This window comes from Sorex araneus, chromosome 3 (genome assembly GCF_027595985.1).
Source record: "Sorex araneus isolate mSorAra2 chromosome 3, mSorAra2.pri, whole genome shotgun sequence".
Lineage (NCBI taxonomy): Eukaryota > Metazoa > Chordata > Mammalia > Eulipotyphla > Soricidae > Sorex > Sorex araneus.
The window spans coordinates 36,493,004-36,781,361 of NC_073304.1; the positions used below are offsets into that span (position 1 = coordinate 36,493,004).

At 40.8% G+C, this 288,358-nt stretch overlaps 2 protein-coding genes across 6 annotated transcripts; both read left to right on the plus strand.

Annotated features, from left to right (window-relative positions):
* Nucleotides 1–12,359: 12,359 nt before the first annotated feature.
* On the plus strand, nucleotides 12,360–49,830 carry WDR89 (WD repeat domain 89). Of its 4 annotated transcripts, none has more exons than XR_008629130.1 (3): nucleotides 12,360–12,464; nucleotides 46,490–47,900; nucleotides 49,818–49,830. XR_008629130.1 is itself a non-coding variant. In XM_055130211.1 (3 exons), exon 3 carries the CDS (start codon nucleotides 46,521–46,523, stop codon nucleotides 47,682–47,684), a length of 1,164 nt encoding a protein of 387 aa, XP_054986186.1. In that variant the 5' UTR covers nucleotides 12,424–12,464; nucleotides 45,164–45,260; nucleotides 46,490–46,520; the 3' UTR covers nucleotides 47,685–48,442. The 4 variants fall into 4 exon arrangements, 3 of the variants coding, with proteins under 3 accessions (XP_054986185.1, XP_054986186.1, XP_054986187.1); XM_055130211.1 differs by lacking the exon at nucleotides 49,818–49,830 and adding an exon at nucleotides 45,164–45,260 and having other exon boundaries at nucleotides 12,424–12,464; nucleotides 46,490–48,442; XM_055130210.1 differs by lacking the exon at nucleotides 49,818–49,830 and having other exon boundaries at nucleotides 46,490–48,442.
* Nucleotides 49,831–73,842: 24,012 nt separating this feature from the next.
* PPP2R5E (protein phosphatase 2 regulatory subunit B'epsilon) lies at nucleotides 73,843–237,270 on the plus strand. 2 transcript variants are annotated; one of them, XM_004612367.2, is made up of 14 exons: nucleotides 73,843–74,452; nucleotides 76,576–76,736; nucleotides 161,834–162,030; nucleotides 189,248–189,349; nucleotides 195,532–195,624; nucleotides 214,420–214,550; nucleotides 214,651–214,710; nucleotides 215,662–215,770; nucleotides 217,530–217,583; nucleotides 217,685–217,735; nucleotides 220,486–220,605; nucleotides 224,648–224,775; nucleotides 227,065–227,166; nucleotides 232,561–237,270. In XM_004612367.2, exons 2-14 carry the CDS (start codon nucleotides 76,580–76,582, stop codon nucleotides 232,658–232,660), a joined length of 1,404 nt encoding a protein of 467 aa, XP_004612424.1. In that variant the 5' UTR covers nucleotides 73,843–74,452; nucleotides 76,576–76,579; the 3' UTR covers nucleotides 232,661–237,270. The 2 variants fall into 2 exon arrangements, with proteins under 2 accessions (XP_004612424.1, XP_004612423.1); XM_004612366.3 differs by having other exon boundaries at nucleotides 73,844–74,452; nucleotides 76,573–76,736.
* Nucleotides 237,271–288,358: the final 51,088 nt, after the last annotated feature.

Genomic DNA, 288,358 nt, shown 5'->3' on the forward strand with positions numbered 1-288,358 from the left:
CCAGCTCAGTGTTTGGTTGTGACTCTTGGCATTGTTGAACTGGGGGAGCAAAATACAAACATCATCACAAATACATCATCACAAATGCACCCGTTTGAGGTTGATTTTTTATTTTTTTTTTGCTTTTTGGGTCACACCTGGCGATGCTCAGGGGTTGCTCCTGGCTCTTCACTCAGGAATTACTCCTGGTGGTGCTCAGGGGACTTTTGGATGCTGGAATTGGAACCTAGGTTGGCTGCAAGCAAGGCAAACGCCCTACCTATGGTTCTGGCTCCTGAGGTCACAGTTTAAAAATGAAAGAAAAATCCCAAGGCTATTAAGGTTAGTCTGCATTTTATGAAAATTTCCAACTACATTAACTCTCTTTTTAATACTGTTCTATTCTACTTTATGTGAAATTGATTCACTTTGTCTTCTTTGATGATCTTGATCATTTTTTCCTTGATAATTTACCTGTTTTTCGAGAGTCATTTTCAACAACTAAAGGGCTCAGTGAATGTCCTTTTTTTGTCCTTTTTCCTATAATCTCTCAGAGCTAGGATTTTTAGTGTACCAAGGTCCTGATAACTCCTGAATGCCTATAGTGTGGCAAGAACTGTGCTGAGTGTTCTATTTGCATTGTTGATCAAATCAAATGAAAGGGAAATATTGTCACCTGATTTAGAGAGATTAAACAACTTGCTTAAAATCACATGCCTACTTTTGAATAATAGTCCCCAGTAAATTATCTGCCTATTGTGTTTATTGGGGTGGGATCCTTATCACTTAGAGATAGAGTATGTTTACAAATGAAATGATATCAATGTAGGAGTCTGAGATTTCTAATAAATCATCTGATAGGCAGTATATTAGAAATCTGGGTTTGACTATAGACATAAGGCATAATAAGGTTAACCAACAGTTTAAACTGGGGAACAGGGTCATATACATCAGGATTCATAATACAATTTTCTATTTTTTTCACATGATGGAATTTTACATGCTGAAAATTTGGATGGGAGGAGAGGTGCACATCTGGTGGTCTTAAATCAGCTTTTTTGGTTCATTTTTGAGGTATAATCAGGAGTATTATATTAAAGGGCTATGCCCAGCTAGGTGCTTGTAGGTCACTTCCAGCAATGCTCCAGGAACCATGTAGTTGGGGATTGAACCTGGAAGTTCCCACATGCAAAGACTGTGTGCCAGTCTGTTGAGTCATCTCCCCATTCCCAGAATAATTTTTAAAGTAAGTAACTTAGAAAGAAGATGGGTGCAAGGAGAAAGAAGTAAAAAAAAGGAATAAATATGTAGTGATAGTCACCTTAGCAATAATAGATCTGTCCATTTCCCGCCAGTCTTAGAGTAATGCCTTGAAGCAACCACACATGCATTGACAGAATGAAGCACCTTTAAGTCTGACCTAAGAAGGAAATGAGGGGCTGGAGAGGTAGTACAGTGGATAAGGCACTTTCCTTTCACATGGCCAAAACAGGTTTGGTCCCTGCACCACTTATGGTCCCTCGATCCCCCAAGCCCCACTAGGAGTGATCCTGAGCACAGAGCCAGGAGTAAGCTCTGAGCACAGCAAGATGTGGCTTCACTTATCAGCTTCCAAATAAACTAGTTTATTTCCACAGCAACTAATTGAGATCTGAAGCTGCTCCTTTCAGATCTAACCTTACTTCTTTGTATAAAATACCTAGTACCCATATTGCAAACCATAACACCCAAAAGGAGAGACAGAGAGAGACAGAGACAGAGAGACAGAGAGAGAGACAGAGAGAGTAAAAGGAAATGAGCTTGCTACAGAGGGGGGTAGGGTGGCGGGAGGGATACTGGAACATTGGTGGTGGAGAATGGGCACTGGCGGAGAGATGAGTACTCGATCATTGAATTATTGAAGCGTACAGCAGGGCTGGAGCAATAGCACAGCGGGTAGGGCATTTACCTTGCATGCAGCCAACTTGGATTCAATGCCTCCATCCCTCTCGGAGAGCCTAGCAAGCTACCGAGAGTATCTTGCCTGCACGGCAGAGCCTGGCAAGCTACCCATGAAGTATTTGATATGCCAAAAATAGTAACGACAAGTCTCACAATGGAGATGTTACTGGTGCCCGCTTGAGCAAATTGATGAGCAACAAGGTGACAGTGACAGTGACAGAATCACAAAAGTTTGTAAGTCTGTAACTGTATCTCATGATGATTCTTTAAAAAAAATTTTAAAAAAGAAAGCAGGAAAGAAAATAAAACAATAAAAATTTTAGAAAACCCTAGTTCTAATTCTTAAATACAAACTTAAGAGACTAGTTTGTCCAACTCTGGCTTGCTTCTCCTTTCAACTCCAATTTTGGTGTAATTATTTTGTTATTTGAGCATAATCTTTCTAATTTTAAAGTGAAAAAATAGACCATATAAGTTTGTTTATTTATTTATTTATTTGGTGATTTATTTATTTGTTCGTTTATTTATTTAATTGAGTCACTGTGAGAACAGTTACAGGGCTTTCAGGATCAAGTCTCAGTCATACTATGATCAAACACCCATCCCTTCACCAGTGCACATGTTCCACCACCAAGAACCCCGGCGTGCCCCCCTCCCATTCCCCCTCTGCCTGCGTGGCAGATGATTTTCACTTTACGCTCTCCTTACTCTGATTACCTTCAATTTTTGACAGAAAACTCACTATCATTATTTTGAGTTTTCCCCCCAACAGTCAGACCTGTGGAAATGGCATCATTAGATCATATGTTTTCTATTGTCGATAACAAAGAGCATATGATGTTGCATGGTTGCAAAAGCAGCCGCCCAGTTTTGGGATTCTGGTATTAAGTCCAGAGATATTTCTGCCAGCAGCCACTGCGTTCCGAGATTGGTTTCTGTGCCTCTGGGATAATGGCTGCTCAGGGGTGGCAGAGCCATTCCTGAGCATTTTTTTTGTATATTAGGAAAGGTTGTGCGGCCGCATAAGCGGCCAAGCGGTTTGGAGAGATAGTCCCAGTCCCACATGTTAGTAGAAGCTCAGTGCCGCCGGGACTCCATCTGGAGAAGGCGGGGGCGCTGTACCTTCTCCATCTGGCACCCCAGTGTTGTTGGCCCAGTCTGGGGTCCGGAGCATTCTCCGGCTTGCAGTGCCTGCCAGCCCAGATTCTTCTAAGTTTAAATCAATTAATTCACCACTTTTGAGCCACTGTGGAAGTAGGTTTTTTTTTTTTAATCTTTGAAGTGTTTTCTTCAGTTTTATTGAGATAAAATTGACATATAACACTGTAAGGTTAAGGTGCATAATACTGAATTGAAATGTTTATATATCTCAAAATGATTACCATAAGATTAGCTAACCCTCCATCCATTAGTCACTATTATGGGAGGCCAGTGATAGTTTAAGGGCTGGAGCACGTGCATCCCATGCAGGAGATGAGGTTCAATCGTTGGCACCACATGGTTCCCTGCCTACTGCCAGGAGTAACCTCTAAGTACTGTCGAGTATTCCCCCAGACACAAAACAAGACCAATAACCACAACTTCTCTTGTGCGTGTGCTAAGAACTCTTTTTTGGTGTGTGTTGCAAGATGCACTCTTTTGGAGGCACTGTGATTTATATTACTGTTAATGATAGGGGTTCGTGCAGACAATATTCCAACATCACGTCCTCCACCAAAGTGTTCTTTCCTCCTAAGTGCACCCCAATTTTTTCCCCTTTTTTTGTTTGTTTCCCAAAAAAATGGTATTGCAGGGGCCAGAGAGACAGTATAGAAAGTAAGGTATCCCTTTGCACTGCTAGTAGTTACCCAAGCACCGCCAGGGGTCACTCCTGAGCACAGAGCCAGAAACAGCCCCTGGGTGTGGTCTCCCAAAATTAAAATAAAACTGTATTGTAGTAATATTGGTTACAGCTGTATGTAGATTTCAAGTGTTCCTGATGAGCAGTATTATTATTTATAGCCTATACTATGATAATGTTCCTTGTTGCTGAAAAGTGTCTTTTTGCATAGGAACTATTACAAGTCGTTATATTGTGTGATGTTCTGTACAGGCTGGAGCACAGCAGTAGGGCGTCTGCCTTGCACGAGGCCCACCAGAGTTCAATTCCTCCACCGCTTTCTGAAAGCCTGGCAAGCAACCAAGAGTATCTCGCATGCACGGCAGAGCCTGGCAAGCTACCTGTGGCGTATTCGATATGCCAAAAACAGTAACAACAAGTCTCACAATGGAGATGGTACTGGTGCCTGCTCGAGCAACTCGATGAACAACGGGATGACAGTGGCAGTGATGTTCTGTACACAGCCTCTCTCACTGACAAGTATTTTGTGGTCACAAAAGAGTCAAACAATTGGGGCCACAGCAATAGTACAGTGGGTAGGCTGCTTGCCTTGCATACAGCCCACCTAGGTTCATCCCAGCACCACTATGGTCCCCTAAGTCTGCTAGGAGCGATATATAAGTGCAGAGTCAGGAGTAAGCCCTGAATACTGCTGGAAGTTAAAAAAGATTGAAAAGAGAGGCCAAACCAGTAGTATAGTAGGCAAGGTGCTTGCCTTACACAGAGTAAACCTGGATTCAATCTGCAGCATCCCATATTGAGTCCCTGTTTTTGCCAGTAGAGATTCCTGATTGCAGAGCCAGAAGTAACCCCTGAGCATTGCAGGAGTAAGCCTTGAGCATCGCCAGGTATGGTCCACAAACAAAGAAATTTAAAAAAATGCCTCAAAACTAAGTTTGTGGCAAGAACTTGGATTCCAAAATTGATTGGGGGATGTGGCAGTCAATGTTAGGACCTTTTCAGCAGCCAAAGTGGACGATTCTGAGGTCAGTGACGTATTCACCAGGATTTTCAGAGAGAAAAAGCTGAGTTGGGAGATCTGTATACACTGGAGGTGTAGGGTCGACATCTCTGTGGTGTCTGAGAGATAGATCCCTATTTCGCCTGTGAGAAGTAGTCTTACCCTCATTCAATGGAGAATCACCCAAAGTGGCCCCTGAGTCCTGGGAGCAGTGCTTGGGCCACGTTTCTCCTTGTTTTTCTCATTATGTGTTTGGCCTTTGTGAGTTTTGCTCTTGAAGCACACCTGCAGCACTACTGGATTTAGTTCCCCTTTGGAGACCTCTCCTCCCTGAAGGTTGGGCGAAGGTGTGGATTCTTCAGATCTGCCCCTTGTTTCTCGGGGAATAGGCCTTTTTATTGGGGGCTGCTTTGGGCACTGTCCCAGCATAGCTACAGGTGTACTGAGACCCATGTCCCATTAATTTCCCCGGAAAGAGAGTCCACTTTGGAAGGATCCCATAATCTAACTGTGTTTTCAGGCTCACTTCAGTGAACAGCAGGTGATATTATTTAATATCTATTATTACTTAAGGGCCACATCTAGTGGTGTCCTAGAGCTACTCCCACCTCTGTACTTGGGGATTACTCCAGAGAAGGATCTTTTGGTGCCAGGGATCAAACCAGGGTTTTTCACACTCAAGGTAAGTGCCTTACCTTGTGCTCTCTCTCCATCCTAGCTGGAATTTTAAAATAAGATAATAATCAGTTTCAGTATTAGTACTGCCTATAATTCTGCTTATATTTTAATCTAAACTCAGGGTAACAGCAAATTCAATCTTGAAATTTATGGGAATTTCAGGTAACAGCACCATCTCAATAAAAAAGAATTGGAAGTGAGAGAGGGTTCAGTGGGCTGAATGCATGGTTTGCATGTGGGAGACCAGGGTTTGACCCCTGGCACCAAATGGTTCCTTGGAAATTTCTGGGATTGACCCTCCAAGGCTCAGAGTAACTCCAAGCACTGCTGGAGTAACTCCAAGCACCCTCCCCTCCCTCCCTCCAAAAAAAAAAAAAACCACCAAAAAAGTTTGGTATGGGCATTGGCATAAACCAGCTGGTACCTGTCACAGAATGTTCTCACTCCCACCCCACCCTTTGGTTTCAAGGGCGGTCTTGTTGACATAACCTGTCAGGAAGTAATCTATGCAGCAGAAGGAACATGCCTAGGTGTGGGCCTTAAGAAGACTGTAGGGAGGTATTGGGACACCTTCAAGAGGCTCTGGGATTCAAGAGCTAGGCAAAGAATATATGTAGTACTTAGGACTAGAGCCAGACATTTCAAATTTAGACTGATAAGCCAAGACCTTAAGATCTTTTAGCAGTCAAAAGAGGGGTGTAGTTTGAGACAGGCTGGAATAGGACCTTTCTTTAATGTTACCTTTTCAGAGAGGGGGATTCATATTAATATTTAATTATATAATATTAATTACTAATATTTAATTAACAATACTACAATAATTAATGATAGGTGTTAATTATCACTGTATCACTGCCATCCCGTTGTTCATCAATTTACTTGAGCGTCTCCAGTAACGTATCCATTAGTCTCCACCCAGAGATTTTAGCAGCCTCTCTTTACTTGTTTTCCCACAACAATTGTAGGCTCTTTTCAGGTCAGGGGAATGAGATCTGTTATTGCTACTGTATTTGGCATATTGAATACGCCACAGGGAGCTTGCCAGGCTCTTCTGTGCGGGTGGGATACTCTTGGTAGCTTGCCGGGCTCTCCAAGAGGCATATATATATATTTCCCTTTATGATTATGTGTCGGTCCAGGAATATGTTCATTCACGTGTGAGGCTTGGCCAGAGCATGTGGAAAATGGCCTGGATCATGGGGGATGGTTGGGTAGTGGAGGACAACTGCCGGGGCTGGGTCCCTTGGGGTGGGGAGAGCTCTCACCTGCCCCCTCTGGGGCACCCCTGGTGCGGAGTCCAGTAGCATGGTTATGCCCCCTATAACTATGCCCATAACCATAGGTGTTAATTATATTAATATAAATGTGTAATCACTGTCACTGTCACTGTCATCCCGTTCTCATCGATTTGTTCAAGCGGGCACCAGTAATGTCTTTCATTATGAGACTTGTTGTTACTGTTTTTGGCATATCGGATATGCCACGGATAGCTTGCCAGGCTCTGCCGTGTGGGCGTGATACTGTCGGTAGCTTGCCGGGCTCTCCGAGAGGGGCGGAGAAATCGAACACAGATTGGCCGCGTGAAAGGCGAACGCCCTACCGCTGTGCTATCGCTCTATAATTATATATTATAATTAATGTATACAATTAAAGTCTGGGGATCTAATACTCAGGTCAAGACAGATGAGTTGTGTCTTTTTTTTAAATAAATGGTTGTGTGTGTCTGTGTGTGTGTATGATATGTGTGTGAAGCAAGGTAGTTTTTCACTATTTATTTTTTAAATAACTTTATTGAGTCAATAGTTTAGTTATAGACATTCAATACTCTAACACAAATCCCACCACCATTGCACTCAAGGTAGTTTTTTTGATTGAACATAAATAAAAAGAGGGAAAATGTGTTCAAGAGAGAACATAGGCAGCAAGAAAACATAGAAACAAGCAAACAAAATACATGTTCAAGGGAGAACACGGGCTTGAAGAGCATGCCTAAAGTAATTTTGCCAAAGAATGATGGAAAGACCAAGAAGATGGCTAAAAGGGTTGGATCCAGAACCAGAAAACACAACATGAGTACACCATGTGTGGTCCCCAAAACCAAAGATAAATTTTAAAAATTACATGAGGTGGGACTGGAGTGATAGTACAGTAGAGAGGGCACTTGCCTTGCACACAGTTGACCCAGGTTCGATTGCCAGCATCCCATATGGTCCCCTGAGCTCAGCCAGAAGTGATCCCTGAGTGCAATGCCAAGAGCAACCTCTGAGCATGCTGAGTGTGACCTGAAAGACCAAAAAACAAAAATTATGAGTTAAAAAAAATAATAAAAAGAAACATGTTGCATTCAAAAACATGGGCTATATGTTATATTAATCACTCCCACAAATATGAGACACAATGTCAAACATGGTTCTTTGGGATGACTTCCAAGCCTAAATTTCTCTCCATTGAATGCTCTGGTAGTGCTGGGGGATTGAACCCAGGTCAACCACATGCAAGGTAAGTGCCCTACCTGTTGTACTACTGCTCAGGCTCTTATAGACATTTTAATCAGTTATGATTACTCTTCACAATCAGTGGGCTTTAATTAAAAAATGATTTCCTACATTATCTGTTATGGTATGAACTTGACTCAGTCAGTTGAAAGGTCCTAAGAGCTACATAATCTGAGGGTCCCAGAAGAAATTCTGCCTATGAACTGTGACTTTAACTCTTGCCTTGGGAGTTCTATCCCTTTTCTCCTGACAAGTTTCGTCACTGGTTTCAGACTTGCCTGCCCATAGCTAGTCTTCGTTACTATGGAAGTCAATTTCTTGCAAAAGACTGCTGGCTGACTCCCAAGTGATTTCTGAGTAATATATAAAATTTGGAAATACAAATATTTCCAAAGTATTATATAAAATCTGGAACTAATATTTTAATATCAAATATTTTTGTGTATGAGTAGGAGTGAATGTGTGTGTGTGTGTGTGTGTGTGTGTGGTGTGGGGAGCTATATACAGATATAAACCCTCTTCTTGTTTTTTTGAACCACACCCAGCAGTGCTCAGAAGCTATTGTTGGCTTGGTGCTCGTGGGTCATTTCTGGTGGAGGTTGGGGGATTATATGCAATGTCAGGGTTCAAACCTGGTCTTTCTGTATACAAGACATGCATTCAGCCTTTCAGCAGTCTTGCCCATAGACTCTCTTTTTTTGAGTGGATTTCCTTCAATATAATATCTAGTTCTAGAAAGAGTCTTGCTAACTCTCCCTAGATATATGATGGAGATCCTTGACCTTCACTAGACACCAAGCAATGTAATCTCAGTAAGAAGATTCCTGTTGAGACTGTAAATATAGCTCAGCAGCAAAGCACCTACTTTGCATTTGGAATGCCTGGATTCAATCCCTGGAATCATAGAAATACATCCTTTTAGGGACCAGAGAGATAGTTTAACAGGCTGAGTGCATGCTTTACAACAGACAGGTTCAATCTTCACCATTGCATGATCCACCAAGCACTAAGTACCTTTACAATCTTGATGTTTCCTGATAGTAATTTTTCATACTCTAATGCCTACCCTCTGTTCCTTGGCTATAAACTCTCGTTTTTCCTGTTGCTCAGTTGAGCCCATTTTTGCTTCCCCATTACAAAGTCCCACCCTCTGGCCAGTGAAGCTGACTCAAAGGACTCAAATACATGCTCTCCATACAGGAAGTTGGAGTTCTATCCTCTATACTTCCATGCCCCATCCCACCCCATCCCCCACAATTGAGAGGCCCCCCAATTGAAAAAAGGTCAAAGTAGCTGCCCTTGAATAAAGTTTGTCTTAGCATGTTTAACACACACACACACATATATATTTAAAACACTTCTCTATTTTAAAAATCACATCATTCTTTTTTCTTTTTTGCCATTTATTTGTGCTAGATTTTGAAAACTTTATTCTGTTAAATCATATAGATTTTTTCCTTCCTCCCTCCCTTTGTTCCTTAGTTGTGGGATCCCACCTGGCAGAGCTCAGGGGCCATGTGATACTGGGGATTGAACCTGGGTCTCCACTCGAATGTGCTAAGAATGTGCTCGCTCAGCTAAGCTCTCTCCAGGCTTGTAGGGAACTTATTTTAAAATACAAAAAAATTAAAATAAAAATGCTGTTATCAAAAAGCAAATATATATAAGGGTTGTGAAATTCTCCACTTGCATCTCAAGAGTCATCCTGTAATCATTTCATTTTGAGATCATGCCTTAAACTATTTCCCAATATGGGGTACACAAATGATCCCAAGGTTCACTCTTGAAAAGACAGTAAAGTTATCAGTTTTGATTTCTATTTTCAAATTCACAACACACGAAATAACTAAGATTGGGGGCTTAGGATGCAGCTGTAGTAGAACACATGTGTTGCATGTGGCTTGATTCTTGGCATTGCCAAAAAAAATTTTTTTTTCTCTTTAAAATGGAACACTTTGGAGGTATGGCCCTAAAACCTAAAATAGAATGCTTGGGGCCTGAGAAAGAGCACAAAGGGCCCTCGGCATGTTTTGCATGGGAGGCCCAGGCTGCTCTCTGGCATTGCAGAGCCTCCTGAGACTGCTGGCAAGCACTTCCCAGGCACTTTCCCTCCACTCCCCCCAGGCAGAACATCTTGGGAGCTTCCAAAAGGATGTTTGGGACTGGAGAGACAGCTCACTGGGCTTTGCATGCAGAGGCCCAGGTTCAATCCCTGGCACCACACAGTCCTTTGAGCACCGTCAGGGGTGGCCAAACATCAATTAAAAAGAGACTGTTCAGTGAGCATTTGAATTGTTAGTACAAATCAGCCAAATATGCTTAAATGTGTTTGATTGACTTATCACTCTGTTGCACATTTGCTAATGACAACGGTTATAATACCTGTCCTTTTTAATGGTTTTCGCTCTTAGTAATGTGAAATTTCATTTATATCTCGAATGGGCCATTGATTTAAAATATGAGGGCAAAGGGAAATACTATTAATGGGCCTGAGATATAGCTCAGTGCTAGGGACCATGCTTTGTCTGAAGGGGAAAGAAGGAAGGAAGGAAGGAAGGAAGGAAGGAAGGAAGGAAGGAAGGAAGGAAGGAAGGAAGGAAGGAAGGAAGGAGGGAGGGAGGGAGGGAGGGAGGGAGGGAGGAGGGAAGGAGGGAAGGAGGGAGGGAAGGAAGGAGTTTGATAATGAAAATAATAAAAATGGGTAGTTTTGTGTAAAACTACCTCAAGGTGATCTTCATATCCAATTTGACTTAATACATTATATAAAAGGTCAAAAGGAGAACTATAGTGGTAACTACACCCAACTTGGGCTCTTCATTAATTGATAAAAAGAAGCTACATCTTCCATGGATCTTTTGTAAATAACAACTTAAAACTTTAAATCAAGACACAAAAGTCATAAAAATAGGGGCCAGAAAGATAGTACAGCAAGTAGGGCGCTTGCCTTGCGTGTAGATGACCAGGCTTCCATCGCGGCGTCCCATATGGTTCCCTGAGCACTGCCAGGAGTAATCCCTGAGCACAGAGCCAGTAGTAACCCTTGAGCACTCCCAGTGTGGCCCAAACCAACCAACCAAACAAAAAATCTTAAAAATAATCAGCCATAGTTTTTGCTTGGCTTTATCCTGTAATCTAGAAGTGTAGAGCTATTCTACATCACAAACTATGTTTTTTCCTATACAAACTAAATTTGTTTGTTTTTTGTCACACTCAGCTGTGCTGTGACTGAAACTAGGGTCCAAGGCATGCAAGACAAGTGCCTTATCCCCAGTAACAAATTTTTATTACACGTTAAAATAGGGGGGGAAACCCTGCATTTGTGAAATGTTATTTGCTGTTTATTGGTTTTCTTTTTCTTTTACTAGAAAGAAAACCAGGAAAATATTACTAAATGGGCTCACTTTAGAAAAAGAAGCTCACAATCCAATTAAGCGCCTGCTTTATACCAACATAACATGTCATAAAGGCTGAAATGGGCTTCAAAACAAAATCTTGGTCACACTTGACTACAGCTGTTCCGCGAAGACAGCAGTCAGTTTTGCTCTGTCATATCAATTTATGTAGCAGTTGCCACCTATGCCATCAGTTAATATACAAACGATAAATTCGGGATCTTTTCCAGGAAGATAAATACCAAGATGAAAACTAAACACCGTTTCATCATAACAACATTTTTACGCGCTAGATTTTTTTTTTTTTTACTATCCACTTATCCAAATATCTAGAACTCCACAAACAACAGTTACAATTCTCTAACACTAATATTTGCTTTTCACATAATCTACCCAGTTTTCTTTGATCTCTGGCTTTTAAGGAGCTGACGAATGAAAGGGTAAAATAGCACAAAGGAACAAATCAAAGTCGCAGTCAAGTTCAGCTGGGTGTTAATAGTAAGAACTCGGTAGCAACAGCATTTAAGTTATAAGACGACTAGAGCCACTTCAGTTACAAATTCCAGAGCAACCAGAGTCAGGCGGAGCTACCTTCAAATTGCTAATTTATTTAGTCCGTGGCAGAGTGCGCAAAAGATGGATTCCTTGGGTTCTTTTACTGAAGTCCTACCGAATGTCAGTACAGGACCCTAACTACGTCGCACTGACAGCAGCAGCTTCTCAGCATTAGTAACTTCCCCCTTGATGGCTCAGTGAAGAACAAGCGTGGAAGAAGGGACTGAAATGAAGCTACGCTGCCTACTATTGGAGGAAGAGCCCAGGAGAGGGCGGAACCTGCTCTACTTCTGACCTATAGTGGGAGAACCCGGGAGGCTGAAACCTTCCATCTCAACCAATGCGATCATTGGAACGTAACGTGACGCCAGGACTGCTGCTAACCATAGGGCTCGATGTGCGCAGGCGCAGATGGCCTGCGGGGGGGACGGGCATTTCCTCGCCACGCCTTTTCACTTCCTTCGGCTGCCGACCAATCGTTTGCGTGTTTCTCCGCGCCTTTGCCCAATCAGAGAGGCGAAGGGTGGACTTCCGGCTTTCTTCCGGCCCGGCGCTCGCTCGCTTTCTTCCCGCGTTAAGTAGAGGTACATTTTGGGAGAGCTGTGGGCACGGACGGGGTTTGGGCGTCACTCTCCAGGGTTGGACACTTTGTTGCTTGAATCCAGAGGGGAGTCGCTGAACCTCTAGCGGGACGATCGCTAAGGGAAATAGGAAGGATCCGGGAACAGAACCACGTGGTGGGGGTGGAGGGGTGGGGGTCCGGTGCGTGTTCGTGGTTCCCCAGCACCCTCTGGGCATTAATTGTAAAGCGAAGCGCAGAGCCGGAGCGCTAGCACAGCGGGAAGGGCGCTTGCCTTGCACGTGGTGTTACCGGGTTCGATCCTCGGAACCTTGGATGGTCTCCCGAGCCCTTCCGGAGTGATACCTGAGTAGTGCAGAGCCAGGGATTAAGCCCTACCCCGCCGAGCACCGCCGGGTTTGGTCCGAAGCGCAAAAAAAAAAAAAAAAAAGAGAGAGAGAAACTCTCTCAGCCACATTTCGGGGGGGAAAAGAATCATTTGTCTCCTCCCCTTCTTCCCTCCCGCCTTATTTGCCATCCGCTAGGGTTGCAGCAAGTGGATCGTTAGCATCACACGTGGGGCAGTCTCTGTATTAAGCACTTGCCTTGTATTCTGAGTTCATGCAGCACTCAATAAAGAGAAGGGCATTTACCTTTCTGTTAAGGTTAAGAAACGTGATGAGGCGCTGGAGCGATAGCACGCGGGGAGGGCGTTTTCCTTGCACGCTGCCGACCCAGGTTCGGTTCCCAGCATCCCATATAGTCCCTGAGCACCGCCCGGAGTTATACCTGAGTGCATAGCCGCCTGTGACTCAAAAAGCCAAAAACGCAACGTGTTAAAATTACTCATTCACGCGTTTCCTCCAGTTTCTCCGACAAATGTGTTTAAAAAATGACCGTACTTGATTGAAGACGGTTACCTCTTAGACTTGTGCCCCTTTCCTCCCCCCAAGTTATTTTAGGAGTTAATTCTGCATACCTAGTTAGTTGATGATGTGAAATGATTTAGTAGAAAAGCATCGAGTAGGGGCTATTTACTAGTCTTTGGCCGAATCACCCTTAATCTCCCTCAGGTTTTGTGTTTTGTTTGACTGGGGATAAGAGGAGGGGAGTGGGGTGCCCCTCAGCAGTGCTGGAGTCCCTCCCAATAGTACTCAGTTCTGCTGGGGAACTGCAGCCAGCTTCTTCAAGTGCCTGATTGGAATCAATACCAGAGCCCTCTGCTTCCTACAGCTGTGAGGGTCAAAGTCATAACATAGAAATTACTTATGTTAACTTACTGTGTTTGTCTTTCAAATGCTTACCTAATGCACAGATTTTAACTGGTGACTTTCAGTGCAGAATGTCTTGATTTAAACCTAAAGTGACCTATTGGCTTACCCAGGGTTTGGGACAGCATTCTTGTTAGCGCACAAGTGTTATTACAAGGTTAGTGTGCTCGGCTTAAAGCTAAAGCAGATCAGTCCATGTAATGGCTCTTCAGAGCTCTTTTCTCTTCCCCTGGTATTGTTATTCAGTAGTGTTTTAGTTATCTACCTAGATATGCTTCTGTTTGGGGGCCACACCTGGTGGTCCCAGAGATTGAACCCAGGACTCCTACATGCAGAGAACACATTCCAGCCCATTGAGCCGTCTCCCTTAGCCCTGTAAACTGTTAAGATTTTAAACTGAACTCGTGGTTAGTTTTGTTTTGTTTTTTTTTTAACTTCTGCTGATTACCAAGAGAACTGTATATAATGATATTTTTCTTTGCCTTTAACTTATTAAGATGTTTTACAATAAATGTTTGGGCATTTTTAAAAAGTACACTTTTTTGATAGAAAACAAACTTTTTTAAAGTTTAAAACAAACTTAAGTGAAAATGAGTTTCTTTGTTTCTGAACTGGACCCAATTTAGTTAGTGCTAAGATACTGAGTTTGTTCATTTCCTACAGCTGCTGTAAAGAATTACCACAAATTTAGTGCAAGTGTATTCCACAATTCTTGAAGTCAGAAGTCTGATACCTGTTTCGCAGCACTAAACAGTGTGGCTCTGGTGGGGAAATGGGATAAGCTCCATTTCTTTTTTTTTTTCTTTTTGGGTCACACCCAGTGATGCACAGGGGTCACTCCTGGCTCATGCACTCAGGAATTACCCCTGGCAGTGCTCAGGGGACCATATGGGATGCTGGGATTTGAACCCAGTTGGGCCGCATGCAAGGCAAACACCCTACCTGCTGTGCTATCGCTCCAGCACACATTTCTTATTTGTTTTGGCTTCCAGTAGATGCAATTATTCTTTAGCCTGTGACCCCTTCCTCCATCTTTAAAGAACTTGACTGCAGTCTCTGCACCCATTCTAGTATTCCCTCCTGCCCTCCTGTAATTAAATCTCCCTCTCCTTTTTTCTGAGGTCTTGTTGATGCTTAGGATTCTTTTAGATAATGCAACAGTATTCTCTTCATATCAATTTTTTTTTCTTTTTCATTTTGGGTCACATCCGGCGATGCACAGGGGTTACCCCTGGCTCTGCACTCATTAGTACTCAAAATACCCATCACATAGAGGCCTTTAGTGGCTGCTGTGACTCAGCCTCCTGGACCTCTTCAGTTAATCTCAACAATTCCCAGGGACACCCAGATCATTTCACTGTTTTTTTTGGTTTTTTTTTTTTTCTCAATAAGCTATCATGTAATTTTCTTTTTATTGGCCCCAAAAGGTCAATCATAATTCCTCTTTGTTTGTTTTGTTTTGCTTGTAGACCATACCAGTGATGCTCAGGGCTTTCTTTTAGCTCTGTGCAGAGATCACTCCTGGAGAAGCAGAGGGACTACTTGTGGTACAGGGGATTGAACCCCAAAGCCCTACCTGCTGTCGTATCTCTCTGGCAGCATCTAAGTCCTTGAAGCAGTAGGTCTCTGACATTAAAGTCAATGCTGTGCTTATTTACAAACAAATAAGCAACAAAAGTGTAAAAAGGAGAGATGATATCTAATAAGCTGGAGGATAGCACGTTTGCCTTGCAGGAGGCCGACCTGGGTTCGATTTCTCCGTCCCTCTTGGAGAGCCTGGCAAGCTGCCTGTGGCGTATTCAATATGCCAAAAGCAGTAACAACAAGTCTCACAATGGAGATGTTACTGGTGCCCACTTGAGCAAATTGATGAGCAAATCGATTGAGCAACGGGGTGACAGTGATACAGTGACAGTGATCAATTTTTTTTCCCCCTGTTTTGGGTCACACCCGGTGATGCACAGGGTTTACCCCTGGCTCTGCACTCAGGAGTTACTCCTAGAGGTTCTCGGGGGACCATATGAGATTCTGGGAATCGAACCTGGGTTGGTCGTGCACAAGGCAGATGCCCTACCACCTGTATGATTGCTCGCAGCCTCTCAGATTTTTCTTTTCTTTGCATGTGTGGGGAGGCGGGGTCTTCCAAGACATGCTGTGGGGAACCATGTGGTGCAGGGAGTGAATAAGGATCAGCCGTGTATGGCACATGTCTTAACTTTGTTCATCTCTTGCCGGGGTGCTAAGGTTTTGGGGCAGATTCACACCCAGCAGAGCTCAGGGATTTCACTGGATCTGTGCTCATGAGTGACCCCTGGTGGTGCTGGGGTACCATATGCAATGCCTGGGATCTAACCAGGGTCAAAGTTGGTTGCATGCCTTACCTCCTGTATTAATTAGCTTTCCAGTCTAATATCAAGATTCTTAATTACAAAATTCTTTAGGTCAAATTAACAAACATTCACAAATTTTAGGAACTAGCACTTATGTTCAGATGTTATTCAGCCTACTACAAAAGAGATAAAGAAAGACAAAACAGACCTTAGTGTGTTTGAAAGCATAGTAGGATATGCTGTCGAAGAGAGAAAAAGGCCATATTAAGTGACTTCCAGATTGCTATGAAAAGAGCCCTTGGAATTATCACGGTTTGGGTGCATATTTTCAACTGAAAATTTACTCTGCAGGCAGCTGACGTGGGTTCAATTCCCAGCACACCAAAAAAGTCCCTCAAGCCTGAAAGCAGTGACCCCTGAGCATGCAGAGCCAGGAGTAAACCCTAAGCACAGCCATCTGTGACCCCCCCCCAGACAGAAAACTATCTGGGGGGCTGGAGTGATAGTACAGCAAGTAGGGCAGATACTTTGTATGTGGGGGTTCCAGCCCCAGTATCCCGTATCCCAGGACCAATGGGTGTGACCCAAAAGCAAAATAATAATAATAATAAACCCACAGACTGTCCTTGAGATCTGGAGAGAGTGCAAGGGTTAATGTGCTTGCCTTGCATGAGGCTGACCCAGGAGTGATCCCTGAGCACACCAGAAGTAAGCCCTAAGAACTGCTAGGTATGGCCTAAAACTGAAGAAAGAATAATTATCATTGAAGTTTTTAATGTCTGGGAATATTTCAGTCTCTAAAATTTGCTTAGCTTTTAGGGGCCAGCGTGGTAATACAGCAGGTGGGGTGCTTGCCTTGCCCACAGTAGACCGGGGTTCAATCTCTGGCACCACATAATGATCCCCCAAGCACTGCCAGGAGTGGTCCCTGAGCCCCTATCCCCAGCCCCCAACAAAAGTCTTAGCTTCACAATCAAGTAGAATTGATTGTGTAAGTTATGTTTGGTTTAGGATAAATTCTAATGATTCAAATGAGTCTAGAAGTGTTATCCCTGGAGCCAGAGGAAACAGTACAGCAGGTAATGAATGTGCTTTCCTCACATGTTACTGACCTGGGTTTGGTCCCCTGCGCCTTATATTGTCCTTAGAGCCCACCACGAGTGATCCCTGAGCACAGAGCTAGGAGTCAGCCTGTACCTCTGTGTTGTGGCCCCAAAACAAAAAAGAAGGAGTGTTGTTTCAGCATTTTTCTTGGGGGATAGGGGTGAGAACTCCCTTGACAGTTCTTAGGGACTCCTCCTGATTTAATGCAGCTTCTGGAGCTGCTGGTGGGACCATGTGCTGCTGGGGATTGAGTCCAGGCCTGCTTTATGGAAAGCGTGTGCTCAGCTCTTTGAGCCGTCTCTTTGATTCCCACTTACCCTCCCACCCCTTTTGTGGTGGTGGTAGGAGTTCCCAAGCAGTGCTCAGAGTACTGTTAGAATCTCAGGCCCAGCAATGTGATGCTTCTGGGCCAGTGGTGCTTGGGATCATACGGGATGCTGGGGATCAAACTTGGGTTAACCGTGTGTAAGCGAGATACCTACTCGCTGTCCTATGGCTCTGGCCCTGATCATAAAACATTCTTAGGTGTTCTGCATCATTTTCTAAATTTTCATTCATCATTATGAAACAGCTTGGACAGTAAGCCCAATTTGTTGACAGTACGCTGTGATCAAAGGGACATCTGGAATCAGGAGATCTGTCTATCTAAATTATGCAAAATAGATCACATTTCTGGGCTTTATTTGACTTATTTGTAGAGTAATAATAGTATATGTCAACGCGGAATTGTGAGAATCCCAAGCAATCACAAATGTTATAAATCTTTGTAAAATATTCTTATGAACACCATATAGCACTGTAGCACTGTCCCGTTGTTCCTTGATTTGTTTGAGCGGGCACCAGTAATATCTCCATTGTGAGACTTGTTACTGTTTCTGGCATATCGAATACGCCACGGGTAGCTTGCCAGGCTCTGCCGTGTGGGCAGGATACTCTTGGCAGCTTGCCGGGCTCACCAAGAGGGATGGAGGAATCGAACCTGGGTCAGCTGCGTGCAAGGCAAATCCCCTACCCGCTGTGCTATCGCTCCAGTCCAAACAAAATATAAGATTGTTAATTTTCTATAGACCTTGAAGAAGTTTGAATTTAGCTTTAATTCTGTTGAATTTAGCTGTTTGAATTTAGCTTTAATTCTGTGTGGTTGTGTTTGTGTCCCAGGGATCAAATCCTGGACCTTATACGTGTGAAGTGTGTGGCCATATCCCCAACACTGCATGGATTTTTTTTTTCAAAGCTCTATCAGAGCTTTCTCCTCTTTGTAAGTTGACTGCACCCCAAAATAGTAAGCATCATGCCTCTTGTTCAAGTCTTTTTAATTGACTCCCTGAATCTTAACTTTGTGCCTAGATCAAACCCAGGGCCTTATAAACACGGTCTACATCCCCGGCCTATAACATTAGGTAACGTTAGTCTCTGTATTTTGTTTTACTTTGCCAACTAAGATTTCATAGGAAAATTCAAAGAGACCTCTTCTTCCAAAGTGTGATGGGCTTGGTGCATTGTAATTAAAACCATGTTCGTGATGTTTGGTCTGTGTACTGAGGTAAATAATAGCGGTATTCTCTTTGTAGACATTATTCTGATTAGTTTGTATATGTGTAGACTGAAGGGCACATGAAGAACAAGAAAAAAGCGACTCACTAGTAGTGCAGTGCAGACTTCTTTTTTTAAAAAAATTTTTATTAGTCACCATGGGGTACAGTTACAGTTATAAACTTCAGTGCTTGTGTTCCAGTCACATAATGATTGAGTACCCATCCCTCCACCAGTGCCCTCTCTCCACCACCACTGATCCCAGTATCCCTCCAACCACCCCACCCAACGCGCGCACCGTTGGCCCCGCCACCCCCCGCCTCTGTGGCAGGCCATTCCCTTTCATTCTAGGCCATTCCCTTTTGTTCTTTGGGTGTTGTGGTTTGCAATAGAGCTATTGAGTGGCTATTGTGTCCACATCATACACACCACATTCTCCACCAGAGTATACTCCCCTCCACTGATTTATTTGTTTGTATGTATGTGTGTATTTATTTTTGCTTTTTAGGTCACATCTGGCGATGCACAGGGTTTACTCCTGGCTCTGCTCTCAGGAATTACTCCTGGCAGTGCTCAGGGGACCATATGGGATGCTGGGAATCAAACCTGGGTTGGCTGCGTGCAAGGCAAACATTCTACCCGCTGTGCTATCATTCCAGCCCCATTGACTCATTGTTAATATAGACTGAATTACTCTCATGAAGTTATTTTCTTTGCTCAGTTTTTTCTCTTTTTTCCACTGAGATTATAAAATTGAAATTTTTTTCTTTGGAGTTTGGGAATAACACAAATTCCTCCAGCCATTATAAAAATAGAATGACACAATTTATGTGTCATTGAGTTAGTCTTGAAAGTCTTGAATGATTAAAAGGTGATTGTATCTTTTTAACATATGTAGAGAGCACAGAGTGTTACTGCATTCTTCTGAAAGTTGAGATCATTTGAAAGAGTAGCGTTTTGAATATATTGTTTAACTTGGGTCTTTGGGTTTATAGGACTGCTTTTAAATTCCGTCCAAACGGACAGGTGTTTATGAAATGCTTTCTGCTTGTAGGGATGTGACAGTAAGGTAATTTCCTCACTTAACTAACACTGTCCTTAGCTTCCTTCCTCTCTTAGGCCTTCCTGACACTTTCTGCAACCTTTGACTTTTGGAAATTGAGTTGAATAGAACTTCTCAAGGTTGTGGTAATGGACTGTTTTGTCTTCATTGTTTCTGTCCAGCTTATTTCTAGGAAGGTGCCTTACTTTCTCAAAAAAAGATAGTGGTTACTTTTACAACTTGATTTGTGCGTGTGTCTTTTCCTGTCTTTGTTTTAGATATATGTTGCTTCTTATCTTTGACTCCTTGCCTTCCTCTATTGAGTTTTTACTTTCCTCTCAGCAGGTAGGATTGGAGTGGGGGCAGATTTATATTGGAAATAGGAAAGCACGGTCTCTGTTGTTTGGAAATTTATATTCTGCACTGGAGAAAAATTAAAACACTAAAGACAGAATTAGAAATAAATAACACTTAAATAGATTTAGCAAATATACTTAAACATACTGGGGGCGGGAGAGATAGTTCATTTGTCTTGCACATGGCTGACCCAGACTCAATCCGTGGCACCCCTGATGACCTCTCAGTCTGCCATAGTGACCCTGAGCACAAAGCCAGGAGTAAAACCTGAGTGCTGCAAATATGGCCCCTAAAACAAAAAGGAAACTTGTGAAATCATGTATGTGCTTATTCTTTCCTATTTAGTGTCCTGCTGACTGTATTTTTTTACAACATGAAATTCCTTTCTAGAAACTAAACTTATATAATATTTCTCCTTTGGAAATTCATCCCGCTCCTGCCATCTGTGTGGAATCAGCTGGCTGGTGGATCAGGTGTTTCCTGTCGTCTGCCTTGGGAAGTTGCTGTAGTTGTGTAATCAAAACCTGAAGGAGGAAAATGGCAGGCATGTAGCTAGGAGATGGAGGAAAAGGGTGGGTTTATCTTTTTTTTGCTTGTTTGTTTTGTTCTGTTTTGTTTTTAGAGTAGGATTTATTAGGCAGTTACATCTGCTTTGTCTTCCTTTAGTCAAAAATGGTTCTGAGGCTTTGAAAGTAGAAGTCTGAGAAGATTGAGATGAGAACAGATGAAAAATACAGGTGTTTACATTATATTTGGGGTGTTATTTTTAATTACACCTAATTTTTAGTTAGGTTTTGGCAGCACATTCAGAGCGAAGTCTCAGTAGATATTAAAATTCTGAGCTTGGAATTTTGAAGACCGGGTTGAGGATAAAACCCTGAAGTTCACTTAGAGGTTAAAATTATGTCTCCAGAGGAAGAAAGGAGAGGAAGGAACAACTAGGCAAAATTTGTTTCAATCTCGTTGCCCTGGTTGATTATAGAAATTGGCTAATTAAAAAGTTGGGCAGTATGTGTGGGGCAAACACCCAGCACATTGAACTTGGGGCCCCCCCGCATGTGAAACATGTGCTCCAGCCCTTTGAGTCATCTCCCTGGCTCCCAAATTAAGTGTCTCTGTTTAGAAACTTTGGACCTACATCTTGTTTTATTTAAACTTGTTTCTCAAGTTTTTGAACCTGTTGCTAGATGGCAGTAGCAGTCAGTGTGAGGCCTAGGAGTTTAAAGAATTGGAAAGCCAAATCGAAGCTGAACATTTTCATATATTTGGTAAAGTTAACAGCCAACATTAAATTATTTTCAGTCCTTCGTATATTTCACATCAGCTTTGAAAACTGAGTGATTGTTTTTTTTTTTCTCTTAATTTCCGGCTTTCGCAGACTGGTTCAAGAATTAGGCCTTTTGTTGGTTATTTCTTTGATATCACAATCTTTCTCTGTGTTCAGGAGAGGAAATGAGTTTGGAACTCAACTAGATTTAGATCTTCTCACAATAGAGCACAAAGTGGTTAAGAAAGCTAGTCTGTCTTGTGGTATCTTTACGTAAATATAAACTAAGTGATTAAGGGTAATACCCGCTATTTTCATTTCAATTTCTGAAAATTTCTTTTGAAACTTGGAGTATTAGTGAATCTAACAAGTATGTACAAGTAAGTCTTTTTAGCTGTCAGTTTATAGGTATTTAAAAAATACTGCCTTAATTGTTTATGAAATAAGATGTTTAATAGCATGGGCTGCATATGTGCATATATGTACGTATACACACAGACATACAGATACAGCTGTGTACCATAGAAGCTATATGTTATAACTTACTTTACAAGTTTATCATTTGATACTGTTTCGTTTCTTTAAAATTCTCTATGCTGGCCTGGATTGGTCCTTTTCATGCCAGGCATCCTTCTGAGCATCTGATGTGTAGTCTCTAATTAATACATTGTACCAAGGTATTGAAAGTTTTGTTTGTTTGTTGGACTACACCCAGCTGTTTGCAGGGATCGAACCCAGGTGCAAGGCAAGCACCTTACCCATGGTCCTGTCTCTCTGGCCTGGGGATCAGAACTGTTTTCTATTGTTTAAGTACAGAGCTGAAATACAAAAGTTGTCAAGCCAGGATTTGAGTCCTGGCAATCTGACTGTATACCCAGTCTCTCAAAGTATATACAGAATCCTCCTCTTCGGGCATTTAGGTTTTTTGGGTGGCACACGTGGAAGAGGCACTGTTTGGTCCACATCAAGCTGCACTTAGGGCTGTACAGGCAGTGCTCAGGGAACCATATGTGATACTGGGGAATCAAACCAGTGTCAGTCATATGCAAAGTAAGCACCTTAACCCCTGTACTCTCTGATCCCAAATCTCTCTTGTTTCTGCATCTAAATATCAGTAATTAACAGACAGTCTTGGGCCTGGAGAAGTAGTGCAGAGGCTTAGAGCACTTGCTTTTCTAACTATGGTCAGGAGTTTAAATCCCTATGTCCCTCATGGACCAGCTGTGATTCTGGAAGCTTTGCTTTTTTTGAGCCTGGCAGCCCCGCTGTCTGCGATTTCTAGAGTCACTAGAGAATTCTAATCATGCTACTGACAGATATAGGTGAGCACCATGAAAAGGGGCTGTCACCCCAAGCCAGCAACATAACAAAACGATAGGCGAGTGAGTGGCATTGCCAGGAAGATCACCGGTAAGCATGTCTGAGCACCTCAGTGACCCTTGGGAAGCACTGCAGTCATTACTGTGCCTCAGCTAAGGCATTAGTGTGCCTCAGCTAAGAATAGGAAGCCCTGCAAAGCACATGTACAAGCCCCCAGACTAAGGTGATGCAAACCTTTGCAAGCACTTTGTCCTGATGTGCAGCCCCCTGCTGAGCCTCTCGGTCAGCCTTGTGTGCGATTCCCCAGTCACTCACTGTGGCCGCAACATTGAAGAGAAACAGGAGGGAATTTGAAAAAAAAAAAAAAAAGATTATGAGGGCTGGAGAGAGAGTTCAGGCACTTGCCTTGCATCCCTTCAAGCCTGGTTTGATCCCAGCACAGCCTAAGGTTCCTCAAACATTGCCAGAGTGTACTCCTGAACACAGAGGCAGGAGCAGTCCCTGAGCACCTCTGGGTATGGCTCCAAAACAGTTAAGACTATGTGGGATGGGAGAGAATAATCCAGGAGTTGAGGCATAGGCTGATCTTTCAGAGATCTGCCTGATAAAGCAAACAGAACCCCAAGACGACGCAGACCGAGGGAAAAGCAAATAGGAATCAAACAGCAGCAGTATTGCCTGATTTGGAATCCAGGATTCATCGTATTTGTGAGATAGGTGCTCTACCACTGAGCCACGTTCCCAGGCCTGGAAGGTTCCATTCTTGACCTGCTGTTCTTTAGCCTCCTTTACAGTTCTCCTTTAAGAGGGGCATCCAGCTAGAGCAAATATTTTTGTTTGTTTTCATTTTGGGGCCACATCAAGCAAGGATCAGGGTAACAATATTTAGGGGAATGAACCCCACTTGGCTTTGTGCAAGGCGAGCACCTTTACCCACTCTACTCTGGCCCTAAAGCATATACTGTGCATTTGGAACCTGGGTTTGAAACCTGATTCGGCATGGTTTCTGAGTACTGCCAGGAGTGCCCCTTTCTCCCGTGTCTGCCCCAGTCTTACAGCCAGTCTGGGCTGGGAGTGTTACTGAGTGGCAAAGTGCTTGTAGGCATAAGACCTGTGTTCTGGGGGCTGGAGCGATGAGATTGTTTGCCTGGTGCACGGCCAATCCAAGTTCAATCCCTGTCATCCCCTGTTACTCTAAGCACCACTGGTTGTGACCCAAAAAACACCGCCAACAAAATGATGTGGGTTTGATGTTCCAGCACCACAAAATAAATTATAAATAGAACAAGGGTATCCACTTAATTTTTTTTTCACTATTCCTGAATATTTTTTTTTTAGTATATCTTTTGGCAGTGACTCTTGACAGTTCTTGCTTGTTTTTTTGTTTGTTTGTTTGTTTTTGTTTTACCTTCTTTGATAGAGGCCTTTTTACTGGATGTTGATCTTTGTTGCTGTTAGCTTCCTTTCCCCTTATAGTACTTTGAAAACATCAGTTTGTTGTCCTCAGGTTGAATATATTTATTCCTTTTTTTTTTTTTTAAGATATGTGTTGTGTTTTGTTTTGGTTTCCACCTAGCAGAGCTCTGGGCCTACTCCTGGCTGTGTGCTCACATCACTTATACGCTCCGTGGACTATACACAGTGTTGGGGGTTGGACCAGCCTGCTTAGTGCAAGGCAAGTGCCTTAACCTCTCACTAGTTTGCCAGCACTAGTTTGTTTATTTGTTTGTTTGATTTTTAGGAAGTGTCATACCCTAAAGTTCTCAGAGCTTCTCCTCGCTTGGTGCTCAGGAGTGCATTTTATGTGGTGGTCACACCGGGGCCTTCTGCCTATGCGGAGCCCATGGAGCTTTCTCTGCAGCCCAGGTGTTTTTACATATACGTTAGTAGTCTCTCTTCCCAGACTCTGGTACCATGAATCTCCTTTTTTCCTCTGGGTTTGTCTATTCCGGACTTTTCATCAAATGGAATATGTGTGTGGCATCTTTCACTTAGATTATTTTCAAAAATTTCAGCAATTTTACATGTGTATATGTTGTGGCATGTAATGGTACTTTATTCCCTCTTAGGGTAGAAGAATATTCCCTCCTGTGGATACACCTTATATAATTTAGCCAGTATTTGAACATTTGGACTATTCCCTTTTTTTCCTATTATGAAAATTGCTACTAGCAGCATTCATGTGCAAGTTTTTTATTTCTTTTGCTTTTTGGGTCACACCCGGCGATGTACAGGGGTTCCTCCTGGCTCTGCACTCAGGAATTACCCCTGGCGGTGCTCAGGGGACCATATGGAATGCTGGGAATCGAACCCGGGTAGACCACTTGCAAGGCAAATGCCCTACCTGCTGTGCTATTGCTCCAGCCCCAGCATGTGCAAGTTTTTGTGTGAACACAATGTTTATTTATTTATTTTTTTTTTAGTTTTTGTCTTTTTGGGTCACACCCAGCAATGCTCAGGGGTTACTCCTGGCGTTGCTCAGGGGATGAACACCCTGCCCTCTGTACTATCACTCTGGCCCTGAATAGAGTGTCTAATCTTAAGAGAAACTGCCAAACATTTCCATAATCTCTACTTTATATTCCCATCAGCATTCTTATTTTTGTCTTTGGGTTTTGGGGGTCATCACCAGCAGTGCTCAGAGTTTACTCCTGGCTCTACACTTACAGATCATTTGTGGCAGGACTCGGGGGACCATATAGGGTTCCAAGGACTGGGTCAGCTATGAGCAAGAGCCCTACCCTCTGTGTTATCTCTCCAGCCCCCAGGATTCTGACTTATTTCTTTTTTTGTAAATGTATGTCTCTATCTGTCTGTCTATCTATCTATCTATCTATCTATCATCCATCCATCCATCCATCCATCCATCCATCCATCCATCCATCCATCCATCTATCTTTCTATCTATCTGCTTTTTAGAGAAAAATAGTGTCCTGACAAATAGTACAGGAGGTAGGGCACTGGCCTTGCACATGACTGACTCGGGTTCCACTCGTTACACTCCATATGTCCCCAAGCCCTTCCAGGAATGATCCCTGAGTGAAGCACAAGGAGTAAACCCTGAGCACAGCCAAGCGTGCTCCAAAACCAAGAATAATAATAATAAAAGTCTGGGGGTATATCTCAGTGTCAGAGCTCTGCCTTGCTTACATGAAGCCCTAGATTCCATTCCTGGCATGCGAAGGGCCCCAGAATCAATTCTGAACACCACTTTGCCTCTGGCTGCAGCCCTAGTGAGCCCCAGAACCAGTAAGTCAGTCCAGAAACAAAAACAAGTAAATGAAAAGATCAAATATTAAAAATTGGGGGGGTTATGATTAAATTATATAATATTATGGTATGCACAGAAGAGCCTGGCAAGCTTCCTGTGCTGTATTCGATATGCCAAAAACAGTAACAATAACAGGTCTCATTCCCCTGACCCTGAAAGAGCCTTCAATCGTTTGGAAAGACGAGTAAGGAAAGGCTGCTAAAATCTCAGGGCTGGGACGAATGGAGACGTTACTGATGCCCACTTGAGCAAATTGATGATCAACGGGATGGCAGTGATACAGTGATGTCTTTTAAATTTAAATTTTTCAGTTTCCTTTCCCTGTCTCCCTTCCCTTTGTTGTTATAGTAGCACTGGGTCGGGGACACACACAGACACGTACACACAGACACACACACACACACACACTCACACACACACTCCTCTTCATCCCCCATGATTATCTTCTTGCCAAGACTCATATCCCAGGTTTTGTTTGCGTCTTGGCCACTGTACTCACTGTTTGCTCCCCTTAGTTGCAGTGCTTGCATGTGCTCTCCAGGGGGCGCACTCTTACTTGCAACTCTCAGATTGTTGTGTGTGCCTGCTGTTGCACTGGGCTTTCACGTACTCACCAGGGGTTGTACTTTCAGGTTGGCACATGAAAGTACTTTCAGGTTGGCACATTTTGTTGTGCTGTTGGGGTGTAGGGGGAGGGGAAAGAGTGGGGGAAGTTGCTTTCCTTTGTGTGGTGCTCACGCCCACCTGGTTTTGATGTACCAGGAATCACTTGTGCACCTGGGATCACAGCAAAGCAGCTTGGATCACACTCAGTGCATATTGAGCACCTGGTATTTGGTTTTGTTTGTTTGTGCCCCCTCCCCTCCTTTCCCGCTTTGGACCACACCTGATGGTACTCTGTGCCCAGCCATGACTCCTGACCAGGCTTGGGAGACCATAAGCAGTGCTGGGGAATGAGCCAGAATTAGCAGCTTGCAAGACAAGCATGTTAACACTTGGACCCCAAGGGGAATTGAACTCCTGGCCATACACCTGCAAGGCAGGCACTCGAAGCCACCACAGTTTCTTCTTCACATTGTTGTCAACACCACCTGTTTTCTGTTTGGTTTTTTAAAAAACCAAATCACAGTGATTTGGAGTGTTTTTTTGGGGGGATTACACCCACTCATGCTTGGAGGCTACCTTGCTTGGTGCTGGGGGACTAAAGAACAAACCCAGGTCTCTTGCATGCAAATCATGCATTCCAGCGCTTGGAGCCATCTCCCGCCCCATCTTTTTTCCTTTTATAAAATTGAAATTGAATTTTGGATATTGTGTATAGAAGAATAGTAGAGATTGAAGTACATAATGTTTATTTCTGGAATTGGACACCTCTTCTGTCTGTTAGTATTGGGTTGAATAGTTTAATCACTAGGTGAACTGGTTTGGATTTTTGGTTGCTATGGTTACCTTCAGCATACTACAGACTTCAAATTCCTCAGTTCTGGGCTATTAATATCTTGTATTTCGTGTAGGGCCTGAGATGCTGGTGTTGGCTTTTTTTTTTTTTTAATTGTCCTTCCTCCATTCTCAATTTTTAGCACACCCTTCTTGCCTGTCAAATAATACGTTTCTTGCCACCATTTTCCTCCTCTAACACTAGACAGAACTTGGATGCTTTTTCCTCTGTCTGAGAACTGTGCTTGGGCAGAGTCATTCATCTCCATGTTGCTTTTTTCCAACTGTTTTTTTATTCTCAGTCCGTCAGTAGCAGACCCCCATCACCACAATCAGAAACCGTCTGATATCCTTAATAACAAATGTGGTTCCTATTCTGAAACTTTGCATAAATTACTTCCTAAAGGACTCTTGTGTGAGACTTGTGGTTTTAAGCCGAGATCCATCCACACTGTTGCATGTACCAGTGGAGTGTGGTGTTTTTTGGGTGTTTTTTTTTTTTGTATCGCATTCCACTGTATTAATACACTACAGTTTATCAGTAAAGACTATTTACATTCTAGGCTAATTGTCTAATTATCTATTTAGTCATATAATTATCTTAAAAGCGTGTGACTATCTTAGAAAGCAACACGCAGTAGAATATTGCCCTGTTGCTCAGAAACCTAAGGATCCTCTTGAGCACCCCGGGGCCACATAATCAGTTCATCTCTTTTCTCCTTCCTTCACAGTTGCTCCATCACATTTCTATACCTCTTGCTCAGAATTTTGTTTGTAGGCCACACCCCGTGGAAGTGGGTGCAGGGGTGGAGTAGCTCATTAAGGGCTCCTGAGCTTGGTGTGATGGGGATATCACTTCCTCGAGCACCATGCAGTTAGTACCGAGGTGCAAGCCTGCGGCTCTCACTTGCGAAGCATGCGCTGCAGCCCTTTGAGCACTGTCTTCAGTTTCACTCGACCTGAATAAAGTGTGTTCCAGGCAGCAGCCTAAGGAACCCTCCACAGATGTCTGTCACTTGACAGTAAAATCCAGAGTTCTTACCATGGCCTTCAAGGCTCTTACTGCCTCTAGCTCCCACTTTCACTTTAGTTTCCACACTCCTTTCTCTAACCCGTCTTCAGCTGTTCTGGGTACTTGCTGTTTCTGCACAGGAGGTTCTTGGTCTCCAGAGTCCAGGGCTTGCTCCCTCCCTCCACTCAGTGCTTGGCTCAAATGTCACCTACGAGAAGAGGCTTGCCTTTGATGGATGAATCTGAAAGGCTTTTCTTGCTTTGCCCATTATTACTTGGTGGGATGTTCAGCGTTATTTGTATCAGTTCAGAGTGAAGAGTCTCCCCACTGGTGATTCCTGGTCTCCGTCACCCGGGCCAGCAGATCAGTGCAAGTGTCTGGAGTTGGGTGCCATGCCATTCAGGTTCTTCAGTGCGGGGGCAGCCAGGCAACCCCAGGGCTGCACCTGGGGTATTGTCTAGTGCCAGGCACTGAATCCAGGTTTGGACCAAGCCTACACATACGCCCTAATTGTTGAACTATTTCCCAGTCCCTATTTTTTTTAATTTTTTTTTTATTATAACATTGATTTACCAAGTGTTTTTTTGTTTTGTTTTGTTTTGTTTTTTGCTTTTTTGGTCACACCCCTTGCTCTGCACTCAGGAATTACCCCTGGTGGTGCTCAGGGGACCATATGGGCTGCTGGGAATCGAACCCAGGTCGGCCGCGTGCAAGGCAAACGCCCTACCTGCTGTGCTATCACTCCAGCCCCTACCAAGTTGTTCTTAATACACTTGTTTCAGGCATTAAATCGCACCACCAAGCCAGGCTGCCCTACCCTTTACCCAGGTGCCCACTTTCCACTTCTGACCCTAGCCCACCCCCTGGCAGGCACAAATAAATTTACTTCATTTTGGTTGTGATAACACAAAGGCAAATGAAATGATCAGACCTGAGATCAATAAGTCCGTGTGTGATCATTGTCATATCTCACAATGAGATTACTGAAGTCCTTGTCATTACTGGGCTGGTTGGTGCTCATGGGGCCTCTGGGTTATTGTTTAGGCTCCTCGAGCTTGGTGGTCTTCTATGCAACTTTCCCATCACATTTGCTGTGATCCTACTGGGCTGACAGGCCTATGAAATTTATGCAGCTGCTTGGTCCAGATATAGTTCGGTGGCTTGGCCCTCTGATGAGGTTCAGTTGTGGAGCTGGGCCATTTCTGTGATGGAGGGTGTTGGGTACGGCTGCGGCCACTGCTGTGCCTGCAGGCAGGAAAGGGAATCTGCCAGCCCCATTCTCAGAAAGCCCCAGAGTTCTCAGCCTGGGGAGATTTGGTAGTTAGGCGTTACCGTGTTCTTTTGGAGATGTGATGCTGGACAGTTGCTCTCTCTGCTAGCACGATGGTGGATGTGTGTGGGGCGGGGGGCGGGGGGAACTGCTCTCCCAGCCTCTACTTGTATCTTTCTAGTTATCTGCACAGCTTTCCAAAAGGGCAGGGACTTCACCAGTGGACTTTAATTCTGGCATGTCATGTAGTAGCCTTTGAGAGTTGGTTTTGTCAAAAAAAAAAGTATATATATATATATATATATATATAGCCTAGTTTTCCCTCTTGGAGAATCTGGCAAGCTACCAAGAATTTCCTGCTCAAATGGGAGAGCCTGGCAAGCTCCCCGTGGCTTATTCATATGCCAAATACAGTAACAGTGATGGGTCTCATTCCCCTGACACTGAAAGAGCCTCCAATGCAGCACTGTAGGGACGAGCAAAGACAGGCTTCTAAAATCTCAGGGCTAGACGAATGGAGATGTTACTGAGACCACTCGAGAAATTTGATGATCAACAAGGATGATGATGATGATGATGATGATATTTTTGGTGGCACTTGGGGCTTACTCCTGCTCTAGCTCATCATACTTCTGTGGTGCCTTGGATCCAGCTAGGATGGCTGCATGCAAGGCGAGTACCTAGCCTCGTGTTAACTCTTTTGCCCCTTGTTTCGAGTTATTGAATATAAGGTTGTGTGTGTGTGTTTAATATTTTGGGCCACACCCAGCAATACTCAGTGGTTACTCTAGGTTTTGCATTCAGGAATCACTCCTGGTGGTGCCCAGGGGACCATATGGAGTGCCATGGATTAAACCTGGGTCAGCTGCTTGCAAGGCAAGTACCCTACCTGCTGTACTATATCTTTGACCCCTAAATATAGGGTATATTTTTAATAACTTAAGTAGACTTAATGTTAGTACAAACAGCAAGTTTCTGAAATGTGTATACATATATATTCAAGTAACTGATCTTTCATAGTGTTATCATCATTCTATTTTAGGCCATGGTTAATTTTCTTTCTGTCTGTCTGTGCATCTGTCCTTCCTTCCTTCCTTCCTTCCTTCCTTCCTTCCTTCCTTCCTTCCTTCCTTCCTTCCTTCCTTCCTTCCTGCCTGCCTGCCTTCCTGCCTTCCTGCCTTCCTGCCTTCCTGCCTTTCTTCCTGCCTTCTTTCCTCCCCCCCCACCCCCTGCCTCCCTCCCACAATGGCTGTGCCCAGGACTTTACTTAATCCTGTCTCTGGCTGGGGTGGGGGGCACTCCTTGTGGAACATGGGGACTATATATGATGCTGAGGATTGAATCCAAGTTGAGAACATGCAAGGCAAGCCCCCTACTATCTCTTTAGCTCCTGCAGTTATTTTTGGTTGTTGTTTGAGATTATACTTAGAAATATTTTGGGCATTACTGCCAGATCAGTGCTTTGGGTCATCCCACGAGGTCATGAGGGACCCTGTGGTTTCTCAGAGATTAAATCTGGGCCTCCCAGATAAATTCTTAGCACTCTCTCTCCCTCTTCCTCTCCCTCTCCTTCTTCTTCTTCTCCCTCTCCCTCTCCCTCCCCTTCCCTCTCCCTCCCTTTCCCTCTCCTCTCTCCTCCCCCTCCCTCTCCCTCTTTGTGCAGCACTTAGTTTTTGATGGTGTTTTTCTTTTAAAATTTGTGACCCGACCCGAATTCGATTCCCAGCATCCCAGCATCGAATCACCCGGGAGTAATTCCTGAGTGAAGAACCAGGAGTAACTCCTGTGCATCGCCGGGTGTGACCCAAAAAGCTAAAAATAAAATAAAATAAAATAAAAATTTGTTTTAGGGCTTACTCCTGGCTCTGTGCTCAAAGATGACTCCTCGCAGTGTTCATGGGACTGTATGGGGTTAATGGGGATGGAACCTGGGTCAGCCGAATGCAGTGCGAATGCCCTACCTACTGTATTAACACTCTGGCCCAGCGTTGCTTAGTTTGCTTGCCATCAGTGTCAGAAAAAGAATTTTTTTTAAGGCATTAGGACCAGAAAGATAACTCAGTGAGTGTAAGCCTTGCATTTGGGAGGTCTGGGCTCCCAATTCAGTGAGCCGTGGTTCCCCTAGCCGCTGGGTGTGGCTCTAAGATCAGAAAAAAAGAAAGTAGTAGTAAATATATAGTACCAGTTCAGAATTTGGATTATCCCACATTGCTACTGACTGTTCCAAATTAAGACATCTGGTGACCGGGGAAGTTTGGTTTCTTTCTGTGTTTGGTTAACCAGCTGGTTGTTAGGGAAAGAAAAAGGCAGTTAACTGTTCTTGTTGAAGGAAGCAGGAATTAGCTTACGGGTCTAATTCCCGCTTCCACTTTTGGGTGGAAGCTTTACTTAAAAGACTGGACGTCTCAGAATATTGAGGAAAATGTCTTTGTTTTAGGAAAGATAGTTTGAATGTCATATCCAGAACCTGATGCTAATTTCATACTGCATGAAAAAAATGTGTGTGTCATTCCCTTACCCTCCTTCCCTTCTTCCTTGGTAACAGATTCCTGCACTTTAAAAACGATGCCTTCCCTAAGAATTTTACTGTATTTAATGCGTGAGATGCCATATGTTACTGTAGCCAGTATTGTGAACATTCATGTGAATAAGAAAAGCATATTCAGACTCACTAAGCAGGATTAATTTGCACAGAATTAAGTCTCAGTCATTAATGAATATGATATTTAAAAATACATTGAAGTTGTAACAGATGTCAGTTCGGCACACTTTCCGTTAAATGTGCAGTTCTTCCTAATTTAAAACAAATGATTCTTTGGTTAATTGTTTTAAAGCAAATTCTGTGTTTAAAATATACACATAAAATTGTCTTAATTTTTGATATAATAGTTTTCTGAGGGACTGGAGCAATAGCACTGCGGGTAGGGCGTTTGCCTTGCACACGGCCAACCCAGGTCAATTCCCAGCATCCCATATGGTTCTCCCAAACACCGCCAGGAGTAATTCCTGAGTGCATGAGCCAGGAGTAACCCCTGTGCATCGCTGGGTGTGACCCAAAAAGCAAAATCAAAAACAATTCAGAAAGAGGCCGAGGATGTGGCTCAGTGGTATTAGCACGCAGCTGTCATGTGTCAAGCCCTAGATTCAACCCTCTACACTGCAAAGAAAAAAAATTTTCTGAAAGAGTTTTCAGTGAAGTTAAACAATACAAGCTTTTTATTCCAAAGGGTTTCTTCTAGAACATGCTGGTATGTTCATATGACGTACTGTTCCTATTTTACTATTAAGAATTTTAATTTTTAATATTAACAGCTAGATTTCTAAGTTTCACCTGTACAGTTTTTGAGGTCACACCCAGTGGTTGCTCAAGGATCATTCCTAGCTCTTCTCTGGGGGACCACGTGCTGTGCCAGGCATCGAACCAGGGTCAGCTGCAAACAAAACAAGTGCCTTAACCTCTGTACTCTTTCTCCTGTCCCATTACATATGAAGTTTTGCTTCTGATAAGCCAACATTAGTTATTAATGTTAAATAACAAGCCTCTTTAATGTCCAGTATAGAGCTTTTGTGTATTCGTTCTGTTTTTTAGATTTGTCACTAGCACATTACATTAGCCATTAGCAGCTACAACTTCTAGATGTTCTGCTAATACCACCCCCCCTTAAAAAAAAAAGTATGGGTGTGGGCTGAAAAGATAGAACCAAGGGCAAGGCAGCTTGGCTTGCATGCAGGTGGTCTGAGTTCAATCCCCTGCACTACATCTGGTCCCCCGAGCCCTGGCAGGAGTGAGCCCTGATTGCAGAGGCAGGAGTGAGCCCTGAGTACCACCATGAGTCCAATAAAACCCCAAAGTATGGGATCAGAGAGGTTGTTCAACAGGCTGAGCATGTGCTCAAGGAGTTAGCATATACTTTATATGTGGGAGGCCCAGATTCGATCCCTGGTACCACATCCTCCCCCAGGCACTGCCAGGTATTGCCCAAAGGAACAACAAAAATCATGATATATACTTATTATCGAGTTAACAACTGCTTTTATTTTTAAAGTATGTATTTACTATAGAGTTAGTGATAGTGTAGGAGTTAATAGTATGGGCTCTGGAACAAGAATACCATAGTTCAGAAACCAGCTTAACTGCATATTAGCTGTGCTTTTCTCTGTTTAATGAACATAAATAATAGTACTTAGAAGGTTATTATGAGATTATCATCATTCTGAAGATTTTGGCAGTTTAGAGAAAGTATTAGGAAGGAGACACACCTGCACACATTCACACACACCCTCTCCAGATACTTGAAATGCATTTTATGAACATATTCCAGAAACCTTTCTTTGTATATATACAGACAGTATAGGCCGAGAGGCAGTCATGCATAGAAATAATTTTATAACTTGGATAATAAACATTTTTAAACAGTATTCCATTTAATTTAACTTGGATTTAATAACTGACGGAATCTACACTCAGGCCGGGAATAGTACCTTGGGTAAGGCACTTGTCTTGCATGTTGCTGACTGTAATTTGATATCTGAAATCCCATATGGTCTGAGGGCCACTGGGCGTGATCCTCAAGCCTGGAATAAGCCCTGAACACTGCTGGGTATGGCCATAAAACAAAACAACGAATTCTCCAGGGGTCTGAGAGGTAGTGCAGGAGGTAAGGACTTGGCTTTGCATGCAGTTCTGGTGGCGGCGGTCGTGGTTCAAATCCACAGCACCACGTACAGTCCCTTGAACGCTGCCCGGGATTACTCCTGAGCAGAGTCAGTAATAGCCCCCGAGTATCTCTAGAGTATGCCCCCCCACACCCCTCCGAAACAACACTAAAGTATCTTCAAGATAGAAATTTGACTTCATGTATTGACATGGGGAGAGATCTAGTAGAATACAACTGTGTAATTTCCAGCTTATAATGAAAATACAATAAGGCAAGGACAAGAGCAGAACTTGGGAGCGGTTGTAGTGGGTGCCTGTCCAAGCATCTCTGTTTTAAGTCTGAAAGATTGAAATGAAAAGATGAGTTTAGGGCTTTTGGCATACACATTCCTAGTGTATAAGTAACTGGAATCCTTTCCCTCTAGAATGTTCTAATATTATATGCACCAAGGGGTACATTTTGGGGTTTGTTTTGTGGCTACACCCAGCAGGTCTCAGGGCTTGCTCCCACTCCGGGGGGACCATCTGTGGAGCGGGGGATTGAATACAAGCACCTTACACCCCGTACAATCTCTCCAGCCCCAAGAGGTACATCTTTTTAAAAAGACGTTTTTAGGCTAGAGAAACAGTGCTTGGATTAAGTACCTTAACCTTAACCCTGTACCTTAACCTGCATTTTTGACCCCCAACACTGCCTCAGATCCCCCAGAGCACCTCCAAGAACAACCCCTGAGCACAGAGCTGGAGTAGCCCCTGAGTACCACCTGGAGTGACCCGGGCCAGCTCCCTTCCCCTTCCCCCAATCATTAAAAAATGTTTTTATTTTGGAATTATGTTAGGCTTATAGGAGAATACAAAGAGAACAATTTTATTTACCCTTTACCCTGCTTCTCTAATGATAATATGCTACAAATAAGCATGTGACACATATATTTAAAAAGGAAAGGTCCTGAGTGGTGAGGAAGAGGCAGTGTATTCTAGAGCAGTGTATTCTTAGGAGTCGGCTGTGTCACTCTCAGCATTGCGTAGGGGACCATGTGGTCCTTAGATATTGAACCTGTGTCCCTGCATATAAAGCTCAGCCTTTTTAGCTGTTTCTGTGGTTTAAGATGAGAGATTATTGTATTTTTTTCCACTTTCCATTTTTGTCCAGGAAATTTTTATGTGATCCCTGGGATACAGATATATATATATATATATATATATATATACATACATATATATATATATATGACTAATACTAAAATTCTTCTCTGATAGGAATTAGTTTTGACTTTAAAAGATGCCTCCTAGAAATCTTTCTTTATAGTTCTTTATAGGAGTCGCTTAAGTTAGTACTTGGTGATATGGACCCAAGGTTTTGATTGTTTCTAAATAATAAGGGTGGTCTGGCTGCTCTAATAATAACATGAGAAAAATTTAGTTAAATTAGAAAATGTTGAATCACATATGCTTAGAATAAAAGTTCTTTCCAGGCCACGGAGGAACCTCAACTGGCTGAGCCCATGCATGTACCTGGAGGCCTGGGTTCCAATCTGTGGCACTGCATAGTCCCCCTAGGCTGCTAGGAGACACCCCAAAGCATAGAACCAGGAGTAACTCAGAGTATCACCAAATGTGGCCCTAAAACCGAAACACAAACTATAAATAGAAGTTCTTTTTATCCTTTAGGTTGCATCCATGTAAGAATCCAAGTTTGGGGCCAAGAGAGATGGTACCAGAGGCTATAGCCCTTGTCTTGCATGTCACTGATTCTGGTACAGTAGATTCTCTGAGCACTGCCTTCAGTGATCCCAGAGCACAGAGCCAGGAGTAAGCCATGAGCACAGCCGGATGTGGCCTTAAAGCCCCAACATAACAAAAGAGTCAGTATCACACCTGGACAAATTACAGTTGGGAGAATTATAAATTTGTGGACTGGCAGTAGTTGCCTATAAATTGGACAGAAGTACTGTGATTGAATTAGATGAATCAGAATTGTCTGGGATGTTGATGTCAAATTTGGAAACTGTTGGTGATACGTGGAGGAGAGAGGGTGGAATGAATCGAAAGGGGTTTCATTATATTGTCCAGTAGAGTTTCTTAATTGCTTTTCAAATCAAATATGCGGTGGCTCCCTTGGACTCTAACAGAACTTTGGGGATTTGAATTGTGCTAGTACATTAGGGTTTCTTTACTTTTCCCTACTCCACACAAATCCATAACTAAAAGTGGTTTGGGGTGGTTTTTTTTAAGAGAGAGAGACCACACCTGATGATGCTCAGGAGATCATATGGGCTGCTGGGAATCAAACCAGGGTCAGCCACTTGCAAGGCACAGATCTTAAATCCTCCCTCTATCTCTTTTGCCTTTAAAAAAAAACATTTAAAGAAAAGTAGGACACATGCACAAAAAATAAGTATAGGTGCCAGAGTGATAGTACAACGGGTTCAACGTGTTTGCCTTGCACACGGCCGACCCAGATTCTATGCCCAGCATCCCGTATGTGTTCCCAAACACCATAAGGAGTAATTCCTGAGTGTAGAGACAAGAGTAACCCCTGAAGACAGCTGGTATGGACCCAAAACAACATGCAAAAACTGTATAAGTAGTTGTTACTTACTAGTAAGTAATTTCTAGGTCTCTGTATGTGAATGTTTTAATCCAAATCCCTTTTTTCTTATCTGATGAATAAAATTAACATGCATTCCTCCTCTAAAAGCATCACTTATAATCATTTGTATCATTTGTCTTCCCATTGCTCATCGATTTGCACGAGCGGGTGCCAGTAGTGTCTCCATTTGTCCCTGACCTGTGCTAGTGTATCCCAGTGGCGTCTGCGTGCTCCAGAAACACGAAGAGCCTCAAAGTTTGTTCAGGGTTTTGATGAAGAAGTTTGACCATCTTGCAGGTGGGCAGCCAGCATTCTATTGATGTCCTGTGGAATCCAGTCAGTAACAGCTCTAGTCCAGCAGTCGTCTCTAAATCACATTACGCGTCCAGCCCATCTGATTTTTGATGCCTTCGCAAACGAGACAACACCCCTGGTTCTTTTTTTTTTTTTTCCTTTTTGGGTCACACCTGGTGATGATCAGGGGTTACTCGTGGCTCATGAATTACTCCTGGCAGTGCTCGCAGGACCATATGGGGTGCTGGGAATCGAACCCGGGTCTGCCATGTGCAAGGCAAATGCCCTGCCCGCTGTACTATCACTCCAGCCCCAGCGTCCCTGATTCTTGATTGTTGACGGAGGTTGGAACTCCAGATTCCTTCTCTCCCTTGAGTGGAACATAGCTCTTTAGATTTCTATTTGGGATACCCGAATAGTGTTCTCATCCTGTTTTCGTGGGGCCCAGGTCTCTGAGGCATATGTTAGTGCAGGAAGAACGGTGGAGTCGAAAAGATGTGCCAGAAAAAGCCAGAGGTTCTTCGTCTTCTTAACCACTTCTTTGACGCTCTTGAAGGCGTTCCACACTGCTCTCTTCCTCCTGCGCAGCTCAGGTGTCATGCCAGGTCGTTCATCATGTTGAGTTCTCGACCTAGGTACACGTAACTGGTGCATTCGGAGATGTTCATTCCGTTGAGAGCAAATGGAATGTCAGGAACTAGTCCATTTCTCATGAACATTGTCTTTGTGAGATTCAGCTGCAATCTAACCTTTCCACACTCACAGTTGAAGTCGGCCAGCATTCGTGCCTCTTGGCTGTTATTTGGTGTTTTAGAATGGTGTCGCCAGTGAAGCGGAGGTGGTGTAGTTGCCGACTGTCTATCTTCACTCCCATTCCTTCCCATTCCAGTTGTTGCATGACGTTCTCGAGGGTGGTAGAGTTTCGGTGAAATGGTATTGCCCTCTTGAGCCCCTCTCTTTACATTGTTGATCACTTACTTGTAGAATTGTGGGATCCTGGTGGTGAATCCAGCTCACGGAGGAGCTAAAAGCTCCTCTGAAAGCATAGGAGGCATAGTCCTTAATTTAAGCCAACGCCAACAGTAATACTATAGTAGCTACATAGAGGAAAAATAGCAACATAATGGGTTCATAGATCAAAGACTATTGATAATAGATTTTATTCACAGAATTTAAAGTTGCAACTTAGTGTTTCTTTCTTGCCTATACCTGTTGGTGTGTGAGGGCTAGTTCTGATTCTTTGCTGAGGAGTGACCCCTGGCAATGCTGAGGGACCCTGTATGTATGGTACTGGGGATAGTTGACTGCATTGCAAGGCAAGTCCCTAAACCCTAGTACTTTTTTTTTTTTTTTCTTTTTGGATCACACCTGGCAGTGCTCAGGAGCTACTCTGTGGTGCCCCATAGCTGCCAAGTGCAGTCCTGGCTGCTCTGCTGTGTGTGCCTGGCAATTTTCTTTGTGCTCTCTGGTGCTACAAGTGATTTCCATCTGTGCCACAGTAGGTGTGAGCACCATAAAAAGGGTGTGACCCCCCACACACACACCTACGCACCTACACACACACAGACACAGCTTAAAAAGGTAGATGAGCACCAGAACCAGAAAGTAAGACTTCTAGGGCTGGAGCAGTAGTACAGTGATACTATTGCTTTGCATGTGGCCAACCCTGGTTTGATTCCCGGCACTGTTCCCCCAAGCACTGCCAGGAGTAATAGGAATTTCTGAGTGCAGAGTCAGGAGTAATCCCTGAGTATCACTGGATGTGGCCCAAATGCAGCAAAAAAAAAAAAAGTGAGAATTCTGGCAAGCTTTTGTCTGAGCACCAAGGCACCCGCAGATGTGCCCCGCCACAATTGCTTTTGTGCAGCTAAGAGTGTGTGCCCTGGTGAATACATGCAAGCTGCACAGCTAACGGGGGTCCAGCCTCAGTGATCACCTCGGCCTCATGTGCAACTCGGCCATCACAATAATAAAGGGAAAGGAGATGTGGGGGACTAAAATTGTTTCTCATTTCCAAACTCAGCCAATTTAGTCTAAGAGTAGTAGCACCTAGATAAATTTCGGATATACTTCCTGCATAGAAAGAACATTTTACTGGGACTATTTTAATAAGAGGTAAAGATGAAATCATATTTTGATTAATAAAAACAGTAGATCCCATAAAGGCAAAAGTCACAAAGGAATTTTGTCAGCCAATCAACTCTTAGTTACTTAGATTGGCCAGCCATTTCAACCTAATGTGGTGCAGGCTTTTTTTTTTTTTTTTTTTTCAGTGAATTTGCATTTCCAAGCCTGTGAAACTTAAAGTGCTCTGGGGGTCTTTCTCAGAGCTTTCCAGCTACTGGCATAGTAAAAAATGGAAATTTTTTACTAACCAGGAACCCAGTAAAAAGCAAAATGACAATGACAGCTCAGTGTGAGGGAGGTGCTGGAGAGTCTGCTGTTTGCTGACCTGCACTGGCTTGGTTAGTATGCTGCCACTTCTTCCGAGCAGGCCCTCAGTTAAGATGGTTATGATTACTTCCTGTATCCTCTGATTCAAGGAAAAGGTTTTTTTTTGGTTTTTTTTTTTTTTTTAATAAAAAGAATACTTTTTTAACTTTAACTGAACAGTGGAGTGATAGTGCAGTGAGTAGGGCGTTTGCCTTGCACGCGGCCGACCCGGGTTCGATTCTTCCGCTGCTCTTGGATAGTCTGGCAAGCTACCGAGAGTATCTCGCCTGCACGGCAAAGCCTGGCAAGCTACCCATGGCATATGCGATATGCCAAAAACAGTAACAACAAGTCTCGCAATGGAGACGTTACTGGTGCCCACTCGAGCAAATCGATGAGCAACAGGATTATAGTGATATCCTTAGACTTGACTTCTTTTATCTGAATCTCTTCCTTCTCCTGTGTCTTCTTAGTGTTGGGAAAGTGAGAAGTTTTGCTTTTTCTTCTCCTGTGCTATTATTTGAAGGGGTAGAGTTCATTTCCAAGTAGTGCTTAGAGGGACCACTCCCCACTCCCAGTAAAACTGGGCCGGGAACTACTGTAGCACAGCAACGCTGGGGTCCCCAGGGCCACCTTGGCACAGTCTTTGGGACTATCCAGTGCCAGGAATAGAACCAGGAACCTCCACATGGCAGATGTGCTCGCCAGCCCGTTGAGCTTTCTACCCAACCCTTTCTTGTTCTGTTTTGATTCCTTTATGTGTTCCTTTTGTCCTCCCATACCTGGCTGTGCTTCAGGGCTTTCTCCTGGGTTTGCTCAGAGATCTTTCTTGCTGAGGCGTGGGGAACTAGATGTGGTGTGGGGGATTCAACCTGTTTTCTGCTCGCAAGACAAATACCTGACGTAACCACCTCTCTATTCCCGGTCCCTTTCTTTGTTGTGCCTTTTTTCACTTGTATGTGTGTGTGTGTGTGGGGGGGATATAAGAAAGGTTCTTATTCTCAGCTCTTTCTAGTTGATATTGTTTATAATCAGTGTCTTTTTTAATATATGTACAGGAACACAGAAACAAAGAATAAAGCTATGGTTATGGGCCTGAGAGAACAGCACATAGGGTGGTAAGGTGCTTGCCTTGCATGTAGGTGGTTAGATTCAGCCCTTCATACCATAATGTGGTCCTTCAAGTCTGCCAAGAATGATCCCTGATGCAGAGTACTGGCTCTGAATACTGCTGAGTGTGACTGCCCCCCCCCCCGCCCCAAAATGTGGTTAATATTTCCTCTCTTCATTAGTTTTTGTAAAAGTGAACCAGGAAGTTGTCAATGTTGTTTTGATCTGCAGAAATATCTTCAGTCTAGGGGCTATAGCTATACTACAGCAGGGAGGGTGTTTGCCTTGCACGCGGCTGACCCGGGTTCAGTTCTTGGCTTCCCATATGGTACTCCGAGCACAGCCAGGAGTAATTCCTGAGTGCAGAGCCAGGAGTAACTCCTGAGCATCGTCAGGTGTGATCCAGAAAGAAATATCTTCAGTCTGATACCTCCTTCAGAAGCCTGCAACCCCAAAGTGGGATTGTAGACTGGTTGGGTTAGAGCCTGGAAAGGAGAATCCACCATGTCCAGAGGTCCTGGCTTAGATAACCAGGTACATCAAATTGTTGTCAGTGTGCTAATAGCATAGACCAAAACTGAAAAGACCCAGTGATGCTTAGGGGTCACTCCTGACTCTGCACTCAGGAAGTACTCCTGGCAGTGCTAGGGGGACCATATGGGATGCTGGGGATTGAGCCTAGGTCAGGTGCATGCAAGGCAAGTGCCTATCCACTGGACTATCCAGCCCTGTGGTGTTTTTCTTTTCCTTTTAAGGGGAAGGCCTGTGGGGACAGGAAGGAAGCATAGTCTTTTATTTTGGTGTAAAGTGGGACTCATTCAAGTAGAAATGATCAACAGGTCAGAAATATGGCTCTGTAAACAGATGAGATCACTGGCTTATTTTGCCACCTGAAGTTCTGAATGTGAAAGCAAGGTTGCCCTGTGAGAGGGAGGAGCTGCTCTTCAGGACTGGGGAATGCATCAGAGAAGAAACTCAGATGAAGCATGTATACAAAAGGAAAAATGTGTTGATTTTTGAAATCATCTGTTGGTGTATCAGATTGAGAGTTCACTAGTGTTGAAAAGTCATTTCAAAATATGATTCACTGCATATTAATGGTTAAAATATAAGCTGAAGGCTCTCAGGGTTTTTTCCACAAGAAATTGAACTATTTTACTGTTGCATCTCCAGAAGAATACAACCTCTATAGCTTGAGAGTGCCTCATCTTTCACATCTCCCTCCCTCCCCTCAGCCTGCCCTGCTCCTTCCTCAGTCCTGGATTCCGTTTAAACAGTGTGTCATTTGGATGTCATGTTGTGATTGTTCCCAGCACAGTTTTGAGCTAGGAGATGGCTGTGGCATTCCATCTGGGGCTCACTGCCTCATCACTCCCCAAGTCCTTTCATTTAAAGCCTTGCAGACCATTCTAATGTAAAACAGACGCCCCAGACAGAGTGGGGGGGAAGGAGCACTGTAGAACTCTCCAGCCTGAGCGCAGAAGTGCATCGGCAGGTAGGCTTATCATTTGGAGCCCTCATCAGTCAGATATTTTATATGCAGAGATCAATAGATGTCAGAGAAGCAGCAAAAAGTGATTTTATAATCTCAGATTAAAACAGGGACTAGAGCGATAACACAGCATGTAGGGCGTTTGCCTTGCACGCGCTCGATAGGCCAACCTGGGTTCAATTCCTCTGTCCCTCTTGGAGAGCCTGGCAAGAGACCAAGAGTATCCCGCCCTCACGGCAAAGCCTGGCAAGTTACCCTTGGCGTATTCGATATGCCAAAAACAATAACAACAAGTCTTACAAAGGAGACATTACTGGTGTCCACTTGAACAAATTGATGAACAATGGGGCGACAGTGCAGATTAAAACAGGGGATTTTAGGAATGGGTAGTTGTTTGTTTCTGAAATTAAAAGGTGATTCAGAACCACACTAAATATAGCTCAGTGGTAGAGCACTTAGCTTGCACATGTAAAGTGTTGGGTTTACTTCCCGGCACAGATAGGTAAAACAAACTTAGATAAAAAGTGTTTGGGGTCCAAAAGATGGCTCAGTAACTTAAAAAGCAACTAGGACAACCATGAGGCCATGTATTTATTTATTTTGGTAGGTTTTTTTTTTTTTTCATACCCAGAAATGCTCTGCGGTTCCTCCTGGTGGTCCTCTGAGGACCATGTTATGCTGAAAATTAAATGCATGCAAGGCAAGCATCTTAACCACTGTATTCTCTCTCAGGCCCCTGGACATAAATTTTTGTTGTTGTTTTGGGGCCATACCTGCTGGTGCTTCGGACATATTCCTGACTCTGCTCAAGAAATATTTTTTGGGGGCTGGAGTGATAGCACAGCGGGTAGGGCGTTTGCCTTGCACGCGGCCGACCCAGGTTCAAATCCCAGCATCCCATATGGTCCCCTGAGCACCGCCAGGGGTGATTCCTGAGTGCATGAGCCAGGAGTGACCCCCTGTGCATTGCTGGGTGTGACCCAAAAAGCAAAAAAAAAAAAAAAAAAGAAATATTTTTTGTATGGCTCAGGGAACCATATGACATGCTGGGAATCGAACCCAGGTTAGCCATAAACAAGGCAAATACCCTGCTCTCTGTACTGTTTCTCCGGCCCACACGCACTGGTCATGAATTTTTTACCTTGTACCACCTGTATGCTCCAAAATGATACTGATTGCCCTTCCATCTGGGATCCTCCAGCATGGGGAGAAAAAGAGGGCTTGTTCCTTGAAGTAACCCCCTTTTTTCTTTCTTTTTTTCTTTTTTAAATTATTATTATTATTGTTGTTGTTATTATTATTATTATTATTTGGGTCATACCTGGTGATGCACAGGGGTTACTCCTGGCTCAAGCACTCAGGAATTACTCCTGGTGGGGCTCGAGGGACCATATGGGATGCTGGGAGTCAAACCCAGGTCGGCTGCGTGCAAAGCAAATGCCCTACCCACTGTGCTATCACTCCAGCCCCAAATTGTGTTTTCCTTAATAAACGTAAAACCTGCATTCCTGTTCCGGTTTTATTTAATGCACCGTTAAAGAGCACCATTGTTTTCTAATTGTCCGTGAGTTGTATTCCCCTTAAAATACATGGAAATATGCACCATACTGTTTGGTATTTTGTGTCTCCTATAATTTTCCAGCTATTAATACATAAGAGTTTAATTAATTATTTATCCATTAGATGGCAACCATTTGTTGGAGCTGGAAATGTGGCTGGAAGAGCACTTGCCGTGCATGCTGGAAGCTAGGGTTTGGTCCCTAAGCACCACCGAGAGTGATAAGACCTGAGTATCAGGAAGAAGTTACGCCAAAAGTGTAGGGAAAGGATTACAGCAGAAAACAGCTATTACTGCAGTCCCGAGCAAGTTACTGGCCAAAAGGAAGGACTGTTGTAGTCTTGTTGGAAAATCAGCACCTAAACTGTGGCAGTAACTACCACAGTATAACACGGAAAATAATCATTTCAAGGAAACTTACCATTTTCAGACTTAACTTTATCCTTGCACAGAACTTCCACCTAGGACTTAGGGCATCGGGATACTTTCAAAAGGGCACAAAGCTGCCTGGAAGAAGGGTTTATCAATCTGTGGCAAGATTGTGGATTGATTGTGGCAAAATGTTTTTAAGCATAATGTTTCAGTGATACTCAGAGAAGAAAAAATTTTATAGAAGAATGGCAGATAAGGTAGAAAGAATAACAGGATTTGAAAATGACTTGGTTCACAAGTCTTAGTGTGGTCATTGGTTTAGGCAAAATTGAATACTAAGGAACCCAAGCCACAGTACAGCGTGTAGGGTGTTTACTTTGCATGCTATTGACCCGGGTTCCATCCCCAACACCATGTATGGTCCCCCAAGCCCTGCCTGGAGTGAGTTCTGAGCCCAGAGCCAGGAGTAAGTCTGGCAACTCCTGTCTTTAATCAAATGATCAGCTTGATGTTACATACCTTTTTATATATGGTGATGTATTTATGAAGTGACTAACATCTAAATATCTGAGAAAAATGATAAACTAGAGTCATGGGGAAGCAGTGAAAAATCCAGAGCATGGGATATTTTCTGACAGTTAACCTAGATTTTAGAAAAGTAATTAGTACCACAAGAGCAAAAGATTGAGGAGCTGCTCCATGTTGAAGTAGTTAGGAATGAAGTAATATTTTGACTGTAATTAACTTTGAAATGATTCATCACAAATCAGTGCAGAGGGGCTGGAGCGGTAATGCAGTGGGTAACTCATTTGTCTTGCATTTGGCTGACCTGGGTTTAATCTCTGGTATTACAAACCCACCAGGAGTAATTCCTGAGTGCAGAGCCAGGAGTAACTCCTGAGCATCTCCAGGTGTGAGCCCCATGCCCCCAAAAACTCAGTGTAGGGAAAAGAAAAGCAAGTTAGCAATTAGTGGTTTTTTGTTTTTGTCTTGTTTTGAAGTCTCCTGGCTTACTCCTGACTCCGAGCTCAGTCCTGAAAGGTATTTGGGGCACCATATGAGGTGTCAGGGATTGAACCCAGGTTGGCTGTGTGCAAGGTAAGCACCTTACATTCTGTAATCTCTCTCCAGCCTCCAAATTAGTGCATTTATGAAAGGAAAAGCTGTATGTATGTTCATTCAAGTCTTTCAACTTATTAAAAATGAAATTTAAAAGTTGAAGAGTATGCTTAATTCCTTTTTGAACCCAAGCCCAAAAAAATGTATTTTTTTAAATGTATTTTGCCCATTGTTTTAATTGTGCTATTTGGAGCTGTTCTAATAAGATCCAAATTCTTCCCCTGTGGTTTTAGTGGCAATAGTAATTCTTATAATTTTTTTACATAACATCTGTTAACTATGTACACTGTTGGGCCAAATGTGCTGAACACATTTTATCAGTTAACTCTCTAACAACTTGAGAACCACAGAGAGTCCAGACGCCTGAGCAGATCCCAGTTCGATCCCTGGAACTGCATGTGATCCCCAAGCACTGCCAGGAGTGATCTCTGAGTATAGAGCCAGGAGCAAGTCCCAAGTACCTCAGGCATGGCTCAAAAGTAAAAAATGGACTGGAGATATACTACAGTGGGGAAGCCATTTGCCTTGTATGTGGCCCAAATTCAATCTCCAGTACCATATATAGTCTCAAAGTCCCAGGAGGAGTAAGCCTGAGCGCCACTAAATATGGCTTATCTCCAAAAACCTAAAAAACAGCAAGAACAACAACAAAAATCCTCTCTAATACTTTGAATTACGACTTATTTCTTCTTCCTGGCTCAGTGTTTGTTGATTACTCCTGGTGGTGCTTAGGGCATACAGTGCCTAAAATTGAACTTGGACTTCCTGTGTACAAAGCCTGTCCTCTAGCCTATTGAGTTATCTCTCCAACCCCTTCCACTTTTAAGGACACTGGTGATTGCATTGACCACACCTAGCTAATCCAAAAGAATCTGCCTGGTTTTTGTTTTTGTTTTTTGTTTTCTTTTTTTTTTTTTTTCAGTTTGTTTTAGAGCTACACCTGGTGGTACTGGGGGTGGGTGAGAGTACTTTTGGCTCAGAATTTAGGGGTTTCTCACAACAGTGGTCTGGGGATTTGGAACCATATGGTGCCAGGAATCATCTGAGGTCTCTGCGTGTACTTCCATCCTTTGAGCCATCTCCATGGCCCTAGGTTGTTGTTTTTTTTTTTTAATTTACTTTTGACCAACATCACAGGAAAGTATTAATTTAATTGCAACTATAGACAAACTTTGGGTTTAATTTTAATTTCTGTATTTTTATTACAGATTTTAACTGCCCTTGGATGACACGCCTGGTATGGAGATGATTGAGGAACAGCTTGCTAATTTGAACATAGTCAAACGTTCCTCGGGAACTGAAGAGCCTACTTATCTGCTTGACATAGACACGTCAAAGACTGTGCAAGCAGAGAAAGGAAGCTTGGTTGCTGTTTTATGTTCTAATGGTTCAGTCAGACTATATGATAAAGAAAGGTTAAATATTCTGCGAGAATTCAGTGGGCGTCCTGGGTTTCTTAATGGTGTCAAATTTGCAAATTCTTCTGACCGTGTGTATTCATCATGTACTGATGGCACTGTAAAATGTTGGGATGCTCGATTAGCCAGTGAAAAACCTGTCCAGTTGTTCAAGGGCTACCCTTCTAATATTTTTATCAGTTTTGATATCAGCTGTAATGATCATGTCATTTGTGCTGGCACAGAAAAAGTTGATGATGATGCATTGTTGGTATTTTGGGATGCCAGAATGAATTCTCAGGATTCATCTAGTACTAAAGATCCACTTGGTGCCTACTCAGAGACACACAGTGATGATATCACTAAAGTATGTTTCCATCCCAGAAACCCCAGTATGGTAGTCTCAGGTTCAACTGATGGCTTGGTGAATATATATGATATTAGTCTTGATAATGAAGAAGATGCGCTGGTGACAACATGTAACTCGGTGTCATCAGTAAGCAGTATCGGTTGGTCTGGGAAAGATTATAAACAGATTTACTGCATGACACATGATGAAGGATTTTATTGGTGGGATCTTAATCATCTGGATACTGATCAGCCTCTTACATGTTTGAACATTCAAGATGTTAGGGAAGTCATTAACATGAAAGAAGGTTCTTTGGACTATTTGATTGGTGGGCAATATCATGAAAAAATGGACAAATTGTTTATTGTTGGAGGAACAAACACAGGAAGGATTCACTTAATGAGCTGCACTATGTCGGGATTGGTCCATGTGGCCAGTCTTCAAGGAGGGCATGCTGCTACCATTCGTTCTTTCTGTTGGAATATGCAAGATGATTCTTTGCTAACTGGAGGAGAAGATGCACAGTTGTTACTCTGGAAACCTGAAGCAAGAGAGAAGACATTTACAAAGAAAGACAGCATGAAAGTAGCATCCTCTGTGTACCACCGGGTTCGAGTCCATAGTAATGATTCATATAAGAGGAAAAAAAAGCAGTGATGATACCCTTGGAGTTTATGTGATGGGATTTAGAGCTACAATTAATTAATATTTGAGTACTACATGTGGTAGACACAGTCAAGGTCTTATAAAAAAATAAACCTGTGGTCTTGATGTTTTCTAAAATTAATTTTTATTTTAAAAATTATTTTTAGTTTTTAATTCTTTTGGTTTTGGGGGCACATGCAGTGGTGCTTAGGGCTCACTCCTGGCTCTGTGTGAGGTCACTCCTGGTGGGCTTTGGGGACCATATGGAGTGCTGGGGATTGAATTTGAGTCAGCCACATGCAAGGTAACCAGCCTAAAATTATTGCTTTGGACCTAAAATTGTTTTTTAAAACCACTGATTGAGTATACAGTCAGCGAATTGAAAGTAAAATTACATTTCTAATTTTTAAAACCCATCTGTTGAGTTAGTAGATGTTGCAATAAAGAAATAGTTTTGATGAAGGAGATGGCGGGTGTGACTTGAAAAGCATGATTTAAGATGTATTTTTTAAGCATAAATAGTTTATTTTAAATCATCCTTATAAAATAACTTCTCCATTGGTAAGATCCTTGTTTAGTACACATATATTACGTTAGACTATTTAAGCATAAATATTCTAGTGAGTTAATAAAATAAAATTAGTGATTTGCATCTATTTAAGGAAAATGATATTTTTATTCTTTTTGTTGCTTAAACAGTTTCACTGTAAAGGCAGTTATATTGCAAAATTTATTTTGACTCTGAATGTAAAAAAAATATATAATGACTGCTTCAGACTATTACTTTCTTTGTTTTTGTTATTTTATGGCCACACCCAGCAATGCTCAGGGGTTACTCCGGGCTTTGTACTCAGGAATCACTTTTGGCGGTGCTCAGGGGACCATATAGAGTGCTGGGATTGAACCAGGGTCAGCGATGTGCAAGGCAATTGCCTTATATACTGTTCTATTTCTCTGGCGCCTCAGTATTGTAAAATAATATTTGGTGATAAAATTTTCTTCCCTAGTGTTTCATCCTTAATTTTAAACTTGAAGGTGAGTAGGGATGTGGTTCAGTGGTAGAGTGTCTGCCTTGCACATTTGAATTTTGAGACTATGGGTTCACTCCCTGGCATGGGGTGAATAGGGGTGGAGGGCTTACACATAATTTTATTTTTTTTATAATTTTTTAATTTTATAAGGTAGTTCACAATATTTCATTACATATAATATTCAAACACCAATCCCACCACCATTACATCTTCCCACCACCATATTACGTGTGTTTCCATCCCGAACCCCAATCCCTGCCTCAAAGCAGAACTGTATAAATAATATATTTTATATTGTTTGTTATGAAAAAATGCTGAAAATGCTACAAAAATGTATTCTTAGAGGAAGGAAGGTGAGGATTGTTGTATTCCACCCAGGGGCCATTAAGCCCTTCTATAAGAGATCAGTAACATGTTGTTAGAAGTTGAGCCTTGTGTGCTTTTATATCTGAAAAAAACATATTTTTTCCTATAAGATTGGTTGCCTCTTACATTGAACTGCATCGAATGTGGTGGGGTACTCTTGGGACATGGGTAGGGTGTGCAGTATGAAGTGTCTGGGAATAGGTTCCCTCATGGTTGAGGCTCAACCCAAGCATGTGGAGAGCGGCCTTGAGCATGGCGGTGGTTGTGTTCTGAAGGTTTTTGGCTGCCAGGGCTGGGCCCCTTGGGGGGGTCTCACCAGCCACCCTCTGGGGTGCCCTGAGTGAAACAGCCTGGCACAGCGTCTGATGGCATGATTATGGCGAGCATCATGTTATGCTTCCTTCTGAGAGACAAGGACATGCGATCTGGATGGTGGCCGATAATTAGATTTTCTGGTGCCAGCCAGGGGTGGTTTGCGGATGTGACTGCTGAGTTGCCAGAGACTCGGGGTGTGGGGGGTGGAGGGATACAGGCAGAGGATCTCCATTCCAGGTCCTGTTGAGTTGTTAGTCACAAAGTCCAGCATACCTGGGTTTTCTGGGGTTCCCTCATGGTGAGGCTCTGGCCCGAGCCTTGTTACACATAATTTTAAATTTGAATTTTGCTTGTTGCTAACTTTTTAATCTTTCCTTCTAAGTACTTCTCCAAAAAAAATTCTTTTTTTCTTTCATTTCTGCTCCATTCAGAGGTACTGAGGTCACATTCCTGGCTCTATACTCAGGGGTGCCAGGGATTGAATCTGTATCAACTATGTACAAGGTAAGTGCCCTTCCCACAGTACTATCCAGCCCCACAAATGCTTACCGAGGGACTCTGGGTATAGCTTTAAAGGACTTGAAAGCATGCTTTATTTGGTCTTCTGAGCACAGAGCTGGAGTTGCCCATGAGCACTGCTAGGTATGCCCCCAAAACAACAAAAGAATCTTAACTGGGGCCAGACAGATAGTCCAGGGGTTATGAAACTTGCTTGCCTTGCGTGTGGCCTGCCCCCACTTTGGGTTTACTGCCCCATATTTGGTCCCCAAGGCGCTGCCAGAAGTGAGGAGAACAGAGGCAGGAGTTGCCCCTGAGCACTGCTGGGTATCACTCAAAAGCCCTTCTTTCTAAATCCCCCAAAAACCGAATCATGACTAAAAGTCTTCTCTTTTTAATGGTTTCTTATTTTTTGTTGTTGTTGTTGCTGTTGTTCTATTCAAAATTAAGGAGCCAGGAAAAATAGTGCAGTGGGTAAGTCACTTGTCTTGCATGCAGCCAACCCGTGTTCTATCACCGGCACCCCACATGTGGTTCTGATAGCTCCTCCAGTGGTGATCTCTGAGCAGAAAGCTAGGAGTAAGCCCTGGGCACAGTTGGGTGTGCCCCCAAACCAAAACCCAAAAAATCTTGCTTAAGGAAAGGCGTGAGACTTTCCCCTTACTTTGAGCATCACAAAAAAGGTGGGTGATTATATAAGCATGATCCCTTCTGAGTGACCTGTGGTGAATACACTTGCCACAGTGTGTGAATCAGCTAGAATGTGACTCGTGCAAGCACAGCTGAAAAAGTGTGAAGCTTGGTGAGCAGCCAAGTGTATGAGCATTGTCATCTGATGTGCAAAGCAGCACAGAACGTGTGTGTGTGTGTGTGTGTGTGTGTGTGTGTGTGTGTGTGTGTGTGTGTGTGTGTGTGTAACCCCTGGCCATCACACCATCAACAACTACAAAGGGAAGGGGGAAGGAGAGAGTAAAACTCTGGAAACACACTGGAGTCCCCTTTCAGTAGCATAGACATTTCATGACTCACCAAGATTCTAATTCTGCCCCTAGCCTCTGGCTCTCTTCACCCGGCCAGGCCTGCATTGGGAGATCCTGATTTTGGGAGGTGCCTCCCAGCCCTGGCATAGCTCTCCTTCCTCTCTGTGGTCCACTCAGGTGATCCGTTAAGGAAGTACCTGTGGGACTGGGTGTGGAGGTAGGCGATGCTGGAGAAAGAAATTTGGCTTTTGCCCTGTAGTGAGAGAACCCGTAGTGGGCTAGGGGAGACTGTCTCAAGTCAGAATGATAGGGGGTGTCCTGAGTACAGAGAGGGGACTCAGGAGATGGCTCCATCTGTTCACGTTTAGAAAAGATGATGTCTGCACTGCATTTTCAAAGAATAATAGTCCACCCAATTGATTAGGGAAAGAAAAGAAGAGTCAGACATTAGACAGGCAGAAGGAGGCAAACAAGCTGTGGTTAAGCTTGGTCATAAGCATTAGGCTTGGGCCTTACCCAGGCTCTCTGCAAACACGCAGCACTTCTCAGGGTGAGTTACCTCTGCAGATGGCTCATTGCATCTATTATGTCTTGGTTTTGCACTGTTTTAATCTTGAAGACAGTATTTCCCCGAGCCTGTTTTGCAGGCCCAGTGCCACTGGGCGGAGACAGGTCACTGATTCTCCTGTTCTAGAACGGTGGTGCAGAGCGCCAGTTCTGGGCCCCACTGTTGACTCATGCTGCTCTTGTATGCTTTCAGAGACACTTTAAAGCTCTTTCCTCTCTCTGACATTCTGAGTCCTTTCAAGACTGTCTCTCGGCAGTGTCCTGGCTAGTTTTTAGCTCTGTTTATGGTTTGATCAGCTTTCTCCTTCTGTATCTAGCCCAGGGGCCATGCTGCATTAATTTAGCTTGCTTGTTTTTTTAAATTTTTTTATTTTGGTACTAGTCTCCTCATTTCAATTAAACTTTACTGTATGCGTGAAGTGACTGTTTTCCCTAAATGAGTCTCTTCTCCAGACAGAATTCAGACCCATATGCCCTTTTATAAATAAGGTAGCTGGGCTCTGGAGTTGAATGACATCCTAACAGTTGGTTTAACCAAGTATTTCCTCCCTGAGAGAGCCTCAGTGGCAACAGTTCCCACAGGGCCCGGAGCCTGGCGTGATTTTACGGCTGCTTGGCTGGATAGAGCCACAACACTATGCCTGCCAACTCCTTAAAAGCTGGACTGCATTTTCTACAGGCCTGGAAAGCTGCGCAGGTTCCATCTGTAAGCACCTGCCGTGCTATTTTCTCCATGCTGCCTTTGACTGTCAGTCACACACCTCTGCTGTCACATTATAAACTAGTCATGTCTCTTTCCATTCCTGACTTCCTGTAGATGAGTGTAGCCCTCAGGCCTTACCACCATGAGGACTGGCCAAAGCCAAAGACTTGAATTAATAAGAAATGAATAGAGGTACCTGGGAGATGGCTCAGGTAGAGTTCATAGGAGGCCCGTGTGATCTACAGCATTGCACAGTCTCCTGACCACCATGAGAGGCAACCCTTGAGCACCAAAGTAAAAGTAGTCTGAATACTACTGGGTATGGCCTATATTAAAAAAAAAAAAGTGGGGCTGGAAAGATGGTTCAAAGTGCTAGAGTGCATGTTATTTATGCAGGAGTGCCAGGCTTGATAATCTGGTACCATGTGGTCCCCTGAACACTGCCAGAAATGACCTAAGCATCAACAGGTGTCCGTTGATGTCCCCCCCAAGAATGAAAACACAGGTGCTCATCACCTAGATTTGAATTATGAGAAAAACAGCATGTTTCTGATCATAAAAGAATAAAGTGGAGAGACAGGTTGACTGGGGAAGCATGCGTGAGTTACGGTATGAGTTATGATGCAGTTGTCATTATGGTGGTACTAATGGGGTCAGAGATGTGTAAAGTGTTCCAGGAGATTAGAGTAGTTTCAGTTGGGATAGGAGTAACAAGATCTGATTTGTACCATTTCTGTCTGCAAGGGAAGCAATGGGAACTGATAACTCTCTTAAGAGGCCAAAGGGAGGGGCAGAGAGTGCACAGTGTTTGCCTTGCACGTGGGCAACAGGGCTTTGATCCTTGGCATCCCATTTGATCCCTGGAGCACTGCAACTAAAGTTGTGTAGCTCACAGTTAACGGTGGCCACAGCAGTATAACAATTGGGCCTAGAAGATAGCTGAAAGATAGCTGAAACTTTGAGTTTGACGCCTGACACCATAGTCACCTGCCCCAATGGCCTGAGAGCAACATGTCAGGGGACCAAACACTGAACTGAAAGGCCTCACTGTCTGAGAGTGTCATTGGAAGTGACCCATGGCTCCTGCAGCATGGCTGCAGCCCCCAATAATAGCAACAAAGGAAAGGAGAGTGGGGGTGGGGGATTCACTAATCACTAAGCAACCTGCCTTTGTCTTTTTTTCTTCCTTGGATGCTCATACCTACTAAAAAATACTTTTTCCCCCTGTAATTTTGTCTTGTTTGAGCTTAAAACAAGAAGAATGGAAGAGAACTTATAATTCATTTATTCTTCAAATATTTGAGGAGCATACTTTTCACTGAACAATCTGTTCTAGAGTCCATATCCTTTATAAATTCATGCAATTAAAATGTTCTTAATTAAGAAATGTTTTTGTGTGTTTGGTCCACATCTGATTGCTTGGAGTCTACTCTGGCTGGTGCTGGCAGGTGGGGAGGATGGGTGAGGGTCACTCCCATGGTGTTAGGACTATATGGTGCCACAGACCTGGGCCTCCTGCACCTAAGACCTGTGTCCTAGCCCTTTGAGCTTTCTCCCTGGCCCAATTAATGTCATTTAAGATTTAATTTTATTCGTACTGTAAAATCCCCATTTCTCCTCTTAAAAGATCATATATCAAGTGTAGAGAGATTCTGACAGCAGCTGTTAGTGAGGAAAGTTTGTTTTTTGTTTTTGGGCCACACCCAGTGGTGCTTGGGGAATCACTCTTGGTGGTGCTCTGAAAGCCATATGGGTTGCCTGGGATCAAACCTAGGTCAGCCTCACAGAAGGCAAGGGCCTTTTCTGCTGTGCTGTCGTCTCTCCAGCCCAGGGCAGCTTGTTCTCTCCAGGAAACCATAAGGACTAGCAGCGTGTTTAATCTTCATCAGGCATCATTTACTGAATGCACAGCAAGTTGGTCTGCAAGGAATCTTTCATTCGGCGTGACAATGTTTTTGTTCCCTATGCTTTCTACTCAGGTCCATTCTGTCTGGCAGAGGAGAAAGGAACTAGAGATCTGCCCCATGAGCACTCCCTCTGCCTTTTCCTGTTAGAACCTATTTCGTTAATCGTGCAGAAGTGTATTCGAGTTATCCAAGCTGTCCAGATTCTCATGGCGGGATAACCCTAAGTTACAGCTTGAGTCTGAGTTGTCTTAGGGATGGTATTATTATTATTATGGCAAAATTCATGTCATTGAATGCCTTTTTGCCATCTGTGCTCTATTTCCTGCTTGCTGGAACAAGAAGTGCTTCACTTTTCTCTCATCAATGACAACCAACTTCTGGAATTAAGTTCCATTTTTTTAAACTATGCCCAGCAGCAATGTTTTTTTTTAAATTCATGGTCTTATTCATTTATCCTTTTACTTTTCTTTTTGTTTTGGGGCCTTACCCAGCCCAGGTCTTACTCCTGCCTCTTTGCTGAGGGATCACTCCTAACTATGCTTGGTGGGGGGTGGGGGACCATATGTGGTGCCAGGGATCAAACCTGGGTGGGTGCTTATTAGATGTCAGGCACTCTGCTAGTCGATTGAGACTCCAGAATTGAGCAAAGCAAATAAATCTTTTCATCATGAATCTTGTGATACAGTAACCCTGTGGGAAAAGATGGTATTAAGGATGAGCAGCTTGTTAACTGAGACTGGGAGGAAATAGATGCATCTATAGTTGCCAGCATTGTAGTTGATGCATCTTAATAAGATTAAACATATTTTAATGATTATATATGGACATGAGTGTTATTTTTAATTTGGAGGAAAGGCAATATGTCATCGCATAACATATTGCAGTAGAGTCCACGAGTCTGGACTGTTTGCTGAAAACTTAACATAGTTCCTCAAAAAAGTTACAGAATTGCCATAGGGTCCAGAAATTCTACTTTGTGTATAAATCTAAAATTGCTGATAGCAGTATTTTGTGGTATCTACACACACAATTGCTAAAAAGTAGAAGCAGCCCAAATGTCTATGGACAAGTGAATGGATAAAGAAAATGTGGAATATTATTCATTATTTAAAAAAAATGTAAAAAGGAAATCCTGTAATATGCTCCAGCATGGATGATACTTAGAGACATTAAGCTGAGTAAAATCATTCACAAAAAATAAACAAAACCAAAAACCACCGTGTGACTTCCCTTACATGAGCTGTTAATGGAGGTCAAAATGGGGGGTATAGAAAGAAGGATGGTGGGGGCCAGGGACTTGAAAATGAAGAAATGGGGACTTCTTCGATGGCTGTAGATCTTATGTTTTACAAAATGAAAAATGTCTAGAGAGATGCTCAGAACAATGTGAATAAATTTAAAACTATTGAACTCGGCACCTTAAATGGCCAAGTGAAGAAGCCAGGTATAGTATAGAGAGTAAGTCACATACATAGTCACGTGCGTCTCTGGCACTGCTGATGGTCCCCAGAGACCATCAGGGGTTACTCATGAGCACATAGCCAGGTATAGCCCCTGAGCAGTGAGAGGTGGAGCCCCCAACTCCCAAATAAATAAACAAAGTTGAAAAAAAGTAAAATTGCCAAGATAGAGTCCGAACAAGACCTAAGGGATAGAGCATATGCATTGCATGTTGGAGACGTGGCTTGATTCCTCAGTCCCGCCCACTCCCTCAAGCCCACGCTGAACACAACTGGGTGTGGCCCCAGTTCCACGAAAGACTATCCCCAAAACAAAGTCAACCCCCAAAAATGGTGAAGAGGGAAACATATTAAGTGGAAGTTTGGGCCATAATTGAAAATTAAATATAGAACAATTAATTAATATAGCAAATATGACCAAGTTGGGGGTGAATTGGGATCACTTAGAAGGTTGGGTTCCATATCTGCTACTGCTACTCCTAGGTTGGTGGGCATCAGCTTGCAGGCTTCTAAGCCCTAGTGTCCTTGCCAGAAAATGGAGAGCACTAATTTAAAAGAGTTTTTCAAGGATTAAATGAGATGTGTGCAAATGGGCAAACTCTAAAGCACTCCCCAGATGTGGGGTATTTGGGGGGTCAGAGAGTACAGTGGGTAAAGTGTTTGCCTTGCATGTGACGGACCCAGGTTTAATTCCTGGTTTCATCCTTAAAATGAAAACAGATGTAGAGTATTTTGATAGGAATGGTGATGGAGTTTACTCTGCTGGCTTTATCACTTCACTTAACCATATCTGATCATGGGGGGATGTTGAAGCACAAGCTCCAGCTTCTCCCATTTGTCCTGCTATTTTCTCCACTTCAAGGTTACAGACGGTAAGTGGAATATCTAACTGGATTGCTGATTCTCTTACCAATAATGCTTCTTACTGACTGCTCTTCATTTATTTTTCTTACTTTATTTTATTTTGGTTTGGGGAGCACACCCAGCTGTGATTAGGGCTTACTCCTGACACTTTGCATAGGGACCATTCCTGGGGGTGACTGAGGGACCATATGTAGTGCCAGGAATTGAACCCCTGTTCTATGCAAGGCAAATGACTTAACTGAAGTACTCTCTACATTTCTTCATTTAATCAACTCAAAGAATTACAGGGATTAACCAACATATTTTAAAAAATGAATAATAACAGCAAAAAATAATGAATAATTTGTTTTCTCTGTTTTGGTTTGGGGGCCACACTGGGCAGTTATGAGGGCTTACTCCTGGCTCTGAGTTCAGGGATAACTTCTGGCAGGGCTCAAGGGACCATATGTGGTTCTGGGGATCAAACTTGGGTCTGCCACATGCAAGGCAAGCAACCTTTCAGCTATACTATTGCTTTAATCCAGTGGGATAATTATTGATCTTTAGAATAGCTTATGCCAATTGGTGCTGAAGGAAGAAGCAAGTTTGACTTGACAAAAGGAGAATGGAAGGAACATTTGGAGCAAAGCCTCATGGATAAAGACACCTAGGAGCTATCATCAAACCATGAGTAAAAAGATGAGGTTGAGGATGGGCTGGAGCAACAGTACAGCTGGTTGGTCATTATCTTACAGGTGACCAACCTGGGTTCAAACCCTGGCACCAAATATGGTCTCCTGAGCCTGCCAGGAGTGATCCCTGAGCACCGAGCTAGGCATAACCTCTGAGCACCAGTGGTGTGGCCCCCAAAACAAACAAGATAAGGGTATGGATAATGAGCGAATTTCTGTAGCAAATCGATGGTACTAGATTTATGCAGTGAGGAATTTAGACATTTTGGTGTGAGAATGGAACAGAGACCTATTGAATGAGGGCTTTAGACCAAAATAATTACTGGGTCTAAAGCCATTATAATATAACCTCAATGACTTATGTAGGAGAGCTCTACAAAATAGTACTCATATCCAACTCGATGAATCACTAGATAAAAATACTGTGTTTTGGGGAGGGATGGGAGGAGGGGCACACCCTGGAAGTGCTCAGGGCTTTCTCCGGGCTGTGCACTCATGAATTACTCCTGGCAGGCTCAGGAGACTATATGGGATATCAGTGATTGAACCTGGTTCTCTGTGTGCAAGGCAAGCACCTTACCTGCTGTTCTATTGCTTTGGTCCCTAAGAATAATTGTTCTAAAAGATGTAAGAGTATAATAAAGAGGACCAGGTTGTAACTGAGTAGTAGAGCAATTGCCTTACGTGTTTGATTCCCAGTCCCACCACCAAAAAAAAAAATAAATAAATAAAACTAAAAAACCCCACAAAAGTGTGATGTAGAAAAACTTGCCTTTCACATCGATACATAAAGAATAGTGATTATAATCAATGCATATAGTTATTGTAATTAACTCACCATTCATTATCATATGTTTTTTAATTAAGTTTAGAGTAAAGAATTTTAATTATAAAAAAAGAAAAACTTGCCTTATCTATAAATGATGGTGGGAAAAATTACATAAAGTGGATTAAAAATCACATTAGGCTCTCATCTTACATCATGTACCAAAATTACTCCAATGTAAGATTAAAAAAAAAATAGAAATTTGGTGCCGGAGAGATAATATAAGGGTTAAGGCACCACTTTGCTGTGGTGGCCTGGGTTTGCTGCCTGGCACTTTGTGGCCCCTAAGCACTGCTGGGATTGATCCCAGAGCACAAGGCTTGGAGTAGCCTCTGAACAAAAATGAAAATATTATGTAAATTAAAGTCTTTTCTGCATAGTAAGGATTCTTTAGAATAATAATCTATTACTGGGATTGTAGGCTGGTATACTCATTTAGTTAAAAAAAAAAGTCCCTATCTTGTGAAGCTGAAAAAGCACCACATACATGATGATGTGATTCAACATCTAGATGCACACAGTGGAGAAGCTACAATTCACAAGGAAATGTGCCCAGAAACGTTCACAGCACTGCTGTCCAAAATAGTAAAATGCTGGAAAAAAACCAAATGTCACAAAACAAGAAGATAAATAAACTGGAGAATATTTGTAAGTGAAGTGTTATGTAACAGTGAAAGGGAATCATCTAAAATATTTGTGTCAATATAGTCAAATTTTAAAAAAACCCTAATGTTGAGTGAAAATTTACATTACAGAAAATATATAGTATAATACTAATGATATATATATATATACTAGAATATGAATAAAGCGCTACATTCTATTTCGGAATATATACATCTATAGTAAAAATATGACATCATGAGAAACAGAGTTCCAGATTAGTCTTGCTAATCCCAAAGAAGGGTTGGAAAACCCAGAGGCAGCTCAGAGGTAGAGCACTTATCTTGCATGTGTGATACATGGATTTGATTCCCAGCAACACACACACACACACACACACACATGCAAAATAGAAGGTGATAAAAGATGTTTACACAAGAAGTTTCCTCTGTTTGGGGATTCATTTTGAGATCTGTATGGAGGGTATATGGATATTTGTCAATTACAGTGGGTCTTTTTAAGTCTAAATATTTTGTGAAATAAAATTTAAGTGAATAGTATACCTTCTAAAAATTTTGAGTGAGGTATGTAATACAATTTAATATTTATCACTGACTTCCAACACAAATCCAAAGGAATTTTCCTTTTGTGGGTGGGTAGAGGGGCCTCCGTAGTGGAGCTCAGGTCACCGCTATTCCTAGGCTGGTTTCGGTTCAGTGCTCAGTCCCCAGTTGCCAGGAATTGGTTACCCTGGCAGTGCTCCGCATACAGAGTGCTTGGGAGGAACCACGTGGTGCTGGGGATCAAACTTGGGTCTGTTGCATGTTAGGCATACACCGTAACCCCTGTACTATTTCTATAGTCCTGAAGGGGTTTTTCTTTTGGTTTTTTTTTTTTGTTTTTTTGTTTTTTTTTGGTTTTTGGGTCACACCCGGCATTGCACAGGGGTTACTCCTGGCTCATGCACTCAGGAATCACTCCTGGAGGTGCTCAGGGGACCATATGGGATGCTGGCAATCGAACCCGGGTTGGCAGCGTGAAAGGCAAACGCCCTACCTTCTGTGCTATCGCTCCAGCCCCTGAAGGTATTTTCTGTTAATAGTTCCAAATGTATTTTTAAAGTTCAATCTAATATCAGAGAACTTGCTTTACCTATAATTCTAGCTTCTTACCACTTAGAGTAATACATACCTTTGCATATCAGCACATCTACATTTCAAAGAAGTTCAGATACAAAAAAGTCCAGATTATGAATATGGCATCATTCTTCCCTCTCTCCCTCCCTCCCTCCGTCCCTTCCTCCCTTCCCTTTATTCCTTCCTTTTTTCCCTCCCTCCCTCCCTCCTTCCCTCCCTTCCTTCCTTCCTTCCTTCCTTCCTTCCTTCCTTCCTTCCTTCCTTCCTTCCTTCCTTCCTTCCTTCCTTCCTTCCTTCCTTCCTTCCTTCCTTCCTTCCTTCCTTCCTTCCTTCCTTCCTTTCCTTCCTCTCCTTTCTCTCCTTCCTTTCCTTTTTTCCTTTTTCTCTCCCACATTTCATGCCATACATCTCTGATACTCTGTCCACAATCGATTGGGCCAGCATGGCTACCAAAATGTGAGGATTTCAGTAGGGAGCTGGGTGAGGGCTCCCTTTGCAGGGATTGTAGCTTCCTGCCATGCAAACAAGAGATCTTGATGTGCCATTTTTTTCACCACATAACCCTAATCCTCAGAGAAAACCCTTCTTTTATAGGGGCAAAAAATAGAGCACAAGTGCAGCAAGGGACAGAGACAAAAAGAAAAAAGACTGGAGCATTTTTTCCATCCTGCTGCTGAGTCCCAGCTCTCTGAGGCTAAGTGCATCCCTGCCCAGAATTCTAATGACCATCCCCCACTTTGCTTACACCAGCTCTGGTAAGGCTCTTACTGCTCAGACTCCAGAGAGTGAGAACTCCAGATTCCACAATGTCCTCTTCCTCAGTATACAGACTGAAGGGTGAAAGCCAGTGTCCTCATTTCCAGTGCCTAAGATCTACTGTAGGGAAGAATGGAAAGGAAGGAAAGATTTAGTTCTGATTGCAAGCTTTATTAATAAAAAAAAAATAAATAATCTATGTGACTCACTTGGGATAATTCCTGGCCTACAGGAAGAAACACTTAAAAAAAAATACAGGGCCAGGGAGAATGAAATAACAAGTTTGCTAGGTAAGTTCTCCCTAGTTAAGTGTTTGAAAAGATTACAAAAATGTACTGCCCATCATCGCCCGTGATGATTTCTCTAGATGTTGACTCTTGACCTAGTTTGCCTAAGAAGCCAGTGATTTTAGTTAATTATAACATTTCCTTTAAAGGGTCACTGGAATTTTATGGTTTTGTACTTGGAGTTAATCTCTCCTAATAATTGTTTTATAACAATACTTTTCCATAAATATTTGTTCCCAGTAGCCAAATGGTTTGTTAACTGGGTCACTACCTCAATCTGAAAATATGCTTTTTTGGACTTAGGAGGAAAAAAACCATCAAACAAAACAGTTTCAATACTAGATAAAACTACTTCTCTAAGCACCCGAAACTCAAATTCACACACACAGACATTTTACACACACACACACACACACACACACACACACACACACACACACACAAGTGTATTTCATTAAGAAAACATTGATTTGAATACACACTGACTGCAACCTAACTCAGCATAGCTAGTGTGCTTCTCATCAGAGATAGAATTGGGTTCTTTGTTATATGTCAAGGAAAATGAGCTGAATAGCTCCATGTTTTTGTATATTCTCCATAGCAGTGTATAAAAAACCATAGTGTTAAGAGGATTTTCAATGGGGGAAAGGCAGTGAAATACTTTAGAATGCCAAAGTTCAGTCACTTAACTAACTGTATGGCCCACCAAAAGAAACTGAAACTTCTCTTTAGTTTCTGTACCTGCAAAAATGTAATAAGAACATCTACATTAGTGGCTGGGAGATAAGTAAAAATGTTGGTGCACATGCTTTGTAAGTGGATCCCTGGATTCAATCCCTGGTCACTACTGGAAGTGACACATACCTCTCCTCCAAGTACCTACATCAGTGGATTATTTGGAGGATTAAATACAATAATAGATGGGAAATATCTGCCTGGCACAGTGTTCAAGAAATAAGAGATCATGTTGATGATAACAGAAGATGAGCTACCTTTCTACTTCCTTTTCTTTGTGATATCAAATGAGACAGTTATTGAAGGACTGGAGCAATAGTACAGTGGGTAGGGTGTTTGTCTTGCACACGGCTGACCTGGGTTGGATCCCCAGCGTCCCATATGGTCCCCTGAGCCCCTCCAAAAGTAATTCCAAGTGCTGCAGCAGACTGATTTCTAAAGCACAGCCAGCTCTGTGTGCAAGAATCACTACTCAGCATACGATATCTGGTGAGCGCTGAAATGAAAGATGAGTGAGACTGGAGAACTGCCCTTGGTAAGCATGTATATGAGCACTGCAATTACCTTCAGCAAGCACTACAACCAAAATAAACATGAACACTACAACCAAATCATTTAAGCACCACAACCAGGTGCCAGCATACCAAAAGCAAGTGTGTGTGACCCCTGGTCCTCATAACAGCAACAGACAGAAGGGGCCAAAGTCTGCTCTGAGTCTGAAAACCAATAAATATGATCAACTTGATTAGTTACATAAGGAAATAATTCTTGGCAAGGTCACTATTTAAAGACCTCTTTGGGTTTTTCGTTTTTTTTTTTTTCTTTTGGGGAACACCTTGCTATGCTCAGGTTTTACTCCTGGCTCTGCAGTCAGGAATTGCTCCTGGCGGTGCTCATGGGTTCATATGGGATGCCGAGGATCAAATCCAGGTCAGCCATGTGCAAGGCAAATGTCCTATCTGCTGTACTATTGCTCCAGTCCAAAGCTTATTTTTATTGAAATAACATTGTCTTAAAAGAGTGTGGACATTTATATGTTTCTGAGTGTACAGTATTAACAGGGCACACATAGATCCAAAGTACCAGTATAGTCCACTGGGCCCTTTTATCCCACCTCATCTTTTTCTCCACTCCCCACTGGGTAAGCTCAGTTCTGTGGTCAGAATCTGAGATTTTTTTTCTTTTTAGGTTACTTTGGCGTTGCACAGGGGTTATTCCTGGCTCATGCACTCAGGAATTACTTCTGGTGGTGCTCAAGGGACCATATGGGATGCTGGGAATCAAACCCAGGTCAGCCGCGTGCAAGGCAAACGCTCTACCTGCTGTGCTATCGCTCTAGCCCCAGAAGACTTATTTTCATTGGATACTGTCTATTCCCTTCTTGTTTCTTTATATATCACACATGGATGAAATCATCCAGTATTTGACTTTCTCCTTCTGACTTACTTTGCTTAGCATGCCATCTTCCAGTTCCATTCTTGTCACAAAAGGCAAGATTTCATCTTTTCTTATGCTGAAAAGTATTCCATTATGCATACATAATACAGCTTTGTTGACTCCTCTGCTGCAGGGCACTCAGCTATGGTAGAGAAAAGGGGGCCTGAGGGCTGGGATATGGCTGAAGTGGCAGACATCTTTGTGTCTGATCCCTGTCACAGCATGCTTCCCTCCAACACCCTGTGGTCTCCAGAGCACCAGATGACTCCCGAGCACTGCTGGGGAATACAGGGTACAACCCCCAAAACTAATTTTTAAGAAGAGGAATAGGGGAGTTGGAGATACAGCAGGTAGGTCACTGCCTTACTTGTGGCCGACCTAGGTGTAGTCCCCAGAATCTCATATGGTACTTTGAGCCTCATCAGAAGTGTCTCCTGAGCAGAGAGTCAGAACTAAGCCCTGGGCACTCCCAGGTGTGGCCCAAAAACCTCACCTAAAAAAAAAAAAGAAGAAGAAGAAAAAGAAAAAAAAAAAAAGAATAGCAGGAATGGGTGGGAAGCAACTTTCACCAGTACAAGGCTAGGTCATCGCTAAAGTCAGAGCTAGAGGGCTATAAAGATAGAAATACAGCCAGAAAAACACTCTCCTTGCATGTGACCAACCTAGGTTCTATCCCTGGAACCCCATATGGTCCCTTGAGTCATGATAGGAGTGACTCCTGAGCACAGAGCTATGAGTAAGTCCTGATCACCTCTACACATGTCCCTGCCTCCTCCATTTAAAAAAAAAGTTTTGGACTGTAAATCAGGACTCTGATGTGGAAGAAAGATAGCTAGTCTTAGAGCTAACATGGTTTGAACTTCTTTAGAGGAATATAATTAGAAATAAAGATAAAGTTTAGAAATAAGGCAAGTTCAATGATCATTTTAAAAACTTGCATAAGTTCATGGGTACTGTGAAATGCACATCCCCATTACTGCTAATGAATGCTCCCAAAAACATTCTATAATTTAATGTGGAAGTGAATTAAAAGGCAGGATTCTCTTTTCTTTGCTCCTCATTTTCCTCCTGTCACAGTGGGTATCACTGTCTGACTGTCATCCACTTGCTCATCAATTTGCTTGAGCGGGCACCAATAACGTCTCCATTGTGAGACTTGTTATTGTTTTGGCATATTGAATACGCCACGTTTAGCTTGGCAGGCTCTGAGGTGCGGGCGAGATACTCTTGGTAGCTTGCTGGGCTCTCCCAGAGGGGTGGAGGAATCGAACCCAGGTCCGCCGTATGCAAGGCAAATGCCCTTCCTGCTGTGCTGTCACTCCAGCCCCACAGTCAGTATACCAGAATAAATATTTTTTCCAGAATAAATTTTTGAGGGGGATAAAAAATAAACAAGATGAACTTCTCTCATTTTCGTGTAAGGAATTGAAATTATGGACACACACATAAGACACACTCTTAAAGAGAAGTTCTATATGAAGAAAACCTACTGTTATAGCCTTGGGAGTGGGAGAACCTCCAAAGCAGTGCTCAGGAGACCGGGCACCCCTGTTGGTGATTCTTAGCCAATCTGGTGGCGCTTCAATGCATGAGTCTGAGGATGTAACCCTGCTTGGATTCTGTGATGCTGGGAATACTCTGGCTACCCTGGCAGTGCTCAGGGCCCTCATGGTCACACCAGCAAAAGCCTCCAGAGCTGTTCCCAGTGATGCTTGCAGAGCATGTGGTGCCAGGAATCCAACTGAGGCCAGTTACATGCAGATATAAACTTAAAAAATTTTATTGGTTGATGGGCCAGAGCAGTAGCACAGCGGATAGGGCATTTGCCTTGCACGCAGCTGACCTGGGTTCAATCCTTGGCATCCCATATGTCCCCCAAGCACTGCTAGGAGTAACTCCTGAGTGCAGAGCCAGGAGTAAGCCCTGAGCATCGCTGGGTGTGACCCCAAAATAAAACAACAACAAAACAACAAAAAGCCAAAAAAATTTTATTGATTGAGATTCTGTGGTTTACAATACTTTTTTTTTTTTTTTTGCTTTTTCTGGGGTCATACCCGGCAATGTTCAGGGGCTACTCCTGGATCTTTACTCAGGAATTACTCCTGGCAGTGCTCGGGGGCCCATATGGGATGCTGGGGATCGAACCCTGGTCGGTCGCATGCAAGACAAACGCCCTCCCTGCTGTGTTATCACTCCGGCCTCTACAATACTATTAATACTGTTTTTTTATGCACACAATTCAAACACTACACAAATCATCAGTGTACCCACCTCCATCCCCCCACTATTAACTCCTCTCCCCTCAAGCTGAATGCATGGATCAGTTTTTCAGTTCAGTGATGATATGTTTCCTTTGGACCTTTGTTGTTACCTTTCTGTGTAACCTTAAGACCCACATATGAGAGAGATAATTCTGTATCTGTCCTTTTCTTCTTGATTGACTTCACTCAGCATGATACCCTCTATTCCCATCCAAGTTGCTGCAAACTACATGATTTTATTTTTTCATAAAGTTGCATAGTATTCTATTTTGTACTTATAGCACAACTTCTTGTTTTTTTTTGTTTTTTTTTTTGCTTTTTTTGGGTCACACCTGGCGGTGCACAGGGGTTACTCCTGGCTCTGCACTCAGGAATCACTCCCTGGCAGTGCTCAGGGGACCATATGGGATGCTGGGAATCGAACCCGGGTCGGCCGCGTGCAAGGCAAACGCCCTACCCGCTAGCACAACTTCTTGATCCATTCATCATAGTGGGCATTTGGATTTCCATATCATGGCTAAGTGTGGCAATGAATTTAGGTGTGCATATATATTTTTGAATTAATGTTTGAATTAATTTTGGGAAAGATGCCAAGAAGTGGTATTGCTGTTATTATAAAAAATATTAGTTTGGAACCACAGTGATAATACATGCAAGGTAGGACATTTACCTTGTATGCAACCAACCTAGGTTCAATCCTCAGCATTCCATATGGCTCCCCAAGCACCACCAGAGGAATTCCTGAGTGCAGAGCCAGGAGTTAGCCCTGAGCATCAACAGGTGTGTCTCCAATTCTGAAAAAAAAAAAAAAAAGTGGTAGTTTTATTCTTTTTTCTTTTTTTTAAAAAAGGTATCTCCATATTGCTTTCTACAGAGGCTGAACCAAACAACATTTCCACCAACCGTAGACAGGGATTTATTTCTCACCACAACCTGCTAACACTGGCTGTTTCCAGACTTTTTGATATGTGCCATTCTCACAGGTTTGAGATGATATTCCATTATTGTTTTGATTTGCATTTCCTTAATCATGAGCACTTTAACATCTGCCTGTTGGACATCCATATGTTTTCTTTGGGAAAGTGTATGTTCATCTCTGTACTCCATTTGTGTGTGGATAGGGTCATTCAGTGTATTGTTAAATTTTGTTTGAGTGCTTTTATAGGTCTTGGATATCAATCTTTTACCTGATGTATTATGTGCAAATATTTTCTCTCATCTAGTAGGGTGTCTTTATTTTAGAGTTTGAATTAGTTTTTCTATGCAGAAGTTTCCTCTCCCCCTCCCCCCCCCGCCCTTTGGCTTGGTACTCAGGGCTTACTTCAGACTCTGTGCTCAGGGATTACTCATGGTAGGACTTGGGCACTATATGTGGAGCCAGGGATCAAACCTGGATGAGCTGTACTTTCTCTCCAGCCCAGTTTCCTGGAGAGATCCACTGATGTTTTCTTCAGTGTATATTATGTATTTTTGTCTAATCTCGAGATCTTTAAATGACTTAGAATTTATTCGTGTGAGTGATGTGAAATATGGCTCTAATTTTTTTTTATATGTAGTTACCCATTTTTCCCAGCATCACTTGCTGAAGAGATTTTTTTGATCCACTTCATATATTTTTTGTCATAAATTTTTTATGACATAATAATTTTTAAAAATTTTTTTGGGGTCACACCCAGCAATGCACAAGGGTAACTCCTGGCTCATGCACTTAGGAATTACTCCTGTTGGTGCTGGGGAGACAATATGGAATGCCGGGGATCAAACCCAGGTCAGCTGCGTGCAAGGCAAATGCCCAACCCACAGTGCTATCACTCCGGCCCCCAGTCATAATAAATTTTTTGTTATAAATTTTTAGCTGCCCAGGGACTGGAGAGATAGTTCAGTGGGTGGGGCACTTGCTTTGTCTGCAGCAGACCTGGGTTCAATCCCTGGCATTCCATCTGGTCCCTTGATCCCTGCCAGAAGTAATTCTTGAGTGCAAAGCTAGGAGTAACCCCTGAACATCGTTGGGTGTGACCCAAAACCTTAAAATAAGTAAATTAGCTATACATAATTCTGGTGGCTTAACTCAGTACTCTCAATTTGGTCTCATTGGTCTGCAGGTCTATCTTTATTCTAGTACCATGCAGTTTTGATTATAATAATGGGCAAAGGACTGAATTAATACAAGAGCTTCTTCTTTGCCTGTTGGGACTTCTTTGCATTTAAAAGACTCTGCATTCCTTGCTGACTGGTTCAGCGTTTTAGAAAACAGTATGGATGCTTCTCAAAAAATTAGAAATTGAGCTCCCATTTGACCCAGCAATACCACTTCTGCGACTATATCCCAGAGATACAAAAAAGTAAAGTAGAAATGACATAGTATAGTATAGTATAGTATAGTATAGTATAGTATAGTATAGTATAGTATAGTATAGTAGAAATGCATCTTGTATAGTATAGTATGGTAGAAATTTATCTTGTATGTTTATTGTATGTTCATTGCAGCACTGTTTACAATAGCCAGAATCTGGAAAAAACCCGAGTGCCCGACAACAGATGACTGGTTAAAGAAACTTTTGTACATCTACACAATGGAATATTATACAGCTGTTAGAAAAGATGAAATCATGAAATTTGTGTATAAGTGGATCAGCATGGAAGGTATCATGTTAAGTGAAATGAGAGAGAAAGAGAGGGACAGACATAGAAAGATTGCACTCATTTGTGGAATATAACAGAATGGGAGACTTACACCAAAGAATAGTGGAGATGAATACCAAGAGTATTGCTCCATGGCTTGGAAGCTGGTCTCACATGCTGGGGGAAAGGCAGCTCAGATAGAGACGGGAACACCAAGTAAAGGGTGCTTGGAGAGCCCGCTCGGGATGGGAGATGTGTGCTGAAAGTTGAAAGTTGACTATAGACCAAACATGAACATGATGGCCACTTAATACCTCTACTGCAAACCACAACACCCAAAAGGAAAGAGAGAGAGAGAGAGAGAGAGAGAGAGAGAGAGAGAGAGAGAGAGAGAGAGAGAGAGAGAGAGAGAGAGAGAGAGGGAGAGAGAGAGAGAGAGGGAGAGAAAGAGGGAGAGAGAGAAAGGGAATGCCCTGCCACAGAGGTGGGGTGGGGTCAGGGGGATTCGGTGGGGGTGGTGGGAGGGATACTGGGATCATTGGTGGTGGAGAACAAGCACTGGTGGAGGGATGGGTACTCGATCATTGTATGACTGAAACGTAAGCATGAAAGTTTGTAAGTCTGTAACTGTACCTCACGGTGATTCATTTAAAAATAAATAAATTTTAAAAAAGAGAATCTGCATTTCTAATTCTTGCTACCAGTTTTTCCTGAGGTTTCTAGGGCCCCTTATGTTAACTCCCCATATTTAACTGCCAAAGTCACCTAATTGAAGAGGCTACTGAGTCAGATAACACTATCTGACTCTTTGTGGAAGACTGATCCCACATATAATATTTATTTGAACAGTTAACATGAGTCAAGCACTAAAGCAAATGCATAACCTTCTTTAAATCTGATAAACACTTTATGTGTGAGAAAGTTTATGGCCAAGAAATCAAAGATTGGAGGAGTAATTTACTCCAGTTTCTGAATGTCAGAGCTGGGATTTTATCTTAGTTATATCTGAGTCCAAAGGCTGTATTCTTGTTATCAGGCTCATAATAAGGTCTAGTTAAGTTCATTTGTGTAATTTGACAGTCTCATAAACAAAAATCTTGCCTATGGTACATTATTCTATGTGATATAAATTGTACTTAAAGCATTATTTTTCCTTCCATTAAAAAATCTGTCTCTGAATAATGGGAATATTATCATCAGCTACTTAGATGGGGGGAGGGGTGGGAGGGGGGTGTATTGGGGTTCTTGGTGGTGGAACAGGTGCACTGGTGAAGGGATGGTGGTTTAATCAGTATTTGACTGTGACTTAAACCTGAAAGCTTTGTATTTTTTTGTTTTCACTGTGGTTCAATAAAATATTTCTTTAAAAAAAAAATCTGTCTCTTTCAGTGACAGACCTCGTCTTGTCTTAATTTAATAGTGGTTCAGGGATGCTCACTGCTGGGTAGAGAATGGTAGCATCTAATCCTTTCTTCAGTGGGCTATGTCTTTTTGTTTTGTGGCCATACTTGGTGATGCTCAGGGGTTACTACTGGTTCTGAACTCAGAAATTACTTCTGGTGGGCTCAGGGGCCCATATGGGATGCCTGGGATGGAAGGTGGGTTGGATGTTTGCTTACCGTCTCTCTGGCCCTGGGGTGGTGTCTTTCAAGTAGTGCTCAGAGGGTAACTCAAGATGGCACTGGTCAGGGACCACCAGGGCCACACTGAGCAGTACTAGGAAAGGACATGTGGTCTAGGGATCACCCTCGACCACTGAGCTTTCTCCCTAACCCCATCACCTAACATTTTCAGTTTCAAGCAACAATAATATACAGCCACGGACATAGAAATTCATGAATAACCGACAGCCCTTTAGGCCTATATTAAAATGTAACCATACTATTTAAACTTAGGACCCAAGAAAGTGTCCCTGCTGAGGATGTTTTCTGGGTAGATAGGACTCAGAAACAAAAACACAATCCCTTGTCTCTATTAGCAGTATGTATACTCATTTTTTTTCCCCCCAAGAAAGCAGCTATTGCCTCTGGCTTTTTTAATGTTCTTTTTTCCTCAGCCCTGAACCAGTTTCATGTATCCTAAATACCCACACACCAGTTAAGCTAGTCTACCTCTGAAGGTGTCTTATCGGCACAGGTCTGGTTCTCCTCTACTGGCTTATCATTTTGGTTTGATATTATTTTGTCTCATTATGGTAGCTCTGTTTTAGTTTACCAGTCAGCCACCATTTGATCATCCACGTCTTCTAGACTCACCACATGGCCAGCCTGTCAGAGATTCATGATAAGCTCAGCTATGTTATCTGGGAAGTGAACGCTTTTATCTGATAGCAATAGGCAGTGTTTTATCACTAGATAATGGCCTTCCAGATGTCTGTAATGTATTTCCTTTTGCATTATCTAGTGACCTCCAAACTTATTTTGAATATTGAAATTTGGGGGGGAAGCAATTCTTCCAGATATATTTATGAAGTATAAACATATGATCCCATCATTATCCTGTAATAATCATAACATATGCTTAGGGTGAAGTTCACTGTAAAGACAGTGGATATAAACCCTTATTCCAGACAATCTCCTTGGTGAATATATTTTTAAGCTAAAATTTGGCTGGATACTGTAGATTGATTTTTAAAAAATTTTTGAAATGTGGCTGCCAAAGATATGACACTGGGGAGGTGTCAGTTCTGTCATTTGCTGGTTTTCCTGTATTTTCTTTGCAAAGGAGTCTGGTAAAGTCATATGTCTATTTTCTATGTTCTAGTCTGGTTAAACCCAGAGGATATAATTAGCAAGATGATTTAATTGAACCTACAAACTACAGTAAATAACTACTGAGAGAGTGACTGGATAACCATTGCCACCCCCTGGAATGGGCAGCTGCACTCAGGGATCACTCCTGGCAGGCTTATGGACCATATGGGGTGCTAAGGATCAAATCCAGGTTGGCCGCATGTAAATCAAGGTTCCTACCTGCTGTGCTTTTCCTACTTGTTGCTGTTTTTTTTTTTGTTTTGCTTTAGGGCCATTCCCAGTATTGCTCAGGGGCTACTTATAATTCCAGGCTCAGAAATTATTCCTGATGGTGCTTGCGTAACCGTATGGAATACCAGGTATTGAACCAAACAAACACCCTTTGTGCTGTACTATCTCTCTGGCCCCACGGCTCCTGCTATTCTTGAGGATGTACCCTACACTGTTCTAGGACAGGAGACTGTTCCATGGAGAGGGTCACTGATTCTCTTTTTAAAATGTAAGCTCAACTAGAAGTTGAACTAATCTTTCTCAACTAGAACTGAGTAAAAAGTTGACCTCATATTCTCTTCTTGCAACCCAGGGTCCTTTGCACTATTCCTGGAATATAGTCCTATTCCTCCTAATATGTGGACTTCCTTTAGAAACTATTGGCCCAAGGAACAATATCTAAAAAATTTTAGTGACCATGATTTACAATATTGTCAATGATAGGATTTCATGAGTACAAGATTCCAACACCACACCCCTCCCAGAGTGCCCATTTCTCTCCACCGTCTCATGGTGCTCCCTCACTCCTTTTCAGGGCCCCCACAACCCCCCTCCCTGTCATGTCTCACTATTTACTGTAGTTTGGTAAATTCAGACCAGATAAGATTATGTTGGTTTAGGCCTTTTTATTATTTCCCTACTATGCTTCTTTATAGTCTCTATATGAGAGATCATTCTGTATCTGTTTTTCTTCCTCTGGCTAACTTCACTAAGTACCAGTCCCCTCCAGTTTCATCCACATAGTGCCAAATTGCATGACTTTTGCCAAGCAGGATTCCTGTTTTGTATATATACCACAGTTTCTTTATCCAGTCATCTGTTCTTCGATACTTGGATTGGCTCCAGATTTTGGTTATTGTGAATAGTGCTTCAATGAACATAAATACACATACGAACATAGGAACACAGGAAATGATTAAAGTTTTTGGGCCCTTGGGGTAAATTTCCAGAAATAGAATTGCTGGGCCATATGGAAGCTAAATCCTATTGAGGTGTGTCCATGTTGTTTTTCAAAAAGATTGGACTGGTTGACATTTCTGCCAGCACTGGGTGAGAGTTCAAGAAACATTTTTTTTCCCCTGTTTTATTGATTGAGAAATTGTGATTTACAATATTGTTAATGATGACTTCCTGCATAAATAACTTCAACACCACATGAAGGAACACTTTCTTAGATAGGCAAGGACACTCACATTTAAAAGATCTGCCCATTTTAGTTACTCAGCCATTACATCAAAATGAAAGCTTTGAAAGGAATTGTCTTTACAGAAAGCCATAATTTGCAAGCAAAATCCCCATTCTACAAAATGTGAAATGTTCTCAGCAACAGCTGTGAGCATTTCAAATGTGCACTACTTTTTAACAGTTCAACTGTTGCCAAGGGAAATTGAGTTGGCTTTACATTTTTCCTTACTTTTAATTCTGCATTTACCCTCAATCAGATTGAGCAAACAGATTCGCATGGCTGGGACACTGAGCTTTTCATGAAGACTGGAAATGGAGAGATGGAAAGTAAGTTACTGGAAGGTAGGAAGGAGACTGCTATTCTAGCCAGTTTTAAAGGTCTGCTGGTGGTGAACTTTGAATCAGAGCAAAAATGGACACTAGCTATACACCAACCAATCATCTCAGTCAGTAGGGGGAGCCTGCATCCATGTCACAGAGCTAGCTTTTCCTGTTTCTCATTTGATTTCAAAACAGGAATTAAAAAAAAAATCACTAATAGCATAAATTCCCCCACCATCTCGTCCCCCTACTGGAGTCATTTCTGGGAGTCTGCATAGAAATGTGCAACTTCCCGGTAGTAAACAGCAAAAGCAAAAGAAATGCAGTGCTCTCTTTTTTTGTGTGGTCAGTTGCGCATACGGTTCTATTTTCTAACTACAGAGAAAAGATGATATAATGTTGAGGGGGAAAAACTAGGCTACACAACGGCATACATAATATTAAAAGAAAAAACACTGGAGGGGAAGGACACCAAAATGCCAATGGTGATTATCGCTGGGTTGAAGAATTAAGAACGCTAACTTTTTTTAAACCCTTTCCCCCTTCACTTTCCAAGATTTTGTTTTCATAGTTAGCATTAATAATCAAAAGATATATGCAGCATGAATTTACGTAGAGCAAAAGTCCAAGAATATCCTCGGCAATATACCATTTGGCCCGAGGCTCACTAGTGATGCAAACACACCTCTAAATATTTTATCTCTAGTTAGGGTTATGTAAAGTCTTCTCCAGAAACTCTTTCGGATTCAGTTTGCTAATTAAAATCTCCTAAACGCTGGAGCAGGGTTTCCCGGAGCTCTGTGCCTCTGCGGTTCATCGCAATAAATGATTGCAGAGCGTACAACGCTATTCCCACTTGCATAAGCTGCACCGGGCTGCCCTCAACCGAGATCCGCAGAGCTTCAGGGAGCTGATATTCAAAACTGAGGTTTAGGGGAAAAGGAGACGAGGTGAGAGAGAATTTGAGCCATAACCAAGCGTTGGCCCGGCCCCAGGGGTTCGAATTTCCGTGCCTGGCCTCCCACAAGGTTCAGCAAAAAGCGACTTGCAGGGGACTTCACAGCGGGCTGGCCAGCGGTCCGGTGGCGCACAGGCCAGGGCGGGGGCACACTTATGTCTAAGCAGCCTAGTTCACTTCCCGAGCAGGGTCTCCGCCTGACCAAGAAGGGTCACTTTGGCCGACCAAGGGAGCGGAATCAAGGTTTTCCCACCCTTTGACGCCGGGGGGGAATTCGCTGCTGGAAGATGACCGCCGCCCTCTCCGGGGCTCCGCATTGCGCGGAAACCCCATCCCGCGGATGTGCCAGTGGCACACCTGCGGAGTTCCAGACGAACCTCTCCAGCCCCGAGTCGGCTTGGCTTCCCCTCGCAGCCTACCCTACCGCCTGGCGGAAGCGGCAACAGCGCGGCCCGAGAGCGCGGCTGCATCCGGGTCTCTCCCACTTTGGTCCAATCCTGGGCCTCCTCTCTTCCCACCCTCCTCTTTCTCCGCCCCCCCGCCGCCAATCCCTGATCGGCCCTCAGCCTAACATGCTGGCAGGAGAGTGAAGGCGGACTCTGGCCAACGAGGCGCCGCTTCCCGTTTGAAGGCTCCAATGAGAGGGTGCCGGAGGCGGGCGCTGCGGGCCAGAAGGTTCGGTTGTGTGTGTGCCATGGACTCAGCCGCCCGGTGATATTGACAATAGGAGAGAGAAAGGGGCATTGACTGGGACCCACGGCGGGTACCGAACGGCGACTCTGGCAGCGGCGGCGCCAGCTCCAGCGGCTCCTCCTCCACCTCCTTCCTTCTCCTGCTGCCGCTGCGGAACCAGTCTTCCTCCCTCCCTTCCCCCCCTCCTCCCCACGTAGTCGCCGCTGCCGCCCCGGTCCGGAGCAACGAGCAGAGGCGCCGCCCGCCGGGAATGTGAGCGAGGAGCCACCAGCGGAGCCGCAACGGGGTCGGTGGCGATTTGATGGGACGGACCCGCGGGGGAGGATCGTGAGGCAGTCTCCGCCGCCGGAGCGCTGAGGTTCAGGTCCGGCCGTGAGGCCTAAAAGGCGCCGCCGCCGCCGCGGAACCGGAGGGACGCCGCGCCGGACAGCCGTCGCCCCGGGTTCCCCGTCGCTGTCCGGACCTCCCCCCCGCACATCCCGGCTCCGTCACCCGCCCCTTCTGCGGCCCTCTCGCCTGTCTCCCGCCCCTCGACACCACAGATCATCTTCGGATTCTTCCCCACAAGCTTCAAGGTAACTTTGCCCCCGTCTAGCCCCGCGGCTCGCCCGCTTCCCGTCCTCCTCGCAGTCCTCCTGGAGAGCCTGCAGGGCACCGGCCTCGGGAGGCCTGGCCCGGGCAGCGGGGTGGGGTGGGGTGCGGTGCGGTGCTGGAGGAGAGGGAGCACCCACAAGTCCCACTTGTCTGATTTTACCTGCAAATGCTTCCGATGACGCCTCTCGTTCCCTCTGCCGTCTCTCCTTTTCTCCACCTTTTGGGGATTAGAGGCGTCTTCTTGTAGCCTCTTCATTCACTGGCGAGGGTGGGGGGTGGGGTGGGGGGGTGGAAGAGGGGCTTGGTGTAGAGGAGAGAATTCTGGAGCTGCTTATCTTCCAGAGCTCGAGGTGGAGAGTGGGCGCCAAGTGCAGCATCCTTCCAACCAGAAACCCCTTCCCCATCTTTCTCCTCCACCCCGACACTCCCCATGCCCTCTTCGAATTATCCTTAGCGTTGGAAATACCGTGTCCCCGCTGGTTAGAGAGGATGATAAAGCCTTGGGTGCTTCGGCTCGGGGCAAAACCTGTTTCCCTGGGTTTTACCCTTACCGCCTTGCCGCTGCACGTTCAGTTCTGCGGCGCTTAAGGTTTGAGATCCCTGACGTTTGTGTTCTGGGTCGCCGGCGTAAGGAGCACAAGTGATTTTTCAAGAAAACAAATCGCTACCAATAGATAACAGCAGTATCAACAGATCGTCAGGAGTAAGATAGGGACCCTCGCCCTGCAAAGTGATGGAAGAACAGGATTTACTGAAATCTTGTGTTAGGGGTATTACTCAGAATACAATCTGAGTATTTCACATACCAGCTTGGAAAAGCAGCCCCAATATTTATCACTTATAAACGTGATGTGGAGTTTCATACTAAAGCGGTCAGGCTGAGTTTTTTTTTTTTTTTGTCATTTTCCACAGTCTTTCATAGTTTGCATTTTGTTTAAAATTAAATTAGGTAGACTGATAAAAACCTTTTTTTTTTCTTAAAAGGGAAACAGCTCTTAAAATTTTTTTAAGCTTTGAGCACATGTTTTTATGATACTGCTGCATCTTTTTGCCAGAACCTTGGATAACTTTATTCTTAAACGTTGAAGAAACTTCTGTTTTATTTCAAAGCTAAAACACCACTTGTCATCTGTGTTGGAATGACAGGAGATTAATTGCATTTCTGAGTGGCCCCCTATGTGCATTATTTCTAGTTGAGTCTTCCATTAGCCTTGCATTGAGCCTAAGTGCCATGAAAAGGATGGTTTTGGTTTAAATTGGTAAATGAAGTTGAGCTTAGCGCTTATTTTTAGGGAATAATCTTTAATAATGTGAGTGGCTTAAAATCTAGAAGCACTTAGCTGTGCAGTTCTTAGTTTGATAGGCTAAAAATTAATATTTGATGATGAACTTTAAGGGAACTCAACTTGGTTGTTACTACGTTCTGAATTTATGTTTTTAGTTCACCTTTGGTCATGATTTCATCATAGTGTAGTTTATTAAGCCTTAATAACCTAAGATGGCTTCATTCAAAAAGAAGACTTCTTTGAAATGATTTTAATTATGCCTTTTATGTGTTCTGTTTAAAGTAATCTAGCTTGTCCTCATTTGTGGTGTGGTATAGCATATCATATAGTAGCAGCACATTGCTTTAAAAGTCATGCCTAGATAACCTGAAATTGAAAAATTTGCATTGTTGTGATACATATGTTAGCTTCTTCAAGTACAGTGAGGATTTGAACTCCATTCGTAGTATTAATATCTTGGGAAAATGTTCTGATGGAAATTTTCCAATTGTAAAATAGCTCTAAAGCTACTTCAGGAATCTCAAGATGACAAGAGTTGTGCTGTTAGAAAACGAGTATATGGCTTAGAAGAGCTCTTTAGCTCTAAGTTTAATGCTTATTAGAATCATATTAGATGTACAATATTGCCTATATGATAGTTCTATTCTGTTTCTCACTGTATTTTAATATTTTTCCATTAATGACATTTATTAATTGGTTTTTCTTTGCATCGAGTATATGTTCACTTTCATGCATTATCACATATGAGAATTTTAGAATGTTTATAACATACATGCTTCACCATGGGACTGTATTTGATAATCATTTTTCTTCAGTAGGGATATGTCCTCAGCACCAACTACTCCTCCATCAGTGGATAAAGTAGACGGATTTTCTCGGAAGTCCGTCAGAAAAGCCAGACAGAAGAGGTCGCAGAGTTCATCACAGTTCAGGTCTCAAGGCAAGCCTATTGAATTAACACCTCTGCCACTGCTAAAAGGTAAGGCTCGGGGCCAGGGATGACTTCCGTTTTTGTTAATCTTTCATATCTCTGTGTATCCATTTCTGTAGTGTTTTGTATCTGTTAAAATTCTGTGTTGCAAGTGAAATGGTGAGAGGTTTTAGAAGATAACCAATACCAGTGTGTGATGAGGTATACTTAACCTAAATTCCCTGTAACCAAATAAAAACAAACGTCAAGAGAACTTCGAATGTTGATAAATATAAACACTGTATACCAGTGAAACTTAAATGTTTCTGGGTTTGTGTTTCTGTTTTATTTCTGTTGACTCTGAATGAAAACTTTGTATGCACTGACTAAAAACTGTGTGTGTGTGTGTGTGTGTGTGTGTGTGTGTGTGTGTGAGGGGCAGTAACCCAGTAACCACCCCCACCCCCCCAAACCCCCCCCCCCCCCCCGGCTAACTTGTGTATAGAAAAGTATGTTTGAAAGAATTCATTTTTAAAAATCAAGAAAAAAGGATTAGTTCTTGATTGTCTTCATTCTTGTGTTCAGACAGTATAAATATAAAAGGCTTATGATGGGGGCCAGAGCAATAGCACAGTGGGTAGGGCATTTGCCTCGCACGTGACTGAGTTTAATCCCCAGCACCTCATTTGGTCCCCTGAACACACCAGGAATGATACCTGTGCACAGAGCCAGGAGTAAGCCCTGAACAGTGCTAGAGGTGGCCCTAAAACAAAAAGGACTTAAGATGATTGTTATCTTTTTTTCAAAAAATTATTCTTGTCTAAAATTACCTCTCTTTTCTTTGGAATGAGTAAGGTATAGATAGTTTTTATGTGAGAACTTAGTTTTCTAGATTAGATTTTTCAGTTTTGTTTGAAATATGTGGATACTTTTTGTTGCTTTTCATTCTCATGATTTCCGTTGTGTTATAAACAAATCTGATTTGAAAGATGTGGGAACATAACTTTTTCTAGCATGGAAACTATTAGAATTGACCTCTGAAGGTGGATTTTTATCTGTTGAAACACTTAAATGTGAGGAGGGCTGGGGAGATAGCCCACAGGGCGAGGGCTGGAACACAAGTTTTCTATGTAGGATCTCAGTTTGATCTGAATGGTCCCCTAATACTTCCAACTGTGGCCCCAAAACAAAGACGAAAGAGTGAGCAGTGAAGGTATATGAACATCAGAGTAGCACAATGCACATTTGTGGCTTAGAGGACACCAGCTGTTAATGAATGTTTATTTAGAATACTCTGAAATTAGATGGTTACTACAAAAAAAAGTTAGAGTAACTAGAAAATAATCTTCAAAATTTAGTCTAGGCAATTTCAAGTTTCAGTTTTTCTCATGTATACACACACATAAATACTTTTATCAGTGCCTGTGTTTATACTTGAAATTGTTAGAAATCAAATAAATACTAATTATGTAAAGATGTTACGATGGTATATCAGCTAGTAAAGATGTAGTGATTTTTTTGTTCTTTCTTCCCTCCCCCTACGCTGACGGTGCTCAGGGTTAAGTTAATCTCTGTACTCAGGGGTTCATGCAGTGCTGGGAACTGAACCTTTGCCTTCCATATACAAAGCATGTGTTCAGCCCACTGAGATACCTCTCTGGTCTCAGTAAAGATGCTCCTTTAAGAGGTTTGTTTGTTTGTTTGTTTGTTTGGTCATGCCAGGGATTGAATCCAGAGCCTCATTTATAGATGCAAAGGAGGTGTTCTGCCCCTGAACTATATCCCTGACCCTATTAAGGCTTGTGGGGTAAGGACTGGGGAATTAGCTCAGAGGTTGGGTATGTATCCTTTGCATGTGGGAGACCTGAACAGTCCCTGACACTGCATGGTACCCTGAGTGATGCTGCACTGTGAAGAGCCTCTGACCAGTGCTACATGATATATTTTTGGCTGAAGATTTTGCTGGTGAAAATGAAAATATTTTTGGGTGGGAAGAGTGTGACTTAGTGGTAAAGTGTATACCTTGCACACAGGATACCTGGGTTATGTCTTAAAACTACAAAACAAAAAAAAACTGAATAAATAAAAATTATGAGACTGGGAAGGAAAATAAAGGAGAAAGTTGACTGGGATAAAACTAACCATGCTTGAGGGACTGTAGTGACAGTACAGTGGGTAGGGCACTTGCCTTTCACGTGAGCGACCTGGGTTCAACTGACCTGGGTTCAATCACTGGTATTCCATATGGTTCTCTGAACCCTGCCAGGAGTAATTCCTGGGTGCAGAGCCAGGTGTGACCTCAAAAGAAAACAAAACAAAAAACCCACAACGACAAAACAAAACAAATCTAACGAGGCTTGAAATGCAAAATTGGGAGGCATTTGAAGATCTTTAATTTATTTAGTCTGAACTAGACATATAATAGTTGTTAGCATCTGTTTTTAGCAGAGGAATTTATTACGAGAAAGCAGATTAAATTTCGGATTACAAAGAATTTTAAGGGGCTGGAGAAATAGTACGGCAGGTGAGATGCTTGTCTTGCATACAACTGATCTGGGTTCGATCCTTGGCACCCCTGTGTACTGCTGGGTGTTGCCCCAGAACCAAATACCTGAAAGAGATAAGATAAAGAATCTTAAACTTTATGGTTATATTTTATGGGACTTCTGATAAATATTTAAATTAGAACTTAACTGATCCATCATGGCCAGGGTATTGTTTTTATGGGTATTGAAAGTAGCATTCACAACATGTATTTTTTTATTCTTTTTATTTTTTTCCTGGTCAGCCTCAAGCAAGGCAGGTGCCCTATTGTACTGTCTCTCCAGCTTTTCTTTTTTTCATTAAAAATATAGTAATATATGCATAGCACAAAATTGGCCATTTTCTCCATTTTTAAGTGTGCATTAAGTGTGAGTTCAGATGCATATTCGCATTGCTGTGTGGTGTTGCTGATGACCATTACCCATTATGACAACTGAAACTCACTCTCCAGCCCTCCTCAGCCAGTATTCTACTTTTTACTCTATGAATTTTGACTACTGGAGCATGTCATAAAAAGTGAGATGAGAAAATACACACACAGTTTCTGTGTATTTGTGATAGCCTCTTCCACTTAGTATATTGTTCTCATATTCATGTTGTGGCATGTGTCAGAAATTTCTCCCTTCCTTTTTATTTTTAATTTTTACTCCACACCCAGTAGTACTCAGGCTTACTCCGGGTTTTGTGCTCAGGAATCATGGCTGGCAGTGCTTGGAAGACCATATGCAATTGTCAGGATTGAGTCTGGGTTGTCTGCATTCAAGGCAAGCGCCTTAGCCTCTGTACTATCTCTGGCCCAAGAACCAACCTCCCTCCCTCCCTCCCTCCCTCCCTCCCTCCCTCCCTCCCTCCCTTCCTTCCTTCCTTCCTTCCTTCCTTCCTTCCTTCCTTCCTTCCTTCCTTCCTTCCTTCCTTCCTTCCTTCCTTCCTTCCTTCCTTCCTTCCTTCCTTCCTCCCTCCCTCCCTCCCTCCCTCCCTCCCCTCCCCTCCCCTCTCCACCTCTCCCCTCCCCTCCCCTCCTCCCTCCCCCTCCTCCCTCCCTCCTGGCTCTGCACTTAGGAATCACTCCTGGCAGCCTTATAGGACCATATGAGATGCCTGAGATTGAACCCCAGCATGCAAGGCAGGTGCCCTGCCCACTTGCTGTACTCTCACTTCAGCTCCTGTTGAGCAGGTTTTGGAGGAGCTTTTTATTCACTTATATACCCATTTTCTTTCCCTGATTTCTGGTGGGGGCTGGAGGATTAGGGGCTTGGGGAGAGGCTTCAGTAGAGCTTCCAGCATAGAGGTAGAGGTGGGTGTGCTATCCCTATGCCACATCTTAGCCTCTGCCCTATTCTTTTGAACCACACCTGGCAGATCTTAGGGGCTACTTTGTTTGGGTTCATTGTTTGGGGATTGCTCCTGGCTGAGAGGGTGGAGAAATGAGGTGGGAGCCAGGATAGACTGCGCCTGCATTTACCCTTTGAACCATTTCCCCCACCCCTCTTTATTGTTTATGGACCATACCTGGTGCTGCTCAGGACTTACTTCTGACTCTTAGCTCCTGGTGTGGCTCTGGGGACCATATATGGTGCCAGGGATTAAACCTGGTTTGGACACTTGCAAGGCAAATGCCCTATCTGCTGTTCGATCTTTCTGGCACCTCCTTTTCTTTTTTTAAGTGAAGTCTCATAGTATTGAAAAATTTCCAAGAACTTTGAACTTGTAAATTTTACCAAAATGAGAGACTTGGAGAATGACATGATCATATAATATTACATATTTCTTCAACTTAATCCACAAACACTATACATGAGTCTTGTATAGTAAGCGTGCTCTTGGAAAATGTTCTGGAAAACATTTCACAAATTAGATTTTCATAAAGAAGTAGAGTCAGATATAGATTTCAGCAGAATGCATTAGTTGTTGGTTTTGGTAGTGAACATAAAGAGTTTATTAAATGACTATTCTTTACAAGTATAGACTTGTTTTGTTTTTGGTTTGTGGACCACATCCGGTGATACTCAGGGCTTACCCCTGACTACACTCAAGGGTAATTTCTGGGCATCTTGGGCTGTACCTGGTGCTGAGGATCAAATCCAGGCAAGTGCCCTGTCCGCTGCCATATCATTGCGGCCCCTGTAATGAACAGACAGTTGAGTGTTGCTCTTACAAACTGAGGAAAGATTTTTTATGGGATATAAAGGATATATGTAGAAGGGATTTCCCCCCCCCACCCCTATTTCCTTAGGAGGAATCAGAGTGAATTGAGTATGTATGCTAAAGGATAGTTAATTGGTTTAGCTTTCTATAGTATTGCTATGATTAAATTGGAGGGTTTCAATTTATATTATTTGGGTTGCAGTATAAATTACAGTGAATTTTGTGGGCTGTTCTGTAGACTAAAGGATGTATTCTTTTTTTTTTTTTTTCACAATTTTATTTTATTTTTTTTTTTTGCTTTTTTTTGGGTCACACCCAGCGATGCTCAGGGGTTACTCCTGGCTTTGCACTCAGGAATTACTTCTGGCGGTGCTTGGGGGACCATATGGGATGCCGGGGATCGAACCCGGGTCGGCTGCGTGCAAGGCAAACGCCCTACCCGCTGTGCTATCGCTCCGGCCCTAAAGGATGTATTCTTGAAGTTTTAAATTTTAACACACTTTGGAAATGGAAATTGTGTAAGTCTAGTTATGATGTAATTCAGTTTTTTGTGTGTAGTGTGGGGATCTGACTGCCTGTACTCTATGCTGAGCAGCAGTCCTGGCCCCTGCAGCTCATCTCTTCTGTTTTTTGGGGGCCTCACCCGGCAGCGATCAGGGTCACTTCTGGCTCTCCACTCAGAACCACTCCTGGCAGGCTTGAGGAAGCATGTGGGATGCCTGGGATCGAACGTTGGTTGGCCGTGTCAGACCTGCTGTAAGATCTCTCTGGCCATGCAATGCCAGGGATCAAGCCTGGGCCTCCTGCATGGAAAGTATGTGCTCAGCCTGTTGATCTAAAAGTTTGTTCTGCCAGCTTGCCAACTTTTCAGTTTCATTTTGTTTTGATTTGTTGTGCCAGGGATCAAACCTAGGGCCTCACATATGCCGTTCCCACTGCTACCATTATTAACATTAGTGTATGCATATGAGCATAAGCGTTTGTCAGCAACTTACCTGGATAATGGTAAAAAGATTTATTTTTGTTTGTTTGTTTTTGGGCCACACCCAGTGTTGCACAGGGGTTACTCCTGGCTCATGCACACAGGAATTACTCCTGGAGGTGCTCAGGGGACCATATGGGAGGCTGGCAATTGAACCCGGGTCGGCCGCGTGCAAGGCAAACAAACGCCCTACCCGCTGTGTTATTGCTCCAGCCCCTAAAAAGATTTTTTAATGTCCTGGGTAGGCACAGGAAAGCATCCAAGTCTTTACTTTCATGTCAAGCACACAAGGCATTAAACCTCTATTGCACTTTCCTTTTCTGAAAAATCAGTAAGAATCCTTCCTACTCTTCTGGGTTGTGGATAGAGATAGCTCAAGGGCTGGAATGCATGTTTCTCCTCCAGGAGGCCTGGGGTCAGTCTCCAGCATCACATGATCCTTCAGCCTTGCAGCGATGTCCCTCCCCACCCTACCCCACCCACCTCGAGCAACTGTCTTGTATGGCGCAAAAAACAAAGGCAAAACACTTTTGTTTCATATTTGGGTCACTCCCACTCGTGCTCAGGGTTTACTCCTGGCTCTGTTCTCGGGCATCACTCCTGGGGGTGGGAGGGTTGGGGGACTATCCTCGGTGCTGGAGTTTGAACCTGGGTAGGATGTGTGCAAGGCAAGCACCTTACCGCTGTACTGTCTCTCCAGATCTCACTTTTTTTTTTTTTTAAAAGAAGAAAGGACCAACAACTGTAGGTCTCTGAAAACATCTTCAGAGACATAAAACTGGAGAAAATTAAATGTTTGCATTTGCAAAGCTCATCTGCAATTTCAGTCTACATAGCTGAGGAGAAAGCTGGTTGCTAACCAAATATTTACAAAGAAATGTAAAGCTTCCTATAGAAATAACATCTCAGATACGAATTTTCACAACTTCGCCTATTAAAAAAGGTGCAAAATAAATGAAACTTTCCTTTCACTGCATGTTGCACTTCAACAACTGAAGAGACTGTGCTATTGCTCCATCTCAACACGTTTTTACTTCACTTATTTTCTTTTGTGTTCCTTTCCCTGTCCATACTTCACTTTACGGCCAATCAAATTTCATCTTCATCTTTAAGACGGGCCCTGAACAAAGTAGGCGCCATTTGCAACTGCCCCATAGTCATGGCTATGGGGATCTTGTAGCTCTGCTGGAAAACGCCGCACTGCTATTTTTGGGTGTCTAATTCATCCTGGGGAGCTTTTCTAAGTCCATTTTTCAAATGGGAAACTTCTGCAGCATTTTTTAGATTCTCAAGGGCATGTCTAAATCAAGAGGTTAAACATCAATCTAGTTTGTACCTTTGAATAATGATGTATGTTCTTTAGATAGCTAAGTGTGTGTGTGTGAGTGTGTGTGTTTAGATTAATAATAATCTTTGTTTTAAAATTACAAGTTTGTAAGTTCACATGAGTTTATATTCAAATTTGAAGCATTGTGGTAATGTTTTGAGTTTTAGAAAGAAATTAGAAGATTGTGCTTAAAGACCAGTGCCATATTGGACCATTTTTAGTTGTCAAAGATTATACTGAGTTGTAGGGAGAGGCATTTCATTGATGCTTAGCTGGGAATGCCCTTATGCTTCTATTTCCTTGCTGTATCCTCATGTTTTTTTTCTGTAATAGAAAATTCCCATACAAGGTATGGTGTGGGCAAACTAAATTAAGTGTTCATGACTTATTAATCACTTAAAGTAATAGTGTCAGTAGTGGTGATTGGTAGCAGTGGCAGGTTATATAGATAGTGTATAGTAGATAGGCCATTTATCTGAATGTCATAATTATCGCTTTGTCCTCAGTGGAGGTTTGGGAGTGAGAACATGATGACCTTTAGGAGTTCTAAGAATGTCTTAAGATTGCATGTAAAGTTTCTGAATATGTGTACCTTTTTTTCAGAGGACAGAGTTCATTGTTGTTGTTGTTTTTTTTAATCAGATTCTCAAAGATTTAGCCACTCTGGTTCTGCTTTCCCCTTATAGATATGAGCGTATGACTATGTTGCTGTTATTTTCAGAGTATATTGTTAGCAGATTATTTTCAGAGTATCTTATTAGTAGAATGTGCACATATGAATTGGTGGTAGAAAATACTGTAAGCTATAAGGAGAATTCATTGTAATATGAGGTATTATTGTTTAGGCTATCAGTCAGAGCACAGAAATTGTACCTCATCTAGTGTGGTATTTCCTTTCTACATAGACTTTCTGTCCCTAATTTATGCTTCATGTTCCATCTTTCATGGGGCCTCATTAGGATCTTTCCTTAGCACGCACTGTAGCACTGTCATAGCACTGCCACCCTGTTGTTCATCTATATGCTTGAGTGGGCACCAGTAACGTCTCCATTGTGAGACTTGTTGTTACTGTTTTTGGCATATTGAATACGCCATGGGTAGCTTGCCAGGCTCTGCTATGCGGGTGGGGTACTCTTAGTAGCTTGCTGGGCTCTTGGAGAGGGAAGGAGGAATCGAACCCGGGTCGGCCGAATGCAAGGCAAATGCCTACCCTCTGTGCTATCGCTCCAGTCCAGGACCTTTCCTTATTACTTAAAATAGTCTTATTTGAAGTTTCTGTCTCTGCTTCTTTAATTTCCATTGTAATTTAAAATTATTATTATTATTATTATTATTATTATTATTATTTTCTAAGAAAGGATGTCCATTCTTTAAAGAATTGAAATTTGCCACTTCTAGATACATTGTCGAATGGATTTAAATTAAGACTGTGAAAAGCTATCTGTACTTCATCTAATCTAGAATAGCTTCACCTTTTATATTAGCTAGTTCATCAATAATATTAACCTTTTTTTAAAGAACCAACTTTTGGTTTCACTGAATTTTCTGTATTATTTTTCTGTTTGTTTACTTTTTTAAAATTCTGTTGAGTTCTACTCTTCTGTATCCTTTTATTTAGGTTTAATTTGTTCTTTTTTTTTTTTTTTTACTTTTTGGGTCACACCCGGGGTCACTCCTGGCTCATGCACTCAGGAATTACCCGTGGCGGTGCTCAGGGGACCATATGGGATGCTGGGATTCGAACCTGGGTCGGCCGAGTGCAAGGCAAACACCCTACCCGCTGTGCTATCACTCCAGCCCCATCTTTCTTTTTTTCTTAAGACAGAAACTGCTCATTGGTTTCAAAATGTATCTTCCTCAGATAAACATTTAAAGCTAAAAAATCTTCTAAGAAGAACATTTATCTAGAATATTTTAGCACCTCAGAAATCAGACTGCCCCTTAAACTCAAAAGCATCTATGGTTTTTACTGTTATCTCTTGTTTTCTTTTTTTTTTTTTTTTTGTTTTTCTTTTTTTTTCTTTTCTTTTCTTTTCTTTTTTTTGCTTTTTGGGTCACACCCAGCGATGCTCAGGGGTTACTCCTGGCTTTGCACTCAGGAATTGCTCCTGGCAGTGCCGGGGATCGAACCTGGGTCGACCGTGTGCAAGGCAAATGCCCTACCCGCTGTGCTATCACTCTGGCCCCTTTTTAAAATTTTTATTAGTGAATCACTGTGAGGTACAGTTACAAACTTATGAACTTTCATGTTTGCATTTCAATCATACAGTGATTGTTTACATCCCTCCACCAGTGCCCATTCTCGTCTACCAATGTTCCCAGTATCCCTCCCACCACCCCCACCCCAACCCCCACCACCCCACCCTGCCTCTGCGGCAGGGCATTCCTTTTTGTTCTCTCTCCTGTTGTATAATTTAAAATTATTTTATCTTTGTTCACGTGTGTGTTACCTGTCTTTTCTCCCCTGTTAGAACTTAATCTTCTTTGGTGTAGAAATCTTGTTTCTTTTGGTTGGAGCGTTAGTAGCTAGTCCAGCAGGTAGTGTTTGCTTTGCACATGGCCTACCTGGTTCCATCCCTGGCACCCCATAATGTATCCCCTCTCCCCACCTGGCGTGATCCCTGAGCTCCAGAGCCAGGAGTAAGCCCTGAGCACTTCGGGGTGTGACTCAAAAACAAAAACAAGCAAACAACCCCACTGCCTCCCTGCCCACACCAAAATAAAAAACCAAACCAAAAAAAAGAAACCTTGTTTCTTTCCGTCTAGGACTTAAATGAATGCCTTGTACTTATACTCAGTTGGCATTTAATAAATATTTGTTAGTCAATGAATGAACATTGTTATTAATAGTATAGGCATTTATTTTACTTCCTTCATGCTAATTTTACCCCCAAATCCAGGTACGTAACTATTTGAACCCATATACAAACCATAAACTTATTTATTGAAGAGCTTTATTACTTATATTATGTATTACTTGTTTTGGGTTACGCCCAGCACCTGCTGGAGTAATTTGTGAGTGCATTGACAGGAGTAACCCCTGAGCATCGATGGGTGTAACCACCCTCCCCCCACCAAGTTTTCAAAAAAATTTTTCTCCTTCCTATTTATTTATTTATTTATTTATTTATTTATTTATTTATTTATTTTGCTTTTTGGGTCACACCCAGCAATGCACAGGGGTTATTCCTGGCTCATGCACTCAGGAATCACTCCTGGTGGTGCTCAGGGACCATATAGGATGCTGGGAATCGAACCCAGGTCAGCCACATGCAAGGCAAACACCCTACCCGCTGTCTCCTTCCTTTTTTTGTGATGGCTGTGATAACCAGAGGTTACTGGTTGTGCCACTTCCACATTTGTTTGTGGTGTGCCAGAAACTACCCCACACTGGAGTAGTGTTGGATCTTGAATGACTGTACTGCTGAGATTGTATTTAGCATAATGGGTAGTGACCCAAAGCCTGCAAGGCAGCCCTCTGAACTACCCTGAGGCCAAAGAGCTTGCATTTTCTTAGTTTTTGTCAGAATTTGGGCCACACCCAGCTGTGCTCAGATCTTATTGCTGACAAGCTCGAGGAACTACACGTGCTGGGAATCCAACCTGGTTTTGACATGTGCAAGGCAAGTGCCCTACCTGCAGTATTTATTGCTCGCATGCCTGAGCTTTTATTTTTTAAAAGGACACGTTGTGTTCACTTAAAATTTAAAGACGGTTTTGTGTTCGATTAGTGCTGATATTTGAGGTTAAAAACAGAAGATGGTGCTGGAGCAGTGGTAGGGCATGTAATTGCACACAACTGTGTGTACTTACACACAACTGACCTGGGTTTGATCTCCAGCACTCTGTTTGGTCCCTCAGCACTGTCTGGAGTGATCCCTGAGTATAGAGTCAGGAGTAAGCCAGAGCACCCCTGGGGGTGGCCCACCTTCCAGAAGAAACAAACAAGCAAACTCCCAAAAGTATTATGTGGCAGAGAGTAGATGGGGTGGATTTTATGTTATATCTTACTAAAAGTGATTCCTTTTACTTGGGGGATTTATCACTTTCCTTTTGCAGAAGGCAAGGCATTAAGTACAGTGAAATCTCTTTCTGCTGGTGTTTGGAGACAGAACTAATTTTAGGCTAATCAGATCAGAGGAGAATGGTATAGCTGAGTATTATAACGAACTTTCTAAGCAGGGTTTTGTGGTCAAGTTTTATTTATAAAACTTGTGTAGTAATGTTAACATTATATATACATATACATATATATTTGTCTTATTGGGTCACACCTGGTGATGCTCAGGGGTTACTCCTGGCTCTGCACTCAGGAATTACTCCTGGTGGTGCTCAGTGGACCTTATGGGATGCCAGGTATTGAACCTGGGTTGGCCTCATGCAAGGGAAATACCCTACCCACTGTACTATTGCTCTGGCCCCCAGCATTTAATGTTAATTAGATTTTATAGTCCTTAAAAGTAAAAGCAGAATTTGTAGTTGTTTCAGAAAGATTAGTCAAGGTATTTCTTTGGTTTGTTTGTACATGATGACATCCTCTTTTACTGCTTAAATATTTTTCTAACCTTTGTAATTGAAGAACTTCATAAAGACACGTATAGGACCTTATTTTTAATATCATAAGGGCTGGAGCGATCGCACAGCGGGTAGGGTGTTTTCCTTGCATGCGGCTGACCTGGGTTCGATTCCTACTCCCCTCTCAGAGAGCCCGGCAAGCTACCGAGAGTATATAGCCTGTGCGGCCGAGCCTGGCAAGCTACCCGTGGCATATTCGATCTGCCAAAAACAGTAACAACAAGTCTCACAATGGAGATGTTACTGGTGCCCCGCTCGAGCAAATTGATGAACAACGGGATGATAGTGACAGCGACAGTAGAATGAAGCATATAATTGTAACATATTCATTGAAAATGTTGTTTTGTTTAAGTAACAGTGTTTACTTAGTGTATGTATAATGTGCTGTATTGAAGGGAGTTAGGTGACATCCCTCAGGTAACAAGGCCCTGAAGTTACATATAACCTAAATTTGAATTCTGGGTTCACTCACAATTATGTGAATTTGAGGCAGTGTTTTTATAATCTCCATAATTGGGGGGAACATTAATATAGTCAGATAGGTACCATAGCAGGTTAAATATTTAGTTCTGTGTGGGTACATTGCAACAACTGAATAATACTGCAATTATTTTTACAGGAAAAACTGTAGTAAGAAAGGTGGGTTTGTTTGTGTTTGGGGGCCACACCGAGGCAGTGCTCAGGGGTTACTCCTGGTTCTACTCAGGAGTCACTCCTGGTAGTGCTCCTGGAACCATATGGGTTGCTTGGGATTGAACCCAGGTTGGCCAGGTGCAAGTCAAGCACCTTCCCCATAGTACTGTCTCTGGCTTTTGTTTGCCAGTGTTTTTCAGTTGGTTTTTATTCTTTATTATTTTTTTTAATATGTATACATTATATAGATTACTTACATTGTAGGAAGAACAAGGACTTTGCAGAGCTAAATGACTTCTATTTATTTATTTTAGGTTTTGAATTTTCACCAAATTTGGCAGTGAGTGGAGGCCACTTCCAGTTTGGCACTCAGGGCATTGCTCACAGCCGTGCTGGGGATCAAACTTAGGCCTTGCACAGAGCTATTTGACTTTGATTTGACTTATTTATTTTGATTTTGGGGCCATACTTGGAAGTGCTCAGAATTTATTCTTGGCTCTTGTGCTCAAGGTTCACTCCTGGCAGCGTTCAAGATTTTATGCAGTTCTGAGGATCAAAACTGGCATGCAGAAAGCACCTTAGCCCCTGTGCTGTCTTTCCAGCCCCAACTTTTATGACTTCTAAATCAAAAAGAGAACTGGTACCTACAGAACAGTGTCAGCATTACTGTTTAGTAAACCTCAGCTTCAAACCAGCTTCCCATTTAAGAACTAAGAATCTAAGTGACTAATATAATTGTTTCCAAGGGAAGTTCATTTAGAGAATCACCAGGCAGCAATATTGATAGGTATAACATTATTAGGAAATTATCTTCTGCGACAAGGTCTTCAAATTTCTTTGGTACCTAAAAGCAAAAATAATGCGGGGCTCTCCTGTGCATGCATTTATCTTGTATGCATCTGCCATTATACAAATACGCATGCGTGTCAACAATATGCACACCCGAAGAAAGTTAAAAAGGCTGATACTGAAAAAATACAGAATGCAGACATTTTGGTACTAAATGTTTTGTGTCTACCCCCCTGCAGTTCACTGCCAGGACCACATGTTTGCTTTCTTTGACTTCAAAGACAGGACCTTCACTTTGGGTTCCAAACTCAGTTGGTTTGGAGCATTTTGATTTGGACCACAGAAAGACTTGGAGAGTTGAGTAAGAAAATACTCTTATATTCTTGAGGTTTCTGCCCAAACTTTTGAGTTCATTACTCCTCAAAGAAACAAAATAAGACTGGAAGGTTTGGCCAGTTAAAGGGTTCTCCAGGTGGTTCTTTTGTCAAGTGCTCTTACCTTGCTGCTGATGGCGGGACTCCAGGGGGCCCTAATCTTCTTGAAATTCCAGACACTATTTTGTGTCTCTGTGTAGATGGGTGTGTTTTTGGGCAAAAAGTTTCAGCACTTTTATCAGATATTCAAAAGTAGTTTTCTCCGAATCCAGAAACTCCACTGCTTTGGGTGGTGGGCATCAGTTTCCTCAGTCAGAGAAAGCTGGAGAGGGTGCGTTATATGACCCCACCCTGTGGAAGGGAGGTTTCTGATGCATGTCTCTCTTGATTTTTAAATTTTTTTGATAGCAAACAGAATTTTATATATTTTATTTCTTTGGGGGCAGGGAGAACCTCCCGAGCAGTGTCCAGGGGACTGGGGCTACTCCAGCTCCACGTGACCCAGAAGTGCCCGCTCAGGGCTGCAGGGCTGCTCAGGAGCCTCAGTGTGGGGAGTGAATCCAGGGCTTCTGCCTGTGAGTCATGCGCTCTAGCCTTTGGGCCACCTCCTCTGCCCCTCAAACAGAATAATAACAGACATTTGAAAGTAAATTACAACAGGATGCTGCGGGTGGTGCCTCTTCAACTTTTCCCACTTGCCATGTTTTTCACCGGAGAATCGCAACACAGAACAGAGGTGAATGTTGCCGAAACACCTCAGATTTTGTATGTGTTTGATTTTGAATTAAGTTTTGGATGTTACATGGTGCAGTACCTCTTACGGTTGCCTGATTTTTTGTGCACCCCTTCCTCATCCCTTCACAGTTACTTAGCTGTGCCCCCAAATTTAAGAAGCTAGACTTAAGGACTCTATTGTGATTGGCATGTTTTGGTTAGTATCACTTGAAAAACTGAGCTGAGGGGCTGGAGCGATAGCACAGCGGGTAGGGCGTTTGCCTTGCACTCGGCCGACCCGGGTTCGATCCCCGGCATCCCATATGGTCCCCCAAGCACCGCCAGGAGTAATTCCTGAGTGCAAAGCCAGGAGTAACCCCTGAGCATCGCTGGGTGTGACCCAAAAAGCAAAAAAAAAAAAAAGACACGAAAAACTGAGCTGAATGAATTGAACTATCGATAGTAGTATTGAATATGTCTTAAAAGAATCATAGTTGGGGGTGTCAGAGAGATAGTACAGTGGGTAGGGTACTTGTCTTGCCCACAGCCAACCCGGGTTCCACCCCAGTCATTCTTTTATGGTCCCCCAAGTCTTGAGAGTAGAACCAGGAGTAAGCCCAGAGCTTTGCTTAAAAGTGTGTGTGGCTTAAAAGCAATTTGTGTGTGTGTGTGTGTGTGTGTGTGTGTGTGTGTGTGTGTGTGTGAAGATACAGCTCAAGGAATGGAGTGCATATTTTTATATGCATGGGCACACACTTGGCATGTGGGAGTTCTGGGTTGCACCCATAGCATGTCATGGGCACCCCATACACCAATAGGAGTAACACCCTAGCACCAAACTGGGAATAGCCCCTGAACACCACTGGATGTGCTTCCCAAAAAACAAATACTTTATTTTTCCCAGAACACTGTAAGTTTAGTGAGAAGAAGCTGGGAGGAGAAAAACTCAGATTTGCTTTTCTGCTGAAAAAATAATGCAACAAACTATGAAGGTAAAGAGAAACAGTTTCTTTCCGTTTTGTTGTTTGCTGGGTCATGTGCTCTCTGATAGCACATTCAACCCTCCACAGTCCTGAGCACAAGGAATGCTGGCTGTTAACTGAGGGCCAGGGATGCGCCCACTTGTGCACTGAGAGCCAGGGTCAGGCTCCTGGGCCCTTCTGGTTTCATAGCCAGGGCCTTCTGTTCCATGCATTAGGCAGGGAGGAACACAGGTGAGCCCAGAAGCGAATGGCTCTTGTCCTGCTCAAGCTGATATGAAATGATTGACTAACTGGATATTTTCCTAGGAGCCCTTTATGATTTTGAAAGAAGAGAAGGGGGAGGAACAGCCTGCCACAGTACACTGCAGCACTGATGGGAGGAGCAGCGGACCCAGAACTTGGCTTTTAGGCAGAGCTGCCAAGAGGCAGGTGATAGGCCAGGATGATGTTGCGTGTCATCCAGTGCGGCTCCAGCGCTGTCAAGATAGTGACATGAGGAAGTTAGGAAGTTGTTAGCACTCTGCGGTAGTGTTCTTTATCCGTCTCTCCGTCTGGGGGCAGTTTGTGCACTGGAGGAAAGAGCTTGGATTTAAGTGTCTAATGGGCTGAGCTTTGTGGATCTTAGTCACTTAGCCTCTTTGGAGCTTGTAAAATGGGACTCAGACTTGCCAAGGTGGTTATGAGGAGCACATGAGATATGCAGGTAAAGTACCTAATGTATGGTTTGATTGTATAATGAATATTTCTTCTGATCCTTTCTCTTTGTTACTGACCTTTCTATGAGTTTCTCTGCTGGGTCTGGATCTTATTTCAGAAAGCATAGTACTGTGAGCAAAGAGATCTGGCAAAAGTTCATTGGTTTATGTAGGCGCTAGGAGAGACTTTCATCTTAGGATGATGTTACATTTTGACTTAATTAATTCATGGCTGCTAGTGCCTGAAGCATTCTTCAAAGTAAAATGTTAAAACATTAAAAAGAACATGGAGAAAATTGGCACCTGATACCCTTTCAGGAAAAATGCTGTCTTCTAATAAGGAAGATAGAGGCTTCAGAGTTAGCCGTTATCTGGGGTGCCCCTAGAAGACAGTATCTGGACATGGAAGGGAAGGACCAGTGCCACACCTTGATGGAAATAGAGTGGATTTCAGGGTGGATCATGGGGCAGTTTCTGCAGGTGGATCTTACAGAAGGAAATAACAGCTTCTGGACACCTTGTATATTCTAGGCATATGTTACTCTTGTCTTAGAATGAATCCAGTGTTTTGAACCCAAGGACATCGAAATCAAAGTTTCTCTTGAGGGCCAGAGGACTCCCTTTACTTTTCTTATTTTTGGAAGAGGCAGATGCATGAAATGGATTAATGTTTTCCCCTGATTTATAAGCAAAAGTCAAAATGATTTGAAGAGCAAGCAGATTGATGTAAGGGACTTTTGTAAGGTAAGGGAATTTCTTCCCACAGACTAGCTGGTGAGACCCTGGTAATTTCAGCACTGCTGGGCCAGGCCTGAGCACTGAATAGTATGGTCCAGTTGGCCCAGTGGCGCTTGTGTTCCTGAACACTGCTTGGGAGGCTCCCCCCTCCTCCCGCCCTTCAAGTGGAATTTCAGCCCTATGACCTTGGCTCCATGCAGTCACTTGAGTCTCTCTTTGTTTTGCCATTAGCCAAAAATGAGAATATATTGTTTATTTCTCTTTAAGAAGGCTTAAAAGTATTTTAATTAAAAATAGGACTGAAAAAAAAAAAGGACTGAATAGATAGTGAATAAGGCACTTAGCTTGCATGTGGCTCTTTCAGCTGCCTTGGGTTTGAGCTTAAGGTCCCCTGAGCATCACCAAGAGTGATCCTGATCCCAGGGCATAGAGCCAGAAGACCTCAGCAAAATCAGGTATGGCTCCAAACCCCAAATAAAATAAAATAGGTTAGAGAACTAAGTCAAAGGGTCCAGTACATACTTTGCATGTGGTTTTGACCCCCAGCTCTAGTTCCACTGAATATCGGGGAAACAGCCCTTAGAGTAGAGCCCGGGGTAGGACCCCATCATCACCAGCATCACCTGGGGTAGCCAAAAAAACCAACCAGCTAACCGAGCAAACAAAGAGCAAACCAATTTAAATGAGATTTTAAAACTTGATAACCTCCATATCAAAAGGAGTTCTGTCATGTTTTCAGGTATGAAAATCCTTAACCGTTGGCTGCTGAGAAAACTGTCCTTTATTACCTAGAGTGACTCTTAAAAATTAGGAGAGGGCTATATTTTTAAACTGTATTTAGACTTCTGTCTTAGGATTGTAAAAATTACTTCTACTAATGATGAAACTTACTTAGAATCTACTGGTTTAGTGGGATGTTCTAAAAATACATATATATATATATATATATATATATATACTTTAGACATTTTTGTGCTTAGGTATCAGATGTTATACTCATAATCCTGAATAATGTGAAGTTGAATGAAATTGTGTGCAAATCTTTTTCAAAGTATTTATTAAGACACCTATTAAGGGGCTCTGCACATAACCTGAATAATCAGTCTTCCCCAAACTTTATATACTCAAACAAACAAGCAAAAAACTCCTCAAACCATCAATTTAATATGCAAGCATGCAAACATCATTTAAAACTACATAAAATCTATCTGTAGGTCCAGTTATGTGTCCATGGATGGCATAATTTTATTTTTCCTTTATTTTTCAGTTTTTGGGCTACATACAGCATGTCATCCCTATGTTTGGGGAGCAGGGGCCGTCATTCCTGGCAGTGCTTGGTGGGGACCATGCTGTGTTGGAGTTCACCTGATGTCCTATGTGCAAAGTTCATTGAACTGTCTCCCACACCTGATAGCAGTGTGTTATTTATTAAAAATTAAGATTCCATGTGTTTTAATTCACTGTTTTATGAACTACTGCTTAGAATAGTGAGGGTCATAAAAGTAGACTTAATTCATTAACAAAATAAAGATTTAGAAGATGAGAACCAGACTTACTTTCAGCACCAATTGAGGCTCATTAAATGAGGATGCAAGCAACAGTAAAACTAGTTTAGTAAAGCAGTTAACATGGCGATGTGATGATGGTTAAGCTGAAGATTGGAAAAATAAATAATTGAAAACATTTTAGCTGTGACAAATTGAATCAGGTTAAAAATTGAATCCACCTCCTTGTCATTTGCTAATTTTAAAGTTTCTCGAGCTAATAGGGCTTAAATTATTGAGCCATATCTGTGCTGCATTCTGTGGGTGGTGAAGATTGAGTGGAGTGAGTGCTTTTCAGGACCAGCTCTTAAAGTGGAACTCTGTTGGTGCTGGTTTACACAGTGAAGAAAGCCAACTCGAACCAGTGGGAATGGCCAGCAGTTAAAAAAACATAGGGGCTAAACGTAAATGACCTCTCTTACATCTCCGTGATTAATGAATTTCAGAATGATTTTAAAATAATTTCATGGTTAATCAAACAGTGTGTACTTCTTAGAGAGTAAGTCTTCATGTTCTGATATCGTAATGAATGATTGGTACTCTTTTTTTCTTCCCATAAATGCAAGGATCATTGAACAGTTATTTGCCTCGTTCTTGGTGAGAGTGTCATGAAATGTTCCTGACTTATTTGGAGATGACAGATCAATAATATATCTGTAGATGATTTTGATGATTGAGTTAATATGTCTAACAGTGTCTAACAGAATATTAATATTCATCATGATCTACACAGCTTTTTTGCATTTTTTTGCTGTTATAATTTATAAATATTAGTTACCTGTTTCTTAAGACTTGGGTATTAAGAGGTTCTTAAATATGATCAAATTTTGTATAATGTGTTTTTATTAATTTTTTAAAATTGAATCAGCCAGAGTAATAGTACAGCAGGGAAGGCGTTTGCCTTGCATATGGCCAACCCGGGTTTGATCCCTGGCAACCCATATGGTCCCCCTAGCACCTCCAGGAGTAATTCCTGAGTGCAGAGCTAGGAGTAGTCCCTGAGCATTGCTGGGTGAGACCCAAAAAGCAAACAAATAAACAAATGAAAAAAAGAAGTGAGATACACAGTTACAAACTTGTTCATGATTGGGTTTCAGTCATATAATGTTCCAACACCAGTTGTGTACTACCTTTAAGAATAGCAAAGTGTTTTTATTTTAACACATTCATTTTCTTCATAGAACTAAGTTAAATAAATACATCACTACATATTACAGTTGCTAATGAACTGTTATAGGTGCCAGGGATGTGGCTTAAGTATTTGCACTCTGAGGCCCTGGGTTCAGGCCCTGGCACTGCAGACCCCTGAGCAGTGCTGGGTATAACACCTGTGGCTGCAACCCCCAAGCATTGCCAAGTATGGACTCCTCCCAATAATTAACAACTAAAACTATTGCAAAGAATTGTTACATGAAGTAACAGTTGGAAACTGTCCATGTCAGTACATTATGGAACTCAAGGGATCATCTAACCAAATGTGAGCTGAGTAGTTTCTCACCGATGTTAAGCATATATTCCCCTCTCTGGCCCAGAGGTGTGTGTGTGTGATGATTTGACAGGACGAGGGAGTTGGACACCATGATGACACTGGTCATTATAACTGTGAAACAGCAGGAGGTGCTGTTGGTGTTTATTAAATGTAGGTGAGGTTGGTGGATGCTACCTGGGTAGAAAGGAAATAGGCTCTTTAATATCTTTTGTGAAATGGGAGTATTAAAACAATCCCTTAAAAAAAAAATCTAAAGGGGCTGGAGCAATAGCACAGCGGGTAGGGCTTTTGCCTTGCACGTGGCCGACCCGGGTTCGATTCCCAGCATCCCATATGGTCCCCTGAGCACTGCCAGGAGTGATTCCTGAGTGTAGAGCCAGGAGCAACCCCTGTGCATCGCCAGGTGTGACCCAAAAAGCAAAAAAAAAAAAAAAAAAAAAAATCTAAAGAAGAATGGGGTGATAGTACAATGGGTAGGATGCTTTCCTTGCATTTGGCTGACCTAGGTTCGATCCCCTGCATCACATTTGATTTCTTGAGCCCCACCAGGAGAGACCTCTGAGCACAGAGGCAAGAGAAAGCTATGAGCAGTGTTGGGTATAACGTCTCCCCACCAAAAAACCAAAAAAAAAAAAAAAGTTCAAGAGGCTGCTCAAAGTTGTTCAAAAGAGCGGGTGGCTTAAAAAAATAACATATTTCATATGTATAGGAATTTTTTTCTTCATCTGAATTTTAAAACTATCTTAAGGAATTAAAATTATGGATTTGCTTTGCATGTGTAATTTTGATTAACAGTGAAACCTGTATTCAATCTTTATTTAGAGCTAGCCTAGATAGTTGTTTTTTCCCTTTTTATCTCTCGTGGGAAGTTATGGTAACTACAATGTTCAAACCCCTCTTTTCTCTTACTTTTATCAAGATAATGAGAATTGTCCTTGACAGATCCTCAGTTTCTATTGATATGAAAATGAATTCATTCCAAGTTGATTTTTACCCGCTTTCATAATGAGTAGCCATGAATGAAAGTGTTCACAAAGCAACTTGTGATTTGAAGTAGGTATAGAATGAGAGAAACCAGACCTCCAAGAAATCACTGTCAGGTTTAGAATTCATCTTGATTCAATTGGAATATTAATAAGAATTCTGCAAGTTATCTTTCCTGGGCTGGTAAATTTGGATGCTTCTGTTTTACAACAAGCCGTTTTATCTTAAAGTTTAAAAATACTTAGATTTTTATTTCCTTCTCCCCTCCCCTTCATTGCTGTTGCCTCTGTTACTTTTATGTTGTTATTGATGTTGCAATGGCTGAGGTTACACACATGCTTTGTGTATTTTCAGCTGTGGTGCTTACCAGGGGTTACATACTTTACAATCAGCAGTGGCACTCAAGAGTTGTACCCCTTTGGGCTGGAGCCGTAGTGCTGCGGTTAAGGTGTTTGCCTTGCACATGGCTAACCCAGGTTTGTTCACTGGTACTTCGTATGGTCCCTTGAGCACTGTAAGGAGTAACCCTTGAGTGAAAAACCAGGAGTAAGCCCTAGGCATTGTTGAATATGGCCTACCCCCCAAAAGGAAATAAAAAAGAGTGCACTGCTTTAGTTGTAAATGCACGTGCCAGAGTATGCACTCACGGTGAATGCACACAAGTTATGGATACGGTGCTTGCCAAGACTCACAGTGGTCCTCACTTGTGCTCTCCAGAGATCACTTCCTGGCTCTGGTACTCACACATCTTCTTTGTTGCATGGCTTGTTAGGGGTCATGCCCCTTTTTGTGGTGTTCACACACACACATGACTAAAGGTGCAGCTGGAAATTGCATTTGATGCTAGGGTTTCCAGGCAGCAAAGCTACCAGGCAGAAAACATCAAATTTGCCAGGATCATGCTTGGTGCATGTGAGACGCAGGTGATTTGAACCAGTGACCGTATGCTTACGAGGCAGGCACTCTGTGTTATTGTAAATTCCTATAGGCCCAGAATTTTCTTTTTTTTGTTCGAGGCCTCACACATGACAACTATACACTTAACCACTGAACTACATCGGCATAGAATTTGTGTGTATGTGTTGTGTGGTGTCAGGGATTGAATCTAAGGACTCACACATGCAAAGCAAATCACTTAACCACATCCCTTGCTCTCCTAAAGTGTAAAAGTAAATACTCAGGACTAGGAATAAAGAAAGACTCCTGTTCCCTGTCCAAGGATCATTCCTGGTGGTGCCCAGGGAAGCCATATTAAGTATTGGAGAGTCAAAAGGGGTATGCAAGGCCAACATCTTTTTTATTTTATTTATTTTTTTTTATTAGTTAATCACTGTGGGGGTACTGTTACAGACTTACAGACTTTCATGCTTATGTTTCAGTCATACAATGGTCGAGTACTCAGCCTTCCACCAGTGCCCATTTCCACCACCAATGGTCCCAGCATCCCTCCCACCACCCCCATCCCATTACCTCCACCCCCACCCCACCCTGCCTCTGTGGCAGGGCATTTCCTTTTGTTCTCTCTCTTCTTTTTGGTGTTGTGTTTTGCAGTAGAGGTATTAAGTGGCCATCATGTTCGGTCTATAGTCTACTTTCAGCCCACCTCTCCTATCCTGAGCGGGCCCTCTTAGCACCCTTTACTTGGTGGTCCCTTCTCTATCTGAGCAGCTTTTTCCCCCAGCATGTGAGGCAGGCTTGTAAGCTGTAGAGTAATCCTCCTGGTACTTATCTCTGCTGTTCTTGGGTGTTAGTCTCCCATTCTGTTACTTTACATTCCACAAATGAGTGCAGTCTTTCTAAGTATGTCCCTCTCTTTCTGATTCATTTTACTTAACATGATACTTTCCATGTTGCTCCCCCTATATGTAAATTTCATGACTTCATTTTTTCTAACAGCTGCATAGTATTCCATTGTGTAGATATACCAAAGTTTCTTTAACTAGTCATCTGTTCTTGGGTACTCAGGTTTTTTTCCAGATTCTGTCTATTGTAAACAGTGCTGCAATGAACATATAAGTGCAGATATCATTTCTACTATACGTTTTTGCATCTCCGGGATATATTCCCAGAAGTGGTATTGCTTCGTCAAATGGTAGCTCAATTTCTAATTTTTTGAGAAGCGTCCATACTATTTTTCAAAAGGGCTGAGCCATTCGGCATTCCCACCACGTTTGTTCGTGACTGACTTCTATCTTTAGTGCATCGTGGTCTGCAAAGGTAGTTGGTACAATTTCTATCTTTCTGATTCTGTTGAGGTATGTTTTGTGACCCAGCACATGGCCTATTTTGGAAAATGTTCTGTGTGCACTGGAAAAAGAGTGTGTATTCTTTTGGGGATGCAAAGCCCTGTATAGATCTATTAGTCCTCTCTCTTCTGTCTCTTCCTCCAAAGCCAGTGTTTCCTTGCTGAGTTTTAATCTTGTAGATCTATCTAGAGGTGATAGGGCAGTGCTGAAGTCTCTAACTACTATTGTGTTGTTAGCAATGTCCTTGTTAAAATCTGCTAGCAGTTGTTTTAAGTATTTAGCTGGTCCCTCATTAGATATGTACACGTTTAGCAGTGTGATTTCTTCCTGCTGTATATATCCCTTGACTAGTAAAAATTGGCCTTCGCTGTCCCTTCTAATCTTTTTCAACCTGAAATCTATGCTGTATGGCCACCCCAGCTTTTTTGAGGGAGTTGTTTGCTTGCGGGATTGTTTTCCATCCTTTGACTTTGGGTCTATGTTTGCTCTGACTGTTCAGATGTGTTTCTTGTAGGCAGCAAAATGTTGGGTTTAGTTTCTGAATCCATTTTGCCACTCTGTCTCTTAATTCGTGCACTTAGACCATTGACATTGAGGGAGATTGTTGTCATGGGTTTTGTGCCATCTTTCTCTAGGGGTTTTTGGTGCTTGTAGGGTTTTTTCTTGTCTTCTAGTAGGCAAGGCCAACATCTTAATCCCTGTACTGTCTCTCAGGCTCTTGTTTGCTTTTCCATCTATTTCTCTTATTTCCTTTTTCTTCTATTTCTCCCCTGTTCCCCAGCATTCTCCCACCCTTTGTTGTTTTCTAGTTTCGTTTGTGTCAGTCCGTGTAGAACAGTTGTTGGCCAGGTGGGAGATACCTAGGTCAGGCTTAGTTCTTCAGCCTTTACAAACCTGCTGACATCACCTTGCTGCATACCTATCTATCAGAACAGTGGTTTTCAACTTTTCTACACTTGCAGATGGACCAGCACTTGTTGGTGGAACAGTGGTTGAAGAACACTGATCTAGGTAGCACAGGAAGCTGGGGGGCAGGGTGTGATGAAGATACATATATGTTGCATGTCCAACAGGGTGGAGTTTTATAGACAATAGATCTTTCTTTCTTTCTTTTTCTTTCTTTCTTTCTTTCTTTCTTTCTTTCTTTCTTTCTTTCTTTCTTTCTTTCTTTCTTTCTTTCTTCCTTCCTTCCTTTCTCTTTCTTTCTTTCTTTCTTTCTTTCTTTCTTTCTTTCTTTCTTTCTTTCTTTCTTTCTTTCTTTCTTTCTTTCTTTCTTTCTTTCTTTCTTTCTTCTTCCTTCCTTCCTTTCTCTCTTTCTTTCTCTTTCTCTCTTTTTCTTTCTCTTCCTTCCTTCCTTCCTTCCTTCCTTCCTTCCTTCCTTCCTTTCTTTCTTTCTTTCTTTCTTTCTTTCTTTCTTTCTTTCTTTCTTTCTTTCTTTCTTTCTTTCTTTCTCTCCTTCCTTCCTTCCTTCCTTCCTTCCTTCCTTCCTTCCTTCCTTCCTTCCTTCCTTCCTTCCTTCCTTCCTTTTTTTTGTTCTTTTCTTTTATTTTGCACTTGGCGATGCTCAGGGCTGACTCCTGGCTCTGCAGTCAGGGATCACTCTTGGCTGTGCTTGGGGGACCATATGGGATGATGGGGCTCGAACTCGGGTCTACCATGTGCAGGGCAAACACCTTACCCCCTGTACTATTGCTCAAGCCCCACAATAGGTATTTGTGAGTCACCAAAGGTCTTAGAATTCTAGCCAGTTTTCCTTGGAAGCTGAAGACCTGGACCAGTTGATCTTTTCAGAGCCTTAGCTTCCTTATTTTGAGAAAGGTGGTATTATCTTCTGCTTCATGGGTGGGATTAGTTTCAGAGATGACTTACATCAAATCCCTGACTTGTAGCAGTCACTCGGTATTTGTCAGTATTTTCATCCTTGAGGTCAGGGACCAAATCCATTCCTGATTGTATTCCTCTTGTGTAGGTTGGTGCCCTTTCCACTGTGCATTGCTTAGTGAGTGCCTGCTGAGTGAAATCATTCCTAAACTTTAGGTAGGAGAGGATTCCTTATGTAGTGAAGCTGATTTGGGGGCTGAAGGGATATTGCAAGTGTTAGGGTACATGCCTGTATGTGCCCGGTGCCAGTTTGATTCCAAGCACCCCCCACCTCACAGGCTCTCCACTTCTCCCTGCCCGCCACCCCTGCCAGCATAACTTTGGAGGCCGTGAACACTGGTGGCCATGGTGGTCATCTATATTGCAGGGCCTTTGCATTGGACAAACTCACCAGGTGTGGCCTTTAGGCCACCTGAGCCTTCGTCCCCTAAACAGTAGTGTTGAATCATTATACTGTACTGCTTCTTACTCATTTCTTTTTCTTTCCTTTTTTTCTCCTTTTTTTGGGGGGGGCGATGGGGGGGAGTGGGCACACCTGTTGGTGCTCAGGACTTATTCCTTCTCTGCACTCAGGGATTGTTCCTAGCAGGGTTGAAGATCATATAGGGTGTCAGTGATTGAACTCGGGTTGGCCATGTGCAAGGCAAGCGCCCTACAGCCGTACTCTGGTCATTCCTTTTTAAATTTCTGATTTGTGTCTTTGTCCTCATCCATCTCCTTCCCTCACGCATGCAGGCTCCTACCACTGAGCTGTTACTGGCCCTGTATCTTGATTCTTTTAAGGAATGTGTTTTTTATTTAAAATATTTTTGAGGGGCTGGAGCGATAGCACAGCAGGTAGGGCGTTTGCCTTGCACGCGGCTGACCCGGGTTCGATTCCCAGCATCCCATATGGTCCCCCTGAGCACCGCCAGGGGTGATTCCTGAGTGCAGAGCCAGGAGGAACCCTTGTGCATCGCCGGGTGTGACCCAAAAAGCAAAAAAAATTAAAAAAAATTTTGATTGAGATTCTGTGATTCACAATAAAGAGAATGTTTTTAAAATAGATTTTGTGTGATGTATTTGAATAATAAACCTTTAAAGACAAAGGTTTACAATAGTGGCCTGCTGTGATCAGTGGGAAAAGGTACTGCTTTGGACAGAGCTAAGTCTCTGATACGGGCCGGCCCCTGATTATCTTGTGCCTATATCAGAGTTTTATCAGTGCTTTAAATAAGGCTCTGGGCATAAGTTTCCTTTTGTGATTTTGTTTCCAGTCTTTTTGTTATTGAATAGAGCTGACATTTTATTCACCATAGGTGACATGGAGTGTGTTTTTGTTTAAAAGAGTGGATGAGGGGCTGGAGCAATAGCACAGCAGGTGGGCGTTTGCCTTGCACTCGGCTGACCCGGGTTCGATTCCCAGCATCCCATATGGTCCCCTGAGCACTGCCAGGGATAATTCCTGAGTGCAGAGCCAGGAGTAACCCCTGTGCATTGCCAGGTGTGATCCAAAAAGAAAAAGAAAAGAGTGGATGAATATAATGAATATGGTGACCATTCAAATATCAAAGTTTACATGCGTCTTTTTTTTAAAAAAAAAACAAACAAGTTTTATTGAGCCACCGTGAGATAAACAGTCACAAAGCTGTTTGTGATTGGATTTCAGCCATACAATGATCTGAAACTTGTTCCTTCACCAGTATACATTTTCCACCACCAGTCACCCCAGTTTTTTTCCCTCCCCCCTCTTCTTTTGGCATTATGGTTTGTACTACAGGTACTGAAAGGTTATCATATTTGTTGCATGGGTCTTTACTGGGCAATATTTATTTGATTAACTTTCAAAATAGAGAAGTACCACATTTCACCACATTATCATTGACATGGCACAGTCACCATACCCATTGGTTCAGTAAAACCCAGCACAACTAATTAAAAAAAAAAGTAGAGCTTCAGGAATGGTCCCCTCCCCTTTTGTTTTTGAAAAAAAAGGGAGGGGACATAAAATTTGCAATGATTTTGTGGTGAAAACAAGGCAGTATACAGACACTACTTGAATTTTAGTGTAAGTTTGACAATAAAGCCAGCTCAGTTCCTTGTCACATTGTATTTGAACTTGGACTAGTTTGATTTGCTGGTTCATAAGAATTGCTATGGGTACTGACCTGGCACTTTGTTGCTGTCCTTAAGCTGTACCTTGGAAAACTTCACTGGACTGGACCCCAGGGCCTGAAAAACATAATCTTTGTATAGTGTCTCCTGGGGATATATGAATGGGACTGAGTGTGATGTTCTTCCTCTGACTTCCCTTTCTTTGTAGGGATTAATGTCAGCTCAGAGTCACCCTTTTTGCCTCATCATGATTAATGAAAGATAAGTGCTATAAAAGTTACTGCTCTGAGGTTTGATTGTTGAGGGAAAATTCTAAATAATAATAGTGAGTTCTCTGTTGAAATATTGAATGTACTCAAAGTACAGAGAGTAAAGTGAAGATCATTAGCCTCTCAGGTTGGGGGAGGGTGTGGGAGAGGGGGTATATCGGGGGGGTTCTTGGTGGTGGGACATGTGCACTGGTGAAGGGATGGGGGGTTGATCATTATATGACTGAGACTTAAACCTGAAAGCTTTGTAACTTTTTTCACGGTGATTCAATAAAATAAAAATTAAAACTAAAAAAAAAAGTTACTGCTCTGGTTCTCTGACTTTTCTTTCTTATTAAGTGGACTTTTCTCTTTACTCAATCTGTCTACTTTGATGTCTATTCAGGAAATCCATAAAGCTCATTTTAACTCTAGCCTTAAGCAAGTGGAATTAAAAAGGAAAAGCATCTATTTGCTATTGTAGGAAGCCCTCCCACTTCCAGTCTCTGCCAACTACTCCCTATATTTTGTATATTTTTTAATTCTCAGAAAGTGAATTTTAGGTTGTTCTCCATATTTCTATTTCTTCACTAATTTTAGTATAAGAGGTAGGAGAATTTGATATGGCTTGCTAAATTTTTAAGTAATATAAGAAGCATACTAAATGGTTCATAATTTTGAAGATATTTTTACAATATTTAGGGAGAACTTTTGTTTTTTCATGCTAGAAGCCTCTTTTTTCTGGAATTTGATTAGACTTAGTCTTGCACTTGCCTGCCATTGTTAAGAAGTGCAGTGTATATGCCGAGTAGACCAGTGTGTGAGCGTGGGAGGCCTTTCCTTGGTGAGCTTATCTGCAGAGAGAGCTAATCAGGATCTGTCCAGGAATTTTTTATTTCTCCCGAACATTCATTTCCACATGGCACATAAAACTGGACCCATAAACTGTGACTCATCCTTTCATTTAGTCATCTAGCGGCTCAACAGTTTCTATTTTAGTTATTTCAGAAGAGGTACTCTCTCTCCTGTGTGAGGGAGTGGGGGCTCGTCGTTCATTGTCACTGACTTCTCTTTGATGAGCCATTTTTTATTTTATTTTTTTTTTTTATTTATTTTTTTTTTTTGATTTTAATGTATGTGACTTTATTTGGAGTTGACAATGCAAACTTCACAAACACTTAGATTATCTGTTAAGTAGAAAGTTATTTGGTTTTTTGCAACTGGTCGAGAGATCTATCTTTTTTTTTTTTTTTTTTTGATACACACAAAGTATTTTATTAAAGCATTAATGAAGGGTGATAAATACAATAATAATATTAATGTATTTAATCATGGACATTCTAATTTGATTTGAATTTAAGTGTAATGTATAAAACAAAATATTTTTCAAAGTTTGTAAAATATAACAAAAACTAAAAAAAGGAAAATGTAAATCATGCCTCATTTTAAAGCATAGTTTCAATAGCAATGATGGTTAATTTTAAATTATTATTATTATTATTTTTTTAAATTTATTTATTTTTAATTAGAGAATCACCGTGAGGGTACAGTTACAGATTTATACACTTTTGTGCTTATACTTCCCTCATACAAAGTTTGGAACCCATCCCTTCACCAGTGCCCATTCTCCACCACCCATAAACCCAGTGTCCCTCCCACCCTCCCCAATCCCATCTCCCCCCCACCCCACCCTGCCACTGTGGCAAGGCATTCCCTTCTGTTTTCTCTCTCTAATTAGCTGTTGTGGTTTGCAATAAAGGTGTTGAGTGGCCGCTGTGCTCAGTCTCTAGCCCTCATTCAGCCCGCAACTCCCTTCCCCCACATGGCCTTCGACTACAATGTAGTTGGTGATCGCTTCTCTGAGTTGACCTTTCCCCGGAACGTGAGGCCAGCCTCGAAGCCATGGAGTCAACCTCCTGGTACTTATTTCTACAGTTCTTGGGTGTTAGTCTCCCACTCTGTTATTCTATATACCATAGATGAGTGCAATCTTTCTATGTCTGTCTCTCTCTTTCTGACTCATTTCACTCAGCATGAAACTTTTCATGCCCATCCACTTGACTACAAAATTCTTGACCTCCTTTTTTCTAACAGCTGCATAGTATTCCATTGTATAGATGTACCAAAGTTTCCTCAACCAGTCATCCGTTCTGGGGCATTCGGGTTTTTTCCAGATTCTGGCTATTGTAAACAGTGCTGCGATGAACATACATGTGCAGATGTTGTTTCGATTGTACTTTTTTGCCTCTCTGGGATATATTCCCAGCAGTGGTATTGCTGGGTCAAATGGGAATTCAATATCTAATTTTTTGAGAGTCGTCCATATTGTTTTCCAGAAGGGCTGAACCAGTCGGCATTCCCACCAGCAGTGAAGAAGGGTCCCTTTCTCCCCACATCCTCTCCAACAGCGGTTGCTTTTGTTCTTTTGGATGTGTGCTAGTCTCTGTGGTGTGAGGTGGTATCTCAAAGTTGTTTTGATCTGCATCTCTCTGATGATTAGTGATGCAGAGCACTTTTTCATGTGCCTTTTGGCCATTCGTATTTCTTCCTTGGTAAAGTTTCTGTTCATTTCTTCGCCCCATTTTTTGATGGGGTTGGATGTTTTCTTCTTGTAGAGTTCAACCAGTGCTTTATATACCATTGATATCAACCCCTTATCTGATGGGTATTGTGTAAATATCCTTTCCCATTCTGTGGATAGTCTTTGGATTCTGGTCACTGTATCTCTTGCGGTGCAGAAGCTTTTTAGTTTAATGTAGTCCCATTTGTTGATCAATGAGCCATTTTTTAAATCCAGCATATAATAAATGCTACTGTTAACTTTTTTGAATTCATGGGGTAGCTTGAAAGAACTGTTGGTGTTGCAGTTTTAAGACTTATGGTGTCACTGGAGTGTGGACCTGCACCCAGTGACCCTAACCCTGGCTGCTGCAGGGACTTCATGTTTGAGAATTCCTGGTTCTCCTTTTTTTTTTTTTTTTTTTGGCTTTTTGGGTCACACCTGGTGATGCACAGGGGTTCCTCCTGGCTCTGCACTCAGGAATCAACCCTGGTGGTGCTCAGGGGACCATATGGGATGCTGGGAATCGAACCCGGGTCGACCGCGTGCAAGGCAAACGCCCTACCCACTGTGCTATCGCTCCAGCCCCCCTGGTTCTCCTTTTGAGTGAGTGGTCTGGGCTGCTTCTGTTTGAATGATGCATGTACTCTTGGCTTGAAGAAATGAAGACTTTCAAGGTATGTGGTCCCTCCCTACCCCCTCAGGAAAAAAGGGGGGTGGGGAACTGGGCCCTGTGCACAGTGAGTGCTCTGTTTCTGATCTCAGATATTTAGCTTTAAGAGAAATGATCTCAGATAAAGAGAGAAAGAAATGTGTTCTTAGTAGTTATTTTCAAAGAATAAGAATGAAGAGTAGCACTTTATACCTTAATATTAAAAAGTTTAGGACAGGAGGAGTAGTGCAGGAGTAAGGCACTTGTCTCGAATGCTGCTGACAGTAATTCTGTCCCTGAGCCCCAGCAGGAGTGACTCATAAACACAGAGGAGTAAGCCACTCTCATTAGGTGTTTGCTCACCCTCCCCCCGCAAAAAAAACCAAAAACACACAGAAATTAAAAGACAGAAGGTTAGATCCACTGTGCTTACTGTAGATCAATTCACAATTGTCATTGAAGAATTGATTAGATTCAAGCATCCTCCCAGACATGAGAGGTTGACCAAATCACCTGTTGGTAGCTTGGTGCATGGCTCAGCGGGGCCGATTACGTGTATACCTCTCCGACTTAAGACCATCCTTGACCCATAAGCATACACAGAGCCAGAACTTGAAGACCAGGTGGCCCCTCAGATCTGGCCGCATAGTAAAGGTCTTTATTGTACACATAGAAAAGGCCGCTCTTTATTCAGCCACAAGTCATGATACCCTTTCTGTGTCCTTTCCAAACTAATAGGATTAATAGGGTATAATCAATCTAATGGGAATAAAATCCATTGAATATTGATGATCATATGACTGAGACTACATGTACAATTAGTTGTAATGTGGGAAAATATGCACAGGAATCTACCCATGCTGCATAGATACTTAGAGTAAAAATAATTTAAATAGAAATAATAAATTATATTTATATATCTGCCCTTTTAGTCTTCCATTTATTATCACTGTCAGTATCAACCAAAGCAGAGAAGGCCAACTTTTGATGATTTTGTCTATTTATTTAGGCTTTTTTTGTCACACCTGGTGATGATCAGGGATTACTCCTGGCTCTCCACTCAGAAATTACTCTTAGTGGTGCTCAGGGGACCATATGGGACCTCAGGGATTGAACTTAGGTCGGTTGCATGCAAAGCAAATGCTCTACCTGCTGTACTATCACTCCAGTTCCTCCCTTATGATATCTTTAGTATAATTGATTTCTGTAAGGGAAGAGCTTTAATCTTGATAACCTTGAAAATATCTATTTGATGTTCTGCAGAATGGTAAAGTACTTAGTAATGCTCAGAAAAGGTGTGTGGGACATTGAAAGAAGGGATTCTATTAGTGTGAAATCTTTTATTCTGATTTTTGAGATGCCTGTCTTGGTGAATTTACTGTACAAAGAACTTAGCTCCCTGGCTGAGTGAACTACACAGTAATTTGTGAATTGTGCTCTCTCCATTTCTAATGAGTTTATCCACGCATCAATATCATGCCCTCTCTGTGTCAGTTGACAGTTGAAATTTTGTTTTTGTATAATGCCTAAGAGAAACCAAGAGAGTATAGTGATTTGCATTTGATTTGGGGCATGAAATAATATCAGAATAGCTTTGGTTAACGAACCACTCCTAAAGTTGGTGGTGGAAAACTCCAGCCATTTATTTAGCTTAGTGTTCTGCAGTTTGGCACTTCCTTCGAGCTGGGTTCAGCTGGGCTCAGTCATGAACCTGCAGTCCTAGTGGCTTCTGGTCTCATGTACATAGCTAATGGCTGATAGTTGACTGCAGCAACCAGCAGAGGGAATGTTTGGGTTATCTGAAGGTCATCATTCAGCAGGTTGACCTGGTCCTCTCTGCTTGGTGGGTAGACTTCTCTAGAGCAGTAATAGAGCGCAGGCTCAAATATTTTTGTACTTTTGAAGTCTTTCCTTGTATTCACTAATGATGTTTTGGTCAAAGCAACTTGTAAGTTCAATTCTTTCCTTTTGTGCTACCTTCTTAGTCCTTTACTGTTGTCCCCTTATAAAAAAACATTCATTGTGACCAGTTTCTGACTTGATGTAAGTTTCATGATGGCAGCAATTTCTAGTGTTCTTTTGTTATTCATCCTCAGTGCCTTAATAGTTATATATATTCCCCCGAGCCGATGTCTCACCCTTCTTGGGTAAGAGACAGACTCTTTCTTCCCCCTGTCTATGTTCAGCTGTACTGGTACATTAAAGTTTTAATGAACTTACATCCTCTCATTTTTAAAAATTTTAAATCTAATAATTTTTACTAGATGCTATTTTTTTACAAATCCCTTTCCACATGGATCTAGAAATAATCACTTATATGCTGGTAGTTTGCATAAATGTATAATGTGTATACTTTTTGTATTTGATTTTGTTTTTGGGCTATGCTCAGTGGTGTTTGGGGTCTGTGAACTCTGTTGAGGATTGGTCACTCCTAGTTGAGTTTAGTGCTGGGTATTGACTTTGAGCTGCCTTCCATATGCAAAACATACGCTCCATCCTTTGAGCTATCTTCCAGGCCCCACATACATATGCCTTTAGCAGAGGGTGATGCATAGAGCAGGTTCTACAGACCAGGCCTGAAAGGCTTAGGTAGTTGTTAGGTTTCAAATGACTCTCCTAATAAAGGCAATTTTTATGATTTTTTATAGTACTTATAATTCACTAAGATTGAATAGTGTCATGAGCAGCAATGGAAATATTTGAGCATATTTTCAGTTATAAGTCTGTATAGTAGTACTCAGAATTTGATGACTAATACAGATAGTTTGTCAAATCATTAATTTCTTTAAATCTTTAATAAGAAAAAGTTACTGATCTTTGTATTATTTTCTAGTTTGTAGGAACCTAAAATGTTCAGGTACAGTTTGACTTGTGTTTGTTTAGAATTATATTCTTCAGACTTAATTATTGTTATATTTGGGGCCAAACTCCAGCACTGCTTGGGGTTCATTTCTACTGGTGTTGGTGTTGGGGGTGGGGAGACAGTATGGTACTGGAGATTGAACACAGGCCTCATGCATGAAAAGTATGTGTTCAACCAGTCCCTTCAAGTTTTAAATAGAAATTTCAGAGATGGATCTGAGTCATTACTTCTGCTGCAATTTCATTCCTTCTAGTCATTCAGATACTTACCTATGGAGTCAGTTGTCTTCCCCAGAAAGTAGATGGGTATGTATTCATTTTTGCTGTCCCAAAGCTATTTGAGTTAGAAAGCTGGGAGACAAAGACTGGACTGGGTTTGAATTCTTTAGTTGAAAGAATGCTGATAAATGGCACCAAGGACTATGGGACTGTCCTGGACTCTGACTTCTTAAGATAGAAAGGGACAGGCTTAGAAACATGCCTGTACTTTGGAGGACAGCAGGCTGATGTTTTAGACTATTTTTGCTATTTACTACTTGATCTGTAATAAGTTATTTAACTTTTGTGGATGTCGTCATAATAAGGGAGTGCTTCTGTTGTAAGGCAGTATTTATAAAGGGGGTGAATACCACCATTTTGGGGGTGCTGGAATAGTCCAGAGGGGAGGGTGGTAAAAGTAACTATGGGTGCAGTTTTGGGGGGTACTCTATGTTTGTTTTCTGGAAAAGTAGAATCCCAGGGGTGTGCGGAGTATCTTATTTAATTATATTTCCTAAAAAGGAAGCAGCAAGCCACATAAATGTGGAAAGCTCTGTGGTAAGGAATATGTGAAGTTATGAAGGTAATAGGTGTAGTACTGTAATGTACATTTAGAGAACTCAGGAGATGTTAGTAAAGAAGGCAGGTTTTCTATGAATTTAGAATAAAAGTGGTGCCAGAAGGGATTCAGGGCTTCAGGGCACAGTCTTTTGTGCCATCTTGGTGCCTGTGAATAGATTGAATATGTGCAGTTAGTTTGTGAGCAGGGCGTAATGAAGAAGATTGAGTCAGAGGGAAGGGATTTCCACAGCATTCACAGCATCTGCCACTGGGGTGTGCTGAGTGAATGGGTTGGTAAGGAATGGACAGGGCCTTCCTCATGCGCATTGGCCCTACGGAGCAGATTGTGAGGAGTCTGGGCAGAGAGCACAGAGAGAGAAGAGAGCATTAGTGTGTGTGAGGGGAGAGAGGCAGGGGACTGGAGGTTGGAGAAGAGAGTTGGGGTTGGAGTGAGATCTCCTAGGTATCAAACAGGCTATGGCCATCTTCCCCTTCTCTCTGGTGTTATTGTTGCTGTGTCTTGGGGGGTGTCCCATGCTTTGTAGTAATATTGGGGTTGCATACCTGGAGGTATTGTTTTTTGCACATTGCACTTCTGGGGATCAACAGCAGCAGTGCTGGGGATTGCACTCTGCCACTTGGGTTCAAGGCAGAGTGCAAGTTAAGGAACCACGTCCCTGGGACTCTGGCAATTGCTTCTTTTTGGAGGGTGGGGAGAGGAGCACTTCCTCTGTGCTCAGGGATCATGCAGTGTTAGGGACTAAACCTGGTGATTGCTTATGAGATCAAAGGCAATTAGCATTTGCTCAAGTCAGGCTTCTGCAAAGGAGGAGTGATTCACATCAAGGATCTGAGGAATGGACTTCATTCTGCTGGGGAGATTCCTCAGTTATGTTCCTTGTCTTCCAACCCTATCAGACCTAGTCCTAGTCCTAGGAAACCATTAAATTCCCCCCACCATAGATTTTTTTTTTTTTATTTTAAGCTTTTAAAATAAGAGTGAGTTACTTCTTTCACTTAACATCATTTTCAGGATTCATACATGTGATAGCAGTACCTCACTGCTTTGGGTTGTAGACTTATATTTCATCATATCACATTTTATTTATTCATTTATCAGTTGATGAACATTTGGATTGTGTTGTGTGTCATGTTCCCTGCCCTCCCCCCCCCCTTGTGAGTAACTGCTACTTTGTATGAACCTATGGATTTTCTTGGAGAAATACTTTTGTAGTTGATTTACTGGGTGATTTGGCAACTCTGTATTTAGTACTTTTTGAGGAAGGTACCTAAACTATTTTCCAAAATTGGCTTCTTTTGTTGTTATTGTCAATTTTTTGGAGGGCACATGTGGTGATTCTTAAGCGTTACTCCTGGCTTTGTGCTTAGGAATTACTTTGGCGGTGCTCTGGGACCATATGAGGTGCCAGGGATGAACCTGGGTCCATAGTATGCAAGGCAAGTGCCCTACCCTCTGTACCCTCCTGCCCCATTTAGGACTTATTTCAACTTTCTTCTCTTTCTCTTTAATTTTATTTTTATAAAGTTTTTCACTATAATTAATTACATTCAATTTTCCAACACCAAACTCACCATCATTACACCTTCCCACTACCATTATTTTGAATTTTCCCAACCACCATCCAAGCCTGTCCCAGTACCAGGCTTTAAGTAATTTATTTTGTATTCATTTTATGAATAATTTGCTAAAAATGATCAAAAAAAGATTTCCGTAGAAGAAAGTGAGTGAAGATTGTTGTACCTCACCTTGGAGCCCAATTGAACCCTTGTGTAAGTGAATACTAACATGTTCTTACAGGCTGAGCCTTGTGTGCTAATATTTTTTAATTGAGATTGGTTGCCTTCTACATCACATCCTATCCAATGTGTGCTACTCCTGGTACATCAGTGGCATAGAGTATGAAGTGTTGCTCCAGGAATTCTAAAAGTTTAACTATGATACAACTGGAGTTAAATTTTTAACTGGATGGTGACTAGGGTCTGGAGGCATCTCTGCAGCTTCTTGCTCCCTTCTGAGATTTATTTATGAGTCTCTGGGCCATAGCTGGTTATTGAGCTAATAAGGCTCCAGAGGCAGTTTGTGGGCATGACTGCCAGACTCCCGGAAGAACAGGGAGATGGGGGAGGTTGCCCATCCCCAACTCCATGAGAGTCAGGAGATTTCAGTCACTTATACCTGAGTCTTTTAGCAAATTCATTCATGAATGAGGCTAGTCTGAGCCTTTGGAGATAAACTGTGAACGTGATGGCAGTTGGGTTCTGGAGGTTTTCTGCTGCTGGGGCTCTGTTAGAACGGGTGAGTTCCCCTCCAGCCCCCCTGGGCGGGGTGCAGATATGAGGTTCAGCCTGGAGTGAGGTCTGCAGCTTGTTGCTCTCCTCTTTGATTTATCTGTGAGTCTCTCAGGACTTTTATTAACTTTCTTGACAGTCTCTTTAAGCCACAAAGTTTTTAACCTTGGTAATGTTGTGTTTGTCTGTTTTTTCCCTCTTTAATTGCTTGTGCTTTTTGTACTGCTTTTAAATCACTAGCCAATGTATAAAAGTGTTGCTCTTAGACTTAGGAAGCCTGTCTTTGTTTTGACACTGGGAAGTCACTGTCTTTCTGCACCCCCACCCCTTTTCTGCCTGCCTACACTGTTCTCTACAAAATAGATCTTTCCTTAAAAAGTTCATTTTGATTTTGTGACTCCTTTACTACAAATATTCTTTAGGTTTTCTGTTGTCCATAAAGAATAAAATCTAGACACCTAAGTTTTATTTAAAATGCTCCCACAAGCCTTCAGCCCCACCCCATTTTAGTATATTTCCCCCACACATATTGCAAGACTTATTTACTTCAGAGTTTGTCAGTCCCTATGCTTGACTTCACGTGCACTTTTCCTAAGGATGATTTTCCTATCCCTTACTCTCTCTATAACATGCTTTCTACTTAGTCTTTTAGGATATAGGGTAAGTATTCATTATTGTTGCCCATACACTGTCTGGCTTACAGTAAATACTTGCTATCTGCTGTGCTATTGCTCCAGCTCCAGGCATTTTTTTTTTTTAATCCCTTTTTTGGATTTCTAGAATGTATCTGTTTTTTTCCTTTTTGGCTATACCCAGCCATGCTCAAGTCTTATTCCAGTGTTACACTTAGGGATCAGTTCTGGTGGGCTCAGGGGCCATATGGGGTGTCAGGGATCAAACCCAGATAGACTGCCTATAAGGGAGGCATCGTATTCATTGTATTGTCTCTCTAGCCCCATGTTTTTTCTTTTTGGTTTTGATTTGTTTGGGGGCCACACCCAGCAGTGTGCAGGGCTTACTCTTGGCTCTCTACTCAGGGGGCCATATGTGGTATAGGGGATTCAAGAGGGGTTAGCCACATGTAAGGCAGGTGGGCACCTTACCTTCTTTACTATCTGTCCGGCCTGAATGTATGGTTTTAAAGTATCTATTGTAGTGCTCCCACACTTTTATTATTTAACTGTAATATCCCCCACCCAGTGATTTTGGGAGGCAAGCACTAAGTCCATCCCACTGAGTTGCTGGCATGTGTAGACAGTGGACGGTAGTTAGGAAGTGCTGCCTGGGAGTGGAGGGCTTCCTCTGGGGGAACTAAGGAAAGAGAAAGAGGGGATCTAGCTGGTGTTGGTTCTCAGTTTTTATGAAACGCTGTAGATTGAGACTATAGAGTATATGCAGATAGATTTGAGAAGTTCTCAGAAAAAAATGTTCTCCAGCATACAAGTGCCAAGTTGGATCAAAACCAGGGTCAGGTTGGTTTCATGAATAGCCTCCCCTGCCTGGTTTTAGAGCGTGGGGAAGGAATGGGAGAACAGAGTGGTTGGTGCTGGACTCAGCATGTGAACAAGTTGTTAATGAGGATTACCGTCACTGTTTATGAGGATTACCATAATTTTAAAGTTATCGAGTTTAACTTCTTGACCTTAGACATGTAAAGTAGCATTTGATCTCTCTAGAAACTCCTGAGCCAGATTACATGTTCATGCAATGGAGTTAGGTATTTTCTAGCTCTAAGATTTCATGACTCAAGACTTTGTTTCCCCCATTATAGATTTCTCGATGGTATTAGTACTCAGTGATCTCTCTCTTCTTATGTTACACAAGATCTATTTATGTGTACTGTAGCCGAGTCATTCACTCACTTGAAAACATCGTATTAGTAATTTCCCCAGCGAAAAAGCTGACTAAAACAGCATTTACTTGGCAGTGTTCATTGAATACATATTTTCTACCATGCACTGGGGATAAATTGTGAGTACCGCAGGTAAGGCTCTTCCATTAATTCATGTTGTTGCTGATTTTCATGGGTGTTGGTATTCTCCCAGTTGGACTATTATGCTTCTGTTTATTTTGTATATCATATTATCTTCACATAACACATAAATAGCTCTCAGGAATTACTTGGTTAAATTCTTGGATTGGTTTGATTGCCAACAGAAACTCTGCTAAGAAAACATGAGACCAAACCAAGACTTTGATGCTTATAATTTATAGAATTGGTACAGATCTACAAGGGGTACTCAGGTGGTGTGGACAGAATAAGTTGTACCTTTGATTCATTTCCTTTGCAAGAAAAATTGGGGTATAGCTTGGAGTGTTACTGAGAATTGCGTCCAGTTTTTTAAATGTATTTCATTTGTGAGTAAGGATCTTCTGTATTGAAATTTGGACACAGGGCACTGGCAACTTGATTTTGGTTCTACAGGATTATTCAGGAATTTTAAGGAGGTTTTATTTTTCTTCTTCTTTTTCTTCTTCTTTTTTTTTTTTGCTTTTTGGGTCACACCCGGCAATGCACAGAGGTTACTCCTGGCTCTGCACTCAGGAATCACCCCTGATGGTGCTCAGGGGACCATATGGGATGCTGGGAATCGAATCCGGGTCGGCTGCATGCAAGGCAAATGCCCTACCCGCTGTGCTATTGCTCCAGCCCCGAGGAGGTTTATTTTTTTATTTTATTTTTTATTTTTTTGCTTTTTTGGGTCACACCTGGCGATGCACAGGGGTTACTCCTGGCTCTGCACTCAGGAATCACCCCTGGCGGTGCCCAGGGGACCATATGGGATGCTGGGATTTGAACCCAGGTCGGCCGCGTGCAAGGCAAACGCCCCACCTGCTGTGCTATCTCTCCAGCCCCGAGGAGGTTTATTTTTATTAAAAAAATTCTAATGTTTTGTTTTTAACATATTTGTTTTTAATATGCCCTTCTTAGTAAGTTTTGTTTGTATAAATTTATTTCTCTTTCCAAAGTATTTCTTTTACTTCCTAATATGAGCATAAACCTTTCAAATATAGCATTTAAAATCTTTATGAAATTCTCATACTTTCATTTTACCTAGTAAAAATGAAAGACATGATGCTTATTTAAATATATATTATAGTAAATTAGGTGTGGGGAAGGACATTAGTAGAGTATTAAAACAGAACTTTTTTTTTTTAAATAGAATCACTGTGAGATACACAATTACAAAGTTGTTCATGATTAGTTTTCAGTCATACAATGTTCCAACACCATCCCTTCACAGTGTACATTTCCCACCACCAGTGTCTCCAGTTTCCCTCCTGTTACCCCTTGCTCCGCCCCCCTCCCCCCCACTCAATTCCCAGTCTGCTTCTATGGCAGGCAGTTTTCTTCATTCTCCCTCTATTTCCTTTTGGTTTGCAGTAATACCTTTCAGGTACTGAAAGGTTATTGTGTATGCCCCTTTACCTCCTTTCAGAATTCAGTTCTTGTCCAGAGTGATCATTTCCAAGTATTATTGTCATAGTCAACCTTTCTTTATCCTAACTGCACTCTCTCCACTTGTGGCAAGTTTCCGTGAACCAGTCCTCCTGGCCCTTGTTTTTACTGTCCTTGGGTAATAGTTTCATACTATGTTTTTATATCCCACAAATGAGTGCAGTCACTCTGTGTTTGTCTCTCCCTCTGACTCAGTGTGATACTCTTCATGTCCATTCATTTATAAGCAAATTTCATGACTTCATTTTTCCTGGTGGCTGCGTAGTATTCTATTGTGTAGATGTACCATAGTTTCTTTATCCAGTCATCTGTTCCCGGGTACTTGGGTTATTTTCATATCCTTACTAATGTGAATAGGAATAGTGCTGCATTGAACATAGGAGTGCAGATGGCTTTTAACAGAACATCTTTAAAAACAACTTGGTACTTTGCAAGATTTTGTCCAAACTACTTAGGTTATGTTACCTCTTTGAAACAGTTGTTTTGAAAATTTAGTATGCATCAGAATCACCTGAGGAGTTGGCTTGAGTTGTAGATTGTTATCGGTTCTTCTCAGTGGGTCTCATCTGTAAATCTTTCCTGGGGATGTGAAGGCCAGATGGTTCCAGTATTGTGAGCCACAGATTGGATATTGGTTTGTAGGCTTCCCACTGCTTCTTTTGAACCTCTTCTTTTAGCAGTCACCCTACACAGGCCATTCCGCCTGTCCCCAGCTTGCTGCCTCTGACCCCTTATTGCTTTAATAGCCCCGGTGCCTTTGCCTTCTGCCCATGCACCCTTATCTCCTAATCCAATGAAGGTGAAAGTGTATCTTCTATCTCTTTAGGATTCAGCTCAGGACTAGGCTTTCTGAGATGCTGTGTCAGTCTAGTCTGGTTTACCCTGATCTGCTTCTAAAGTCCTCTGTATATAGTAGGTTTTTTAAAAATGCCAGTATTTAGGGGTTGGAGCAGTGGTATAGTGAGTAGAGCACTTGCTTTGCACATGGCCAATCTGGGTTCAATCCCTGCCTTGATATATGTTTCTCTGAGCCTATGATTCCTTGATTCCTGAGTGCAGAACCAAGAGTAATCTGAGCATTACCAGGTGTGCGCGTTCTCCACCCTCAACCCCCAGGAAAAAGGTGCCAGTATTTAAATATCAGGGGCTGCTCATAAAAACATGGATATTTGAAAACTGACCTAGTTTTTCTAATAGTTATAATTTGGAGATGTATATAACAACACTTACAGTTTATAAGGCTCACCTGTCCTGTTATTTAACTTCTGTACAAGGGTCATTTATTGTTCATCCTCACATTTCTCCTGTTATCTTTATTGAGCTGGTTTTACTTACTAACTTGCCCTATTTGACTCTGAGTATTAAGTTTGTAAATTTTTATTGTTCCCGTTATTTTGGGTTTTTTTTTTTTAGCCACCCCATAGCGGTAAGGGACCGTACCAATGGTGCTGGGGATCAGATATAGGCTTCCTGCATATAAAGTGTGATTTCTGTCCATTCAGCAATTTCTCTGACACTCTGTATGTAGTTCTTGATTCATTGCATTGGTCATTGATAGTTCCTATATATTGCCAATATATATATATATTGGCTTGCACCACTGGTATGTCTCTCAAGGGTCTTATGAACAGTTCACAGGCTGTGCACTGCATAATATGTGCTGGTCCTCTTCTTTTTTGGGTGGGGCGGGGGGGTAGTCACACTTGGCTGTGCTCAGGGCTTACTCCTGTTCCTGCATTCAGGGATCACTTCTGGAGGGCTTGGGGACCAAATAGGGTGCCGGGACCAAACCTGTTGACCACATGGAAGGCAAGCACATGTAGCTGTACTTTTGCTTTGGTCCCTGGTACTCGGTCTATTAGCATGAAAAATAGTTCATTTATTTTAAATATTTGGTGCCTTTAAACTAGAAATAATGCTATATTTTTGTGTTCTTCATAAAATACAATAATTATGTATAATTTACTCTTTTGATCTTATATTTTTTTAAACTGTCTCAGCCTGCGCCCAGCCCCGGCTCCATATGCCACATACCCACTGGGCCTGTGGCCTGGATTGGGAAAGATCGAGTCCCTGGAGTTTGGGTCCTAATGGTGGCAGCGCTCTGCCTTGGTTGCTGTCCCTAGGAGGTCCCACTTCTTTTGATTTTTAAGAAATTTATTTCAGATAATCGGGAAATATGGTGGCACTATTGAAATATTTTATTTTGGGGCTGTACCTTGGTTTGCTCAGGGGTTCCTTGCGAGGTGCTCAGGGGACTGACAATATACAGTGCTTGGAATCAAACTGAGGCCAGCTGTCTGTAAGGCAAGCATCTTAACTAACTCTTGTGTCCTCTGGCCCTATTTTATCTTTTATTTAGAATAGATTGGCATCAGCAAATGATAATTAGATTGACACCAGAGAATCAGATGTGATGAAGGTTTGTAATATTTTTTGGAGGGGTGATTCCCCTCCCACCCCAAAATTGGGGCTTTATTTTGATTACAGCTTAGTGTGTGACAAGTAAGGTAGTATTATTTGAATATTATCTTATGGAATATACACTTGCTAAAGAAAATTTTGATAAAAAAATTTGCACGTAGAGGCTTTGTGCTCCTTTTCAATTTTTCCAAATCCCCCCTCATCTTACAAAGTACAATTTATTCATATGTGAATAGCTGAATATGTATTTTATAACTCATTAATTTTGTTAAGGGCTACTTTCAGCTAGCTTTGGGGGTCAATCTTGGCTGTACTTAGGGGAACATTTGGTTCTGGACTTCAGTTGAACTTGGATCTCCTGTAGTCATGCTTTCCAGCCCATAGGGCTCTTTCTCTGGCCCCTCAATGTGCTTTCTGATCTGCCTTTAAAAGAGAAGAGGGTTCTTCTTCTATAATATAGTCTTTATATAAAAATGACATTTTTGAACACATTATTTTTGAAATTATTCACGTTAATTTTGAAAATACAGATGTACATTTCAGAATATAAGAATTAGTCCTGTGGGACTAGAGAGATAATATTGTGGGTTGGGTACTTTCCTTGCATGTGGCTGACCCAGGTTTGATCCCTGGCATCCCCTATGGCCCCCTGTGCCCAGTAAGAGTGATTCCTGATTGTATTGCTCAGGAGTTACCTTTGAGTACTGCTGAGTGTGGCCAAAATAAATTACTCTTATTCATAGATCCTGTGATGATTCTCATTTCAAACCTGGTGTGTATTTGTCAAGTTTTTGGGGGGGATGGAGGTGTGTGGTAATGACGATATTTGTAGGGCTTATAACCTTAAAAATAACTGAAGTTACTTGTAAATAGACCAAGAATTTTCTTCCCTCCATCCCTCCCTCCCTCCCTTCCTTCCTTTCCTGTTTTCTTTTTTCTTTTTGCCACATCCAGTTCTGCTGGGACTTAAGCCTGACTCTATGTTCAGGGGATGCTCCAGCCTGGCTGTTTTCAGGAGATCAAATGTGGTGCTGGAAATTATACAGGGGTTGGACCTGTGCAAGGCAAGTGCCTTACCCGCTGTACTGTCTTTCTAGCCCCATGCGTTTTCTTTTGAAGACTAATTCCAGTTTACCACCATTAACTGTGATACATTTGTTTTTATATCAAGTCATTTTGAGCGATTGGTTTACCTAATTAGTAGTGTATCTCCTGACACTGCTTAGTGAATCATAAGACAGACATACATAGCATATAAAGCAATATATAGAATATAAAGCAATGCTACTAGATGTTATGTAGTTTAAGCTTTTACATCTGTAAATTAGTATTCATTTTGAAAACTGTTGGCTTTAAAAATGTTTTAAAAAGTACTGAAATCTGAGCCAGAACTTCTGCTTTAGTTTGAGGAAGGTGATTATTCATATTTAACTTCCCTGCGTTTCAAAGGATGATGATTCCTGACATGTTGTGTATATTTTACTGATTCACTTCTTAACCTTTCCATCATCAGGTGTCTGCTGAGTAGTGCCAGTACAAAGATCTCTTTTGTTTATAGTAAGAGTATGGTATAGTGGAAGCTGTCAGGCTTTGGAGATTTGTTGTTTTCTACTTATGTGTGACCCCTTAGCAAGACATTAAACACTTGGGCCATAATGAGTTCATGCATAACATGGGATCAGGCAAAACTTTCCTGCCAATTGTGATGGACTTTTGAGATAACTCCTTTCTCTTCATATTTCCTGTCCCTCTCTGCATTTCATTTCCCACTTCTCTCCATGCCTCACCTCGAACCTGACACCTGTATGAGGTCAGTGGGCAGAAGCTGTCCTCAGTCCTCTGCCCTGTCTCCTGATCCTTTTGCACCTGCATCTGCTTTGCCTTTTGTTTCAGTGATTCTTTTCAGCAAATCTGTTTCTCAGTCTTAGCCCTGAATAATTCTCTGCTGCCTGTGCTCACCCCTACTTTGCTTTCATGGCTCTCTCCTTTCTCAGGCTCTTTTCAGGGCCCTAGCTTAGTTACAGGAAGCTACTGCTGGTAGGGGGCAGGCCCAACACTTTCTTGCTTCTGAATTTAGTGCCCTAATTCATGCTATGTTGGTTTTTCCATAAAATCCCCAAGACTTAAAAAAGATTGTTTTTTGAAGCCTGGATAGCCCAAAGGGCTGGAGTACAATTTCTTATCCCTAAATTGAAATTTAAAAATTTATAAAAATGTCAGAATTTAAGCTGCTTTTCTGAATACTAGAAACTTGCGTAGAGGAATTTCCATCTCCCCCCCCTTCCCCCAGATATAGTTTAGGAGTTTGGTTTTGTTTTTGGCTCATTTTTGTTATTCCTGTGTTGGGGGCAGAATCCAGAACCTTACATGTGAGACCTGTGCTGCACTGTTGTGCTGCATCCCTGGTTCTTATCATTTAGCTTTGACTATTGCTCATCACAGTTGTTAAGTTTATTTTTAGTGGGGGAGAGGTGCACCCTAGCACAGTGTTTGGGCCATTCCCTGTGGAGCTTGAGGGATCAGGGACCCTGTGGTGTTGGGAGAATCAAACCCAGGACTCCTGCATGCAAAGCACTGAGAATGAGTGGGAATTGCCATTGATGGTGCTTTGAATCCAGCGCTGGGGATCAAACCTGGGACTCCCAAATACAAAGCATATGTCTCTGCCATTTGAGCTAGCTCTCTGGCTTCTCCTGTAGTTCACTTGTTACCTAGAATCTTCCTGGCTGTATGATCAGGAATTACACTGACTGTGCTTGGGGGACCATATTGGATGCTGGGGATTAAACCTGGGTTGGTCATATGCAAGGTAGGCCCTACCCACTAAATTATTTATCCAGTCTCTGTAGTTCATCTATTTAAAGTGTATTATTTATTTTTAATAGTGGCAACCACTGACCTACCTTCTCTCTCTCACTGGATGTACCTGTTTTTGATATTTCATGTACAATACAATTTCCACCGTGTTTGTATCTTTTCTTTTCTTTTTTCTTTTTTTTTTTGTGGACTCAGGAGCTACACTGCTTGTGTTTAAACGCTAGTGCGCCCCCCACCCCCCCTTACAAGGTCTGAGTATGTGTTTGCCATTTTGTTGGTCACTGCTTTGGGTTTCTAGTATGTCAAGTGAGGATAATAATAGTCCCTACATATGGAGTTGTAAAAATAAAGTGAATCATATGTGGAAAGCCTTAAAGCTGTATCTGTCCATAATAAGTAGTCTATCAATTTTAGCTGCTAGTGTTTCAGGATCTGTCATATTTCTAATTTATTTAATATTTTACTATATTAATATTGATTGCATTGTGAACAGCTAATCTTATATTCAAATTAGTTTTTGTATTTAGTTCTAAAGCCTGATTTTGGAATTCAGTCATTGTAAGATATTTTAATCTGTACATAAAATTCATTTGAAACATGCAAGGCCTACCTTGCATGTACTTTCTTTGGGGGCGGATTTTGGGTCACTGGCGATGCTTAGGGGTTGGTCTTGGCTCTGTACTCAGGAATCACTCCTGGCAGTGCTTGGGGGACCATATGGGATGCCGAGGACTGAACCTGGGTTAGCTGTGTGCAAGGCAGATGCCCTGCCCACTGTACTATGGCTCTGACCGCCCCCCCCCCCACTATTATTGTTAGTTTCAAATGCCCCATGAAACTAATTTTTTTAATACATTAATTTCTCATAGACTTCCATGGTTAAGGAAGAGATTTATTTTCACTACAAAAATTCACAGTGCCTAAAATACTGCGCCCACTGCCAGCATTGATGAGAAAGCTCTGAGACTCAGTTTAAGGGATCTCTAGGGTAGTCAAGTGAATTGTGTGAAATAGCTGTTTAAAATATTTGTCAAAATAATTTTCACAAATGTGAATCAAATCTTGATTAGGACATAAGAGACATATGGTGGAAACCAGAATATGACTCTAGGGTTGCTGGGCTAGGAACCAGAAGTTCTCCAACTCGGCTCGCTACCAGACCTGGCGTATCACTTACATTCTTTAGGTCATGATTTTCTCATCAGAAAAATGAGACAATAGGACTAGAATGGATGGTTTCTGGGTAGCTCATCTAAAGCAAAAATGCTTGTGCATTAGTAAGTGAAGGAGATAGAAAGTGTAATTTCTAGATTTGTTTTTTGCTTCTTCTATGCCCATTTTTTTTTTTTTGTTTTTGTATTTTGGGTCACACCCAGTGATGATGCTCAGGGGTTACTCTTGGCTCTGTGCTTAGGAATTAATTACTCCTGGCCCTGCTTGTGGGACCGTATGGGATGTCGGGGATTGAACCCCGGTCAGCCGCGTGCAAGGCAAACGCCTACACACTGTGCTATTGCTCCAGCCCTCTTAATAGATCTTAAGATTTTTAATAAAATCTTAAGATTTTTTGTGCTGCCCTGTTAGGATTTGTGGATTTGTTTTGTATTTCAGCCATGTGTATTGCATGTCTCGTTTATCTCATTCTTCTCTCTTTTTCCTTCCGCATATCTCTTGTTCCCTCCCCTTTACCCTTCTGGTCTTTGGGTCACACCAGCAGGTGCTCAGGGCTTCCTCCTAGCTTTCCTCAGGGATCACTCCTGGAGGGGACCTTATTTGGTGCTGGGGATGGAACCCAGGTCAGTTGCTTGGAAAGCACTGTACTGTCTCTCCAGTTACCTCCTACCCTGCCTTAATATATTACTTTTCTTTTGCAGGCAGCTCTGATCTGCAATACCTTCAGAATCCTATTAGAAATAAAGTTTTAGTTGTAGATATCCTCGCTGGACAGTAGAGCTCGAGACTCCACAGCCTTCCCTCTTATATGGGGAAATGGATACTCATATATCCTGTCTTCCAGTATGTCCTGAGGCCTTTTTATGAGTAATTGCATTTCTTCAACTTGACGATGAAGTAAATGCTTGTATATAAAAGACTTTTTGTAACTTATTTGATTTTGAATCGCTGTTTTATAGAGAAAATTGCATTGGTTCCTGATACACAGTAAATTTTCATTAAGATTCCAAATATTTACTTTGAATAGCTGTTCTGTTTATAACTAGGCGGTTTTATATTTTTTAACTAGGCAGTTTTATATTTTGTGTTCTGTTCCAGTGGTTCCCAATTAGGGGCTCCAAAAGCTGGCGTTGGTGCTTTTGTAAAGACTTCACTCATCTATAGAATTTCTGGGCTGCAGACTAAAGAAATAGTAGATTTTGGGTGTAAATTTACTGTTTTTCAGTTGTCTTTAGGCACTTGTCATGAATAAAGTACAGATTTGTTTGAAAGTATTTGCTGAGATCACCAGAATCTTTTATCATTGTATTTTCTTAGTTATATAAATGATACAAGTATGTAGCACTGTAGCACTTTTATCCTGTTGTTTATCAAATTGCTCAAGCAGGCATCAGTAATGTCTCCATTGTGAGACTTGTTACTGTTTTTGGCATATCAGATATGCCATGGGTAACTTGCCAGGCTCTGCAGTGTGGGCGGGATACTCTCAATAGCTTGCCGGGCTCTCAGAGAGGGACGGAGGAATCAACCTGTATTGGTCGTGTGCAAGGCAATCTCCCTACCACCTGTGCTCTCGCTCCAGTATAGCACATAAAAACTCAAGAACACTTGAAAACCAAGTTTAGAAAACAATCTTATCTACTAAGAAGTTAGTGAAATGGCCATAGGAGCTACCTAATATGTATTTGATGAGAGACATGTATAAAGTATGTATATATGTACACATATATATAGTATATGCACATGTTACACATATTAACTTTGTTTTAAATAAAGTTTAAGGAATTTAAGATTGTTTTCCTTTTTCACTTAATAAAAACTTTATTAATCTCTTTAATAGATTTTGAGTATTGGGCTTCAGACAAAATAGCAAATAGTCAACAAGAACCCTCAAGACTTGGCTGATCCCAGTTATAAGAGCAATCTAACTTGTAAGAAAATAGTCATTTTATTTCTTATAAGATGGTTAGCTTTATTGACTGAATGGTCATCCTACTTATGCTGTAAACTACAGAAACTGAATTAACTTATTGTAAAGCTCACCAGATATATTATCTTTTGCTACGAAATTAAGATTTGCTGAATTATGTGACAGAGGAAGTAGTGAACAGTGGAGTAGCATGAAACTAAGTGATGCCAGTCAGAGGAGTATCTTTCTGTGACAGCTTACAGTGATCATTGATTTACCTTTCTAGGTTGGGTGAACTTTGATCAGGTTTATGTATTTATTTATATACAGTTCCTTACCTCATATAGGAGCAAGAGGTGCCCTGTATCCCGAGATAGCTCGTTTCAAAGGATTATGGCCTTTTGATGTGGAGCCAAGTTTTACGAAATCCCATGGAGCCAGTTTTCTGATTCAGGGTTCTAATGGCATAAACACCCTTCTTGTTTCTTCTTCTTCTCTTCTTCTTCCTCTTCTTCTTCTTCTTTTTTTTTTTATATCATACTGATCTTGAAAGGAAAGATCTACTGTCACACTCAAAGTTTATACTTCTCTCTGTAAAATGTTTATAGATGCTGTCAAATGGGCATTACTATATTTGTGATAACCATTTTAATAATAAAGGGTAAAGTGTCATGGAAAAATGGGGAAACTTAAGCAGGAGGAAATAGAGTTATTTTTAGCAATTTAGAATGTTCCATTTGAAAGTAGTTAAACTGGCTGGGGGTGGGGGAGGGGTGCTAGAGTTGTTTAAAGGCCATAGCTATTATGGTGAGTGCCTGACATTTTGTTTTTAAGTGTTCTCATTTATTTTAGAGCTTGATTTTTTTTTCCTTGAGAAGCTGTTTTTTTTTTCTTTTTTCTTTTTAAATACTGTGCATTCAAGATGAAATTATTACTCCAAATCTAGAGTTGATATTTTGATTTTTATTAATTATCATAATGTTTAATCTCAGATTCTTGGCTTTTTGGCTAGTGTTTAGAATTTTAGTAGGAAAGGAAAAATCATACCTGTAAGTTTTGACTTTGTGGTCCTAAATTGAAAAGGGAAGTAGAATTTGCATCAGTCTGTTAAATAGTAAAACATTCATTAAAAATACATTTTAGCTAAAACTGCTTCTCTCTGGCTATGTTTTAAAGTTGCAGATTGGTTGTGGTTCAAGGGGGTGGGCAGGTAGGTAAGGTTCCTTAGCTCTTTGAAGTTGGTTTGTCACACTAAATTAAGAATGATGTGACTTGCCTGAAACCTCAGCAGTGACAGTATAATATTGATGGATGATAGTTGGCCATTGGTATGTCCTGGTATCTGGTATAGAATTGTCTACACGCTTGACTTTTAGGAATTATATTTTGAGAGATTTTCGGCTTTCTTTGTTTTTATGTATGTATGTATGTATGTATGTATGTATGTATGTATTTTTTTTTTATCACACCTGGCTGTGCTCAGGGATCACTCCTGATATGTGATCAGGGATCAAACCTGGGTCACTTCTGTACAAGGCAGACACCTTTCCTCTTGTATTATCTCTCTGGCCCAGTTCTTAATTTTTTTTTTTTTTGGGTCACACCCAGCGATGCTCAGGGGTTACTCCTGGCTTTGCACTCAGGAACTACTCCTGGCGGTGCCTGGGGGACCACATGGGACGCCGGGGATCGAACCCGGGTCGGCCGAGTGCAAGGCAAACGCCCTACCCGCTGTGCTATCGCTCCGGCCCCCCAGTTCTTAATTTTTAAGCCTAAACTTTGAAGATAACTCTAGGTTAGTTTTAAAGCTATTTCTTGAAAATTATTGTTAATGGGCTTAACACAATTTTGTTGAACAGTAAAAAATAAGTTTTATGTGTATTCTTTTAGACTTTCTTCTTTACATCTATATATGTATCTACATGTTTATTTCAACAGCACTGGCACCATATTTCCTCCACTCTATTTCTTTCAATATTTATTTGCTACTTAAAAATTTGTCATATTATTGCTTTTATTTATTTTTTGCTTTTATTTTTTTAATGGCTGTATGGTCTGCCAAAATATCATATATTTCCTTACTGATAGTTTGCATTATTTCCAAGTTGTTGCTATTGTAAACAGTGCAGTGGAAGCTTCTAATATTTTTCTTTTTGTGTATAGAATAAATTTCTGGAAGTGTAATTCTCTGTGAAAAAGGAAAAGTTTGGTAGATGATGCCAAATTACTTTTCAGGTAGCAATTTACATTCTTTGCTGGAGGGCATTTTAGAATGCTGTTTTCTTATGTTCCTGTTTTTTGTTTCTTGGCCACATCTGGTGGTGTTTGGGGATTATTCCTGACTCTGCACCCTGTCAGGGATCACTCCTGGTGGCACTTGTGACCATACATAGTGCTAGGGGTCGGACCTGAGTAGATCAGTGGAAGGCAAGCGCCCTATCTGCTGTATTAATGCTCTAGCTCCATCCTTGTGTTCTTACTTTTTTCTTTGTTTGGGGGGACCTGTGATGTGGCCAAATCTGAAGTTTGTTGCTGAGGCTTGAGGGTGTAGTGCTGTTCAGGCCCTGCACTTTGGAGACTGCCATGCCCTCCTGGGTGTCCTTGGAGGTGACAGGCTATGGGTAAGGGGAACCTCCAGGACCATTCCTGACAATGCTTGGGGGCCATGTTGTGCTGGGGATTGAACCTGGGTCACCTGTAGTCTCTCCGGCTCTGCTTTCCCCCATTTTCCTGATTTTAGTTTTATTAGTTTTTGCTTATTATAGGTGAAAGTAGTATCTTTAAAAAGGTATGTATATATATGTATATATATCTATAGTTATTGTTACTTGTAATTCTGGGGATTGAACCCAGGGCTGGCCTCACATACAAAGCAAGTGGTGCTTAGCTATATCCTCGAGCCCTCCTTTTAATTAATTAATTAATTCCTTTTTATTTTAAAACATGGTATTTGAAACTAAGTAATCTGGTTTTAAGAATTAGAGCATCATGTTTTGGAAAATGTTGACCATCTTTATTGGTTAACCTGAAATATTTACAGGGCTAGAGTACAGTGGGTAGGGTGTTTGCCTTGCAAGTGGTTGACCAGGTTTGATCAGCCACACCCCATATGGTCCCTTGAGCCCACCAGAAGTGATCTTCGAGCATAGAGCCAGGAGTAAACCCTGAGCATCGCCAGGTGTGCACGCCCCCCCCCCCCAGCTTACACATGAAATTGGTTCTGAAGCAGGACGCTATACTACCAACCACTGTAACTGAAGAACCTTGTGGCAGTTGAAGTTGAATTGGTTCATAACCCTAGAGTACTTCATCTTATTTGTTTAGCAATATTAGGAACTTCAGAAATATTTCTTGGTATGTCTGCAAAGCCAGCTACTTGAGATTTTGGCTACTCTGCAAACTACTTTTAATTTGACTGCTGCTGCACATTTTGTCAGATGCTTCTGCTGAGAAGACTAGTAATTCTCAACCATGGCATTTCCATGGACTATTTGGGGACTTTAACAATGTCTGGAGACCATTTTAGTTGTCACAATTCAAGGGTGGGAATAAAGTAGTGTGGGACAGAGGTTAGCATCTAGTCAGTTGACAGGCCAAGGATGATTGCTTAGTTATTTATCATCGAGTCAATAGCCACCCCAATATATCAATAGTATGAGTGTTAAGGTTGAAAGACATTCACTGCTTAGCTAGAGAGAAAGTTCAGTGGGCTGGAGCTCATTACTGTATGCAGGAGTTCCAGGTTACAGTTCAGGGTACCTTACGGTCCTCTGAGCACTACCGGGAGTAACCTTGGAACACAAGCACAGAGCCAGATGTGGCCCAACAACAAAAGAAATGAAAAAAAAAATCCAGTGTATATAACAAAGTTAAGATTTCTGCCTTATAAGTTCCTGGGTTCCTTTTCTTGAGTTGATTTTATTACATTTCTCCTCTGTAGCTGCCAGGCTGACCCTTGGATAGAGTGATTGACAGATTATGGCTCTATCTTTGGGGACTTTGCTACTAGGTTTTCTAATTTCTCATGCTTTGCTTAGAGGTAGAGCTAGGCGGGTATATGCCAGAGCTTCTCCCTAACTAAAGCCTGTGATAAAGACTCAGCTTCTGACTGCAGACCAGAAGAAGTGATTTTCATTATTTTGCTAAGTACTATCCCACTAGAGTTCAGAAGTAAAACAAATACGCCTTCCTCCCACAGCCAACCAACCAAATAAGTATTCAATTAAACAAACAAACAAAAAACTCCAACAACCTTAAAGCACCAGGAAAACCAAGAGAGAGCCTTAAGGTAATTATCATTATTCTACTTTTCAAGTTTGTACTTGATCTGTGCTAGCAGAAAAGAAAACTAACTGGTATGTATGACTGTCCTGAGTGCATTTACAGTGAGGAGCTGGGAGAGTCCAAAAGAATGTTTTGAGTCATCGGATCATTTTAAAATGCCAGATTCTTTCCACGGGGTTAATTCAAACCTGTTGTGGCCCTTTTACAGGACTTCACAAGAGGCCTCAGAGCCATAATATGGAATACTGCTTGTTTACTATCTTCTTTTGAAGGAGCACCTTTATATTTGGCCACATTATTTTATCAACCATCATGTAAGAGAACAGCAGATGGGAATTTTTGGGTCCTTATAGGATAGAACAGCTGCTCTGGGCAGGGATTCTCATGAAGGAAAGTTTCCTTCCGAATACTAAGGAAGCTCTCTCATTAGAAAATAAGGTATAGTGTTCTTTCTTTTTCCTGACGATTTAGAATAAGAATAGAAAGTATATATTATGGTATAAAAATTCAGTGTGCTGTTTAGTGAAAATATATCTGTAATTATTTTCTAGAAATGACTAGCTTTAAGTCAGGCCATGGTAGAATAACAACAAAACATGTATATATATATGTGTGTGTGTGTGTGTGTACGTGTGTACACACATATATGTACACACATACATATATAATATATATACATATATATAATAGGAATGATAGCATAGCAGGTAGGGCATTTGCCTTGCACATGGCCAGCCCGAGTTCAATTCCTCCGTCCCTCTCAGAGAGCCCGTCAAGCTACCGAAAGTATCCTGCCTGCATGGCAAAGCCTGTCAAGCTACCTGTGGCATATTTGATATGCCAAAAACAGTAACAACAAGTCTCACAATGGAGACGTTACTGGTGCCCACTCGAGCAAATCGATGAATAACAGGACAGTGCTACAGTGCTACATATATAATATATTTTTTTTCTAGTATTAAAGGAATGGGAAGTTTCTCCCTTTGTTTTCTTTGTCAGCTTTATTTTGTAACGCTCTCTGATAAAAATATGATGTATGCCATAATATGAACATAATATGTTCATAATATGAACTTAAGTGAACATTTCTAGTAGTGAGGTAGTGAGATTAGAAAAAAAGGTAAAATAAAATGTAAAATTATTTTTAGAAGATCTAACTCTATGTCAAAAATAGTATTTCTGTATATTGCAGGGGCTAGAGCGATAGTACAGCGGTAGGGCGTTTGCCTTTCACGAGGCCGACCTGTGTTCGATTTCTCTGCCCCTCTCGGAGAGTCCGGCAAGCCACCGAGAGTATCTCGCCCACATGGCAGAGCCTGGCAAGCTACCTGTGGCATATTGGATATGCCAAAAACAGTAACAATAAATCTCTCAGTGAGAGATGTTACTGTGCCCGCTCGAACAAATCGATGAGCAACGGGATGACAGTGACAGTGACAGTATATTGCAGATAAAATGAGTTTTTTTTACCTTTTTTTTTATACTGTACCAAATCTCTTTATATCTCATTTATTTCATTGTTGGTTTTGTTTTGTTTCAGGGCCCTACACTTGTATGTACTCAGGAATTACTCCTGTTTTTGCTTTGGAGTCACCCATGGTGGTGTTCAGAGGACCACCTGAGTGCCAGTGTTTGAACCCAGGTTTCTGGCATGCAAAGCATGTGCTGCAGCTCATTGCTCCATCTTTCTGGCCTCTCATGTCTAGTTTATACTTACAGCACAAGTCACTCAGGGCTAGTCTTAACTTCAGAAGCTTACTAGCCATATGTGGGCTCATGGCTACCACATTGGTTAGAACTACCCTTTCCCCTCCCCCCACTCTCACCACCCCTTTATTGATGTACAGCTCTGAAGATTTTTTTGTTTTGTTATTTGGTCACACCGGCAATACTCAGGGGTTACTTCTGGCTCTGCAACTCAAAAATTATTGCAGGCAGTGCTTAGGGGGACTATATGGGATGCCAGCAATTGAACCCAGGGCAGCTGCTTGCAAGGCAGATGCCCTCTCTGCTTTACTGTTCCTCTGGCACCAGCTCTAAAGATTTTGAAAGAAATTTTTCTAAGTAGGGGTGAAGATTGAGATGGGGTAGAAAGAAGGAATAAAATAAAAATAAAAGAGAGTAAATCACAGAAATAATGTGAGGATGTACATAGTATTAGACAACTCAGCTTAGTCCATTTAATCCCATTAGTAGTTTTGAAATATGAGAGGGAATATAAAGATGTAGTTGGGACATATGTGACAGACAAATATGGGGGAGATTATTAGCAAAATCTCAAGAGTACTCAAAGCATCATTTAAGAGAATCTAAGGAAAGATTATTTGGAATGATATGAAGAATTGCAAGAAACTGACTGTGTTGATGGCCAGCGTGTAGATAGAACTCAAAATTGTTTTTAGTTTTAGAAATAGCAGAAAGGCCAGACTGGAGTGATATTACAGGTGGTAGGGCACTTGCCTTGCACATGGCAGATGCAGAGTCAATCCCCAGCACCCAGTATGGTCCCATAAGCCCTTCAGGAATGATTCCTGAGTGCACAGCCAGGAGTAACCACTGAGCACCACTGGGTGTGGTCCCAAAACTTAAAAAAAAAAAAAAGCAACGACCCTTCCCCCTCCCCCAGCACCCATCCCCAGCCACAGGATTCTTGAAATAGTATATAGAGTGTACATACATTTGAGTACTGTAAGAGAACAAAAATCAACCAATTCCCAGAATATGTTTCTGTGGTGAAAAGAATATTTTATGAAGACTGGTTGCCTTTTTTGTTTGTCTTTTTTATTTTGACCCCACTCTTTGACACTTGCGTGGTGTGGCTGGGGGACCATGCGGTGCTGGGGATTGAACCTGGGGCTCCCACATGCAAAACATCTGCTCCAGACCCTTAATTCGTGTCCCTGATCCTTCTTGCTTTTGAAGTCATTTTCAAATCGTTTCTCACCCCAGTTCCCCCATCCCACCTTCCACCCCCTGGTCTCCCAACAGCTAAGCTGAAACAACTAAGCTGAAGAAGAAAAATCTTTTGCTCTGGAGAAAGACCAAATATTTTAGTAAGGCTCGGGACAAATTATTTTTTCTAATTCCAGTTTTCTTGTGGGACATACCACTTAGTTTTCTTAGTTTTTCCTTTTTTGTGGGAGTAGTTTTGGGTTAAGTTCAGCAGCATTTGGGGCGGGGGTCAGTCCCAGATCTGTGCATGGGGTTCACTCCTGGCAATGCTCAGTGAACTCATCTGGGGGATCAAGTCAGTGTTTGCCACCTGCAAGGCAAGTGACTTAACCTGTATACTCGGTCCCTAGTTTAAAATATATTATCCTGAACTAATATTAGAATGGAATCTCTCAGATCTGTGCTGCTGCTTTGTTTTCGATTTTGAGCCCCATCTGGCAGTGCTCACGGGTAACTCCCTGCTTCATCCTCAGGATTGAACCTGGGCCTCCTGCGAGGAAAGCTTGTTCTCTAGCCTATTGAGCTATCCATTTCTCTGGCTCCTAACATGTGCTGCTCAAAGGGCTGAGGTATAGATGTAATTTATTGATAGTGGTATTTTGTAACATCGCTTGTGTCTTTTACTAGCCTGAGAAAATCATGAAGAACTTGGTATAATCGAAAGTATACTTGGCTTAGATTTTATAACCTTGGGGTATTAAGCCTTCCTCAGTGTTTGAGTAGGTTTTAAATACTTTTTGGTTTGTGTTACAACATTGTTTATTGTGGTTCTGAAAACGATCTGGACTTGTCTCATTCTTATCATTGCTTCTTTTTAAGATGTTTGTTTTTGCTTTCTTAGTAATTGTGAAGTTTTTCATGCAGTTCATGAACATCGGTGCAAAAATCTTCAATAAAGTCTTAGCAAAATAAATCCAATAGCATATCAAAAAATCACACACCATGATCAAGTGGGATTTATCTCAGGGATGCAGGGATGGATCAATACATGAAACAATTAAAATAATATGCCACACTAATGAAAGTAAAGATAGAAATCATATGATCTTAGCAATTGATGCAGAAAGATTTTGGCAAGATTCAACATCCATTTATAATAAAAACCCTCAACAAAATAGGAGTAAAACGAGCCTTCCTCAAGACAGTAAAGGCTATCTATAACAAGCCCACAGTAAATAAAATTTTTTTGGTAAAGATTATCTTTAATCATTATTTTAATGAAAAATTGAAACATTCCCACCGAGATCAAATACAAGGCAAGGATGTCCACTGTCTCCTCTCTTGGTTAACATTATATTAGAAGTCAGCAGCAATCAGGCAAGAAAAGGAAATCAAAGGGATCAAAATTGGAAAGGAGGAAGTGAAATTATTTGTATTTGCAGATGACAAAATATTTCACATAGAGACCCAAAAGACTCCCCCCAAAACTTCCCAAAACAATAAACCAGTACAGCAAAGTGGCCAGCTACAAAGTCAGTACATAAAAATTGATTGCATTCTTATATACATATAATGAATCAGAGAAGAAAGAGATCAAAGAATCTCTCCCATTTAAAATAGTGTACAAGAACATCAAGTACCTAGAAATCAACTTGACAAAAGATATGTGAGGTGTATACAGTGAAAACTGCAAAACACTTAAGAAAGAAATAGAAGACCTTGGTCAATGGAAAAGTAATCCATTCTCTTGAATTAGAAGAGCCAATATTGTCAAAATGACCATCTTACCTAAATACTATACAGATTCAGTGCAGTCCTATCCAAATTCAGATAACATTCTTCTGAATTTATCATAAAGAATCATAAAAGAACCTGACTAGTCAAAGCCATACTGAAAAATAAGAAACTGGGGGGGCGGTTATCTGATTATCTCATTACCTAACTTGAAACTATACTATAAAACCATCATAGTGATCAAAGCATAATGAGAGAGAAGGGGGGGAGGGAGGAAGGAGAGAGAGAGAGAGAGAGAGAGAGAGAGAGAGAGAGAGAGAGAGAGAGAGAGAGAGAGAGAGAGAGAGAGAGAGAGAGAGAGAGAGAGAGAGAGAGAGAGAGAGAGAGAGAGAGAGAGAGAGAGAGAGAGAGAGAGAGAGAGAGAGAGAGAGAGAGAGAGAGAGAGAGAGAGAGAGAGAGAGAGAGAGAGAGAGAGAATGAAGTTACCCTTCAGAGATGGTAGAAAGTACCAGAGACATCTTTCTATCAAATGTGGCAGCCCTCCATTTTGATCCTCCCTGCCCTCAACACTGCCTCCTCTTGACTAAACTCGAGGATTTGACTCTGGATGCCAAGTGCTTGAATGCTCTGGGCTGTTGCTCCTCTGAATACTTTCTTTGGGCATGTAGAACACTTTGTCTTCTTGCAGTTCTTGCATCCTCTCACTCTCTTAAGTTGATTCAGGTATCACTTTCTCCAGAGACAAACTTCAACACCTCCACTTCCTCCTCATTTCCCATTTTCCCTTGAACTTTGATCAGATCTCTTGTACTCATCACATTCATGTCATTATTAGGTAAAGGCCTCACATGCCAGGGAGCTTACCTTTTTAAAGTCTTTAACTCCAACCTTCACATTTTTCCCTTTTTGCCGAACTTTCTTGATTCTATTGTGCTGGTCCACTTTCAGCGTACTGTGTCACATACAGTCTCTCAAACCAGAGATAATAATTTCTTTTGTTCACTGCTCTGTCACTGTATAAAGCAAATATTTAGAAATATTCATTGAAGAACTGAATACTTGTAGAACAGTGCATTCCAGGCATTGGATAAATTAAACGTATGAACAGTTTATTCTGTTAATCTTTCTAGGGGGTATCTGCTTTGCCTTTGTCTGGTATTTAGGAATACAATTAAATACTTTTTAGGATTAAATTTTTGGCATTCAAGATAAATTTGTCCTTTTGTAAAAGACTGGATTTGCTCTCTGTATTGATTAGTTGCAGATGTCTTAGTCTGCTAAATGTGTTTTGTGCCTTCTCATATTATCTGTATTTCTCCCATAAACCAAAACTCAACAACTTAACAATTAAGAAGCTCTGTGATGTGGCTCAGTAGTTGAGCCTGGCCTTGGGTATTTGAGGTCTTGGGTCTTCTGTATACCCCTATTCCCTCCACAAAGGCGGAGGGGAATTTGGCGGGGAAGTGGGAGAACCTCAACTAAAATTTTAAAAATTCAAAAAACCCTAAGAAGTATTTTTGCTGAAGCTCATGCTTACTATAGAGTCAGAATCACACTTGTCCCTGGCCACTCATGCCTTTGGGTTACTGCAGAACTGGGCAATTTTTTTCTTGGTTGCACTGTTTCCCAAAATCCTCATTACCAGAGGCTGGAGAGATAGTACAGCGTGTAAGGCGCTTATCTTGCAAGCAGCTGTTTTAGGTTTAGTCGCTGGTACCGCATATGATTGCCTGAGCCCCACCTGGAGTTACCCCAGAGCACAGAAGCAGGAATAAGCCCTGAGCACTACTGGGGGTGGCCTAGAAGCCAAAATTAACCAACCCCAAACCCCCAGACATAAAAAACTTTATTACCAGAAACCCCACCCCCCCAGCCCAGTCCCTATCTGTCTGCTTTTCCGTAAATATTGACATTTGAAGAATGTCAGAAAGAATGGGGCTGGAGGATAGTACAGTGGGTAGGGTGCTTGCCTTGCAGGAGGCTGACTGGAATTCGATCTTGGCATTCCATATGGCCCCCTGAGGTGGACAGGAGGAATTTCTTAACATAGGGCCAGGAGTAACTCCTCAGCACCACTGGGTGTTACCCCAAAATGAAAATAAAACAGAAAAAAATGGTGGCGGGTGGAGGGCAGTTAGGATAGAGAAGGGACCACTCTGCCAAAGATAGTTGGAAATGATCACTCTGGACAAGAATGGAGTGCTGAAAGTAGGTAAAGGGACAAACATAATCTTTTAGTATCTATTGCAAACCCTAATAGCCAAAAGCGGGGAGGGAGAGACAGAGGGGGGCAAGGAAGGAGAGAGGGAGGGGAGGGGGGAGGGAAGGAAGCTGGGAGCCTTGGTGGTGGGAAGTGTACACTGGTGCAGGGAAGGTGATGAAACATTGTATGACTGAATCTATTCATGAACACCTTTGTAACTGTGTATTTCATGGTGATTCAATTAAAAAAATGGAAAAAAATGTCAGAAAGAAGCTGGATGATGTGTACATGGGGTATATTATCATCATCATCATCTTCCTCCTCCTCCTCCTCCTCCTTCTCCTCCTCCTCTTCCTCCCCCCATTGATCGTCGATTTCCTCGAGCGGTCTCAGTAACATGTCCATTCGTTATAGCCCTGAGATTTTAGAAGCCTCCCTTTACTAGTCCTTCCCAAAGGTGCCACATGGAGGCTCTTTCAGGGTCAGGGGAATGAGACCCATCATTGTTACTGGTTTTGGCATATGAGTACGGCACGGGGAGCTTGCCAGGCTCTCCCATGGGGTATATTATACTGTTTTACTTCTGAGTTTTTTTTTCTTTTAGCAAGAAAAATGAAACAAGACAGTGCAACATTTTTTCTGTGGAAAGTGTTTTCTTTTTTGTATTCTTGTTGGAGACTATTGTTCTTTAATGCTGCAAACAATTTTTTGTTTTAGCACCATTAATAAATAGTCAACATTTGGACTATAATAGTTTCATGTATTTTAACTTAATATCAATGTGTATATTGTATTTCTTTTTTAAAATTATTTAATCTATTTTTTAATTGAGTCACTGTGAGAACAGTTACAGGGCTTTTAGGATCGAGTCTCAGTCATACTATGCTCAAACACCCATCCCTTCACCAGTGCACATGTTCCACCACCAAAAACCCAAGCATACCCCCCTCCCACTCCCCCTCTGCCTGTGGGGCAGATGATTTTCACTTTACTCTTTCCTTACTTTGATTATATTCAGTTTTCGACAGGAAACTCACTATAATTATTTGGAGTTTTTCCTCCAACAGTCAGACCTGTTGGAATGGCATCATTAGATTGTATGTTTTCTATTTCAGGAAAGGTCGAGTGGCCACGTAAGTGCGGTTTGGAGATGTCCCAGTCCTGCATACCGGAGCCGTGTTAGTAGAAACTCAGTGTGGCCGGGGCTCCATCTGAAGAAGGCGTGCTGGCTGTACATTCTCTGCCTGGCACCCTAGTGTTGTTGGCCCGGTCTGGGGTCCTGAGCACTCTCTGGCTTGCGGTGCCTGCCAGCATGCCTGGATTCTTCACTGTTGGCTGTGGCAAGATGGCGCTGAGGGTGGGTCGAGGGCGTGACTTCCAGTGGCCGGGTCAAATTGGAAACTGGGCTGGCGCCGCCTGTTCCAGTGCCCCCCCCTCCCACCCCCCCGAGGCTTGGAGATTATATTGTATTTCTAATTGGAACAAAGCTTGCTTAACATCTCGAATTTTTTTTTCAGACTCATATTCTCAGAGACTACCTCTAGTTTTTGTTTTTTGGGTCACACTCAGTGGTGCTCAGGGCTTACACCTGGCTCTTCGCTCAAGGATCACTCCTGGCAGTGCTCAGGGGACTGTATATGAGACCTGGGGTTAAACCCAGGTCTGCCCTTGCAAGGCAAGTGCCTTGCCCGCTGTACTCTTTCTCCACACCCAGACTACATTTTTGTTGTTGTTGTTCATTAAGATTTGGTTTGAATCAGTTTGGTTTGGGGAATCACACCTTCTAGTGCTTGAAGACTAGTCCTGGCTACGTTCTCCAGAGTGATCCCTAGCAGTGCTCAGTGGACTGTATGTGGCGCCAGGGATTGAACTGTCCCGCAAAGCTGCATGTAAAGCAAGTGCCTTACCTCTCCGTGAGAGATAGGCAAGTTTTTAGTTAAGATTTAAAGAATTTTAATTTGTATTGGTACTGCCTTCGGTGCTATGGAGATTGAGTTAAGTATGCTGTCACTTTTTACCTTTATCATCCCAAGGGATTAAATTCTCTTTTATTCAGTTCTTTATTCTTCAGTGTAGACAAGCCAGTCAGTTCATTTAGCAAGGTGCTAAATTAACAGAAGAGAATGTTTGTGGGTGGGTAGGCAGAGCTGACACCTGAGTTGTAGTGACAGGTTGACTTTGGAGAGGTTAATCTTCTAAAGGTCTCAGAATATGTCTCTATGTTTTTGTCTTTGTCTTTGTTTTGAAGTCTGGAAGTAACATCCTGGAGACACAGTCACTGTTCTGAGTAACCGTTTTCCATGGTGAGAAGAAGGTGGATCTAAGAAGGAAGTGATTTAATTTGCTATCATGTAGGGTGACGAGGGAGTGAGGTTCTCATTCTCAGTGTGCTGCCATAGCCATCTTGGATATTGGCAGTTCAATAGTTTTGATTGAATCAGAGCATTTACTGCATTCTTTTCTCCTCTATAGTATTATGCCATAAGTTACAGCAAAACTTTTGCTTTTGTGATTTAAAGAATTGTCTCCAAATTTTTCTTTTTGGACATTGATTGCTGCCTATAGTAAAATAGGCTTTTGTGCTTGAAATTCACTCTAAAGAATCTCAGAGATAAAATTCTTTTGTTGTAACACAAACATATATGCTCAAAAATCATTTAGAATTCATAGTAATTTTTATTTGAGTTACATTCTATAGGGGCCATACTCAGTTGCACTCTATGTATGTATATATACATATCCCGTACTGGGAATCGAACTCAGAACCCTGCACACACCAAGCTTCTGTTCTATTCTTTTGAGCTATATCTGAAACCCTCTTATAAATTTAAATCTTTGCTTTGTTTTGTTTAGCTTTTTTTTTTTTTTTTTGGCCACACCTGGAGTGCTCAGGGTTTTTTCCTGGTTCCGTCCTCAGGGATCATTCTTGGCAATCTTGGAGTACCAAATGGGATGCCAGGGATCTAACTGGATCAGCCATGAGCAAGGCAAACAAGAACCTTACTGTTTGTAGTATTGTTCCAGCCCCCTCAGATTTAAAAAAAAGTTCCAAGGGGAACTACCTCAGTTCCAAAAAAATTCCATCCATTTTCAGCCTTCCTGTGCAGGTCTGATGTACCTGTTATGCAGTTCTTGTACCTGTTGCTCAGTGCCGCCCTGCTAGAGATGCAGCGGGAGAAGAGGTGCTGACTGTGCACTGGGTACCTGTGCGTTCCTGCCTGTGCTCTACCATTTAGCTGTCTTCCAGACTCTATTTGTATTCTGAATCGAGATAATATAAAAAGCTTCCTCGATTTAGAACTATTAAGCCATTGATACTAGCTGCCTCTGTGTTATGTAGGTGAACAGGTGAAGTTGAGGATGTGTGTTTAAAGCTACAGATTGGAAGTAGGTCCCATGTTTATATTAAAAAAAAAAGGTGAAACATATGGTCTGGCAAAGATTTTATTATTTGTTTATTATTAGCTTTTGGCTACTCTTGGCAGTGCTTAAGGGCTGTGCTCAGGAGTGATTCCTGGGGGAACTATAGGGACTATATGTTATGATACTGGGGATTTGAAACAGGCGGCCACATGGATGGCGAGCACCTTAACTTCTTTATTAGCTTTCTGGCCCCTGGCAAAGATTTTATATACCAAAATCATATAGTAACTAAATGGCATAAGCATCTTGCATATGTATTAATAATACTGAAGTGGATTTGAAAAAAAACAGAAAAAACTTACATGTACAGCATCTATAGTTGCTATACATTTGACATATGGTTATAGCAGGAAATTGCATTGAACATCAGTTTTGTGAATTACTGATTTCCCTTTGCCCCAGTCATTGTTGCTGTGTGTCAATCTCTGTAATGACTGTCCAAAGCTGTACAGTCCCTGTTCCTTAGATGGTTGTATTCTTCCTCCTCCCTCCTCTCCCTTCTTCCCTCTTTTGTCCATAGTAGGAATTACCATTTACTGACTGCCTATTATTTGCTAAAGTTGTACATTCTGTTTTCTTTCTTTTGGGGGGTGTGGGGTGTTGGTGGGCACACCTGGTGGTGTTTAGGACTTCCTTCTGGCTTCACTCAGAGGTGCTGGGATTTGAACTTGGATTTCAGCCATAGGTGTGTGTGGGGCTAGCCTTTGTCCTATTCTTTGTATTGATCTTTGGACCACCTCTCTTCCCACTCTGTTTTCCTCTCATTGTGTAATTCTGTCATTGGATGAGGCAACAGTTAATGAGGGAATTAAGATTCCACTCCAAGCCCGTGGGATTCCATTAGATACTCATTTTCCACAGTCTGGTCCTGCTTTCTTGTTGAATTCAACCTCTCTGTGTTCCAGTTTTCTTATTCTTAATATTAAAGAAGCTGAATGTTGACTATTAGGTCCCTGAGAACTAGATGTTGTTATTTGATGTTTAGCACATTCTTTGTTGTCATTTGATGTTTAGTAAATGGTCTCTGCCTTCAATTATACAAAATAAGTATCTACATCATCAAAGCCTTTATTTAATTTGCTCTGCTTTGGTTTCTTATTAGTTTCAACAGATGACCAACTATTAAATAAAGTATTATTAAATGAAACGGAGCTGGGTTTTTTTTGTCATTATTATTTCCATATTTGAGGTGGAAATATTTGAAAAATTCCAAAGCTGAATTGTATTGATTCATTTGGCCATGTTTTACTTGTAGGCAGTATTGTTGCAATTTGTTTCTATTTTGTAGAATTTTTTTTCCCCCCTCTCAATATAGGTTTTTATTAAGAGCTTTTTCAGGGGCCAGAGAGATAGTTTAACAGGTATGGCACTTGCTTTGCAGGAGGCTTAACTGGGTTTGTTGCCAGGAATAACTCCTGAGCACAGTTGGGTATGGCTCCCAACCAAAACATGGAGCCTTTCCAGATCTGGCAGCAGGAAGATTATAAAAAAGTTTTGTTATTATTGTTTGGGGCCACACTAGACTGTACTTACGGTTTACTCCTGTAGGTGTTCAGGGGACCATATGTGGTGCCAGGGATTGAACCTGAGTTTGCTGGGTGCAAGGCAAATGCCTTTCCTACTGTATTATCTGTCTAGGCCAGATTAAGTAGGATACCCTATGGCTATCCTATACTCATGCTTTCATTTGAAATGGCCTTAAACCAATGTTTTGCATTTATTTGGTAGTTAACTTTTATAGCTCATATGCTACTCTCTTCTTCATTTAAAAAAATTCTTCTTGTTTTCCCATCTCTTTTCTGTCACATATTTTTAATTTTTACATACATAAACCAATAGAATATAGAAAAAGAATTTTATTACAAAGTTTATGAAACAAACCTTTGTGTACTCTTCATTCAAATGAACATGCTTTCTTCTAAGCATTGACATTTTTTCCCAGGAGATATTTTCTGCATCTGTTTCTTTCTCTCACCAGATTCCTTTCACTTTCCTCATTTTTTCCCCCTCACTTCTTTCCATCTAATTGTTATGAAGATTGGATAACACTGGTAATAATTACTAATATTTGTGGAAAATTTGCCAGGTGCCAGATGTTATTCCGCATGCTTGTAATTAAATAAGCCCATTTCACTCACATGCAACCAAAAATTGCTGGACCTCCTGTGAGGTATTTCTAATTGCAGTGTGACCTTGTGCAAAATACTTGGTGTCTATGTATCTTCTTTTGATCATTGGTAAAGAAGATGACTTTACAGATAACTTCTGTAAGCCATGTAGAATATTGCCTGGCTCACTGTACAGTCCCAATAAGTGGCTGTTTTTGTTATTATTATTGTCATTATTATTATTATTGTTAAAGTAGATTGGCTGTTTCTAGTATACATTGAAGTGTGTAGTAAATAATTATTGAATATTACTGCATTGCATATGTGCTTTTAGATGATGTGCTAAGTTTGATGAAGCAGATATGAAATAGTATTCTTATTGTCTTAATTTCCAAATGATAATGTACTTTTTATTTTTATTTTTTAAAAGTTTATTTATTTCTTAATGAATCACTGTGAGATAAGTTATAAGCTTACAAACTTTCATGATTACATTTCAGTCATGCAATGCTCAAGTACTCATTCCTCCAACAGTGCCCATTCTCCACCACCAGTGTCCCCAGTATCCCCCCACCCATATCCCAACCCTCCCCTTGTCTCTATGGCAGACAATTTCCCCCATACTTTCTCTCTACTTTTGGACATTATGGTTTGCAATACTGAGAGGCTATCATGTTTGGTCTTTTATCTACTTTCAGCATACATCCCATCCTGAACGAATCCTCCAACCATCATTTACTTAGTGATCCCTTCTCTATTCCAGCTGCCTTCTCCCCCAGCTCATGAGGCAGACTGCCAACCATGGAGTAATATTCCTGGCCCTATCTCTACCGTTCTTGGATATCAGCCTTATACTATGTTACTTTATATTCCACAAATGAGTGCAGTCATTCTATGTCTGTCCCTCTCTCTCTGACTCATTTCACCTAGCATGATACTCTCCATGACCATGTACTTATAAGCAAATTTCATGACTTCATCTTTCCTAACAGCTGCATAGTATTCCATTATGTGTATGTACCAAAGTTTCTTTAATCAGTCATCTGTTCTCAGGCACTCTTTTTTTTTTTTTCCCCAGATTCTGGCTATTGTAGATAATGCTGCAATAAACATACAGGTGCAGATGTCATTTATACTGTTTTTTTTTTTTTTTTGCATCTCTGGGATATATTCTCAGAAGTAGAGTTGTTGGGTCAAATGGGAATTGCATTTCTTTTTAAAATGAAACTATACCAGTGCTGATACTCTATGGCTGTGAACCAAATATTTAGTAGCTGTTGTGGACTTCATAAAGGATACTCCTGAGAATAGCCCATTGTCTTAAATGGGAAGTGGGGAGATGATTTGATGCTCATAACAAAGCTTTTAAAAATAGAAATACATTGGATTTTTAGGGGTGTGTAGTAAATCATAAAACAAATAGACCCTGTTTAGTACTTCATAGTGTAAATGATTCACTTTATTCTTTAATTTTGAGCCATTAGTGAATGCTTTTCAATGACAATAAAGTCACTTCTTATTCAGATTTGTATTAAATAGATGATCTTATTCATGATATTGTGAACCAGTAATTTGTGGATTACTAATTGTTAATGGGTTTGAAATCAGTGGAACTTTTAACAAAGGTTGGTAATAGTGATCATTAACAGTGTGTTCTGTGTGCTCATTAAGAAAATCACGCCAACATAATAAACTATCAAAATTGACTTTCTAGCAATATGTTCAAATGGTCGAACATTAAATCTATTAGAGGAGATAATCGTAGTCTGGCCAAGATAAAGTTACATGGGTGAATAGTTGAATTTATTTTAGAAGTTAGTGTATGTGGTATTTGAAATAATTTTACCTGGTATTTCAAACCCTCTTATTAAAGGCCATACAAGCATATGTTTTAGTCTTAGGAGCATCAGCTTTATGTTTTTTGTAGTCTATAAGACATGGATTTGAATGTGGCTCCTGTTTCTTATATGGTATAGTTTTGAACAAATTAGGCATTTCTGGTGTAGTTCAGATTCCTCGGTTGTGAGATTAGCATCAAACCTAGCCAATCTAGCTTTTGGATAAGATTATTAAGTGAAATAATATATTTTGAGAATGGCTTGAGAAAATTTTCATATGCAGGTATATTAGCGCCAGTTCTGCTTTCAGATGTAGAGAAAATGTTTGGAAGTGTTCTGGTTTCAGATTGTGTTTATAGTTTTAATTTTCTTGTTTAAAAGACTGAATGTATAGGTGTTAGTATCATCGACCTTTGTTTTTGGTTTTGCTCTTGTTTTTTATGTTTGGAAAACACTGTCTGGTGCTCAGAGTTTCCTCCTGCTCTTCTTAGGACCATTCCCAGTGGGGTTCAGGGAATTGTTGGGAACGGAACCTGGATCAGCACATACAAGGCTAGCAAATGCCTTTCCTGCTGTACTATCTCTCTGGCCCCCAGTCCTCTATTTTTGAACTGATTGAAACAAATGTATTCGATTCATTTGTGTCTGATTCTCTAAGCAATTGTGTATGATGAAAGTGCTGTTCATGACACAATAGTGGAACATTTGTCAGTTTCCACTGGGGTGTATTTTTCCCTTTGGATATTTTTTCTTTTAGCTTGGCTTTACTCTGGGATAAAATTATAGGGCTTGAATGCTTTGAAATGGAAACTATTTTTCTCCTTTTAAATTAGGGAATGAATGCATGCTCTTAAAAGTTGTCTTTTCTTGCATCTTATGACAGTTTATTATGAAAGTTTTAAAAACATGTATTTAAAAAAAATTACTAAAAATGTATTACATGTTGTGACTCCATATTCATAGTTTTTCTTTGCTATTATAATTTTGGCTTTTAAAATTAACATTGACTTCAATATACTGTCCAAGTACATGACTATATGTTATTTTTATAAACTGATTTGTGGCATAAAAACCGATGATGTCTTGAATATTTGGATACTAGTTCTAAGTTAAGGAAAAATTAACTGCTTATGATTTATATGCTTTCTTGGACCTTCATTCGTAAAATATTCATTGATCTTTGTTCTAAATTTTAGTGAAGTATGTCAGAGATAGGACAAGACAGAATGCCCCTCTATCCCTGCTTTTCCATAGATGTGATATGTTATTTTGTAGTTGTTGTCCAGATGACTGAAGTGAGTGGCCAACTTGAGCTATGTTTTAGTCTTAGGAGCATCAGCTTTATCCAGTTGAATGGCAGGCTTTTGTCCTAGGCAGTAATCTGGCCCAATCTCGACCAACTCAACAAAGATAAAAGTGCCAGTGTACCAGTGAAAGCTGTTAAGTTTCAGGTTTTTCAATTTATCCTAGCAATTCTCTTTATTTTGTGGGGTGTTTTGGCCTTTTCCTCGCAGTTCTCCGGGTTTATTCCTGGCTCCCTGCTCAGGGATTACTTCTCATACACTTGGGAGATCAGACAAGCACTTTAACCTCTGTACTGTCTCTCCAGCCCTTGTGTATTTTAATTTTTCTTGCTGGCCCCCTTTTTTCTACTGGACTCAGTGTGTACTGATTTTTATTTCCCTCCCTAGCAGCACTTTTTTCTGTACGCTGGCCATAGGCCACATATTCTTTTAGTTTTAAGACTTTAAAACTAAAGTTTTATTTAAGCCATTTAGCTTCCACATTTATTTTGGGGGGAGGACCTGGGGGTACAGGGTAACACCTGGTACAGGGTTACATCTGGCAGTCAAACCTGGGCTTCCCGTATGTACTCAACTCTCTGAGCTGTCTCTTCAGCCCTGGCCTCTACATTTCTTTTTCCAGCTCTAACATTTCTTCAAACTTTGATCTTGTATTTACAATTAATAACTCCCTACCCATCTCCATTTCTAACCTGTTTCTTGGTGAAAAACTTGATTTCTCGCATTGAATGATTTTTTTCTCTTTTACTTTGTGCTCCCTTTTTACCTAGCTGTTGAAACTGACAACTAATAATCTTTGTTGATCCCCGCTTCTCATTTACCCTTCATACCCTGAAAACACTCATACTAAATATACCTACTCATTGATATCTGCAAGTACTGTTGCTTCTGCCTTCAGTCCCTCCTCCACCTTTTTTTCGGGGGCCTGATTAGCATTGCTTTGGAGGCCATACCCAGTGACACTTTGTCCAGTTGTGGACCTAATGAGCTCCAGTGCAGCGAATTGCTTGGCTTCTTTGGCTTACTGGTACTGGGGGCTTCCAGGGTCATACGTGGTGGTGCTAGGGTCTGGCATGCTGTGCTGGAGCTTTAATTTGCGTCCTTGTATTCAGCCTTTAAAACTATCTCCCCACAACCAGTACATATTTCTTTATTTGTCCATGGTGTCTCCAGTGATTATCACAGCTCTATAGCGGTTGACTCCTATTATTAGTAGTTTTTCTTCTAACGAATTTTTCTATTACTTTGCCTCTTTTCTAGTCATTCATCTTGCACAGATTGTGTCTATCTCTTCCATAGGCTTTAACTGTCATAGTTTCTCACATGGAATTTAATCCGAACTCCTTACCTTATGCTATTTTCTTTCCACTTTAGCTTTTATCATGCATTTTCCCTGACATAATTCAAACTTAATCTTAAAAATCAAATGTTAGTGGATTGAAGCTCCCGAGTTCCTAAAAACTTGAAGAAAGTTAATAGTTGATTTTTTTTCCCTCTCTTTCTCATCTTATTCTCTTTTTATCAGTATACCACTGGTCCTCCACATCATTAATTTCATTAGGCATCCCTCAGACCTCTTTGAGAATGATTTGGATTACTTCATAAACTACAGAAAAGGGTCTTTTTGTTTTTTGGGGGGCTGTATATGTTATACACTCTTTGCATGGGATATGGCTTAGAAACTTTATTTCTAGTTGTTGGTGGTCTTTATTTCTAGTTTTTGATTGTCTCACCCCTCACTGAATTCTGTCTCATTGTTGAGTGTTTTTTTCCTTTTTTAGATGTAGGAGTACTGCTGTTTATTCAGCCATTGATTAAGCTGATTGAATTTGGCATGAACTCCACATTACTTCTTTTTATTCAGAATGTTAATTTAATTTCATTAATTTATTTTTTAAATAGAATCACTGTGAAATACAGTTACAAAGCTTCTCTGTTTGAATTTTAGTCATACAATGTTCGGACACCCAACCCTTCACCAGTGCATATCTTGCACCACCAATGTCCCCAGTAAGCTCCACCCTCCCACCCCTCCCCCTGCCTCTATGGCAGACAACCTCCCGTATACTCTCTTTTGTATTGCTTGTTATGAGTAGCCTAAGATGTCATGTGGCCACAAGAGTGGTTGCATGCTCCTGGAATTCTAAAATTCTAGATAACTAGGGTGTGGAGAAATCTCTGCAGCGAACTGCTGCTCGGTTTTGAGATTCTTTTGTGTGTTTCTGGATCATGGCTATTAAGGAGCTTAAGTAGCAGCCAGAGGCAGTTTGTGGGTGTGACTTCCAGGGTTCCATGGGGACTGGTATGAGAGGGACTGGCCCATACCCTAACCCTTGGGACCTCGAATTTGTCATCTCTGAATCCCCGTACCTGCACTTCTCATTGGGTTCTGAAAGTTGGCGGCCACTGGGGGGTTGTTAGGGGCCAGGTGGAGGGATGGTGCTTGCCCCCTTTGAGATACCCTGGTAAAGTCGGCCTGGCTTAAAGTCTGGAGGCATCTCTGCAGGGAGCTGCTCAGTTCAGAGATTCTTTTGTGTGTCTCTGGGTCATGGCCCTTGTTTCCATCTTTTCCAGAGAAATAAACTATTGGCATATGCCCTAAAGAGTGTGTGCGCCCCCACCCCCCACCCCACCCCCGCACTACACTGCCGGCCCTAGCTGCGGCTTTTGATCTCTTTCTGATTTATGGGTCTCTGAAATATGGCAAGTAAATGAGCTTATATAGCTGAGCTGGAGGTGGTTTGTGGGCGTGGCTCCCATGTACCGAACTTTTGTCTGTTTAATTTCTTGGTAAACTTGGCCCCAAATTTGGGGTCCAGCCAAAGGCACAGCTGCAATTTTGAGGTATCAGGAAGTCTGAAGGCACCATCAGGCTGCTGAGGCACTCGCCCCGCAGGTACACAGGTACAGGTTGACCTACTGGCAGCACCATACCCTCTTCATTGTTGAATTTTCTTTCCTTTGTCTTTATCCACACCTTGGTCAGATTTTTAGCAACTTGTTCTTAATTCTTTATTTGCTCTGTCAGTGAAGTTACCTATTCCTCAGACTTTCACCTGTATGGGGAAACTCTTGGAATCTCTATTTTCTATCTAGTTTGGGCTCACTTTCCTATGCTATCTTGAATCTCTTATTTGGATGCACTGGTGCATCCAACCCTGACATTCATGAACTTCTTTGATAAACTAACTTTCTCTGTCTTATTTCATATTTGCTTCTGGTTTGTCACCAAAAAGAGTGTCTTTGACTCTTATTATTTCAAATAAAACAAACAAAATTTCTTTGTTCTGTTCATTTAGCTGGTCAGTTTCTTTTCTTTTGTTCTTTCACTGCCATCCGTTAAGTATTAGGCCCTCATAACTCTTTAGTGCTTAGTTTTGGTAACAGTGTTTTGACTAATATGATTGCCAAACCATTCTACAAACACTTACTATGTTACATTTGCAACCACATGAAACCCAGATTACTCTGGTTTTTCAAGGTCCACCATGACTTGGTTTGTTCTTATTTTTTATTCTGGTTTACTACTACTTGCAGCTATCTCTTCTTCTCAGTGCTGCATATTTTCTCATATCCTCCCCCCCCCCCCCGCCCCGTAATGTACTCACTCTCATCTTTAGGTTATTCCTGCTTAAAAGTGTCCTTTGTGTACCCCTTGTGCTGGCTACACTTCCCTTTTCTTATTGCTATCTAGCCAGTACAGAAAATTTCTTTTTGTGTGTGTCTGTGGCAAGCCATACCTGGAGGTGTTCAGGGTTTATACCTGCCTTGGTGATCAGGGTTGTCCCCAGAAGTCCTTGGGGGTTGGGGATTGGCACTTTAGATGCCAAGAATTAAACCTGGGCTTCCTGCATGCAGAGCATGTGCTCAGCCTTTGAGCTTCCAGATAACTTCTTGACTTTAGGCTGTGCTGGTGATAACATAAGGTCAGATACCCAGTTTGACTCATGCTAACTTACAAACTGAGGAACTGAGGGATCAACAGATGTCAGGTTTTCTAAGCATAATGAAACAGTTAATCCTGTTACCGTGTTTTCCTGAAAAGTAAGTTGAAACTAAACAAAGAGAAGGTCGAGATAATCGAAGTAAGGCAGCCAAGGTGCAAAGGAGAATTTTGGAAGGCCACAGAAGTCTTGAAATCATTTTTTTGAGAGACTTAAATAGCAATGCAAAGAAGTCTAAATTGCAACAGAAATGAACAGGCCAGCTAAAGAATCTCTAGCAGTTTGTGCTTAGATTTTTTGGTGCAAAGGAGATAGATGATTGAACTCATGCCTTAGACTGAATTAGGAAGTTTATTAGAAGATTAGAAAGAAGTTTATTAGGAAGGTTAACTTTTGGATGATCTTCAGTGTTTTTAGTATTGACCTCTAATGTGTTTTGTAGTAGATGTAAAACAAAATGGGCCTAATCCTTGTTCTTCAGCAGAGGTGTATCATGACAGATAACAGGTGGCCTAGATTTGAAATGCAGTAGAGTCTCCTCTAGCTCTGTGAAAGTAGGCAGATTATTAAAAATGTTTGTTGGTGCTCAATTTCCTATGTGTAAAATAAGGATAATTATAGAAGATTGCTACATTGCATTAAATACCAGACATAATATAGCTACTGTCAGTATTATGGAAGGATGAAATGAGTTAATACTTGCAAACTGCTTAGAGCAACGACTATCTCCAAGTAAGTGCTTACTAAGTTTTTACTATTCTGATATATACATAATGTGACTGGGAAAGGGTGACTCATACAGCATTTTTAGAAAGAACTATTTGTTGTGAAACAGGAAATGGCTCTTCAGAATGTGTATCTTTTTTTTTTTTTCATACCTGATCTGTCCTTGGTAAGTCTTGTTTATTTTGGTTGGTTCATTCATTAGCAAATTCCTTTTTGACATTGTTTATGGTGCAGCAGACACTCTGAGGGTATCTGTAGCGTGCCCTTTGAGTGGTGTGATGGTTGATCATGGTGTTTTCAGAATATGATGATGGGTGTGTGAGTAAGGTTCTCTCTGGCCCATCTACATTAGTGAAAAAAACAGAGATAAGGCATCTAGTTTCATCAGGAAACTTACACATTTTGTGTATTTTAATTTCTTCAGAATCTGGTGCCTGTTTTCCCCCCCAGATTTGTAATATGAGCATTTACAAGATCTAGTTGAATGTGGCTCAGAATGAACTCTGCTGAGCCTGCTGCTCAGGTCCTGTCAGTGCAATATTGTCATCTGCAGGAAGTGGTAACTCGCTTGTGTTTCAGACGTCAGGGTGGGTCCCTGAAGAGGCTCAGAATCTGTTGGTTGGTCAGCTTTGTCTTATGAGAGTACACTGCTGATATGAGTGAGCAATGTAAAAATTGCTGATATTTCAGAACAATTTCTTAATGGCAAATTGTACTTTTAATTTTCAAGGTCTGCTGATAAAGTCTTGCCTTATGATCCTGTGAAAGTAGAGTGAATGGTGGGGCTTTAAGTAATTCACCCATGTTGTGCCTGAGATTACCTCTGTTAAAATTAGGTCATTCAAGGCCAGTGTGTTAAAGTCCTTACAGTAATATAAATGTTTCTTTGTGGGCTTCCTCATTAGCCCTTTAGCACCTGGGGTAATGAGCCAGCACCATTTCAGAGGGCAGGGCAGATTTCTTTCAAAGTGTGTAAAGGTCAGGAGCACAGGTCATGATTGTGGTGAAAGCATGGTGTGCCTTGCAGTTGAAGGTGGTCTGTGTGGTAGAGTGGTAGAAGAGGAGAAGTACAAGTCCATTGGGCCCCACATTACTGCTTCGACTTACATTTGATTAATACTAAAGAGGGATTCTATTTTGGGTCAAATTATCATGGTATCTGGGTCGATGTAACCAAGCTATTCCTGTACCATAATTTCTGACCCATGCAGTTAAAACTGAGTATCTTGCAACCCTGGATTTCATCCAGAAAATGGGACTATTACTACCTTCGGTGCAGGTTTTCTACAAAGCTTCAGTGAGGGAATGATGCTTGGAAGAGCTCTGACTGGAATATTGAAGGTTTTTACCAAGGGCTTTACACGTTTATGTCTTTCAACTACTTGTTCCATGAAACTTAGGTCCTTTGTTGAGTATACTCTTGTATAGTTAGATAGTTCTCTGTTCATCTTGCTTCCCACCTGACTATACATTTAAAAAGAATTACTACTTTCCTCCTCACTTCCTTTTCTTTATCATCATTGATTCCTAGGACTTGCTTACATCTGTCTAGGGTGCTCACACTTTGAAAAAATTATTTTTGTTTTGAGGGCACATCCAGCAGTACTTAGGACTTATTCCTGATTTTGTGCTCAGAAATCACTCCTGGTGGGCTTGAGGGCCATCTGTGGTGCTGAGGATTGAACCCTGGTGAGCCACTTGGAAAGCAGGTGCCTTCCCCACTGAATTATCACTCTGTCTCACACATTTTCAGCTGTGGTGCTGCTTGCTGGGATCACATATCAGGTTTTCAGTGCTTGCATGCTGTTTGGCTACAATGCCCACTGGAGTTTGCACTTTTTTTTTTTTTAACTTTCTTGGATTTTGAGACCACACCCAGCAGTGCTCAGAACTTACTCCTCTCTCATTTTTCAGGAGTGTCCCATGACAATGCTCAGGGGATAATATTCAGTGCCAGGGATCAAACTGGGGCCTCCTGCCTCTCAGGCAAGTGCCTGACCCTCTGCTTATCTCTCTGGCGAGCACTTCTTTGGTTGTGGTGCTTGCACGCATGCTCCCTCAAGCAGGCACTCTTAGTTGAGGCTTACATGTTGTGGTTGTGGTACTACTGGGATGCTCACACTTGTGCTTGCCAGGGGTTGTACTTCTGGCCATGGAGCAAATCTTTTCAGTTGTGGGGGATTGCATCTTTTTTTTTTTTTTTTTTTGGTGGTGCTCACATGCATCTGATTGTGGTCCAACCAGAAATCACTGTGACACCTAGGGATGGCACAAGGTAGCAGGGCTCTCAGGATAGGGCTTGGCATATGTGGGATTCTGGGGATTTAAACTCATAACCATAAAGGTAAGTGTTCTGAGTCCCTGCATTGTTTCACCTGGTACAAAACTGTAAATTTGTTTTGAGGACAAGTATAATTTGTAAAATTTCTTTTTTCTTTTTGGGTCACATCTGGCGATGCTCAGGGGTTTCTCCTGGCTCTGCACTCAGGAATTACTCCTGGTAGTGCTTAGGGGACCATATGGGATGCTGGCAATCGAACCCGGGCCAGGCAAACATCCTACCTGCTGTGCTATTGCTCCAGCCCCAGTAAAATTTCTTTGTAACACTCACTTCTATGGGGTGTGGCATATATTCTCCTGGCAGTGCTAAGGGAACTCAGTCCACTCAGTTCAGTGCTGGGGTCTGGCAGTATGTATCTACTTGGGCTCAGCAGAACTGCAGGGGACCAGGAGGCATGCAGTACCAGGGATCAAACCTGGAACCTGACACATGCAGGACATGTGATCTACTCCTTTTTGAGCTATCTCCCCGGCCCTGCAACATGTGCTTTTATAGTATCATACACTTTTTCTTTTTTTGAACAGTGCAATTTGTTTTACTTTTCTATTTATATGACCGTTTGGTTAGGATTTCTTTCTCTTTTTTTTCTTTAAGCTTCGTGAAGACTAGGATCTTGTTTGATATTGCTCAGAAATGTATACTTAAGACCTAGGTTAGTGCCTGGCATATAAACAGTGTTCTGTAAATATTTGTACAGTGAATGAATGAATGATTGATTATTAAGTTAAACATAGTTGATTCTAAGCAAGTACTTGTTCTGGGAAGGTTGAAACTACCTATCGTATTCCTTCCAGACTTAGCCTAAAGCCTTGTAGGAGGCTATAAAAAATTTGCAGAATTTGAGCTAACTAAGATCTTGGATCTTTAAATAACGGTGTGTGGAAAAGAAAAAAAGGTTTACAAAATACTTTGAAGTGGTTATGTACTTAATGTTATTTTAGCAGGAGGTCAGTAATGTTTGTTATGAATATGTTATTGTTAAGACCCCTCAATATAAACGACTATTACTGGTTTTAGCTAGTATTTATAAGCATTAACATCTGTGAGAGCTGATATTTTAAAATTTAAACTCAGGACAAAGCTGTCAAACAAGGCTTGTTTTTCTTCACTTTCACTTTGTATAAACCTGATTGTATTAAGAATGAAGCTTTGGAGATGTGTGAGAGCGGGTGTGCCCTGGCTTGTCCATATTGTTGAACTGTTCATAAATTCTCACTTTTCTGTCTCATATGCTTTACTATTCTGTCACTCACTCAGCCACATGCTAACTCTCTTCATCTTTCACGATTTTGACACATCACTGATGTGTCCTGACAGCTCAGCCAATTCACATATTGGATTGAGTCAGCATATTCGGTGATCCTCTAATCAAATTACAATTCTGCTTTGAAGGAATCTCACTGAATAATAGTGGGTCTCACTCAATGTTTTCTTCCACTCTTGTTCCACACTTGGCCTACATGGAAAGGGAAGAAAGCCTTTATGTGTCGATCAATTGATCTTTAGTTAAGTTTTATTTATTTTTTCCTGAAAACTGACATTTATTGAACGTTTCTCATGGGTTGAGCATTGTGTGATTTTCTATCGTCTCATGAAATCTTCCAGCTCTCACTGTGACAGGAATCCTGTTTTTTAGATTCCTTTTGCAGAGGATACAAAGGCTCAGAAATGTTTTTCTGAAACAAAAACAATTTAGCAGCTGGTTTATTGAACTCTTAATGTGTTCCAGACAGTGTTCTGTATGTTTACTTATAGATATTTATTTAAATTAATTCATTTACTTCTTGATGTATAGGCCATACCTGCCCATACGTGGCCTGGTCCTGAAGGTCTTTTGCCAGTTCAGTGATTGTTCCTGGATTGGCAGTAAGGTACTGGGCTGGTTAATGGGGGCTACCAGGGCCATACCCCGTGGTGCTCAGGGGTACTGGAACTACATCTGGCTGTGCTGGGGCCAAGGACGCTTGTTATGCCATGGATCGAACTAAGAGCCTAGCACACACAAGGCATATGCTCTGCCACTTTCAACCATGGCCCTGGCCTATATGTTTATATTTTTATCATCTCAATCCTTGTCAGTCTTGTGCTAGTGGATATAAATGAGGGCAAAGTAATGTTACTCTGCCCTCTATATCTGAGGAAACTGAGATACAGATAGCCATCTAAGGTAGCCCTACTGAGGAAGTGGGAAAGCCAGGCTTGGAATCCAGGCAGTTTGATTCCATAGCCAGTGATTTAACTGCCACATGACACCGCACCAGTTTGTCCAGCTGGTGCATGGAGAGCCTGACCAGGACCCAGGCTCCCTGACGTGAGTGACTGGGTTTGTATGGCCCAGAGAACACCTCAGCCATCTGGAAGAATGCAGAATGGGTTTACCTTTTTATCAAGTTCATAGTCGTGCTGAAAGACCTGGAATTAATTTAGTATTGTAAGCATTTCTATGATGATTCTCTAGAATTACAACTGGCAGACTTTTGAGAGAGTAGTGTAGACTTGCTTGCCCAGCACAGTTTTGGTTTTATTGCTCTTACTAGGGCCGTATCTTGTTTCTTATATGTGGTCTGGTTTTGTAAGTGGAAGATAACAGTTATATAATGTTTTCTGGAAGGGAAACTCGTTTTTGGTATGCCTGATGAGAAAATTGTTTCTCTTCCCAGTGGCCATGTTCAGCAAAAACGTAGGTTACTACATTGGGCATAATATGCTAAATTTTATCAAGCTTTAGGGGGACAAAAAGACTTATGTTTAGATTGCATGGAAAGCTTTAGGTTTTAGTGACTCTACTTTGGTGACAAGCAATTGAGGTCAAGAAATCAGTAGCAAAGAAGGGACATTGGGGTGAATATCTTGACTCAAAATGGTGTCACATCTTACTGTTTTCAGTGTTTTAAAGTGCTTTTCAGGGTCAGAGTGATTGTACAGTGGAAAAGGCATTTGTCTTGTATGTGGCTAACCTGGGTTTGATCCCAACACTCGATAAAAGTACCCTAAGCTTGCTTGGAGCGATCCCTGAGCTCAGAGCCAAGTAAGTTTAAGCCCTGAGCACTGAAGACTGTCTTAAACCTCCTCACTGCCCCTCCCACCAAATGCTTTTCAGATCTGAAATTGTTACGATTTACAGACACTTTTTTTGTCATTTAAAAAGTCTGTATTACTGTTCTCTGAATTTTTAATTTGTAGTCTTACATTCATACCTGTATACATACATAAATATATGTGTACATATTTCTGTGTTTTTATGTTTGAACAGATTTGGCCTCAGATGCAGTGCTCAGGCACTACTCCTGGCTTGGTGCTTGGGAAATACTTCTCACCAGAAGTGATACCTGGAGTATTGTTTGGTGGTGGGGTTTGAACCCTGGGTACCCTCATGCAAAGCATATGCTCCAGCCATTTGAGCCATTTCCCTGGCCCATAGTACTATTTTTATACATACTTGGAACTAAGGATTTAAAATGGTTACATATCTTAGTTATTTTAAATTTGAAGTTTGAATTTCTTCACCTTATTATTTGTATCTGGGCTTGCGTTTATATTTATATTAAATAGTATTCCTTGTAGGAAGCATAACACAATGAGTGGGGTACATACATGCCATCAATGGATTGGATCACTCATGGCTTCCTTTAATTACAGATGTAAAATCTTTTTTTGTGTGGAGGCACACCCAGCAGTTCTCAGGGCTTCTGGCTCTTCACTCAGGGATCACTCTTGGCAAGTCTCATGATGAGATGCCAGGCATTGAACCCAGATTGGCTGCATGCGAGACATAAAACCTGCAGTATTATCTCTCTGTTCCCAGTTGTACTGTCTTTATTACTCTTTTGGTATGAGTCAATTCACAGTACTCTGAGATTAAGGTCTCATTTAAAATGCCCAGTGAAGATTCAGAAGTAGTATCTTTTAACTTGCCAGTGCAACATTGAATTGATTTTTTGTGTGTGTGTATACTTTAAGTCTTTATTTTGGCAGGTGAGGGGGTTGGCTGTTAAGTAGTTTGTGGGACCCAGGCATCCTTTTGGGCAGTGCTCAGATGCCAGAGGCCCGAGGGCTATACATTGGTGCTCAGGGGTACCTTGCTGTGCTGAGGATTGAATTTTGAGGCCTCTGCTTATATGGCATGCACCAACCATTTAGAGGTCTTCTTGGCCCTTGCACTTGCAGAGTGTGTGTGCGTGTGTGTGTGTATGTGTGTGTGTATGTGTGTGTGTGTGTGTGTGAGAGAGAGAGAGAGAGAGAGAGAGAGAGAGAGAGAGAGAGAGAGACAGAGAGACAGATAGAGAGAGAGACAGACAGACAGAGACAGACAGAGACAGAGAGACAGAGAGAGACAGAGAGAGAGAGGGCATGTGCATGATTGTTGTTTTGGGTGGTGTGTGTGATAATGTTACATATTTATTTTTGGGGGTGTGGCGGTGTCCATCTCTGGTGATGCTTAGGGTTGCTTAATGTTGGGGGATGCGGGGAACTTTGTTGAGCTACTTCACATTGGTATTCAGCCGCAAAACCCATGGAACCATAGTTCTAGGCTATAACTATTTTTGGGGGAGAGTCTAGGATATTTTTATCTCACGAAGAAGTAGTTTCTAAGGGAGAGGGGATCTATTAATTGAATACAATTAATTGAAATATTTAAAAAGTGAATTTCTTTATTGAAACTTTATGGGAGAGGATAAGGGATTGCTGAAGATCTAGGTTTAGTCTTTTGCTTAGTATATAATGAGGGCAAAAGTAAGAAAAGACTTAATTTTTTAAATTAGTTTTTGGTTTGGGGTCCCACCTAGCAGTGACCAAGACTTACTTCTGGCTCTAAGCTCAGGGATCACTCTTGGCAATGTTTGGGGTACTATATGGGCTGCTGGGGATTGAACCCTGGTTGACTGCTTGCAAGATAAGATACCTTACCTGCTGAATCATTTCTCTTTCCCTAGTTGTCTTTCTCTGACATTTCACTGAGTTCACTCTAGTTTTTAAATTAGTATTTTGTGAGTTGGTTTTATTAGCATGTTAGAAAATATTCTATTCAATAAATTACACTACTCCTTTCTCTTTTTCCTTCATATTGTAAGCATAAACTTTTAACTTGCATTTGAAAATATGGAAATATTAGATTTTTTTTTTCTGTTTTGGTCACACCTGGAGATACTCAGGGGTTATTCCTGGCTCTGCACTTAGGAATTACTCCTGGTGGTGTTCAGGGGAAACGTAGTATTAATGTATAAGTATTTTATTTTGGATTATTTAAATTAAAACAATGGGTTATAAATATAACTCATCACCTCAAGTAATGTTCCTACCTAGTTTATACTGCAAATCATTTAATAGAAATATTCACTATTTTACATATGTTTCAAAGTCCATGTGTAAATAAGTTGCTGGTTTACTGTTTTAAAAAATTAATGTGCTGTCGTCTTGTGATTGATGACTAATGAATATGATGTGGGCCCTCTAAATTTACATGCCTGGAATACTTGCAAAGTGTGAGTTTAGATTCTGATTTTCAGCAACTTCAGCTGACTGATGTTTTTGAACATAATACCCAAACTACACTGCCTCATGTTTTAGTTATTTTTTACTTTGAAAAGTCCTGAGTCAAATCCCAGGGATAGGTAGACTGACCCTTGACCCTGTGCTCAAATATTAGATGGAATAAAATAATGGGAACTTCTGATTAAGGAGGAATGAGATGAACTTCTTTCAAATATAAACAAACAAATGATGTAGAAACAACTGGTTACTGAAATCATAATGAGGGTAAGGGAAAGGGGTTTTGTGTTTGTATGTGATTAAGGGTGGGTGGTCTGTGGCTAAAATTTATATAGCTTCTATTAACTGTTCATTAAGCACAAGGAGATTTTTACTGTTACTTATTTTCTTATGATTTGGAGGCCATACTTGGTGGTGCTCTGGGTTTACTCCTGTCTCTGTGCTCAGAGATCACTCCTGGTGGTGCTTGAGGACATTGTATGGGATGCTGGGGACCAAACTCAGGTCAGCCACATGCATGGCAACTGCCTTACCCACTCTACTATCTCTCTGGCCCAAGGAGAATTTTTAAAAGTTTTTGGTGATAGAACCATAATCACTGTTTCATTGTTTTGTGTGTGCAGTCAGTGCTGCTTCGTAGAGTGGCTGGGTCCCAGGATCCATCCCCTTGTTCCCCCTACCTTGCTTAGTAAAGAAAATGGAGAGGAGACAGTAGTAGAAAAGACATGTGGGGAAAAAGTGACTAATGATAAAAGGAAACATGGACAGTAAATGGAGAAATACCAAGCGGATTGATGGACTACTTTGGTAGTCATTTCATCTTTTCTGGGGTTAGAAATATATTTTGAGAGTCAGTTTAATTTTCAGAGTTGTTCCAGGGCAATGGAACCTTGCCTGCTCATTTTCTGCCTTTTTCTTTTCAAATATTTAAAAATTAAAAACAAAGATTATTTTTTATTTAGTCACTGTGAAATTACAAAGTTATTCATGATTGGGTTTCAGGAATGCAGTGTTTCAACACAATCCCTTCACCAATGTCCACTTCCCTCCACCAGTGTTTCTCCCCTAACCTCAAATCCCCCTTTGCTTCCCACCCACTGGTCTGCTTCTACAAAAGTCTCCTTTAAAAAGCCTGTACAAGTTTTTGCATTGTGTTTTACAGTACTTTCCTGATAAGGTTTGTACATAACACCTCACCAGCTTTTAGCCGCACCTCATCCTCCCAATTGAAAACTTCTCCCCACCATAGACATTGCCCCAATCAGTAACAGACACTGATTTTCTGTCTTTTTACATCCTGTTGTTTCTAGGGAGATGAGAACCAGGATGTTTGGAGTAGCATACAGTGAAGGGTCGGGTATTGCTGGAAAAGCCTTTTGCTTAGACTGATTGAATTAAGTCCTTTTGAATTCAGCACAAGTGAAAGAAAACAAAAACAATAGAATTGTTAGAAAGGAACTGTCTCCTTGAGGCACCTCTCTTCTAGTTACATAGTTTTGACCACTCTTTGTATGTGTGTGTGTCTGTGTTTTTAGCGGGGCCAGGAGCCAGGGGAGAGGAAAGGGCATATCCAGCAGTTCTCAGGGCTTTCTCCTGGTTCTGCACTCAGGATTCACTCCTGGTGGGCTTGGGGACCATATGTGACGCCAGGGACTGAACCCACATTGGCTGTATGCAAGGCAAGTGCTCTCTACCTGCTGTACTGTCTCTCTAGTCTCTTGACCACTTCTGAAAGTTCTGAAAGGAAGATGAGTCATTTTAGAATTCAGTGTGATAAAAGATAAAGCATAACTTGCTACTTACGTATGTTAATCTCTGGGAAATAGTTAGGGCAGGGGTTAGAAATATATTTTGAGAGTCAGTTTAATTTTCAGAGGGACCCAGAAGGGCTCAAGTACGACACATTGTGCATGAGGGCATGTAGGAAATTGATTTGTTGAATTTACTTCAATACTCTTTTGCACATACCTTGTTTTATAGACATGGTATTGCTCTTACCTTACACCGTGTTTGACAAGTTAAGAATGCAGGCTTGGGAGCTACTACCTGGTTTAAATCTTGTCTCCTCTGCTTTTTAGTTGTATGACTCTGGATCTCTCTTTGTCTTAATTTTTCCCCTGGTTAAATTGGAAATAGGACCTTACTGCATAGATGGTTGCTTGTATTTAATGAGATATAATATGTGTAAAATACTTAGAATAATGCCCAATAAATATACTCTACAGGTCCTCAAAAGTATAAGTTCTCATTATTCTTTTTGGCAGGTGAATAATCTGCTTCACATTTGCCTATGGCATCATATTAATTTGGATAAATAAAGAGTAGATTTCAACTGCTAAACTTTTCTGTGGGGTGGTTGGACACAGTGGGTGGTGCCTGGAACTTACTCCTGGTTTTGCACTCAGGGATCACTTCTGACAAGTTTGGGGAATCATATATGGTTTCAGCTTTGAACTCAGGTCAGCCACATGCAACACAAGTGCTCTACCCACTGTGCTGTCGCTCCAGGTCCCCTGTCTGAATTTTTTTTTAAATAGTTGAAGTATATTAATCTCTTGAGTATTACTGTAGTGACTGCAAAGATTAATTGTTGCCATTACTTACAAGGTGGTTGAATTTTGGAAGAAAGGCTGTTGTTTATAGATGCTTTCATAATCGAATATACTTTAGTTAAGGAGCTCTTCATGTAGGTTAATTTTTTTTTCGATTAGACCTTTCTTTTTTTGCTTTTTTTTTTTTTTTGGCAAGGGGGGGCGGTCACTCCTGGCGATGCACAGGGTTTACTCCTGGCTCTGCACTCAGGAATCACCCCAGATGGTGCTCAGGGGACCATATGGGATGCTGGGAATCGAACCCGGGTCGACCGCATGCAAGGCAATCGCCCTACCCGCTGTGCTATTGCTCCAGCCCCTAGGTTAATTTTCTAAAAAAATCTTTTGTAAGGTTACTGTATCAGCAAGTAGGGGTTAAGCAAACCTCTCTGAAAAATTTCACTTTAACATTGCATTTAACAGCCTTTTATTTTTCTCTGTGCAGTGACAAATTCAGGGGTCTGATTTAGAGCCTAGAAGACTTCCGCAGTTGAACATGATGGTTGTCTGCATGTAATCAGATATTTATTGGTTAAAACATGTTCATAAGCAGCCTTGTTTAGTTTTTGTTTAAACATCTGATGCAGGTAGCAATGAAAGAGAAAGCTTGGTCTGGTTAACTTCTTCTAATTGAGTCCAGGAGCATGGAGTAAGGTCTATCTTATATCTTATCCCACATTCTAAGTCTTTGACTAGAAGATACATTGGGCCTTTGGGAACCTCAGGGAATGGTGGGGGAAGGGAAACTCATTGGTTAAGAATAATTTTCTAAATTGATAACTTGTTTTTGCCAGATTGGCAGTGATAGTTCGAGCCCTCAGAAAAACTGGCTCCAGGGAAGGGAGCTGGACAGAGAATGGGGCTGCTGCTGGTTGGGGGTGAAGTGGCAGCAAGCAGGGGGTGGAATGGGCACATAAACTCCAGCGCTCCGAGGCTTCCAGACCACGAGACATTGACCCAGGTAGCAGAATTTGGGTTAATTTTTTCTTTCTTTTTTTTTTTTTTTCTAAAGGAAAACACTACTGATATTTCTTGTTTCCTTCTATTTTGGTAGACAAAACAGTGTTTCTGCAGTTCTCTTTACTTCTCATTTAGATTTTTTCTAAGAATTGATTTCAGAAGACTGTGTTTTGCGAGACTTATCTGCATTCAGGGATCACTCCTTACAAGCTTGGGGGATCATATGTGGTTTCAGCTCTTGAACTCTGGTCAGCCACATGCAACTGAAGTGCTCTACTCATTGTGCATCTGAATTTTTAAAATATTTGAAGTATATTAATCTCTAAAGTTCATCTCGGATATTCTTTGAAAAATAACAATATAGTGCAATGCATCTGATTATCTCTATAAGAGTGTTTTGAAAATTAATGCATTAATTACCTCAGATGAAGGTATAGCAGAGTCTTCCCTGGTCAGAATTTATTGACTTTCTAGGGAATCTCCAGTTTGTGAGAATTAAATACTGGGACAAAGACAGGAGTACAGTGGTTTATTTATAGTTTAGTACAATTATATTTCAAACCCAACTATATCATAAAGGTATCTTTTCCTTGCTGGGGAATTTTAACTAACCTAAAATTTCTTACATATATTTTAGAAATGAGACCAAACCAAGTGTCTGACCTGCTCTTTGTGGGAAGAGAATAGATGTTTATTATATATTATACTTTATATAATATATTGAGCACTCAAGAGGAAGAAGATGGGTCAAAGGAGAGAACATAGTTTTAAGTAGAGATTTCTTTTACTGTCCCATTACTGAGAGTTTTGAGTTGACATATTGCTTCGTTTTGTTGATTTTTAAATTTTCTTTGATAAACATCATAGACGCCAAGACAAAACAAAAAGAAAAATATAAACATGCACTCACACACACTGGTTATTTTAAATACCAAGCATGTCAGCATAAAATTAAAATGAATTGACTAACAAAATTTCTGCTTTGAAATTTTGTAAAACTAATTAAAACCAACAAGGACATTTTTCAATGTTTTTGACTTCTTCAGGGTGTTGACATTGGGATGATTTTGGTTAAAACTTGCTTTAACTCTGTAATTGCTGTTGGGATTTTGGTTAATCTCTGGTTGCGGAATAGTAAATGCTGTTGATATTGTGCTGGGGCCATATAGTTGTTAAAGACAAGGTCTTTGAAGTGGTGGATATGGGATCCTTTCCCACCCACGTGTAACTGTTAAAAGAACACCATTGCCATGTGAATTCTTACTTTTTAACTTTGCCTTTGAAGTAACTTTCACAGAGAATTCCTGTTACCTGGAAATTGACGACAGACTTACACCATTTCCTTTTTTTTTCTTAGACGTTCCATCCTCAGAGCAGCCTGAACTGTTCCTAAAGAAACTTCAGCAGTGCTGTGTCATTTTTGACTTCATGGACACGCTATCTGATCTTAAAATGAAAGAATACAAGCGCTCCACTCTTAATGAACTGGTGGACTACATTACAATAAGCAGAGGCTGTTTGACAGAGCAGACTTACCCTGAAGTAGTTAGAATGGTGAGTTTCTTTTTTTCCGCCGCGGACATTCGTAAGCACCTCTACTCACAGGTGTATTTATTGCAAAGTCAGGCCATTGGGAGTCATCTCCACCAAAGAGGGACAACTTGCTGGGAATGAAAGCAAAAGTAGTTGGCACAATGGTAGAACTTGAAGAGGATGATTCTCTGAGAATGAAGTCCAGAACTTTTCACCTACCACACTATTGGAGGAAGTCAGTGACTGCAGAGTATGAAGTCAAGATAGCCAGAGTATTACTAGTATTTTCTGGTATTGGGAAAAGAAAGACAGAGGAGAAATACCAAAAGTTATAGATCTGTGGTTTGAAAAACACGCAAGCCTGTTGGATGTCTTGGTTATCCCCTTTCCATCCCCTTCACCTCCCCTAATTCATTGTGGTATATTAGGAATGGCTTTAAGTTTAATAAAATTGTAATTTGTAGAATCTAGTTAAAGCCTTTCTTGGGTTTATAAACTAATCATTCTCTTTCTAATCTTGAAATCAGGGGGCGGTGTCTTTTCATATTCTTGAACAAAGATTTGCACTGTGTGTGCTAGTTAGGGGTTACGAGAAGCAACATTATTAGCAGAATGCAAGGACTTAGGTTCTTATTGTATCAGTAATTACATTAATGTTGCAAAAGCTGAACTAAAATAAGGTTTTCTTGTTAGCCTTGTGTGGGAGGGTTGCTGTCCCCAGCATCCTAGATAATTTTGAATGGGAGAGCATGTACTCTTTCAGGGGTTGGGGGCTGCCTGCAGTTAGACTGCAGAGATCCAAAGTGTATCATTGGGAGGGAAGACCCTTGGAGAATTTGATCCATTGTGTACTGCTGAAAGCCTATTTGGGTTTTCTGTTTAACTCATGTAGTTTGTAATCTACAGGAATAGGGGGAGAAAGTTATCTGTGATTGAGAAATTAAAAAGTAAATAGTTCAGGAGAGATAGCACAGTGGGTAGGGCTCATTCCTTGGATGCAGCCAGCTTGAGTTCTATTTTTGGTATCCCATAACGTCCCCTGAGCCCTTCTAGGAGTGATCCCTGAACACAGGGCTAGAAGTAAACCAGAAATACAGCCCCCTGAGCTACTCTATGAGTGTTCTTTGAGCACGGAGCGAGGAAAAGTGCCAAATAAATTACTACCTGAGAAACTATGATTGATATTTGAAAATTTTTTAAAAATTCTTTCAGAACAACTCCTGAGACCCATATCCAGGTGTTGCTGCATTTCTTATAGGCATATAATTTTCTGTAGATTAACTGCTAATTCTTTAGCTCTTGAGCTGGGATCCTCTGCTAGGGAGTATTTTGCCTTCCAGGACACTTTGGCAGTGTTGAGAGACATGTTTGGTATTCACAGTAGGGTCAGGGATTTTTGGGGGGAGGGAGGGGAGGATAGAGGTCAGGACTGTTGCTGAACACCTTGTAATGCATAGGACAGCTTCCACAAAAAGAGCCCTTGGCTTCAAATGTCTGTACATTTGAAGGGTCTGTACAAATGTTTGAGGGGTTGAGAAGCTCTGCTCTAGAGTCTGCATGCCATCTAAACCTTTGACCTGATACTTTGGAGCTATTCTAGTTCACCTGTCTTCTCTGGTTAATCTCGGTCTACCTGTAGAAGAGGTCACCACTATTTATGGCTTTCTTCTATATTTTTCCATGAATAATCTATGATTATGTAGACATAGATGTGTAAATACTATTTTTTTTCTGAACACACAAATGGTGCATGCTATATTCACACTGTACCTTGCTTTCAGCACACTGCTTCTATTTTTATAGCTCTGTAATATATGTATTTACTGTGATATAATTTATATAAGCATCACCCTAATAATATGCTTGCACATATATTGGTTTCCCTTTGCTTGGGACCATCTGTGTATTTCCTGATTTGTTTTTTTAATAGCTCACTTCTCTCACCTAGTTTCTGTGCCTGGTTTCTGTGATTTCATTTTTCCCTGCCCTTTGCCTCTATTTCTAATTTTCCCCTTCCTTTCACCTCTTGGCCTAATAAGCTTCCACTAATTTTCTGAAAAGCCAGGAGATTTCCCCTTGCTGTGCTTTCTCTGCTTCTTGGAAATCCCTCTATTTGGAATTTGTTCATTTGCACTCCGACCCACCTGTCCCCACTTTATAAATCCTCTACACATTTATGTAATTTTTCTGTTAAAACTCTGAAAGTTCCTCAAGGAACTGTATCCTGCATGTCTCTGATTTCTGGAATGTCTTCTAGACCCGGAGTTTGTTGGGTGAATGAATTTCCTCCTAAAATATGGACATTCCAAATTACTATATTTTGATGAAGATATTAATGTTATTGTGTAGTTATTAAATATAACATTTGGCATAATCTCCCCCTGCCCCCCCAAAAAAAAAACCCAAACGTAAATTTATTCTTATGAACCCAAACCACGTTGGTTCTCAGTCACTTTTGGTAAGAACCATTTTCTCTTCTCCCTTTACTTTCCCTACTCCCCACTACCCAGAAGAGAAAAATGCTTCTGTCATTTGTGTGTGAATATGTCGTTAAAAATGTACTTGAACCCCCACCTTACCAGACACTGAATCTGAAACATGTTTATTATTCTAAGACATTCAACAGTGAACTTCCTAGATCAGTGTTTACTCAACTGAGTGATAGCAGTGGGAGGTGGGGGGTGGGGGGACATGTGGGGAGAGGTGCTGAACAATCCAGGGTCATCAATAGTAGCCTCGGTGTCAGAGGGCATTTACTGCTTGTTCAAAGAAGATCGATGTCAAGGTGGGGGGTGGGGGGAGAGTGAGTGAGAGAGAGAGAGCGAGAGAGAGAGAGAGAGAGAGAGAGAGAGCGAGAGAGAGAGAGAGAGAGAGAGAGAGAGTGTGTGTTTAGTGTTCTTACAGGTGTAATTCATTTACTACATTTCACTTTTGAGACTTCTAATTACTAGTAGTACAGGGTTTTCAGACAATTTGGGGCATTTACAGAGAGTGTGGTAGTAGAGTAGAAAGGTAGGAGTGTGGAACCACACAAACTTTGGCTTTGATGCTGGCTCTGCCCACACATACTTGCTCCATTACCTTGGATGGAGTCTTCTGTCTGGGGAGTCCCAGTGCTTGTGTGGTGCTTAGAGAGGGGCATAGGATTAGAGGAGGAGTGGTCACCGTCCTCTACCCTGCTCTACCATTAGTTCCCTCAATGTACTCCTCTACCTTCCTCTACAAATAGTCACTCAACTTAAGGAAGTAAAATTGTACTTTGTACGTCACGGTTCTCATCTTTTCAGATACACGTATGGTCTAGAAAGCAGGGTGTTGCTGCCCTGTATGAATAGCTGGAACCATATTGCACTGGATGCCTGGTTTTACATCCCAGAATGAGTAATGACTTATGAAGGCATCTTCCGGTGTCAGTGTTATTACCAAAAGCCTTTGACTGAATCTCAGGGATTTATACTTTGAAAGTTGCATTTCCTGTTAGAGAAAAAGTTTGACAGATGAGATTAACCTAGGAGTTATAGAATCATTTCTAGCAAAATGCATATCACCTGTATGCTGCTAGAATTCAGGAAGAAAAGAACTGTTCATGTATAAATAAAAACAAAAGCAGTTTGGCCCCAATATACCTGCAGAAGACATAATTGAAAGAACCCCAGACAGAGAGGTTGTTGCAACCACTGTTCTAAATTTCCATATTTCAGGTAATTAATAGTGAGAACTTGGTTAAATAATTTTGTCTCTAAGCCTCCACTCCTCCTATTGTAAGTGGAAGGAGTTGAGAATTAGTTTTTTCCTCCTTCCAAGTCTGAAAAACCTCCAGTTCATTTCCTTCCAGCAAAGACTAAGAAATTAAGAATAGATTTTTCCCATTATAAAGGTTTACAAGCCATTGTCCAGATAGCCTAGGTAAGTTGCTTATCATATCTATTTCTCCTCATACAAAAAAGAAAATCAGGACTTTCAGTTCCTTTTAAGTTTTGTCACATTCTATTTTCATCATCTCACATGTTGGACTTCTTTCCTTTAGGCAGTAATATTTCCACTTTAAACTAATATTTCAATTAATTTATTTTTCCTTTCCTGTTCTCTTATCATGAATTCATTTGAAAGATACCTTAGAATTTCTGGCTTTTCATGTAATTTAAAAATTATATGTTAGAAGTTTTTTGACTCAAATTAAAATTCTGTTTATTTGATATATTTTAAATATTCATTTACTTTTCAGATTATTTCTTTTAGGACTGAGGTGTGATTCAGGTGACAGAGCACATGCCTCGCGTGTGTGAGGCCCTCAGTTCAGTCATTAGGAATGACCATTTTGGTGCTCCAGAGCATAGAACCTATTATTATTTTTTTGAAAATCACTTTGGGGATAGTTCGAATCTGAGATAAAATTTTATTAGTGAAAACATTAGTTTAGTTCATTCGAGGACATGTTTTCTAAGTGACTTCGAGCAACATGATACTTAATGATAAAGACAGATAAGATCCTGTTCAGTTACAAACTCAGAAAGAGAATGTTCATGTGAACAAATAATAAGATATTATGATAAATACGTTAATAAAGTATGTACCAGGCAGGAGGGAGAAGATGAACGGGGGATTATGTTGAACCATCCTTGCATCCCTTTGATGAGCCCCACTTGATCTTGGTGTATGAGTTTTTGATATGTTGTGAGAAGGGGGGATTAATTCAAGATTAATTGGTAGAAATAGTGAGGAACACTTTTACAGAGAGGAGGGCTTCTAAAAGTGGGGTATTAAAAGATGAATATGCATTTTCTAGGTGGCTGAGGGTGCTAAAATGGAAATAAAAAGTATATGATGCAAAGGAATTCCCAAATGATATTATATTTTTGGGAAAAGAAAAATAGTGCTGTGTTGTTACAGTAGAGAAAGGCGGGGGAGGGAGGGAGGGAATATATGTATTGAGAACTGGGATTGATGGTGGCAATTGAAGATGCAAACGTGGATCAAATCCTAAAAGAATTTCACAGAAAGTTAATAAACACTAAAAGGGTTTAAACAGGGGAATGATATGGTCGTATTTGTTTGTGGACTGGGTTGGAGGAAACCAAAATTGAAAGCTGAAATTGGTTAGAGGGACTATAGTATTCAAGAAGTTGTGGAGGACCTAACCAAGCATTGACATGGAAGTGTAGAGAAAGTGAGCAAAGGGTGGCCTTTGAGACACAGGAGATGAAAATTGAAATCAGAATTTCTTGTGATATGTGTAGTCAGAGAAGGAAAGAGGTCTAGGATAGTTTTGTGAACTAGGTAGTTTGTGGTGCTGTTTGAGAAAGAGCAGGCGGGAGCAGGAGCATATTTGGGGTAGAAGCAGAGGGTTTGGTTTTTGATGCATTAACTTAGAGTTTATGGGACACTCAGGCGTGGAAACTAAGAGATTGGTAATCACCAGTATGGATGGAAGGTAGGCGAGAAAAAGAACAGTGGAAACAGGAGATTTCAGGAGATTCAAGGAATCAGTGTGCAGTGGTGAGGTGGTAGCTAATGAGTCAGCAGGAGTACAGGAACTCTGAGGAAGCTGAGGTAATGATTGTAGATAATGATTGCATGGGCACTGGTAGAATCTTGGGTGTACTGTCTTCAGAGTCAAATCCTGTCCTGCGTCTCTGGCAGAAAGTATACCTTGTCACACTGGTTATTTCCGTATTTTACCACTATGGTTATGACTTATCTTAGTTTCACAGTCCAACCCTACTTCCATATAGCTTCTATAAATTTCAAAATATAAAATATATGATTTTCCAAAGTTAATGTAATTTTAGCATAAAAAATGTTGAACAGCTATTTCTTTTCTGTTGAAGTCTTCATAAACTTTTGTTTTTACCAATTCAAATTATACCTTGTCACTTGGTTTTCTCAGTGCTTTCTCTCATACATTCTTTGATTTAACTGAAGTCTTTGTTCTGGTTAGCCTCTGAGGAGGACAATATAATTTTGTAGAAAATTACAAAGTTGCAATTAAAGGTCTGAGAGTCTGCCTCCACAGAATTTTAGGAGTGCTTTGTTTAACTTCGTACTCTGAAGGACAGAGAGTTTCTTTCCATAAAATAACAACTGTCTAAAAGTAGCCTTGGGAATAATAACTACCAGGGGGAATATGAAATTTCTATTTTTTAATCTTCCTGCATCTGATAAGAAATACAACTATACATCATAGCCAGAATTTGCCTTGGAGGTGATCCAAAGGAGATAAGATTTTTGGATGTGAGCCATGTGGGGTGGTAGAGAGGCAGGCTGTTCAAAAAAAATTTTAATATGTACATAATTGAAGAGAATTAAGTGATATCTGGGAAAGGCATTTAGGAAGTGACAATTTAAGCATAGGACCTAGGAGAAAGGAAAGCATTCCTTGGCACTTAGACAATATTTTAAGATGATCAAAATGACGAATACTAGAAGCTTTTTTTTTTTTTAAGAATGAGAGCTAGAAAATTCACTGTGCAAAATTAAGATCCTATTGTTACCATTTGTGATTTATTGGCGAGTAGAAAAACTGGCAGGCATATATCCTTTCCTTACTTGTCATTTAATTATGATCACTTTGTGCTGTGACATTGTTTTTAGAAAACAGTTGTATGGGGATCCTGAGGGACTCTTGGCAGTGCTGGTGCTGCCAGGGCCAGGGGTGTCCCACAGCCAGGCAGTGCCGGGGCTTAAACTCCAGGCCGGGCACTTGCAGGGGATGTTTTGGGCCACTTAAGCAACATCCTGCTCCCCCCCTCCAGTTTTCTCTAGTTGTTGCTTAAAGTTAGCAACTTTCATCTAGCTAGACAGGCTTGATTTTTCTGGAGTTAGTGGATCTCCTGCTGTTGATTTCAGGATTTGTGTGTTTTGTGTATTTGTGTTTAGGGAATTTTGCCAGTGAAATCATCTGGGTCAGGAGTTTCCTATTGGAAAGTCTCTACTAATAAATTCAGTTTCTTGTGGGCAGTGCTCAGGGTCATCTGCTGACTTTGTATTCAGAGGACCATGTGCTGCCAGGGATTGACTTGGAGCTCCCACATGCGAAGCCTTTGTTCAGCCTGTTAAACTAGCTCTCCAATCCAGAATGCAACTTCAAGCAAGTGCGTTGATCCCTGTACAATCTCTCTGGCCCCTGAATTCAATATCTTATGTGTGGGGCGGAGGTGGAGGGGAGTGCTTAGCTACACGTGGGCAAGTGCTTTTTGGTCCCTCTGTATTTAAGAATTGAATTTCTTAAATTCCTGTTTGAGACTTCAGATTTTCTGTTTCATTGCGTCGGGGGAGAAGAGTGATGATCGTGCAGTGAGTAGCGCTCTTGCCTTTCATGTGGTTAGCTGGGGTTCCATCTCCAGCATCCTGTTTGGTACCCCAAGCCTCACCAGGAATGATCCCTGAGTACAGATCCAAGAATAAGTCCTGAGCACTGGTATGTGTGACCTAAAATAAAATAGACAAAAACCCAAAACAAAATAATATCGTCTGTCAGTTTTGGTAGTTGTTTCTGTAGTTAGATAATTTAGAGTTTGCAGTTAAATTCATAATCCTTGGGAGTTCTTCACAAATACATGTCTATGTATGTATCTCTATATATGATATAGTTCATACCTATACTCTTCTCATCATTAGCATAATCATCTATAGTAACTGCATATGATTTAATCCAGTCTTCATAATAGCCCTATTGAAGTAGGTAGTATTACCATGTATATTACTTTATAAGTCATGTAGAGAAAGTAGAGAGAGGTGAAGAAATTTGCCCAAATGTACTCCCATGGGGAGCTGGCAGAGGTGGCACTGAAACCCAGGCTCTCTCTCTCCAATGCCGGGGATCTTACTTTCTGTGATGGTGCTTTCCTAAATCATTCACTTCAGTCAAATGAAGACCAAAACTTTGAAAGCGTTGGGCCAGGGATGTGATTCAGTGATTTGCCTGAGTCTCCTTTTTTAAAATCCCTGGTACCAAAAACCAAAAACTACTAAAGAGTGGGCTCTTGGGTAGGTGAGATAGTTCAGTAGATGGGATTAAGCTTTTCCCTGTATTTTTGGTTTGACTTGGCCAGACTAGATAGTGGAAATGTATTCATTTTTACTTGAATTCTCTCTTTCACCCTTCTACCTGTCTGCCTTATTTTAAAATACAGTGCTTTATCTGTGTCATCCTATAATTGTTAAAAGTGCTTTTATCTTTTGTCACTGTGATTTACAATATTGTTAATAACACGGTTTTTTGTGTGTCTTGTAGTGTCTGCTTTTTTCCACCATTATCTCAGTGTCCTAACTGCTGCCATACTTCCTCCTCCTCCTTTCCTCCATCTCCTTCCCCTTCACTTTCTCCCCCCCATCCCCTTTCTGTGTGTCTCCCAAAACGATCTTCTCTGTCTCCCTCCTTCTCTCCCTCCTCCTGTGGTGCTCTGCTCAGGGTTTACTCCTAGCTCTGTGCTCAGAGATAGCTCTTGGCAGTGCTCTGGGGCCCATATGGGGTGCTGGGTATCAATCAGGTTGACCGTGTGCGAGATAGTCCCTGCCTGCTGTACTGTCTCTCGCACCTCATGCTGTGCTTCTTTATATCCCACATATGAGAGAGAAACAAAGATCTCTGCACCTCTCTTGTTTCCAGATTTTGGCTATAATGAGTAGAGCTGTAGTGGACATAAAATGCAGATGTCTTTTCTGAATAGATATTTTGAATGAATAATTTGAATAGCAGGGTTGGGGCACATGCTGTGCTTAGGGGTTACTCCTGGCTCTGCACTCAGCAATTACTCCTGGCAGTGCTCAGGGGACCATATGAGATGCTGGGGATCAAACTCCGGTTGTGTGCAAGGCAAGAGCCTACCTGCTGAACTGTCTCTCTGGTCCTGATATTTTGGGTCCTTTTTCCCAATGCCCAGAAGTGGGATTGCTGGATCATAGGGAAGCTTGGTTCATCTTTTTTTTTTTTTTTTGAGAAGTGTTTATATTATTTTCCAAAAAGGTCAGACCAGTTGATATTCCCACCGGCAGTGAATGAAGATTTCCTTTTCCCACATCGACACCAACATTGGTTGTTTTGTTCTTTGTAATTTCTCCCTGGTGTAAGGAAACAAATCTTGTTGATTTGATTTGCATTTTCCTGATTATATGTGATGCAGAGCATTTTTCCATATACCTATTAGTCAACTGTATGTCTTTCTTCAGGAGGGTTTTTTCCCCCTTCTCTTCTCCCATTAAAATTTATTTTTTGCTCTGTCTTACCAGTGCTTTACCTTTTGTCAGATAAGTTGTTGGCAAATATTTTCTCCCAATCTGCGGGGTGTTGTTGTTTTTTTTATTCTGTTCACCCTTTCACTGCAGTGCAGAAGCTTCTTAATATAATGTAATTCCATCTGTTTATTTTTGTGTCTATTTGCTTGTGTGTTGGCATTGAATCATTGAAGGTTCAGTAAGTTTGGTGTTCTGAAGAGTTCTGCTCATGCTTTACTGATATGATTTATGGAATCTGGTCTCATATCAAAATCTTTTATGGGGGCCACACCCACCTGTGCTCAGATGTTACTCCTGTGCAAGGCGAGCACCATACTGGCTGCATACTCTCTCTGCAGCCCCTAATATCAAGGTCTTTAATACATTTTTTAACTTTTCTTGCCCTGGTCTGCCATTCTTTGGGGGTGAAATAAGAATGCCTGGTGAAGGGTGGGAGAAGCCTGAGAGGATGTCTGTGTCAAAACTCTGTCCCACCCAAACTACAGTTCTTAAAACGATCCTCTTCTAAGTTTATAGGCTCTGCACCCATGCTCTGCTCTTTGTTTTGCCATTAAAAGCAGGCAAGTCCATTAGTGGCCAAGGAATGAATGACTCCCTTATTGCTTGGATGGTGTGGATGGGGCGCAAGGAGGTAGGTGGTGTTCGTAGGAGGTGTTTCCATTCCTCTGCTTCTGCTTGGACCCTTAGTCTTTGGAAGCACTTTTGTGCCTACAGATTGCTTTTCCTTTTTATTGTTTTTTTTCTGGGGCAGGTACAGGCCTGGCTCAGTCCTGCCATTTTCCTAGTTGTGTGTTTTAGTGTGGATTTTAACCCTCTAAAAGTACCAGTGTAACTTTATAAGGTTGTTGTGATGTCATTATTACTGTTATTCATGGACTACCTTCCATTCCTTCCAGATTTACATTTTTCTTTAGTTGGATTCATCGATTTTCTACTTAGAATGAAATCTGGCTTGAAAGGTTTTTTTTTTTTTTTGTCTCTTTAAGGTGAATTACCACATTTTTTCTCACACTGTGGATTTAAATTTTTTAAATGTGGGGAAACTTTACTTTTAAGATTTTACTTTAATAATTTTTTTAAGCCCAGGTACTGTAGTTTACAGTTATGTCCAGGCCTGTAAGTCTGTGGGTACTCATGTACACAATTGTGTGTGTGTGTGTGTGTATGTGTGTGTGTGTATTACTGCCCTTATTTAACTAAATAAAATTATTTTGATATCCTTTCATATTCATGTCCCTAATATATTAATAATTGACCATTTCCTCCTGCAAGTTTTCTCTCAAGGAATCTGACAGGGATTTTAATGTGTTTAATTTTAATTTAAATGTGCTGAGGAGCAGGGTTTCTGCACAGGAAGCAGCTAAGCTTTTCATGATTGCTGTTTGCTTCATTTACAAGCTGTAGTCCTTCTGGCTTAACTGCTTTACAGATTGTTCAGAGTTTTCAGGATACTTAAAATTGTTTGACAGCTGTGACTTGTCTAGCGCTGATTTACCCAATACTATCATCTCCTTGTAATGAGAATGCTTCCCCTCCTCCCCCCCTTCCCAGCTCCCGTGTTGGCAACAGAATTGTGGAGTATAAGATACAGTGCCGCATTCAAGTTTTGCTTTCTTCTTCCATGGTTTAATTTAACCCTGAAAATGTAAGATATGATTAGAATTGTAAACTATTGTAAACTATCTGCTGGAAAAAATCTACCCAGAAAATGGATCAGATGATTGAGAACTTGATTGGGAACTATTGCACGTTTGAGAGTCATGGATATTTCTGGAACTTGGAAGATAGAGAGGAATGGGAGAGATTTATTGGTCAGTTCTCTTAAGGAGAGAAAGCTGGTTGCACCACGGTGTTGCATTATTAGCTGAAAAAGAAACGCCAGCAAAACAGAGAAAATGATTGTCCTCAGTGTGGAATTCTCAGCCGGTAGTGCTCAAGGCAAGCTTTTGGCAAGAAAACAATGAGCAGGTCATTTCCAGGAGGGTAGTTGGCTTCTTACCAATTTTAAAAGCCAAACTAGATCTCCTAGATGAAAACAAGAAGAAATATGCTATCTAGTGACTTCTGTGGAGGAAGTTGCCTCTGGAAAGTGAGGATAAGATAAGAGTAAAAATGCACTAACAATGATGAATAGGGAAAGGGGATGGGGGTGGGCGGGTGGCTGACTGAGTACTGGAGAAGGGAAGACTGGAAAGATCTGAGGCAAAGGCAGCTATGGGCCTTCGAGCTGGGGAAGCAACAAGCAGAGCAAAATGCAGAGCTGCAAGCAGCCTATGGTCTTATACCCCGGCGACCGTTGCTTGGGAGGGTGAGGGCTGACACGAAGAGGAGAAGATGTTTCTGAATAGGAGTGGTTTCAACAGTTTGGTCAGTTGGGGTGCAAATTGACTTTTTTTTAAAGTGAATAAGCAAGCTTAGTGGAGAACAGAGTGTTTGCAGATCTTTCAGAAATGCAGGAAACAGTTGGACTCGCTAGATACTAGGTATTAGGTACTGACTGAATTGCTGTGAGGTACTGTAGAATTTCCCTTCCTGAGATGTCAAAACTTTGTGAGATTAGAACTCTGGTATAATGTGGGCTTCTTCCTATTCAGGGTATTTTGGCTTTTTCTAGTAGAAAAGTTAGAAGCAGCTGGTAAGTTTGGATAGTAGAGGAGGTGCTGGAAAGTAAAACTGTGCTGTTTTAAGGGGCTAAGGGGAGAGTCAGTTAGATTTTGTTCTGTAAATAAGTGCAGCTAGTTATTTGAGTGGTAAAATACTCAGGAGGCAGTGACCTTTAGCTGTACATTTAAAGTGTAAATTAACAGGTTGGTGTGTAGTTCCTGTCTCTAGAGCCTTCTCTGGTTTCTTTCCAAAGAAACAAACTCCCCACACTCCTGACTTCTGCAGCAAACACCAGTGAAGTAGAGAGGTGGATCAGGGAAGCCTCTTCCTGTCTCACCAGAGTCGCCTGTTATGCGGGCCGGAAGTGATGTTCATTTGGGGTCAGATGCTGTTCAGGTGTGCTTTTGTTTCCCAGACTCACCAGATGGCTCGGCTTGCTCAACTCTGTTCATGAAGAGTCACAGAGACAGACACGCACTGAGGGAGGGACTGGGTTTGTGCAGTGTTTCCTGTTGAGTTTTAGTGATTTCATCTGAGACCACATACACAAAAGCCAGAACCATACATTAGGAGTCTGAAGCGTTTGTGCGCACTGCTATTTATAAGTGAAGAGCTTGAATTTTTCTTTTGAATTCTAAAGTGGTGAAAGTTGTTAGAATATATGTTTTCAAAACTCCCCTGGTGGTTGTGTTTTTATCAGTCACCTTTTGTGTACTTGCTCATGGAGAAATCTTTTCAGCTTACCTGTAGTGGTATCCTTTTAGGAGTTTGGCTCAGTGAAACGGAGCAAAACCTTGCAAGCCCACGAGTGGCTTGAGTTGGGAGTACTGACTGCAGCCCGGGGCCTGCTCTGTGTTTATACGCACTGAGCAACAGGATTGTTGCAGTGTTTACACCTCTATTTTTGGATTCTAAGATTTAATATCAACAGTCTTCACTTTTGGATTCCACTGTTGCATTTCCAATTTTGGAGTCAGTGCAATATAGTTGTCTCTGTATATGAAATATTATTTCCTTGTGATTATGGTTTTGTGTGGAAATAATAGACTCCAGGTGAGAATTAATTTTACAGTGTTGTTACCATGTCAGCAGGTAAAAAGTTATGTCTGTCTTGAGTAAAGTTGAATCCTGAAAGAGAAGCTTCACAGGACTAGAAGATTCCTAGTTGGAGTTTATGGGTAAATAGTAGACTGGGGTGGAAGGAGATTACAGAGGTACAGTTTAATCTTGTAGATGGTAAACAGGGAGTTGGTAAGGTTTTAGAACTGGAGGTGAAATGTAATGAAAGGCAGTTCCTTTCTGCTTGCTCCCTTAAGGAGGAGGAAGCAGGCATATTTTAGCCAGGATGACTAATGGGTTTTTTGGGGGAGGGGGGGAGGATGAGGGGTTGTTTTTGTTTTGGGGGCCATACCTGGTAGTATTTAGGTCTTACTCCAGTCCTGAGCAGAAGCTGGAGTAAGATCTAAATCTGCCAGTGGGCATGGAGACCATATGTGTGCGCAGGATCGAGCCCTGGTTGACCACATGGAAGGCAAACACTACCTGCTGTAGTATCGCTATATCCACATCCCCATCCCTGTTCCTTTCCTCCCTCCCATCCCGCCCAAATCCCCACCCCTTTAATTGGAGTGAGTAGTAGTTCTAATTTAGTTAGATGGTGGCAAAGGGTGAGGAAATGAGTGTTGCATAGAACTTGTGTGTGCATACTCTCAGCCTGAGCTTATCAAGGAACATTGTGATAATCAGAAGAAAACTATTCATAGTTTTATTATTTAAATCTTGTCATAGGTTGGATTGGACCAGTGCCCCTTAGTTTATTTTTATATGAATCTTCCCTCCTAAATGATAAAACATTTAAATCAGAAGTTCCCAAACTTCTTTGGCGATTTGCCCCGTTTACTGGGAGGGGTGGGGGTGGGGGGAAATGTCCTCAACACCCTTCTGGAAATCGACCTTCTTTAAGCAAACAAACAACAGTCTCAGTTGCACCTGGGGTTTCTATGGCCCCTCCATCCTGTTTGGTGGTTTTGCTCACTTTGGGAGTACTGGTTTAGGTGGGCTTTGGGTTGTTTCTCAGCACGGGGCTATGCTCCAGTGCCTTTGTGCGCCTAGCAACACAGGCTCTCTGCACTGGTGTATGTAGCCCTGGAAGCCCAGGAGCACCTGGGGTGACACTGGCACCCATGCTAGCGCCTTAGTTTTGAGCTACTGGCCCAGTTGGCCAAATAGTACCAAGACTGGACCACCTGAGCACTGCTTTACAGCCTGCCCTCCCTCAAAAAATAAACAAACAAACAAACAAATAAATAAATAAATAAAAGAAGAAAAAGAAGTGGGTTTTTTTAGCATTGTGATGTGAATTTTTTTTTTTTTGATGCAGTTAAATATCGTTATTTGGGTGGTCAAGAACTCCCAGGCAGTGCTCAGGGGACCCAGAGGCCTCTCCCAGCATTCTCCATGGATATATGGGCCTGAAGAGTCGGTGCTCTGGCCCAGTGATGTGGTGGTGCTTGGGTGTGGCAGTGTTGGGGGCCACCAGGACCACCCTGGCAGTGCTCCATCTGCACTGTATCTAGCAGAGAATAGGGGGACATGCTATGCCAGGAATTTGAACAGAGGGCCTCCACGATGCAAGACATGCATTCACCCTTTGAGAGATCACTGCTGCATGATTCAGTATATATATATTTTAAACATTTTTAGTCTACTGCTGCTTAATAGTTCATTGTATAGATATAAAATTGCTTTCCCATTTGAGACTATTTAAACTATTTCTAGTTTTCCACTATTAAAAAGTAACATTGCTATTAGCACACACAGACATTATGGATAAATAAATAAAATAAGTTGTTGACAAATTGGGTATATCACATAAAAGAGAAGAAAAAAATGAAAGAACAGTTCAAAGGTTGGAACAGTTTGTCCGTTAACAGAAGGAAGGTGAGAAGAGAATTTATTCTTTAGGGGGAAGTAGAAGTCAGTGAAGATAAGATGGGTACCAGATTCAGTTTGATGCTAGCAAAATGTTGAAACTGTTCTGTAGATGACTGAAAACAGTGGAATTTAGTAGACCCTTAAAACACATGATCAGGGAAAAGGTTACGGACGAGTATTAGAAGAGCATCATGTCAAGAATTCAATGTCATTTTCACTTGCTATTTTTTTTTCTTTAAAGATTTGCGTGTATGCTCACTAAAAAATGGAATGATGACTTTCAGACATTGTTTTGAATTCTGTATTCAGTGTCTCAAGTTCCAGAATGTGCTTCACTTTCTGTTGTGTTTTACGATAAGACTTACTAGTGTGTGCCTCCTCTGCCCCCAAATAAATAAAAGAAAGGCCTTTTCTTCACTTAGCTACTTCCCTTTCTTTTGTCTCTATGGCTAAATGTTGTTGTGTTCCTCAAACCACAGCTTGTATTTGCATTTCATCCATATTTTCTCATTCTGTTGATTCTGTGTTCTTCATCTCTAACAGGCTGATAATAGTTGCCAGTGCTCCATTTCAGTGTCTGTGAACAAGTCAAAGATAATCAGTACTAGTGGTTCCAGTCACATCAGTTTTTCATAAAAATCATCAGTGCCTATTATTCCTGTTGCTATGAACAGCAATGGCGACAACAACAGAAACAGATATTTCCCCCTTTGAGACCACATAAATTTAAACAGTGTATATAATTAGTAAATTAGGAAAGAAACAGCTTGATAAAGGAAATGTAAGGAAAAATAACAATATTCTTGTGAGTTTGGAAAATAGTATATGCCCCAAATTTCTATTACTTTCATCTTGTCTTGTGAATTTGGTCACATACTTAGAAATTCAAACTGGTCGATGCACAATTTTTACCTTTCTGTCTCTGTCTCACTGACTACCTCACTTACTATTCAATATCTTTCATCATTGTCAGGTGTTCATTTTGTCTTCTTTCAGAAATCAGTCTTAATTTAATAGCTGCTATGTCCTAGAAAGCCCTGTTAATACCAATTTAAAGTATGACCCAGGGTCTAACAATAATAAGATTATCATTGACTTTAGAAAGCTTTTAAATCCTCTTCTAGATTTCCGGATGGTGTAAAATAAACCAGACACCTGTCCGCAGTGCATGCTCTTAGTCACGTGTCAGCAGTGTGCACTGTCTTTGGTTCTGGTTCACTGAATGTTTTCTTAGAAGCATAGTGCTTTGTCCACAGAGGTGGTTTTATAATAGGACTGTGGACAGCCTTGCTGGAATATCCTGGCCCCAGCTCTGTATGACCATATCTTAGTCTCTGTCGTGTGGCTAAGAAATGCACTCGTGGGAAAGCAAAGATACTGGAGAGATTGTTTGGATTGAAGGAATCATTTAACTCAAATAATACAATTGGAATAATCACTTCTGGAAATCTTGTCTGAGAATTTTCATTGTATTAATAATAGTCACAGCCTCTTTTTAAGGTCATTATAGATGGATAATTATTGATAATTATTAAAAACAGAATAATATCAAACCTTTGTAATTATGCTCAGAGGTCTTAGAATCAGAGAGCAGAAACACATCTTTTAAGCTCATGCTTGGATTAAGAAAACAAATAGCAAACATTTTAAACTTTCAGTTAGCACTCCGTTTAGTTCTCTAGCATTGTCTTTCAATCAGTAGTTTCTCTCCAAAGCCAGTCTGTCTTTTAATTATCACACTTCCAACTAGGTGCAAAGTTTCTTTTTAAACTTCATGTCCCAGTGAGTATTTGAAAGTTATCTGAGCTTTCAAAATTATTAAAACACCTGATTTTAAGTTATACACTAATTACGAAGAGCAGAAATTAAATGAAATTGGTATGCACTTTCTAGATTGTGAGCCACCCACTTCAGGCCGAATTTTATTTTCTAACATGTTAAAAGTCTGTAATTTTAAACATGTTAGAAATTAAGTTAGAATTTTAGGAAATTAAGTTAGAATTTTAGTTCCTATTCTTATCCTTATCTCCCCCATCCCTGCATCCCTACCCAAAGATTCAGTTTACTATATCTATTTGGATGCATCTTTTATGCTAACACATAGTACTATGAAAATAATGCTTGATAACCTAACTTCTGTATTGTCAGTATGCATTTACAGGATTCTTTCTCTGGGTCTGAGTTCTTGATTGGGTGGTTTTGTTTCTTTTCAATGCATGATGGATTATGAATGAATGAATGAATGAACCGAATGAAAAAACTCAGGAATTAATATAAATAGAGCCAGAAGAATAATGAAACTTTTTATTTATTTGAATATTTCCTACTTAACATCATCCACACAGTTTTTTTTTGGTCAGAAAATTTATTTTTTAAAGTAAAACTATAGACCGAACATGATGGCCATTCAATACTTCTATTGCAAACTACAACATGCAAAAGGAGAGAGAACAAAGGGGAATGCCCTGCCACAGAGGCAGGGTGGGGTGGTGAGGGATGGGGTAGGGGTGGTGAGAGGGATACTGGGATCATTGGTGGAGGAGAATGAGCACTGGTGGAGGGATGGGTAAACGATCACTGTATGAGTGAAATGCAAACACAAAAGTTCATAAGTTTGTAACTGTACATCACAATGATTCTCTAATAAAAAATTAAAAAAAAAGAAAATTTATTTCTTAGCTGTAAATCTAAAAAAAATTCATTTAATAGCTAAGATAATTTTTGAATTTCCATTTGATATAGTATAAGTGCATAAAATTATAGTTTAACAGATTAAAAAAGTCATACTCTTTAGTTGAGCTCATTTGTCTTCTTTTATCTAAGTATGATAATATCCAGTCATCTCAAAAGTGTATTGTAAAGCATAACAAAGGCCATTTAAGGTGACTTGTTATGTTGTAATAAAAGCTATCCCCTGATCATATTACATGCCTGGTATACTTGAACTTTAAATATTATTAGTGCTAATAAATATGTAACTAGAAGAAATTTTTTAAATATTTGATGAATATTAAAAAAACTATTTTATATTATTCTAGCCCAAAGTTTTGTTCGGTGTTACTTTTGGTGGTTATAAGTGCTAACCACATCTGCTCTTTTATTATTTGCTAACCAATTTCCTTAAACAGCATGTCAGAATCATGGTGAAATTTAGTAGTTTCTATGGAGATGAAGAGAAAGGAAACAATGACATTTTTTATTCTTCAGTAGTTTTTTAGTAATTAGTTAAAATATTGATTGTTTTACTTTGCTATTGTAAGTCAAGAGTAGTAAGTTGTTTTACTCAAAAACCTCTGGAAATATGCCTATACATTTCTTTGCTTATCAAGTCATACGCTTGGGAACTGTTTTTCCCTCCTCTTTCCCGCTGGCCAAGATTTTGAAACATTTTTTGGAGGGCGAGGGGCACCCTCACAGTTAATAGTATCATCAGTAGTATACTGAAAAACAGAAAAATAAGAGAACAGTCACATAAATTCAGCAGCTGTTGGTTCCTCAGCATAGGACAGCAGTAACCCTCTTTATTTTCTTGTCCCCTGTATGCCCTAGTGCCAGTAGCGAACCACAAGTACTGAACTGTAAGCAGTAGAGGTCCTTAATTAATATAGGTTTACTTTTAGGGCTGTTACATTCAGCAAGGAAAATCCTAGGTTGCTTACTTGAATTTCAGCTATTTTTATTATTATTATTATTATTATTATTATTATTATTATTTGCTTTTTTGGGTCATTCCCGGCATTGCACGGGGTTACTCCTGGCTCATGCACTCAGGACTTACTCCTGGCAGCACTTGGGGACCATATGGGATGCTGGGAATAGAACCCGGGTTGACCGTATGCAAGGCAAACGCCCTACCCTCTGTGCTATCGCTCCAGCCCCTGAATTTCAGTTAAATGATGATTTTTTTTTTTTTTTTTTGGTTTAGGTGTTTCTCATGCAGCATGTGGGTCATACTCTGAGCCTAAAATTATTTATGGGAGGGTTGGAGCGATAGTATAGAAGTGCTTGCCCTGCATATAGGTTACCCCCTACACCACATATGGTACTGCCAGGAGTGATCCTGAGAACAGAGTCAGGAGTAAGCTCTGAGCATGGTGTCACCTGCTCTGCATGGTGTCACCTGCTTCCCCACTTATTTTTTTTATGAAATCCAGGTTTAACTGGTGTTGTGTATTTTCTCTAGCTTAAAGAAACTTCAATTCTATTTATTGTACAGTAGATGCTGGGCATTCACAAATTGGTAAGAAGCCATTGGACTCAAAATTTAATTCGGGAAATGAGAATGAGGGGATGTGAAGATAGAAACAGCAGAGAGGAAACTGTTGCAGTAACCAAGGTGCTTGATGACGGGGTCTGTACCAGACAGTGGGCAGGAATACCTTGTTGTATTTCCCTGTTTGTGTTGGAACTGGCTCTGACCTGAATGCCTTCTGGTAGGTAAACCGCACCCATGGGCCCTCATGGGTGTCATTGGCAGGTCAAAAGACTCGGAAAGAGATTATGGGAAAGGAGAGGTGGGGTGGGGTGGGGTGGGGGAGAGTAATAACAATGATGAAAAATAATGGTGGGCAGAATTGGAGGAAAAGAAGAGATTAAAAAAGAATCAGATTGAGAGCTAGAGATGGCTCAACAGGCTGGAACATAGGCTTTGCGTGCAGGAGTCTTGGGTTTGATTGCTAATACCAGTCGGTGTGCAGACATGGTGTATTAGAGAAATAACTCTGAAAATTATAAATATTATGATTTTGTGTACATTAAAAATAAACTGATCCTCAGCCTTTTTGAGTGTAGGGTGAAAGAGCTGAATAAGATATTTTCTAACATGATCTGGTTCTAGACATTGCTCATTAATTTGCACTTTTTCCATCCTTTATGGGGGGTTTATAAAGATTTTAACAGCCATTTCTGCCATTTCCCTCACCGTTCTTTCTGTCCTTAGTGTAATATTTTGGAAGCCATTAAACCAATGGAAGCCAGTACCATTAAACTACTGGTTTGATTCTGACATTTAGTGTTTATTTTATGTCTTTGGAATGAAAATGAGTATGAAAACCTCAAAGACACTTCTTTCCATTTGAGTGGGTGGGGGCAGGTGGTGTTGGGGTTTTGCTCTCCCTCATACAAAGCATGTATTCCACCCTTGTCCTGTTTCTCCTGCCCAAAGACATCTACTTTTTTCTCTTTTCTGGGACACACCCAGTGGTGCCCAGGGCTTATTCCTGGCTCTTTGCTCAGGGATTAATAAATGCTGTGTTAGGAATTTGAACCAGGCTGAGTCGTGAGCAAGGCAAGCATCTTTACCCCCAAACTACCTCTTCAACCTCAAGACACTTTGATTTTAGGCTTTCATTTTCCTTTGTGTTGACACCAATGCAGATTAAAAGAAACTTGTTGGAAAAAATGTCTACCTATAAGCTGCTTATGCTAATGTTTTCTTTGTATAAGCACACAACTGCCATTACCTACTTGATAATGTAATGATCCATTTATTGATCCATTTTACCTTTGGGCAGAAATCTGAAGTGACTGCCAAAGGAAAATCCAACAGAAGCAAAATCACCATCTTAGTACGTTTTTTAATTATTTTCAGATATTAGATAGTTCTCTTTGTCCCCTTTCTCCCTCCCTTCTCCCTCTCCCTCCCTCCCCCCACTCGCTCCTTTTCCCATATTTCTCTACTCCAAGACCACATGATGTGCTCTACTTCTTAAATGAACTCCCCAGACCAATGTTTGAAGTCTTTTTAAAATCTCATGAAGGCAACCGGATCTTTTTTCAATTCAGATTCACACATATAAAATGTTGTTCCAAAAAAAAAAAAGTGTATAGAGACAACTCTCAGCCCAACTCCATCTATAGATGACCTAGATTTAAACTCAGAATTTTGGAGCTTGACTCTGAGTCAAACTAGTTCATTCATTCAATCCTTCAGTCATGTGATGAACTAGTTTCTAAGGCATTGTGGGAGGCTGAGATTTTTAAGTCTTGTGACAGCAGTAATCTTCTTCAAATTCGAGTCTATTTTCATCTAGAAATTGAAGGCATAACACCACATGTATCTACCTTATGTCTTAATTTCTCTTTTGGCCTATCAAGTGGTGTTTAGGAGGCCTGTGGGCTTCTGCCAGAAATTCTCCCTCCCATTTCAGCAGGTAGTTTCAGAGTGAGGGCCTGAAGATGCAGTGCCGCTTAGGCCCAGCAAGGCCAGACATTACTCTGGCCACAGCTGCAGTGTGCAGGGGGCCTCCAGGGCTGCACCTAGTGATGGGGGACCACATGGTGCTGAGGATTGGCCCCAAGCAGGGTGTATTCCTTAACCCCTGTTCTTACCTCTCCGACCCCCTAACTCTTGCCTTACAAATTTTTTTTCAATATTTAAATCTTTCTCCAAAAGAAATAACAGTATCTACCTAGTTTCTCATCTTTAGTTTTCTTATTTTAATTCAGCTTTTCTTAATCTCCCTTTGGTTATGTATTTTTATTCTTTGGAAGTTATAGTCATGCCATTTTCAATTATCTTCCCACCTGAATCTTTATTTATAAAATTTATTTTTTCCTTCTATGTAGCCATCATCTTCCATGCTGCGCAGTGTTCCACCAATTTGATGTACTTCTGTGATAGTATGAAGGTTGTTTCCAGCTTAATACTTTTTTTGAAGGCTGATGCTAATGACTGCTGTTAGTTTTTCTATTCTTTTGAATCAGTTTGGTGGGATAGATTTTCAAGGGCGAGAGCAATGATTTATTCATTCATGACTTTTTTTGGGGGGGTGGGGGAAGGGGTTGGACTATTACTTAGCAGTGCTTAGGGGTCACTCTTGGCATTGTTTAGGGGGCCATGTATGGTGCCAGGAGTTTAACAGAGTCTGGCTACACGTAAGACAAGCACCTTAACTTCTATACCCTTTCTCTGGCCTCATTTATGATGTTTTTATTAGCACCTGTTTTGTGCCAGGTAGATTTGGTCATTTTCATGACACTTGAGGTGCTTCCACATTTCTTTCCAGATGGGCTAGAGAACTGCTTAAGGAGTTGAGTCAACTTATTATTATGCAGCCCAGCTGATCCGAGCTTCCTCATTACTCATCTGCTGGGCAAGTTTAGAAGTAAACTGAATAATGCCTGACAAAAAAGCAAACCTGAAGAAATGGCTCAGTGTAGCTAAGAGAGATGTGCAGGTCATTAGAACCACCTGCTGTTTGGATTTAATACTACTCAGCTTTCTTTTGACATGATAATAAGAGATGAAGCTATTATTTATTTTTCATTTTTAAGTTTTAGGCTCTGTGATTTTCAATACTGTTCATGGTAGAGTCCCATATTACAACATTCCAACATGGCACCGTCTACCATCATATCTACTTCCCTTATGATCTTGGTTGCTTTCCAACCCTTTGCCCCCAAGCCAGAGATGTACAGAGCTGAACATTTTAGGTCAAATAATGAATCACTTAGAGAACTTTACATTGGAATTTGATTGAAACTAAACCAAAATGCAGTTTTATTAATATGGTCAGACTTTTATTTTGTGAACACTTAAGAGATGTCTCCTGGTTTTTAAATAAACAGATGTGACTGTAGCATTACATATTCTTGATAAGTCTGGAGAGACAACTATATAAACTATATATATATATGTATATATATATATTTCTGTGTTTTTGTACTCTTTGGAGTTTTCACTCTAGGGAAATATTCTCCATATTCTGCGTTTTCCTTCTCCTCCTCCCCATCACTTGGTTTCCTGATTTGGGAGTGAGAAAACAAATCTTTTTGTAGAATACAGTAATATTTATTGGTGAGTTGAGGGCTAAAGAGATAGCACAGGAGTCGAGGTGCTTACCTTAAATGCAGCCAATGTCAGTTTGATCCCCAGAACCACGTATAGTCCCCTGAGCACAGACCCAGGAGTAGCCCCTACACTCTGCTAGGTGTGGCTGCCAGCTCCCCTCTCCCCCAAATATGTATAAATGATTTGAGATGAAAACTCATTTTGGGGAGGGATATGCTTCAAAGAATCTTACAGCTCCTACTCTGTGCTCAGTTTTGCCAGCCTCAGAGCAGCATCTGTGAACCTGGGGGCTGTTCTCTTGCTTGGTGCCCCCTGGAAGAAAGATGTGCACTTAGCTGTCATCACCCAACCCTCATTTTCCTTCATACAGACACGCTTCTCTCTCAGATCCTGGCATATCAGACTTCAGGTCTTGTCTCTAGAATGCCCCCATCTCCCACCCGCAGCCCTGGTTTCAGTTATTGGAGATCTGTGTGTCTTTTTTCTTTTCTCCTCTGTCTGTTAGGCCCATGGCTTTAAATATCCTCTACGTGCTGGTGTTTTATCCTTCTATGTTACCTTATGTATCCTTTGTTAGTACTCTGTTAACTTATTCCTGACTGGGCCACTGGCTTTCCTCACCAAAACTAGCAAAGAAGCGTTCTCTTTCTCTTGCTTTGTTAATTTTATTGAATCACTGTAAGATAGTTACAAGCTTTCATGTTTGGATTACAATCACACAATGATCAAACTCCCATCCCTCCACCAGTGCACATTCTCCACCACCAATATCCCCGGTGTACCCCCCTCTTTCCCACCCTTCCCCTGCCTCCATGGCAGACAGTATTTCCCATACTCTCTCTCTCTACTTTTGGGCACTATGGCTTGCAACACAGACACTGAAAGGTCATCATGTTTGGTCCATTATCTACTTTTGGCACGCATCTCCCATCCCAACTGATTCCTCCAGCCATCATTTTCTTAGTGATTCCTTCTCTATTCCATCTGCCTTCACCCCTCCACTCATGAAGCAGGCTTTCAGCTATGGGGCAGTCCTATCCTGGCCGTTGTATTTACTGTCCTCGGGTGTCAGCCTCATATAATGTTGTTCTATACACCACAAATGAGTGCAGTCCTTCTATGTCTGTCCCTTTCTTTCTGACTCATTTCACTTAGCTTGCTACTCTCCATGTCTATCTGTTTATGAGCAAATTTCATGACTTCATCTTTCCTAACAGCTGCGTAATATTCCATTGTGTAGATGTATCAAAATTTCTTTAACCAGTCATCTGTTCTAGAGCACTTGGGTTGTTTCCAGATTTTGGCTATTGTGAATAGTGCTGCAATGAACATATAGGCACAGATGTCATTTCTACTGTGCTTTTTTGCATCCTCAGGATATATTCCCAGAAGTGGTATTGCAGGGTCACCTGGAAGCTCAATTTCTAGTTTTTGAAGGACTGTCCATATTATTTTCCAGAAAGGCTGGACCAATTGGCATTCCCACCAACAGTGAAGGGGCGTCTCTTTTTCTCAACATCCACGCCAGCACTGGTTGCTTTTGTTCTTTTGAATGTGGGCCAGTCTCTGTGGTATGAGATGATATCTCATTGTTGTTTTGATTTGCATCTCCCTGGTGATTACCGGTGTGGAGCATTTTTTTTCATGTGCCTTTTGGCCATTTGTATTTCTTTTTTGAGGAAACTTCATTTCTTCTCCTCATTTTTTGATGGGGCTGGAGTTTTTTTTCTTATACAGTTGTAGTAGTGTGGGGCTGGAGTGATAGCACAGTGAGTAGTGTGTTTGCCTTGCACGAGGCTGACTCGGGTTTGATTCCCAGCACCGCCAGGGGTAATTCCTGAGTGTAGAGCCAGGAGTGACCCCTGTGCATTGCAGGGTGTGACCCAAAAATAAACAAACAGACAAACAAAAGCAATTGTACTAGTGTCTTATATATCCTGGGTATTACTCCCTTATCAGATGGGTATTGGGTAAATATTCTTTCCCATTCTGTGGGCTCTTTCTGTATTTTGGTCACTGTTTCTTTTGAAGTGCAGAAGCTAAAGAAGCGTTCTCTCTCTGAGACTTCTCCATCTTGGGCAATTGGTCTTTTTTTTTTTTTTCCCCTGTTTGGGTCACACCCGGTGATGCATAGGGGTTACTCCTGGCTCTGCACTCAGGAATTACTCCTGGCGGTGCTCAGGGGATCATATGGGATGCTGGGAATTGAACCCAGGTTGTCTGCATGCAAGGCAAACTGCCTACCTGCTGTGCTATCAGTCCAGCTCCAGTTGGTCTTAAATCTATAACTCATCCTTAATTTATTTCTTTCCTTCACCCCATTTAGCCAAACCTGTAGCAAATATTAGAGAATAGATTTTAAAAATTATATTTGGTTTTGGAGCTATATCCAGTGATGCTCAGGGGTTACTCCTGGTTCTGCACTCGAGTTACTCCTGGCTGTGCCTGGGGCCCTATGGGATGCTGAGGACCGTACCCGGATTGGCCACATGTTCAGGCCCCAGATTAGATTTTTGAATCACTTTATTTCTGTCTACTTTCTCTGCTACCATCCCACTAATCCAAACCCTCCTCATCTATCGCTACTTTCACAGGCTTTTTACTTGCCCTTTCTGGCTTCTTCAAATACTAAGCTAAGCTATCAGAGTGACCTTTAATAAGAAGCAAAAATCACGGCTAGAGAGATAGCATGGTAGTTAGGGCAGATACCTTGCATGTCAACCCAAGTTTGATCCTTGACACTCTATATGCTCCCCACGGCTGCCAGTAGTGATCCCTGAGTATAGAGCCAAGAGTAAGTAACCCTGAGCACCACCAACTGTGCCTCCCCGCCCTCTAAATTCCCGACAAAAAAAGAAGTAAAAATCAAATAATGTTTCTTAAGGCTTCCCAGTGCATGCAAAAAAAGATGGAATTTCCTTTCCATAGTTTACACATCTGGGCTTTGCTTCCATAGGTCGGAAATTGGACTTGTGATTTCAGCTAGAGTATAAGCTTCCTAGGGTTGGAGTAATTTTTTTTTTCTATCCCCCTTCTCCCTCCTCGCCCCCCGTTTTTAGATCACACTCACCAGTGCTCAGGGCTTACTTCTGGCTCTGGGCAGGGGATTACTCCTTGCACTTAGAACTTAACTCCTGGCTCTATAAATTTCCTGACTGTGGTGGTTTGGGGATCATATGTGGTGTCTGAGGTCAAAACTGGGTTGGCAGTGTACAAAGCAAATGCTTTATCTCTCCTGCCCCAGGACACAAATTTTATTCTGCCTTTGTTCATTGTTATTTTTCTAGTGCATAGAACAGTGTGCACATAATGAGCACTTGATCTTTTTGGAAAAAATAAACTCATTCTGATTATACAGATCCCATGGCACCTTTCTTACTTCTTTTAGAGAAGCAGCCTTATTGTAGTTTAGTATTTTCTGCATTGTATAGAAGGTTGAGCAAAAACTTCAGGGACAGTATTTTCTTTCTTTTACTTGTTTTCTTAACGTATTTTCCCCTTTTGTCCCTCTAACATCCAATTTTTCAGAGAGGAGTATATATTTGGATCAATAAAAGAGAATAGCTAAGTAGCACCAGAGTAATTGAAAGAAACTCCAAGAAGAGAGCAGTATTTTGCTATAGAAATCTTATAAGCCAAAGTATTAGAATAGTACAAGATGAATCTAGACCTCTTCCTTGCCCAGTTTCAACAGTTCCTGGCCATTCTTTGAGCAATCAACATCTAAATAGGAAATTATGAAATCAGTCAGCAAATTTATAAGTCTGTAATTATGCCCTTAACATCATCTTTTTACCCGATCCAATTGTGAACAGATTAGGTGTGATTTTTAAGAATGCTAGGTTCTAATATATCTTCATTATTTCTTGCTTTTATTTTTGGGGCCACACCCAGTGATGTTCAGGAGTTATTCCTGGTTCTGCACTCAGGAATTACTCCTGGTGGTGCTGGGGGACCATATGGGATGCTGGAGTTCAAGCCTGGGTCAGCTGCATGCCAGGCAAACACTCTACCAACAGTACTGTCATTCTGGCCCTTGTTCTAATATATCTCCCCCCACCCTCAGCTCTCTTTCCTTCCTCTATCTTGATCTCTCTTGATTTACACCTGGGAATGCTTAGGATTATTCCTGGTTTAGTGCTCAGTAGACCATGTCATACCTGGAATCAAATCTGGGACTCTTCACATGTAAAGCGTGAGGTGGTTTTTTTTTAAAATTTATTTTATTTTATTTTATTTCTGATTTGCTTTCTGTGAAGGCTGAAACTTTCACAGTTACTTCAGCTATAAATTTGCAAATTGTAAGTTTGAGAAGAGGAACACATGAAGTCCATTAACAGTGTTATACTTGAATATAAACAGTTTAATTAGAAACATGCTTGACTGGTAAGTAAATCAGAGCTAGCTTTGATGGAAAGATATAAAATCTTAGGACCGAGTTGGGGATGGCCATGTAGAAACAAGGTGTTTTACAGTTCAAGAATGTAGAAGGTGCCATTTCTTGCTGCTCTCCACCTTTGCCTGTGGGTGGTCCTGGCCTCAAAGCCTATAGCACATGGTCCTTGGTCTAGTTTGGTGGCTTTCCTGCCATCTCTGTCATCTGGATTCCTTTGGCTAGATGCTAAGATGTTGTGTAAAGCTGGCCAGCTAATTCTGCATCTTGTTTATTTTTAGGTATCTTGCAATATATTCAGAACTCTCCCTCCTAGTGACAGCAATGAATTTGATCCAGAAGAAGATGAACCTACCCTTGAGGCATCGTGGCCACACTTACAGGTACTTTGAACTACCTTTTATTGTCAAAGAAAGATCCATTAACTCATTATCTGATTAACATGGAAATTCCCCAAAGACTTTTATTTACCTAGAAGTCAAATTAGAGTCTATTAGCGGAAAGCTAGAAAATGTGTGTATAAATGTTTCTAATGCTTGCTAATTAGCAGGCCGAAGGAACAGATTAGTGAGCTTCCATGTAATGCTTTAGTGTGGGCCTTCCCATGTTGCAAGTGCAGCTGGCAGTTCTTATTCGCTATTAGCATCTCAGTGTGATCCTATCTACGGGAGCCTCAAATAAGCACAGAACAGTTTCCACATGACTATTAGGTGTGATTAGGTCACAGACTACATCTCTGTATTTTCAGCAGTAAGTAGCCTGTGGATTTAGTATGTCTCATAATAACCACAGATACTGTTCTTTAGCTTTGAAGGGCAACACAAATTATGACCGTATTTCATTGCGAGTGTTGTAAGGGAGAGCGATAGTGGAGAGGGATTTGTTGTGAGGGAGGGCCAGTTTTGTTCTTGTGTATGGAGGCCCTGCTCTGTGTCATGCTGGACCTATCGGGGCCACCTGCATCTCCTGTATTCTATTGACTGAGACAAACTGGTTATTTCCATCTTCCTTTTCTGCCTTCTGTCAAGACCAGTGTTTCCCAAAGGAACAGAACAGAAAATTTGAAAGTACTGAACCCCAGTGAATCCCAGAATCATATTTTCATTGGGCCAGTGTTTCCTGTGGCTTTTCCTCAGAGACTAGTCCTCAGAGAACTAGTAAGCAGGGAGGTGAGGGAGGAAAGAGGACAAGAACCCGTGTGTCTTCTCCCTCAGAGCAGACGCCACTGCAGCTTTGTAGAAGCATGCCAGCAGTTATTAGTTCACTTGCTTCTGAAGAGCTGAAAACTCTAACAGAGTGATAAGGCCTAGAGATTGCTGGAAGAATTTTTGACAAATTTGCGACTTTTCCTGGCCTGCTTTGGCAATTATATAAATATACATTGCTTATATACAATACAAATACAAGTATACCCTGACATGTTGGGAATAAGGGTCAGTTCCCCAAGCTCCCCACATCCCAGCAGGCCATTCCATTTACCTGTGATTACTCACAAGGTTGGTCACATTCCTGGATCCCACCCGGCAGTTCAATAATATCAGACCAAAAAGTAAGTATTGTTTTTGGAATTAGTAAAGTTCCATTGATCTGGTAGTCACCAGAATGATAAAAAGGATTCAGATCTGTTTAAAGGCCAAAAAAGGCTACAAGATGACCAGTATGGTTTGCTGCCCATTAGCCTCCCTTCTTAGGGTTAGAATATCCTCTAGGTTTTTATATTTATATACATGTACATAAATATAAAAATATATCCCTCTCGGAGAGCTGCAATCTGAGAGTATCCCGCCCACACGACAGACCCTGGCAAGCTCCCTGGGGTATGTTCCGTATGCCAAAAACAGTAACAGTCTCACATTGGAGATGTTACTGTCGTCCGCTTGAGCAAATCAATGAACAACGGGATGACAGTGCTACAGTGCTTTCTTTGACCCCTAGAGAGTTTTCTTAACTCTTGCTCAAACATACTAGACTTCATGTTTTCTTTGACTAATGCCAAGATTGAGTAAATAAGTGAAAACACTTTTAACTAATTTACTATCTTTGAGGGTGTGTGTGTGTGTGTGTGTGTGTGTGTGTGTGTGTGTGTGTGTGTGTGTATACGTGCGTGTACCTTTCCATTTCACCTGTTGGTGGTGGTAGTTCCACTCTTTTGCAAATTAGTTTAAGAAGGTCTCATGTTCTTGTGGCATATTACTAAGTTCAGCATTTTACTTTTTTTTTTTTTTTTTTTTTTTTTGCTTTTTGGGTCATACCCAGCGATGCTCAGGGGTTACTCCTGACTTTGCACTCAGGAATTACTCCTGGCGGTGCTTGGGGGACCATATGGGATGCCGAGGATCGAACTCGAGGGTCGGCTGCGTGCAAGGCAAACGCCCTACCCGCTGTGCTATCGCTCCGGCCCCCAGCACTTTACTTTTTAATTGACCCAACAACTTCTTTTTCTGACCAAACAGCTCTTTCTTAGACCTTTGCACTTTTTCCTAGCCCTAGCATGAACATTAACATTGTGATTCTTCTAGACCACATTTTACAGAGAAGTACAGTGTCTGTTACCAGATTGATCACTGTCACTGTTACCCGTTGCTCATCAATTTGTTCGAGCGGGCACCAGTGACGCCTCTCATTGAGAGACTTATTGTTACTGTTTTTGGCATATCCAATACGCACGGGTAGCTTGCCAGGCTCTGCCGTGCAGGCTCCATACTCTCGGTTGCTTGCCGGGCTCTCCGAGAAGGGCAGAGGAATCGAACTTGGGTCAGCTGCGTGAAAGACGAACGCCCAACCACTGTGCTATTGCTCCAGCCCCGACCAGATTGATAAGAGTTGAAAACCTAAAGTCTTACTGTGGTGTGGTTTTGGGTGGTTGACTAGGCTGATTACTTAGCTGACCGATCCTGCACTTGTCTCTTTAATTTAAATTTCTTACCCATGCAAGGTTACTCATTGTAACAATTCATGACTCTGGGGATATTTGAAACTTGAAAAAAGTATGAATCCACAAATTTTTGGTTCTAAGATCTGTCAAAAGGTTCACTTTTCTTTGATCTTTTGTATTATCTGTAGTTGTATGTTTTAAACTGTCATAGTTATCATGATAAATGATAAATTTTCTGAAAATGAATATTTTCAATAAAATAGTTTTGCAAGAATTTTATTTGCAATTAAGGGATTGTTTTTAATGCTTTAATTTGACATTGACAGCAGGAATTCTAAACTTTTTACTCCTGTTTCTTGGAGAATTTGCTAATATGACCTTGATACCTTGATCCTAGATGATCCCTGTTCTTTTGCTTCAGAAACTCAAGGGAGATTTTTTTTTATATTTTGAGATAATATCCCTCTCATGAGTATTCTGAGGTAAAAAAATCAGTCTTCATGAAAAACAACTTTTATGCCTATGAATAAATGTGTTTTAAGTGTTTCCATTGAGCCATGTTAGTGCTTAACTGCTTTCAAGGAACCAGAGGGAAGAAGCTCTTTGCCAGTCCACTGGCAGCCCTGCCAGACCACATGTCAGGCCTGGAAGATGAGAATCTTTCCACTCCGTGGGAATCAGAAGGGAGATGGAACCCCTCTTCTGGGTTAATATTAATCCAATATTTTCCTTGTTAAACTCAGAATTGCAAGACTGGTATTTTGAAAAATGAACTGTTCTTCTATAAGATGTTGGACTCAGTCGTTGAGACTAGAAGAACAAAGAGATGGTACAGGCATTAAGATGCTTCCCTAGGGCCTCACTGACCTTGGCTTGATGCATGTGTTCCCCTCAGCACAAAGCCAGGAGTAAGCCATGAATTCTGCTTGGTGTGCTATGCTGACCCCTGCACCTCAATCCCCACTCCCCCACACAGAGTCCTCTCCCACACCTCCCCCACAAAAAAGATTAGAAGAATATGTTCAATTGAAATATTCAAGTCATTTGAGAAGAAGTTATTCTGTGTAATTTTGAAGAGAATATACTCTAATTTTTTTTTTTAATTTTATTGAATCACTGTGAGATAGTTACAAGTTTTCATGTTTGGGTTACAATCACACAGTGATCAAACACCCATCCCTCCACCAGGGCACATTCCCTGCCACCAATATCCATGGTATATCCCCCCTTTCCCACCCTCCTCTCCCTCCATGGCAGACAATATTCCCCATACTCCCCCTCTAATTTGGGGCATTATGGCTTGCAACACAGACACTGAGAGGTCATCATGTTTGGTCCATTATCTACTTTCGGCATGCATCTCCCATCTCCCATCCCAACTGGTTCCTCCAGCCATCATTTTCTTAGTGATCCCTTCTCTATTCCATCTGCCTTCACCCCTCCACTCATGAAGCAGGCTTCCAGCTATGGGGCAGTCCTCCTGGCCCTTGAATATACCCTAGTTTTATAAGGAAAATTTTAATGTGGACACTGAAAGCTTTAGCCATTAATAGTTGTTAAAGTAGTGGTGGTTGAAACTGCTGCTGCTGTAACAGAATTTAAGTCAGTTGTACCAAACTGACCGAGTAGTTGTTAGTAGTCATAAATTTTGCTGTAGTACAGTAGCACTGTCGTCCCATTGTTCATGGATTTGCTCGAGTGGGCACCAGTAACGTCTCCATTGTGAGACTTGTTACTGTTTTTGGCATATCGAATTCGCCACGGGTAGCTTGCCAGGCTCTGCCATGTGGGCGGGATACTCTTGGTAGCTTGCCAGGCTCTATGAGAGGGACGAAAGAATTGAACCCGGGTTGGCTGTGTGTAAGGCAAACCTGCTGTGCTATTGCTCTAGTCCTGAATTTTGCTATATACACTTGCAGTTAAGGAGGGTTGGAGCCAATTTCAGTGAAGACTACCCTGCGAGAAACAACAAAAATAATGAGTGCTGTTGAAATTTTACCTTTGTGTGTACATTAAATATATATCTGCTATGGAGAAAATTATAATAATTATCTTGTGTCTTGTGCTAAAACTGTTTTATGTTTTGAGTGTCAGCCTGAATAGATCCCCATGAAATACCATTTTTACTAGAACCTGATGAGCAGTGGTTATTTGAACTTGGGTATTCAGTGTTATATTTTTAACATTAAAAAAATTGTTACTATTGATGAAATCAGAAAAACAAAATTTAAAACTAGAATTTTGGAATACTTCTATTTTTCCTGTTTCTCTTATATCCAACTATGTAGTTTTCTAAAATTTAAAGAGTTTTTTAATAAAATTTGAGATATTAAGGAACGTGGGTTTGAAAAATGTTATATGTATATATATACATATATAATGAATTGTGATAGTATTTGAATAATCCATAATATAGTGAACCATGAATTTCCAGTGGCTGATGGATGACGTGTGGAATTCACATGGATAAAGATCCACTCCAAGCACAAGACAGATAACAGTTTACTCTAACAGTATGGAAATACGATGAGTTGAGTTTTGGTATAGTTATTGAAAGAATAATATTCCCAATTATGTGGAAAGACCGAAAGTTTGCTTGAGACTAAATTTTCATTTCCCCTTTCTTTTGTTGTGATTATCTCCCCAGTCATGTTTACTGGGTCGTTGGGCATGGCCAGGGGTATAGTGCTCGCATTGGAGGTTGTAGTGCTGTTCAGATGCTGTGGTGCCTGGGACCACCAGGGCCACTCAGCCACCAAAAAATATGTTGTGCACATATTCTCATGTGCAATATGCTCTGCACATGAGAATATTATTACTCTCTGCAATGAGAATTTTCTTTTACACTGTCATGTTGCTTAAAGGAATATGGTTGCCACAGACTCTCTGAAAGAAAACTTGATGATGAATGTTGAAAATCTGGGAAAAGTTTGGATTTCTATTGATTGAGTGCTTCCACTTTTAGAAATATTTCTTATGAAATAGTTTAGCAAGAGCATACTGCTCTTTGTTATTTGGTGTACATTAGGGCCTAATTAGACAGAGAAGTAGTTCACAAGCTACCTAAATGTCCAAGTATTAGATTAATTGTCAGTAATGGAATTATTCATAATGTGGCTATTGAGACTTAGATATTATGGACATACATTGTTCACAGTATACTTAGATGATAAGAGTAGTTTGCAAAGATATGGTGTGTTGATATATAATAGAAGTATTGGGCAGTAGATATATATATTAAAATTTTAACTATCTCTGGTATAATTATGGGGGGATTTATTTACTCTGTTGGCTTTATTTTCTAAATTTTAAGTAAACAAAGTAACGAAGTGAGCTGAAAGAAAGGCTAGCATAGCTAGTGGATGGACTTTTCTGGGACTGAGGATGGAGTGCACTGATCAGGGGAGCATGCAACATCTAAGTTCAGTAAGCAGAGTTTGATTCATGGCATCATCTGACTCCCCAGAACAACTGTCCTGACCAGCGCTGTACCCCCAGGCCCATTTGCTAGAAGTGGTATCAGGCCCCCTGAGCACTGCTTGATAGCCCCCTCCCTGTCTCCCCCCCTTCTCCAACAAAAACAGAATGGCTACTTTCCTAAGCCTTGTTAGGTTTTGTGTTAAGGTTTCTCATGGATTTTAACTATTTTCAGTGAATTTTAATTTGAAATTAACTAATTTGTTTTTACAGCTTGTCTATGAATTTTTCATACGATTTTTGGAAAGCCAAGAATTCCAACCCAGCATTGCCAAAAAGTATATAGATCAAAAATTTGTATTACAGGTAAGTTATTGTGTTTGTATTTATTCATTTGGTAATATTTTTATCTCATTTTATCTTGATGTTTGCTTAAAAAACTTACGATAATTGTTACATTGCCCAGTGATATATCTATAATATTGTATAGTTACCTTTATAGTGTATATAACTATACACGTTAACATATATTCATATGTATATTTCCATTATTATCTATTAAGATAATAGGTTCTCCTGCTGGAAGTTGCATTTTATTTATTTAAAAAATTACAGCTTAGGTAACATGTTTACAATAGTTTTTACATTTATGATAGTGATGTATTAAGTTGTTTCTGTATCCTGGCTAGTATACTCAGTGCTGCAGTGAATTTAGGTGTGTATATATCTTTTCGAGTGTTTTGGGGTATAGATGCCAAGAAGTAGAGTCACTGTGTTACTGGAATCACTTCCTTCCTTCCTTCCTTCCTTCCTTCCTTCCTTCCTTCCTTCCTTCCTTCCTTCCTTCCTTCCTTCCTTCCTTCCTTCCTTCCTTCCTTCCCTCCCTCCCTCCCTCCCTCCCTCCCTCCCTCCCTCCCTCCCTCCCTCCCTCCCTCCCTCCTTCCTTCCTTCCTTCCTTCCTTCCTTCCTTCCTTCCTTCCTTCCTTCCTTCCTTCCTTCCTTCCTTCCTTCCTCCCTCCCTCCCTCCCTCCCTCCTTGCTTCTTTCCTTCTTTCCCTCTCTCCCTTGGTCTCTTCCTCCCTCCCTCCCTATTTTACTTTTTTGTAAATAAAAAATTTTGGAATTTTTCCAAATGGAATTCTATTTTACTTTTTTGAGAAATCTCCAGATTCTTTTTCAATGGAGACTGAACCAGAGAACTTTCTTACCAACATTGAATGAGGGTTCCTTTTTCACTACATCTTTGCCAACACTAATTGTTTCCAGACTTTTTGATACATGCCACTCCCAGTGATGTGAGGTAACACTTGGAATTTAACACCAATAGGCTTATATTCCAACACCAACCCTCCCCCCTTTCCTCCATCATTGTCTCCATTTTCACAGCAACCTCTCAAGCCTGCCTCTGTAGCAAGCCCAGAATAATTATTTTATATTGCTTGTTACCACTGAATGGCTAACGGAATGATCAAAAAATATTTTCATAGAAGAAAATTTGTGAAAATTATTGTATCTCACCCCACGTGGACATTAAGTCCTTTACTGGGTTTACTAAGCTGTTGTGCAATTTAAACCTTCCGAGTTAATGCTTTTGTTGGTCGAGATTGGTTGTCTTCTACGTTAATCCCATCCAGTCTGGTGATGTCAGTGTTGTAGAATTTGGAGATGTCATTCGAGAAAATCCAGAATAGTTAACTGGGCAATCCAACCAGAGGCAAGGTGATGACTTGGGGTATGGGCGTGGCTACTAGGATGTCAGGAAGTACAAGGAGATAGGGAGAGGCCATCCACTTCTACTTCAAGAAGCCTGGCGTTTTCAGCCCAAACCCTCCATGTACCCGAAATGTTTGGTAGATTAGATTCTCTGTGGAGCTCAGTTCTGAGGTGATGGAGCTTAGCTGGTGACTTTGGGACATGGGTGTGGCTGCAGGGTAGGGAGTTGGTAGGGCCGGAGGGGAGGGAACTGGTTCACCCCCACTCCAAGATTACCTTGAGGTCTCAGCTAGGAGTTGGATAGTCCAAGATATTTTTGCATCTAGGTTGTATGTTTTCTTGGGGGAAGTTTTTGTTCATCATCCATTCCTGTTTTTTGGTGGATTGTAGCTTTGGTGAATACTTTATGTCTTGGATATTAACCTTTCATCTCCTATATTGCATGCAAATATTTTCTCCCACTTAACAGGGTATCTTTTAATTTCCCCCCCCCCAAGTTTCTTTGCCATGCAAAACTTAAATTTTATGTAGTCCCGTTTATTTGTTTTTGTGACCTGTGCCAATGCAGTCAGATCATTCAAGATACTTCTGAGGTCCATATTTTTGAGAGTTCCACATACAGTTTTTCTGAATGTATTTTATGGCTTCTGGTTTTAATCCTGAGGTCTTTAATCCATTTTTGAATTATCTAGAATGGTGTGAATAGATTCAGTTTCATATTTTTACAACTATCCAGTTTTTCCAGCACCATTTCTTGAAGAGGATTTTCTTACTTTACATCATGCACCCAGTTCCTTTGTTGTAGACTGTCTATATCTCTCAGTGTTGGTTTTTATTATCTTCTTGTTTTGTTTTGGAGCCATACCCTTGGCTTTGTGCTTGGGGTCACTGGGGTCATCTTCATTGGATCATATTTGGTTCTGTGGATCAAACTGGGGTCTGCCACACTCAAGGCAAGTGCCCTACATGCTGTACTATCTCTTCATATACAAATTGAGGTTTTAACTCTGGGCTCTTAGTTCTGCTCCATTGATCTGAGAGTCTCTTTATTTCAGTCCCACACAATTTTGATTATTATAGCCTTATACTACAATTTAAAGTCAGGAAAGGCAACACCTCCCATCTTTTTCCCTCAGAATTGTTTTGGCTATTCAAGGAGTTTTATGATTCTGTACAAATTTTAGTAGCATTTGTTCTAAATCCTTGAAGAATGTCATCAGAATTTTAATGGGGATTGTATTCAATCTGTATAATGGGAAATTAATTACATTTTAAGCAAAGGATGCTAAGCCTGAGTCTTGCCATTTTCTTTTCTAAAATTTAATTACAAAGGAATTCCATTTATGCAACCTTAGTTTACAAATTTTTATGTAGCTTAAAAACTTTCCATTAGGCACTATTGCATATTTCTGTTAAAACTAAGTAAGCTTGTTCCAGAGTATAGAAAACCTTTAGTAATCAAAATTAGAATTTTAGTGAGCTTTTTAATACACAGCCAGAAAATAGGACAACTTAAAACTTAAAACAGCCACAACAAAAGTTAAAACTTTAAACTCTTACCTACTTGTTTCAGATTGCTCAGGTGTATTTTTTCTGGTTTCTCATTTTACAATTTATAAATATAGATCATATGTCATATTTTACCTGGGGCTTGCATTGTACTCTTGGCATAGCATTTTTTAGACAGTGTCTGCTGTTGTTGACAATCCTCTGTAAAAATGGGTACAGAGTCACTCTTGTTTCTAAGTGATGATGAGTCAACTCATGTGCAAAAAATTAATCCCTACCTCCAAGTGAGCCAACAAATAGAACGTTGATTTTGAAATGTTAATTTCGTAGGAAGTCTTCTCCCCTATGCTTCACCTGGATAAATGTTGGTGACCGTCACGTTGCCCTCCTTTTTTCTTCCATAATGAAATCAAATTTAGAATTCCGGTTATATAAGAATGAGCCATAACTGCTAATTGACTTTTTCCCCCTTTAACATGCTAAGCAGTTTCTTAAGTTTTAATTCAGTAGAATGCTATAGGTGGGCTAGTTCCAGAGAACTGAAGAACATGGAGGCTTCTGTATATCCCGAGAATCTGGCTTGGTAGGATTAACTCCAGAGTTCAACTGACAACTGAGAGCTGGAAACGAGTTGTGGTGCCATGCCTGTGGGGCTCTTTAGAACCAGTAGCCCTGGTGCCAGTGGTTACATGGGTAGATCATTGCACTCCACTGCCCCTGTCTAGTGCCTTGACACCACACTTGTGAATCAGACCTGACACCATAATGTGGGAGGCTTTAGGGAAGTGAGGTTTGAGTGATAGATGGAAAGGTAGTAGAGACATGGATCACTGGGCAAGTAGGTAGATGGCTCTAAATCATATACCAAAGAGACAGAAATGCAAAAGTGATCTCCCCACAGCATTCGAAGCACGATAATATCGATGTTCTTAAGTGTTGACAAGGCATTGTACTTATATAGCTTTGCATCATTATCAGGGCAACTTTACATGCATTGCCACAGTCTCAACTGCAGATTGTCAAGTTTCATGCCCACTTTATAGATTACTAAATTGAGGTCTAAGGGAGGGGCAAATTTCTCTAATCATAGTTCCTTTTCTAGTTTTCTGTCCATTATGCCTTGTTACCTCTTTGTTTTCCCTATCCTGGAATTATTCCAAGGCAGGTGTAACTCTTCATAATACTAAAAAAATAATAAGCTTCTCCTATATTTATGGTAAATTAAAGAGCCTGAGAAGAGCAGAGCACGATTTGATAGTAAAAACCTTGTTTTTCTTCCGTGGAAAGCATGCACAGCCCAGCTCTGTGTGTCTTCATGGTCAGTAGACTTACAGTAATAACACTCCTGAGATGAAAGCATCTGAGAAACCTAGACTTGGAAAGGGGGTTCTTCCTACCACCCAACATAGACAGAAATCTCTATTTTGTTGTTCATCAGTCATCTACCTTCTAGCTGTAGCCTATGAGCAAGCAGTGCGTGTCCTCTTGATCAAATGCTTAGCTGTTAACTCTGTCTCATTAGCTTTTTTTTTTTTGCTTTTTTGGGTCATACCTGGCGATGCACTCAGGAATCACCCCTGGTGGTGTTCAGGGGATCATATGTGATGCTGGGAATCGAGCCCGGGTCGGCCCGTGTGCAAGGCAAATGCCCTACCCGCTCTACTATTGCTCCAGCCAGCCCTGTCTCATTAGCTTTTAAAGGGTTTCTTCTGTGTCTGTCTTGATCAGCATCCTGAGCCCTTAGTTCCCATGCACCTCGAATCTGGCTTCTCCATTTCCATGTTACTTTGCTCTTAGTTTTCCAGGACATTGCTTCTTACTGATGCTAAGCTTGTGGCCTTAATTGAGTTTAAATATTAGCTTTATGTATATTGTTGTTTTCCCTTGTTTGTTTTGCACTTTTCTTTTTTCCTGGCTACAGAATCTACTGTCCTGTGGAATGTCCTTTCTCCCCCGTTTTTTTGAAATCTTTCTGTCTTGATTCCATCATCCATTTATTCATTGCGCTTTTCATCTTTGTCTTAAACATACCCACTATTGGCCTCATCTAAGTTATTGATTCAATTGTTAAACCAGCCAGAACTGAGGATGGAGGCCAATGGCATGCCTCTAGCAACTTTCCTTTTTATTTATTTCTACCCTAATTGAGCCAGTTCAAAATTTACTTTACTCTTAGTATCCTTACTGCATCTGAAAAGCTGGTGCATAAGTAAAGTATAGAAACTGTCAAATACCGTGTTGAAAGCCAGGCCTTCATGTTTACAGTATTCTCATCTGTGGATTTTGGAATTTCATCCTAAAATGGAATGTCATTCATCTTCCATGGGGAATTAGTAAACTTCTTGGATCATGAACTGTTTACCAGTAATGTTGTCCTAAGTACCTGGCAAACCAAAGTAAGATTTATTGTCTGCCCCTGAGTTTTGCCAGAGTCAAGAAATAAAATACTGAGTGTGAAGTGTGGTTTGTGTTGTCAGTTCCTGGCTCATTTTTACAACTTTCATCTTCCTTACCACCGCTGTTGGGTATTGATGAACATTCAGACCAGGGCTCATCCCAGTTCTTGAATTAAACATAAAGGGATGTACAGGGTATTTATAGACAGAATTAATTGCCCTACTGAATGGGGATCATATGACTGTTGTGTTGGGGAATCATTCCTGTTGCCTGATATTTTCTAGAGTACCCTCATCATTCATATTAGAGCAAGATGAAGTTGCCCCCCTCTCCCCCCACCCCCCCGCACCCATCCCTTTTCTTACTGCTGATAACCTGCCTGGGTTGTAGGACCTCCTGAGTGTGGGGCCTCAAATCCCTGGCCACTTTTTCTGATTTCCCTCTCTGGACAAGGTTTCATCCTGACTTGGGTTCGTTGGGAGTGATTGGACTATTGGACCTTGAGACATTATTATTGCTGAGATTTCACCCTGTTTTTTCCCATCTATTCTACTTATTCCCTTCCCTCTGACCCCGTTCCACCATGTATAACACTTCCTTTGAGCTGGCAGCCTCACACCTCTGAACTTTGTAGTTAGCTCATTCATTATTCACACTTTGTCTTTTCCTGTGTTTGTTCCTCTGACCCACAGACTCCCATGGTGCCACCTGGTCCTGGTGTGTTTTATACCTAATCCTTATTCTTTTGTGACATGAGAATCTTTATACTTTTGTCCTTTAGCAGATCAAGAGTACTTTTAACCTTATTCATTTTCTTTGAGTAGATTTCTGTTATCTTTAGAATCTCAAAGGTTTTAAAATGTATTTTTGCCTACCTAAACTTAGATTTATTTTTTATTCAGAAGAAAACATGGACATACTTCTAGATTAAAAAAAATTAAACTTATTTTAATAGTAGATTTACAGTTTTTACAGTCTGTTCTGACTTTCATTCCATCAGGAAAGACTGAAGCAAAATAAGAATTAAGCTAGTCTTACAAATTTTGGTAGAAAGAAGTTTGGAAAGTTCTAGATTTGAATCCTCACTCCCCTGTGACACTGAGACTAGGTTACCAAAGAAGGGTAAGAAGAACTGCATGTAAATTCTAGCTTTTCTACCCACTTGAATTGCTGCCTACCCTTCAGTTTCTTCATTCATTGACTTGGGAATAAAAGGGTAAATGTGATGATACTAAGTAAAAATAGGACATACCCCTAAATTGAAAGCTGTTAAAATTGGCTTAATTCAGTTAACTGTGGATACTAAGACAGGATCCATATGTAATAGGTATGTACACACATATACACACATATACAAGGATATTGATTTTATCATTGATAATAATTATTAAATATTTAAAAGTTCCTCAATAGGGAGTTTGTTGAATAAACTATATAGGTCAACTGGATTTTCATATAGAGGATTTTCATATCGTAAAATGAATGAACAAATGCAAATGATGTTTTTAAAATAAAACATGCACGTTACGGATTTTCAGCCAAAGTCTCATAGTTTAGAGAAAAGCTTTTGTATATGCATTAAAAGTTGAAGGGAGGGGCTGGAGTGATAACACAGCAGGTAGGGCATTTGCCTTGCACACAGCCAACCCGGGTTCGATTCCCAGCATTCCATGTGGACCCCTGAGCACTACCAGGAGTGATTCCTGAGTGCAGAGCCAGGAGTAACCCCTGTGCATCGCCGGGTGTGACCCAAAGAGCCAAAAAAAAAAAAAGTTAAAGGGAGATGCCAAATTGTTGTTAGTTCTTAGTGCCTGATTATGTATGATGAACTTCACTCTGTAATTTTATATTTCTCTAAGTTTACATGAAATACAATGTATAAATTATAATCAGTACGATTAGCAAAAAACAAATTTCAGTTACAGTTGTGTTCTCATTTTGTTGCTTTGCATTTTTCCCAAACCTCAGCTGATTTTGAGTATTAGCTTTCCTAAGACTATTTCTGTAAGACTGTGTCATTCTTTTATTGTGTTTTCTTCTTTTCATCACTTGTATGTGTTCTTTTTAAATCTAAGCTGGGTAGAAAGCTTTCTCTGTGTGTTTAAAATAACCTTTTGCTAAGACTGGGAATATGGCTCAAAGGTCTGGAGCACATGCTTTATATGCGGGAGCCCTGGGTTTGATGCTTTGGCACCACATGGTCCCCTAAGTGCTGCTGGAAGTAGTATGTGTGTGCCGTCCTCTTCCCCCCCCCCACCTCCTGCATATCCCCCAAGAACTTTTTATAGTATTTCCTTCAGTAGCCTCAGAGCATGAAATCATATTGTGTTAGTCTGTTATGGCTTACCTAGCATGTTATGAATTCTAACATGGTTCTTCTATGGCTCTTGGAACTTTTAAAAGACACCACATGTGGTCTTCCCTGTCCCTGGAGTCTGTTCTTGACTGATTTCTTTTAATTACTCTTGGAAGGGACTATTTATTAGTGTCAGGAGCTTGCAGTTTTTCTTCTGTGAAAACTAGGGATTACATTCATTTTGTTACTATCACCACATAAATAGTATATAGTGAAGTAGGTCAGGGTATGGTTAAAAAGAATGATGGAAATAATGGTAGCTTGAACTCAGCTGCTAAACTGTTCCTGTTGATCCTTAGCACGTAAAAGTAAGTGGACTAAGTGTTACTAGATCTTCTGATATATATATTTTTTCCCTAAAGAAGCTAGAATTTAGATTTTTGTTTGGGTTGCATAAAACATTCTGTGACCTTTACTTTTGAAAGCTTTCTTGTTTTTTATTTAAAAACTTGACTAGCCAGAGACTGGGGAGATGGCTCCAAAGGTTGGAATTCATTCTTTATATGGGGAAGTTCTGAGTTTGCTCCCTGGCATCACATGGCGCCATGGTCCCTCAGTACTGCCAGCTATTGCCCAAACTGCTCCCCCAACAAAGCATTCAAAAAAGATTTTGACTGATTCAATTTTATTGTAATTCCTGTTAAGTCTAGTTTTTCATGACCCAAGTCATTTATTTTCTATTTAGTCTAAAATCTTCACAGACAAACGTTCTCAGATTTATCAGAGATAGACAAGGTACACTTGTGTCTTTGGTAATGATGATTTTAGACATCCCGGTAGCTTGGTAACTGTCTTCTATAGATATGTAAGTAGGCTTGCCTAGATTGATGTTACAACTTTATTTTTCTCAGTAATTTTCATTTATTTTAGGACAGTTGGGGAAAAAATGGTGTGTGATTTCTGTCCTTCTCCTCCTTTAGACCAAAAACGATTTGCCAAACCTCGAATTATTACATTGGGTGGACTATGGTGGCAACAGTTTACCAACATATTTCTAAAGACTGCTCTCAACCACTTGAAAATCTGAAAAGCAGTCAGTGGTTGCTAAGAGACATACCCTCCAAGTATCCCCACAAACATATGTACTGCTGGAGATTGTTATTTAGTAATTTGTGTTTCACATTTGCAGTTATATATAGCTGAAGTTCCCTTAATTATCATGCAAATTATGCAAATCATCCAGCCAGTCCTTAAAAGTAACCTTTTGTTATTGTGCTTTAAAAAGCCAAGAAAACTTTGAACTGGACACAAACCAACCCATTTTAAAAAAGAAAAAAAAGGTCTAAATTAAAATAAATTTCATGAGGCCTTGCACCTCAGCTTGAATACAGAGGACTATTTTTCAAACAAGTTCCTTGACTATGTTAAAATGTTTATATTTCTTTTTGAGTCTGTAGCAAATAAAACGTTAGAGAGTTCATTTCTACCAGGATTTTTATCCTTCCCAACTAACAGTAAACCACCACACCCCATCCTGTTCAGCCTGTAACTCAAAAACCTTAAATAGGTTTTTATTGCTCTCCCTCCCGTGTCCATAGCCAGCTTCTTGGGCATGCAGCTTGTGCAGGGGAATAATACCCCTTGCTTAGAAGGGCCTTGAGCTTGATTTAATGCTTTGCGGTTGCTGTCTTGAAATTCTTACTAATCTTTGAACAAGGAGCATGGCGCTTTCATTGTACACTGAGCCCCTGTCTACAGCCCACTATAAGAGCATCATTATGTAGCACAACAGCTCCTTTTTTGAAATGCTGGCCAAATTGTTTGTCTTTAAGATTTAAATCACAAGGTTTTCTTGAATCATTAGAGAGTGAATGCTGGAGGGAGAAAAGAATGAACTTCTGTAGTTTGTGAGAAGAATATCTGTAATTAGGAAGAAAATTACAGCTTGTGAGTTGACAGTGTTTTTCATATTTGCACAACTTACACCTTTGAAAGCTGTATGCTGGATTGTCATAGGGGTCTTGAAGTTTAAATTCCTTGCTGGCAGCTTATAACAGGAAATCTTGTCTTCAGATCTCTTGGCCCCACTGTGTTTTCTGAGAGATCGCCTGTGGGTTGCCTCATCACCTCATCTCCTACAGTGACTCCTTTGGGTTCTAGAAAGTCACACTGCCATTGGTTCATCCTTGGTTCTTGAATCTGGGCTCTTTTCTTCACATGTGTTATTTGTTCAAGGTGAATATATTAGGAAAACATAAATATTCAGGTACAGTAGCTAAGGTTAAAAACAAAACTGGAAATATGGAAATCTGATTTTAGTTTGGATGAAATGAAAGTCAGACACTGATTTTATTATCTACTTGAGGGTTTTTGCATTCATTAAAGATTCTTTGTATGGAAAAGGGTGGGGGCAGTTATTTATTGTTGTGGAAAACAATCAGGTATTTAGTTTCAAGTCCTTAGCTCTTAATTAAATATTAAGACCTGCTAAATATTTTGAAGGTAATTTCTATCTAAAATTTTTAATACATGGTTTATAATGAAAAAATAGAAGTTTTACCCTATCCTTCCCCAACCCAGAATCTCATTCCCTAGAGATAATTCAGGATTTCTAGTGGTTTTGCATATTTATTTCCATATTTCTAACATTGTATCCTAAAACTGCTAATAGTTGGTTTTTAATTTTGGATCTTATCTATTCCTATTATAAGCCATGGTATGTCTCTTATTATATCTCTTTCCAATACAGTTATGTCATAAAATTTAATTAAATCCACTTGTAATGTTTGCATTAGTATGACTGTACTTGTTGTGCTTTGCTGAGGCACACATTAGGCTGCAATGCATTTCTTTTCTTTTGTTGACCTTCTCTTTTAGCCCCTGTTAATTAGAGTTGCTTTATTTTTCACTTGCTTGCTTTCCTCCCCATTGGTCACTGATTTCATACCTGCTTAGCACAAAACATACCTTTGTATGGCCCACATCAGCTAGTGCCGAGCTCCGGGTATTTCTTTATTTTTGCGGGACAGGGATTGAAGCCAGGGTCTCAAACATGTGAGGCAAGTGTTCTACTGCTGAACTACATCTCTGCCCCATGGGGATACGCTGTTCTTACACTTTCCTCCACTCTCAGTCTTTTTTCACCCAGCAAGTGCAGCATGTGAGTGAGTGCTGCTGGAAGCACTTTGGATTCATTATGTGGTTGATTTGCCAGCCGTGGCTTAAGATACTAGGTTCTAAGCTTGTATCCAGAATGGTCATTTGGGAACTTCCCTTTGCCCGATGTCTGGACTGTCTCTGCTTGCCTTTTCTCCCTCTCATATGTTGATGGAATACATTCTGTAGATCAGTATTTTTCAACCTTTTTTCCAGCTGTGGCCCGTTTCCAAGTTTGTTTCTTTCCTGTGCAATTGGCCCCTAGTCTCATGCTGGATATATCTAATTTCTCCCTGTGATGTTCTTGGAATATCCTTTGGGGGCACCAGGGGACACCTGGTTGAGAAATGCTGTTCTAGATGTTTCCTAAGAAAGCATGGAGATGTCAGTTTTGTGAGACATCGTCATCGTCATCATCCCGTTGATTGTTGAATTTCTCGAGCGGTCTCAGTAACGTCTCCATTCGTCCTAACCCTGAGATTTTAGAAGCCTCTCTTTACTTGTCCTTTCCAGTGGTGCCGCATTGGAGGCTCTTTCAGGGTCAGGGGAATGAGACCCATCATTGTTACTGGTTTTGGCATATGAGTACGCCAGGGGGAGCTTGTGAGGCTCTCCCATGTGGGCAGGAAACTGATAGCTTGCCAGGTTCTCCTAAAGGGAAAACTATGCTATAAGATGTCGCTTCCGGGAGCTTGGTTTTATAGTCTCTGGATGTTAGCTGTTGGTGGGATTACACGGTGCCAGGTGCGTTGGGTGTGACCGCCTAGCTACTGGAAAATGGGGAGTCTGGGAGAAAGAGGCCCAGTCTCCATCTGAGTAGGCTTGGTGGTCTCAGCCCTGGGTCCCACACACCTGGGTTCCTCTGCCAGTACCTTCATGCATGAGGCTTGTCCGAATGTGTGGAGAGGGGCCTTGAGCATGGGTGTGGCTAGGTTCCGGAGGTCTTCGGCCGAGGAAGCTCTGCTCGGGACCCAGAGAAACTGAAGCCCACCCCCTCCGAGGGTCCCTGGGGAAGACAGCCAGGCACTGGTGAGACATACTGCCAATAATATTTTTATTCTACCTACATAAATGACATTTTGACATGTAAAGGAACCCAGAGTCCCTTTGAAGTTTTAAGGAATTACTCTACTCTTCTCCAGTTTCCAGTGGTATTGAGACTTGCTCCAGCTAAACCCCATTAAATTGTATAGTGACTTATTTTCTCCATAAGCTTTTTTTTTTTTTTTTTTTAAATTTTATTGAATCACCATGTGGAGGGTTACATAGTTCTCAGGATTATGTCGGTTATACAGTTCTCAAACACCCTTCACTTCACCAGTGCCCATCTTCCATCACCAACCCCCCCAGTATACCTGCCGCCCCCTCCCACCTCCCCAGTCCCAACCCTTGCACATGATATGTTTCACTTCGTTTACGCCTTATTTCGATTACATTCCATGTTTCAACACACAACTCACTACCGTTGTTGGGGTTTCCCCCAAAAAAGAAAAGCAGTCCTATTGCCAAGGAGGCATTTGATAGTTCTCCATTGCTAAGAATATAGAGATATTAAGTCCCGCTGTTTGTTACATAGTTTTTCTTTTTCCCCCTTGCCCCGCGCCACCGAGTTCACGCCTGTTATTAGTAATCGCCACGCTGCCTGACAAGGGAAAAAAAAACCGAAAAGGATGGTTATTTCCCGTCATCAGCAGGCGTGGGGCTCTGGCTTAGTTGATAGACTTGTAGAGTATCTGCAAGCAGTCTCTGGAACCGAAGGTCTTGCGCTGGTATCGGCTCCGGCTCGAGATTCCACCAGCGTCCCGCTGTTCCTTGTACATAATTTTTCCCCTTATATCCCATTCCCACGCCACCAGGTCTGTTTGCTTAATGGACATCACACTGTAGTTGATGACACACCGCGTTTCTTCCCGAGAAAGAAGAAAATTTCTTCTCAGCCGGCGTGGGGATATAGCTTAGTTCAGTCTAGTGAGATGGCTACCACTTTGATTGCCTTCAATATTTCAGCAAAAGACTTACTATTAGGATCTCCCACAAAAGTCCGCCCCATTAGAAAGGAACCATTACATATTGCTCATACTAAGATGACATTAAGTCGCGAGGCCGCGGCAGCGGCCGCGCGGTTTTGGGTTTCTGTATAAAGTCCAGGGAAAGTACAACCAGAAATAACATCACTACAAACTTTTACCCTTTTATGGTGCTCATAAGATGGAGAAACCTAGAGAGAGGCTCGGCGTCTCCGTTTTGCGCTCAGGAAAACCGCGGCCCCTGCGCTGTGCTCAGGAGGGAGGAGTTGAGAGAGAGACAGGTTAAAAGAATTGGGGGATGCCCGGGTCCCACAGCTTCAGCACGCCGTGGGGTCTCTGGTCCCATGCCGGAATTAGTTCAGTGGGCTGCTTGGGGTCCGAGGGCGCTCCCTCGGGCCCTTCCATCATGCTCCTTCCGCAGCCGGGTCCAAAAGCTCTCCATAAGCTTTTGAAGTCTGCTGTTGTCCCCAGAGTCCAGAAGCTACAGAGAGCTGCATCTGAGTGTGTCTGTATTCATTTGTTGTTTCAACCCATATAAGACCCTGATGTGGGCTGAAACTTGCATCCTTCTGGAAAAGTGCTTTGGCATCTTCCTCACATCTCATAATTTTTTTTTGTCTCTATGCTCATTTGGAAAACCTATTTGTCATGTTTTTGATCTTCTGCATTGACCCTCTTGTTTTCTTACCTTTCTTATGCTTTAAACATTCTTGGTGTTTTGATTATACTTTTAGGGAGAGATTTTCTCATTTTAATGGTCCAATTTTCCTGAAAGTTTCATTTGCTTTATTTTTGAATTTTAATATTTTTGAATATTGTGCCTGCCCTTACTCCCTTCCTCTCTCCCTTCCTTCCTCCACCCTCCCTTTCTCCTCTTCTTTCTCTTTCATCTCTGTACCAAAGGTGTTCTATCCTGCTGAGCTAGATCCTGGCCCCTTATTTTTAATTTCTGAAAGTTCTTTTATACATTTTATCATCTATACTAACGTTTAGATTTTGATTTAGGGACACAGCATTTTATTTCTGAGTATGTTGTAAGTTTTTTAGTTATTATTATTATTATTTTTTAAGTCTTTACCCTCTCCCCTCTTCCCTCCTCTCTCCCTCCCACCCCCCCCCCCCACAGCAATGCATTGTGGCTATTAATTCTTCTGAGTTCCTTCTGATTGTTAACTTTGTTCTCTAACTTTAATGTTAGACTATATGGGTGATTTTTTTGGCGGGGAGTCACACCCTGCGAGGGGTTACTCCTGGTTCATGCACTCAGGAATTACTCCTGGCAGTGCTTGGGGGGACCATATGAGATGCTGAGAATCAACTGAGTTGGCTGTGTGCAAGGCAAACGCCCTACCCACTGTGCTATCGATATAGGCCCTGTGTGGTGATTCTTGACTTCATTCATGGGCTTAGTTACATGTTAGTTCTGACAAACTTGGGGTGGAGAGGAGACACAGCTGGCACATGTGACAGACATCTTACCATTTAATTAGGCATCTTCAGGCATATCTCAGGTGTTTCTTCTTGAGCAGTTACCCCCTAAGGGACCTTCTGATGGGCTGCCTCCTTAGCTTTGGGAGCACAGTCAGGGAGGGATCTGGTAAAGGTGTCAGCATGCTAGCTTTATTTAATCCCCTTATTTTCAGTAAGCGCTTTGCTTAACTGTGCACCTTGTCCCCAAGATTAGAGACTTACTTGTTCTTTCATTTTCCCCAAACTTTGTAAATCTTTTGTGTGCTCAATGGGACTAAGCATCTGGGAGGTCCTGGTACTCTTTCTACAAACTTTCAACCAGAGCTGTTTTTGCACCCATGCCATCAAATGTATCTGGTGCTTTCAGTTCTTAAGCCTTTTGAGAATTCTCTGGTGTGAATTGACTTGTTTCTTTTTGGCTTTCCTCCCTGCTGGTAGAATGGAAAAACACTTAGCAGAGTAGAGAAAGAGGAAACCTGAGATGGTTACTCCTTGCCACCCACTTTCCATCTTTGAAAAGTGTGTAAATTTGTCTGATCTGCTTTCCAGCTCTCTCTGTAGTGTGCAGATCTTCCCTTTTTATTCCTTTCCATTTATTTCAAGGAGGTTTTAAGAGAAGGGTTTCACTCTGCCATTCTCACTGGAGATCTGTCTCCCCTTTACATTTTTCGTGTCTTGTCTCACTGTAGATTTATTGTACCGTTCAAAGGAGGTTTCTTTGACCACATCACTACTTTTCAGGCCTGTTTGTTAGCTTTAGGAAGACTGGTTTTGTGAACTAGAAGTCAGCGTGTGGACAGGTCTGTCTTTGCTCTGTGATCATTGTGGAACTCTGAAGCGTCTTTGCTTATGAGCTGCTGTCCCATTGTAAGCCGCACCGCCCACTTGAGCGTGTACAGATGCTGGATTAGATTTGTTTGCTATTCTTAGTGGTAGTGGTGGAGGTCGGGGGAAGTGTTCTAAAACACATACTATATTGTTTTGGAAATCAGAGCTCATCTTATAATCTTCTTTTCTTGGCCTTTTTATTATAGTTCTCTTTCTTCTGTAATTCATAAAATCATCCAAAATATGTTCTGTAGAACAGAAGAGTAATTTGTAAAGAAAAATTAACTTATTCTTATATCACATTCTTTCTCATGTATGTCATATATGGCATGATATACATATGTATGTATTTATACATTTATATATATCTTTATAAATTATTCAAGGTAGGTGTGGTAATGCATTTTGTTTGAGAGCCTAATGAAAATGCTAGTTAAATGATTTCTCTTTGTTTTCACTAAACTCTTTAAATCAGTAATACATAAAGCTTAGTGAATTCAAACCTTGCTAATAATCTGCCCCCTCAAATTTTCTTTTATGTTAGTTGAAAATTACTCATTACACTTTTACATCACTTAAAAATAGAGACCTAATTAAAAAAATAGAACTCAAAAAGTAAATTGTTTCCATTAATAAAGAATGGGATGCGTATGCTAGAGATCTTATATCTTTCGTGCATGTAGTAGATAAGGGATGCTGAGCCTGTGGGGACTTTTACCTCCTGTAATAGAGGCAGATGCCTTTAATGCTTAGATTATTTCCAGTGGAAATGTATAAATAACTTGTTCATTGCTTTCCTTGTGGGTCTTAGGTTTGTTCACTAATGTGTGTATGCCCAGCAATAGGCCAGGACCTGGCCTGTACAGAGCTAGATTGATGATCTGATTAACTGAGGGAATGGCTACGTGGGCAGAGAGAGATGGCGGGTATTTTTAATAGGGTTTTTTTTTTTTTTTAGTGAAAGAAGTTATGTGTTATTGATTCTGCCACAACATTCTTCCCCTGCCTCTGTATCCTAATTTCTTCAAGGTCAATCTGGATGTCATTTCCTTTAGTTGCCTTCCTAATCAGTCTGCTTTTCCCCAATAGAGTAGATACTTCTGCTATATATTTTTACAGTATCTTTAACCACTTATCATCCTGTTAGTTTACTTGCATCTTTCATTAAAGCAAGATCTGTAAAGGCAGGTTGTATCTGACTTGCTAAATACTGTTTCTTTAACTTTTACCAGTGACTGGCTCTTATAGACATTAGGGTTAATTAAGATACTTATTTTTTGAATGAATGAATTGATGACCTTGTTCTGGAAGAAATTACAGCTCACTGCCAGTTTTTGAGGACTATTCTTTAGTTTTTACATCTGCCATTATTCAAAGGGCCATGTTTTTGGTCAATAGCCCATTTTTTGTTCAAAGGAAAGCATTAATTGAAAGTAGATCTTTATATTAGATTACTGCCCACTGAGTTATTCTTTGACTGGCTACCGTGGCTTCATGTCTAGTCCCCTGAAATTATGCTTAAGTATGTCTTGAGTAGTCTTTGGGGGGCGGGGTGGGGAGGGTGTGAGTGGGATGGGATGAGTAGGGCTGTCTGTGATCATTTGAATGCTCTTTATATGCTCTTGAAGTGTTTGCTATAAAGTTAACATTAGAATAATGAGTTTTGATTTATTGCACTAATAATGATGTGTGAAGAACCCAATAAAGTTCAAGCCAGTCTCCAAGTTTCTCTTCAGTCAGAGGAACCTGCCCTTTGTTGTTTAAAGAAAAAGTGCTTTATTACAGTATAAAAACAATAATATGAAAAATGTTGTAAACCAAATTATCTTAATAAAAAGTAATAAATGGGGGAAAGAGAGGAGAAGAGGGGGGGAGTTGAGAAAATTAAAATATAAGTATTCGTAGAACTGCTTTGGCAGATAATGGTAAAACTTTCATGCGGGTGTTTTTAAATATTTTTATATCTAGCACAGCAAGGAATCTAAAAATATTTTTGTAGGGGCCAACTCTGGCAATACTGACCTAGTCGGGTGGTAATTAGGAGTCATTAGGACCACCCCAGTAATTTGAGAGTGAGGGGAAAAGCTGTCCCTGGGGATGGAACTGAGGGCTTTGAACATGCTCCCTTGGACTCCACCGCCACTTGAGCTATCTTCCTGAGTCTGAAAATATTTTTTTGTGAAAAAGAACTTTATGGAGATATAATTAAATTAGTCTTTTTGAAGTTTACAGCTCCGTGTTTGTTTTTCAGCTTGCTTACAAAGTGGGATAATGTCACAACCATATAATTGTGGAACATTTTTGTCATCCTCAAAAGAAATGCCATACTCATTTGCCATACTTCTTAATTTCCTATCTTTATAGATTTGCCTATTTAAGATATATTCATATGCATATGAACTATATGGATTTCCATATTAATAGGATCAGATAATCTGTGACCCTTTGTGCATGGTGGCTTTTGCTTAGCATCATATTTGAAAGGCGCATTTATGGGGTGAAATTTCAGTCTTTTATTTCTCTGAATGATGGATTATGGTCCATTGTATCACATTTTGCTTATTTATTAGTTGATGGACATTTGGGTTGTTTTCATCTTTGGCTGTTACAAATAATGTTGGTTTCAACATTCATATATATATGAATTGTGTGTATATATATATATATATATATATATATATATATATACATACACAATTTTCCACTTACATGTTTTTGTATTACCAGGATTCAGTTATTCACTTTTAAGTTATAAATGACAGAAATCTCTGTATACATACATAGAGAATTGCAAATAATCACTGTGATGAATATTTACAAAATGAGCACACTATATAGCAAAAATCAAGATCTAGAAAGAGTACATTGCCAATATCATAGGGCCTTTTTTTATACTTTTTCTGATTTAAGTTGTTTCATTAACTTGTATGCTCTGGTGTTGCAAAAGGCTTAGTTAACTGTAAACTCCAAATATAGGTAGCCCAATGTAGTTGTTGAGAGAATGGACTCTAAAAAAGAGCTTGCTGATTGCCTGGGTTCCGTTCTTAGCTCTACGACTTACTTACTTCCTGTGAGATTGTGGTAGTAAGTGGTAGAGTCAATATCTCAAAGTTAACATCTCTAGACCCCATTTTTTTCTTGTCTGTACAGTTGTTACAACATTGCTCATAGGGAGTATTAATATAAGTAGATTACTTATCAGTCATGTGATGTATGTTATCTATTATTACAGTTACTATTACTAATATGCCCTTTAACTGACATCATATAGTTTCCCTAAACTAGCACTGTGCTTGGCACATAATCGAAGCTCAGTAGTTTGGCGGGGGGAGGGTAAGGAGTATAGCCAATGGGGATCAGGGGCCATTCTGGCCCTCTGATCAGAAGTGACCCCTGGAGGTGCTCAGAGGACCATCTGTGATGTTGGGGATTTGACAGGGTCACAGCCCCATGCAAAGCAAGCATCTGACCCCGTGTTACTTCTCCAACCATATAAATATGCACGCTCGAACACACACACACACACACACACACGCACACACGCACGCACGCGCGAGTTTGAGCCACATCTAGCTACATGTTCAAGAAAACTTTTGGTCCAGGAATAGAGTAGGTCAGTTGTATACAAGGCAAGTACCTTAATTACTGTACTGTCGCTCTGGTACCTCATTAAGTTTTTGAGGATAGAATTGAAGGATTTTAAATAATGAATGCCAGAACTTCTGAAACATCTGTTCAGTGTTATTCTTTCTTTCATTTACAACAGCTTTTGGAACTTTTTGACAGTGAAGACCCTAGAGAACGGGACTACTTAAAAACAGTCTTACACAGAATTTATGGCAAGTTTCTTGGTCTTAGAGCATTTATCCGAAAACAGATTAACAATATTTTTCTAAGGTAAGTGGAAGGAGTGAGGAAGAAGAAGCACAGTTGGTGATTTTGTACAGATTTTAAGTAAACCTTAACTATTTAAACACTTATTTTTACTTCTTCAAAGGTTTGTTTATGAAACAGAACACTTCAATGGTGTAGCTGAATTGCTGGAAATATTAGGAAGGTAAGCACATGTTTAGCTAACTAAACTCAAGAGATTTCCATTCTGTAAATTTCAGGTTCAGGTGACAAAGGGAAATGCTCATCTAGATCTCTTGCTGTATGTACATCAGGTCATCTATTTTGCACTTAGTGTGTTTCCCATTTGACTGCAAAATACTCTTTTCTTGTTCCACAGTTTGGCATTGCTGATTTTACCTGAATGATGGAAAAAGCTAACATTCTATTCATTGCTATTTTGCTATATATATACTAACATAATATATTTATATGCATTCAGGCCATTTACTTCAAACATCTTACTCTTACTCGTTTCTAAGCTACCTATAGATTGACATTTTTAAAGGAGCCATGTATCCAGGAGTAGTTCTTGAACAGCTGCTGCTAGCTGAAGTGAAATGAATTGGAAAGAGACAGCTGTTGTGTAGGTTTCTAGACACAGGGAGACCAGGGTAACTGGATGATGTGATTACTTAGTCTTTCCTGCTAACAGGAGTCATATTTTTCTCTTGGGAACTTCTATTGGCTGGGTTCTGTATGCATAAATAATTTCTTCTTCTTCTTCTTTTTTTTTTTTTTTTTTGGTCTGAGTAGAGATTTCAGGAATGAGAAGGAATGATGAAATTAGAAGAACCATAAGTGAGCAAGGCAGGCAAATCATTTGGGGGACGGAAACGAGGAAAGAAAAAATACTGATTCAAAAGGTTTTGGGAACCATCTAGCTCAGCGTAGGAGCAAGGGAAGCCATTGCTGGGAGATCATGAGTGAATTTTCTCTTAAATTTCTTCCTCAAATTTATTCTTAATAAGCAATCTTGAATACTACTGCAGTGTGCTGTGGGTTGTTCAGAATCAAACAGAAACTGAGTCAAGATTTTATCTGATCTCACTAAGAGGTTTGAGCTTAACTTGTTGTGATAGCATTGCTAATTCATGTCTCTTTTCTTTTTTCCTAGTATTATCAATGGCTTTGCTTTACCTCTTAAGGCAGAACACAAACAGTTTCTGGTGAAAGTGTTGATCCCTTTACACACTGTCAGGAGCTTATCACTCTTCCATGCCCAGGTAGAGTTTTTCACAATTACTTTTGGTAGCAGAATAAAAATTGAAAACTTAATGTTGCTTTGATATTGATATTTACCTTAGTGGGGGCAGGGGGAAGGCTTGTTAAAGTGAAACACTGCCCAAGGAAAATGAAAAACTGCATATTATTTTCTATGCTTAGGAAAATCAGGGGACTGTTTTAAGTGGGAAAAGCATTTGTTTAGTCATCACATTTTACAGAGCACTTGGATGACTTGTACAGTTTACAAAATTATATGTTGAACATGTGGTGATTATTAAAATGTATGTGGGCTTTCCCATTTGTACTTTGGACATGTTGTAATCATATCTGAATGTTCATAAATATCTATGTTCCTCTCAGTTTGTGTTAGTCTAGGTATTGCCCCTCCCTCTTCTAGTTCATTTACCATTTCTTCCTCATTTTATGTACACAGATACTTTTACAATTGAATAAATTAATAGTTTTTACATCTTTCCATTTTTAGCCTTCATTTCTTTCAAAAGCGTACCATGTCTTATCCCCACTCTAATTTCTGTGTTAATAGTGCCATGCATGATAAGCATGTCACTAGCAGGTAGGGAAATGATCTAGTCACATTTTCATTTTAATTTTTCAACCCTTTGACTCCCCCACCTCCTTAATGGGAAAGTTTTGAGTTTCATGGAAATATAAATTCTTCAGAAGAATGTTCCTCTTCAGTTGGGAAATTCTGTGTTTCAAGGAAAAATTAATCCATATGTTCTTAATTTAGAATGCCATCAGTATACTTTGAAAGAGTTGATTTCTTGTCCAACAATCTTTACTATCCCCTTTATAAATCTTGTCTCTAGTTTTTGAAACAGATATCGCATTTCCTGGCCATTTAAAATAAGTTTTGGGGGCATATGAGGGTTTGGATTACAGCCAGTAGTCCTAGGGGCAACTCCCAGCATGATGCTCAAGGCTTGCTCCTGGCAGTGTTCAGGAGACAATTAATGCCAGGGATCCAACCTGGGGCTCCTGCATGCAAAGCACACATGTAGCCCTTTGAGGCCCTTAAAATTATTCTTCCCAGGGCTGAAGTGATAGCACTGCAGGTAGGGTGTTTGCCTTGCACGTGGTCGACCCAGGTTCGATTCCCAGCATCCCATATGGTCTCCTGAGCACCGCCAGGAGTAATTCCTGAGTACAGAGCTAGGAGTATCCCCTGTGCATTGCCGGTGTAACCCAAAAAGCAAAAAATAAAATAAAATAAAATATTCTTCCTTACAACAGTTTGCATCAGATTTCTTCACATTTCTTCAGATTCTAACCATACCAGTACATCCTTTGATCTCATCAAGAAACTGCTTTACTGCATTTCAGTTAGTGAGCAAAGTTTTTTACAAATGCCTCCTTCTCATCTGAGGCTCTTCTGAACTAAAACTCAGTACTGCTGATGCTAGTGATGGGAAGCCCATAGTCTGGGCGGAACATGTAACTGGTTTCTGTCTAAATATACCAAGTGTGGGATTTCATCTCTGCTTTTCATTAGTTTGATACTTCATGTTCTGTTACTCTTAAAGAAAACTCCCCCTGGAGTCTTATTAATGTCAACCTTTGGCTTGAAAAAGTAGCTTTTTTATATATATTTCTTTATATACATAATATTTTTGAAGAGAATTGAATGTGAAATTTTTCAAGCCAGAGTCTGGAAACTTTTAGGAAGTTTTAATATGTCTTTGGAACCTTTTGTATATAGAATTTCCAATTTTGCCTTTCATATTTTTCCTTTTCCAGCTGGCATATTGCATAGTACAGTTTCTGGAGAAAGATCCTTCACTCACAGAACCTGTAAGTGCTTTTCCCATCCTTTCAAAAAATTTAGTAGGACCAGTTTTCATGAAAGTGGATATAAAATTGAGTGCCATTCGTTTTTCTCTTTTACATTTTAGGTTATTAGGGGATTAATGAAATTTTGGCCCAAAACATGTAGTCAAAAAGAGGTAAGTGCTTCATTTCCATGTATTAATAGCTTCCAAAGTACTTTGCCGAGTGCCAGTCACTGAGCTACTAAATACTAAACATACTTAAAAATGAATGCCTAATCTGCACCTTGGATCTGAAAGGCAGGACTATAAATACTCTTTTTTTTACTAGTTATGAAATTGATGGTTGTGTGGTTAAATAGACTCCTGGAGTACAATAAGCCAGAACCTGCCTCTTTTTTTTTTTGCATTGTTTTGGGGGTCCCACCCAGTGATGCTTAGGAACTCTCTCTGGCTCTCTGCTCAGTATTGACCCCTGGCGGTGTTTGGCAAACCATATGTGGTGCTGGGAATTGGAATCTGGGTCCGCTATGTGCAAGGCAAGCACCTTAGACCCTGTTCTGTCCTCTAGCCCAAACCTGCCTCCTTCATTCCTCAGTCCTGTTGTCGCTATGCTGCTCGGCCTAAGAAGGCCCAAGTCAGCCCCTAGCATGTGTCCTACTGTCCTGCTCTCTTGCTGTCACCTTCCTAGTATCTTTCTTCTCTGATACAGAGGTTTTGCTGTCACTCTCGATGGATGCTAAAGCAACCTGCCCAAATACCCACATAGTGTAGATGTCATCTCACTGTGCACAACATTACAATATGTAAAACTAAACAGACATTTAGTTTCAGTTGTCCTCAAGTGGCTCTTGAAATCTCTGATCTCCAGTCATTTGTACTTTTGCTGAGATCCACTGGGCATTGCCATGTGGTTGTTGGGCAGGAGTGCATCTCTTTAACTCGAAGGTGAACCTCACTGGGCACTGATTTTATACTCTTCAGCATCAGGAATCATGTGGAAAATGGCCCAGAAAAAAAGATCAGCTGTTGGTTTTACTTTGGGGAAGAACATACTCTGTTTCCAGATATATTGCTATAACAGAAACATCCTCAAGTCAGCTTCAGTTCTCCAGTATCCTACTATATACAATTTCTGAGTATCATCTCACTTCTTAGTACCTGTTGGGTAACATTGAGCTATGCCTTGCTGCCGACAGGCATCTCAAGATCTGAATTTATTTTCATTTATCATATTTTAATTCATAGTTGAGGGTTTTTTCTCTTTTTTTGGTGTTTTGACTTTTTGGTTCACACCCAACGTTGCACAGGGGTTACTCCTGGCTCTTGCACTCAGGAATTACTCCTGGCGGTGCTTGGGGCACCATAAGGAATGCAGGGAATCGAACCCAGGTCGGCCCCGTGCAAGGCAAGTGCCCTGTGCTATTGCTCCAACCCCATAGTTGAGTTTTTTAAGATAATTATTTCTTCATAACTTAAGCCAGTTACTAGTTTTCATTTCTCAGTTTTTCACCATACTCAATAGCGGATGACTGGGCCATTGATTTGGGTGCACTTTGTCATCAGAAAGCTGTTTTATTTTGCTTTGGGGTTTTGGGTCACAGGCAGTCATGCCCAGGGCTTACCCCTAGTTCTCTATTCAGGGATCACTTCTTACAGGGCTTAGGGAACCATTAGGAGGTGCCAGGGAGAGAACCTGGGTTGACCATGTGTGGGGCAAGTGCTTTACCAATCTCTCTGGCTCTAAAGCTTTGTTTCTTGAGGTGTATGCTGCACAGGCCATGAGATTCACTGCTTAGTAATGAGCCATTTTGCCTCTGTGCATGTGTGCATGTTTGTGTGTGTGTGTGTGTGTGTGTGTGTGTGTGTGTGTGTGTGTGTGTGTGTGTGTGTGTGTGTGTAGAAATGGGTTCGCATGGTTGATGGTTTATATTGGTACCTCTGTGTGGATGAACCTGCATGTGTGGGGCAAGTGCTTTACCAATCTCTCTGGCTCTAAAGCTTTGTTTCTTGAGATGTATGCTGCACAGGCCATGAGATTCACTGCTTAGTAATGAGCCATTTTGCCTCTGTGCATGTGTGCATGTTTGTGTGTGTGTGTGTGTGTGTGTGTGTGTGTGTGTGTGTGTGTGTGTGTGTGTGTGTGTGTGTGTGTGTGTGTGTGTGTGTGTAGAAATGGGTTCGCATGGTTGATGGTTTATATTGGTACCTCTGTGTGGATGAACCTGCCCTCTTCTGACTTCCTGACTTTCGGTGTTCTATTAATGGCGTATCCTAGAGACCCACCTAGCACATAGCAGAGGCTGTAAACATTTGATAAAAATCTGTGTGTGCGCTCTGGACTTTGGTATGTTATCCATGCAGCAGGACTACACACCACTGTTTAAAAATAAGAGTGACGGGGCTGGAGAGATAGCACAGCGGGTAGGGCGTTTGCCTTGCACGCGGCCGACCCGGGTTCAAATCCCAGCATCCCATATGGTCCCCTGAGCACGGCCAGGGGTAATTCCTGAGTGCAGAGCCAGGAGTAACCCCTGTGCATCGCCAGGTGTGACCCAAAAAGCCAAAAAAAAAAAAAAATAAGAGTGAGGTGGGGAGACAGCTATGTTAATACCTGGAGGGGAGAGTCACAGGAAACAGCTTCTCCCTGGGGACCTCAATGTCGGTGTATATTTGTCTTTTTTTGTGTCATTGGTAAGAGTGCAGAGTACCTTTCTCAAGGTAAGTAAAATCAGATTTTCAGCACCATAGGAAACTTATTCTTAACATTTTGGTGAATTCTTTGTAAAGTGAACATCTAATATGAGATAATGCCTGATTAGTTCAATTTTTATTTTGTTTTATTTAAACCATTAATCCTCATTATTTATATATATATTTTTTAATGAAGTGCTGCCTGACGTTTTGTGTTTTTCATGTACTTGCAGGTCATGTTCCTTGGGGAACTGGAAGAAATATTGGATGTGATTGAACCTTCACAATTTGTTAAAATTCAAGAACCTTTGTTTAAACAAATTGCCAAGTGTGTATCTAGCCCCCATTTTCAGGTTCGTAATAATGAGTGCATGAATCAGGGTGCTCGTATAACGTGTTGCTTGCATACAAATTTTACTTATGTTGAAACAAATGTCATGGACCTAGCTAGCTACCTTTTGACTTCATGGTGCAGTAATTGGAGTAAGCACGTTGCTCTCGAGCCCCCACTGTGGGCGCACCTGTGAGGCTTCTTTCCGCTCACTCCATTCCCACTGGACCACCCTATAAGCAGGGTTTCTACACGTGTCAGCAGTGAAGTTCTGGAGCTGGGGCAGTAGTACAGCATGTAGGCATTTGCCTTGTGCACTACTGGGTTTGGGCCAAAAACCAAATCAAAAAACCAAAACAATGAAATGCAGACTGGCAAAGCAACTGATCTTGAGTTGCTGAATTAAAGGTTCTGAGAGTCTGTTATAGACCATGATAAAGTTTAAACGAGCACTCATTTTCTGTACTGTGCTAGATGCTTTATATCATTATTTCTACACCTAAATGTCTTATGAATATTGTACCCTTTTTAGATTAAAAGAAAAAAAGAGGCACAATGTTCAGGGGGAGGCACAGGAATCAGGGGTACATGCAAAGCATGCATCTGACCCAGGCTTTATCCCTGGCATTGCACACCTCCTTCTCATCACTCACCCCTACTTCTCCCCAGGATTACTGGGTCTAGCCTGGGCAGCACTGCTGATGTGGTTCTGGTGGTCCTTGGCACTGCAGGCTCTTAGCAGTGCTACATTCTTAGGCTCTGGTGTGGCCTGGCTAGCTGAATATCACCAGAGCACTGCTTGGAAGGCACCCCTCCCACTGCAAAAGAAGTTAGGCTGTTAGGCTTAGAGAATGATTTGCTCCAGCTCTCAGGGTTAATGGGAGTGGAGTCACTGGGCATTTTGCTTTTTGTGAAAACTGGGGACTTTCCCATGGCACTGCTCTGCCGCCTGGTGGCTGCTCTGGGATAATACAAAGAAGGTGAACCGGAGCAGCCTTTGAGACCTTGATGTAGCACTGTGGAACCCATACAGTAAGACAGGGGTGGCTGAGGGTGGGGGTGGGGTGGGATCGGGATCTGGCATAAAAAAAAAATTAGTTTATTTATTTATTTTTCCTGTCTCACCAAAGGTCCAAAGTGGCTTGGCGGCCAGAGAGCTACTATAGGGGTTAAGGCACCTGCCCTACATGTAGCCCATCCCAGTTTTATCTCTGATACCACATGGCCCCGTGGGATTTGCCAGGGAATTGCCAGAATAGCCTGGGTAACCCCTGTCACTGCAGGTCCAAGCAGCACTGTGTCCCTGGACCTTGTATTGAGCTGCTGGCCTGCTTGACTGGGAATTGCTGGGCGTGAGCCCCGGGCTTCTGCTGCCTTCTCCTTTTGTCCCCCAGTTGTTTCTTTATATGCTACTTTTTAATTTGCAGTTCCTGTTCAGATTGTACTGTAGTTGATAGCACAGACCCCCCTTCCTTCCCCACACCACACACTGCTAACATGGTACACTTGGTGTTGAGTTTTTTTCCCTGATTTGTCATTTTCCTTTAGTTAATGGTTAACTAGCTTTGTTATCTTAATCTTTAAGTTAAAGACATGTCAGAATGCCAAGGTGGTGACCTTATGACAGTCTCGTGGTGATTCTCTCCCTCCCTCTCTCCCTCTTTCTCTCTCTCTCTCTCATTCTCACATACATACACACACATGCTCATGCACTGCCCTCCCCCCACCCCCCAAAAAAGGAGCAGGAAAACCAGTACATGAACCATATTATACTCTTATAGTATAGGATGGATTTTTTAAAAATTGCTGAGTACTTATATAATTTGATATTTCACACAGGCATTTAATGCTCAATTCTCTGGGTTTGTATTATTTTTCAGTTTGTGTCAGATGTATCATAGAGCCAAGGAGTAGGAATCTCTTTTAAAATGAATATCACTTGGAAGCCTTAAGATCGTTTGATGTTAAGAAGCTTTAAAATACCTCCACCTAGATGGCTTATAAACAAAAGAAACTTATTTCTTACAGGACAGAGTCTGGAAGTCCAAGATTTCAACACCAGTGTAGTTGTATGGAGGCAGTGTTCTATGTCGTATTTCTTGTTACGTCCTTTAGTGGTGGGGAACTGGGGCTCTTTTCTAAGCCTGCTCCTGAGGGTTCCACTGATAGGCCTGAAGTTTCTTCCAAAGGCCCCACCTAATAGTACCTTCCTTACAACATACACATTTTGGAGGAGTTGGGGTGGCAAATATTAAGACAATTGTAGGCTTCCATAATAAAACATTGCACTGAGTAGTGCTTCTATCCTGGTGTTGCTTTGCGTGTACAGTGCCTTTCCTCATTAAGGGACATTGCTGGTTACTGACTTCTGTGTTTACCCTTGACAAAGAGATGGACGTTATGATACTCTTTTAGTATTAAGTAGCAAGTCAAACATGAGATTGATAATTGAATGTGGAGAAAGGCTAGGTGTTTCCTTCCCTAGGTCTCTAAAAAGTCCTTGTTAGTTTATAAGTTCCCTCAGCCTGGAATGACCCAGCTTAAATGCTTGTTTCTCTCCTGACATTGCTGCCACCTCTCCTCATCAGCGTGTTGTTCATTCTGCTCTCTCTTCTGTTACTTTATTCCTATCTCTGACAGTGCATCTGCCACATTGAATTGACTCCTAATGTCCCTTTCTCTCCCCATGTCAGCTCTGTAGGGTGAGATTAAATCTGGTCAGAGCAGACCCTTTGCAGTCTACCACTTGTTAGCCGTGTGTATGGTCTTAAAGCAGTGGCTTATTGAATCTTAGTTTTCTTATCTGTGCAAATAGTAATTATGGACCCTGCTTTATCTATAAGTTGGTTGTGAGATACTATGTCTGTAAAGTATTTGACATAGTTTCTGACTTTGTTATATATGTTCTTTTTTAAATTATTAAATGTTTTGTACTGTTAAGGGTCTAGTCTTTCCTAAGTACCAGGATTCCTTTTTTTTTTAAATTGAATCACATTGAATAATATAGATGGAAAAGTTCTAATTTCTCAGTCTATTGATGGGTACATCTTGTTCCATTTTTTAAATTAAAAGATTTAATTTAAGTTTAATTGATTAAATAAAATGCTTCACAACGTGTCTGAATAAAAGAAATCATTCCTTTTCCCATATGATTACATTTTTAGAGATTTGAGATTAGTTTTTGAGGCTTTATTTTTGTCATTATTTTATATTTTAAGGCATTGCTAGATTTATTTTGCAGGGATCCTTTGAATCCATGAAATCCTAGGTGACCGAGCAACTTTAACTCATCCTACCAAGTATGATTGGAGGTCATGGGTAGATTTGTGTGGAAGAAAGGGGGTAGGTAACAGCAGGCAGGTGGGCCTCTGTTCTCCTTCAGGTGCCTCGGGACTTCCTAACTCCTGCCTTTTGCCCTTTAAAGAAGGGGCTATAGGAAGCTCTGGAAAGAGCCTGCACATTGGGCTGGTCACACTTTAACTGTTTTTGACCAATGTGGCTAGGGTTAGGTCTTAGACTTGTGTCCTCATTAGTTCATTGGGCACAGAGGTTCCTGCTGTGCACGGTGCCAAGGGAGTGCTGTGTGTTTGCAACGTGGGCCCGATACAGGTGGAGCTGAGCAAGGGATCCTGCCCTACAGGTTGGTCAGCTGGGCTGTTGCTAGCAGCTGTGGACCAAACACTCACCGGGCACTGCGCCCTGAAGTGTGTGGCCCCAAAGAGAAAGGGGTTAACACAGCTGTGGAAACTGTATGGCAAAGAGAAGTCAGGTGAAGGGGTTTGCCACTTGGGAGCTCTGAAGGGTGAAATGTTGGATTGGGCAGTGTTAAAGGAGAATATAAATAGGTAGGAAAAACCAATCTTTTGCTTCCCCAACAGATGAACGGTTTTGAAACATTTTGAAAGATTGTAAACGTGCACAAATGTAAAATCTGGTTAATATTAAATTTTTCATTTAGTGGATGCTATAAATATAGCTTGAAAAAACTCGTGTTTAGAGAAATTGCAATTTTTTCTTTGTCTTTTTCTCTGTCATAACAGATATTTCTTTTCCTTTACTCACAGGTGGCAGAAAGGGCACTCTATTATTGGAATAATGAATATATCATGAGTTTGATAGAAGAAAACTCGAATGTCATCCTTCCCATCATGTTTTCCAGTCTTTATAGGATTTCAAAAGAACACTGGAATCCGTAGGTTTTCAGAGTTCCTTTCCTCTCTTTTTCCTTTTCTCACTTCCTCTCTTCTTATTCCTTCTTTTGCGAGCATGGTGCCATGAAATGTTTTGAATACTTGCTGTGTGCAGATATTGCGCTGTTACAGAAAACATACACGAGGAAAGCTAAAATTTCTTTTTCTTTTTCTTTTCCTTTTTCTTTTCTTTCTTTCTTTCTTTCTTTCTTTCTTTCTTTCTTTCTTTCTTTCTTTCTTTCTTTCTTTCTTTCTTTCTTTCTTTCTTTCTTTCTTTCTTTCTTTCTTTCTTTCTCTTTCTTTTTTTTTGCATTTTGCTGGCTAAAAGGGGAGACTCCCAAACAGATCATTTGCAGAAGTGTATCGTCAAAGTTCTTACAGTATCTGTGCTCTTGAGGACTCTACACCCACTTGTGATCATAGCTGAGCTATTTGGCCTGCTCTGGGAGGAGAGGTTTGCAGCTACTGATGAGGTGGCAGTGCTCAAAGTGAATTTTACAGGCATTTAACAGGTGGATGTCGTGAGGGCAGTCCGTCTGGCAGTATGATTTACTGATCACACAGACATGAAAATGTAAAAAGCTCCTCTCATGTTTTGATACCCAGGAATTTGGTAAGCCTAAAGCACAGGGTTTTTTTGAGAACTAGAAGGATGAGAGAAGAAAGAAGTGGGGGCCATGTAAGTCTTCACCAAGCGAATAAGGCAACATGAAGGACTTGTGGAGCAGGGAGTGGCCTGAATTGGTTTACATTTTAAGATCCACTTACAAGAACAGTTATTATACATGTCCTTTGCTAGTATCATAAAACAGAAGTTTAATACCTAGTCATGTGAAGGATAAAGTATTCTGTACTTGAATGACTACATATTTCTCTTTGTCATAGAAGGAATTAAAATTGGGTCATGTAATTCAATATACATAATATATATAACATATAATATAAAATGACACACATATATAATACAAAGTTTTACATACAAGTGTAAAACATGTTTTTTCATATCTGGCAAATTAAAAAATTTAAAAGCAGAGTTGGTAGATAGGTAAGTCTCATTATGCAGATGGCCACGAGGATCTAGAGAGTAGTTTTTGTAAGTGTCAATAACTGCTCAGTGTATGTATTTTAATATTCTTAAAAATGTTTTGAAAGCATCATTTCTATGCAGCACAGATAACGATTTATGGGGAGGGGGTGTTGGATCACACCTGGCAGTGCCCAGGGGTTTTGTGTTCAAGAATCGCTCTTGGTGGTACTAAGGAGAGCATATGTGTTATAGGTCATCAAACCAGGGTTGGCCACATTCAAGGCATGTTTCTTAATCCCTGTACTGTTTCTGGCCCCAAATACATGTGATAGCCATTTGGAAATACCAAATCTATGGTTTATTTAATGTATGACCTGACTTTTATACATACCGGTTTTCATAATATTGGGAATTATTTTATTAAAAATTAGATGTAATATTCTTGTTTTGCAGAGAGCAGTGCAAGACTTTGGTCATAATATATCCCATTACACAGTCCCCACATTATCCAGGAGCTTATTCTGCTTGATAATGGAAACTATGATTTTGTCTATTTAGTTGTGTAATGTTGCACAGCTAAATAGTAGCCATTGCCGGCTTGCTGGTTAACCTTTCTAGCATGTATAATGGGTTGACAAGGCAACTAAGCATGAGGAGATGGACTGATGCAGATCTCAACTCGAAACAACAGCTTGTATTAAATGACTCAACAGGTGTCTGCTATGATCTATTAATAAGGATTGTAGAGTGTGTATATATATGTATATACATATATATATATGTGGATACATTTATATTTGATTTGTTTCTATGGCAATAGCTTTTGATTTTGATGAATTGTTTTTATTTTCACTTTAAAAATAAAATCCAGGTCTATAAGGTTGGTCCTACCACAGGTGCTCATTTCTTTCTTTCGGGGGTGGGTGGGAGGAGGGGGAGTTGCTTTAGTTTTTTTGCTTTGTTTTTATTCAGTGAAATTAACTGCCCACATTCTATTCTGGGTATCAATAATTAGAAGGGCAAAATTAGAATTTTCTTTTTCTAATCCTCCCAATTCCTCGGAAACCTATCTTTATGTTAAGAACGTAACTCTCATGGTGTAGAAATGAACTGTAGGTCATTGCTAGTCATTCTGGCTAAAAAGGGAAGGAGCCCATTCGAAGTTGGAAGAGCTCACTGACACAGGGGTGCTTTGCTTTCTCCATACAGCAGCATCCTATTCTGTACCTCTAACCAAGGCATTCTTTTTCTCTTTGCTTCCCAGGGCTATTGTGGCATTAGTGTACAACGTGTTGAAGGCATTTATGGAAATGAACAGCACCATGTTTGATGAGCTGACAGCCACATACAAGTCAGATCGTCAGCGGTAACTTTTAAAACCTTTTTTTTTTTTTTGTCAGCTGTGCATAAAACTATTGCCATCTTTTCTTTCTTTTTGCTGAAGTTGTCTGTTGCACCGGAAATTATAACAGCACAGTTTTATTATCTATTCCATTTTGCATGCTCATTAGCTGTGTTTTTATTAGTGTACCACTGGGTGATAACATGTCATTTTGAAAAAGGCTGCTTTCCTCCATCCCTTCAGTGATGTTTCTCTTCTGCCTCAGGGTTCAAGTCTGGCACATAACTGGTATGTCAGACCATCTTAAGGGAATCATCTGGTCACTTGCCATCTAAATTCACTACAATATTGAACGAAAATTGGGCTGATCTTATTTTCGTTCCAGTAGCAGGAAGGATGAGACACCATTCTTGTTAAACTCTTTGACCCAGAACTTAGTTTTTACTGTTAAATCCAATGACTTCATTGTGATTCAGAGGGCAGTAAAAATAATGTGAAGAGTCTGGTACTATACAAAATTTGAATTGTTTAAGACCAAAAGGAATCAGTTGAACCCTTTACATTAAATGTTTTTAGCTTAATAAAGCCTTTCTTGATTTCAGTGATATGGTTCTAAGATGGTTCTAAGATATTATTTCTTTTTTTTGGGGGGGTGTCACACCTTGCCCTGCTCATGGGTTACTCCTGGCTTTGCACTCAGGAATTACCCCTGGCAATGCTTGGGGGGACCATGTGGGATGCTGGGATTCAGACCCGGGTCAGCCGCGTGCAAGGCAAACGCCCTACCCGCTATGCTATTGCTCCAGCCCCTAAGATATTATTTCTTATCCAACTTTTCAAATGATGTCTTAGTATGTTTAGGCTAATACAGTGTGTAGGGATGCCACCTATTGTTATTTTTTATTAATTAAATTGCATTGAGTTTGGGGCCTCCCCCACAGTGTTCTGGGCACCCAGGAGCCACTCCTAGTGATACTTCACCAACCAGGCCACATGGTTCACTGCTAGGGTTCGAGGATATAATGTGTCTTGGGCCTTACAGTGAATGGGAGCCTCGAGGACTTTATCCATTGGTGCTCCAGGGACCATGGTTCTGGGGATCCAACTGGGACCCTTGTATGTGAAACATACGTGCCTCTGTGTTATCTCTGGAGCCCCCACCTGTGCTTACTTTGTGGGTGGATTCTGAAGAAGATTAATTGCTCAAAGTTTAGAGAAAGGGAGTTTCAGATCATGTGCCAGTATGATTTGGATGAGGGCTCTTTTTCTGGTTCTTAGCTTCTCACTCTGTCCATATGTGATAGATGGGGAACAGATCTCTGGGGGGAACAGCACTACCCCCATTCATCAGGAATCTGCCCCTAAGACTTAGTCATCTTCCCAGAGACTTACTCTCCTACTACCTTTAAGTATGAGGATTCAAACTGGGAAGTTCAGGACGCACACAAATGTTCAGAACTTGTTGTTATTGCAATTACACTGAAGAAAATTGGAGACTTCATTAACAGTTGAGCATTTGGTTTATCTAATATTTTCAGCAGCAAACACTAGTTTTGTATATGTGTGCTTCTGAAAGGATGTTCCTGTCCAGGACCTTGCTGACCCTTCTAAGCAAACCTACCTGTGGCTCCTTTTATTCTTTCTTTGCCTGATTTTGAAAGTGTTACTTGCATTTTACTGATAGAAGAGCAATGATAAGGAAAGGTTTGTTAGGAGAGAAAGGATCACTCCAATTATTGTTTTAAATTAACAGCATGTGACATACTAAAAACATCTTAATTTTGGAATATAGTAAGTACTTAGCTGTAGACAGAAAACACTGAGAATTTTTAAGCCATAATATTGGGATAAACATCAATTATGGGCCATATTTGAGATTAAACAACTTTTAATTTGCTATATTTTCAATTTTTGCAAATCATTACACTTAAAATAACCCACCTTGCCCAAACATAAATTTAAAATACTTTAAATGTTATTTTAAGAAGGAGGCAAAGAAGCATTTTAATACCATAATGTATCATTAAAAAATGAACTGGACATAACATTCTTTTACAGCAACAGAAATTCTAGTAGTTATGTTATCCAGGTTACAGAATAGTTAAATATGTGGAATCCCAATTGAAGATTATTGTAGCTCTTATTTCTAAAGCATTCAAATTAAAATGATATTTATTGAAATTTCAGTCGTAGAATGGTTTTCTGATTATTGTTTAAACAAAATAGGCCAACTTGAAAAAAGATAAGAATGAATCTGGAACTAGGTATGTTTTTTGTGAAGTTGGTTCTGATGATGTAATATATTACAGTGACTTAGGGTTAGTGGACTTTCTTAAAGAGAAAGGTGATATGTTGTCAGGTGAGCAATAGAAGGCTTTTGCTGAATAGATGGGAACATTTTCCTTTGATACTGGAATGGGAAATAAGAAAAAAGAGACATATTATATTGTCAGAGAAGAATTTAATGGAAGATTTCTCTTCTGGATGTCAAGAAGTTAGTAATGGTTTCAGTTCAGACAAAATTTTTGAATATTACCAATCTGAAAATGGTGGGTGGAATAAGTAACTACACATGCCAGCATTTGTGGCATATAAAATTAAAATTGGATTATAATTTGACAGTTATCCCATGTATGATAATATGGTTAAGTTTTAAATTTTCCACCCACAGGGAGAGAGAAAGTGGGAAAGAACGGGAGTGACAATAACTGTGTTATAAATATTTAGAATTTTAAGGATTAAAGTTGTCATTATAAAAGATATATGCTAAATTCACCTGGGAAAAAGGTCCCACGGAACAGATTTCACTGAATACTATAAAACTCCCATGTAATCTTGGCAAGAGTGAAATGCATCAGTAATACGATGATGAGTTTTCAAGGAATAGCAGTTAATTTAAACCATTAGTCTTCAAACACTGGTCTTGGTACTATTCTGCAAGTACAGAAAGGTTGAAGACCACTGGGCCACTTGCAGGGCAGGTTAAAGAGTGATGATTTAAATCATAAACCAGGACATTAGTAAGTTAGTATATGGTTCAGTTGCTTTTCATTTGAGCCCTTGCTTACCAACCTTGTCTGCCAGATAAAAAGGCCCTACGTGTTGCAACTCTGTAATACATGGTGACAATTATGTAGATCAACATTATCCTCAGTCTATAACTGAAAACCAAAAGTGATAACTTTCTAAAACAGCTTTCCTACAGTTAGAGTCATGACTGGAGAGGCTGGAGCGATAGTACAAAGTGTAGTGTGTTTGCCTTACATGTAGCCAACCTGGATTCAGTGCCCAAAGTTCCATATGGTCCCCTGAGCATGAGTAGTCGTGTTTCCTGAATGCAGAGCCAGCCGTAAGCCCTGCGCATCACTGGATGTGGTCCAAAAACTTAAAAGAAAAAAATTATGACTGGAGGATTATCTAGCCTTGGTCCTATTGCTCTGTAAATATTAATTTTTCAGGGACAAAGTTACCAAATAGCTGTTGAAAACATGTTATGTCTACCATAAACTTATACTGTGCAGGTTGTTGCATTTGAAATAACTGAAGCTAATTATTGTAAATAAAGCTTAAATTACTAAAATATTAGTTATAAAAAGATATTTGTTATATAAAAGTGTTGCCTCTTTATAGAGTGAAATGAACTTACGTTACTCTAGAGAATTTGGGGAAGGATGATTAGCTTTTCTTGCATTTGCTACATATATAACTTCTTAGTGTATTTGGTGATAACAGAAAATAATAGGACTGGGATTATGCATAGATTTTATTTAGCCAATATGGATTTCCCTGAATAACTGTTGTACTGTATTTGAAGATAAATCCTTGCTAAGTGAAATAGCAAATGTACTGTATCTTTCATGCCTGAGATGGCAGGACCCTCATTTTCAGAAGTTATCTGAATTTATGATTTCTCAAGTAAAATATTGGCTTATTGTTTACCCTTCATCACAAAGGAGAAAACTAGGGATAGTGCACTGAATTAGTTCTAATGGAATTTAATTAATATATAATTCAGTCGTATATTCCTGCATTAGATTCCCTTATACTTGATTGATGTTAAAATTAACAACCCTCCTTTTATAAAAATAGGGTGATCTAAAAATATTGGCACACTGCAATTTGTTGGTCCTCGTTTTGGATATTTGCTTATTTGGTGAACTGTATAAAGTAAAATCTGAGAATCTAGAGATGACTACTCAGATTACTATGGCATCAAATTTCAAGAGTTTAAATATTCAAATTTAGTACAATATCAATGATGCTCAGTCCAACAAATTGATCTCTCTCTCATTCTCTCTCTCTCTCTCTCTCTCTCTCTCTCTCTCTCTCTCTCTCTCTCTCTCTCTCTCTCTCCTGTCTCTCTCTCTTTTACACACACGCGCGCACAAATTGTGACCTCCCAAGTAGAACTCAGAAGGTCCAGGGACCCTACCAAGCTATTCTTGGTCAGCTGGGCTGGCAGATTAGTAAAAGTGCCCGAGGATGTGATGTTGCTTGTGCCCTATGGTGCCTGGGTTAACCAGGCCATCCCTGCTGTACTGGGGTTCCCCAGGGCTGCACCCAGCAATACTTGGCAACCTTGTATTGCCAAGAATTGAATCTATGTCATATGTATCCTAGGCATGTACCCTCATGTGCAAGAAAAATATGTAGTGTAGCTATTAGATATGGGTATAAAATAATAATTTAGATTATTTTGTCTATTAATATTTGACTACCGATTAATATTGTGCTAAAGAATTAGAAAGATAGATATTGATAAAGGGAAATCGTTTTCCTTGACTACTGCTCTGTCATTTCTAGTATCTCTTTTCAGAAACTATTTGAAAACAAAGATGAAATCATATTTTAACTGTGTCTGAAGTAAAAACTAATTAGTGTATGCCCTTAGTTTTAGGATAACAGACATGTAAGAAATCCCCATTTTTGTTTTTTTGTTAACTTTGAAGTTAGTTTTCTAAATTAAGCTAAGTATCTAAGGGATATTAATGTGAAATCTTAAAATTTTCTTCTCGGGCTGGAGCGATAGCACAGCGGGTAGGGCGTTCACCTTGCATGCGACCGACCCGGGTTCGATTCCCAGCGTCCCATATGGTCCCCTGAGCACCGCCAGGGATGATTCCTGAGTGCAGAGCCAGGAGTAACCCCTGTGCAGAGCCAGGTGTGACCCAAAAAGCAAAAAAAAAAAAAAAATTTCTTCTCATCTCATACTCTATTATTAGTACTTTTTGTCTGCGTAAATGTCTTTTTTTTTTTTTATATAAAAAAGATATGGCCTGAGAAAAACACCACAAAGCTCAATGTCAAACTTCTGAAAGATCTTTATTGAAAGGAAAGAAAGATGTCAAAACAACAGCTTTTAGATATTCTCTCTTAAATCTTTTCAGTTTTTCACCTTATATTCTGTTTCTTTCCCAGTGAGAAAAAGAAAGAAAAGGAGCGTGAAGAATTGTGGAAAAAACTGGAGGATCTGGAGTTAAAGAGAGGTCTTAGGCGTGATGGGATAATCCCAACTTAACAGAAATAATGACAGCACCATTACTGACCTGTGGAGTCACACATTTATGTAGTAGAAGATGGAGCAACAGTTTTCTGTATTGTGCAACTTTACAGTAGATTTCACATTTTGTTTCATTATTACAACAGCACTGTATATACCCGTCTCTAAGTAAAGGAAAAAAAAATAAGAACTTCAATCCAACATTTGGACAGTAGATGGACTTCTCAGAACTTTGCAAACATAATCATTGTCCTAACCCTCTTAAAAAACTAAAAGCAGTCTTCAAAGATCTGTTGATGAAATTGCTGTGTTAAAATTCCATTATTGGGAGTTCCTTATTTATCATTAGCAGAGAGTATGAAAAATTTTTCAAATGTGAACAATCTTAAATTTAGCTTGTCTTTCTGCTAAGCTGTTAAATGTATTTATAGTAATGGAAACAAAAAAAGACTGTCATCTCCTTATAAATTTGTATGCCATCCTCTTCTGGATAACTTGATTGTAATTTGACATTTTTCCTTTTGCACATCTTCATGAGTTGAATGTCCATACTTAATGGGACCATGTCATACAAAGGTCCCTGAAAAAAGTTTTGTTTACTGGAGTGAGCATCTTTCCAGTAACCAGGTTGTCCTGGTACTCCTTTAGTTTTAAAATTAGGAGTAAAAGAGAAGAGGCGATAAACATAGTAGGGAAGGGAATTTTGGATTCACAGATCAGTTTACAGTGAATTCAAATCAATGTCTTGAATCCTTTGAAAACAGGCACTGGGTCATCATAGGCTTCAGTACCTGGCCAGTATTAGTTGCATACATCATTGAACACACATACTAGAGATGTGTTTGAAATGTCAGAGAACATCCTTTTGGACCATTTTGAAATAAGAAAGACAAACACTAAATAGATAACCATGAAATTGATCGCCAGGATTGCGAATCTAATTGGGAATAGAGTTGAGCAAACAGCTTGGACTGTTTGGAGTTGTTGCCTTACTTTTTAATATGTATTTATAAAGTATTCCAGCAAAAGAGGATGTAGCCTCTGGGAAAAAAACAAACATGTTACAGTGTTTTTTGTAGATTCTCGTTCTATATTTCATCACAGCGCCAGCCCTGTTTTTAGCCAGAAAGGATTCAGGATACACATTATTATGCATTCTGAATTGGATGCGTAATTCCTAACTACTGTATTTGTTACCAAAAGTGGTTCTACAAATGCTACTGAAAAAAAAATCTGGAAATTCCTAATGTCCTGAGTATTAATAATAAAGTTTAAAAATGCTTTTATATCAAAGGTGCATTGTGACCAAATTGTTTAAGAAAAACAAAAACTAAACAAAATCTAGGGCTGTATTATAGATATATCTAACTGGCTCTCTGCTTTTATTTAAAAGAGGAATCTTACATCTGGGGAGATAAAAATGCTGATAATACTTGTGTACAGTATGTACTTACCTAATGCAGTTGCATTATTATGTACCGAATGATAAATGTTTTGGGATTTATTTCCAGGATGCTTTTGCTTGTTCTGAATGTGGCAGCAGTGAGTTGATAATCCTAAACCATCACATCCAGCAGTATTTGTGGTATAGAGCTGACTCAGTGTTCATGTGTTGGATTGTGATAGTAGCAAACATGAACATATGAACTGTTGTTGCTCTTAAATAGAAATACAATATCAATACAATATGGGCTTGTATATTTTCTTCCTTCCATTTTTAAATATAAAATAGAATATGCAGTTTTATTGTTTCCACTAAAAGTGGGGGGGGGAGCCACTGACCTTTCTTCCCAGTAGTGTTTCAGGATTATCAGGTCACAGTTTGTGTGTAAAGGTCGGCTAATTATGGATATTGTCATCTCAATAACTTTGTAAAATTAAAATGAGACTTGGCATTGTTAATTCTGAAAAAGAAACAGCAGTAAAAGTGTCATATGCAACACCAAATACAACATGGTTTAATGGAATGAATAGATTTTCTTCAAAAGAACAATAATGGGGATCTAATGTGTGGTTGGCAGAGGCTGCCAAAGATGAAATTACTTATTTTTAAAGTGCTGGAGTAAAGGTGCAAATTTGAGTACTAAAGATAAAAAAATAAATTTATAACAAATCATTTCCATTAGCCCATCTGATTGTAGCCCATCCATTTTGATTCTGCATTACATTTTTTTTTGACAGTATAAACCTTATTGGTGGGCCATTGTTCATCATTTTAGGTAGAGAACATTAAAATCACGGGTTTATGAATTATCCCTGTCCATTAAAATTAAATGTGGTGATTGAAATGTGAAAGACCAGGATCCCTTTGTGCGCCTTACCCTGTCCTCAGAGTTAAGGTAGGAAGTACACAGTTATCCCTGATGTCAGTTTTATATGTTGGTCATTCCAAACCAAGAAGAATAAAGCCAAATGTTAGACATATGTAAAGAAGCAATTATAGATATATGTCTAAACTTCATAGGGCAACTTCTGAGAAGGAACACTGTCTTTTCATTTTTAATTGAAAGTGACAATGTGACATGTGTCATGTTGTGTCGGGTGACGCAGAGTAACTGAGGTAATCTGACTGTTGCACTATGTGACATATTTAAGGACGTACTTGCTGCATTTGCAGCAGCCCTCTCTCTTTGTCCTTTCCCACGATTCTGCTGTTGCTGCAACTTGAGTTAGTTGTGACAAGTGCATCTTTGTGTTATATTTTTGTTTGCTTCATAATTTCCAGAACTATATATAAATATATTTTTTAAATAGCAAATATTGTAGTTAGTGAGTGATGATCACTCCAAACTATCCCTACCATATTGGTTTCAGGGGTAGGATTCAGAGTGTATTTGGAAGAAAACAAATCAACCAACCCTGTGGTTTAGAATGATGCAGAAGCCTTAGGCTGTGGGCCTAGAAAAACCATGTGAGTGAATTTACCCATCTCATACTTTGAATCAAGCATGCATTCCTTTTCTCACTGTGCAAGTGTCCCCCGTTGTTTTCCTTCTGTGTTTTGTTCCTTGTCCTTTTAAATTTTATTACATTTTGCTCTCCCTAACATTTGACTGTTTTTTATAAAATAAAATAAAAAACTAAAAAAGTAAGAAATAATACCCTCAATGCCGCTGGATACTCACAAGCAGGGTTATACTCCTTCATCTTGGGCTTGTTTGCCTAAATGGAAGGGTTTAATTTATTTTGTACCTCCTCCTATGCGTGGGACAGTCCAGGGTGCAGAGCCAGGAATTGCTTGTAATTGCACCTGCTATACTTAAATGTGTAGCCCTAGGCTCAATCACACTATGAAAAGAAGAAAAAAAGTATATTTAGAGCTTTAAAAGCTTTTTTATTTTTTTGTGGGGTGGGGGGGTGGGAAAGGGAAGATGTATGGATGTTATTGGCTTTTTTTTTTCTTTTAAATGTTCAGAGTTTTGGCTTTTGTTTTGTTTTGTTTATTCCTCCTGTTTTTTCCCTCCTTTAATTGGATGCACTGACCTGGCCCAGGAAATAAAGAGAATCTCTCTTTTGATGCTATTACCAATGTTATCACAAAGTGACAGTCACCTCTAGTAAAAAGGTGTCTCCAAGACTTGATCAGTGATATTTTATTTGCACATCAATATTTTTATTTTTATATTCTGGCTCAGCTGCTTCTCTGAGTAGAGTTAAGGAATGAGCCATACAAAGGATTTTTGTAGTAGGTATATTGGCAATGCTTTTTATATTTCTCAGTATTTCATTTTGAAAATCTAAAAGGATTGTGCATCTTGAGAGAAAGTTGAACAAATTTTGATCTAGTGGAATGTTAATTTGTGCTGCTTCTTGTGCACGATAGCAGCAGTAGTATCTCTTGGAAATAAACTTCCCATATTATGATGTCTGTAGGTTTCTCTCCCTCCCTCCCTCCCTCTTTCCCTGCCTCCCTCCCTACTTCCTCCCTTTTTACTTTTCTTTTTTGGAAATCACTTATTGTAAATAAGTTGTAATCCAAACCTCATGTATCAATGGGGAACTATCAAATATAAATATTACCAATACATTTTCTGGTTGTTGTCTGATTTTTGACTGAGGTATAATGAGAATATGTCCTTTGCTTTTGGTTTGAGGATTTCGCTTTAGCTTCATGAATCTTTCGGTATTTTAGTATTTCATTGTTTTAGCAGGAGAGGGCAGCAAAAGTTCATTTCTCTGTTAGAAATGCTGTGGTTCATGAATGGTTTCAAATTTAATTTGTGTGTGTGTGAGCGCGCGATTTTTTTTTAACAGCATCTGTAGGTAGAGGTAAAAATGAAACATTTTTGATATGAAAAGTTGCATATGAAGATTATAGACCAGTTCAACCAGACAGTGAAGACTTCTGATCCACATCAAAGTTTAAATGCCGCAAAAAACAATCTTCCAGCTCTGGCTAAAATATGCTACTTCCTTTTAACACAACAAAATGCAAAGCTGAGTCTTATACACTTGAAACACTTGGAATTTAAAATGTCTTCTTTCTTTGAAAATGATTTATTTTCTTCAAAGTGGTAACAGAAAAAAACTGAAGGTGCTCCCAAAGAGAAATGTAACCTTCCCCTCTCACAGATGTGTGAGAGGTTCTGTACTGTGGGTGCATCTTAATAAAGAAGCAGTGAAGAGTTTTCAGGTGCCTGACTGTTTTTGTTTGCTTGCTTATTTTCTATCTCCTTTCTGGACCATACCAGGCCGTTTACTATGGCCTTTCTGGACCATACCAACAGTATGTTCAATCAGCTTAACTATGAGGCAGTGTGGGCTAGTATGTTTAGATTTTCCAATGAGAAAACCAGAGAATGACTGGGGTATGTACTTTTTTAAGGAGCAGTTCACAAGGGTTGTAACAATTATTTGTTTACAAATTGGCTGTGTACAAATTATTTGTGTACACATGTACAGGGCGTGGCAAGACTATCTTGTCTTCTCTCATCCATCAAATAGTGTTTCCCCTGGAGGAGCAAAAGATTCACTTTCAACATAGCTCATTGTCAGCAGACTGTTGCTGGCGCTTGGCTTTGGGTTCAGAAATGTCATGGTATCACTAGCACTATGTGTTCTTAGTCACTGACTTAAGTGGAAGAGGATCACCCTCAATGTGACATAAGAAAAGTGTCATCTTTTATCTACAGTTTAATCTGCCCTTGTGAATAACTTGATTTATGTGTGACGTGGCCAACTGAAACATCAGATTTGGAAACAAGTTATTAACTAATGATTACAGTTCATTTAAACTTTTTGTTGGGGAGGAAAAGTACCTTTTAAGTCAGCCATTCTGTGTTTCAAAGCATTGCCATTTGTAATATCTGAAGACTTTGCTTTCAATAAAGTACAGTGAGATTAAATACAGCAGGATTATAAGGTTCAAAGAAATTTTTGAGATGATTTCAGTTGAGTATATAATCCAAGAACGTTGCCTCCTCCTTTATAAATAAATATTTACAGTAATGGAAGGAAGTTAAATGTACAGTCCACCTCCTCTTTCCTAAATTTGTATTTATAATGCATTATGGATATTCATGATGACTGTTAGATCTAGTCCATGTTACACAGTAGATTATTTTTTATTTTTTAAGACAATATGGAAAATTTAAGGGGCTTTAAAATTATATTTTTCCTGATTATATTTCTTGTATGATTTTCTTTCTTGGAGTGGCAGATTAAAAAACAAAAGTTTCAAGTCCCTATAAGACATTTGTATTCATTGATTGAGCTAATGTCCATGGTATTAGCCTTTCTCTGATGATCAGACTTTCTGTCTTTTTTTCAATCTCTTAATTTAGTTCACCTCTTTTGAATTCATAAACTTAATGAATCCAAACTTCAGAGCCAGGATGGATATCAGCCACGGTCTTCTTTGCTTAGCCAAAGCTCTACAGGTGTGATGTCTTTGGCCAAAGTCTACTGAAGTGAAGACTGTGGACTGGGACAGCGCCACCCTTTGATTCATTTTGGGTTCTGTGTGACTTTGGGAGGAGGTGATTTCATCTCTGTGACTTTGGAAAAATTTCTTGATCTGAGCATCAGTATTATTTGCAAATTGCAGGTAACTTTTTTTTAAATTTGAGGTTACTGTTTACAAAAGTGTGTTTTAGGGGTACAATTTACTCCTAAGTATTTTTCCATACCATACCTACCAGAGTACCAAAATCCCCTGTGTCACAGTTAAATTAGACACCATGTTCTCTCCTGTTCCTTCCCTCCCTCTTACCCTTCTTTCCCCCCTCCGTCCCTCCCTCGCTTCCTTATAACTTCAGTTCTACAGAGTAAAAGGGCTTTGTCTGATTTTGTAATAATAGGATTTATTTTATAGTACATATATGTGTGTGTTTGTATATCTATATAGGTATATAGATATTTAATACACACGTGCTTGCTCTCTCTCTCTCTCTCTCTCTCTCTTTCACACACACACACACACACACACACACACACACACACACACACACTCTCTCTCTCTCTCTCTCTCTCTCTCTCTCTCTCTCTCTCTCAATTTTGAGACCAAACCCTGCTGTGCCAGGGCTTTCTCCTGACTCTGCTTGGGAATCATTTCTGATGTGACTCTGGGGACCATATGTGGTGCTGGGGATCAAAACCAGGTCAGCTGTATGTAAGAACTTTAAACATGGTAGCTTGAAATTAATATTATAAACTGTGAAAATGCTTATCTTATGAAATATTTACAATATTGGTTTAAATGTGAATTAAAATTATAGTACCTCATTAATCAAGGGATTTTTTTTGTGGTACGAACTCTGTAACCATTGTTAAGCTTCCAATGCAATCCTAGGTTCTATGTTATTATCCGCATTTTATTGTTAAAAGTAACATAACTGAGGCTCAGTGATTTCACAGGAAGATTAACACACAGCTACCAAAGGTTTGAAGCAGATTCTGACACTCTTGTTTTGAACAGTAACCAACACTGTGAGTATGTATATCAAATTTTATTCAGCAGAATTTGCAAGTCTGAAATTTACTTGCCTCTTATTTTAATCCTTGCACTTCTACTTGCTATCCTGTCTATTCCCCATTCCCCCAAAGCCTATCCTGTGTTTCTGTATCATACTCTTCAAGTCCTTTATCGTAACCCCATCCCACTTACATCTTCAACAGGAAATGAGATTACCAGCTCTAAACTATTTGTTTCCTATTTTGGCTCATCAGTTTAACTGTTTTAGCACCTATTCTCAGCAACTTCTCTCCAGTTCCCTTCTACCTGCATCCTATTTATTTTTTCCAATGTTTTTTTAATTTTGTTTTTGTTTTGTAAAAATACTCTCAGAGAGAGTAAGTCAAATACTATCTTAAAGTATAAAATAAGTTCTTTCTACCCCTAAATCTTCAACTTCTTCCCCAAAGTAAAAACTAGTCAAATTCTTTCATGTTTGTTTTTAATTCAACTTTATTAGTTATAGTTCACAGACCATGAGATTCACCCATATAAAGTTAACAGTTCAGAGATGGGCAGATTGTACAGTGGGAAAAGCACTTTGCCCTGCATGAAGTCAGTGCAGTTCAGTCTTCAGGACTTAATGGACCCCCACTTCCCCAACAGGAGCAGTCTCTGAGCAGGTCGAGAATAAGCCTTAAGCACTGCAAGGTGTGGCCCCAAACAAATCACAAAACAATTTAAGCAATCCACTATTATTTTAATCTATTTAGATATAGCATGACTCCCATCTATAGCACTTTCATCACCCTGCAAAGGAGCCTCAGTAGCATCATTCCCATTCCTTTCTTCCCCACCCCTTTGCCAGCAATAATTCTAGCAGCCACTAATCTACAGTCTGCAGAGATGTCTTTATTCTGGAATTTTTGAAAAGTCATTTCAGTGTCTGTTGCCACTGTCTTCTTTAGTTTGGCATGGTATTTTAAAGGTTAATCTTTGGGTAGTGTACCTAATTTCCTTTAAAGAATACTTCATTTTATATATTCACTATGGGTTTTTATAGATAGCCTTCAAGAAAAACATTTCTATCTGCCCACATATATTTATATGATTAAAACCTTAAATTTACATGGGTAGTATCATGTACACCATTGAGCTTTTATTACCCTCACCAGTCTTTAATATAAAATTTTTTAGGGACTTGAGAATACACAGTGGGTAGGCAGTTGCCTTGCACATGGCCAACCTGGGTTTGATTCCCGCCATCCAATATGTCCCCAGAGCTCTACATGAGTAATTCCTGAGTGCAGTCCCCTGAGCATCGCCAAGTGTGGCCCCCAAACCAAAAAACAATTTAAACCATGCGTTCATGGTGAAAGAATTTTACCATGTTTCCTCCCCCCTCCTCTCACCCCTGTAGGATTACATAGCTTCAGGTAGTTTAGGTTTATTGGGTTACTCCCATCACAGTGCTCCCATTCCTCTGTGTTTATTTGTAGTTTCTTTCTTAGTGTTCTGTTGACTTGTAAATAATGTTTTTCTCTTCTCCTTGAGTCCTTTGCATAGTTTATTCAGAGCAAGTCCTTTTTGTATGGACAAAGACATTTATTAATATGCCTTTGCAATTGGGATTTAATTGGCTTTGAATATTATTAATTCCCGGGCATCTGCTTTCTTGACTGTAGCCTTGGTTGCCCTCAGTTCCTAGCCCTCTAAAAGGCAGGGTCCCAACGGGGGACGAGAAGGACCCAGGGCAAGCGGTAAGTTATGTGCTACCCTGGCATCGAGATGGGCCTGGCCAAAGTGCCTCATTCTTAACTATACGTTGAGTCTGGTCATGGACAAGTGCTGTCATGATCTTAAAGTAATGACGAGACTAGGACCCTGCTAGGGATAGGAAAGACTAATCTGGCCTGAGCACTGTAGTCTGAGATTGAGGTGGCCCAGGAGAGCAATTCTAAAAGCTTAATGCATCTCTTGCTATGCCCATACAAAACGATTAATATTATGAATGCTTATATGTTTGTTGGACAAGGAGAGGAGAAACACAACCTTGGGATTTCATCATTGGATGGGTCCTGCTGAAAGAGTATCTGTCCTAGAGAATAGGTGTTCTACTATTGTTATTGAACTTTTTGTACCTAGCATTTATTTTATTTTAAGCTTGAGTTGTTATGATGGTTAAAATCTGTCCTAAACAAAAAGGGGGGAGATGTTGGAGACACTGTACTGCAGACAGGAATATTTTTCCCTTTTTCAGCTGCCTTCTGGACACCCCCTCTCCCCTTCTTATTGGTTTGCAATACAGATACTGAGAGGTTATCATGTTTGTTCCTCTAGCTGTTTTCAGCACAAGTTCTTATCCAGAGTGATCATTTCCAACTATCTTTGTTATTTATACTGGTCCCTTCTGTATCCCAGTTGCCTTCTCCCCCAGCGCTTGAAACAGGCTTCCAATTCCAATCCTCCTGGCCCTTATTTCTACTCTCCTTGGGTAGCACTGTAGCACTGTAGTCCCGTTGTTCATCGGGACAATGATGAGCTTTGCTCGAGCAGGCATCTTTATTACGTTTTTTATATCCCACAAATGGGTGCAGTTGGGAATACAGTGTTTTAAAGAAGGGATGCCTACATCTTCCTTGGCCCCAGAATGTAGGAAGGAGGATAGAGAAGAAAAGTCAAGGAGGGGAGAAGAGATGGACAGGAAGTAATAGGGAGCAGGGGTCAAGGGTCCAGTACATCTGTGGTGTGAAGAAGTGGTATAGCTAAATACCCCACCACAGGGTCAACAGCAGTGAAAACAACAGATCCTAACTTCAGCAACCAAACTTAAAAATGTGCCTGTCGAGGTGGCAAGCTGGGATGGGGGATTGAGAGGGGTGGGTGGGAAGGAGACCGAAAACCCTGGTGGGAAGAAAACACTGGCGGTGGGATTGATGGTAGAACCTATGTCTAGAACACAACTAAGAATAAGTTGGTTAATCATGATGTTTTAAAGATATATATATTTTTTAATTTTAAAAGAAAAAAGCAAAAGTTTTTTAAGAAAAACTTTGAAAAGATTAACAAAGTGAAATGGACTGAAGAAAAGAGAGTGAAAGCTCAGGGCTGGAGCAATAGCACAGCAGGTAGGGTGTTTGCTTTGCACACTGCCGACCCAGGTCCCATTCCTAGCATCCCATATGGTCCCCTGAGCACCACCAGGAGTAATTTCTGAGTGCAAAGCCAGGACTATCCCTTGTGCATTGCCAAGTGTGACCCCCAAAGCACTGTCTCACTGTAGCACTGTCATCCTGTTGTTCATGGATTTGCTCGAGTGGGCACCAGTATCGTCTCCATTGTGAAACTTGTTACTGTTTTTGGCATATTGAATACGCCACAAGGAGCTTGCCAGGCTCTGCCTTGCAGGTGGGATACTCTCGGTAGCTTGCTGGGCTCTCTGAGATGGATGGAGGAATCAAACCTGGGTTGGCTGCGTCCAAGGCAAACGCCCTACCAGCTGTACTATCACTCCAGTCCAGTCTAAATGAGTTTTCCCCCTTGAATGCCATGATGGTACAAAATGAAAATGGATCAGAATAAATGCCACATTAATGAAATGAGAATAAATTCCACTTGAGCATCTCAATGATGCAAAGGGTTTGAAAAGTCAACTACCTTTCATAATAATAACACCCAATGAAATGGGAATCAAAGGAAATGACAATATGATTTTAAAAAAAAAACCTTTAAACAACCAACAGTAAATAAACTGAAGGGTGGATACCTGAAAGTTTCCCGTACATGATTAGGAACAAGATAACAGCGATCACTTTCACCACTTACATTTGTATGATACTAGAACTTCTAGCCAGAACATTTAGGTATGAAAAGAAATAAAAGATTCAGTTTGGAAAGAAAGATATAAAAACATCTCTGTTTGCAGATATAATCATATATAGAAAATCTTAAAGGCTGTATTAGATGTTAGAATTATCAATGAATTCAGCAAAACAGGATACAAAGTCAATAAAAATTAGTTGTATATTTAGGCACAAACAATTTGAAAAGGAAGTTACAAAATAATTTTATATACATTTACATCAAGAATAATAAAATCCTTCAGAATAAACCTAACCAAGATCGTGAAGGAACTTGTACAATGAAAACTACAAGACAGGGGCCTGAGTGAGGGTGTGTGCCTTACATGTGGCCCACGTGAGTTCAGTCCCGGCATCCCATAGTGCAAGGAGTAAACCCTGAACACCTCTGGGTGTGGCCCAAAAAGAAAAAAAAACTACAAAACATTGCTGAAAAAATTAAAGATGGAAAGAAAAAGTGGAAACATCTGTGTGCTTAAATGAGAGAAAATGCTGTTAGCATGTCAGTAATTCTCAAAACTCTTCAGAGATAGAAAAAAAATCATTTGAAAATTGATGTCATCTCAAGGAATCCTTATTAGTTAAAAACAGTCTTGAAGAAGAACAAAATTGTATATCACTTTCTGATTTCAAGAATTTAAAGTTACAGTCATCAAAATAGTGTGTTAGTATAATAATTATATACGTAGTATAATAATTATATACATATACAAGTAGCGCTGGGGACATAGCACAGAGGGTAGGGCGTTTGCCTTGCACGTGGCCAACCTGGGTTCGATTCCTCCGTCCCTCTCGGAGCAGCCGGCAAGCTACCAAGAGTATCTTGCCCGCACGGCAGAGAGTGGGAAACTACCTGTGGCATATTTGATGTGCCAAAAACAGTAACAAGTCTCACAATGGAGACGTTACTGGTGCCCGCTTGAGCAAATCGATGAACTACAGGATGACAGTGCTACAGTGCTACATATACGAGTAGAAGAGAATAGAAAGCCCAGTAGTAAGTGTGCACATATGTGGTCAAATGTTGTTTGACAAGGATATTGAGATTATTTAACACGTGAAATCACATTCTTTTCAACAAATGGTGCTGGGGAAACGCTATGCATATAACAAGGAAAGTTTAATCCTTAACATCATATACAAATACAAAACTGGATCAAGGATCTAGATGCAAGGCCTAAAACAATACAAGTATAAGTAAGAAATAAAACTTCATCGACAAATCTTACTGACATTGGATTTGACAATGATTACTTGTCTATGACATGAAAAGCACAGGTATCGAACAAAAACCAAACCCTGTATTTATTTATTTTTATTAGGCTTTGGACCACACCCAGCAGGGCTTACGCCTGGGCTCTGCATTCCGAAATCACTCCTAGCAGGCCCAGTGAACCATCTGAGGAGGCAGGTATAGAACTTGGGTTGTCTGCATGTGAGGCAGTTGTCCTACCTGCTGTTCATCAGGCAGCAAATCAGTGCCTGAAAAATAGTTCAAAATAAAGTGTATATCTCCACTCCCCCCACCTCGCCCCGTCCCGAAATCTTGGCACAACAGATCTTAGACAACCTAAGCAGAGGGAGACCTTCCTGTTGGTATAAAAAAAGGTTTTCTTTGAGGTCATAGCGATTACATTTGTATCAATAAAGCAGATACATCTCCTTTAGGAAGTAGCAGGTTGAACTGGTATCTGCTTCCCCCTAAATATGTAACTTTTTTTTAAAAAGGCTTTTGAGAATGTCAGGGGCTCAGAAATTAACCTCTGCTACTACTTACTGTATCCTAGATTAGAAAAAAACCTGGCAGAAATAGCTCACTAGTCTGCTTCAATGAGAAAATGTAATGGTGTTAATTAGTTCGGCGTCAATAGGCGATGTCTCTGCTGTTTATAAGGGATATTATCACTGTTCCCCACTGCATTTCAGCATCTGGAGTGTCCAGACAATTGCATATTCACATATTGAACAATTTGAAATGTCAAGTAATTATGACTGAATAAATTGAACTTGCGCCATCTCAAGGGGAAGCTGACTTCCTCATTATAAATCAGAACCCACCATTGTCCCTAGAAATCGCAGTGCTGGCTCCAGGAGCTCCAGCCAAGAAGGGGCGACTGGGAGGGAGGAGGAAGTCAGGAGAGAGACTGAGCTTTCACTCTTGGCGCTGCTAACTGTGAATCTGAGGGCCCACAGGTTGCAAAGTACCCATGGGGAGGGAGGGGAGGGAAGGGAAGGGCAGGCAGGGGGAGGGGGCAGTGGGGACGGTCCTTTGTTCCTGTTAATTTGATGAGGAATTATCACAGACAGAAACTTCTAAAGATCCATAAAACCCTTCATGAACCGTGTGACTAAATGACAGCAATGGAGAGGAAAGAGGGGTGCTGGAGAGGATAATTTTATTTTATTTTTTTTTTTTTTTTTATTTATTTTTTTTTTTTAATTTTTTATTGTGGAAAGTTACAAAGTTACAAAGTTTTCAGGTTTAAATCTCAGTTCTACAATGCTCGAAAACCCATCCCTTCACCAGTGCTCATATTCCACCACCAAGAATCCCAGTATAGCTCCACCCCGCCCCCTCACACCCCAAACACCCCCACGCCCCTAGCCCCCCCACCCTAAGCCCCCCCCCCGCCTGTGTAACTAATAAATTTCACTTTACTTTCACTTTGATTGCATACAATATTTCAACAAAACTCACTATTATTGTTTGGAGAGTCTCTCCCCTAAAGTCAGACCTGCTGAAAAGGAAGCATTAGGTAATTTGTTTTCCATTGCTGAGGATGAAGAAGTGTGAGGTCGAGTGACCACACTTAGCGGCCTCTCAGTTTGAGAGGATAATTTTAAAAGCTCATGAATAAGAGCACATCAGTTTTGGAGGCTTGATTTTCCACCATGAAATTGCATGTGTCCTTTCATTTTCACTGCTTCTTGAAGCAGACTCTCCCTGCAGAAAAGAGCACATGTCACCCAAGAACAGCTCACTGGTTTTTTTTACTGATTTCTTTTAAAAGATGGCAGCCAGAAAGCAAAGCAAGAAGTAGAAGGGATTTAGAGTGACCGTCTCCTGCTCCCCCAATGGCCAGTAGCTTGATGCTCCAGTGTGTGCCTGGTGGCCAGGTGTGGCTGTGCCTTCCTGGAGATGCCTATGTACCCAGAGAACTGCTCAGGATGTCTCCAGGCAAGACCCCCTCCAGGGATACCTGTGGTGAAAGCTATCCTGTCGTCTTTGTGGCTGCTCCCAGCTCCTCCTGGGAAGGCAGTACAAGACTTCAAGTGTGGGCCATCAAAGAAATAGGACTACGAACGACTGAAAGAGTACATTGAAAACATATGGTTTTTCCAGGGGACCCAGCCTTTATTTCCATTCTGTGACTGATTGCTGGCTTAAATAAGTGAAAAACGGTCTGAGGAAAAGGCAGCAGGTTGTTCTGAGTTTCAGATCATATCACTCTCCTTTCTAAAATCATTTTATGGCTGCTTAAGTATGCCAGGAATTAAAACTACATTTCCTGGGCCAAGGACTTAACCCAAATTTCTGAGCACATGTTTTCCATGCAGGAGTCCTGGCTTTGGTCACCATATGGTGCCTAATACTGTTAGCAGTCGTCCCCAGACACCACCAGAGAGGGACCCCAAAGCAAGCTAAACAAACAACCCCCACCTGCCCTGCATTTCCAAGTCTCTAAGGGGCCAGGTTATCTGGCACTATATGGCTCTCCTTCCTGCTAGTCTCAGTTTTCTCACTGATCCTAATACACTGGCGACCATCCTGTCCTCATTATACCTCAGGAACTTTGCACTTGTTGTTTCTTCTGCTTTAGATGCTTTGTATGGATAAGTTCCCTATTAGATGTGACTGCTTCACTGGGTTTCTCTGATTTAAATAATAATCCTTTCTCCTGAATATTCCCATCTCATAATCTTATTATAGAAGAATTTACCACAGCTCCAAACTACAAACTAACTTCTCACCGCTTGTCTCCCTCCTCTTTCTAGAGCATCAAATTAATAAGGTCAAAGAGTCACTGATAGCTGTAATTTAGCCCCTAAGAATAAGAGTGCCTGACTCAGAGAAGGGAACACCAAGTAAAATGTGGTTGGAGGTCATGTGGGGGAAAGATGATGCGGGCCGAATATAGACTAGAGACTGAACACAATGGCCACTCAACACCTTTATTGCAAACCACAACACCTAATCAGAGAGAGAGAACAAAAGGGAATACCCTGCCATAGTGGCAGTGTGGGGTGGGGGGAGACGGGACTGGGGAAGGGGGGAGGGATGTTGGGTTTACTGGTGGTGGAGAATGGGCACTGGTGAAGGGATGGGTTATCGAACTTTGTAAGGGAGAAACATGAGCACAAAAATGTATAAATCTGTAACTGTACCCTCACGTTGACTCACTAATTAAAAATAAACTATTAATTTAAAAAAATTTTTTAAAAAAACCAAAAAAAAAGAATAAGTGCCTGGCACATCATTGGTGCTCAGTAAGTATGTGTTGCATGGATGAGTGAATTAATAAACACATATGTAACATACTCTCTCGACTGAGGTAATCACAGGAAGTGAGACAATGCTCTTCTTTGGAAGCTCTCTCCAAGCTTTGAGTGCAGAGGTCTGAATGCCACATTTTTCTATGTAAACTCCTGAAAAGCCAAGGAGGGTTATTAAAAGTGGTATAGTAATCTATTGCTAGCATATAATTTACTAGAAGTTTAGAAAATTGAAACAAAACACATCTCAGTTTCTGTAGGAGTCTTGGTATGACTTAGCTGGGTTGTCTGCTCAGAATCTCTTAGGCTCCAGGGCAGAGCAGTGGTCTGATTCAAAAGGACTGGTCAGAGAAGAATCTACTTCCAAGCTCATGTGGTTGTTGGCAGAATTTGCTTGCTGGTGATTATAAGACCAAGGACTGCAGTGTCCGCTTGGCTATCAGCTGGGAGGTGTCTTTAGTTTCTAGTGGGCTGTTAGCCAGAGGTTCTGTTTAGTTCATTGCTATGTGGTCCTCCCCAGGGCAGTTGCTTGCTGCAGCCAAGGCATCAGTAGAGAATTGCTTGCAAATGACTTTGCAATCTTATGTAATGTAATCATAGAAGTGGTAGCTCATTATCATTGCAATATCATATTCTAAGGCAAGTCATGGGTCTGGGTTTAACTAAGGAGAGGAGATTACATGGGTGTGAATGCTTCTGTCTACTTTCTAGCTCCCAGTGGTTCACTCCCTGCCCCAAATCTTTCTCTTACCCCTCAAGTCCACTCCCCTCTACCAGTGTTCCAAGGAGCCCCTCCCAGGACCCCCACCTTTCCATATAAGCTCAGTTCTGTGAACTAAATATAGCAGTTCCAATGACTTTAGCTATCTACTGCTCTTAACTATGCTTATTTATATCCAACACTTGAAAAAGATCTTTTTATTTTCCACTTTGGAGATGGTGACACTGACCCCTGTATAGATTAAAAGAACTAAATCCCAGAAATTCCACAAAATTGTAAATCAGTGATCAGTTGGTACAGAAAATATCCCCCCAAAAATATATATCTTTCTCCTTTTACAGGTATTTGTATTTAAAATAGCATAATTTTATGCTAAGAAATGTGAAATTTTACATGAACTAGATCATCCAGTGACAGAAAGTATACAGGAAGTATAAGGAGTGAGGAGTAGAGCTGTCAGGGATATGGAGGTGGCCTGCTGAGATGACAGAGGAGAGGTGTAGAGGTTGCCAGGAACCAGCCAGAAGGGAGGGGGGTTCACTACTGGTTCCAAAAAGGCCCTGGGATGTCAACTGGAGGGTAGCCTCACCTGGAGCATTGGAACAAGCAACAGATCCGGAGATGTGGAGGTGGCCTACTGAGACGGCAGAGGCCAGGCGTGGAGGCATTCGTCACAGTTCCTAATGACTTCTGAGTCCTCACCTTCTTTCTGCTCTCCCAACTCTAATAGATTGTCTTAATTTGGCTTGGTTGGTCTCTAAAAATTTCTAAAAAAATTTAAATTCTCCTGGCTTAGTGCTCAGGGATCACTCCTGGCAGTGCTCAGGGGACCAAATGGGGTACCTGGGTTTGAACCCGGGTTGTAGCATGCAACCAGTTCCCGTCTTCTTTCAAAATCTGTGTGAGTCAAAATGAGCTTTCAATTGATTTTACATATTGTTTTTGTTTGTTTGTTTGTTTGGGGAGCATATCTGACAGTGATTAGGATTTACTTTCTGCTCTGTGGAACTATATATGGTGTTGGGGATTGAACCCAGTCAGTGCAAGGCAAGCACTCTACCAACTCCACTCTCTCTCCAACCCCCAAATTGATTTAGAAAAATGGTCTATCATATTCCTCAGAATCCATTGTCTCCACATAGTACCAAGGTCAGTTGTTTTGTATTTAGGTTCTTGTTAGAACAGTTTGCCATTTACACATAGTACATCTGGAATCTGCTGTGATACGTTTGTTGTATGTATCCTGCACCCTCACCTCCAAGTGGCAGTCAGAAAAATTGATAGTTGACTTTGATTGTCTAAGTGTGTTAGGTGAAAACTGACCATGTTTCCAGCAGCATTTTAAATACACGAACAGAATATTTGATGGTAGTTTCCTTTTTAAAACAAGGTGTATTTGTTGTCTTGAGTGTTATTCCTGTCCGTGTCCGGGCTGGGTGAGGTTTCCCGTGTTATTCCCTCAGTCATTTGTGTACTTGGATTCATTTAACTTTTCGGCATAGTCTTTTGCTCTCCCAACTCTAATAGATTGTCTTAATTTGGCTTTCTTGGTCTCTTAAAATTTCTAAAAAATTTTAAATTCTCCTGGCTTAGTGCTCAGGGATCACTTCTGGCAGTGCTCAGGGGACCAAATGGGGTACCTGGGTTTGAACCCGGGTTATAGCATGCAACCAGTTCCGTCTTCTTCCAGAGCAATTCAACCTTTGATCTGTGCTGATGGGATTCTAGGTCTGACCTGAAAAGCCCCGACCTTCTCACCCCACCTTCACCCCTGTCCCCAGAGCAAGAATCCCTGTTTCCTGGGCCCTGTGTTTTATTTCTTTTTTGGCCACTCCTGGTGGTGCTCAGGGATTCCTACAGCTCTGTGCTTAGGGATCACTCCTGGCTCGGGAGACCAGATGGGGTGACTGGGATTGAACCAGGGTCGGCTATGTGCAAGGCAAGTGTACTTCCTGCTCTACTGTTACTCCCATGGGCCCTGCTTGTTTTTGTTTGGGGGACATACTGGGCAATTATCTGGGTTTACTCCTGACTCTGCACTTAGGAATCACTCTTGCAGGTCTGCGGATCATATGGGATGCTGGGGAGCCAACCCAGGTTGTATGCATGCGAAACAAGTGCCCTACTCTTTGTACCATCGATGTCGCCCAGGCAATAGTTGTTTTTTTTTTTTTAACTCAGAGAGTGCAGAGGAGATAAAATTGAAGACGTTGTCTTCTGATACTGTGTATTATTCTGACACTTGGATATCCCATATTTGGCTAGGTAGCAATTTTAAGGGGCTGGAGCGATAGCACAGCAGGTAGGATGTTTGCCTTGCACACGGCTGATGCAGTTCGATTCCTCTGCCCCTCTCGGAGAGCCCAGCAAGCTACCGAGAGTATCCTGCCCGCACGGGAGAGCCTAGCAAGCTCTCAGTGGTGTATTCAATATGCCAAAAACAATGACAACAAGACTCACAATGGAGATGTTACTGGTGCCCACTCGAGCAAATCGATGAGCAACGGGATGACAGTGACAGTGACAGAGTGTTATTCCATCATCATTGACAAGTTCCTTTTCTCTGTACATTAACATGTCTGTGGGGTTCAAACTCTTCCTGCTGAGTAAGTGGGGGTTAAGTTCCCTTAAAGATTAATTATTGTTTTATTTTTCTTCTGGCCCACAAACCCAGCAATGCTCAGGGATTACTCCTGACTCTGTGCTCAGGGATGACTCCTGGTAGGCTCAAAGGGGTGCAGGACAAGTATCTTACCCATTGTATTATCTTCAGAAGCCTGGTCGTTGATAAGGATTCTGAGCTTGGCGCTTCTGAATAGTTGAGTGTCCATGAGGACACAACTGAGTACAAATAACTGGGATATTTAGTTAAGGGTCTGTACTTGGTAACCTCCTGACCAGTGGGAAGCATGTGGTTTGCCCACTAGGTCCGGGGGCCACTGGCGGCATGTTCCCTTTAGCACACTGACCCCTGAGCAGAGGGTGAGCAGGATGAGCATTTCCTGTGACAGCTGTTCTTGGGGTGGCAGCCCAGCTACCCAGGCATCCTGACACATGACATAAAAGCTTTAGGAGAAAATCTTCAGGTTACCCTTAGTAGTTCTCCTCTGCTTCTAACAAAGGAAGTTGGCAGAGGCACACCATGGCCTGCATTTGTTCTTGGAGATGTACCCTGAAGGTGAACTTTGGGATCCCACTTGGGACCTCTTATAGTGAAGAGTGCTGCTTTTTGCACTCATGCTTCATTCTTATTGTTCTGGACTGTTTCTGTCCAGAAATGCTAGGATGATAAATCTGTTGACCTTTGAATACCCTCAGGACCATGCATGTCTAATTAAGCAGGTATTATATGGGTTTAATTCAGCATGATTATATAAATGCCATGGCAATCCTTTTTCAATTGCTACTGCCTGTGTGACACTCGTTTTTATAGGTGTTTCTATTTCATTTAGTTCAATGTAGTTTTTGATTCTAGACAGTATCTTGTTCCCATGTAGATATATTCAGGTAACTAGATTTGCCTTGAAATACTCGTTTTCATGTATGTTTAATTATAGGTGACCCTGCCCTGTAATTTTGTTCCCTGAAAGTCTTTGTCTAAATTTTTCATCATCTTCAACTCAAACTCATTATCTGTTTTTCTTTTTTTGATGACAGAAGGGTCCGGATCAAACGGATAACAAAAATTTCAGTTTTCTGAGCAGCAGGCAGTCTGTAGAAAAAAACTTGAAAGGTAGTTTTGTTTTATTAACTCTTTTCAAGTTATAATGCATTATTTGACCCTCAAACTTTTTTTTTTATAATTTGTCCAGTGGCAAAGGATACACTGCCTTAACAAAGGCTGGCAAAAGGTTTCTTCATGCCTGTCCATCTCTTCTCAAAAGTCGTTGGGATTTTCTCTTCTGTTTTCCTGGTGAAAACAGGATGAGAACGCTATTCGGGTTATCCCAAAGAGGAATTGAAAGAGCTATGCTATCACATTTCACTCAAGTGAGAGAAGGAATCCCGAGTTCCAACCTCTGTCGGCGATCAAGAATCAGGGATGCTGTCTCATTTGCCAAGGCGTCAAAAATCAGATGGGCTGGACACGTAATGTGATTCAGAGATGACCGCTGGACTAGAGCTGTAACTGACTAGATTATGTGGGATGTCAAAAGACGGTGTGGTTGCCCACCTACGAGATGATCAGACTTCTCCGTCAAAACCCTGAATGAACGGTTTGAGGCTCTTCCTGTTCCTGGAGCAAGCAAATACCATTGGGCTACACTAGCACATGACAGGGATGGATGGAGATGTTACTGGTGCCTGCTCAAGCAAATCGAAGATCCAAAGGATGACAAGTGATACAAGTGAATTAAGTGGATTACTAGCTGAGGAAAGAAGAAAGCAACACACCCTGGATGGGATCCTACCGTTAAGCGGATCTCCTAGTAATCTGGAGTAATCTCCTTAGATGAGATTTTGTCTTTGAGTGAATCTCCTGGAGGAGTGGTCTTACCCCTCTTTGTTGATTTGTTAATGTTCAACCCACCTTTGTATCACCACCCTATGCGATTGCTATATAAACTAAGACTGTAAGAGTGGAGGGGGGTCAGAGTCAGAAGTTAGGGTCAGAGTCAGAAGTAGGGGTCAGAGTCAGAAGTAGGGGTCAGAGTTAGAAGTAAGGGTCAGAGTCAGAAGTGAGAGCGAGAAGGGCTCAGAGATAGAAGCAGAAGGGCTCCAGAGAGAGAAACAGAAATCAGGGTCAGAGTCAGAAGTAAGGGTCAGAGTCAGAAGTAAGGGTCAGAGTAAGAAGTGAGAAGCAGAAGGGCTCCAGAGAGAGAAGCAGAAAGGCTCTGGAAAGAGAGATTGGAGAAAGATTGGAAGAGACTAGAGGAGAGATGACAGAGACAGAGAGAGGTCAGAAGAGACCGGAGGAGAGACTACAGAGACAGAGTCAGAGATAGAGAGACAGACAGTCAAGAGAGCACAGCAGCACACACAGAAGCAGAGCACAAAGGAGGACCCATTTTGATCTGGTCCATACACAGCGTCTCGAGAGCACTGAACACAAGCAGTGAGAGAGCTGCCCTGAGAGCTCTCGAAAACACATTATCACACCCCTTTCGTGCATACACGCTTATACTACAACATGACTGAATCTTGAGAATATTATACTAAATGAACCAAGCCAGTTCACAGAAAGACAAAGACTTGGGATGTGGCTCCATGGTAAAACAGATTCTTTGCATGCATGTCTTACGGGCTTGATCCCTGGTGTCATAATAATGTATTTTTTAAAAGGTCATAGAGACAGGTATTATATGGTCCCATTAATTGAGGTATTTGACTAGTCCAGGTCATAGAGACAGAAAGTATAATGGTAGTTCCTAGGAGTGTGGGGAGGGAAAGATCGGGCTTGTTAAGTGGGTATAGAATTTATTTATAAGGTGAATGGAGACTTGATGTTGACTGCTCAACAATGAAGAAGATGATGCTCATCAATGAAGATGGTAGCTGCTGAGACAATGTGAGCACTCTGGTGGAGGGCATGGTTTTGGAATGTTGTATGCATGGAATTCTATCACTAACAGAATTGCAAGTCATGGGGCTTCAAATTAAAAAAATAAAGTAGAGACTGTGATTGTTATGCAACATTATGAATGTACTTACCTAGCCCTAAATATATGCTTGAAAATTATTTACATAGTACATTTTATGTTAGAAATGTATCTATAAATGTTTGGAGAAAGAAACAATGACCTACTACCTTGGTACAATCCCCATTAGCTCTGAGTTGGTACAGTTTTATAAAAGAGAAGTTAATGACTCTTTTTTGTGGCATTTTATCAGCCAGAGATTTTTTTTTATAAACCCCAACAATATAAATCCCTTTAGGATAAAAGTAATTGGAAATAGCCAATCTTAATAATAACGATAGAGAGAATAGTCATCTTTAATACTATGGATATGATGATGATAATGATGATGATGAAGAAGAAGAATCTGATCTCACCAGAGCTTCTAGAAGTAGCATTTTAGCCTGGAACAGGTTTGTGGTCCTGCTGACTTCATTGAACCTGAATGACTTACCAAAGTGGAGGGCAAAACAGTTCATTCATGACTGTGAGAGTTGGTGTCCCATTTTAACTGTGCTGCTAATTCTGTTTTATAGTCTTTAATTGGTTTTTTAAGACTGTACTATATTTCAGTTTCTCAAAATAACCAAACTTTTTTTTTATCCATGAGTTTTTTTTTTTAAATTTTTTAAATTTTATTGAATTACCCTGAGATAGTTACAAGCTTTCATGTTTGGGTTACAATCTCACAATAATCAAACACCCATCCCTCCACCAGTGCACATTCCCCACCACCAATATCCCGGGTATACCCCCCCTTTCCTACCCTCCCCCTGCCTCTATAGCAGACAATATTCCCCATACTCTCTCTCTCTCTACTTTTGGGCATTATGGCTTGCAACACAGACACTGAGAGGTCATCATGTTTGGTCCATTATCTACTTTCAGCATGCCATCTCCCACCCCAACTGGTTCCTCCAGCCATTGTTTTCTTAGTGATTCCTTCTCTATTCCATCTGCCTTCTCCTCTCCACTCATGAAGCAGTCTTCCAGCTATGGGGCAATCCTCCTGGCCCTTGTATCTACTGTCCTTGGGTGTCAGCCTCATGTGATGTTATTTTATACTCCACAAATGAGTGCAGTCCCTCTATGTCTGTCCCTCTCTTTCTGACTCATTTCACATAGCATGATACTCTCCATGTTTATCCATTTATAAGCAAATTTCATGACTTCATCTCTCCTAACAGCTGCATAGTATTCCACTGTGTAAATGTACCAAAGTTTCTTTAACCAGTCATCTGTTTTAGGAATGCCCAAACTTTTCAACCCCCTTAGTCGTGTGGGAAAGACACATACCAGCAACCACACTGTCCTAGGCTCTAGATGATGCCTCTAGAAGAGTCATGTTCTGCTTGTCTAGTGATGGGGTTTCTTTCTGTGGGGAGCATCTGGTATCCAATAAAGGAGGTCTAATAAAGTCCCTTGGTGTCAAGTGCCAGTGGCGGCGTCTGACTGGTGTCACTCTGACCAGTCATTCTTGTTTTGCTTGACAGTTGAACCTGGTCTCCAGCTTTTCTTCTTTGTAATTAAGTCCACCAACGTTGATCTCTCTTGTTAACACAATTGTGTACTTTTGTGTAAATTAAATGTTCTGACATTAAGTTTCAAATTAATCTTTTTGGAATTTTAGGAAGAAAGATTGGAGGCCAACTAGATCAAGGCACCAGCCCAAAGTTAGAATGCAAACATTTTTATACTTTCCTCCTGGTCAGAAAGTGAAAAGTTAGGGTTTAAAAAGCATATATATGTTGGAGCCAGAGAGATAGTATAGGGTGTAGGGTTCTTGCCTTGCACATGACCTACCTAGGTCTAATTCTTGGTACCACGTCTGATCCCCCGAGAGCAGCCAGGAGAAAGCTCTGAACACCACCGGGTGGCCCCCAAACCAAACAAAATAAAAAACATATGAGTTAAAATATTCATTAAAACATGGTTTGTAGTAGTAGAATATTGCAGTTGACTGAAGAACTGAAAATATACTGTAGCTAGAAATAAAGAATGAGGGAGATCTTGATAAACAAATAAGATATTTGTTTTTAGAGAGATCACTGAATGAAAAAAACCTTGTTATTCAAAGGCATGCTTACCTTTTTGTCACTGTTAAACATAGACACAAGAGGAAATAATTTTATTTTGGTACTTCTTTGTATTTACTTAGCAAAGCATTGGAAGATAAATAAATATAGTTATCTGTGGGGGATGAAGGTAAGACAGGATAAATGCGGACAAAATAAGAATAAGACTTTTCATCTTGGTTTACTTTTTGTACAATATAAATTAGTTTTCAGTAAAGAGAAGTAGGGCCAGAGAGATAGTACAGCAGCTTAGGCACTTACCTTGCACGTGGCCTACCTGGCTTCCATCCCCAGCATCCCATATGGTCCCCAAGGACTGCCAGGTGTGACTCCTGAGTGCAGAGCCAGGAGTAAGCCCCCATACCACCAGGTATGGTCCAAAAGCCAAACACAGAAAAAGGAAAAGGAAGCATTTATAAGATTTAGATTTTCTTTCTCTAAATACTATGTGTTATAGGATACATAATATATGTATATAAATCTATCATCATCTTCCTACTGTTCCATTATTTGTCTATAAAATATTTAGACTGACAATCTATTCTTTTATTAGAGAAATGCTTTTCTTAGGATGATTAATATTCAAAACAAAGAGAGAATAAGGAGCAAGGTGGGTGAGTAGGTGGGAGCTAGTTCACACACGGTTTTGCAGGCCACAGTAATCCATTTGGGTTTTCTCTGAAGACTCATCTAACGCCACTGAAAAGTTTTTGAAAGGGGAAGGACTGAAGAGATGGTGATGGCTCAGTGGCAAAAGCCCCCAGACTTGGAAGAGTGAGGACATGATTTCCCTGATACTGTCTACATGTGCCAAGCTCAGTCCTGGACCTTCTACTTTGGAGGACCCCCAGAACAGCAGCTGAAGTATGCAACCCTGATGATCATATGTTCAAGCTCTGTGGCTAAAATGTTCAAACAGCACAACCGCATATGCCCTATTCATTGTAACAACAATAGCAGCCACAAGGGGAAGGCCACAGAAAAGAAGGGGAAGGAATTGAATGTAATTTCTGTATACTGAACTTTTATTGCTGATACACACACAGCCATTTTACTGGTAGTGTAAACAGAAGCTCTGTTGTTTCAAACACCATCTTGCAAATCAGCATGATCTGACCATATTGCAGAGCAAAATATTTTTTGATGCTTAAATAAAGTTCAACATTGTTAATCCACATTCGTTGAGGGATTCTAACTCTGGTGGTGGGTGCAGAGATGGAAAAATGAATGCCCTACATTTCATTATCAATAGTATTATAAATTACAGTGCCTAAATAAAAATAATAAATTACAAAAATAGATTGAATGTAAAGAACATGCACCCTGCCCCATCCCATTAAAACAACAGGAATGGGCTGGAAGATACAGGGATTAAGGTATATGCCTTCCATGAAGTCAACTCCAGTTTGATTCTCAGCAGTACAAGATTCCCCAAACATCATCAACTGCAGCCCTGGAAACCTCTAAATACTACTTCTGTCCTCCAGACCATCCCTAGTGCATGAGAATGAGCAGTACCTCATGCATAAGATGTACTCATGAGCAGTACATCCTCGGGCACTTGTGATAAATTGCTGGCTCAGTTGACTGAGAATTACTGACTGGTCTGTGGGGCTCCTAAGCACTTTTTTTGAGGAATACCACCTCCCCCCACAAAATAAGTCAGCTGAAAATTGCTTGAGTTGTTGGAGCTCACAGATAGCCGAGCTACAAGGCACAAACACCCAACAGGATGGTGCTCACTGCATGCCCTGGTGCTGAGGAGAGAACAGATTCATTGTCTCTCACTTGCAAAGCAGGTACTTTGACTACGGAGCCATCTCCCACCCCTGCACCCCAATATTATTTTTGTGCTCAATGATTTTACATGCTGAACTTTCATTTTCACAATTTCCAGTTCAAGTGAAGCATAAATTACTCTGTATATATGATGGATAATAAAATATTTAAGGATTTGAATGTCACTCTCAGTAGTTGATTTCTCTGTTTTACTATGAAATGGGTTAACAACACCAGTTTCATAGGGTTCCTGCTGGGTATAGATGACATAAAATGTGTGGCATTATTATACTTATTCCTTGATGACATTTCTTTTCAAGTAGATGTATAAAAAGTACATAAATATCTTGACTTCATTTGATTCTTATATTCCTCTCCTGTGTCTTTGCTAGAACATTCTTATGATGCATGAGGTACTGCAGCTTTCCTCCTTATTATCAAATAAAAATTTCATGTAAGAAATATTTTAGATTTTTTTCATGCCCAATATGGAGAATGAATCTAAGTGATACCTAGGCAATGATTATACTTGCTTTTCTAAACAGAAAAAGTGATGAAGTATGCTACAGAATAGTCCCGTGGAGAGCTGGAAAACTGTTATGATACCACATTATCCTAAAGCAATCCTGGAATCTTCATGAATTTGAGTGGCATGTCCCTAAGAGCAGGAATTACAGAATTCTGTTGCTGTCCCTAAAAGGAGGAATTAAAGAATTCTATTTCTGCACTAAGATAGTCCCACTCAAAACCTCTTCTTTTCTTCCATTTGACAAACTATTTCTAAAAATATTGCCATTAATACTGTTTTCTGTTTGATTTTTTTTTAAGATTCATGTATTATCTTTTATAACAACTTGGCTGTTACATCCTAGATTTTGGAATAGTCTGTCTCATTATTGTGACTAGAAACCAGATAATAAACTCTGTGTTTGGCTTAACTACCAGGGAAAAGAACACAGAGAAATAAACCCCAATGTAGTCCTTCAAGTATTTTCCTTTGATCTAATGTAATGGTAATAAATAATAGAAATCTTGGTTTATTCAGTTGGAGAGTTGACTAAATAGCAGAGAATTCTGTTATTCCAGGATAAACAAACTAGTCTTGTCTTTCGTCTTTGTGGCTTCTTTATACTAATGTGTGTGGGGCTTGGGTATTTTTTCTTTTCTTTTTTCTTTTCTTTTCTTTTCTTTTCTTTTCTTTTCTTTTCTTTTCTTTTCTTTTCTTTTCTTTTCTTTTCTTTTCTTTTCTTTTCTTTTCTTTTCTTTTCTCTTCCTTTCTTTTCTTCTTTTCTCTTTTCTTTTCTTCTCTTTTCTTTTCTTTTCTTCTCTTTTCTTTTTACCTTTTAGGCCACATCAGGCAGTACTTGGGGATAATTTATGGTTCTGTACTAAGGAGTCACTCCTGATGGTGCTCAGGGGACCACATGTTGTGCCAGGCATTGAACCAGGATCTGCTACATGCGTAGAAAGTTGCCTTAACCCCTGAACTAACTCTCTGATTCTCTGACCACACACACACACACACACACACACACACACTCACACACACTTATCTAACTTGTAGAGGGAATGGTTGTCAGAGAATGGGAAAGGGAAATGGAAAGTTATTGAAGTAGTCATGAAATTTTAGTTATGTAAGATAAATTCTAAACCTGCTATATCACAATGCCTATACTGTACTTAAGACAAAATTTAACTGCATAGATTTTGTTTTCTATTTTTGATGCATAAAATAAAAGAAAATGGGAAGGATGGAGTGAGAGAGGAAAGCAAGGAAGGAAGGACAGACATGAGACTCACCCGAACATTTTCTCTAGTACTTTTTTCAGAGTTGGTTTGGGGCTCTTGTTCTTTCCAGACATGTAGAGAAATTCTCTTATGTCTCAGAATCAGAAATAACTGCCATTGTTTTTAGCAACTTTGTATGTCTAGGTCTGGTTCTGTGGTATTTTTCTGTCTCTCTTATTTTATTCAAGCAGTGACATAGACACACACACACTTAATGATATTAAAATCTTTACTGGACCTGTTTTATACTTTAAAAAAAACCCAAAACTCATATCTGAATCTATTTCTTTCTACATAGCACAAGAGCAGAGTGTCAGTAAACAGCAAGGCGCATCTGAGAGGACTCAGCCTCCAGGAGACCCTCTAGAGGTTCTGCTGTGCAGGTGCCCTGGAGCCCTGAGTCAGCTCCCACTGGAGTCCTTTGCTGGTCTGTTTATATAGTCTGGAACTTAACTCTTTTTTTATGCCTACCATGCAATTTTGTGCATTTTCAAGTCTTCGGTTGTTCCCTCTAACTCATGGCAAAAGCTATAAATTATTTTCTTGAAAGGTCTTAGAAATATTGAATACTGTTTAGGCTCATGGCATGTACCTCAGAAGTGCTTTTGAGGAAGATACTGTAGCAGTCAATTATAGAGAAGCAAGCAAGTTAAGCTTATGGTTTCATCTTTTGTGTGTGTGTGTGTGTGTGTGTGTGTGTTTGAAACAAAAGGCTTGTTTTCACTGTGTATTGTGTGCAAGCTTCAACACTGGAAGTGGGAGAAGGCCAACTTAGAACTGTTGGTATATCTAGTTTTGAGAAAAGCAGCATTTTCTTGGCATGTGAAAAAATAACCCCCAAATAGAATAGTTAGTGACATCTCAGTGACTAATTAAAGAGAAGATAAAGGGAGGACATAAAGCATCTTAGTGAAGAGGGTATAACATAGAAAAAAACATTTTTTCCCCCCTGACACCTTAGAAATCAGATTCCTTAGTTCCAGATGAAATGGGATAGTGGAGCATTGTTTAACGCTTTTCAGTGTCTTCATTTGGCTCCATTTCTATAAGTCGCCTCAAAGCAGGAGAGATTCCAGGAGCAACTTTTTAGTCAGACAATTTGTTTAACAATTTGGGGTATCTGACTGGTGATATGTTTTCAGTAATTTATAGCTTTGCTCATTTTGCTGACAAAATAATTTGTTCTGAATTGGAATCTCTATTTATGTTGTCTGAATACAAATGAAATGACCTTTAATTTCTGCGAAGGGATATTGTGTTTTGAAGCCATTTCATGTTTTGATGCTGATGTGAAAAAGTTTCCTAATCAAATGTGTCTTTTTACTGCAATTTCCCTTTCTTCTTTCCCAAGAAAGAGATGTGATTTGTTTCTACCTCTAGCTGCTAAGGTTCTTTCAGAAGGAAAATTGAGATAGCTTCCTCACCTAAGAGAGGTATTTAACTCAAGAAATATCTTTATCTAAGGAGAACATTAGGACAATGAGGGAAGGGGAATATTGCCTACCTCAGAGGCAGGCTCCCGGGTGGGAGGGAAACAGTAGACATTGATGCAGGATAGTCAGCACTGGTGAAGGGATTGGTGTTGAAGCAATAAACATCTAAAAATCATAAATAGCCTTGTAACATTTGATTATTTATTTTTTAAAAAGGAAATGAGCTTACTTTTATTTATTTAAGATTTTATTATGGAATCACTGTGATAAAGTTGTTCATAATTATGTTTCAGTCATGTTTCAGTGTGCCAACACCCATCCCTCCACCCGTGTACATTTCCCAGAACCAGTGTCCCCAGTTTGCTTCCTATCATCACCCACACACCCACCCTCTCCCCACCACCCTGCCTCTATGGCAGGCACTTTTCTTCTCTCTCTCGGTCTCTCTGTCTCTGTTTGTCTGTCTGTCTGTCTGTCTGTCTGTCTGTCTGTCTGTCTCTCTCTCTCTCTCTCTCTCTCTCTCTCTCTCTCTCCTTTTGGGCATTGTGGTTTGCAGCACAGAAGGCTTTGTAACTTTTTAATTCACAGTGATTTGATTAAGAGAAATGAAAAAAAGAAGAAGAAGAAAAAAAGACATATCCTAAGGAAATAATTCATTTCAGGGCCGTAAGAGGCCATGTACTGGACAGAAAATGTTTCTTGGGCTTGAGGAATCTGCCTGAAGCTGTAGGTGGCAGTGATTGCAGTTAGTTTTCAATCCAGGATTTATTTCCTCTATTTCCTGCTTCCAAATACAGTTTGATTTTGTACCAGCAAAACTCCTCCCACTCCCCACTTCTCCCTCCAGCCACTCACGGGTGGCAATCAGAGGCTATCCTAACCTGTCTCCAGGGACAGTCACTATGTAGGTGAGCCTACCTGGATATACAAAATTCAGTGATTGGTTCATGAGATGTTATGGACCAACTTGAGAGAACTGATACAAGGGGAGAGTCTTCCTCAGTGGATGTTACAGGAAGTACATTTCCGTAGTTTCTACTATCGTTATCGTGGGAGCATGCAGCTTCTCTATGGGGGCAGAGCTGGCATGTTTCAAAGGGAAGAATGGAGAAAATTGCAGAGGGGGAGATTTTTTTTTTCACCCATTGCCTTAACCACACAGCCACGAAAATGAGACTTTCCCCTGAAACCCATCCTATCTTGGGGATTTAGCTACGTATGAGTCAGTAAGTTTCCTAAAACAAACCAAAGAATTCTGTTTGAATCAGGTTTTCTATTGTTTCAGCAGTATTTGAACCCATTCTTCGCTACTTAGCAGCTAATTGACAGGCACTGTCCCAGCAGTAAACAATCTGATCACAGTTACCTACTAGCATTCTTAGCCCTTCTCTCCCACCCCTCATGAAATGTTATTTCTGCTATAGAAAAAGAATGTCACAGTAATCTTCAACCATTGGTTGAAGTGCTACACCAGTTTCTACACTGCATTGTAGAAAGTTTAAAAATCACTAAGTCTATTGCCTGGGTTGTAGCTTCTGATCTGTTGACCAGTATGCAGGACAGGTCCTGACCAACATGGGGAAAAAGGTTGAAGAATGCTGGTTTACATGACGTTTCCCATGCAGGAAATCAGATAGGGAATATTGGTGGTGGTGCGGAGGTGGGGTGGGGATGTAGGTGGGGGTTGTGTCTGAGTGGTCTTGTACAAATAATATCTCAAATATCTTCACTTAGCTATTTGAGACAGTGTGGTCAGGGAAGTGAAGAAAAGGAGGGGAGCCATTAAAACATTTGATAAAAAAAATTTCTAGGCAGGAGAAATAGCAAATCCAAAGGCCTCAAGGCATATATGGTGGACTTTGGAAGAAAGAAGAGTCACATTGAATAAGATAGTTTGATGGTAAGAACTATCACTATAAGTGAGAACATGTGGGTTCCTCCAGACCATGTTATGGAGGTGAAATTAGCTACTTGATTAGAAACAGAATACTCAGAATGGGAGTTAGTCACAAATGAAAAGCTTCTGGATGCATACAGAGTTCAAGTATTTTGGATTTGAAGATAAAGCTCCAAGGACCAGGGCACTTTGATAGCAGGGTTAACCTTTGAACCTTTGGGTGGTTATTAAGCCCATTTAGTTTTCAAGAAACTCATCAGATCAGTGGATTATTGCTGCATTTTTATAGTTTTGAATGAACAAAGTAATTAGTACACTTCTTTCTTACATATATATGTATGTGTGTATAATAGTGAAAAATGCCATTTTTTTCTTTTTATTAAGAACTTTTTTAAATCAGAAAAAATGTTAGATTAATTTTATCACATGCTTTTGCAGCCTCTGTTGAGATGACATCATGTGTTTTTCCTCCTTTGATCTATTAAGATGGAGAATTGTATGAACAGATTTCCTGTTACTGAATCATCCTTGCATTTCTGGAATAAACCCAAGTTGGCCACAGAATATTGTTTAACATTTGGCTGGATTTGATTTGCTAATATTTTACTTATCATTTTTACATCAGTATCCATGATAAGATTATAAGGTTATTCATGATACGAAATAAGATTATAGCTTCTTTTTTGGTACTCACTGATTTAGTTTTAGTATTAGTGTCTTTGTAAAAAGAATTGGGATGTTTTTCTCTTCGCTGGACTTGCTTAGCAGAGTCAGAATTTTCTTTCTTTGAGGTTTTGAAGTAGTTCAATGTTTGTGGTTAACATAATCCACTAACCCCACAAAATTGTTTTTTTCTTTTTCTTTTTGGGTCACACCTGGCAATGCTCAGGGGTTACTCCTGGCTCTGCACTCAGGAATTAGTCAGGAATTATACTTGGTGGATCATATGGGATGCTGGGAATTGAAGTCGGGTTGGCCGAATGCAAGGCAAACACCCTACCTGCTGTACTATTGCTCCAGCCCCCAAAATTGTTCTTTATGAGTTTTGTCTATTGGCTTGCACAATTTTTTTTATAGAAAATATAAATTTTATTTATTTATTTATTTATTTATTTTTTACAGTTAAAAGTCTTTCATTATCTTCTTTGTCCAAAGTAAACATTCCAGTTGCTATTAAGAAAGCAGATTTGGTTGGGGTGATGGGGGGGATGGGGTGATGATTCATTTCTGTAAATAAATTGGGACCAGATATTCTTTCAAGAACCTTACTCCTGGACTCGGGAGGGTTTCTCCTCTATGAAAAATATTAGTAATTTAGTCTTATTCCCCAGAGGATATTATATTTAAGCTACTTCTTAGACTACATCTTAGACTGAAAGGTATTAATGGTGCAAGTCCGACAAATAACACTCCATCCACACGGCTGTTCCTGAGGGACTGACACGTCCTCTCCAGCCCTTTTCTTTTTTTAGTATCACTCCCACCCTCCAATCCCGTCCCCCACTCCACCCCACCCTGCCTCTGTGGCAGGGTATTCCATTTTGTTCTCTCTCCGTTTGGGTGTTGTGGTTAGCAGTAGGGATATTGAGTGGCCATCGTGTTCAGTTTCCAGTCTACTTTCAGCACGCATCTCTCTTCTCTGGCGGGATGCCCAACCACATTTTACTTGGTGTTCCCTTCTCTATCCGGGCTGCCTTTCCCCCAGCATGAGAGGCCAGCTTCCAAGACACGGAGCCAACTTTCTTGTATTATATACTACTATTCTTGGGTGTTAGTCTCCTACTTTGTTATTTTATATTCCACAGATGAGTGCAATCTTTCTATGTCTGTCCCTCTCTTTCTGACTCATTTCACTTAGCATGATACTTTCCATGTTGATCCACTTATATGCAAAGTTCATGACTTCATGTTTTCTAACAGCTGCATAGTATTCCATTGTATAGATGTACCAAAGTTTCTTTAACCAGTCATCTGTTCTCGCGCACTTGGGTTTTTTCCAGATTCTGGCTATTGTAAACAGTGCCATGATGAACATATAAGTTGGCTTGCACAATTGTTAAACTAAGGTAGTTATACTATTGCACATCATATCCTTTCACTGTTTTATTATTATTATTATTTTGCTTTTGGGTCACACCCGGTGATGCTCAGGGGTTACTCGTGATGGTGCTCAGGGGACCATATGGGATGCTGGGAATCAAACCTGGGCTGGCCTCATGCAAGGCAAACACCCTACCTGCTGTGCTATCACTCTAGCTTCTTTCACATTTTTTTAAAACCTTACTCTTATACCACATGCTTTTGCATGCTACAGTTTCTATAATATTTTATTTTTCATACCTTCCATTCCAGCCATGCTTCTGGCAGTGTTGTGCTCAAGGAACACTTGAGCCGGCAAGTGCTAGGGAAGCATGTGGTTCTGGGGATCGAACTGATAGCCGCACACATGCCACACTTGTTCTCTAGTCCTTAATGTGTCTCCCTGGTCTCTAATTTTTAAAACATGATTTAATTTTTTTACATGGCACAGTATTATTGTTAGTCTCACTTTAAGTTGATAAATATTATTTTATCATATTATTGGATCACGATTTAATCATTTCTGGGGCCAGAAATGTAGTACAGTGGGTAAGGTGTGTGGCTGACCTGGGTGTCATCCCTATAATCCCATCTAGTTCCCTGAGTCTGCCAGGTATCATCCTTGAGTACAAAACCAGGGACAAGCCCTGAGCACTACCAGGTGTGGCCTTCCCCCCCACCCCCCCAGGTCTTATTGTAGCATGATTAGGTATTTACTATTGTATTTTAATAAAAATAATGTTACAATAGTATTTTAGCTGTAGCTTTGTTTATATGTCTTCACTTTAGGATAAATTCCCAGCAATGAGATAATAGAAACCTGTCCTTGAGTTTTGAAATGTATGGGCAATATTTTTTTCCCAAAAGTTTGCACTAATTTGGAAGGGCTCACACATAGGAAACATTTATACAACATCTTATCAGTGCTAGGTTTTATATATAATATATATTATAAATTATATATAATTCATTTATTCTTTTTCTGTTTTTAGGTATGAAATGGCACCATAAAAATCTGGTCTCTATCAGTAGTGAAGGATTGATGAGAGCACTTCTCATGAAATGCTAACCAGCCCTCCGGACTTAACCATTTCTCTGGACTTCTGAAGTTGATTTAGTTGCTGCCTTTTTTTGTTTGTTTGTTTGTTTGGTTGTTTTTTTTCGGGGGGGGGGTCACACCTGGTGATGCTCAGGGGTTACTCCTGGCTGTGCACTCAGGAATTACTCCTGGCAGTGCTCGGGGGACCATATGGGATGCTGGGAATGGAACCCGGGTCAGTCGTGTGCAAGGCAAACACCCTACCCGCTGTGCTATCGCTCCAGCCCCTGCTGCCATTTCTTAGGTATAATAAAAGTTAATCCCAATCCCTCCTAGGAACCTAGTGCCAGTTCCTGGCTGCATTGTATACAGTGAGTCTGAAACCCAGACTTTGTCACTTTTTAATTTTTCTTTTGCTTTTAGTAACATTGATTGAGCTCTTACGATAGAATTTTTTACCACAGAATCTTTGCTGCACCTTTTTAGTTCATTACCAAGCAGTATACAGTGGTTGGAGAGCATGAGACAGATGGAGCAAGAGCCTGCCCTGGCGGTCTTCTTCAGAGACAAAATGTTCTCTGTCTTCCTCTTGAACTCTCTAACTTTATGACTGTAGGACTACAAACACAGAACATCCTCCTCACTAGGCCTATATCTGGCTTAGGGAGGGGAGGAAAATCTTGGCTCTTTGACTCTGAACTTGTGATTCTTCCCCAGTTATTCTCTATGAAACAAAATACTGTTTTCCATCTCAGCAGAGAAGATTTCTTATTGTTGTGAAATCAAAGTACTTTGTAACCATGACAAATTTCCAGTGTCAGTAAACTGTCCCTAGGGAGAGTTCCTGATGAAAAAAAGCTTTCATAGAATAGCCACCCTTGCCTTCTTTTAGCTGGCTTTACACAGGCACATCTCCAGAAGGAGCCTGATGTCACCCCACCTGACAAGGGCTCAGGAAGAATAACTGGAGATGATCTGGAAAGTTCTTTTTCACTTTTTCTTTTTACACCTGGCTGTGCTCAGAACTTACACCTGGCTCTGTGCTCAAAGAATGCATCTGATGGGGCACAGGGACCCTATGCAGTGCTGGAAATCAAACCTGGGTCTACTGTGCAAAGCAAGCACTTTTGCTCCAGCCCTCTTTGACAGTTCTTTTTTGTTGTTGTTGTTTTGTTTTGTTTTTTATTCTTGGGCCACACCAGTGGTGCTCAGGGATAACTCCTGGCTTTGTGCTCAGGAATCAGTCACTCCCAGAGGGATTAGGGGGAGTGCTGGGGTTGGAACCCAGGTCAGCAACATGCAAGGCAAACACCCTATATGCTGTACTATCACTCTGCAGCCCTCCTATTCTCCTGGGCACCCAGTTCTTTTTTTTTTCAACATTAAAAAAAATTTTTATCAAAAATGTCAAAGAGAAACGCACAGTCACTTCTCTGAAGAAGACATGAATGGCAAATGGACACATGAAAAGGTGTTCATTATTAATTACTATCCAAAAAATCTAAATAAAGATGATAATGAGATTTCATCTCATACAAGTGAGAATGATACATATATATTTTGTACAGTTGCAGATTTATACATTTTTGTGCTCATGTTTCCCCCACACAGAGTTTGATAACCCATCCCTTCACCAGTGCCCATTCCCCACCACCAGTAAACCCAGGGTTCCTCCCACCCTCCCCAGTCCCGTCTCCCCCCACCCCAAACTGCCACTATGGCAGGGTATTCCCTTTAGTTCTCTCTCTCTGATTAGGTGTTGTTGGGCACCCAGTTCTTAACTTTAGTTTTAGAAGTGTATCTGAGCAATCCAGAAAAATAATAAGCTCCTGTTTTCATGGTGATGAAAAGAAGCAAATGGTAGTGCTTAGAAACCAGATTTTTGCTCTGAAATAAGTAAAAATATGAGACCGAGAAATATGTGTTCTTACATTAAAATTCCTCTTGAGTCATATAGACATGCCTGCTGCTTTTCTGAATCTGAAGCTCATCATTTATGTTGCTTCGGTCTCTTTTGTAAGTATATAGTGATTGTTAATAAAAATTTACAAATATGTAGAGTATGCTCAGTTATATATTTGATCCTGATGATACTAAATGAAGTTAGATATCTTCTCAAGCTTCAAGTTGATTTATATGCAGAACACAACCAAATCAGCTGTCGAGATGGGGGATATTGATCAGGGTGCTAGGGGAAGCCTGAGGACATCCATACTTAAGTCTAAATGAGGTTGGGACTAAGCAGATCTTCCTTTGTTGACTGTTACTTTTTTTGAACATATTTCCTCAGAGTTCTTCATCCCCTAAACTCCTGTCACCTCTACATACATATAACTCTATCGCCTTCTCTATTACCGCAACTTTTCTCTGGACTATAGTCCTACATGTCCATTTGTAAACAGATGTATCTTACTCAAAAGTCAAAACATATATTTCAAAGTCAAAACAACATAAAATCTGTGGGAAATGATGTACAAACATATTCCCACAGATTTCCCTATTGGTCAATGCTGGTCACCCTCTGTTTAGGCAGTAAAACAGTAATTGGGTTGTCTGAATTGTCTCTTTTCCTTCATCTGTTATATCTAGATTTGATTGAGTTAATGACACAATAGGTTTTGATGGCTCTTTCTCCTTTTTCTTCACACTTTAATTGTTTTATTCTCCACTCTCAGTATTTCTCATTTCGTTAACACAGTATTATCTCTGATCACTGTCTCCCTTAGATACATGCGGGAAAGAGAAAGGGTGTTGCGTGCACACACACACACACACACACACACACACTTAGACTCACACTTTTCTGGGTCAGTGAGGTAAGTCACTGACTTAAGGCAGATAGTGCACTTGCCTTATACAGGTATCAGCCAACCCAGGTTCAATCCCCGGCATCCCATGTGGTCCCAAAGCACTGCCAGGAGTAATTCCTGAGTGCAGAGCCAGGAGTAATCCCTGAGCATTGCCAAGTGTGACCCCAAAACAAAACAATCTTTTTTTTTAAAGTTTTTTATTTTATAAGGTAGTTCACAATATTTGATTACATTTAATATTCAAACACCAATCCCACCACCATTACACCTTCCTACCACCATATTTGGGATGTTTCCGTCCCAAGCCCCCAATTCCTGTCCCAAAGCACAACCAAAATATTACATTTTGTATTGTCTGTTACGAAAAACTGCTGAAAATGCTACAAGAAAGTATCCATAGAGGAAATGATGTTAAGATTGCTCTATTTTGGTAGGGACCATTAAAACATTCTTTAAGACACCACTGACATGTTAAAGGTTGAGTGATGTGAGCTTTCATATATATATATATATATATATATCTGAAAATATGTATATATGCATATCACTGTCACTGTTATCCCATTGCTCATCAATTTACTCGAGTGGGCACCAGTAATGTCTCCATCGTGAGACTTGTTATTATTTTTGGCATATCGAATATGCCACGGGTAGCTTGCCAGGCTCTGCCATCTGGGTGGGATACTTCTGATAGCTTGCCAGGCTCTCTGAGAGGGACGGAGGAATCAAACCCAGGTCAGCCACGTGCAATCCAAATGCCCTACCCACTGTGCTATCGCTCCAGCCCATATACCATATATGCATATCATCATCATCATCATCATCATCATCATCATCATCATCATCATCATCATCATCATCATCATCCCGCTGATCGTCGAATTTCTCGAGTGGTCTCAGCAACCTCTCCATTCGTCCTATCCCTGAGATTTTAGAAGTCTCTTTCCACTCGGCCTTCCCAACGATGCCGCATTGGAGCCTTTTTCAGGGTCAGGGGAATGAGACCCAGCTTGTTACTGGCTTTGGCATATGGATACACCATGGGAAGCTTGCGAGGCTCTTGCATGTGGGCAGGAAACTCTTTAGTAGCTTGCCAGTTTCTCCCAGAGGAAGAAGTAGGTTATAAGATATTCACGCCTGCATGCTTCTAGGAGCTTGCTTTTAAGTCTCTGGATGTTGGCCGTTGATGGGATTACACACATCTGGGTTCCTCTGCCGGTACCTTCATGCATGAGGCTTGTTCGAACCTGTGGAGAGGGGCATTGAGCATGGCTGTGGCTAGGTTCCGGAGGTCTTCGGCATCTGGGAGCTCAGCTCAGGGTGGGGAGGGAAGCTGGAGCCCATCCCCTCCGAGGGGCCCGGGGGAAGACAGCCAGACGTGCGGGCAAGAGACTCATATATATACTCATATATATATGCATGTATATGTGCATATATATTTCCCTCTATGATTATAGGGGGAATGTCTTATGATGTGTCCAGAAATACGTTCACTTATGCATGAGGCTCCACCGGAGTATGTGGGGAGCGCCTTGAGATGGCAGCGGTTGGGTTGTGGAGGTTTTAGGCTGCCGGGGCTGGGTCCTTTGGGGCGGGGAAGGCTCTCACCCACCTCGCTCTGGGGCGCCCTGAGTGAAATTGCCTGGTGCAGGGCCTGGGGCATGGCTATGGCAGGCGTCATGTTGCTCTCTTTTGGAGAAAAAGCCATGAGATCTGACAAACAATCTTTAATCTGGAAAGGAAGTAACAACAGTGAATGCAAACAAACCCTTAAATTCTGAATGGAGATTACCAAGCAGGGGACAGGGAAGAAAAGGTGGCGAAGGAAGTAGGAGGAAATGGGGCATGAACTACAGTGGCGGGTGGTTTTTAGCACGTTGGTGGCATAGATATATAACATTGTTTACCAAAAGCAAAAACCAGCGCACTACTGGAAATAGATACATATAAGACAGTGAGAACCTCTTACTGATGTTTCCCTTCTCTCAGGGTAATGAAATCCTTTCGTGTCTGCACAGTGGATCCTCGGCCTTGCTTTCCTCTGGGAAAGCTCTTCATCTCCTGTTACTTCTCCTTGAGCTCCAAAATACTAACTTTTCTTTAATTTTCTGAGCTTTTCAACATCCTTTCCTTTACCCAGAAAGCCCATTCCTCTTGACACCTTCAGTCCTAAGTGTCACTTTCATGTGATCAGGGTACCACATCCCAGAATTCTTTTCTCTTTCCTTAGGATGGTTCTGTTCCCTTAACCTACAGCCCCTTATGCTCAGCTCTTTCATAGCACTTGTTTTTCAGTATGTTCCTTTATACTAAGAATTACTCAGCAGCAAGAAGTATTAATATGTTTTCCATCTCTAGTCTTTAAACCTAGAACAGTAGCAGTCATCAGTGAGATGACTGCAGGATAAAAGTTGAAGAGACAACTGAGTCCTCTCACATTCAAAAAACCTGGTCAAATATTTACGACCAAGTAAATTACACCCTAACAGATGTCATAGACTGACAGCAGAAAAATTGTTAGTGAATTCTGGAAACATAGAGGGAAACAAGAGAACTAAAAACTTGACCAATATTTCCAAAGTAAAAAACAGAAAGTGATGGCCTAGAGAAATAGTACAGGGACAAGGTGCTTGCATTGCATGTGCCAGCCCAAAGTTGATCCTCAGCACCATTTATGGTCCCTTGAACATTTCTAGGAGTGATCTATGAGCATAGAGCTAGGAATAAGCCCGGAGCATAACTGGGAGTTGTGCTCCCAGTTGTAGCACAAAATGACATCTTGCCTATCCCACCCCCAAACAAAGAAACCTCCCAAACCCAGAGGTGAATAATTAAAAGTATACAGGTTAAGATTGATAGGTATATACATGCAAAAAAAATGGGCTTAGAACTCGACCTGACACCATGCACAAAAGTCAGATCAAAATGGATTAAAGACCTCAACATCAGACCACAAACCATAAGGTTCATTGAAGACAAGGTCGGCAAAACCCTCCAGGATATTGAAGATAAAGGTATCTTCAAAGATGACACGGAACTAAGCAATCTAGTAAAAACAGAGATCAACAAATGGGACTACATTAAACTAAAAAGCTTCTGCACCGCAAAAGATACAGTGACCAGAATACAAAGACTATCTACAGAATGGGAAAGGATATTTACACAATACCCATCAGATAAGGGGTTGATATCAAGGGTATATAAAGCACTGGTTGAACTCTACAAGAAGAAAACATCCAACCCCATCAAAAAGTGGGGCAAAGAAATGAACAGAAACTTTACCAAGGAAGAGATACGAATGGCCAAAAGGCACATGAAAAAGTGCTCTACATCACTAATCATCAGAGAGATGCAGATCAAAACAACCATGAGATACCACCTCACACCACAGAGGCTAGCACACATCCAAAAGAACAAAAGCAACCGCTGTTGGAGAGGATGTGGGGAGAAAGGGACCCTTCTACACTGCTGGTGGGAATGCCGACTGGTTCGGCCCTTTTGGAAAACAATATGGACGATTCTCAAAAAACTAGAGGTTGAGCTCCCATTTGACCCAGCAATACCACTGCTGGGAATATATCCCAGAAAAGCCAAAAAGTATAGTCGAAATGACATCTGCACTTATATGTTCATCGCTGCACTGTTTACAATAGCCAGAAACTGGAAAAAACCCGAGTGCCCTAGAACAGATGACTGGTTGAAGAAACCCTGGTACATCTATACAATGGAATACTATGCAGCTGTTAGAAAGAATGAGGTCATGACATTTGCATATAAGTGGATCAGCATGGAAGGTATCATGCTAAGTGAAATGAGTCAGAAAGAGAGAGACAGACATAGAAAGATTGCACTCATATGTGGAATATAGAATAATAGACTATAAGACTAATACCCAAGAATAGTAGAAATAAGTACCAGGAGGTTGTCTCCATGGCTTGGAGGCTGGTCTCTCATTCTGGGCAACTCAGAGAAGGGAACACCAAGTAAAATGTGGTTGGAGGTCATGTGGGGGAAAGATGATGCGGGCCGAATATAGACTAGAGACTGAACACAATGACCACTCAACACCTTTATTGCAAACCACAACACCTAATCAGAGAGAGAGAACAAAAGGGAATACCCTGCCATAGTGGCAGTGTGGGGTGGGGGGAGACGGGACTGGGGAGGGGGGGAGGGATGTTGGGTTTACTGGTGGGGGAGAATGGGCACTGGTGAAGGAATGGGTTATCGAGCTTTGTAAGGGAGAAACTTGAGCACAAAAATGTATAAATCTGTAACTGTACCCTCAAAAAAAAATGTTTACAGTCTAAAAAAAAAAGTATAAAAAAAAAGATTGATAGGTATACAAACAATACTGGTGATCAGTATAAGCTCACAAAAAAAGTCATGTCAAACTACAGAAAATGGGGAACTTTATGAAATCACCTTTATAATAAGAATAGAGATAAATTATCTATAGATAAAAAGGATTTAGACATAGTAATTCCATAAATGACCCAATAGAGGTGATAATCAGTAATTCCCAGAGACCTTGTTCATGTCTTTGTTTTTACTAGATTTTTCTCTTTTGCCTAAATCTTCTTAAGAAAATAGGGTCATTGATGACTACTTAAAATTTTTATTTGAAAAAAAATTTTATTTGAAAAATTTGAAAGAGAAAGTATCCTGCTTGGGCTTCAAAGAAGGTGTGACATTTATTCAGTCCCTTTGATCCCTCCATGATATTTTGAAGTCATCATAAATTCTTTGGTATGGCTTTTTGGAAGGGCGAAAGAAAAGATGATATTTCCATCCTTTTAGCTTGTGTAATATTATTTTTTTAAATTACATTACAAGTTAAAAAAATCAAATGCTATCTCAAAAATGATGATGAAAAATGGCATCTTGCCTATCCCACCTCCAAGCTCAGCTGTCCTAGAAAGTTCATTTTTCAATTCTTCATAGGTTTTATTTTGTATCTTATGTCTCCATTTTAAATTTACATGCCTATCACTGTATCACTGTCATCCTGTTGTTCATCGATTTGCTTGAGTGGGCACCAGAACCATTCATCCCAGCACTGAGTAGCCTATCCTTATTTATCTTTCCCAATGATTGAAGGCTCTTTCAGGGGAATGAGGTCTCATTCCCCTGAATGAGACCTGTTATTGTTACTGTTTTTGGTATATCGTGCTTATATTGCTCTTTTTATATTCAAAAAATGTAGGCACCATTTTGGACTTTATTTTATGCCAGGAACCAAACCCAGAGACCTTAGACATGTAAGTTGTATTCCTTCACTGATCCACGTTCCTGGTCAATTTAGGACCTCTTGCTAAGAAAGTGTAGTCAGGGGCTGGAGCAATAGCACAGGGGGTAGGGCTTTTGCCTTGCATGTGGCTGACCTGGGTTTGATTCCCAGCATCCCATATTGTCCCCTGAGCACTGCCACGGGTAATTCCTGAGTGCAGAGCCAGGAGTAACCCCTGAGCATCTCCAGGTGTGACCCAAAAGGCAAAAAAAAAAAAGTGTAAGTCAGGTCACGCTGGTGTAAGAGTGCACATAAGATGCACTTTTATTCACCCTCTTTCTGTTTTCCCATGTCATTCAAATGCAGTTACCCTACAGCTTTCTGCACTAGTTTGGATTTGTTGTTCCTCTCTGGATCTCCTATACAATAATTAATTCTGGACTTCTCTTTAATTATCTCCTCTTTTGTATTCCTGATTCCTAAACTTGATGTTTTCTTCTTCCTCTATTTCCTTGATTATATTTTTGGTAGCTTCCAGTAATGGTTACTGTGGGTTGTACATAGCTTTTGAGACCTTGCATGTCAGAACATTTCCTTATTTTACTTTCAAGCTTGAATGAAATTTGTTTGGGTATAGGATTTACTAAGATGAAAGTACTTTTTATTAAAATGTTGGTGATAGTGTCCCATACTGTCATGAAACAGCTGAGTGGAAATTGTATTAAATGTTAACCTACTTAATTTTCATCTTCTTGGGCATTCTGGGCAACCTCATTCCTTATTCTTATTTGTTTTGGTTGTTTTTTTTTTTTGCTTTTTTTTTATCACACCCGGCGATGCTCAGGGGTTACTCCTGGCTCTGCACTCAGGAATTACCCCTGGCGGTGCTCAGGGGACCATATGGGATGCTGGGAATCGAACCCGGGTTGGCCGCATGCAAGGCAAACGCCCTACCTGCTGTGCTATTGCTCCAGCCCCCTTATTTGTGATTAGATCTGGATCATCAGATTGAGTAGTGGTCAGTGGAATATAGGTGCAAGTGATGTGTCACCTTAGTCTAAAACAGTCTTCCAAGGTCTTTCATCATCTCATTTCCTTCATAAATTGGAGATTTAATGAAGATTTAACTAAAGGTCTCTGCTCCTCAATGTCTACAGAGCTATGCCTTCTCCTGACTGACTACCTTATTGCATTGTGATTAGATTTGGAACTGTTATTGGCTAACCCCATAGTTAATAATGAAATCTTGGGGCCATGAAGATTTTTTTTAAATTTAATGGCCATGAGATAAAGCATTGCAAAGATATTCATGATTGGGATTCAGTTGCCCAGTATTTCAACACCCATCCCTCCACTAGTGTAATTTCCCAGAACCAATATCAGTTTCCCTCCCACCTTCCCCAACTCACCTCCCATGCCAGTCTGCCTCTATGGCAGGGCCAGAAAGATATTAAGGCATTAGGCTCGCATCACACCACCCCCAATTCAAATACCTGGTACTACAAATGTTCCCTGTATACTTCCAGTGGTCTCTCCTGAGCATAGAGTCAAAAATAACCCCTGAGTATCACTGGATATGGCCCCCAAAAGAAAATTCTTACACCATTCTTATTTTAGTTATTTCTTATGTGAAATATTTTTCATACGACTTAGTTTTCCTTTTGGAAGAGAGATGGGACACTCAGTGTAAGGATATGATGTTTGAACTCATTTGTGATCAAAGAGTTGAGGTTTTGGCAAAAGAAATGGCTTAAGTAAGGACACAGTGGTGTAATAGAAGTGTGGCTTTGAAGAACAGTGAAAACATGCACAGAAATCACTCATCACTCTTTATTGAGTAGCTGTTAGCCATCAGATACAGTATCTTGGAGCATGGAAGAGAAAACGGAGCCTGTGGATTAGTGGGAGGGAATAAATATGTAAGAATAAATGTTGAAATAGTATTTAAATTTTTTCAGAAAAATAAAACATTGTAGTCAAAGATATTGACTCTGAACAAAGAACTAAGTTTGAATTATAACCCCACAGTTTTAATTGTGTGACCTTGGGCAAGTCTCTTAAATTCAGTTTCTTCATCAGTAAAATAGAGATAATACTACTATCAGCATCATTGTTATGTTAAAAGACACAATGAAATGTAAAGTGCTTCTTAGGTTTTGAGCACAGGGTGAGAATTTTTAAATGTTACTTATTTGAAGTGCAAATATAAATTATGCTTAGCTGGCAAGAGCCTTTTATACCAATCATATCAAGGTGTTTGGACTGTACCCTGTAAACATTAGAGATTATCCTAACACAGAGCTAAAGAAGAGATTCATTTTAAGGCCTTGCATTTTGCATTCTGCTTGCCTTACAAAACTCAATTTCAAGGGAACAGCAATTTTCCTAAATTTTCCTAAGCCCATTACATTGACTTCCTTTAATAATGTGCCTGGGGCACATTTACAAGTTCTTATTTTTATTAAACTGACACTGGCTTCAAAGTTTGTCATTATTTAATAGTTTTGATTCCCCAAGGCCAATGTTAGTCTGTGTGAGTCAAATTTTTCCCTTTTATAGCATTTGTTATGCTATTTGATTCACTACTTGGAGACATTTGAATGCACAGCTATGGAAACACGGACTGTCAGGGCTGAAGGGGACTCAAGAGGTGCCTCTTGTTTTCCAGATAAAGAAACTGAGATGCAAAGCAAGTGATGGTGCTTGATTTTCCCACAAATGTGATCTTTGTGGTAATTGGCAGTGTTTGGGGGAACATAAGTAATCACGAGCCTCTCCTTGCTCTGAGCTCAGAAGTAATAGAGAAATAACACAATGAAATTTGACAAGAGGAGTTTTAAAATATTGACTTTCTCACTGAATGGAGTTTAATTAGAGAGTGCAACTTGATATGCAGGCAGATGGCCTTTGCTCTGAACTGAAGCAACTTACTTGACAGGCTCTAGTGGTTGATTTTACAGAAATTCCATGCTTTCTCCCTTGCCAGCAAAGCAGATCTTCCACAGTTGAGGCTGAAAATGCCATATATCCCTGCTCTCAGCCTTCTTGACAGCTGGGACATAAGCCTGTAGACTTATTTCCGCTAATGTTATTAAGAAGAAACTGGTAAAAAACCTTGGTAAGATCTTTCTTTTTAAAAATAAAATTTATGTGAGGGAGGAGGTAGTTTCCTTCCCTTAGTTTCTTCCTTATCCACACATTTCCCTTTTGCTCCATATGAAAAAGTAAGAATAAGAAATAAGTTCCTCTTCCCTACCATCAACCCTGATCATAACACTAGAAGTGAAAGATTAGGAATTGTAAGATAACATTGGTTTGTACCTTCTGCCTTGCCACAGGGAGCTTAAGTTTATTGGGTTACACCCACACAGTGCTCTGAGGCACTTCCATTCCTCTGTGTTTATCTGTAACCTCTTTCTTTGTGCTCTGCCTCCCCAACTGGTCAGTCACCTATATCCCCTACTCAGACTCTGTTAACTTGTAAATATTGCTTTTCTCTTCTCCTCATGTCCTTTGCATAGTTACTTCAGAGCAATGTCCTTTGTGTATAGACATAGGAAGACAGTTAATGTTCTGCTTTTGTAGCTTGAGAGTTAATTGACTCCGAATAATATTCACTCTGGGGCATCTGTTTTCTCGACTTAAACCTCAGTTGCCCTTAGTTCCTAGCACCCCAAATGTAGGATTCTGATGAGGGCTGGATGGACCTAGGGCAATCTTTGAGCTACCCTGGCATCAAAATAGACCAGGCCAAAGTACTATAATATTTAACTACAAGTTAAGAGCATGGTTAGGACAAATTCTGTCATGATCCAAAAGTAACAACTGGATTAGGACCCTGCTAGGATTAGGAAAGACTAATCTGGCCTGAGCACTGTAGTTTGAGATCTATAGCGAGATGCCTCTAGGAGAGCCATCCTATAAGCTTAATGTATCTCTTACTGTGTCCATACAAAATGACTAATATTATTAAGGAGTAGAATTGAGATGAATGTTTAAATGGCTATTGTACTAATGAAAAGAGAAACACACCATAGATGGTATTTCACCCTTCAGAGGATCTCTTGACTGCAGGAGATCAGAAAGGGCTTTCATATGTTGATTGTGCTACAGGACCTGGATGTCATTGCTACCACCAAGATTTGGAGGGTGTGAGAGAGTAGAGAGACCAGGATGGCGAGTTAGGGCATGGAGAGACTAGCAAGGAGGACAGAAGGAGAGACTAGCAAGGGGGACAGAAGGAGAGACTATCAAGGGGGATAGGAGGAGAAGAATGTAGAGGAGAAGAATGTAGGAGCAGGGTCTGGGGGAGAGGGGATCAAGGAGACTCAGGGGATCAGGGAGGATCAAGGGGAATCCAGGAGAAGGAAAAGAGATTCAGAGAAGGAGAGTCAGAGGAGAACGGAGGTGAGATTGGAACTAACTGCAGTTGTTTCCTCCTTGATCTGCTCATGGCATTGGCCATCCCAGGTGGTGAAGTGGCCTGAGACCACTGAACACAGGTGGCAAGAGAGAACCATGAGCTTCATATTCGTTTTATGAATATGCATCCGGTATCCCCAAGTGTTACCCCCAAACAAAAAAAAGACAACAAGGCTAAATTAACTTTAAAAAGCCACAATATCTAAAAATAAAAGGCACATTTTGATTTCAGGAATTATGTGATGGCAAAGCTAAAGTGTGTATGTGCAGAAATTCTGATGCTGCTAAAGCTTCATGCTTTCGGCTTATCCTGTTAAGTTTTGCCAATATTTATAGCAGTTAAGAAAATAGAGCATAACATAACAACAGGGTTAGGCATACTTGGCCTGTCTATCTTGTCTCCACAGTCCTGGACATGAACAATGTGAAAAAAGATGAATCTAGTGACGATATTTTGAGGCACAGTGCTTTCATTATGAAGTTTCCTTCTTTACTTTTGCCCCAGAGGGAGACGATTATTAAAATTATGTCTTTGCTCATCAGGCTGTCAGAAAAGCACAAACTTCTTTTTTTTCCAAAGAGAGAAACAGAATATCAGAAATGATAGAAGCAAACAGCTAGCTGTCCATCAAATCTAATTTCCATATTCTCCACATTTTTTTGGACAAGGTATTTCAAGCTGCAAAAAGAGATCTTTTTGTTCTTTTGTTTTTGACCTTTAAATGATTAAAGTTAGTCATAAAATCCAACAAAACATACCAAGGCCAAGGAGTGTCAGAGGGTAGATGTGTCCTGAATGCTCACACGGGAAGTCTATTCAAATTGGTAAGGGTGGAAGCAACAGGTATAGTATTCTGGGATGGGAAAGAAGCCAAGGGAAGTGGATGCTGATCCTGGACCCTGTACTTAATGCTTGCAGGTGTGCTTGTTGTCTGAGGGGATTCATACCTTCATGTGTAGACCCCAGTCTGCACTTACTTGACATTTGAGGTGTGTCTTGATGCTGCTGCACTAGATGATTGTGTTTTTGTTTAAATATCTCCTGCGGGCCCCGGGGAAGAGTCTCTTGCCTGCGTGCCTGGCTGTCTTCCCCGGGGCCCCTTGGAGGGGATGGGCTCCAGCTTCCTTCCCCACCCCGAGCAGAGCTCTTGGCAGCCAAAGACCTCCGGAACCTAGCCACAGCCATGCTCAAAGGCCCCTCTCCACATGTTCAGACGACACGTGAAAGTACTGGAAGAGGAATCCATGTGTGTGGGACCTGGGGCTGAGACCTCCAAGCCTTCTCAGATCGGGACTGGGCCTCCTCCACCCAGATTTCCCATTTCCTAGTAGCTAGGTGGTCACACCCAGAGACTGCCCCCAGCACCGTGTAATCTCATTCATGGCCAGCATCCAGAGACTTAAAAGCAAGCTCCTGGAAGTATGTGGCTGCTTTGTGGCCGCAGGATATCTTATAGCCTACTTCTCCTCTGGGAGAACCTGGCAAACTACCGGGAGTTCCTTGACCACATGGGAGAGCCTTGCAAGGTCTCCATGGTGTATTAATATGCCAGAACCAGTAACAAGCTGGGTCTCATTCTCCTCACTCTGAAAGAGCCTCCAATGCAGCATCATTGGGAAGGATGAGTAAAAAGAGGCTTCTAAAATCTCAGGGCTAGGATGAATGGAGACGTTACTGAGACTCCTCGAGAAATTTGATGATCAATGGGTTGATGATGATGACGATGATGATGATGATGTACTGCAGGATAGTTGGGTTGACTGTTGACTCTCCTGAAAATATTTGCCAAACTTTAATGGACACTGACAAAGTTCTAAGTTGGGGGTAAATGTGAATAAGTGATATTTAGTATGCCCTATGATCACTCAGTAATTTGCTATTTACTTACAGATTTATGACTTATTGTGTATAAGCATAGGGATGTAAAAGAAGATAAGAGCACTACAGCTCTTAACTTCTTATCTTTGTCAGTGACTTGAGTAGGGACTGGGAACAAAAGAATTGTTGATGACAGTTTCATATAGATAAGACTGTGGCAGGAGAGATAGGAAGCATGGTGGGAGCATGCAGCTTGGGGCACCCAGCTTAGGTCCTAGGTCTAGGAAAGGCTTCTGGGAGGAAGCTGCAGCTAAATCAAGTCCCCAAAGGACAAGTAAAGACAAGTGAAGCAGAGATAGGGACTAAGGAAGAGGAAAGGGAAATGTGATGGCCAGATGCATTGGTGCACATGCTCTCTGTGGAGAGACAATGATGGTCAGGTCAAGTTGCAGGTTGGCATGATAATGGAGATAAGAGGCAGGATGGACTGGGCAAAAGTTGATTTGCCTTCTCTATGTCTTGTTCATTTAAAATCATGAATTTGAGATTTTCAGTTTATTCAACGTTAGTCTCAAATGTATATTTTTTCTAATCCTTGTCAAGTGTTTTTACAAAGGTGAGTCATTGGTTCCAAAGGACTAATTAAAGTTCCAAGAGGCACCCAAGAAATGAAGAAAACTGATCTTAGGTGAGGCTTGAAGATATTGCTTTGGGATTGGGATGTGGATCAATGCAGAGCACTTGTTTGCATGTGTGAGACCCTGGGTTGGACTCTTGGTACTGCATAACAATAAATACATTTTAAAAAATAGTTTAAAGTAACACTGTTTCTCAGGGCCAGGAAGATAGCCTAGTGCACTAGAGCACATGCTTTGTGTGGAGGATGCCCAGCACCTCATGCCTCCACCCCATAACTACAAGCTTTAACCCTCAAACAAAACAAAACAAAAATAATGTTTTTTCAGGACTGAGATATCTTAAGAGCTGGAGCACATGCATGCAGCAGTTCCAGTTTTGCTCCTGGTATCTTATTTGTGGAACCAGTACCCCAAGAACTACCAGGTATGGCTGGCACTCCCACACCTGAAAATACTGCTGTTCATACTGCCCTAGTTGTCATGACTTCAGGATCTTATATTGTCTTTTACTTCCTGTCAGGCTTTGTTCATGCAGCTCGTCCTTTAGGCTGGTACTTTTTTCTATGCCTAGACTTTCTTATGAAATTCCTCCATCCCTTTGATTATATTAGTTTTCCTTTCCTGGACCTGATTTCCATCCTAGCTTTATCATTCACTAAATGTCAGTGCCAAGACATTTTTTCCCCCTGTAATTTATCTTGATGCAGACTCTTTGGTGACATTAAGGTAAGAAGCAGTGATTCAGTCAAGCAAACTGGCACCCTTCCAAAAAATTGGATTCTAAAATCAAGTAATTAGACTCGGTAGAACAGATATCAGGTTCTGGATAAATAGCATTTTGATTAGTTCTGAAAAAAAGTCTCTTTATGGATTCCTTGCTACTTTAAGCTTCGAAATTTCACAAACATCAGCTAGCTATACAGATTCACTTGGATAGTTCCATAATGTGGATCTATCAACCCCCTACCATAGTTTTTCAATAGAACATTATAGCAAAGTGGGTAGAATGCCTGGTAGAGTATATATTAGTCAATCTGAGCCAAAACTGAATCCTAGCCCCCAGTGAACTGAAAAAAATGTATTTTTAAAAACATTTATTTATTTATTGGTATGCAATACCAGGAGTCAACTTCATTTAACTTATTTGGACCTTGGGTTCCTCACTATAAAGGATGGACAAAAATACTTTATAGGACAGCTATTCTTCTAAGAAATGATAGACATGAATATATGGGTAGAGTTAAAATATTCCTTGTCATTGGATAGTGTATCCTATGCAATTAGGCCTGTGTTATCTAATATAGAAGCTACTGTATATTACTTGGAAGTACTTGAAATGTAGCTAAACAGAGTTGAAATATACTGATAATTATATATGCTGTCAATACAGAGTCTGAAGACAGTATAAAGATGAATTAAAAAATTATAAAATGTTTATTACTACTGTTGTGTTAATTACCTATGGAAATCTAAACATTTTGGATGATATTAGTTAAAAAAGTGTTTTATTCTAGAATTTCTCACACACACCATATTTTGAAATTAATTATTCAAATTATTTTCACCTGTTTCCTTTCACTTTCTCTCTTCTCCATGCTCTCCGGGTCATAGATAGAGGCCTGAGGAAGGTGCTGATAGTTCAGGGCTAGGGTCTGATGGTGCCAGGCTCTTAATTATTTAATAATAGAACTAAGTTCTTTTATTTTTTAAATGTGAGTGATAGCTAAAAGCTTTTAAAATTTTCATATATACTCTGAATTCCATTTTTATGGAACACCTTTGGTTGGGACGTAGGACTTATCCTTAAAGACTTCCAACATCTGAAGGTGTAAGTGAAATCCTCATCTGGATCTCCACAGCAACCATCCCCACTCTTGTTTCTACTACATGCTTTCTCCTCTCAGTGCTCACAGGTCTTCTAAAACACACATTTGATGCTAATTTCATACTGGAATAAAGATAGAACTCTAGGGAATACCTGAACCACAGTCCTCATCCCTGTCTCCAAAGACACGCCGTGTTCAGCAGGGAGAGGCCTTGTGGTGAAAATTGTACCCTCGGAAAAAAAAAAAAACCTCCAAGGAATTGATATTCCCCTAGGTAAAACAGTTTAGATCTTAGAACACAAAATATCTACTGGCTGCAAAAATGTATCAGCCAGATATAGAATAAGAGTATTTTAGAGTATTTTAAAATTACTGTTTTAGAGTATTTTAGATGTAGAGGCTACATGGGCAAAAATGAAATAGGAAACCATCAGGACTTTGTATTAGAAGGATGCCTTCTGATTAGCTATGCGAAAAACCCAGCCTCTGATCTTTGTGTACCTACTGACTATTTATGTGCTTTAGAACTGTCCTTAATGTCTCTGTCAGCAGTGGGAGCCCATGGGGATGAGACAGTCATACTGTACTGAATGAATGCCCAGCCTGAGAGACCACTGGTGACTGCCCAGGTGACCTAGAGTTTGGACAGTCCATGTGTTTTTGTCTGTCTTCTTTTGTGCTTGTCTGTCTCATTCTCTGTAACTGACCCCTGCTGCATAGGGGTTGAAGGTGTCAATCTGATTTTTAGACAGCATTGTAGCTTCCCTAGCTCATCACAACCCTCCTATATCTTTATTTATTCATTCAGCAGTTTTTTTTAAAAAAAGAATTATGAACCAGGCAGTGTTCCAGGCACTGGGAAAACCAGTAGTGAGCAAAATAAAGATCCTGCTTATAATTCCAAAGGTGGAGTCAATAGGAAGTTTCTTCTGCATGAATGAAGTTTCTCTTCCTCTTGTTTCACTGGCATCTTCTCTTGGGCAATATTTCATGTCTACAGCTGTGCCATCCTGAAGGCATCGATCTATCTCACCACGGAAGTTTTATCTGACAACATGCTATAATCTAAGCTCTTCTTGCATGCATTTTTTTTATCATAGCATATATCCTATTCAATGTTGTAAATTATATTTTAATCAAAAATTTTTAATTTTAATTTTATTTTCATAAGGTTTTTCACATTAATTTATTACATTCAATACTTCAACACCAATCCCACCAACACTACACCTTCCCACCACCATTATTTTAAATTTTCCCATCACCATTCAAGCCTGCCTGAAAAGGGCAGATGCTACATAATTTATTTCCTATTGCTTATTATGAGTATCGCAGCCGCGTGCTGCTGGAGTTCTAAAATTGTAAATGATTGGGGTCCAGAGACATCTCAGTAGGGAGTTAATCCATTTTGAGATTCATTTGTGAGTCTCTGGATCAAGGCCGTTGATGCACTGGGATGGTGCCCAGAGGCAGATTGTGGGCGTGACAGCCAGGACCCCCAAGCAGGCAGGGAAGCAGGAAGGGACGGCTCCGTCTCCATTGCCGCCGTGTGGCCTGAAGTCTTGGTTCTGGATCCCGCATATCTGGGTTTTTCTTCTGGAAGCATGTAGCCACTGGTGGTTCATCTGGAGTGGGTGGAGAGGGCACACCCATTCCAACTGAGGTTCCCTGGTGGAATTAGCTTGACACCAGGTCCGGAGAGATCTTTGGTGAGCTGCTGTCTTCTGGGATTCACTGCTGTGTCTCTGGATCAAGACTGTTGATGAGCTGAGATGGTGCCCAGAGGCAGACTGTGGGTGTGACAGCCAGGACCCCAAGCAGGCATGGAGATTGGAAGGGACGAATGAAATTTTTATTGTGAAAGAGTAAACATAAACAGTTTACATAATCAGTTTTACAGTAAACATAAACAGTTTTATGTGCAGTTATAAGAAATAATAGGGGCTGGAGAGAGTACAGGGGTTAAGGCACTTGTCTCACATCCCACTGGTTCAGGTTTGAATCTGTGGCACCACACATGGTTCACTGAGCACCATCAAAGAAATATTCTTGAGCACAAAGCCAGGAGTAACCCATGAGCACTGCTAGATGTGGCCCCAAACTTTCTCACTGAAAAGGAAATAATATAGACATATCCTGTGTACTCTTTACCCAGTTTCCCAGTTTATTCATTTATTTAGTTTTAAATTTTGAACTGTACCTCGTCACTTATGGAGGTACTTGAAGTGGGGGTAGAGGGGGAAGCATTACTGAAGTTTACACCTGGGTCTTCAGCCTGCAGAACCCTTTGAGCTATCTCTCTGGATCCACCCTCAATGTTTATTATTTTATTTAAAAATTTTATTAAATTTGTGATTTACTATGTTGTTCGTAATACAGTTGTTTCAGGCACTAACTGTTCCAACACTAATCTCACCACCGTTCCCACCAGCAGTATTCCCTTCCCTCCACCAATGTCCCCAGTTTCCCACCCACCGCCCTAGTTTACCCCTTGCAGGCACAAATTAATTTACTTCATGCTGTTTGTCACAACACAAAAGCAAATGGAGTCAATTTGTGATTATTGTCATCTCTTACTATGATGTTACTGAAGTCATTGTCTGAGGATCTACTCTGCTGGTTAGTGCTAGTTGAGCCTTCTGTGTTACTGTTTTTACTTATTGAACTTGGTGGTCTTCTATGCATCTTCTATTCAAATCCCATTTATTTGCTGTGATCCTACTGGGCGATAGGACTAAGAAAGTTTGAGGTGTCGTACCTGGCCACACAGTACAGGAGCTATAGATCTGGAACAGTTTGGTGTCTTGCAGTTTGGTGAGGTTCAGTTGTAGAGCTGGGCCATTTCTATGTCAGAGGGTGTTGGGTATGGCTGCTGGCTGCTGTGTTTTCAGGCAGAAAAGGGGAATTTGCCTGCCCTCATTCTGAGAAGGCCCCAGAATTCTCAACCCAGGCAAGTCTACTCGGGCTGATAAGACAGTATTATGCCTTTTTAGAGATGTGATGCCAGGGCTGTTTATCTGCCAACAAGATGATCCCTCAGTGTTTTTTAATACAGACCCATCGCCACATCTTCTGATCCTCTGTTTATTCCTCCAATTGCTGGTAAGGTTAAATTCCTGGCTGACCACTGTGGCCTTTGTGGAACCGCAAACAGATTTTCTTCCTTTCTGGATGGGTCCTGGGAACCTCCACATCTGACCTCTTCCATCTCTGCTAAAATGGTCCACATCCACATCTCCTGACAGCTCTACTAAGAACACCTCACACAGCGCACATTTGTACTTCTGGTGTTGGGTGAAGACACAGGATGGGAAAAGAGAAACAGTCAACCTGATTCCTCAGAGACTCTCAGGGGGCTAACTACAAAGATTAACCCTTAGCACAACAGGAACACAGCAAACACAATGAGAAAGATACACAGAAGCCCACCAAGCTCAATGAGTGGAAATAGTATCAGAGAGCTCCACCAGTACTAACCTCTGTAAATTCAGAGAATGACTTTAGTGACACCATATTGTAGATGCTTCATGAGCTCAAAGAATGATGGGTCAGGTATTAATCAAAGAACCTGAATATATGAGAGCAGAAATGAAATGCTTACAATGAGAAGTGACATAAATGAAGAACATGGTAAGTGGTTTTAAAAAAATGTGATAGAAGCTCTGAGCAGCAGAATACAACAGTTGAAGCAAAAATCAAGGAGCTCCAAGATGAGAGGTAGGAAAACCTAGAAAACAACTGAAGATGAAAAAGTTTTTGGAAGGAAATGAACAGCACACCAGAGAACTATGGGATAAGGTCAAGTGAGACAATATAAAAGTAATCAGAATCTCTGAGGATCAGGATGGTAAATTTGATGAAGACATCCTTTCAAAGAAATCAGAGCTAAGAATTTCCCAGAGTTGAAGAGTACAGGCACTGAGATCCAAGTCCCAGTAAAAATACTACCAAATATAAAAATTCCAAGATACATTATAACCAGAATGACAAAAGCCAATAATAGAGACAAAACTTTGAAATCAGCAAGATTAAAAAAAAGGAATATATATATGTATATATATAACCTAAGCTCTTAAGATTCACAGAAGATCTATTAGATGAGACTCAATGACCAAAGAGAATGGAGGGATGTAGTTAAAATACACACACATACACACCACCACCACCACCACTGTCACCACCATCAGAAAACACCCTTAATTATATGAACACCTTACCAAGAATACTGTCTCTAGCAAGATTAGCGTTCCAATTTGAAGGAACACTAAAAAGCTTCATGGAAGGCAACAGCTCAAGGAATTTAGCTGAAACCTATTTTGAAACCTATTTTGCAAGGGGCATTAAAGGAATTTCATTGAAAAGCAAGACAAACTTCTTAGCATTTTTGTCATTGAGTATGGCATTCACTCAAGGTGCTTATGGTTGCTCTCCACCAGACACTCAGGCTTGTTTAGTCCAAGGTTTCTAAGGGATTTTATAGTTTTCCAATAATTACTATTTCATTTATATTGAAGGTATTATTCAATTCAGGTGATTTTGTTACATCTATAGATACTTGTTATCAGTCATTATTGCAGGTATTTAAGCACTATTTATATTTTCTAACATAAAGTTAATATTCCTTTTTTTTAGGATAAAGTATCCTTTATTTTAAAACATCTAAAATATTTAATCATCCTAAATTACAGAGTTATTTATTATTGCATTTTAGGCATACAAAATTCCAACACCAATTCCTTCACCAGTGTCCACTTCTTCCCCTCATATCCCTTCCACCCATCAGCTTGACTCTCTGACAGTTTTAAAATAAATGTTGGCACTGTGGTTTATATTACTGTTACTGATAAAGTTTCATGCACAACACTTTACTCTCCTAGAACCCCTCCTCCTCCTGATTGACCGCTACCTTCCACCGTTGTTCATTGTAGTGTTATCTTCCCTGTCTCACCAGCCCCAAGCTTCCTACTGAAGACCATTTCCCATGTTCTTTATTAATTTCTGTTGCTTTGGGGCATTTGTTATTCCACTACTATTTTTCTTTATATCCCACATACATACCCATATAAAGAAACTACATATGTTTCTTTATATCCCAGGAAAGATCATTCTGAAAAGCACACTTTTATACTTTTACAGACCTGTTCAGATTTTACCTTAAATTTTTCTTAATTATCCTCTCCTCACTCTTAACTAAATTGTATGCTTTATGTATACAATTTCATGTTAATTAAAAATGTATTAGCATAGAATTATACTATTAATTTTTAATGTTCAATTTAAAAAATGTACCTATAAA

Excerpts from the sequence above, each read along its gene's own strand:
- WDR89 (XM_055130210.1), top strand. The coding sequence starts at position 46,521 with ATGGAGATGATTGAGGAACAGCTTGCTAATTTGAACATAGTCAAACGT.
- PPP2R5E (XM_004612367.2), top strand. The coding sequence starts at position 76,580 with ATGTCCTCAGCACCAACTACTCCTCCATCAGTGGATAAAGTAGACGGA. Across the intron at positions 214,551-214,650 it reads ATTAACAATATTTTTCTAAG|GTTTGTTTATGAAACAGAAC; the intron begins GTAAGTGGAAGG and ends ACTTCTTCAAAG. Across the intron at positions 220,606-224,647 it reads TATCTAGCCCCCATTTTCAG|GTGGCAGAAAGGGCACTCTA; the intron begins GTTCGTAATAAT and ends CTTTACTCACAG.